Source organism: Lagenorhynchus albirostris, chromosome 15, assembly GCF_949774975.1.
Source record: "Lagenorhynchus albirostris chromosome 15, mLagAlb1.1, whole genome shotgun sequence".
NCBI classification, from domain to species: domain Eukaryota; kingdom Metazoa; phylum Chordata; class Mammalia; order Artiodactyla; family Delphinidae; genus Lagenorhynchus; species Lagenorhynchus albirostris.
The window spans coordinates 50,943,365-51,200,932 of NC_083109.1; the positions used below are offsets into that span (position 1 = coordinate 50,943,365).

General features: G+C 58.5%; 19 protein-coding genes, 2 long non-coding RNA genes and 4 other non-coding genes across 58 annotated transcripts; 11 read left to right on the plus strand and 14 right to left on the minus strand.

The window, feature by feature from the left end:
• Positions 1-11,146: 11,146 nt before the first annotated feature.
• Positions 11,147-14,769, minus strand: MSRB1 (methionine sulfoxide reductase B1). The gene is made up of 4 exons (XM_060123824.1): positions 14,611-14,769; positions 12,676-12,824; positions 12,216-12,330; positions 11,147-11,282 (listed from the first exon to the last, which is right to left on the minus strand). The coding sequence occupies exons 1-4, from the start codon at positions 14,663-14,665 to the stop codon at positions 11,251-11,253; spliced, it is 351 nt and encodes a 116-aa protein (XP_059979807.1). The 5' UTR covers positions 14,666-14,769; the 3' UTR covers positions 11,147-11,250.
• Positions 14,770-15,218: 449 nt separating this feature from the next.
• On the minus strand, positions 15,219-22,144 carry RPL3L (ribosomal protein L3 like). 4 transcript variants are annotated; one of them, XM_060124059.1, is made up of 10 exons: positions 22,039-22,144; positions 21,353-21,545; positions 19,888-20,056; positions 18,601-18,736; positions 17,109-17,295; positions 16,849-17,009; positions 16,541-16,645; positions 15,979-16,074; positions 15,628-15,747; positions 15,219-15,360 (listed from the first exon to the last, which is right to left on the minus strand). In XM_060124059.1, the coding sequence occupies exons 1-10, from the start codon at positions 22,039-22,041 to the stop codon at positions 15,304-15,306; spliced, it is 1,227 nt and encodes a 408-aa protein (XP_059980042.1). In that variant the 5' UTR covers positions 22,042-22,144; the 3' UTR covers positions 15,219-15,303. The 4 variants fall into 4 exon arrangements, with proteins under 4 accessions (XP_059980042.1, XP_059980041.1, XP_059980040.1 ...); XM_060124058.1 differs by lacking the exon at positions 22,039-22,144 and adding an exon at positions 21,750-21,866 and having other exon boundaries at positions 16,541-16,642; XM_060124057.1 differs by lacking the exon at positions 22,039-22,144 and adding an exon at positions 21,750-21,866.
• A 1,557-nt stretch (positions 22,145-23,701) lies between these two features.
• On the minus strand, positions 23,702-24,056 carry LOC132506242 (small EDRK-rich factor 2-like). Its single transcript, XM_060124785.1, is given in 2 exon segments — positions 23,702-23,736; positions 23,819-24,056. Coding segments are annotated over 2 exon segments (273 nt in total).
• A 931-nt stretch (positions 24,057-24,987) lies between these two features.
• On the plus strand, positions 24,988-27,685 carry NDUFB10 (NADH:ubiquinone oxidoreductase subunit B10). Its single transcript, XM_060122338.1, has 4 exons — positions 24,988-25,229; positions 26,592-26,730; positions 27,120-27,259; positions 27,523-27,685. Exons 1-4 carry the CDS (start codon positions 25,082-25,084, stop codon positions 27,624-27,626), a joined length of 531 nt encoding a protein of 176 aa, XP_059978321.1. The 5' UTR covers positions 24,988-25,081; the 3' UTR covers positions 27,627-27,685.
• Positions 27,686-27,944: 259 nt separating this feature from the next.
• Positions 27,945-33,997, plus strand: RNF151 (ring finger protein 151). 3 transcript variants are annotated; one of them, XM_060122335.1, is made up of 5 exons: positions 27,945-30,186; positions 30,449-30,759; positions 32,125-32,270; positions 32,599-32,695; positions 33,468-33,997. In XM_060122335.1, exons 3-5 carry the CDS (start codon positions 32,212-32,214, stop codon positions 33,918-33,920), a joined length of 609 nt encoding a protein of 202 aa, XP_059978318.1. In that variant the 5' UTR covers positions 27,945-30,186; positions 30,449-30,759; positions 32,125-32,211; the 3' UTR covers positions 33,921-33,997. The 3 variants fall into 3 exon arrangements, with proteins under 3 accessions (XP_059978318.1, XP_059978319.1, XP_059978320.1); XM_060122336.1 differs by having other exon boundaries at positions 30,449-30,710; XM_060122337.1 differs by lacking the exons at positions 27,945-30,186; positions 30,449-30,759 and adding an exon at positions 31,518-31,574.
• Positions 27,947-29,781, minus strand: RPS2 (ribosomal protein S2). The gene is made up of 7 exons (XM_060122334.1): positions 29,565-29,781; positions 29,387-29,476; positions 29,138-29,245; positions 28,708-28,881; positions 28,468-28,627; positions 28,157-28,248; positions 27,947-28,060 (listed from the first exon to the last, which is right to left on the minus strand). The coding sequence occupies exons 1-7, from the start codon at positions 29,748-29,750 to the stop codon at positions 27,980-27,982; spliced, it is 891 nt and encodes a 296-aa protein (XP_059978317.1). The 5' UTR covers positions 29,751-29,781; the 3' UTR covers positions 27,947-27,979.
• Positions 28,315-28,441, minus strand: LOC132506618 (small nucleolar RNA SNORA64/SNORA10 family). Its single transcript, XR_009535928.1, has one exon. It is a non-coding gene; the product is annotated as a small nucleolar RNA SNORA64/SNORA10 family (small nucleolar RNA).
• Positions 28,951-29,084, minus strand: LOC132506616 (small nucleolar RNA SNORA64/SNORA10 family). Its single transcript, XR_009535927.1, has one exon. It is a non-coding gene; the product is annotated as a small nucleolar RNA SNORA64/SNORA10 family (small nucleolar RNA).
• On the plus strand, positions 30,240-30,366 carry LOC132506566 (small nucleolar RNA ACA64). Its single transcript, XR_009535888.1, has one exon. It is a non-coding gene; the product is annotated as a small nucleolar RNA ACA64 (small nucleolar RNA).
• Positions 33,998-35,100: 1,103 nt separating the features above from the next.
• Positions 35,101-41,393, plus strand: TBL3 (transducin beta like 3). Its single transcript, XM_060123446.1, has 22 exons — positions 35,101-35,241; positions 36,738-36,789; positions 36,870-36,965; positions 37,052-37,099; positions 37,204-37,345; positions 37,435-37,519; positions 37,605-37,775; positions 37,860-37,935; positions 38,008-38,101; positions 38,187-38,368; positions 38,461-38,602; positions 38,703-38,761; positions 38,845-38,948; positions 39,424-39,571; positions 39,657-39,887; positions 39,961-40,031; positions 40,115-40,271; positions 40,351-40,409; positions 40,662-40,765; positions 40,851-40,922; positions 41,011-41,169; positions 41,253-41,393. The coding sequence occupies exons 1-22, from the start codon at positions 35,201-35,203 to the stop codon at positions 41,360-41,362; spliced, it is 2,403 nt and encodes an 800-aa protein (XP_059979429.1). The 5' UTR covers positions 35,101-35,200; the 3' UTR covers positions 41,363-41,393.
• A 166-nt stretch (positions 41,394-41,559) lies between these two features.
• On the minus strand, positions 41,560-44,158 carry NOXO1 (NADPH oxidase organizer 1). 2 transcript variants are annotated; one of them, XM_060123448.1, is made up of 8 exons: positions 44,087-44,158; positions 43,910-43,990; positions 43,648-43,733; positions 43,379-43,561; positions 43,056-43,237; positions 42,843-42,956; positions 42,097-42,214; positions 41,560-42,016 (listed from the first exon to the last, which is right to left on the minus strand). In XM_060123448.1, the coding sequence occupies exons 1-8, from the start codon at positions 44,150-44,152 to the stop codon at positions 41,749-41,751; spliced, it is 1,098 nt and encodes a 365-aa protein (XP_059979431.1). In that variant the 5' UTR covers positions 44,153-44,158; the 3' UTR covers positions 41,560-41,748. The 2 variants fall into 2 exon arrangements, with proteins under 2 accessions (XP_059979431.1, XP_059979430.1); XM_060123447.1 differs by having other exon boundaries at positions 43,379-43,556; positions 43,658-43,733; positions 44,087-44,152.
• Positions 44,159-46,956: 2,798 nt separating this feature from the next.
• On the plus strand, positions 46,957-49,494 carry GFER (growth factor, augmenter of liver regeneration). Its single transcript, XM_060123462.1, has 3 exons — positions 46,957-47,280; positions 47,633-47,829; positions 48,761-49,494. Exons 1-3 carry the CDS (start codon positions 47,020-47,022, stop codon positions 48,921-48,923), a joined length of 621 nt encoding a protein of 206 aa, XP_059979445.1. The 5' UTR covers positions 46,957-47,019; the 3' UTR covers positions 48,924-49,494.
• On the plus strand, positions 47,701-56,889 carry SYNGR3 (synaptogyrin 3). 2 transcript variants are annotated; one of them, XM_060123461.1, is made up of 5 exons: positions 47,701-47,829; positions 52,227-52,794; positions 54,689-54,926; positions 55,184-55,326; positions 55,421-56,889. In XM_060123461.1, the coding sequence occupies exons 2-5, from the start codon at positions 52,696-52,698 to the stop codon at positions 55,628-55,630; spliced, it is 690 nt and encodes a 229-aa protein (XP_059979444.1). In that variant the 5' UTR covers positions 47,701-47,829; positions 52,227-52,695; the 3' UTR covers positions 55,631-56,889. The 2 variants fall into 2 exon arrangements, with proteins under 2 accessions (XP_059979444.1, XP_059979443.1); XM_060123460.1 differs by lacking the exon at positions 47,701-47,829 and adding an exon at positions 51,533-51,815.
• Positions 51,200-54,844, minus strand: LOC132505404 (uncharacterized). Its single transcript, XR_009535396.1, has 3 exons — positions 54,615-54,844; positions 53,518-53,703; positions 51,200-51,403 (listed from the first exon to the last, which is right to left on the minus strand). It is a non-coding gene; the product is annotated as an uncharacterized LOC132505404 (long non-coding RNA).
• A 1,621-nt stretch (positions 56,890-58,510) lies between the features above and the next one.
• On the minus strand, positions 58,511-70,383 carry ZNF598 (zinc finger protein 598, E3 ubiquitin ligase). 2 transcript variants are annotated; one of them, XM_060123257.1, is made up of 12 exons: positions 70,130-70,383; positions 64,937-65,049; positions 64,122-64,251; positions 63,578-63,789; positions 63,281-63,498; positions 62,649-62,757; positions 61,825-62,030; positions 61,535-61,619; positions 60,649-61,427; positions 59,723-59,873; positions 59,463-59,607; positions 58,511-59,374 (listed from the first exon to the last, which is right to left on the minus strand). In XM_060123257.1, the coding sequence occupies exons 1-12, from the start codon at positions 70,346-70,348 to the stop codon at positions 59,021-59,023; spliced, it is 2,721 nt and encodes a 906-aa protein (XP_059979240.1). In that variant the 5' UTR covers positions 70,349-70,383; the 3' UTR covers positions 58,511-59,020. The 2 variants fall into 2 exon arrangements, with proteins under 2 accessions (XP_059979240.1, XP_059979239.1); XM_060123256.1 differs by having other exon boundaries at positions 62,640-62,757.
• On the plus strand, positions 70,347-81,404 carry NPW (neuropeptide W). Its single transcript, XM_060124786.1, is given in 4 exon segments — positions 70,347-70,544; positions 80,446-80,494; positions 80,497-81,004; positions 81,239-81,404. Coding segments are annotated over 4 exon segments (840 nt in total). The 3' UTR covers positions 81,324-81,404.
• Positions 81,405-86,525: 5,121 nt separating this feature from the next.
• On the plus strand, positions 86,526-97,803 carry NHERF2 (NHERF family PDZ scaffold protein 2). Of its 4 annotated transcripts, XM_060123043.1 has the most exons (7): positions 86,526-86,833; positions 89,311-89,511; positions 95,211-95,390; positions 95,697-95,850; positions 95,928-95,971; positions 96,337-96,399; positions 96,632-96,934. In XM_060123043.1, the coding sequence occupies exons 1-7, from the start codon at positions 86,621-86,623 to the stop codon at positions 96,788-96,790; spliced, it is 1,014 nt and encodes a 337-aa protein (XP_059979026.1). In that variant the 5' UTR covers positions 86,526-86,620; the 3' UTR covers positions 96,791-96,934. The 4 variants fall into 4 exon arrangements, with proteins under 4 accessions (XP_059979026.1, XP_059979025.1, XP_059979023.1 ...); XM_060123040.1 differs by lacking the exon at positions 96,337-96,399 and having other exon boundaries at positions 86,535-86,833; XM_060123041.1 differs by lacking the exons at positions 86,526-86,833; positions 89,311-89,511 and adding an exon at positions 91,920-92,689.
• A 697-nt stretch (positions 97,804-98,500) lies between these two features.
• NTHL1 (nth like DNA glycosylase 1) lies at positions 98,501-104,556 on the minus strand. 2 transcript variants are annotated; one of them, XM_060124966.1, is made up of 6 exons: positions 104,344-104,556; positions 102,881-103,119; positions 102,170-102,340; positions 101,092-101,251; positions 98,800-98,905; positions 98,501-98,719 (listed from the first exon to the last, which is right to left on the minus strand). In XM_060124966.1, exons 1-6 carry the CDS (start codon positions 104,456-104,458, stop codon positions 98,596-98,598), a joined length of 915 nt encoding a protein of 304 aa, XP_059980949.1. In that variant the 5' UTR covers positions 104,459-104,556; the 3' UTR covers positions 98,501-98,595. The 2 variants fall into 2 exon arrangements, with proteins under 2 accessions (XP_059980949.1, XP_059980950.1); XM_060124967.1 differs by having other exon boundaries at positions 102,881-103,154; positions 104,344-104,459.
• On the plus strand, positions 104,514-142,030 carry TSC2 (TSC complex subunit 2). 2 transcript variants are annotated; one of them, XM_060124965.1, is made up of 42 exons: positions 104,514-104,665; positions 105,184-105,350; positions 106,397-106,483; positions 108,119-108,229; positions 109,069-109,213; positions 110,236-110,353; positions 110,762-110,810; positions 111,228-111,353; positions 111,689-111,762; positions 112,825-112,951; positions 113,776-113,919; positions 114,797-114,934; positions 115,845-115,948; positions 116,377-116,458; positions 117,592-117,747; positions 118,242-118,358; positions 121,712-121,834; positions 122,606-122,712; positions 122,908-123,058; positions 124,351-124,473; positions 124,961-125,095; positions 126,489-126,678; positions 127,521-127,614; positions 127,833-127,935; positions 128,198-128,292; positions 129,439-129,567; positions 131,002-131,166; positions 131,316-131,468; positions 131,607-131,719; positions 132,274-132,489; positions 133,830-134,033; positions 134,757-134,825; positions 136,086-136,216; positions 137,158-137,657; positions 137,922-137,997; positions 138,262-138,348; positions 139,271-139,457; positions 139,657-139,796; positions 141,074-141,152; positions 141,222-141,313; positions 141,403-141,501; positions 141,650-142,030. In XM_060124965.1, the coding sequence occupies exons 2-42, from the start codon at positions 105,213-105,215 to the stop codon at positions 141,818-141,820; spliced, it is 5,448 nt and encodes a 1,815-aa protein (XP_059980948.1). In that variant the 5' UTR covers positions 104,514-104,665; positions 105,184-105,212; the 3' UTR covers positions 141,821-142,030. The 2 variants fall into 2 exon arrangements, with proteins under 2 accessions (XP_059980948.1, XP_059980947.1); XM_060124964.1 differs by lacking the exons at positions 104,514-104,665; positions 105,184-105,350; positions 106,397-106,483; ... (4 more) ...; positions 111,228-111,353; positions 111,689-111,762 and having other exon boundaries at positions 112,822-112,951; positions 113,832-113,919.
• Positions 142,031-142,558: 528 nt separating this feature from the next.
• Positions 142,559-189,410, minus strand: PKD1 (polycystin 1, transient receptor potential channel interacting). Of its 11 annotated transcripts, none has more exons than XM_060124961.1 (47): positions 188,995-189,410; positions 172,934-173,005; positions 172,742-172,813; positions 172,487-172,656; positions 171,469-172,140; positions 171,187-171,370; positions 169,818-170,038; positions 169,362-169,477; positions 168,825-168,951; positions 168,235-168,482; positions 167,009-167,764; positions 165,992-166,123; positions 165,612-165,787; positions 165,257-165,390; positions 160,979-164,598; positions 160,602-160,751; positions 158,945-159,088; positions 158,577-158,856; positions 158,292-158,505; positions 158,037-158,208; positions 157,565-157,717; positions 156,682-156,826; positions 155,842-156,462; positions 155,417-155,573; positions 154,989-155,241; positions 154,690-154,885; positions 152,977-153,147; positions 152,753-152,896; positions 152,446-152,656; positions 152,221-152,347; positions 150,997-151,113; positions 150,866-150,915; positions 150,471-150,655; positions 150,287-150,380; positions 147,794-147,883; positions 147,291-147,403; positions 147,007-147,209; positions 146,737-146,931; positions 146,184-146,323; positions 145,708-145,820; positions 145,303-145,450; positions 145,052-145,177; positions 144,609-144,783; positions 144,239-144,529; positions 144,030-144,164; positions 143,650-143,955; positions 142,559-143,554 (listed from the first exon to the last, which is right to left on the minus strand). In XM_060124961.1, the coding sequence occupies exons 1-47, from the start codon at positions 189,207-189,209 to the stop codon at positions 143,081-143,083; spliced, it is 13,008 nt and encodes a 4,335-aa protein (XP_059980944.1). In that variant the 5' UTR covers positions 189,210-189,410; the 3' UTR covers positions 142,559-143,080. The 11 variants fall into 11 exon arrangements, 8 of the variants coding, with proteins under 8 accessions (XP_059980944.1, XP_059980943.1, XP_059980945.1 ...); XM_060124960.1 differs by having other exon boundaries at positions 147,291-147,883; positions 160,979-161,860; positions 162,008-164,598; positions 188,995-189,409; XM_060124962.1 differs by lacking the exon at positions 147,794-147,883 and having other exon boundaries at positions 188,995-189,409.
• Positions 189,411-204,394: 14,984 nt separating this feature from the next.
• RAB26 (RAB26, member RAS oncogene family) lies at positions 204,395-210,369 on the plus strand. The gene is made up of 9 exons (XM_060123182.1): positions 204,395-204,589; positions 205,632-205,742; positions 208,168-208,209; positions 208,302-208,368; positions 208,553-208,605; positions 209,008-209,073; positions 209,174-209,230; positions 209,319-209,395; positions 209,497-210,369. Exons 1-9 carry the CDS (start codon positions 204,395-204,397, stop codon positions 209,597-209,599), a joined length of 771 nt encoding a protein of 256 aa, XP_059979165.1. The 3' UTR covers positions 209,600-210,369.
• A 289-nt stretch (positions 210,370-210,658) lies between these two features.
• On the minus strand, positions 210,659-218,926 carry LOC132505271 (uncharacterized). 2 transcript variants are annotated; one of them, XR_009535338.1, is made up of 4 exons: positions 218,715-218,926; positions 218,456-218,486; positions 216,778-218,322; positions 210,659-212,872 (listed from the first exon to the last, which is right to left on the minus strand). It is a non-coding gene; the product is annotated as an uncharacterized LOC132505271 (long non-coding RNA). The 2 variants fall into 2 exon arrangements; XR_009535337.1 differs by lacking the exon at positions 218,456-218,486.
• Positions 218,592-218,674, minus strand: LOC132506619 (small nucleolar RNA SNORD60). Its single transcript, XR_009535929.1, has one exon. It is a non-coding gene; the product is annotated as a small nucleolar RNA SNORD60 (small nucleolar RNA).
• Positions 218,927-219,312: 386 nt separating the features above from the next.
• On the plus strand, positions 219,313-237,818 carry TRAF7 (TNF receptor associated factor 7). Of its 8 annotated transcripts, none has more exons than XM_060124991.1 (21): positions 219,313-219,445; positions 226,773-226,999; positions 227,146-227,203; positions 228,738-228,829; positions 231,573-231,689; positions 232,181-232,273; positions 232,441-232,474; positions 233,181-233,364; positions 233,463-233,597; positions 234,244-234,461; positions 234,543-234,616; positions 234,843-234,891; positions 234,978-235,105; positions 235,302-235,384; positions 236,118-236,157; positions 236,259-236,375; positions 236,461-236,583; positions 236,733-236,852; positions 236,941-237,072; positions 237,153-237,272; positions 237,443-237,818. In XM_060124991.1, the coding sequence occupies exons 2-21, from the start codon at positions 226,811-226,813 to the stop codon at positions 237,455-237,457; spliced, it is 2,121 nt and encodes a 706-aa protein (XP_059980974.1). In that variant the 5' UTR covers positions 219,313-219,445; positions 226,773-226,810; the 3' UTR covers positions 237,458-237,818. The 8 variants fall into 8 exon arrangements, with proteins under 8 accessions (XP_059980974.1, XP_059980976.1, XP_059980973.1 ...); XM_060124990.1 differs by lacking the exon at positions 219,313-219,445 and adding an exon at positions 223,859-224,650; XM_060124995.1 differs by lacking the exon at positions 219,313-219,445 and adding an exon at positions 223,859-224,650 and having other exon boundaries at positions 226,773-226,891; positions 233,463-233,591.
• A 236-nt stretch (positions 237,819-238,054) lies between these two features.
• CASKIN1 (CASK interacting protein 1) lies at positions 238,055-256,342 on the minus strand. 3 transcript variants are annotated; one of them, XM_060124985.1, is made up of 20 exons: positions 256,110-256,342; positions 249,838-249,889; positions 249,633-249,730; positions 249,282-249,427; positions 249,096-249,191; positions 248,849-248,979; positions 248,279-248,387; positions 248,089-248,197; positions 247,904-247,998; positions 247,621-247,738; positions 246,510-246,611; positions 246,317-246,405; positions 246,156-246,240; positions 245,979-246,070; positions 245,071-245,181; positions 244,889-244,990; positions 243,331-243,469; positions 241,207-243,252; positions 240,126-240,531; positions 238,055-239,765 (listed from the first exon to the last, which is right to left on the minus strand). In XM_060124985.1, the coding sequence occupies exons 1-20, from the start codon at positions 256,201-256,203 to the stop codon at positions 239,669-239,671; spliced, it is 4,317 nt and encodes a 1,438-aa protein (XP_059980968.1). In that variant the 5' UTR covers positions 256,204-256,342; the 3' UTR covers positions 238,055-239,668. The 3 variants fall into 3 exon arrangements, with proteins under 3 accessions (XP_059980968.1, XP_059980970.1, XP_059980969.1); XM_060124987.1 differs by lacking the exons at positions 244,889-244,990; positions 245,071-245,181; XM_060124986.1 differs by lacking the exons at positions 244,889-244,990; positions 245,071-245,181 and having other exon boundaries at positions 249,838-249,964.
• Positions 256,343-257,568: the final 1,226 nt, after the last annotated feature.

A 257,568-nucleotide genomic window follows, 5' to 3' on the forward strand; every position in this document is an offset into this window, starting at 1 on the left:
GGCCTCGACTGCTCGCCCCGCACTAGTCACCGTCTTGAAGCCCACCATATGCGGCCCCACCATCACCGGTCGCCGCACCCTCGTACGCCAAGAAGCCTCGGCCTGTGCGCCAGGCACTGGCATGTTGGGCGGGCGCGACCTGGGGGCCAGGTGATGCCGGCGCCGACCACTGGGTGCCGCGGGGAAGCGCTGCCGGGGCACGGGGCTGGGCTGGGACAGTGCGGGTCGCGGGCGTCACGAGGGGCACCGGGTCGGGCTGGGGCCGGGGCGCAGGACGGCGGAGTAGGGGACGCGGAGCCGGGCTGGGGTGCGAGGCCACTGGGGCGCGAGGTGCGGTTAGGGCGCGAGGACCCGGCCCGAGTCGGGGGTCACAGGAAGGGGCGCGGCGTGCGGGGAGCTGGGCGCAGGGACCCGCCCAGACCGTCAGAGCTGTCGCCGCAGCGCCCCCGGCGGCACCACGGGGAACTGCAGCACCGCTCAGGCCCCAGCGCTCCTGGGGCCTGAGCGGCCCCTGCTGGTCCGTCCTGCACACGGTCCCTAGGCCCACTCCCAGAGGAGGGGGCCTTGAGGAACGGTTGACTCAGAAGGGGGTCATAGCGCTAGGCCCCCTACCAGGGCCTTGTACGGGGGTGGGGGCACGGTGGATGACTTGGCGGTGACCGCAGACTTCTCCGGGCTGCCACTTCCACTTGCCGGCCCTGCCCACGTGCCCGCATGAGGTCAGGGGGTCCTGAGACCTACCCACAGGACCTGCCCTGAGCAGCACTCCCCCCAGGGTCACGGCTTTCCCTGGCAATTGTCACTCAGAAGAAAGGAAAGCCTTGGATGAGCGGAAGTCCCAGTCATTGTCAATTCACTTGTCTGTCCCACGTTTATTGAGCTCCCCTCTGAGCCGGTCCCTGCCTCCAGGCTGGGGATCAGCAGAGTCCCAGACAGATTTCTTCTTTCTCCCACTGGTCCGCTGCCCAAGGTGCCCTGCCCTGCCGTGCTGTGCCTGGGCCTGCTGGCTGCTGTTGGCTGGTGTCGGCAGAGCACTAGGAGCTGTCTGCTCCCAAATGCAACACTTGGCTCCAAAGGTCGTGTCCTAGGGGCTCCACCTGGCAAGGAAGGGGGCACGGGTAGGGAGCAGAGGGGGATGGGCTCTCAAAAAGCCTTTTGTTTCTCAAGAAGCAACTGGGGCTGCAAGCCAGAGGTTATGATGTAACCCAGCAGCGGGGGGAGGGGTGGGTGACATGATTCTACCCAGCCCTTGGCAGAGACACTGCCCGGGGCCATCCATTTCCAGGCTCACGATGTGAGGGGACCTCGGGGTCCTGGGGCTCACCCTCCTCATTCCCCTTCTCCAAGGACACTGCTTGCCAGCTCCCACCCCCCCAATTAACCACCATGTACAAATGAGCATGGGGCCCCTGGGGTGCAGGCAGCCAGGCACTGCTGCTCACAGTTCCCCTACCAGTCTCACCAGCCCCAGCCCCAGTCCACCTGGGCACCAGCAGATCTTCCATCCAACCCCGCTACAGGTCTGAGCCCAGAGAGGCACCCCCAGGGGCATGGCCTGGACACATTGGCCCAGTTTGCAGGAGGAGGCCAGCCTGCTCTTGGGCCGAGTTCACGCTCAGGGAGCCCCCTGGGCCAGTATGCAGAGCCAGGAGTGCTGGGAGAGGTGAGCAAAGTCCAAGGTCCATCCTGGCCCTGGGGCCGAGATTCCTGCTGACCATTCAGCTGGCTTCCTCCCCACCCCTAGCCACCTTCAACATGCTTGCTGACATCAGACTACAGTCAACAGGTGGTCGCGACCTTCCCAGAGCCACCGTTTGTCATTGGGGGTGAAGAAGAGAGGAAACGGACAGGTGTGGACAGAGAGGACCTGAGGCTGAGCGGTCTCAGGCAAGTCCCGCCCCCTCTCTGAGCCTCCTGTTCCTCCCCTGGAGAATGAGTACCTGCCCCACCAGGGTTAGGGTAGAGCTTCAGCACCGTGATGCCCATGAAGACACACTAAGCACTCAATAACTGCTCACCTACAGTGGGCTTGCCCTGGGCCAAAGCTGGCTGCTAGACTTGGCGTGAGCAGGCCACAGGCTGGGCTGGGACAGTGCCCCAGGGCCGGTAATGACCCCAAGTGACTAGGCTCCACTTCAGCCGGTGACCAGTTTGGGACACAGAGGGGAGTTTGGTCAGAGATACGAGCTGGAAACACAGGGTTCTCTGCAAACCCAGCTGGATTTTCTAGCAGCTGCAATCAGTGCTGGCCCCCAGCAGGGCAGAGATGGAGAGGCTTTCTAGACAAGGAGGCTGCCGCACTGTGGGGAGGGGATGAGCTGCAGGAAGCCCCTCCTGAATGGGGGTCCTCCGCATTGGCCTCCTTGGTGCTTTGTCAGTGCTGACCCCTCCCACCCGCCACATACCTTCCCCTGCTCAGCGGCTCAGGTCTAACTCACAGAGCAACATGCACTCAGAATCCATGCATCAACGCCACCTTCCTGCCCCACCCCCATGGCTTTCCCGTGCCCTCACCCAACAGGGAGACAGGCTGGGTTCCCCAGACAGGGGAAGGTTATGTGCACCGCCCAAGATCGAGAAGTAAGCTGGAGGCCCACCAAGGCCCAGCAGGTGAGCCAGCAGCCCCTGCACAGTGACCCTGTGCCAGAGCAGAGACCCCTGACCTGTGGCTGGGGGTCAGGGAAAGGGCAGCACTGGCCTCTCCCTCCTCCCTCCCCAGCCACACCAACCTCATCTGACCACCTCTGCCTTCACACCTGCAGGCTCCACTCTGCCCCATGTGGGATGCTCCCAGCTGCTGAGTAGGTCTGTTCCAATCATGCACTCAGAACTGGAGGAATAACCGCAAAATGGGTTTGGAGACCCACTAGACCCACTGTGAGATGGACCTGAGCTAAAATTCCATTGACCGCTGGGCCTCCATAAGCCCCTACTTGACACAGTTTGTGTATCCTGGAATTGGTATCAGTCCAGAGCCAGTATCCAGCAGTCCCCAAAATGTCTGATTATTTCCGTTTCCCCAATGCAGAGTGACCCTAGTATAGGTCACTTTGGAGAAGGCTGGGAGAAAGATTAACAATCTAAATTTTTGGTGATATAGCAGGGTCCTTCCTCGAGGGGTCCCACCTCTGGTTCATTCAAGGTGTTCTGGGCATGTAAACTGGCTCAAGCCTGGGAATTGAATGAGGGGTCATGACTGTCTTTATGACTCAAGTTAGACTCTTGCTCACTTGACCTAGAACTCTTCTGCTCATTAAGATCAAGTGAGAATTCAGCAGGCTTCCGATCTATTTCACTTCCAGGAGCACCCCGTCCCACTGGCCGACGCTGTAATTCTGTGGGAATCAGACTATTCTGACAGCCGCTTTGCCTCTGCTGGCCATCACAGTGAGCACCGCTCCCTTGCCTTTCATCACTGAGCACCACCACGTGGTCCTGTCACCCCGGGATCCAGTGATCCCCGTGAATTTCAGTCTTCTGATTCAGTGGCAGCAGGTCTTCTGTAATTCCTGGCCTACAGAGAAGAGTGATCAAAGAGCGCTTCTATGATGCTGGGGCTGCGCGCACAAACTTTCCTCACAATCGTGGTGAGAGGTGTGCTGTCTGGATCCTCCAAGGTGGGAGAGCAGGTCCTAAATGACAGACCCACTCTAACTTTCCTGTCTCCCTAAGCCTTTGGATCCCTCCCTCCATTGAACCAAGGCAGGTCTGGCATTACAGCTCATTCAGTGTTGGCCACTTTTTAGTCCATGTTTCAGCCAACCAACCAACCAAACCGTTAGAGCCCTTTCTGATCCCCCAAGCTATATCATTAAACCCAGAATCTCTGCTTAGTGAGCCCCTATCAATAAATTTGACCTGACCCAACGTTATGTTCCTTCCAACCTTATCCCACCCTTAGTATTCATTCCAACACGTTCCCTGGATTTCTGTCAAGATAAATTGGGGGGAAGCCACCACAATGAGAAGCCTGCACACTGCAACGAAGAGTAGCCCCCTCTCGCCACAACTAGAGAAAGCCCACGCGCAGCAATGAAGACTCAATGCAGCCAAAAATAAATTAATTAAATAATTTTTTTAAAAAAGATAAATTGGGAAAATAGTGTAGTTCTCTTGGAGTACACCACACCTCCTCACGGGACCCATTGTGCACATCCTCCTGCAGGGCCTGGGGCAGGCCAAGTCCGTGGCCTTCTCAGGGCCTCTGCATATACTGTGGGAAGCTCTTCTCCTTGCTTCTGTCACCTTCGCTGCTGACCTGGCATGACTCCTCCTTGGCATACCCCTCCCTGACCACTGGGCCCAAAGCACCAGCCCCCTAATTGCTCCCCCGCCCCCATATTCTAGCGTCTCTCTCTGCTGTAATTATACACAGCCCTTCTCTTCATCTGGCGTGAACTTACTGTCTCAACTATGCCTTAAGACCTTGAGGGCAGGCCCTGAACCAAGATGGCGGAGTAGAAGGACGTGCTCTCACTCCCTCTTGTGAGAATCACAACTAGTTGCTGAACAATCATCAGCAGGAAGACACTGGAACTCACCAAAAAAGATACCCCACATCCAAAGACAAAGGAGAAGCCACAGTGAGACGGTAGGAGGGGCGCAATCACAGTAAAATCAAATCCCATAACTGCTCGGTGGGTGACTCACAGACTGGAGAACACTTATACCACAGAAATCCACCCACTGGAGTGAAGGTTCTGAGCCCCACATCAGGCTTCCCAACCTGGGGGTCCGGCAACAGGAGGAGGAATTCCTAGAGAATCAGACTTTGAAGGCTAGTGGGATTTGATTGCAGGACTTTGACAGGACTGGGGGAAACAGACTCCACTCTTGGAGGACACACAGAGTAGTGTGCACGTCGGGACCCGGGGAAAGGAGCAGTGACCCCAGGGGAGACTGAAGCAGACCTACCTGCTAGTGTTGGAGGGTCTCCTACAGAGGTGGGGGGTGGCTGTGGCTCACCGTGGGGACAAGGACACTGGGAGCAGAAGTTCTGGGAAGTACTCCTTGGCGTGAGCCCTCCCAGAGTCCGCCATTAGCCCCACCAAAGAGCCCAGGTAGTCTCCAGTGTTGGGTTGCCTCAGGCCAAACAACCAACAGGGAGGGAACCTAGCCCCATCCATCAACAGTCAAGCGGATTAAAGTTTTACTAAGCTCTGCCCACCAGAGTAACAGTCAGCTCTACCCACCACCAGTCCCTCCCATCAGGAAACTTGCACAAGACTCTTAGATAGCCTCATCCACCAGAGGGCAGACAGCAGAAGCAAGAACTACAACCCTGCAGCCTGTGGAACAAAAACCACATTCACAGAAAGACAGACAAGATGAAAAGGCAGAGGGCTATGTACCAGATGAAGGAACCAGATAAAACCCCAGAACAACAACTAAATGAAGTGGAGATAGGCAACCTTCCAGAAAAAGAATTCAGAATAATGATAGTGAAGATGATCCAGGACCTCGGAAGAAGAATGGAGGCAGGGGCTTCCCTGGTGGCGCAGTGGTTGAGAGCCCGCCTGCCGATGCAGGGGACACAGGTTTGTGCCCTGGTCCGGGAAGATCCCACATGCCGCGGGGCGGCTGGGCCCATGAGCCATGGCCGCTGAGCCTGTGCGTCTGGAGCCTATGCTCCACAACGGGAGAGGCCACAACAGTGAGAGGCCCGCGTACCGCAAAAAAAAAAAAAAAAAAAAAAAAAAACCAAAACAATTAAGAAAGTAGTCATAGGAACATACATATCGATAATTACCTTAAACATGAATGGATTAAATGCTCCAACCACAAGACACAGGGTTGCTAAATGAATACAAAAACAAGACCCAGGGCTTCCCTGGTGGCGCAGTGGTTGAGTCCGCCTGCCGATGCAGGGGACATGGGTTCGTGACCCGGTCCGGGAAGATCCCACATGCCGCGGAGCGGCTGGGCCCATGAGCCATGGCCGCTGAGCCTGCGCGTCCGGAGCCTGTGCTCCGCAATGGGAGAGGCCACAACAGTGAGAGGCCCACATACCGCAAAAAAAAACAAGACCCATCTACATGCTGTCTACAAGAGACCCACTTCAGACCTAGGGACACATACAGACTGAAAGTGAGGGGATGGAAAAAGATATTCCATGCAAATGGAAATCAAAAGAAAGCTGGAGTAGCAATACTCATACCAGATAAAATAGACTTTAAAATAAAGAATGTTACAAGAGACAAGGAAGGACACTACATAATGATCAAGGGATCAATCCAATAAGAAGATATAACAATTATAAATATATATGCACCCAACACAGGAGCACCTCAATACATAAGGCAACTGCTAACCGCTATAAAAGAGGAAACGACAGTAACACAATAATAGTGGGGGACTTTAACACCTCACTTACGCCAATGGAAAGATCATCCAAAATGAAAATAAATAAGGAAACAGAAGCTTTAAATGACACAATAGACCAGATAGATTTAATTGATATTTATAGGACATTCCATCCAAAAACAGCAGATTACACTTTCTTCTCAAGTGCGCATGGAACATTCTCCAGGATAGATCACATCTTGGGTCACAAATCAAGCCTCAGTAAATTTAAGAAAATTGAAATCATATCAAGCATCTTTTCTGACCACAACACTATGAGATTAGAAATGAATTACAGGGAAAAAAACATAAAAAACACAAACACATGGAGGCTAAACAATACATTACTAAATAACCAAGAGATCACTGAAGAAATCAAAGAGGAAATCAGAAAATATCTAGAGACAAATGACAATGAAAACACGACGATCCAAAACCTATGGGCTGCAGCAAAAGCAGTTCTAAGAGGGAAGTTTATAGCTATACAAGCCTACCTCAAGAAACAAGAAAAATCTCAAATAAACAATCTAACCTTACTCCTAAAGGAACTAGAGAAAGAAGAACAAACAAAACCCAAAGTTAGCAGAAGGAAAGAAATCATAAAGATCAGAGCAAAAATAAATGAAATAGAAACAAAGAAAATAAGAGCAAAGATCAATAAAACTAAAAGCTGGTTCTTTGAGAAGATAAACAAAATTGATAAACCATTAGCCAGACTCATCAAGAAAAAGAGAGGACTCAAATCAATAAAATTAGAAATGAAAAAGGAGAAGTTACAACAGACACCGCAGAAATATAAAGCATCCTAAGAGACTACTACAAGCAGCTCTATGCCAATAAAACGGACAACCTGGAAGAAATGGACAAATTCTTAGAAAAGTATAACTTTCCAAGACTGAACCAGGAAGAAATAGAAAATATGAACAGACCAATCACAAGTAATGAAATTGAAACTGTGATTAAAAATCTTCCAACACACAAAAGTCCAGGACCAGATGGCTTCACAGGTGAATTCTATCAAACATTTAGAGACGAGCTAACACCCATCCTTCTCAAACTCTTCCAAAAAATTGCAGAGTAAGGAACACTCCCAAACTCATTCTATGAGGCCACCATCACCCTGATACCAAAACCAGACAAAGATACTACAAAAAAAGAGAATTACAGACCAATATCATTGATGAATATAGATGCAAAAATCCTCAACAGGGGCTTCCCTGGTGGCGCAGTGGTTGAGAGTCCGCCTGCCGATGCAGGGGACACAGGTTCGTGCCCCGGTCCGGGAAGATCCCACATGCCGCGGAGCGGCTGGGCCCGTGACCCATGGCTACTGAGCCTGCGCATCTGGAGCCTGTGCTCCACAGCGGGAGAGGCCACAACAGTGAGAGGCCTGCGTACCGGAAAAAAAAAAAAAGAAAAATCCTCAACAAAATACTAGCAAACAGAATCCAACAACACATTAAAAGGATCATACACCATGATCAAGTGGGATTTATCCCAGGGATGCAAGGATTCTTCAATATACACAAATCAATCAATGTGATACACCATATTAACAAATTGAAAAATGAAAACCATATGATCATCTCAATAGATGCAGAAAAATGAAAACCATATGATCATCTCAATAGATGCAGAAAAAGCTTTTGGCAAAATTCAACACCCATTTATGATAAAAACTCTCCAGAAAGTGGGCATAGAGGGAAACTACCTCAACAAAATAAAGGTCATATATGACAAACCCACAGCCAACATCATTCTCAATGGTGAAAAACTGAAAGCATTTCCTCTAAGATCAGGAACAAGACAAGGATGTCCACTCTCACCACTATTATTCAACATAGTTTTGGAAGTCCTAGCCACAGCAATCAGAGAAGAAAAAGAAATAAAAGGAATACAAATTGGAAAAGAAAAAGTAAAACTGTCATTGTTTGCAGATGACATGATACTACACATACAGAATCCTAAAGATGCCACCAGAAAACTACTAGAGCTAATCAATGAATTTGGTAAAGTTGCAGGATACAAAATTAATGCACAGAAATCTCTTGCATTCCTATACACTAATGATGAAAAATCTGAAAGAGAAATTAAGGAAACACTCCCATTTACCAAGGCAACAAAAAATAAAATACCTAGGAATAAACCTACCTAGGGGAGACAAAAGATCTGTATGCAGAAAACTATAAGACACTGATGAAAGAAATTAAAGATGATACAAACAGATGGAGAGATATACCATGTTCTTGGATTGGAAGAATCAATATTGTTAAAATGACTATACTACCCAAAGCAATCTACAGATTCAATGTAATCCCTATCAAATTACCAATGGCATTTTTTACAGAACTAGAACAAAAAATCTTAAAATTTGTATGGAGACACAAAAGACCCCGAATAGCCAAAGCAGTCTTGAGGGAAAAAAACAGACCTGGAGGAATCAGACTCCCTGACTTCAGACTATACTACAAAGGCTACAGTAATCAAGACAATATGGTACTGGCACAAAAACAGATCTATAGATCAATGGAACAGGATAGAAAGCCAAGAGATAAACCCACGTACCTATGGCCAACTAATCTATGACAAAGGAGGCAAGGATATACAATGGAGAAAAGACAGTCTCTTCAATAAGTGGTGCTGGGAAAACCGGACAGCTACATGTAAAAGAATGAAATTAGAACACTCCCTAACACCATACACAAAAATAAACTCAAAATGGATTCGAGACCTAAATGTAAGACCGGACACTATAAAACTCTTAGAGGAAAACATAGGAAGAACACTCTTTGACATAAATCACACTTTTGATCCACCTCCTAGAGTAATGGAAATAAAAACAAAAATAAACAAATGGGACCTAATGAAACGTCAAAGCTTTTGCACAGCAAAGGAAATCATAAAGACGACGAAAAGACAACCCTCAGAATGGGAGAAAATATTTGCAAATGAATCAACGGACAAAGGATTAATCTCCAAAATATATAAACAGCTCATGAAGCTCAATATTAAAAAAACAAACAACCCAATCCGAAAATGGGCAGAAGACCTAAATAGACATTTCTCCTAAGAAGACATACAGATGGCCAAGAAGCACATGAAAAGCTGCTCAACATCACTAATTATCAGAGAAATGCAAATCAAAACTACAATGAGGTATCACCCCACAGCAGTTAGAATGGGCATCATCAGAAAATCTACAAACAACAAATGCTGGTGAGGGTGTGGAGAAAAGGGAACCCTCTTGCACTGTTGGTGGGAATGTAAATTGATACAGCCACTATGGAGAACAGTACAGAGGTTCCTTAAAAAACTAAAAATAGAATTACCATATGATCCAGCAATCCCACTATTGGGCATATACCCAGATAAAACCGTAATTCAAAAAGACACATGCACCCCAATGTTCATTGTAGCACTATTTATAATAGCCAGGTCATGGAAGCAACCTAAATGCCCATCGACAGATGAATGGATAAAGAAGATGTGGTACATATGTACAATGGAATATTACTCAGCCATAAAAAGGAACGAAATTGGGTCATTTGTTGAGATGTAGATGGATCTAGAGACTGTCATACAGAGTGAAGTAAGTCAGAAAGAGAAAAACAAATATCGTATATTAACGCATATATGTGGAACCTAGAAAAATGGTACAGATGAACCAGTTTGCAGAACAGAAACAGACACAGATACAGGGAACAAACGTATGGACACCAAGGGGGGAAGCGGCAGGGGGTGGTGGTGGTGGCGTGATGAATTGGGTGATTGGGATTGACATGAATACACTGATGTGTATAAAATTGATGACTAATAAGAACCTGCTGTATAAAAAAATAAATTTAATTTAATTTAAAAATTAAAAAAAAAAAAAGACCTTAAGGGCAGGCCCCATCTGCCTTTCTCATGGCTGCATCCCCAGCACTGAAGCTAGAGCCTGACACTGAGCTCAATAACTATTTGTGGAACAAGTGAAACAGCTGTGCAAAGCCTGACCCTGGGTCCTGGAGTCCCTGATGTTGTTAATAAAGACAGCAAGCCTGGGTTCTGTTTGTTTATTGATCTCTTCCTGATTACTCCAAAGAGGATTCAAGATGGAAGGGACTTCGCCCACCCTCCCTGATGGCAGGACCCTCAGAGCATGTGCAGTGAGGCACAGTCACTGTGTCCCCGGAAATGGTGAACTGTAGGCTGTGAGCTCCGGTGTCCCCAGCCTTGCACAGTCAAGGCGATGGAGCAATAGCTGCTTTCCTAAGCCTGAGTGGGGCAAGCAGCATCCACACAGATGGTGCAACAGGGTTCGGGATTTCTCCTTTCATAACCGAGAGGCCAGAGATCTGACCCCTCTGCCTGCTCCCCCAGCAGGTCACAGATCATCACCACTCTGGCTGCCTGGAAGGGTTTAGTCAGAGAGAATCATAGAGTGACCAGGGCTGGAGCAGCCAACTGGAGCCGCCCCTGTTTGCGTTCTCTCTCCTAGTACAGCCTGCTGGAGACAGGCAAGAGCTTCGGCGAGGGCCAGAGCCCATCTCAGAACTGGGCCTCACCGGGGTGAGTCCAAACAGGCAGGGAGGGGGCAGTGGGCTGAGGAGAGAAGGTAGAGGCTGCACCATCACTCTAAGACGAGCCAGGCCTAGAGCCCCCTCCCTGAGACTCCTGTGAGAGCCGACAGTGGGGCCTCCAGGCACCCCCTGGCAGCCTAGTGTAGCCTTCTCCTTTTCCCAGCCTCTTCCCTTCTCCTAGCCTGTTCGGAGGCAAGGCCTCGGGAACCTTCCTGATGTTTCAGCTACCCCTCTCCCCCCCACCTCCGCTCCCCTGTCCAAATGTCTGAGGTTCCACTTCTAAGGTGGGATGTCCAGAGTGTGGCCACAAAGCAGTGTCCATCTGGGTTGGGTGTGGGCTGCCCACCTACTGTCCCTGGGAGGCAGAAGTTTCTTTGCCTGGAAGAAATGAGGGAGGGGAGAGAAAAACAAGTCGCTGCTAACTTAGGTTTCAGACACCGTTCCCTGGCCCAGCCCACTCCCACTGCAGCCTGCAGACCAAGAGAGCTGGGAGGACCCAGACCCGCAGCCTGGGGGTGTCTCTGTGCCCAGTTCTTTCCCTGAGATCTGCAGGAGAACCCAGAGTCTGTCTTTCCTCCACACGTACCGGAGGACAAATAGCTACAAAAGGACAAAAGTATTATCAAAACTTTATCACGCACCGGCCCTCACAGACAGCCTCACTTAACCCCACAGTGAGGGCAGCGAGCAGGTGCTGTTAGCAACCCCATTTTACAGAGGATAAAACTGAGACTAGGGACTGGCCGCAGTCTTGCGGGCAGCAAATGAGGAGAGGGATTTGAGGTACAAAGAGTGCGAAGGAGTCCAGAGGGCGGCTGGGGATGCAGCCAGAGAGCAATGGGTCAGAGAGGAGGCTGAGCTCAGATAAAACACACACAAATGAAAAACGGCTCCCAAACAATCTACCAGTGATAAGAACATTGCCAACAGGAGCACATATTTACTGAGCCCCTACTACACTCCAGACCCCAGTGCACTTTCATGCAGCCAGTCTTAACGGGCCTGTAAAGGAGGCTCTGCCATCACGCCCACTACACAGAAGATGAAGAGGCTCAGAGAGGTTGACGAGCAAGCCTGCAGCTGCACAGCCCCAGAACTCAACCTCCGCACCACCCTGCACACAATCAACCAGATGCAGGAGGCAGGACATCTGCCCTTTGTCCCTGTCCCGCAGCCACCTTCCAGTGGCCCTGGGCAGCGCGCTTTGGTGCCCCCATGCTCTGTCACTGTAAGTGCATGAGAACAGTGTGCCCCTGGGCCTCTAAAGGCCTGTACGTAGGCCTGTGCCCAGCTGCCGGCAGGCAAGCTCACCTTTAGGGATGAACTTCAGTGAGCTGCTGAATATTCAGAAGCGGGACTGTCCACGCTTGGGGCCATCGTTCAGGAACTCATGGCCCAGCCCATTGCCACACCTGCCACAGGACACCTGGGAAGACCACAAAACAGCCATGAAAACAGCTGCAGCCATGGCCCCTGCTGCCACCAGCACATGGGGTCCTCCCCATGCCTATTTCCCAAGGTAACTTCTGGCATGAGAGGTTGGCCTTGGCCCAGAACCTGCCCCGGAAAACCATCTTGTTTCCCTGTTCCCACCAGGACCCCAGGCTCTCCCAATAGTTTGGGGTGTCACTCCCCTGGCTGAAGCCAGAGGTCTGGAATAGACAGACCCTAGGCCCCTACAGCTGTAGGGGGAACAGCAGGAAGGGGTGGGGGGCTCTCAGGACCCCCCTGGCTGACACCTCCTCACCGCCCCCCAGTTGCTACCACCCACCTTTAAGGCTCCAGGCTGATTGTGCTCTGGACGCTTGGCCACACTGTCAGCATGGATGGTCTCGGTGAAGGCCGGCCATGGGGATGAGTGTGCGTACTTTGAGCGGCTGGAAAACAGCTCATAGCCACATTGGGCACACACGTAGATGCCTGGGGCGGAAGGGGAGGTAAAAGCAGAGATGCTGGCTCCAGCGCCTCGGGGGTGAGCACCTAAATCCTTGAACCCAGGAGAGGACAGCAGCACTCCGGTTACAGGGTGGGCTGCACACCCTCCCCACTCACCCACCCACCACCCATAAGCCTGGGTATCGGCTCTGTGGGGGAGACACAGCATGGAGCTCACATTTAGCAGTTCTGAGCCTGTGCCAGAGGCCAGGAGAGCCACTTTTCACAATATTTCTTTCACTCTTCTTAACAGCCCTGTAATGCAGATGTTCCCATTTTACAGATGAGGAAGCTGAGGCTCAGGGATGCAAAATGCTAAGCTACAGGGTGTGCAGCAGGAAGGAACCCAGGCAGTCTGATGAGGACACAGCTCTGCCCCTCACACACAAGCAGGCCCCACACGGTGGGGGCTGTGGCATGGCCAGCACCACCACTAGCCCCCCGCCCTTCCCACGTGGACCTCCCTCTGCCCAAAGAAGCCGTAAGGTGGATGCCCAGACACCAGCCTGCTCTCCAAGCAGGAAAAGACTGATCCCAGCAAAAGACCTCCAGTCAGACAGAGGGCCAGGAAGACAGAGCACCAGGGAGAAGGATGAGTTTTAACCTACCGCCAAAAGATCACCCTGAGGGGGGAAAAAGAAAGGTTGCAAAACTGACTCGCAGAACAGGAAACTGCTTGGGGGTCACTCGAGGGGTACTGAGTCACCCTTCGCCCCCTGCCTGGCCTGGAGACAGCCTGCCCTGGAGTCTGTGACCTACTCAGCCTTTACCAGTAACTTGAGGAAGAAAAGAGGAAACGGAAGCTGCTGTGGGAGTGGAGTTTCCAGCTTGGCAGAGTAGCCTGAGGACAACCCGGAGTCCCACAGCCAGAGAGTCTGAAGGGAGGACTTTGCCCAGAGGGTCCTATGTCACAGCTGGCTCACAGAGACCAGGGTGTCACATCCCAGCTCCCTCGAGGGCCGACACCCAACAAATCCCACCCAGGGGTAGGTCGCTGCCCTAGTCTTGCCTGTGGACATATTTTTACCAAATTAGTCCATGACCAGGCAGCACAGCCCAGAAGGGGATTCATCTGGGCCTCTCAAAGCCTGGGCCCAGGGCTGACTGCCAGCCATGCCCCCAAACCAACCACTCACCCCCTACCTTCCACCCCTCCTATCTGACCCAGGCTGTCCAGTCAAACTTCACTGGCCATTGGCAGCCTGGCAGCACTCCTGGTTACCCAAATCTGGGGCCCTGGGCAGGTGGGGTAGGCACCCAGGCGGTCACATTTGGATCCCAACAAGACGTGCTTTCCAGCTTACCCCGCAGGTCTGGGGCACTGGGGAGAAGAAAGGGCTGGAGTAATATCAGGAGGATGCCCCAAGGAGAGGCAGGCCAGTCACAGGAGCTGCCCCTGGACAAGACCTTCCACCGCCTCCCCCTAAAGTTCCGATCCTGACCCGGATACCCGCAACGGCGTCACCACCCCCATACCTTGACCCCGCAGATTTCCTCGGAAAAGGCCACGCTCACACTCAAGTTCTGTTGTCCTCGAGGACAGCGACACCCTCTCTCCAATGTCCCTCTCCCCTCAAGTACCCCTACTCTCCGGAACCCCCAACTCCTCCCTTCTCTGTATCCCCTTTATCCACATGCGTTCCTCCCCGCGCGGTCACACTCGGCCCCCGTTCCCGGGACTCCGGGGCTCCATCGCCACCCGGAGGGCTGCGACGCCCCCCCTAATACGCGTCCCCGCCCCCGCTGTCCTCCAGGAGGTCACAGGTCGTACCCGGCTCAAAGTGGTTCTGGAAAACCTCGCCCCCGAAGAAGCTGCAGAAAGACATGGCGCCGGCGGGACCGCTGCACGATCGCCGCCTCCAACAGATCCGAGGCCACAGACCTACGACCTGGTGCTTGTGCCCGCCTCCTGCCCCGCCTCCCGAGAACCAATCCCACTCGGATCCCGGACCTGCCCCGGCGCCCTAGGCCGCGCCCCCCAAGGGGACCAATCACGTCCAGAGGTGCGAGACACCCTCGCAGGGCCCGCCTCCCGTTGACCCGCCCTTTCCACGGACCAATCCCACCCCGGGACTAGGGTTCCGGCTTCCGCCTCCAGGAGGCCCCGCCCCCTCCCGAGGACCTGCCCCCTCCGTCTTCCAGCAGGCCCCGCCCACCACTAAGGACCACTCCTGAGCGGTCCCCGCGGCCCCGCCCCTGCCCCCCTGCCCCCCTGCCCCTAGCAGCAGGGCGGGGCGCTGAGCTGCGCTGGGTTTGGGGTGGCTGTCGCGGTGCAGCACACTGAGCCGCGTACGCTCTCGTCGTTTCCCGGCGCTTAAGCCCCGGGCTGCCGGCCGTTGACCAGCCTTTCCGCGCCCCCCAACTCTGAGACACCGCGGGAAGAGTTGTCTCTGGCTTTTATTAGACAAGGGGACAGGCGGGGGTTGCGCCGCGCTTTTTTCAGGCTCCCTCCATCCCATCCTGCCTACAAGTCTCCCGAGGTTTCCGGCTTTTCCTTCTCAAGATGCTTCTTCTGGACACCCTGGTGGGAGAGGGACAGGAGGAGCGTTAGTCACAGGGGTCTAACCAGCCGCCTGGGTTACGCGGAGTCGGCCCTGTGCCCTCTCCCACTTGTTCCTCCCCTACTTCCTTTCTGGCAAGAATCAGTGCCCAGGACTGGACCCCTAAAAGCCCCCTCCTGTGGATGAGTGCAGGGACATGCGTGCCACCCCCATCTGCTCAGCTTCCCCGCTCTGGGGCAGGTAGGATGTGGTGTCAGAGCCCCAGAGAGCAAGGCTGGTGGGCTCACCATGAAGACCCTCTTCTCTTGGGCTGTCTGGAAGCGGCCATGACCAAACTTGGAGGTGGTGTCAATGAACTTGAGCTCGATGTTCTCCAGGGCCCTGCGGCTGTGGTGCACCAGGAGGGACTGTGGCCGGTGGGAGAGGGGAGCTGTCACCGTGGGAGGTCCCCACTCAGCCCCTCCCATTACCCCCAGTCAGGAAGGTCTTGCTCACCCAGATTCTGTTAGAACCTCTCCCTCTTTGCTTTCCCCATCCCCACCCCTCCTGAAGCAGGCTGGAGGACAGGGTAGGCCAGCCGCCCAACTCCCCCAAGGCCCATGGGGCTCCCACTCCCCAGCTCACCACCTGGCACTGACCTTCCTCAGCGTGATGACCCTCTTCTTGGTGCCCGCGATGCAACCTTTCAGCATGATGAAGTCATTGTTGACTTCCCCGTAGTGGGGGAAGCCACCCTGTGGGAAGGTGAGTCCAGGAAAGGGGCTGCTGGGTTAGGAGGCAGCTGGAGGCCCTAGGAGAATTCCCCTGGCCTAGGGTGACATTCTCAATCACTAATCAGGGCAGCATCTGAGCCACACCCTAAGTCCTTCCCGTGATTATCTTATTTAAAAATCTGCATTTTACAGAGGAGGAAACTGAGGCTCAGAGGGGTGAAGTCACTTGCTCCAGGCCCCGCAGCTGCTACCCACTGCAGCTGGAGTTTGAGCCCAGGCAGCCTGACTCCAAGGCCACAGTCAGAGCTGTTGCACTTCGCACCCTGTGACAGCAGCTGGAGGATGAGCTGTCTGCAGTGGTGGCTCTGAGGATGCAGAAACAGCAGGGGTTTGGTCCACCAGGTGGTCCACCCTGTAGCCTGAGCTCTTGGGAGAGGGCAGCACCCCACAGGCCTGCCCCACAGCCAAACTGGCGGCCCACCCTCACCAGTGGTGTGATGGATTTGTCGGTCACATCGTAGCTGGTGGATGCGTTGTTCTTAACCACCTTCCCGTCCTCCGTGTGCAGCCCCCGACCAATGCGGTAGATCTGCTAGGAGCACAGGGCACATTGGGGACAGCAGGTAGCCTCTGGGGCTGGCAAGATGCCCACACCCATCAGAATGTGGGCTTAGACCCAGGCGCTGGTGGGGGCATTTCAGAGCCTTAGGGGGCCAGGCAGCATCTGGGTCATGCACCCCACTCACTGGGGTGTGGTCACGGGCATCCCCCCTCAAACCAGGCCTGCGGACACACCTTCTTGTTGAGCTCTGTGCGGTGATGGTAGCCCTTCTGCCCAGCCCGGGCGATGGAGCAGCCCACACGGGCAGGGTGCCAGGCACCAATGCAGGCCACCTTGCGCAGCCCCTTATGGGTCTTCCTCGGCAGCTTCTTGGTATGCCAGCGGCTCGTGACCCCTGCAGGTGGGAGGGGCAGGGTGGGTGGCTTAGAGGCCAGTTTGGCCCCCACCTCCTCCAGGCAGCCTTCCTGGAGCCGCCATCCCCACCCGGCCCTACCTTTGACGCCCCTGCCCTTGGTGACGGCAATGACATCAATGACCTCACTCTGGCTGAACACACTGTGCACTGGCACCTGCTTCTCCAGCCGGGCCTGGGCCCAGGCCACCTTCTCAGCCACCGTGCCGCCATTCAGCTGGATCTCCATGATATGGGCCTTCTTCTGCCGGAAGGGCAGCAGCTTCATCTGTAAGACATGGCACGGCCAGTCGGTTCCCAGAAAGTCACACACACACCCATTTGCTGATACGACATGGCCAGCTGGTGATCCCTAGCAGACTTTCACGCATGCATTCATTCAACAGATGATCCCATGCTCTGGTGTGCCTATATGCCACGTTCTGTGCGAGGCACTGGGGATGCAGCATGGAACGAGGCAGACAGCGTCCTGGCCCCCATGGAGCCACCATCTAGTTGGGCGGCAGAAACCAAGTAAACTCTTGGATAGGCCTAAGTGTTGTGATGAAATATTGAGGGTGGAGGGGACAGTTATTGCACATGACGGTGGTGAAGGAGGGCCTCTCTGAGGAGGTGACATCAATGGCAAGAAGGAACCACTAGGTGAAGATCTGAGAGCTTTTGGGGCAGAGGGAACCGCATATGCAAAGGCCTTGTGGCAGGGAAGATGGGGGAGCAGTGGTTGGTGGGACAGAAACGAGACCAGTGTGTCTGGACTGTGGTGAACAGGGAGGAGGGTTCAGGATGGTGATAGGTGAGCAGGGGCCTGGCCAGGCAGGTCTCATAGGGAGTAGCTTGGGCTTTATTCCAAGTGCAGGGTGTGACATGATCTGTTGCACATTTTTAAACATCTCTGGCTGCTGCTGTGTGAGGTGGAAGCAGGGACACGGTTAGGTCACAGCATAGGGCTCAACCAGTACTGATGGAGGACCTGTTGCATATAAGCCTCCTGGGGGGTGTGGTACAGCAGTGAGCAGGGAGCTGTGACCCCTGCCCCCATGGAGCTCAAGTCTATGGAGGGAGATGGATGTTAACCAATGACACACATAACCAGGAACTACAAGTGGGAGAGTAACTCAGGCAGGTAGGGAGGGTCATTGCTCCGGGCCTGGGAAGGCTTCCCTGAACGTTCCAGAAAAAGCCAGAGGGTATAGGTTACCTGTCAACCCACACGAAGCCAGACCCCACTCACGAATGTTGATTCACACCCACATGTGCCAGACCCCAAACAGAGGCTGCCGGACCCCCACACCCAACACTGGGCAGGTGATCCTGGACCTTTGGGGCATTTCAGGGCCTTGGTTGACTGCTGGGTGTGGCCAGTACCCCGTAGCCCTCAGAGTGCACTGATGCCCAACACCCCATCCCCGGGGCTGCAGGCGGCTGGCTGGTCAGCCGACACTTTGGGCCCATGCCCGAGGCTCACAGTATTTTTAGGCTGACATTTGCCAGGGCTCAGGGAAGCCAGGCTGAGGGAGGTTGGGCCCAAGTGGTGGACTGGCTGACCAGTGTGGACCAGGGGGTAGGGGCTGACCTGGGTGTGGACGATGACCCGGATGACCTTGCAGTACTTTTTCATGGCAGCAAAGTCCCTCTGCAGCTGCTTCTTGCCGTCGGCATCGCGCCACCTCTTGCAGGCCTTGGTGAAGGCTTTTTTCTTGCTCTTGTGCCTGAGCCGGGCACAGAGGGTGCTCAGCACGACCAGAATGTCAGCCTCTACTGCATCCTACCAAGCATGGGCTTAGATGTCCCCCTCCTCCCTCCTCCCATTCCCAGGGGAGGCATTGCTGGGCCCCTGGGGTCCCTGGGCTGGTTCCGGGCGCCCTCCTTAAGCACAGACTGTCTTTCCCTCTCTAGGCCTCAGTTTCCTCCTCCGTAAAGTGGGTACCCTCCCTGCCTCCTGGGGCTGAGAGTGAGCAGATGTGCAGGAGCCCAGGGAAGGGGCGTGCCAGCCAGCCATGGCCACGTGCCCACTTTGCCATGGCTGCTGAACCCACTTCTAAAGCGAACAGTCAGGACTGGCCAGGCCCCACGCCCCATCGTTCCTAACCCTTGCTAGGATGCTGGAAGGTGGACATCATTATCCCCATCCTACAGATGAAGAAACCGAGGTTCACAGAGGTCAGATGAGGGGCAAGTTGATCACAATTGCAGCAGCAAAAACAAGGCCAGCTGGCGTTCGCTGAGCTCTTTCCCTGTGCTGAGCACTTGACACACTCTGCTCAGCTCATCCTCAGGGCTGCCCCAAGATGCGGAGACCTCTCCTGTTCCCATTTGATGGTGTCTGTGGGGAGTGTGTGTGTGGGGGGGAGGTGAGGTTCTAAAAGGTCAGTCAGCTTGCCTGTGGTCACACAACCTGCTCTGACACTGGGGCCCAAGGTCCTCGCCTCCCATGGAGGCTACACGTGCCTCTGCCTCCATATGGAAGGGGATGTCTGTGAGGTTCCTCAGGCAGGGGTGCCTTCCCTTTCTGGACTTAATGCCAGGGAAGATTTGAGGCCTAAGGATGCCCTTCTTTCTGATGAAAAGAGCTTGTCAGTTGGCTACTTCCCTTTTCACCCTGGCTACTAGGAAGCTTGGAACCAACTCTGACATTCCATCAAATCAGTTCTTAGTTCACCCTGAGGATGAGAATGTTTGCTTTCCTTTTTCCTCTAACTAATTTCCTCTCCAGCCCTCTAGTCCTTGTCTTTTATTGGAGGGAAGGCATCACACACTCACACGCATACACACATACACACACACACACACACACACATTTTTCTGCCTTCCACACGCTGCTGACACTCCTCCTCCTGCCCAACCACCCGGCATCCCTCACCAGTCCTTGTAGAAGCGGCGGCGGCACTCGTCGCTGAGATGTTCCGCAAAGATGGTCTTGAAGCTCCGCAGGCCTCGCGGGGTGGCCACGTAGCCCACCACGCCCACCACCACCACAGGCGGCGTCTCCACAATTGTCACCGCCTCCACCTCCTCCCGCTTGGAAATTTCTGAACGAAACCCAGAGACAGAGGCGTGGAGGGGGGCCTCCGAGTCCCATGGGGAGTTCCATGGAGAGGGGACAGGGGTGGAAGTGCCGACCACAGCCCCATCTGCCCGCGGGAGGACCCAGCACCAGAGCCCCAGGGCTGTTGCGGACAGAGGCCCCTGTGAGCAGGCCCCTGACCTCCAGCCCTGAGCCTCCCCACTCCCAGCCCTTCTCTCCCTGCTCTGCCCTGCGTGTGGAGCCACTGCTGGGCAAGACCCCACAGGTGTCCATAGTAGCTCTGACTCAGCTCAGGTAAGGCCTGACCTGCTCCTGCCTTGGTTTCCCCACCAGACCGCCCAGGAGAGCCACAGCCAGAGCAGCGTCCCCCAAAGGGTAGGGTTGGTCATCCTCTAGGGGAGTACAAATGGGCACTATGAATGTATATGGATGAGTTCTAGAACAAAACCTAAGACTTGTCCTAAACCCATGATTTTATAGATGTTATTAATGAGGCTGATCTGAAGTCAAAGAAGTATATGCTTAAAATATATATTAGGGGAATTCCCTGGCGGTCCAGAGGTTAGGACTTGGCACTTTCACTGGCGAGGGCCCGGGTTCGATCCCTGGCCAGGGAACTAAGATCCTGCAAGCCTCGTGGCGCAGCCAAAAAATATATACTTTAGGAGAGATGGAGAACAGATGAGTGGTTGCCAGAAGGTTGGGGGGTGGCAGCTGTGGCTATAATAGGGCAACAGGACGGACTGTTGTGGGAATGGAACGTTCCAAGGTGGTGGGTACACGCATTTACACATGACAGAAACTGTCATTTACACGTGACAGAACCAGAGAACTAAATAAACACACATCTTATTCAGGAGAATCCAGCATAAGATGAGTAGGGTGTATCCATGTCATTATCCAGCTGTGACATATTACAATGGTTTTAAGAGATGTTTCCATTGGGGAAACTGGGTAAAGGGTGCGTGGAATCCCTCTGTATTATTTCTTATAACCACACTACGATGATCTCAAAACCGGAAGTGTGTAGGGGCACCTGCCCTTGAATCTTAGCTCTTACAAGTTTCATAACAGCTCTATTTCCTCATCTGTAAACTGGGGCAATGACAGATCGGTTCTTGAGGCATGGCCAGCAGTCAACGTTCTGACTGAGGTGCCCATGGGCGGGGCCTGGCCCCTTCTGGGGCTGTTTCCCCTCCGGAAGCCCAGTTGTGGCTCCTAGCCTCTGGAAGAACCTCCAGATCTTCTGGCGGTCGGGGGTGCTCGGCCCGCCCCCCAGGGGCCCCTAGAGGCCACTCACTGAGCCCTGGCCGGTGCACCTCCCGCAGAGTGTGTGTCATGCCAGCCTTGTAGCCCAGGAAGGCCGTGAGGTGCACGGGCCGGCTGGGGTCGTCCCGAGGCCACGTCTTCACCTTGCCCCGGTGCCGGCGGCTCCTCTTGTGTGGCAGGAAGCCCAGTTGTCCATGCCGAGGGGCAGAGAACTTCCGGTGGGACTGGGGACAGAAGGGAAGGGAGATCAGAGCTGGGGTCTCCCTGCTGGGTGCAGCTGGGCAGTCCCAGAGACCAGACCAGAAGTGAGCTAGAGACCCCAGGCTGAGACCTGGTGGCCCTCAGGGCCTGCATCTGTCCACAAGAAAGGAGGGAAACTTCTCCAAGGGCAGTGTCTTAGGGACAGAGCCAGCGGCAGCCCCCCTTACCCGTGGGCTTCCTGTCTCAGTGGCCTGGTCCTGCCTGTCTGGGCCCAGAAGAGGCAGATCCACACTGCAGCCAAGGCCACAGAGGCAGGGGGCCACTGCCATCTGTCCCTCTGTTTGCCTGTCCTAGGCCTGGAAGCCAGAGCTTGGGCCCCCTGCTGTCCCCCGTAATCACCTACTCTGTCACAGGCCCAAGGACCTTCTCTGCTGGGATAGATCCCAGAAGCCCACCTGCCCCTCGCCAGGAAGCTGGCGTGCTTCCCCCCAACCCCCCTCCCGCCAGCCCACTGACCATGGAGGCCTGTCCCTGCAGGTTAGGAAGGGAAGGGGCCACCTCACCAGGCGTCGGAGGTCAAGTGGCAGGGCCAGGACGCACAGCAGCCAGATCCCAGATTTAGCCCCTGGCAGGGGAGCTCTGTCATCTCCTGTGGCGGATATGGGCTCTGGTGTCAGAAGCGGGCCTGGCCCAGGGCAGGGCGAAGGGGGGCAGCCTGGGCAGCCTGGGGGGGTGCACCTGGAGCTAGGGCTGGCACTCGTTTCCTCAAATGTCCTGGGACTGGGTCACACACTTTGTTTTCTGCTTTGTGTGACCCTCCAAAACGGGAACAACTTGGCCTGGTAGGGGGTTTAGGAACTCGGGTTTGGGAGCTTCCCTTGGGCAGCTGCCATTAGGAGTGTCTGAGTCCAGTTTGCTGGCCTTGAAGCAGAGCAGATTCCTGTGCTGTCCTGAGGCTGTGAACCTGAACTGGAAAAACGGTGGGAAGATGGGGAAGTTTGGCTGTGTGCCCAGAGGATCACTAGAGCTGTGATTCAATCAAGGTCCCTTGACTCTAGTAGCTGTGAGCCAAGAACACTTAGGATACTTTTTTTTTTTAATATTTATTTATTTGGTTGCACCAGGTCTTAGTTGCAGCAGGCGGGCTCCTTAGTTTTGGCATGCATGTGGGATCTAGTTCCCTGACCAGGTATTGAACCCAGGCCCCCTGCATTGGGAGCACAGAGTCTTAACCACTGCACCACCAGGGAAGTCCCTTAAGATAATTTTTATGAACTTAAATTTTTTTTTATACTTTTTAAAAATAAATTTATTTATTTATATTTTATTTTTGGCTGCGTTGGGTCTTCGTTGATGCCTGCAGGCTTCCTCTAGTTGTGGCCAGCAGGAGCTACTCTTTTTTTTTTTTTAATTTATTAATTTGTTTATTTTTGGCTGTGTTGGGTCTTCATTTCTGTGCGAGGGCTTTCTCTAGTTGTGGCGAGCAGGGGCCACTCTTCATCACGGTGCGCAGGCCTCTCACTATCGCGGCCTCTCTTGTTGTGGAGCACAAGCTCCAGACGCGCAGGCTCAGTAGTTGTGGCTCACGGGCCTAGTTGCTCCGCAGCATGTGGGATCTTCCCAGACCAGGGCTCAAACCTGTGTCCCCTGCATTGGCAGGCAGATTCTCAACCACTGTGCCACCAGGGAAGCCCAGGAGCTACTCTTCATTGCAGTGTGCAGGCTTCTCATTACAGTGGCTTCTCTTGTTGCGGAGCACGGGCTGTAGGTGCACGGCCTTCAGTAGTTGTGGCTTGTGGGCTCTAGAGTGCAGGATCAGTAGTTGTGGCACACGGGCTTAGTTGCTCCACGGCATGTGGGATCTTCCCAGACCAGGGCTCAAACCCGTGTCCCCTGCATTGGCAGGCAGATTCTTAACCACTACGCCACAAGGGAAGTCCCTGAAATCTCTTATTTTTTAATTCAAAGATTTTATGGTTATAAAGTTCTGTAATTGTAGAATCAGAGTTTTACAGGCCTAAGATATCTCTGCAGGTCTGTGGATTTTCCATCCCTGGTTGCTAAAATTCTATGCTACTAAAATTCTTTGTTTTTGTCGTTGTTTTTGAATGACAAAGCTACTTTTAATACTTTGGGCTGAGTCTGGCAGGAAAAAAATCACTGGGAAGGGGTAAACCCCTCAGCCCAGAAATGGCCCTGGGGGAGAGGGGCTCCCTGAAGGAAGGAAGCACAGGAGTGACATGTTGCAGACTCAGGGCCAAAGGGAACACCCTCGGTGCTGGGCCTGGGAGCACACAGTGGGGGCTCCAGCCACACAGGCCAAGGGCCAGAGGGTCGGACATGGAGCCACAAAGCTGCTTGGGTCCCTCCCTCTCATTTGCCTTTTTCTGCTTCTGCTGCGTGATCTCTGAGTCCGTCTGCTGCTGGGTGGCAGCAGAAAGCCATCATCTGGGTGCTTTCCCTTAACTGAGTACTATACTCTGCTTTCTCATATTCCTCTGGTGGGCGAGCTCGTGCTGGTTACTGCGGGTCATGCGATGACTCCGGCCCACCTCCATTGGGTCCCCTCGTTCAGCCCGACATTGCAGGCCAATGTTATGATTAGTTGAGTGTGACAGTTTCTAAGAGTTCATGATTTGAAGATTTAAGGTTACTATGATTCTGGATTCTGGGCGTCCATAGAGTTAATGACTGACCCCAGCCTCTGGGCAGGAAGTGACCAGCACCCATCCTCCCTGGTGCTAGCCAGAGGGTGTGCCAGGTATGGAGATCACAGAGGGTGGCCAGTAGGGCCCTGGTCAGTGGAGCTGCCTCAAGGGCACAACAGTGCTCAGGGCCAGGATAGAACCCTCAGAACCAAAACAGAGTGCCCTGTGCCCAGGGTAGGAGCCACTTCTCCCTAGTCGTGGGGTGGGGAGGGGTGAGGGTGGAGAGGGGAAACCCTACCTCCTGTGCTGTCCCAGGCAGCCCCCTCTCCAAGCTCAGTGGCATCAGCCAGTCCATGAGGGGCCCTGGCAGACACAATGGAGCTCAGAGAGGGATGTAGGGAATGGACAATCCAAGAAGGCTTCCTGGAAGGGTACAGCTTTTGGCAGTTTGTGTTATCTGTTGACTTTGTTATTTGCTCTACCGGCCTGAGTTCTCCAGAAGAGCCCAGCTGTGTTCATCATTCTGCTCCCTGCTGCACTTGGCACGTGCCTACACGCCCTCCGAACTGAATGGTTTCCTTACTCCTGTGTCTGTCTCCCCTTAGAATGTAAATAGGGATCTGTTTCCTTCACCGCTGATACCAGCGCCCAGCACACAGTAGGCGCTCGTCGCGAGTGCAATGGCGCGGCGGTCCCATGCGAGGGCGCTCGCACTGCGAATCATCTCCCGAGGCCACACTTGGGCAGGCGGGGTGAACTACAAGTCCCATGGTGCCTCGCGGGCGCCGTCGTTGTCCTGCGCAGGCGCGGCCGCTCTCCAGTTGTCCTCTGTGCGGGCGAACTAGGCCGCGGGACCGAGGCGGAGGCCGCGGGAGCGCGTCCGAGAGTCGAGCCCGCCGCGCGTCGCTGCCATGCCGGACAGCTGGGACAACAACGTGTACCCCGAGCCCCCGCGCCGCACGCCGGCGCCCTCGCCGCAGACCACTCTGACCAACCCTATCACCTATTTTACGAAGGCTTTCGACCTCCTCGTGGATCGGCCAGTGACCCTCGCGAGAGGTACGAGCCCCAGCCGGGCCTTGCGCCCCGGGGCCCCCCACCGCTCCCGGGCCCCCCGCACCCGTCACTCAGCCTGGATCCCCACTGCACCCCAGGCCTCACCTCTTGGGACGACCCCGCCACACACACACCAAGAGCCCTCACTGCTGTATGGCCCCTGCCGCCGTCCACGGACCCCTGGTCTCCGGCCTCGCTCAAATGTTAGGGGCTGTTTGCTGATCGAAGTCATCTGCGTCCTGAGGCTTGTTAGATCCCACTCTCCCTAAACGCTTTGCATCCTGCGTTTTGCACAGCAGGCGGTCACAGAGGGCTGTTGAGGTACAGGGGTTCTCCCAACCCTTTGCATGCCTGCAAAATGGCCCGGGTGGTCATTGATGGCCGAGGCCCCTTCCACCTACGTGTGCTGTAACTTGCCCTCCGTGTGTGCCCACGCTTGAGAGCTGCCCAAATTCCGCCATCTCTGGTCCAAACTAGGTGAACATTTTAAACCATCGTTGTCCAGTTTGTGGTTCAGCCATCTTGGTGGTGCAGCAGGCAGAGCATAATGCCCTTAGTCACTAGTGCCAGGCGATTCATCAATCGCCTAATTAATCAATCCATTCATTCAACAACAGAACGTTTGGGGTGCATAGTATGCTCTGGTGGCTCTTTGTGGGGGGAGGAACCACCCTCACCCCACCCCACCCCGCCCCAAGGTCTGGAAAAAACAAGTAGTGGATCTGCTCCCTCTTTTGTATAGCAGTTTTTTAGAAAGTGTTTTATACGTCTGGATGGATGAGATCTCACTAGGTCCAACTTGTTCATTTACCCATGGGGAAGTTGAGGCCAGAAGGTCAGCAGTAGCAGAACTGGGACTGGAATCCCTGCTGGTGGCTCCCTGTTGGGGCCTGTTTGCCTCCACAGTGGAATCCCCGTGCTCTGGGGGAGCTGGGCCGGCAGGAGGGACTGTAGCAGGGTGTGGGCTTGCAGAGAACAGGCTCTGAATCCTGCCATCTCTCAGAGCCTGGGTCTCCTCTCTGTAAATGAAAAGGACCTGCCCCGCATAGGGTTATCGTGGGGACAAAGTGAGTTAATGTATTATGCAACACCGGGTGGTTCCTGGCTTACAAGAAACTCTCCATAAACCGTAGACATTGCCATTTGTAGCCCAGTCCTTTCCAGGACTGTGTGCCAGCCCACACCTCTTCTTTGGGAGTCCAATTGCCAGTCTTTGTGAAAGCTGGGAACATTTGGGAAACCTGCCTCTTCCACGGCTTATGAGAAATACAAAGCTAAGAGCCCTTTCAAACTGTGGCTTCTCCAAACCAATAAGGCCTTTGGACCTGGGGTTTTCTCTTTGCACCTGGGGTTTTCTCTTTGCAGAGTTTATAGAGCGGCAGCATGCCAAGAACAGGTATTACTACTACCACCGTGAGTTCCGCCGCGTGCCGGACATCACTGAGTGCGAGGAAAAGGACATATTGTGCATGTTTGAAGCAGAAATGCAATGGAGAAGAGACTAGTAAGTCCTCCCCCTTGGGCTTCTGCTCTTAGTCAGTGAATACTACTGAGAGCCCTGTGCAATGAGCATATTCCCTCCGGATGCCATGAGATGGTGGCCAACCCAGATCTAGGGGTGGAGGGGCCAGACCACAGGGCTCCCAGGCCCTGCCTTCATTTTACTTTCCCTGAGTACAGGGAATCCTTATAGACCTTAAGACCAGCGGTCCCCAACCTTTTTGGCACCAGGGACCAGTTTCATGGAAGAGTTTTTCCACGGGGTGGCGGTGGGGGGACGGTTCAGGCAGTAATGCGAGCCATGGGGAGTGGCAGATGAAGCTTCGGTAGCGGTCCACGGCCCTGGGGGTTGGGGACCCCTGTTGTTCATCACCTTTCTCATTTTCCTTTCAGCAAAGTTGATCAGGAAATCGTCAACATTATCCAGGAAAGGCTAAAGGCCTGTCAGCAGAGGGAAGGTGAGAGCTACAGGCAGAACTGTACCAAGGAGCTGGAGCAGTTCACCCAGGTGGCCAAGGCCTACCAGGACCGCTGTGAGTCAGCTCCACCCCAGCCTGCCCCCAGCTACTCCTGCTTCTGCCACCCCACTTCCCAGTCCTCCTTCCAGTCTCTACAGAGCTGGGTACTAGACGTTTTGCTAATTAGCCCAATCTCTGGTGGTTGTAAAAGAAAACCACCTCACCTCATCCCTTATCTGCTCAATAACTTGTCTTAGCTGCCCAAGCCCTCCCTGCATGGAGAAAAGACCACAAATTCCTATCATGGCCTATGACTCCCCTCCCCATCTCTTTCCCAGATCATGACCTGGGGGCCCATTACTCTGCCAGGAAGTGCCTGGCAAAACAGAAGCAGAGGATGCTGGCAGAGAGAAAAGCCACCAAAGAGACTGCTGCTGCCTGAGGCAGCTCGAGCCACCTCATGTGTCTGTCGCTGTTGCTAAAATAAAGAGTAATGGAATCCCTGTGGTGTCATCTTTAGCTCCCAACTTTGACACATTGATAAACCTTATTCAGATTTCTCATCTTATTGGCCCCATTTCCCTTCCAAATTCAGCCACCACTAAACTTGAGAATAGGGAGTTCCCTGATGGTCCAGTGGTTAGGAACTCTGCACTTTCACTGCTGGGGGCCCAGGTTCAACCCCTGGTCGGGAAACTAAGATCCCACAAGCTTCATGGTACAGCCCCCCCCCCCCAAAAAAAACAAGAGACAACTATAAACTAGCTTCATTCACTTTATTTTTCTTATAGAAAACTATGTGGTGGCTACAGCTGGAGCCTGGGTCCTCTGCACAGAAACTCTGGTGTGGGTCTTTACAAGATGGTCAGTGAATTCCTAGAAAAACAAAAGAGGCTTTAGTTGTAACCAAACAGACTGCTACCCTTTGCTTTGCCCGGCCTATGCCTAACAGGGTGGCGGGGCAGGAAGTACCTGATACGGAGACTTGGTGAACACCGTCTCTTTCCAGAGATCAGGAGTGAGATAACTGTAGGTCTTGGAAATGGCATCAAAAGTGGCCTTGGCTGAAAAAGGGAAAATAGCAGAGGATTAGTGAACTGACCCGAGATGAACCCGCAGTTACAGCAAGAAGCTGTCGCACTCCTAGGAACAGAGAGGCCACTGTGGGCCAATCTGTCGTGCATTAGGAGAGCCTTCCTCTCTCTCTCAAAATACACCAACCACACAAAGAATGTGACTGAGCAGAGCTGAGAGAAGCCAGAGTCTACATGTGGGCCACCTACCGAAGTTGCCCAGCGTGGCAGTGCAGCCCCTGGCAGAGGTGTAGCAGTCGTCAATTCCAGCCATCATCAGTAGCTTCTTGGGCACAGGGGCTGAGACGATGCCAGTGCCCCTGGGGGCAGGGATGAGGCGCACCAGCACAGAGCCACAGCGGCCAGTCACCTGGGAAGGAGTAGAGTCAGGAGATGGGCTGGAGAGTCTGCACCACTGCAGGCCCTGCCACGCACCACCATCCAGCCTACCTTGCAAGGGACGGTATGGGGCTTGCCGATCTTGTTCCCCCAGTAGCCTCGTCGCACGGGGACGATGGAGAGCTTGGCCAGAATGATGGCCCCACGGATGGCAGTGGCTACCTCCTTAGAGCACTTCACGCCCAAACCAACATGTCCGTTGTAATCCCCGATGGCGACAAACGCCTGCAAAGAGACTGATGTGGCTGGTGGTCCACTGCCCTTCATAACGTCAGTAGCCACCCACCGCACAGGGTCTGTTGTGCCCCTCAAGGAAAGACTGGCCACCAGGAGACCTATCTGAGATCCTGAGGAGATCCTTTCTCTCTCTCCCCATTACGAAAGTCACACGCATGAACACAAGTGCAACCATGCAGAGCTGAGAGAGTCTCACAAAAGCCTTTGATAGAAACAGCCTAGGAAAATAAGATTGCTGGGGTACCTTGAACCTGGTCCGCTGGCCAGCACGGGTCTGCTTTTGCACAGGCATGATCTTCAAAACCTCGTCCTTGAGAGATGCCCCCAAGAAAAAGTCAATGATCTCAGATTCCTACAAGAAAAAAATTTGTGACAAAACTTTAATAAAACCAAAGGTGGAGCCTAGGACCCCTCAATGTCCAACCAGTGACAAAGCTCCCTCGACCCCAGCCAGGCCAAGGCCCCACCCAAGAAAAAGAGAACCTATGTTTACCTTGATAGGCAAAGAAAAGAGATAGATCTCCTCCAAGGACTTGATCTTCATGTCCTTAACCAAGCGGCCCAGCTTGGTGACGGGGAGCCACTGGAAGAAGAAAAGGCGCAGCAGGTGCCCAGGACCGCCTTCCCGGTGCCGTCCAAGTGCCCGCCTCACGCGCATAGCGCAGACCTACCTCCTTGTCCTCGGCCTTGCCTCCGCGAGCTCCGCGGCCTCGGCCCCGGCCCCGACCGCGACCCCGGCCCCGGCCCCGTACGCCGCTGCCGAAGCCTCCGCGGAAGCCACCACGGCTTCCCATGCCAGGGCCCCCGGGGCCTCCGGGGCCTCCGGGGCCTCCCGCAGCACCGGCGTCATCCGCCATTTGCTAAAAAGAGTAACAAGAACCAGCCGGTCAGTGAGGCCCTGGCATCTACGGACACCTCGGACGCCCAGGCCGGGCTTCAGCCCCACAGCGTGGGCGCACCAGCCCGGACCCCGCCCGATGGCCGCGGATTCCCACCGCCCAGGCCCACCGGCCGCAGCTACTAACGTGAACACTCACGTGTTTCTACGGAAAAAAAGAAGGAAGCGTCCCCCAAGGGAGTCTTTATATAGCGCCAAGCGCCGCGAGATCTCGGCTGCCCCACCCCAATCGCTCTTGCGCCAAGGGCCTATAAAACGGCCTGTGATTGGCTCCGAGGGGCCCCGCCCCCGCCGAGCTCGGCGAGTGCCTGCGTGTCCGCGGCCCCGGAATCTGCGCGACTGGGACGCTGCTATAAGGGACAGCTCGGCCTCTACCTCGTCTTCTCCGGCTGCAGGTAGGTCTGTTGCCTGGCACTTTGCGGCGCTGTGGGGTGGTTGGGAGATCGGCGTTGGCTGAAAATCACCCGCGGCTTTGGCCGTGGCCGCAGGTGAGACTCGGCGCCCAGAGCCACCGGGGGCCTCAGCTCACCGCCCGCTCTTCCGTGTGGGGAGGTGAAACCCAGGCCCCGACACGCGCCGCCGCTCCGGGCCCGGTTGCGGCTGCTCTCATGTTCCGGACTCTGGTACCTGATCCCTGATCTCGTCTTCTACCCTTAGGATGCCTGGATGCTCAGAGCCTGAGGCCGACGCCGCCATGACCGGGGGGGGAAGGGGGGGCTCTGCTTTCGTTTTTCAATAAAGCTGTTGATCTGATTCATCCGTGTGTGGGTGTTCTTGAACCCCCGACTACCATCCTGGAAAACGCATGTGCTGACGTGGGAACCGAGGTGTGCTGTGGAGGGAGACCTTTGTGGGACACCTTCCTGGCCAGCTCAACTCTGCTTTGGATGCCACGCAGGGATAGAACCCGGTCTTGAAGGTTGGCAAGTGATTTCTAAGATCCCACCCTCTAAAAGCGGCAGAGCCAGGTTTGAAACCATATTATTTCTACCCATACCCCGTATCTTCTACATCAGCATGTAAAGTACCTTGAGCTTGAGGTGAGTCAGGCTGGATCAGCAAAACACTAACAAGGGTGGGAGTGTAAGACTTGCAGCTCAGAGGCTTGCAGTGGCTCCCTATTGCTCTCAGGAAAGGGTTAGGGTCTTTAGGATTTGATGAGCTCAACACTCAGTGGTATTGAAACTGCAGTTCTCTGTTCTGTGCCTCACACATGGAAATTGGTTTCCCCACACCTTTCCTCATAGGCCTACCCAGGTGGTCAGCCTACCTGCTCTGGGAGGCTCTCCCACATGCTAGGCTCCTGCTGCAGTACCACGGAAATCTGGTCCTCACTCCTGGTTTGTACCCTGGAGCTAGCTCCATAGGTCTCTGATCCTAAGAGACCTGATGATGAGTCAATGTCTAAAGCCCCCTGAGCTCTTGGGGATCTGGCCACCTGGGCAGCCTATTTGAGGAAGGAGAGGGGAACAGTCCCTGCGCTCCTGCTGGAGCCTCAGCTTTGAGGAAATAGCCCCTGGAAGCTTGGTTCCAGCCTTAGTGCTATTTGAAGATGGCTGTCAGCCACCCCCAAGGCAGAGGCAAGGCAGGGGCTCCAGAGACCTATCCCGGCTCTGGGGTGCCCTGTGACTCTTGAGAGGGGAGCAAGAGCCAGGTGGTGCCCTGGGCCAGGGCTGTGATTGGCCTGAGCTGGACAATGCCACTGTGATGTCGGCCTGCTCCTGCTATGAAATGGAGGCTCCTGAGCCCCAGCGGTCAGTGGAGCTGCCATCCAGAGATCATGGTGAGCATTTAGACCTGTCCAGAGCTGGACCCCATTCCTCACTAAGATGATGTGCACAGTGGGGTACAAGCTCCCAAATAGGACACGGAAACCTTTCAGAGGGCTCTGGCCAAGTGTTTTTTTTAAAAAAATAGTATTTATTTATTTGGTTGCACTGGGTCTTAGTTGCAGCTCACGGGCTTCTTAGTTGAGGCTTGAGAACTCTTAGTTGCAGTATGCATGTGAGATCTAGTTCCCTGACCAGGGATCGAACCCGGGCCCCCTACATTGGGAGCACAGATTCTTATTCACTGCGCCATCAGGGAAGTCCCTCTGAGCAGCTGTTAACTCCAGGCCAAGGCCAGCTTCTACAGCTGGAGGTTGGTAGTCATGGGGGGTCTTGACCCTCCCCACTGTTGCCTCATAGTGGGTGCTAACCCAGCCCACCACTTGGGGCTCTCATGTGGCCCACCTCCCACCCAAAGCTTCCTGGGGTCCTTCTCTGGGCATGTGGAGTGGGGAGCCAGATCCTGGTCCCAGCCAGGCCCTAATGCTGTCCTGGCCTTTGCAGAGTGGCGGGTATGATCTCAACCTCTTCACCAGCCCTCCCGACTGCAACTTCCTGTGCTCTGTCTGCCATGGAGTTCTCAAGAGGCCGATGAGGTTGCCATGCAGCCACATCTTCTGCAAGAGGTGCATCCTCCCGTGGCTAGCCAGGTGCTACTGGGCACCCAAAAGGCTGGGAGGGCAGGGGTGGGGCTGGGAGCCATTCCTGGGGCCCAGAACAGAGAGGAAGGTCAGCCAAGCACTGGGTCATGACGGCCATAAAGTTCAGCTGCCAAATCTCCTGGGACACTAATTTATGTGAGTCTGGTCACCCTGTGGTATCTGCAACCCTTAGCCCCAGCCTCAGAGCTGAGAGCTCCCTATAATGCCCTCTTATGTCTCTTCCAGCTAAAGAGAAGGAGGGACCACCAGGGGAGGCATGTTGCTGCCACTTGCTCTCCTCCCACTCCCAATAATCACCCCCACTCATGTCTCCTAGGCAGAAGACCTGTCCGTGCTGCAGGAAAGAGGTGAAACAGAACAAGATGGTCCATGTGAATAAACTCCGGAAGCTCATTGGCCGCCTGGAAGTCAAGGTAGCTCAAAACACCCACTCCCACCACCCTACCCTCCTCACCCCTGTAGGGGTGGGGAGCAGAGCCAGGAGAGAGGTTGAAAAGAATCCCATCCTCAGAACTGAGGGTTTCTACACCAACAGACTGCCCTCCTTGAGGTCATCAGACTTGGCTGAATTTGAGTCACTTCTCTACCACTTACTTGCTGTGTGACTTTGGGCATGTTACCTAACCTTTCTGAGCCCCAGGAGCCCCAGCTGTAAAATGGGGATTATAGAGAATGGAGTGTCTGTTGTACTGCCCATTACTCTCCAGCCCCATAGTTTTATAGATGGGGAAATTTAGATTTTTTTTTAAAAAACCTGACTGGGCAGTTCCCTCATGGTCTAGTGGTTAGGATTCAGTGCTTTCACTGCCATGGCTCAGGTTCAATCCCTGGTCAGGGAACTAAGATCCCACAAGCCACACAGTGGAACCAAAAAAAAAAAAAAAAAAAACCTGGCATACAAACAATCCACCCGACCAACCCAACCATGTAACTCCCTGTTCTCTAAACCTCAGGTCCTGTCCCCCTCCTCTCAGAGATTTAGATTTTTCCCACCTCCAAGCATTTGCTCCACTGTTTCCCTCTCTCCACCAAGCCAGTGGTACATAAGAGCTTGGGAGGCTCCCAGTTCAGTGGTTCCTGCTCAGTGGAATGCCATGGATGGGGGATTCTATGGGGGGGCAGCCGGCTCATGGCTGGCAGTGCCTCACCTGGTTTGGCTCACACGATGCTCTCCTCCACCCCCAGTGCAAGAACGCCGAAGCTGGCTGCCTGGTGACGTGCCCCCTGGCCCATCGGAAGGGGCACCAGGACTCATGCCCTTTCGAGCTGATGGCCTGTCCCAATGAGGGGTGCACGTCGCGGGTGCCTCGTGGGAACCTGGCTGAGCACCGGCAGAATTGCCAGCATGGTGCCCATCAGCGCTGCCCCCTGGGCTGCGGGGCCACCCTGGGCCCGGCCGAACGCGCAAGCCACAACTGCTACCGTGAGCTGCGCAAGGCCTGGTGCCAGCGCCAGGAGCGCAGCCGGACCCTGGTGCTGTGCCTGCTACGGCGCATGCGCAAGGTGTACCGGTCTGCCAACCACATCCGCCGGCAGCTGGCCCAGCTCGGAGAGTTACTGGAGGAAGATGACGCCCTGCTCTTGGGCGCCCCGCAAGAGGAGGCTGAGGCCCCCCCCAGAAGGCAGCATTGGGGCTGAGATGTGGGGGGCCCAGGGCCAAGCTACCTTGTAAATAGGAGAGTAAATAAACGCAGAGCCCCGGCCTGGCCGCCTCACCACCGCTGTGCTTGCTGGCCTCACGCCTTCTCCTCCAGGCATTACTCACCTCATCTGAAAGGGACATCTTGGCCTGTTTACCTGAACCTTTCCAAGGTCTTTCCCACTAGTTCTTCACACTGGCTCACCGGCTTCTGTGGTGTCTCCCAAGTGCCTAGAACACTGCTTTGCACGTGGAATGTGCTCAATCAATATTTGAACGACTCTGAAATCACCCGACTTATTAATTTACCTGCGTTATTTCTCATACTATACCGGAAGCCCTAAGGCAGCGCCCGGTTCACAGGCTGTATCTGCTAACTCACCACACCTGACCACTCTTGCCCCAAATCCCAGAATGCCAAGGGGGCAGGAGTCTTGGGATTACTTTAGTAAACATTTCCTACGAATACCTTTTTTGCTTTTTTTAAATACATTTATTTATTTATAAATAAAGATGCGCACGGCCTTTTGCTGCGGCGAGCCGGGTCTACTCTTCTTGCGGTAAGTGGGCGCCTCATTGCAGTGGCTTCTCTTGTTGGAGAGCACGGGCTCTAGACGCACAGGTTTCCGTAGTTGTGGCTTGCGGGCTCTAGAGCGCAGGCTCAGTAGTTGAGGCGCAGGGGTTTAACTTTAGTTGGTCTGCAGCATGTGGGATCTTCCTGGACCAGGGTTCGAACTCATATCCCCTGCAGTAGTAGGCGGATTCTTAACCACTGAGCCACCAGGTACGTTCCCGAATAGCTTTTTAAATGTCCAGTAAGGGCTTCCCTGGTGGCGCAGTGGTTGAGAGTCCGCCTGCCGATGCAGGGGACACGGTTCGTGTCCCGGAGGAAGATCCCACGTGCCGCGGAACGGCTGGGCCCGTGAGCCATGGCCGCTGAGCCTGCGCGTCCGGAGCCTGTGCCCCGCAACGTGAGAGGCCCGCGTACCGCAAAAAAAAAAAAAAAAGTCCAGTAAAACGACAAGCAGCTAGAGACCCCAGCACACTGCCAGTCGACCCCAGCCGCTTCCACGTTGTTCTACAGCCCGCCCTCAAGGCCGGAAACACCTCTGCCATCTTCCGCTTCCTGACGCCGCTCCGCTGCCCTCAGCAAAGATGTCGCCGAGGCCGCAGCGCTGGTGACGTCACATTAGTTGCCGGCGGTGACGCCATCCCCCGGCGCCGACAGTGTGGTGTCGCGCCCAGGTCTCCCTCACGCGGCGGCGGCGGCAGCGGCGACATGGCGGAGGCGGCAGCCGGAGTGGGCCGCTTCAAGTCCAAGTGAGCCGGGGCTCCGCCGGGGAGGGAGCCGGCTTCGCTGCCGGAGTAGCGAGGGCGCCTGGCGTGGGTCCTGCACCCATTTGGGGAGGGGGTGAGGGCTGGATACGGACAGGCCCGCGGAGTCCTCGCGGGAGAGCCGGCACTGACTGCTCTCGGAGGGCGGGCACTGGAGTCCCACCGGGTGCAGCTGGCTTCCGCTACTTAAACTTGGAGCCGGTTTGGGGAGGGGGAGGGGGACAAGAAATCCGAGAGAGGGAGGAAGGGGCGAACTGAGCACAGGTCGAGGCTGGTCCTGGACGGGAGCGGGACTCCCCAGCGCTCAGGTAGCAGGAGAAGAACCACCTCTGGGGCAGGCGGCCTGGGGGGTTTCATCTGCTGTCCCTCTTCTCCGGGGAGCAGCAGGAAGAGAGATCAGGAGATGGGCTGGTCCTCCGTGGCCAGGAAGCTCTCAATCCCGTGCTTTTTCAACCCCCAAACTTATGCTGAACATCTAAGTGCTCAGTGCCCGGGACCAGACACACTCAGCCTCGCCCTGTGCAGCAGTCTGGTGGGATAAACATATTAAGCAAATCGTTTCTATCAGGACCTGTGACACGCATTAGCAAGGGGTAGCCCTGATGCCGAGACCATCTGTTGGATGGTCGAGTGGGTTCAGGGGGGCTCCGTTTCATCTTGGCTGTCAGGCTTCCTCCAGCGGAGTCATCCAGGCACCTTTGAAATTCGGGAAGAGAGACCCGGGCCACATACAGGGAACAACCCATGTGAACACAAAGAGTCAGGAGACACCCCTCGAGGCAGGGTCTCGTAAACGTGTAAGGAGAGCAGAGGACTTTAAGGCAGGGTGATGAGATGAACAGAGTTATGTTCTAGAAGGCCTCTCTGGGAGCAGGGTTTGAGAGAGTGATAGGGACCAAATGAAGAGGCTGGAGCAGCTCCCCGGAGAGGAGAGTGCAGTGGCTTGGACCAGCATGGAAGTAGCCAAGAGGGAGGGGAGAGGACAGCCTGACACTTTTGCTGAAATGAGAATCTGCTCAGAGAGTGAGATGGAGGAAGGAGCCGGGCTTGGGGAAGGGGCAGGCTGGACCTCAAGAATGAAAGTGTTGAGAATGTTGAAGAGGATGTTGCTCTGGGCTGGTACCCAAGCCTTGTCTCTCATGGCCAGCAGGGGGCCCCCAAGGCCTGGCTTCCTCCATACCGGGGAGTCTGGGAAGACTTGGACTGCCCTGGGACCCGTGTGGATCACGGACCAGCCCAGGGTCCCAAATCTTCTGTAACATGGGGGTACCCATCTCACAGTACAGCTGAGAGTTAAAGAAAGGAACAGTAGAAGAGCTCATCACTCTTCCTCTCTCATGCTTCCTGCATCCCTGCTGCTACCCAGGAACTCCTCAAGGGCAGGGCCCTATTGGGTTGATCTCTAGGGGAGCATCTAGTGCAGGGCTGGGCACTGAGGACCAAGGGGTGGGTGGTTCACTCTCTCCCCGTCTCTCTTCCAGCTATGCTGTCGAGCGCAAGATCGAGCCTTTCTACAAGGGCGGGAAGGTGCAGGTACTGGCCTAGGGGAGCAGAGTGGTGGGGCAGGCAGGGGCTGAAAAGTGTTACCTTGACTGAGACTCCTTTGTCACTAGCTGGATCAGACTGGGCAGCACCTCTTCTGTGTCTGTGGCACCAGAGTCAACATCCTGGATGTGGCCTCGGGGACTATGCTGCAGAGCCTGGAGCAGGTGAGGGCGGGGGAGGGTCAGGGTAAGGGGCTGGTGTGGGGGGCAGCCTATTCTCATGGCACCCTGTGCATTCACTCTCGCCCCAGGAGGACCAGGAGGACATCACTGCCTTTGATCTCAGCCCCGATGACAAGGTATATGGGACCGGGACAAGAGGTGGGCTCCGGTACCTCCCAACCAGAGTTGATGAGGATGGCGTCCATGCCTCTGCCCCCAGCTGAACTGCGTGCTCCCCCAGGTGCTGGTGACAGCCAGCCGGGCACTGCTGCTGGCTCAGTGGGCCTGGCAAGAGGGCAGCATCACCCGCCTGTGGAAGGCAATACACACAGCCCCTGTGGCCACCATGGCCTTTGACCCCACCTCCACGCTGTTAGCCACAGGTAGGACCCCGGCTGGGTAGAGGGAGCAGCTAGAGCCAGGCAGGGGGCTTTGGGCATACAGCCCCTGCACCTCGAATACATTCCCACAGGCGGCTGTGATGGGGCTGTGCGTGTCTGGGATGTCGTGCAGCACTATGGGACACACCACTTTCGGGGCTCACCGGGTGTCATACAGTGAGTAGGGGTGGCGGAGGGCGGGTGGGTGGGGCGTCACAGTCAGGGTGGCATAGCTCACCAGCCCCACTCCACCTGCCTGCAGTTTGGTGGCCTTCCACCCGGACCCCGCACGCCTGCTCCTATTCTCCTCAGCCGCAGACACCAGCATCCGCGTGTGGTCGCTGCAGGACCGGTCGTGCCTGGCCATGCTGACTGCCCACTACAGCGCTGTCACTTCTCTGACTTTCAGTGCCGATGGTCACACCATGCTCAGGTCAGTAGCTAGCTACCCAGGCCTTGGCAGGAAAGGGACGGCCACAGCTGAGACTTGGGAACTGAGGTGGCTGTTTCCCCCCAGCTCAGGCCGTGACAAGATCTGCATTGTTTGGGACCTGCAGAGCCTCCAGGCCACAAGGACCGTGCCGGTGTTTGAGGTGGGGCGCCAGGGCCATTGAGTGGGGCGGGGTGGGGTGCGGGGCTGCCACCTCTGACCTGCTCGTCCTCAGAGTGTGGAGGCTGCAGTTCTGTTGCCAGAGGAGCCGGCGCCGGAGCTGGGTGTGAAGTCTGCGGGCCTGCACTTCCTGACAGCTGGCGACCAAGGTGGGTGGGGCCGGGCCAGGGCGGGCAGCAGGGGTAATGGAGGCCTGTGGACCCGTGAGTCCCAGCGGCCCTTGTCCCCACACAGGCACACTGCGCGTGTGGGAGGCAGCCTCTGGGCAGTGTGTCCATGCACAACGGCAGCTGCCAGGTCCCGGGCGGGAGCTGACCCACTGCACCCTGGCCCGAGCCGCTGGCCTGCTCCTCAGCGTCACTGCTGACCACAACCTGCTTCTCTATGAGGCCCGCTCCCTGCAGCTGCAGAAACAGGTGAGCAAGCACTGCCCCTGCTCGGCCCACAGCCCAGGATGCCAGCCCTCCACTCACACAGGCCCTGGCCTGTGTCCCTCCTGCCCCTACAGTTTGCCGGCTACAGTGAGGAGGTGTTGGACGTCCGGTTCCTCGGGCCCAAGGACTCCCACGTTGTGGTGGCCTCTAACAGCCCCTGCCTGAAAGTGTTTGAGCTGCAGACGTCCGCCTGCCAGATTCTCCACGGCCACACAGGTGAGGGCGCCAGGCCAGCGCCCCCGAACTTCACCCAGGACTGGATTGTCCTGCCTTGCTGTAGCTGTTCTCTAGCCATTTCTTCTCCACCTTTTTCTAGATATTGTCCTGGCCCTAGATGTGTTCCGGAAAGGGTGGCTCTTCGTTAGCTGTGCCAAGGTGAAGCACCACGAGAGGTGCGGGGGACAGGGTCCTGGGTCAGGAAGCCCAGCCCAGCCTCTCCTCACCCATCCCATCCCCAGGATCAGAGCATCTGCGTCTGGAGGATGAACAAGGCAGGCAAGGTGGCCTGTGTGGCTCAGGGTTCTGGACACACACACAGCGTGGGCACCATTTGTTGCTCAAGGTAGTGGTTCAGGGCTGGGGTCCGGGGTGTCACGGAGGCAGAGGCGGGTTTTGCCTTGCTCTCTGAGTCTCCAGCCTAGGAATGTGGACTAGAGAACAGGGGCTGGGGCATCCTCAGATGCTACTGTAGGAGGTTCCTAAGAAGTGATCTTAAGGTTGTGTGGATAAAAGGGGAGGGGTGGTAGACCAGGGACAATGACACTAAGCAGCTTCTAGGGGGAGAGGGTGCTCTTTAGGCCTGGGGCTCCCATTGTTGGGACCAAGTCCCCGAGTTTGACAGCACTGAGGGCACACAGTGCAGACTCGAGTGGAAGCAGGTGGTCCCAGAGGTGTTAAGGCGGTGGCACATTAGTTCAAATTCCGGGACAGTCTTTTTGGTTTGGACCAAGGTCTGACAGGCCTGAGCTGTGGTGCGCTGCAGACAGGGCTGGCCAGGGCTCAGCAGGTGTCTCCCCCTCCCCCAAATCGGGCCTCAGGCTGAAGGAGACCTTCCTGGTGACGGGCAGCCAGGACTGCACTGTGAAGCTGTGGCCCCTCCCTGAAGCCCTGCCATCCAAGAGCACAGGCCCCGATGGTGGACCTGTCCTCCTACAGGCCCAGGCCACGCAGCACTGCCACGACAAGGTGACCGCACGCAGCACATAGGTGGGGTCGTAGCAGGACCCTTGCTGGGATGGGGATCTGAGCTGCTGTCTGCTCCCACCACCAGGACATCAACAGTGTGGCCATCGCCCCCAACGACAAGCTGCTGGCCACGGGGTCACAGGACCGCACGGCCAAACTCTGGGCCCTGCCACAGTGCCAGTTGCTGGGCGTCTTCTCGGGCCACCGGCGTGGCCTCTGGTGTGTCCAATTCTCGCCCATGGACCAGGTGTTGGCTACGGCCTCGGCCGATGGCACTGTCAAGCTCTGGGCACTGCAGGATTTCAGCTGCCTCAAGGTAAGCCTCCCTCAGCCCAGGCCTGGCCCCCTACCTGGTGACACCTCACACCTCCCCTCTCCCCACCCTGCAGACGTTCGAGGGACATGATGCTTCTGTGCTGAAGGTGGCATTTGTGAGCCGCGGCACACAGCTGCTGTCCAGGTGAGTGGGTGAGGGCGAGGCAGGGTTAGGGGTGAGCTAGGGGCAGGCCCCAGGGCTGAGCCCCCTCCCAATCCTGAACACAGCGGCTCTGATGGGCTTGTGAAGCTTTGGACCATCAAGAACAATGAGTGTGTGAGGACGCTGGACGCCCACGAGGACAAGGTCTGGGGTCTGCACTGCAGCCGGCTGGATGACCATGCCCTCACCGGCGCCAGCGACTCTTGCGTCATTCTCTGGAAGGTGTGTGGCCTGGGGTGGGGTGGGGGGACAGTGGGCAGGACAGCGTGGGTGTGCCAGTCTGACCCCAGTCTGACCCCAGGATGTGACCGAGGCGGAGCAGGCAGAGGAGCAGGCCAAGAGAGAGGAGCAGATGGTCAAGTGAGTTGGGGGTCTCCACCGAACCCCTCACGGCAAGTCCCATGTGTTAGCACCACCCTTGCCCCTTGGAATAGGGCACATTGGCGTCCCTTCTCTCTATAGCTTGGGGAAACCAAGGCTCGGAGCAGCAACACAGCTCACCCCCAGCGGGTGCTCAGGCCCGGGCTGCAGACTCCTCAGCCAGCCCCGATGGCTCTGCCTTCAGCCCTAGCCAGGTCCCCGAGTGGTCCTGTTCCCTCCTTCCCCCACCAGGCAACAAGAACTGGACAACCTGCTCCACGAGAAGCGGTACCTGCGGGCGCTGGGCCTGGCCATCTCTCTAGACCGGCCCCACACTGTGCTGACTGTCATCCAGGGTCAGTGCTGCCTCGGGCCAGACAGGCGGCAGGGGTAGTCTCTCGGGTCCTTCCCCAGGGCTCAGTCTCCTCTCTCCTCCTGTAGCTATCCAAAGGGACCCCGAGGCTTGCGAGAAGCTGGAAGCCACGGTGCTCCAACTGCGGCAAGACCAGAAAGGTCTGGGGCAGGCAGGTCAGGGCTGGATGGTGCCTAGTAAGGCTGGGGTGGCCCAGCAGGCAGGTCTGACGGTCCCCATCACCCACAGAGGCCTTGCTGCGCTTCTGTGTCACGTGGAACACCAACTCACGGCACTGCCACGAAGCCCAGGCCGTGCTGGCCGTGCTCCTGCAGCATGAAGCCCCGGAAGAGCTGCTGGCCTACGACGGTGTGCGGGCCTCACTTGAGGCCCTGCTGCCCTACACTGGTATGTAGACCCAGCCCCAGGTGGGCGCAGGGGGCCGTCCAGCCAGACTCCTCCTACCCTGATCGCCTGCTGTCCTCCCCCAGAGCGGCACTTTCAACGGCTCAGCCGGATGCTGCAGGCAGCCACCTTCCTGGACTTCCTATGGCACAACATGAAGCTGCCCACCCTCCCCGCGGCCCCCGCGGCCCTCTGAAACACACCAAAACATGTACTTTGCTATCTCAGCTGCCTGTGTCTGTCTGGGCTTTGTCTCACCCCAGGTCCTGGACCACTGCCTGGGCCAGCCCGAGGCTGGGCCCACCAGCCAGCCCCGCCCCCACACTTTGGCCCAAGATCCCCCAGTCCCTGCCCCTCAGCACAGACACTGGGTGGGGGTCAGTCAGGAGAACTTTACTCAGAAGACAAGGGAGAGTGTAGTCTCCTTGCCCCACCAGCCAGGGAGTCCCACCCTCAACTGCGCATCCCACAGCCCTGAGGCTGATGTGGCTGGCAGCCACCATCCTTGGGGTCTGGAGCCTCTGGCCTGCCGCTCCAGCTGTGGGGTGCACAGCGCAGCCCTCCACAACATGCCACACACTCTCAAGGGGGTCCGTGACACCCTGGGTCCTGCCCCAGTGCCTCACAGGTGATGGTGCAGCAGCAGCTCTGAATGGCACTCCGAGATGGTCGGGCAGGCACGGTAGGCGGCAGGGTCGTGGCCTGGGGGGACTTGGGGGAGCTTTGGGCCTCGCCCTCCCTGTCCTCACCACCATCTACGCTGAGGTGGAGCCATGGTCCACTGAGGAGTGTGCCCAGCCCGTCAGGCTGCAGTATTGCAGCTGGGAGAAGACCAGTACGGCCTTGGAACCTGTGGGGGAGGACGGGGTTTGGTTAGCACTGGGCCCTGCCTCTGTTAGACTGGGCCCACCAGAGCCCCACCCCACGTACCTGCACAGCCACCAACCACAGTCTGATGTTTCCAGCACACGCACGCGTGCCCCTGTGGTCACAGACAGCTCATCGGCTTGGCTGCTCTCGTAGGAATGGGAAGCACAGAACTGGTACCCTGGGAACGGATCCTTGGTGGTCACCACAGAGGCCAGGGCCCCACCTCTTAGTCCCTGCATCATCTCCTGCTGAATCACCACCTCCGGGCTCCCCTCTGGATCTCTGCTGACACCAGGGACCGCTTTAAAACCCAGTGCGGGGCTTCCCTGGTATCGCAGTGGTTAAGAATCTGCCTGCCAATGCAGGGGACATTGGTCCAGGAAGATCCCACATGCCGTGGAACTAAACCCACGTGCCACAGCTCCTGAGCCTGCACTCTAGAGCCCATGAGCCACAACTACTGAGGCCCGCGCACCTAGAGCCCGTACTCCACGACAAGAGAAGCCACTGCAATGAGAAACCTCTGCACCGCAAGGAAGAGTAGCCTCTGCTCGCTGCAACTAGAGAAAGCCTGTGCACAGCAACGAAGACCCAATGCAGCCAAAAATAATAAATAAGTAAATTAAATTAAAAAAAAAACCTAGTGGGGCTCCGCCTCACTGTGGGGACCAAGCACACACTACAGGGCCACTGGTACCCCCTGGTCGTCCCAAGGCCTCATTCCCCTGGCTTGCGTGCTGCTTGTGACTCAGCTTTGCCGAACACAGCCCCGTGGTGGTGGGTGTGGGGAGGAGGGTTAGTCTCACCACTGCTCCCTAGGGACCATTCCCCATCTCGTCCCTGGCCCAGGGCCACCTCTTCCAAGTAGGGAGCAGGAAACCATGCCATCTGCTGGTCCTCATTCGCCACCAGCCACCAGCCTGTGCTCAAGATAAGGGCAGGGGGTGTTTTGGTTCCTGAGGCCCACTGGCATCCCAGGGGGCAGAAGGATGTGTCCCCAGATTCCCACCCAGGCCCACCTGAGGGGTGTCGCAGCAGCACATCTAGGGCCTCCTGGGCCCGAGCATGGAAGGGCTGGCCCCATGTGTCCTGGGTGCTGAAGGGCTGCAGACAGTGCAGGCTCTGAGCCTCCTGGCTGCGGATGGCAGGGCTGCCCGTGGGGCCTGGCAGGGGCTCTTGTGGGGCAGGCAGGATCACCAGGCTGGTGAGGGTGCAGGTGAGAGGTGGGATGTCCACCTGTCCATTCAGCCTCTAAGCCTCCCCTCATTGGCCCTTCCTCCACCCCGCCTCCCCCATATTCCAGATGTTTCTGCTGGCAGAGAGTTGGGGGTGGGTCAGGCACCTGCCAGCTGGCAGCACAGGCTCCAAGTCCATGGGTTGTGGTGCAAAGAAGCCAGTGAGCACCGGGCTGTGGGTCACACGCTCCCCTGTCGCCAGCAGCGCCCTTGAGTAGGTCTCCAGCAGCTGCAGGCGTGCCAGGCCTCTGCCAGTGCGGCCCCAGTGCACCAACAACGATGCATCTGTGGCCAGGATAGGGACTGACCGTGAGACACACACCCCAGGGCTCCCCACATCAGACTGCTGCCTCCCCCGCCCCTCCTGGGATCCTTGCTGGCCTGACCTGTAAGCTTGGGGAGAATGCGGTCAGATCTCCGCAGCAGACCCGCCTCCACTGGAAAAGTCTCCTTGAGGGTTTTCTGAGGGCGAGAAGGGGCGTGTCAGTCTCCGAGGGCCCACTGTTCCCCTGGGAGGGCAGGGGTCCCTTTCCAGGATCTTAGGGGCTGGAAGCCCGAGTGGGCACAAGGGCAGGCAATGCGGGGTGGTCACAGGTGGGTCATGCAGTTGGGGGAAGTCAGGGTGGCTTCAAACTCACATGGAGTCTCCTGAACTCCTCCCAGCTTCTTCGTGCAAAGGTGTCGCTGTCATCCGACCAGCACACGGAAAAGGCGAACGTCTGTTAGATGAAATAGGTTGGGGGCTTCTTGGAGGCGCTAGGCCAGGAACTCCCTCCCTCCCCCTTGGGGCTGGCAGGGGTCCCATCAGTCCCGACCTGGAGCCTGTCTGTCTGTAGCAGAGCTGCCCCGCTCACAGACACCGGGTGCCGGGGGCCTGCCATTGCTGTGGCTTCCCCAGATCTCCGTCACAGGTTTCTGGAGTCTGTCGGGTGTGGGCAAGCGTCCCACTGCCTCCCTGCCTACTTGGGGAGGAGGGGAGGCCTCGGGTACCCAGAAGACGGTTTGGAATTCCCCGGCGATGCCCCAGACCTGCCACGTCCTTGCTGCACTTCCCTGCCTGTGACTGGGTCCTTCACAGCTTCCTCACCGCACCCCTAGCCTGTAGAGGGGCAGGAGCACAGGGCTCCGTGGGTGGGAGGAGAAGCAAAGAAAGAGTGGAAGGGCTGGGGCTGGGACTGCGGCCTGAGGCCCTCCTGCTGGAGTCTGGCGGTGGGTGGAGGAGGAGGAGAAGGAAGAGCCATCAAAGTGCCGCCAGGCCTGGCCACACCTCCCGGCTCTCCCACACCCTGTGTAGTGCTGAGATCGGTCAGAGCCACCTGCCGGGTGTGCCCTTTGGCTCTTTGAACTCCCTGGGGAGCTAACAGCAGTTGTCATCAGGAACCAGTGACCCAGTGTTAAAGGCTTTAAGTGCTTTGTTTGGCTTAATCCTCACATTGGAGGAAAGGTCTCTATAATGTCCCCAAATCACAGAGGAGGAAATTTGTGTTAAATGGATATTAACTGTCAGGGTTTCTTTCTTTATGTGTTGGGGAGAGGCGGACGTCACAGTTTTACCCCATAGGTTCCCCTGTGGTGGAGAGACTTGGGGCAGGATGAAGAGGGTCACCAGCGCTTGGGGGATGGGGGAAGTGGCGACTAGGACTGTTTTGAGAGCCATCTCTGAATTCATGATTTATCATAGTTTGCTGTAAACACAGCCTCTGAGATCAAGAGTGACCATCCCCCCACTAACTGGGGTGGTGAAGGGAAGGCCCTAGAATCCCCAGACAGGTGGTGTGCCCAGGTGCCCCACATCTCTGGACTGCTTCCTTATAGGGGAGATTTTTGGAGCCCCATCCAACCCTGGCACACAGTGGTTCTTCCCCCTGTTGGAGCCACCGGCTCTGTGTTGAGACTCCCTCTACCCCAAGCCCTCGAGGGAGGGGTCAGCCTCTATGGCATCCCTCCAGGAAACCACTTTGGCCTTGACAAAAGGCCTTTGTCTATCTGTCCAACCAGTGGCTCTCTCTGAAACCTTCAAACCTTCCCTAGTCTTGGCCCAGGCAATGAACACCTGTGGACATAGGCCTAATTTTTGCAAAGTGCCTTCAGCCCAGCTGTCACCTTGCCAATCTCAGTGGGGGCCACTGGCCTGGTAGGGTACAGGGTGGGACAGATCCTGCTCCCTTGGAAGACAGAGGAGAGAAGTGGGAGAAGGGCCAGCTTACTCACAGCCAGGGACCTAGAAAGATGCTGAGGCCTCTCCCTATGCCAACTGAGAGCCCCTGCTCTACACCCCCAACAACCTAGATCCTTTCCACTCTTTCTTTCTTGACACCCCCTACCTTCATCTCTCACCTGGACAACTACCAACAGCCCCATCCTCCCCCAAAGCCTGTGCTCCTCACACGCTCCCATGAAATCCACTCTTCAGAGGAATCTTTGCAAAACAGAAATGGGATCAGGCCAGGGTACCCTGCCCAAAACTTCCCAGCACCTTCCCAGGGTCCTCAGAATAAATTCCCAGCTGCCACGGCAGTTGATGATGTCCTTGGTGGGTCCCTGGCCACCTCTGGATCTCTCCTCCCACCACCCTTCCCGGGTCCTGTCCCACTGGCCTTTCTGCCCATGCAAGTAGCCAAGATCCTCCTCCCTCCTGCCTTGGCCTTGACTGCCCTCCTCAGTTGATTCCTCATCCTTCAGGCCACTGCCTAAGTGTCACCTCCTCAAGGAGGCCTCCCAGATTTACCATGCCCTGTTCATGGCCCCCATCACAGTTTGTACCTGAACATTTATTAGTGTGACTCTTTTTTGTTTGGTTGGTTTTGTTTTTTCCGTCTTGACCACTGGACTATGAGCTGAGGAGGTCACGGACGGACAAATCTTGCTCCTTGCACAGACCAGTGCCTAGAACAGTGCTTAGAACAGATTAGGCACTACACAAATATTTGCAGAATGAATTAATGTACATATGGAAGCAGAGGTATCCCTGAGGCCACTCCCGACGTGGGTTTAACCTCTTCAAGTAGGCTGTAGGATTCGGGGCGGGGGGCGGGGGAGAGAGGCTGCTCGGTACTCGCGGGAGCCCAGAGACGCACCTCCTCCTTTGCAGGCACGGCCCTGCCCCGCGTTGCCAGGCGCCCGTTGCCATGGCGCCGGTCGCCAAAGTGGAACCCGTGGACCCCCAGCACCAACAGCACGCCCTCTGTGCGCTCACGGCCCAGCTGGGCGCTCCCCCAACTGAGGGCACAGAGCCGCGGGCACGCGGGACGGTCAGAGCGGAGCAATGGGGGCATCGAAGACCGTAACACGGACGTGGCCGAGGCCGCAGCCCGAGGCCGCGGCACGGCCAGGGCGCGTCTTCCACAGCACGCTGCTCTTCTACTGGAGGAGGCTGGAGCGCAGACACGGACGACGCAGGTCGGGCACAGGCCGTGGAACGAGGCCCAGGGGCGCGGCCAGGACTCGGGCCTCCGGTTCCGCGCACACCCCGACCCGGGTCTCCGACGCGTCCTTAGCCCGGACCCCTGTCTCTGCCGCTTCCCGGGCGCAGACCAATGCCCCCAGCCCCGCCTCCATGCCGGATACCGCCCCGGGCCCCGCCCCCACCCCCGGCCCCGGCTCCGGCTCAGCCCCAGCGCCCGCGCCCGCGGCGCGCGCGCCCGGCTCCTGTGGCCGCGCCCTGGCGGCTGCGCGCGCGCTGGCCTGGAGGCCGACTTGGAAGCCCATCTGGAGGCCGACCTGGCCCGGCAGGCATTGCGCGGGCAACATGGCGGCGCCCGGCGAGCGGGGTAGTTTCGGCGGTGGGAACCTATTCTCCTTCCTACCCGGCGGCGCGCGCTCCGAGGTGATGGACGACCTGGTGACGGACGCGCGCGGCCGGGGCGCGGGGCGGAGAGATTCCGCCTCTTCGGCCCGGACGCCATCCCAGGCGCCGGCCTCCGATTCTCAGGTCGCCGAGGACGCCTCCCGGAGGCTGCCCTGCCGGGCCTGCGTGGACTTCAAGTCGTGGATGCGGACACAGCAGAAGGTGCAGATGCGGGGGGGCGCCACCTCCCCTCAGAGGCCCGCGAGCCCTGCTGACTCCTAGCCCCGGCCCCCACACCTTGTTCTCAAGCACCCCGGGCCGACTTCCCAAGGCCCAGGCCGAGCGTTCCCACAGGCCCTAAGCCTGAGAGACTTTATCTCCCGGGTTTGGCTGTTCCTAAACCTTGCCGCCAAGGTAGCCCAGGCCTTTCGGCTCTTAGCCACATGTGGGCTGGATCGGCCTCAGGACTTGTGTCTCCAGTCAGCGGGCCTGCGGCTGGTGGGGGAAAAAGGGGAGCTTTGTAGGTTTCTGGTTGGGGAAAACCGAACTGACCCTTGTCGGCCTCTTTCCGCAGCGGGACAGCAAGTTTAGGGAAGATTGTCCTCCGGATCGCGAGGAACTGGGCCGCCACAGCTGGTCTGTCCTGCATACCCTGGCGGCCTACTATCCCGACCTGCCCACCCCAGAACAGCAGCAAGATATGGCTCAGTTCATACATTTATTTTCCAAGTTTTACCCGTGTGAGGAGTGTGCTGAAGACATAAGGAAAAGGTAAGTTGTGTCTGCACAGTCTGCAGGCAGCAGAGCATCCCACCTGGAGCCTGGGCCTGGGGCCCCTGGCTGATGTCATAAAGGGGAGCCTAGAGAAATAAGATGCAGAGGTGGCAGAGGGTTGCTGAGAGCAGGGACCACCAACAGAGAAGGGATTGGATCATCTGAGCCATCTTCTTCCTCCTCAAAGGCCAAGCTGTTTGGGGCTGCTGCTGGGTACTGCTTCTTTCTGCAGCCACAAGGCTCCCAGGGAGGGCTTCCCTCATGAGATCCCTTGCTTAGCACTGATGGAGGCTCTGGCAGGTTTCGGAGGACTCCACTTTGCCTAACTTCTGGAGCAGAACTGCCAATTTCAAGACCTTGGGAACTCATTGCTGTTGCTTCCAGGAGACACCTTTTTTTCACTGGGGAGCCCAAGAACTGTTGTTTGGCACCCATGGCATTTCTGGGCTGGATGTGGGGGGCAGGGCAGCCCTTGCTGTTTGAAGCCTGGGCATTTAGAACAAGGTCTCTTGCTGAGCTGATGCAGTAGGGCCACAGGTGCTAAGAAACAGATCTGTTTTTCAGTTTTGCCTTTATGCCAACCCCACCCCTTCCACACACTGCCTGGGGCCAGGGATGCTGGGGTGAGGATTCCTGATTGTTACCAGGTTGTTAAGTTGAGGCCTCTGCCTCAATGTCTTGCCCAGGGCTCTTGCCAGGGTTTGCAAAGCTCCCGAGGTGAGGGTTTGAGCAGGCCTAGGAGTCCACCAGGCCTTGCTGCTGCAGGGTCTGCCCCCTTCTGGGAATTCAGAGCATGAGGGCACTTCTGGGTGTAGCTCACAGCAGTGCCCCAGCTCTCCTCCCTGAATTGAGCAGGCAAGGATCTGGTGGGGCGGGGACAGTGGGAGCACTGCCTGCCATCCTTCTCCTTGTGCTCCCCCACACGCAGGATATGCAGGAACCAGCCAGACACTCGCACTCGGGCCTGCTTCACCCAGTGGCTATGCCGCCTGCACAACGAGGTGAACCGCAAGCTAGGCAAGCCGGACTTCAACTGCTCGCTGGTGGACGAGCGTTGGCGCGACGGCTGGAAGGACGGCTCCTGTGACTAGAGGGCAGCCAGAGCCTGTAGGCGGCCTGGCCAGAGAGGGTGGGGCTTATTAAAGTGCGTGTCAGAGCCAAAGCCTGCCTTGTCTCAGTTGGGTGGTCCCTAGACGCTACCCGTGGAGCCCTTTCCCTCTCAGGTTCTGAGTGTAAGTGGGGGTACCCGTTGCAGGCACCCCGATGGCCTCCTCCTCAACCCGCGCCCCGTGGTGCTGCAGGTGAAGGAGGCAGGAGCAGCCTAGGCTGTCCCTTCCTTAGGATTTGGCCTCCTGCCCACTTGACACCCTGCTGCCTACTTCCCCGCACAGGAAGGTGACAGGCCTGGCTGGGCTCCCCTGTCTCGCCCCTCCGGGCCAGGCCACTGTCTCCCCATCTTGTAGCTAGGGACAGCTAGGGGTACAACAGGGACGGTAGCTGCAGAGGCTGTGTGCCATTTGCACTTCAGGAAAGAGGCCTGGGGGCTGAGCTCTGCTGTGCACCTTCTGTCTGGCTCATGGTCTCACAGAGCCGTCCCAGGCCTGTCAGAGGAGGCTCCGTGGAGCTTGAGACCAAAAATAAAATGCTGGAGAAGTGACTGAAGACCTGGCCTCAGTGTGTTTTGTGCTGGGATTTGCAGCGATGGACAGGGCCTGCCCTCGTCCCTCTGTGGTCTCCTGCTTCCTCCTATCTGGGTTCTGGCCCCTTAGGAAGAGGGAGCAGTTCCAAGGCAAGGGTGGGCCAGGATGTTCAGGAACACCAAGGAGGCTGAGTTGCTGGAGCCAAGGGAGGATCAGAGAGGTGAGGGGAGGTCACATGGCAGGAGGTCCTCAAGGCCCCAGCAAGGATGTGGTTTTAACACCCAGCTCCCATGGAACATAGTGGAGAGTTTGGAGCAGAGGAACAGCAAAATGTGACTTTTGAAAGGTCCCTCTGGCTGTTGAGCTGGAATGAGGCAGGTGTGGGCGAGAGGAGGGGGGGCAGATACCCCTGTGGCAGCCGAGAGGGAAGCTCGCCCCAGGATGAGTGGGAGGCCTCACTGGCTACACTCTGAAGGTGGAGCCCAAGGTGGCTGTGGGGTTCTGGCTGCTGGAAGGAGGGAGTTGCCCAGTGTATCAGTGAGATGCGGAAGACTGTTGAGTGGAGCAGGTTTGGGGGTGACCTGCACCCAGGTTTTGGGCCTTCACACACCCTCTCAGCCACACCTGCTCCCAGGCACTGGCTCCCAGCTGGAATGGCCCAGCAACAGTGCGCCGTACCCCTGTGGTTGTACAGCTCTCACCTCTCCCCATAGTGTCTCGGCTCCTCCCTGGGCAGGGGCCAACCTTTGGCACAGCCTCCTTGGCAGCTTTACCCCACTGGCCCCACGGGGGTGCTGGCTTCCTCAGGGGCTGCCCAAGGGGCCAGGTTACATAAAGAAATAGGAGGCAGGGAGCAACCAGCAGGGAAGTCACTGCTCTTTCCTCCTACAGATGGACGTCCCCAGCACAGGGCTTGTCTCTGGCCTTTCCCGAGTCACCTGTGCGCTGGGAGCCAGCAAAGTTGTGGTCAGCTCAGGAGCACGCCGTCCATGTTTGCTCTCCCTCCTTCCCTGCCTCACTTTCCTTTTTCCCTAACTCTGGCTTCCCCAAAGTTTCACCTCCCAATAAAACTCTTTAACTTTGCCACAGATTCTGTTTTCCAGGGTATCCAGGCTAAGATGAGTGGGACTGTAGTTCAAGGGAAAATTCTGGCTCAAGTTGTTAGCATGGAGACCAAGACAGTGAGCATAGAGCAGGGAGAAGAGCCCCAGGACCATGCCCTGGGACCCCTAAGGCTCAAAGGTCACAGATGGAACAAGAGGAGGGAACCAGAAAGAGATAACAAGAAAGGGCCCATGAAGTAGGTGGAACACGAGGAGAGGGTGACATCACAAGTATTCCTAGGAGGATGGGGACAGGATGGCAGTGGCTGCATTGCCCCTGGGACTAAAGGGAGCAGTGATAGCTGGAGGGGAAGTGGGCTCAGGAATGGAGCAGGTTTAGGCACTGATGTAAATGATCAAGTAAAAGGGGGAAATGAATGATGCATGAGACAGAGAGGAAACTGTCACTGACAGGGGAGAGGTGATAGGATTGGATGCAGTGTCATGGAGTCAACTAGTGGGTGGCACTTCTGGCCACACCTGCCCTGGCACAGTAGGGATCTGGATTTGAATCCCAGCTCTTCACTTTCTAAGTGTGATGAAGGAACTCAACCAGTTTGCCTTTTGTTTGTTCGTTTAAATTTATTTATTTATTTATTTATTTTTTATTTATCTACGGCTGCGTTGGGTCCTCGCTGTGCACGGGCTTTCTTTTAGTTGTGGTGAGCGGGGGCTATTCATCATTGCAGTGCGTGGGCTTCTCATTGCAGTGGCTTCTCTTGTGGAGCACGGGCTCCAGGCACACGGGCTTCAGTAGTTGTGGCTCGCGGGCTTAGTTGCTCCGTGGCATGTGGGATCTTCCCAGACCAGGGCTCGAACCCGTGACCCCTGCATTGGCAGGCGGATTCTAAACCATTGCGCCACCGGGGAGACCTTTTTTTTTTTTAATTTGGCCAACTGTGCAGCTTGCAAGATCCTAGTTACCCGACCATGGATCAAACCCGGGCCCTCCGCAGTGAAAGCGTGAGTCCTAACCACTGGACCACCAGGGAATTCCCACTTGCCTATTTACCATCTGAAGAATGGCAGTAAAACAGTCCCTGCCTCCACAGGTCATGGTGAAACACCTGGCACTGTAAATGCTCAACAAATGCAGACTTTCCTCAATGTCCTAGACAGAAACAGGAGTCCTCTGGGCCCCTGCCAGGCTGGCCTGGAAGGAACATGCAGGAAGGGACCTTGTCTAACCTGGAGCTGGGCCATCTGTGGTGAAGACCCAGCGGGGGTGCTGGGAAGCTAGGTACCCACTCTTCCAACTCCCCATCTCTGATGCTTCTCCCCACTCCTCGGCCCAAAACTAAATATGTCAGCAGAAAGTCAGTTGGGGAGACCCAGGAGTGTGCAGGGCTCAGTGAGCACCCTCGGAATGACAACATCCAACCACAGGAAAAGAGCAGAGATGCCCCAACTCCCACCCATGTGTGCCTCTGGGCTCTGCCTGCCTGGACAAGTGCCCCTGAGGGCAGAGGCCATCCTCCCTCCCTGTTAGGGAGGATAGAATGTGAAGGAGAAGCTAGGGTGCAGTGGGAAGTCATGGGAAAGGCCCCAGTAACCTCCCTCTGGTCTATGGGGACCAGAGGCAGGAAGCTGGGTTCCCTTTCCCTGAGGGCTGGGGGAGACGCTGGAGCCCTTGGACCTGTTACCTCCTTAGGCACTCAGGAAAGGGCCCTGTACAGAGGAGTGGGGTCATGTCGGTCTGTCCACCCACGTGGCTACGGCAAAGGCTGAGCCCAGTGTCCACCTGCCCTGCTGACTCCTGACTACTTGTGAGTGGCCGTGGGGGACTCAGCCCCTTGACCCCGCCTCCTGATGGGGACCTGGTGGATGGTCTCCATCTCGGACCCTGGTCTTGCGGTGAGAGTGGGTGGGGTGGGGTGGAAGGTGGGCAAGGTGGAGGGAGGTGAGTGCTCCAGCCTTGCGCGCGTGGACCAGAGGGAGGGGTGTAGGCTCGGTCCCGCCCCGCGCGTCCCCGCCGCGGCCGGCGCGCACTCCCGGAAGGCGGCGACGGCAGCGGCAGCACTGGCAGCATCGGCAGCAGCCCCGGGCGGCCTCGGGTGGGGTCGGCCCGACGGACAGAAGGACAGAGGGCGCCGGGGACACGCGGCCCGCCCGGGCTGGCCATGGAGGGAGCCTCGTTCGGCGCGGGACGCGCAGGGGCCACCCTGGACCCTGTGAGCTTCGCGCGGCGGCCCCAGACCCTGCTGCGGATCGCGTCCTGGGTGAGTGGCCCCGGCCCAAGCCCCGCCCCGATACCCCGTCCCACTTCGCTTCGCCTCCCTCATCCCTATCACCTGCCTCTAGCCCCCTTCCTCATCCTTGCCGCCCCTCCCCCGCCGGCCGCAGGTTGGGGTGACGTCACCGGGCAGGGCGCGCCCACCTGCGGGCGGGGGAGGGGCCGGCGGCGACAGCCGGGTACCTTGAGAGGTCACTGCCCGCCGCACCCACCTCTCAATTCTTCCTTAGGTCTAACTCAATCCCCTTCCTCAGCCCTCGCTCGGTTTTTCATGTGCTTACACCCTGGAAGCGGGACAGGGGTGGGGGCGGGATTCGCGGAGGGGCTTGAGCGCTCAGCCTCAGCACGAGTAAGGGCTACCGGAGCCAAGAGAATCAGGCAGAGCCTACCCCCTACTTCTGCACGCACATCCTCCTGGCTCCTTCGAAGGGAGCTGGCCATTCCCAGGCCCCCCAGTTGCAGTTGTGAGTTGGGGGGTGTGCTCTGGGATTTCTCTGAGTGGGGCAGCTGGAAGGGGCTCTACACTGAGAAGGCTTCCTGGAGGTGGTGTGGGAGGGGCAGATTTAGAGGCAGCCTAGCCTACTGGGGCAACCTTAGGCCCAGTGGCCTGCTCCTCCTTCCCATCCCTCCAGGCAGGAGAGATGGAAGGTGGAATGCTGAGTTCTGGGTTTTGTCCACCTGGTGGTGGCTGGTGGTGGCGCGTACTCACCTGTGTTCCAGGAGGGCAGTGCCCAGAGTGGGGCAGGGGCCCTTGGGTGGAGTGACTGGCCAGACCAGGAAGTAGGGACCCTACGTTCTGGTCCCAGCTTTGACCTGACTTGTGGACCAATCTGTGGGTACGTGTCCATATCTTGCACCTTGGTTTCACTCTTGACTAAGTCTCTAGGAGCTGGGGCTGGAAAGGAGAGAAATGAAGTTGAAATTAGAGGTCTTTTTTTTAGAAATATAGGGCTGCCCAGAGCTCAAAGAGCAGCTTCTGGTTTAAAAGGACTGTGGTCCACACTCCTTTGCCTTCCAGCCCTCGTGGGCACAGGGCACTGAGGTTTGACTGAACTCCAGAGGTCAACAGTGTCGCCTTTTAAGCCCAAGCATGTATGGATGGTGTTAATTAGCCACAGTCATGTGGGGCCATCATCCCTGGAGTGCCCACAAAGTGCAGGATGGTGGGTGGGTATTATTCCTGTCCCCAGCACCCCATGAGTTGTGCCTGCTACATTTGGCATGCTAAGAAATGAGGCTGCACAGCTCCCAAATGCTGAGGGTAGGTTCCACTCAGGTCCTGGCTGACAGCTCTGTGCAGCTGACCTTCTGCTGCCTGCCCCCCCCATACTCCCACCCTTCTTGCTTGACTCCACATCTACTTCCCCTAGCCCTGCTGACTCAGGCCTGGGGATCACTGGTCCAGGTGAAAGCTCCTGTTCCCACACTCTGGAGTGGGCCATGGGGGACACTACGGGCTCCACAAGATACAGAGGACCCAGCTTGAATGTCAGCCCTGGCTTTTATCAACCATGCAACCCTCCACAAGGCACTTCACTTGTTGGAGCCCCGATTTCCCCATCTACAAAGAGGATAAGAGCAGTGGCACTCTTGTGGTTGTTTGGGAGGATTCCATGAGCAAACACATGTAGCCATTTTACGCACAGTGCCTGGGCACAGTTGATGCTCACTAAATGGTATGTTTTGTCCATACTTACTAAACTTGAGGTAGATATTAAGGGAGGGGGTCCCCGAAGACCCCCACCCAGAGATAGATCCTGTGCTGCAGGGGAACGCAGGGACACTCCCGAGGGCATGGGCACTCACGGTGGGCTAGGAGACCTCGGGCCTCGACCAGGAAGGGGCCATCGCAGGGCCTTGAGCGCTCCCACCGCCCACAGGTGTTCTCCATCGCCGTCTTCGGGCCCATAGTCAACGAGGGCTACGTGAACGCCGACAGCGGCCCGGAGCTGCGCTGCGTCTTCAACGGCAACGCGGGTGCCTGCCGCTTCGGCGTCGCGCTCGGCCTTGGGGCCTTCTTCGCCTGCGCCGCGTTCCTGCTGCTCGACGTGCGCTTCCAGCAGATCAGCAGCGTCCGCGACCGTCGCCGCGCGGTGCTGCTGGACCTGGGCTTCTCAGGTAGGCGGGGCCGTGAGGGGCAGGGCCTGGGGGAGCGCGCGGGGCTTCTCGGGTGGGCGGAGTCGGGAGGGCGGGCTTCGGGGCGGGGCCAGAGGGAGCGCGTAGATTCTCAGCCGATTGGGGCGGGGACAGGTCCGGGCGGGGCGGGAGTGGGCGGGACGGGTCGGGTTCTCGGTCTGCGGATTCTCCTTCCCGGCAGAGCTGGGCCGGGCGTCTCGGTGCAGCATCCCTTGACCCGCCCGCCCACCTGCCCGCAGGGCTCTGGTCCTTCCTGTGGTTCGTGGGCTTTTGTTTCCTCACCAACCAGTGGCAGCGCACGGCGCCCGGGCCGGGCACGACGCAGGCGGCAGACGCGGCGCGGGCCGCCATTGCCTTCAGCTTCTTCTCCATCCTCAGCTGGGTGAGTGCGGCCGGCGGCTTGCGGCCGGCAGGGACTGGGGCCAGGTAAGGGTCGGGGCAGGGTCGGCCCTGGCTGACCCCGGACTCCCCCTCAGGCGGCGCTTACCGTGAAGGCCCTGCAGCGGTTCCGTCTGGGCACCGACATGTCGCTCTTTGCCACCGAACAGCTGGGTGCTGGGGCGGGCCAGACCTACCCAGGCTACCCAGTGGGCAGCGGTGTGGAGGGCACCGAGACCTACCAGAGCCCGCCCTTCACCGAGACTCTGGACACCAGCCCCAAAGGGTACCAGGTTCCTGCCTACTAGTGGCCAGCAGGCCCAGACCAAGGCACAAAGGCTGCCCCACCAATGCAGGATCCAAGGCTTCCTGGGACCTCCCTCAGGTCCTCCTGGCCCAGCAGCAACGTGTGGATGCTGTGGGCCATCTGGGGCCAAGAGAGGGTAGCCTCCAGGGTGCCTGGGCTGTTCCCCCCAAGTTCCTCCAGTCCCTTTAGTCCCCAGCCCAGGGCCAGAGGTCCTGAGGAGAGAACAGCACAGCCCTGGGCACGTGTCCTTCAGCCTCCAGTGGACCAGCCTAGGCAGCGGGCCATTCCCCTCATGAGCCAGCCAGGCAGGGCTCACCTGTACACTCTGGTGTCAGGGGTCCAGCTGCCCTCCATAGCCAGATGCAGGGGCTGCCCTGGACTGGGGGTGACTGGGGGAAGGGACACCACCCTCACCCCGTGGCCACTGTTCCCCATCCCCTGTCCCTGTGGGTAGTGGTGGTCCTTGCTCTGTCCTGGTGGTTCACCCTGTAGGGCCATGTGCTCTGTCTGGAGCCTCCCTCCATTTCCTCTTACAGGCTCACTAGAGTAGCCCAGCCCTGTCGATGTTGTGATTGTGGTCAAGTCTTCAGGTTTCACCTCGTAGTTCCCCACAAGCAGCCCCTCTTTTCTGTGGCCCCAGCTCCGGCCCTTACCTGCCTTGGCCCAGGCCCTTGCTGGGGTGCGGGCAGCTCTGGCCAGGAAAGCACAACATGGCTGTAGGCCTGGGCATCAGCCCTCTCCCAGCCCTTCAGTAAGACCTTGCCCAAGGGAGGCTCCAGACATCTGGGTGCCCAGCAGGACACACCCCTCACGAGGAGAGAGGCCTAGAGGCTTCACCTTCCCACCGTGCCCTGGAGACAGCCATTCCCCGCAAACCCCTTTACCTCGGCTCCCTGGACTAGTCCCTCAGCTCCCCACACTGCACCCCATTTTAAGGCCCAGCCCAAGGTTGGGGGTCCCTTTGCATAGCTGAGTACTCATGCATTGCTCAAAGCTGGCTTTTCACATTAAGTCAATACCAAATGTGGTTGCCACATTACATTTTTACAGACAGTCGCCTCCCTCTGGAGTTGCAGTTGAGTGACAACCCTGTACATTGTAGCATAGACCAATTATTTGTGGATATTAAAGTGAACATGTTTACAATTTTTGTATATATGAGTCTCTCCCTCCTTCTTCTGAAAGAACAATCTGTGATTGTGTATTTTCAGTGTCCCATGTTCCAACTGCAGCTTCTTTACAATAAAGACTGTAAATGAGTTTACTGTGGCCCAGACACTCTTGGAATCCTTTCTACTCCTGCCTCTCCAGTGCCAGAGGTTGGGACCTGAGGGGCACCAGGGCCAAGAATCCAGAAAGGGGCACAGGGAGGTGGAGACCAGGCTGATGCCCATGTTCTGGAGAGTGCTGGGGAAAGCAGTCGTGATTTCTCCAGATGTCTGCTTCTTACCGCCTTCTGCTCCTGGGAGACCACCATGTGTACCATGCAGCATCCAGAGCCACATTCCCTGGCCAACTCCCCTTTGGAGATTTCCCCAGCTTGGTCTTGTTTACTTTTGAATTTGTCTATTTCTTATCTCAGTTACTTTTTCATTTCTGACTTATTGGTTAATAACATTCTGGTTGAATGAAGCAGGTAAGAGCTGGAGCTGGAATGCTGGCTTGGCCGTGTTCAGGCTTGGTCTTTCTGGGCAAGTCTCTCAGCTTGTCTGTGCCTCAGGCTCCCCTTCCAGAAAAGGAAAATAGTAGTTGCCATCATCAAAGGTGCGGGAAGGGTTAACGGCGGGAAGGATTAACGTAAACGTGTGTGTGTGTGTGTGTGTGTGTGTGTGTGGTGTGTGTGTGTGTTTGTGTGTGTGTGTGTGTGTGTGTGTCTCTTTAAGAATCCGTATTTTCAGTATTGTTAATGAGATAGCTCATCTTCCAGGTTACTCTTTGGGGGTGCTGCTTGTGCTCAGGTCTGCAAAGAGGGCATCAGCTATGAGGGGCTTCTCCGGTGTGGTGGGGAATGCAGGTGGCCTCTAGGCAGTCCCATGGAGAGTGAAGAGTGTGAAGTCTCTGTCTCCTAGTGGGCTCCGAGCATGGCCATCACCCAGGAACTTGCTCCAGTCTCAGCCACAGGCAGGCAGGCAGGCCCTCGGCTTCAGATAGGCAGTACCCATGCAGCCGTGTGGCTCTGGCCTGGCCCCACTGCAGGCCACGTCCCCTTCATCACCTGGGGTACCCCCTTCTGCTTCTTTTAGAAAGACATCTCCTTCTTTTCATCTAAGGATGTTGCCTTATTTGGATGTAGCTATGTGTTTAGACCTTTTTTCCTACTATTTACATGTGTTTGTGGCAGAAAGGAGAGAATTCACTGGGTGTCTGGTTCCTTTTCAAAATACTGGATCCAAATAATTAAGTACAAATTATTTTCTTTCAGTATTTCAGATATGCCCTGCACTGTTTCTAAATTGTTCTTGTTGATCTTTAGTAGCTCCTTCACTGGTCTATGGATTGAAACCTCAAGTCTGTGTTACTCCCAGGTTCTGGAAGAATAGTTTTACTGGGTACACAGTGTAGGTCAAGCATGGCTGTCTCTACTCCTGGAAGGCTTGGGCGGTGCTCGACCTCCAGGACTGGAGCCCAGGGTTGGCTGCTTCTTCCTGTGAGCAAGCCCAGCTCTCCCCACAGGTCTTCCCCGCCCCAGCACTCACTGGTGACCACCTGAGCTGTAGTGTCTGACAACTATGAGTGGGGTGACCCCGGAAGGCAGAGAAGCTCAGCTATGTGCATTATTGCAAAATAAATTTATTTGAAGATAAACTGTCTTATAAAAGGTCAGAGGCAATTTGAGATCCCAGTTTCAGCTAGTCTCGTAAAAAGATTCAACTTCAAGTAGCACGATTTCGTGTCTGCTTTTAATCCTGAACGTTCTTGAATAATGAAACAGCCAACTGTTTACACAACACACTCAACATGTGACTCCAGCACCCCTGGCCCCACAGCTCAGGGACCACGGTGCCGCAGCCCTGAGGCTCAGGCGGTCCCAGATTGGGCCACCGTGGCCACCGGCTCTGACAGCACACACAGGTCCTGGCATCCCAGCCCTTCCCTCCCCAGCACCTTCCAAAAGCATGAGAATGTAAACCCAGACCAGCCTGCTGCTGAGGCAGGGGTCTTTCTCCAGTTCCCAGGAGAAATCCAGATGGACTCCTGCATGACGGTGTGCTGACAGGGTGGTGCGGGCCTTCCTGGTGATCCCTGGCAGGCCGGCCAGCTGAGGGGCCTGAGCGGGTGGCCTCACCAGGGCCTCACCTGGCTGCCTGGCAGCCCAGAGGGAGGAGGAGGGAGAAAGGAGGCTCATGGGTGTGGCGGCTCCTGCCTGCGCTGGCAGGAGCTACGTCCGGAGCTACGTGAGGATCCTGGCGATGGCCTGCAGGGAGGGGAAGTCGTCGTCCCGGGCAGCGTGCAGCGCCTGGTGGCTGTTGACATCACCGTGCGCGAGCACCTGCTGGCAGGTGGGGCACACGCAGCAGTCCAGGCCCGCCTGCTGGGTGCTGGCCTGCCATGCACTCTTCTTGCTCTTCTTGGCCTTGGTGCTGGGAGGCCTCTCACGGCCTCGAAAGCCTGTGTGTGCAGACAGCAGCTCCTGCTGCTTGGCCGTGTCGGGCAGGAGCACCAGCAGCTCGTTGAAGATCTTCTGGAAGTTTTCCCCCAGCAGGTCCCGGCAGCTTTTGTAATACTGGGCTGCGGAGATCACGCCCTGCCACCCAGAGCCAGACCCAGTCACACCTGGCCCAGGCCTGGGCCCCAGGTGGCCGGGCTGGCCCCCACACCCCCGCCTGCCTGACCTGTCTGAACTGCCCCGAGTGGCTCTTGAACTTGCTGAAGCAGGCCTCGTCGCTCTGCAGAAAGTCCTTGATGGACTGGATGAGCTGCAGGTTCCTTTCCCGGAAGTTCTCGGGGATCAGGTAGGCCCGTGGCACGGGTGTTGGCCTGGGTTTGGAATCAGGACATGGGGAGGAGGTGGAGGCTTCAGCCTTTGGAGTGGCCCAAGGTGAGGGCACTCCCCCCACAGGGGCATGAGGCCAGGTGGCCCACCCACACTTACGCTTTCGTGGTGGTCGTAGTGCTGGGGACACAGGCCGGGTGGGGGCTAGGCAGAAGGCCAGAGAAGCCAGGGGGTGGCTTGCTGACAGGGGGCACCAGACCCGGTGGAGGTGGAGGCGGAGCGCCCTTCAGGAGCACCACGGTGTTGAAGCCTGTGGAGGATGGGGGGGCACACAGCAAGATCTCAGGACGTGACCCCCGCTGGCCAGGCAGACAAGCCTTCGTCCCCCACTTCCCATAAGCTGCCCATCTCACCAGGGTCAGGGTCAGGCTTTGTCCACAACCGCATCTCCCCCACAAAGCAGGCTCAGGGCCTGATGATGCCAAGAGCCGGCATGCATGCTGTGCTCCCTCATGGCAAATGCTGGCCTAAGTTAACTCATTTTTGCCTTCATCTCAAGAGAGTGCTAGGGGCTTCCCTGGTGGTGCAGTGGCTGAGAATCTGCCTGCCAGTGCAGGGGTCACAGGTTCGAGCCCTGGTCTGGGAAGATCCCACATGCCGCAGAGCAACTAGGCCCGTGAGCCACAACTACTGAGCCTGCGCGTCTGGAGCCTGTGCTCCACAACAAGAGAGGCCGCGACAGTGAGAGGCCCACACACCGCGATGAGGAGCGGCCCCCGCTCGCCGCAACCAGAGAAAGCCCGTGCACAGAAACGAAGACCCAACACAGCCAAAAATAAATAAAAGGATGCAGAGAAGTTATGTGGCAGACCAAAGTCACGCCGCTCACAGACATGGAGCCTGCATCCAGACTTGGCCGTCAGGTTTCCAAGGAAGCTGGAAACCACCACACAGGCTCATCTCTCCCCACCTGCACCTGCACAACCTCGGGCTATGCTCCTCTTGGGCCCAGGGGCTCCAGCCTGACTCAAAAACCTGGCCCCTTCCCAGATGCCCAAAAGCAGGCCTGAGCCAGGCACACATACCTGGGGGCGGGGGCATCCTGGGTGGGCAGGGGCCGCAGAGCGCTGGGAAGTCTTCCTGGGGCATGGGGCAGGGGAGGGGCCCCAGGGGCCTCGGGAGCCCAGGGGGTTCCTTGGGGATGCTCCGAGCTGGGACCAGCCCCTCTGTGTGTCCGTTGACGATGACAGCAGCTGACCCCTCAGCTCTGCCAGTGGGGGCCGCGGGGGCCTGCTCAGCCCCGGGGGGCCCATCTTTGTCAGGGGGCAGTGGCGGGGGAGATGAGGCACCCGACTTCTCGGAGCCCACCTTCTTCTTCTTGCCGACCTTGGTGAAGGTCTGGGTGGAGGCCACAGCCAGCAGGGAAGAAACGGCGACTGTCGTGGGCACGCCCCGCACCTCCTGGGTGGTGAGGCTGGAGCGGCCATCCTCCTCCTCCTCCTCCTCCGCGCGGGGCAGTCCGCTCTTTTTACCACCCTTACCCCCCTTCCCAGCCTTCCTGGGGGGCTGGCTTCCCCCGCTGGCAGACTGGGCCCCTGGGGCGGGATGCGCCACCTTCTTGCTACCACTGCTGTTCCAGGCAGAGATGAGACTGGTGGGGGCAGTGCTGGGCTTGGAGGCAGAGGACACCAGGGCAGGAAAGTCCTCCTCCTGGAAGGTGCTCCTGCCCCTGGCGGGGACAGAGTAGGCCAGCGCCAGCCCCACGGGGCCCAGGGAAGCTGCTGCGGAGCAGGGGGAAGAAGTGGAGGCACAGAGACTGGGGAAGTCTTCGTCCTTGAGCTTCGAAGTGGGGGGCGGGAGAGCACTGTGCCGAGAAGAGGAGAGGGGTCAGTGGCCTGCCAGGCCCTGGCCTGCCCGGCGGCCACCCTCCACCCACCTTACATAGGAGCCCCGGTTCGTGCACACATGTACCTTGGAAATGTGGCTCCTGCAGCCGAGCCAGTTGCTGGCAAGGCCTCTTGGCTCACAGGACCATTTATTGAGGCTTCCTTGGAGCCTACAAGACACAAAAGAACCCTAGGTCAGGGCTGACCAACGCTGAAGGGCAGGATCAGACCCTGTGGGGTGACTGGCGAGCACACGGGTTCTCACTGGCCTTGTGGGTGGAGGCCCTGCGAGTCCGGGCACCGCCACGCTGGTCAGGAGCCCACCTCCCACCTCCTGCACCAGAGTAGAGTTGCCTACAGGGAAGGCCCACTCACCTGGGCCTTCGCCCTGAGTCCGGGGCGGGCGCCAGGGGCCCCGGGGCTCCTCAGGACCCCGCGCACCTGCCTCCTCCTTCCTGGGCCTGCTGCCCTCCTCCTGGTCCTCACTCCTGCGTGTGTCCTGCTGCTGCTGCTGCTGCTGTTGCTGCTGCGCGGCCACCGAGGCCCGGATGGCAGCTGCCACTTCTCGGTCTTCTTCTTCCCTGGGATGGGGATGACTTCAGGCTGGGCAAGGCCCAGGACTACAGTGACATGCAGGATGAGGGGCTGGGGAGGGGCCTTGCCCCTGGGAAGCCTGGACACCAGGAGGCTGCCTGCCAGGAGCCAGCGGGACCGGTGCCAGCCCAGCCTCCCTGTCCAGGAGAGGGCGCTGTGGAGGGAGCTGGACCATCCACCTGCCAGCCTCAAGCTTCGGCTCCCTGGGCAACACCCGGCCCTGTTCTCTGGGGTAGCATTTGGGGTCCACAGATGCCTCGATCCAGCCCGGCCATCGGGGGCAGCCCAGCCTGAGTGCGTGCCTGCCACGCTGGGGCTTCATGGCACAACTGCACTGAACCCCCAATGACCCAGGACCCCCCTTACCACCCCAATCTGCAGGGTCCAAGTGTCTCTGGCTAAAACTAGGGGAAAGTGAAGGAATCCTCACTGAGGACACCTAGCAGACCTGTTGCCATGCCCAGGACACCAGAGGCCAGAAAGCCAAAGTCCCCTGACAGCGGTGCCTATCCCCAGCCCAGCTGTTGGCTGCTGCCACCGCCTCAGGGGTGGTGCCAGGAGAACGTTAAGTCCTGGCGGCACGCAAATCCTCCCACCTCTTGTACCTCCAGCTTCCTCGGCGGCTCTGCTGGGCTCCACGACCACTGGCCCGGCCCGTGCGGCCCTGGCGGTTGTACCTGTCCAACTCCTCGTAGTCCTCGCCACCAACGACCCCTGCGGCCAGCACACAGCCCGTCACGGGCCCAGGCCAGACCGAGGCCAGTGCTCTGGCTTAGACAGCAGAGGCCTCCCCACCCACCATAGCACCTGAACCTGGGGTATGGGCACAGACACCTCTCAGGGTTCATAGTGGTCCTGGGCCTCTAGCCTAGGCACCAGGTCAGAGCAAGAACTGGGCTGGGAGAGGGGCCTGGGCCTGCTGGCCCCACAGTCCCAGGAGGGACCTACACACAGTGGGCACTCAGTCATCCTCCTGACCTGGGGAAGAGTCCCAGGGACCCCAGAACAGCAGATCTGAGAACCCTCAGGAGCCAGTGAAGAGCTCCCTGTCCCAACATGCTCAGGTGCTTGGGGCTCCTCAATGGGCTGGGGGGACACAGGCTCAACAGGCTTGTCCCTTGTCCCCGCTCACACGTGAGGGGTCAGATCAGCACCTGGGTCTGAGGCCTCCAGAGCAGGGCTCCGCAACGTGAGCCCTGCCTTGGGGCCCCCGCTCGGCAGGGCGGGCCCCGCTCACCCTCGTTCCGGCGCGAGTGCCGCGGCGTGTAGCTGAACTGCAGGTCGATCTGGCGGTTCTGGCGGGCCTCGGCACGGCTCCGGCTGTGGCAGGCCATCTTGTGGGCCTTGAGGTCGATCTCCGTACGGAATGCGTGGGTGAACTGCTCGGTGCTGCAGCGACCCTCCTCGCACAGAAAGTGCTTTTCTCGGAAGTGCTCACGCAGATACGCGTAGTCGCTGCCGGAAACCGGGTGTCAGCAGGGGCCCTCGCCCAGCCCGCTTGGGTGTCCCAAGGTTGCCGTGCGCCCACTCCCACCTGTAGTAGTCCTGGGCCCCGTCTGAGTCGCAGAAGTGGCAGAAGTAGTGGTCGCGACGCAGGTGCTTGAGCAGCTCGTCGTTGTCCAGGTAGCGCTCGTCACAGAACTTGCAGAGCGGATGCCCACGGTGCGACGTGTCGTCAGGGTCCCCCTGCATGCGGTGCCGAGCCAGGTCCTTGCGCGAGTACCACTTGCGCTCATATGTGAAGATCTGCATGGAATGGGGGGCTGGGAATGGGGTGGGGGCTCCCAGGCCTCCTGCCCCTTCCCACGGCCCGACAATGCAGGGGACCCTGTGGCATCAGTTCTGCCCCAGAGCCCCAGACACCAGCAGCCTGGCAGGCTCTGTGAGGCAGGAGAGCTGGGGATGCTGGGAAACCCTGGGGATCTGGCCTGTCCAGGGCCAGAGGCAGCAACAAGCCGCTCACAGCTGTCTGGCTGAGCACCCTGTGCCGGCCTCTACTGGGCCTGGCCTCCACCCACCTCCACCAGGTGCTCCCTGAATGCCTGATCCCCAGGCAGGTGCCATGGGGTAGGGTTCACCTTGAGGTGTTTGAGGCACAGCTTGCAGCAGAATAGCTCATGTTGCTTCCGCATATGCTGCTCCAGGTCCCCAAAGAGGCCAAAAGGTGGCAGCTCAGGACACCGTGGGCACTCGTGCTGCAGCAGCTGCCTAGGGAGACATCGAGAGCCACCAGTGCCCCCGAAGGCACTCAGCATCACTGTCCAGAGGGGCACTAGAACCACCCCACGGCCCCTCACCCAACGCCCCTGCAGATGCCCTGGAAGCAGGAGCCAGGAGGATGGGCACTCCTGCCCCACCGTGCATTTCAGCACTCTGACCACTGAGCCAGATGGTGCTGGGCCCAGGGCCTGAGCTGAACAAGGCCACGGGGTGGGGCTGGGTCCACGATCCGGGAGACTGACCCCTGCATCAGATGGACATGATGACTGAGCCCACACAGGTGCCTGCCCCCTCACCTGGAAGATGAGGACCACCCCCAAAACAACTGTATCCCTTTATGAGGTTTTTCCGCCATAGGCTAAGAGCTTGATTTGCAGGAGCTCCTGACCACCTCAAAAAGCCCCAGAAAGCAGGGCTGTGTGCCTTCCCTGAATTCACCCCTTGTCGCCCACTGCCCCCTCTTTACCACCACCCCAGGAGGGGGACTGTGAGCATCCCCCGTTACAGTAGAGAAAACCAATGATAGAAACCAGCCACCTAGCCTTGACATCTGCACCACACCAGTGCCCCCTCCCCGCTGAGGGATGTGAGGAGCAGAGGAGGTGACAGTCCGTCCCCACCACAAAGCATCCCACAGACCCTCAGAAACCCAGGCCGAGAATTCCCCTCTCACCTGTACAAGGCAAACACTTTTCCATCGGCAAAGTAGATGTCATACTTCTTCTCATGCTGAAGCTGATGGATAGGGATTGTGGCAAAGGTAGGAAGCTTCTTCCCAAAGACCACCTGAAACCAAAAGCAAAAGGGACTGGTGAGCCGGACCATGGACGCGTCAGGCTGAGGAGAAAGGGAGGCACTCAGGGCCCCTCCTGGGAGGCTTGAGGCAGGTCCCAGCAGGAAGCACCCTCTGCCAGCCTGGGCCAGCCTTGTCTCCTCTCCCCACCCGCAGCCCACCCACCTAGGGTTGCCAGGACAGAGACGCAGCGGCTAGCCTTGCCACCAGGGGGCAGCCGGCTCCACACTCATCCACAAACTGGCACCTGCCAGAGAGACAGAGGCCGCCCCAGGGGCAGAGACAGGGATCAGACAGCCAGGCAAACCGGGGCTTAATCACATGGGTATTGGGCACAGGATGACTTTCACCAGGAGAAAGGAGAGACACAGTCCAAGGAGCAGCTAAGGAAACAGTGAATGCTACCAGGCCAGATTGCATGCGTCAAGGCCTGGCTACCCTCCACGCACCCATGATGCTTCCATGATGGCAAAGGGGGAGAAGGGCTCCCCCACAGGACTCGGTCATGGCCCCCGCCCGTTCTTGGCCAGCTTCCTGCCTGTTAACTGGGCTGTCTGGGGGTGCCAAACAGAGGAGCTAGTGTGCTGGTTGTGGACACCTCTGCAGCCTGGCCACTTCTCCAGCACTCTCAGGTAAAGCCTGCTGAGCCTGGCCCAGCAGCCTGCTCTGCCTCTCCACAGACCCTGGCACTGGACGATGACCAGACCCCTGTCCCAATGCCCCCAGCCTGGCCCCCAGGGCCCCCGCACAGGCTCAGGCCTACCCTCTGAGTCAACAAGGGCACTGCTCCCTCCAGGGCTCCCTCATCCTCCAGTCCCCCTTTCTCTCTGTCCCCTCCCCCTTGCATCAAGACCACACTGGCCCATCTCCTCCTCTCCGTGCCCCTTTCCGATCCACCACTGTCCCCCAGCCTGGAGCTGGCCACTCGCCTCAGCTCAGAGTCCTTACCAGCACACCCAGGGGGACAGCCTTTCCTTGGTAAAGGCCACATCAAGATCACCCCTGTTAGGTTTAGGCCCAGTCAGGGAGGATGTCTGGGGCCAGGGTGGCCATGAACTTGGGAAAGCGTAGGACTGGCTGGGGAGAGTGGGTGGTTACACCATCCCCAACAGCAGGGTGGTTAAAACTGATTCCCTGGGGGCTCTGGAGAAGGAGATGGGGAGCTCAGCCTCTACTTGTGAGGACATGCTTGGGGGTGTGGAGAGCAGGCTGACAACCAAGCCTGCCCCCCACCCGCCCCCACAGGAGCCCAATGGAAGCATCATGGTCCAGCCACAGCCATTCTGGAGGGTCAGAGCGGGTGGGGGGGATGGGCAGCGCCCCAACAGGCTTTTCTTCCCCTTGTCACCATGTCTGGCAAAGCTGGGCAGGATGAATGTGGCTGCCCACCCCTGCCCCCGCCACACGCTGCGCGCACCTCATCCCAGCTGCACCCTGTGACCCATCTTCACAGGGAGGTCTTGGCTCTGCCTCCAAAGGGTCACCCTCCGCACCCTCTGCCCCAGTTTTCTCCGTAGTCCCAAAGGGACATGGGGAAGGTCCCCGAGCCTTCCACTGGCCTCTTCTCATGGGATCTGCCCTCCTAGAGCAAGCCCACATCCAGCCCTGCCTTCCAACCACTCCCAAGGGTACCTTTCCAGCACAGACCCCAGTTCCTGCCTGGGGATAGGCGCCTGCAGGTGCAGGGCCATGAACCACTCAGGATGCTGCTGGAGGAGCACAGAGCACAAGGAATTAACCACCGGGACTCGGTGCCCATAACCCCAGCCTCGAGGGGAGCCCCAAAACTGCCAACAAGCATCCAAGCTCGACAGACTCAGCAGAGGAACAACTTCCCTCCCAGAGAAACCTGTGCCAGGAGGGCCCGCGCCCCACCCTCACCCCGTCACCCTCCTTTCAGAGGTCTGCTCTGATCCACCACAGGTGGTATCTCTCCTTGGGCTGTGAGCACCCTTGCCGTGGACTGAGTGACAGTCAGCTTGGGTGGGGTGTCTGTCCCTCCCGAGCAGTCTGGTAGGGCAGCCCAGGTTGGGCACAGCTGAGCCAGGGCAGAAGGGGGACACTGGGTTGGCTCAGGAAGAGATTGGAACCACAGAAGAGGCTTGGGAAAGGAAAGTGTTCATTTGAGAATGAGGGTGAGCAGGTTTGGAGCTGGGGGGTGGGATGGGGAAATGCTAACTGCCCCTCACAGACAGGCTGGGACCAGGACTGGGCCCCCCGGGCCTGCACCAGACGATGGGATGGCAGTGCAGCCTGGAATGGCCAGTGTCCCTGCCCTCAGCAGAGGGTGAGGTGAGACACAAAACTGCATGGATGGAGGAGGATGAGGGTATGCTGGCCTGGCCAGGGATGGGCAGGAACCCATTAGGGATCCAACCAGTGTGGCCCAAGACCCACCCACCCTGGTGATCACCCTGATGGGAGGGGATCATGGGTCCAAGGACAGAGGTACAGGCCAGGCCTAGATACTTGAGGAGGGACCGCCCTGGGCAGCCCCTGGGTGGGCCAGGTAGTAAATGACTAACGGGGCAAGGGTGCCTCTGGGTGGGCCCCAAGATCAGGTCCTGAGGAGAAGCAGATGGGGGCGAAAGTCTCCTCAGACTCCCCCACCACAGGGGTTTCTGCCTGGGGCCTTGCTGCTCTCCACTCCCAGCGTGCAGCGAGCACTCACGGAGAATGAGTGCGTGAGAGGACAGGGATGGGTGTCAGCAACGACCAGTGTGAGAGCGGCTGGACGGGGAGAGTACAGGGACCCAAGGAGCCAGACGTGGACAAGCAGGTCCTCTCAGAGGAGGCGGGCCAGGACCAGGTTGGTGGAGAGGGGGCAGGGACAACAGAAGTACATGGCCTGAATCAGCAGGTCCTGCCTCCTGACCTGCCTTCAGCTTCCCCTCCCAATTCCTACCTATGAAATGGGGCAGTGGGGCTGTACCAGGTGGCCTGCAGGGCCCCTCCTAGCTCAGACACATCCCACTTTGTACAGCAGCCCCATCAAGCCTCTTCAACATCACCGGGGATCAGAGCAAGGTGGAAAGTAAGACAAGAATTGTCTTTTAGAAGAAAGTGGCCTGGGGGAAAGATACAACCAGGGAAGACAGGAACCCAGGACTTGACAACAGTCTCAGCCAGTGTGCCCTCAAGACCAGCGCTGCTGCTACCCATCAGCTGGGAGCCTGCCTCGGCCTCCACCCTGAGCAAGTGCCGGGCAATCTAACTGATCTGGCTCCTCACCCAGGCCGGCACAGGGAGGCACCAGGTCAAGATGTAGGAATTAACTAGCAAACGGAGCTGGCCTGTCGCAAAAAGCATTTTGGCACACTTTCCTCCCAATTTTTTACAAAGACTTAGTCCCATAAAAGAGACAGAGGAGAGGCAGGGTTCAGGGGTTTGGGGCTGCTGTGGGATTTCCGAGCAGGCATGGGACACAGGACGTATTCAGAGGACAGTGCAGGACTCAGCAAGGGAACAGAAGGGATACAGGGGCGTTCAGAGTTCAAAAGTGAGACGCAAACAGGATGAATGGAGAGGAGCATCATCTTCCCAAACTTCCCAGAACACCCTCCTGCTACCTAGCAACTAGGAGCAGGCCTGAGAGGAAGGCCAGACTTGGCCAGGGCACCTGATGCCAAACCACACCCCAGCTGGAGGCAGCTGAAAGCTCATGTCCACACCCCCTTGCCACAGAGTCCTTGAAGGGTATGGGACCCACAAGGTATGAGAGAGGCCAGATGCTAGCTACAACACCCATATATAGGTGTCTGCTTACTTCCTCAGTGAGACCTGCAGTGCCCAGGGCCGGGGCCTCCGCTGCACGTGCCTGCCTGCCTGCCTGCCTGCCTGGAAGGAAGCTACAGGTGTGCTGGGAAACCTGGCCATTCAAGAGTTACATCACGTTATGCAAGACTGGAAGGCAAGGCAGGCTCTGGTGAAGTTGGGAGGTGCCTTCTGACTAAGTCACAGACCCAAGGTTTCCCCAACTGCTCCTGCACCCCAGATCCCTCCCAGGTCCGGGTGCATCTCTGTCCACCCCATTACAGACTGACAGCATCTCCAAGTGTCTTTTTCAGATAGGGCACAGAGTAGGTGCCCACAGAGTGCTCATGGGATTACGGCATTTTCTTGGCTCCTTTAACATAAAAGTCTACTTTTAAAAAAGAAAGTGAAGAAAGGATGTCGTTTCCTTTCGTTTCACAACTCTGGAAGCAAACATACCTCAAAGCACAGCAAACCAAGGGAGCTCCAGCTAGGTGCTCCCAGCCAGCAGCTGGCATTGCGGGGAGGGTGGGAGAAAGCTCCGTGGAGCCCTCTGACCTCACTAGGGCTTCCAAGTCTGGACAATCAGAAACTCCCTCTCCTCCACTCTGGAGCTGAGCCCCACCCCGCCCCCCCGCCACGCCACCGCCACCAGGTGGAACCGGCAAGAAGGAGGAAAACTTCGCAACACTTTTATCCCCATCCACCAAGCACCCTGAGGAGACCTCAGTGGTTCTGCCTTCCCCTCTGGTGGTGATGGTGAGTACAACCATCACTTAATAGATAGAAATGCCATTCTCAGAAGGAGTTTGCTCAGCGTCACCCAGAAAGGCCCAGAAACACAGCTAGGCTGGAAATGCCCAGATTGACCCTCTGCTTCCAGGACAGATTGCCACTGAAGGTGCCCACTTTCCCTGTTGCCTCCACCGGAATGGAGACCTCTGATGAATAATCTCCCAAGACGAGCAGGTCTAGGAGCTCCTGCTCTGATCATGCCCCTCCTGTGGCCCGGCAGGAATTCCCGGGGCTCAGGAGGAAAGCCCCCAGACTCTGTCCCCACAAGGACCGCTGCCTCTTCAAATCAGCTCGGCCACCTCCTGCCTCCCGCCCCCACACGCCCCACAGTCGGCCCCACGATGGGGACCCCGCCCCGGGTGGCCCCGCCAGGCCTCTCTTTTGGAAGCCGGCGCCACTAGGCCTGCAGCCGGACACCAGGAAGGCAAAGTCCCCTTCCGGCCTCCGGGGACCAGCCGCCCCGCCCGGCCGCGCCCCCGCTCCCGCCCAGTTGCCCCGACACGCGGCCCTGCCAGCGCAGCTCACCTGGCGCAGCTCCTCGCGGCACACGGCGCAGTAGCGCTGCTCGCACAGCACCCGCATCTTGGTGGAGCAGCGATAGCACACCGGGTGGTCGCAGCGGCCCAGCGCCGTGGCCTCCAGGTCCCCGCAGCACAGCACGCAGCTCCCGCCGCCCCGCTCAGGTGCCGCCACCGCCGCCTCCAGGGCCGCGCGCCTCCCCTCCGGGGCCGCCGCCGCCGCCATGGTCCGGGATCCGGCCCCCTCCCGGCCGGCGCGGCGCGGCGCGGGACGGACTGGCTCCCAGCGGGCCCGCCCCTTCCGGGGCGACGTCACCGCCCCGCCCAGCAACGGCCCCACCTGGCGGAAGTGCGCTCACGACTTCCGCCTCAGCGAGGCGCCGGCTAGAGCGGCGCCACCGGCACCAGGCCCTCTAGGCAGAGTGGGCAGGTTGTAGGTCAGCCGCAGGTCCGGCGCCGGGCTGCGGGCATCAGGCCCTCCTCTCCTCTGACCTTAGTCTTGGGCCAGCTCTGTTCTCCCAGAGCAAAATGTTTAATGCTCCAAATATTGATGGGTCATACTTATACTAAAGTGTTACTCGTTGTTCATCTGAAATTCAAATTTAACTAGAAGTCCTGTATTTTTATTTGCTAAATATTTTGCAACCCTATTAGGAGCCCAAAATCTCTTTCCAACCCAGATCTTTCTTTTGAATTTGGGACACACACGGGCGTGGTCATAGGGCACACACACGCGCTTGCGCACTCACAAACACAATCCCTATCAGAAAAGACAACACGTGGTGACATCAGTCTCTGAACTAGGAGCGGTCTCCCCCAGTCCCGATAGAAAGGCGGGTAGAGAACCTGTCCTCTTCATGGCTGGGCCCACCCAGCTGAGCCCGGAGGCTTGACGCAGAGAAACATCAGGGCAGGTTTGCTGATTGGACGGTTGTGAATCCTGGGGCTTTGGGTCTCTGCAGCTGTTGGGGGGCCTCCTCATTACCCTTGGGGGCCAGGCACACTCAGGACCTCCCTTCTGCTATCACAGGAGGCTACTCCGGATCTGAACCCTTCTAGAAAAGAGGTGGTGTGTTGTGAGCGGATGAGCTTGGACTTTAGAATCAGAAATGGGCTGGAGGACTTCCCTGGCTGACCAGTGGTTAAGACTATGCCCTTGGGCTTCCCTGGTGGCTCAGTGGTTGAGAATTTGCCTGCCAATGCAGGGGACACAGGTTCGAGCCCTGTTCCGGGAAGATCCCACATGCCACGGAGCAACTAAGCCCATGCACCACAACTACTGAGCCTGCACTCTAGAGCCCGTGAGCCACAACTACTGAGCCCGCGTGCCACAACTACTGAAGCCCGTGCGCCTAGAGCCCGTGCTCTGCAACAAGAGAAGCCACCACAATGAGAAGCCCGCACACCGCAACAAAGAGTAGCCCCCGCTCACCACAGCTAGAGAAAGCCTGCGCGCAGCAACGCAGACCCAACGCAGACAAAAATAAATTAATTAATTAAAAAAAAAGACTATGCCCTTCCACTGCAGGGGACAGAGATGTGATGCTGGAGAACTATAGAAACTTGGCTTCACTGAGACATCAACTCAGCAAACCTCCTCTAATCACCCAGATGGAGCAGGAAGATGAAATGGAGACAGTAGAGAGAATTCATCAAGATACCTGTTCAGATGAGCTGATTCTCCTTAAAGCCAAACAACCACAGCAAAAACAAGGTATTTTGGAGAAATATACACTCAATGGCAAGAAGGAACAAACTCTTGGAGGCAATCCCATTCAATGCAGTGAAATTGTTGAAGCCTTGAGTGTGAAATCTAGCATTACTCACAGTAAAATTTACCCTAGCAAGAAACTCCATCGATACCTTGACTCTGCAAAAGTCCTTAGAGATTCTTCACATCTTAAGCCACCTGAGGGAATTCTTCCTCGGGAAAAATCTTATGAATGTAAAAAAGATGAAAATGCCTTCCTCAGGAGTTCTAACTTAGCTGGGCTTAAGAGACAACATACAGAAGAGACATCCTATGAATGCAGTGACTGGGGGAAAGTCTTAAATTCAATCTCACACCTTAAGAAGGATGAAAAAACTCACATTAGAGAGAAACCTTTTGAGTGTAATCAGTGTGGTAAAGTATTACAGAGCCATTCATCCATTAAGTTGCACATGAGAACCTACACTGGAGAAAAACCATTTAAGTGTGATCAGTGTGGGAAAGCCTATAGCTCAAGCTCTTACCTTACACATCACAAGAGAATTCATACTAGAGAGAAGCCCTATGAATGCCATGACTGTGGAAAAACCTTCCGAGATAGCTCACTTCTCAGACAACATTCAGGGACTCATTCAAGAGAAAAAGCCTACAAATGTAATCAATGCAGCAAAACCTTCAGTAGAAGCTGTAGGCTTACCATAACCAGATAACACATACTGGAGAGAAACCCTATATGTGCAGTGATTGTGGGAAAACCTTCAGTATCCTCCCATATTTTAAAAGACATAAGGCAATCCACACTGGAGAGAAATCCATTGAATGTAGCCATTGTGGTAAAGCCCTAAGTAGTAAGTCATCTCTTAAGATACACTTGCGGATACATACTGGAGAGAAACCTTACAAGTGTGATCAATGTGGGAAAGCTTTTAGGCTGAGCTCCAACTTTATCAGGCACAAGAAAATTCATACTGGAGAGAAACCCTGTAAGTACAATGACTGTGGGAAAACCTTCAGGGATAGTTCATGCCTTAAAGAACATGTGAGAATTCACACTGGAGAAAAACCCTTTACATGTAATCGATGTGGAAAAGCCTTCAGAGTGAAATCTTTCCTCGTTTTACACAAGAAAATTCACATGAAAATGAAACATGAATGTAAGGAATGTGGGAAAACATTCCGTGGTCTCTTATCTCATAGGAGGCATATGAAAATCCATACCAGGGACAAGAAAAGTTTTAAGTGCAGTGAGCATGGAAAAGCTTTTAGCAGGCCTGTGTCCCTTACAATACACATGAGAACTCACATGGAAGAGAAACTCTATGAGTGTAATCAATGTGGAAAATCCGTTAGTGTAAAGTGTAATCTCATTGCACACAAAAGAATACATACTGGAGAAAAACCCTATAAATGCAATGTCTGCAGGCAATGTTTCAGTAAATCCTTACCCCTTTGGTGTCATGAGAGAACTCATGCTCAGTAAACTCCCTTTTAATGATATCCATGTAAAGTAGCTTTCAGTGAACTCTCAATCTTTAAGACATACAACCAAATGGTAAGTGAAAAGAACTGGTTGTGAAGAATGTGAGAAAGCCTCTAAGTAATGCATATATGGAAGAAACCTAAGTTATACAATGATTGTGAGAAATCGTTTATTCATTCATTATCCCTTAGAAGATATGTGATAACGCTGAAGGGAAAATGTTTTAATATCTTCAAGACTTGTTACTTGAGAAAAATAAACACCTAATGTTTTAAGTCAAAAAAAAAAAGAAAGAAAGAAAAGCTGTCCTGCTGTCCAGCTGCCCTACAGTGAAGCCCACACTCAGCAAGCCATGCCCCCCAAAAAAGGAGCAGCCAACCAGTGTTGCAGGGTCTCACTCACAACTGTGCACAGGCAACAAATGATCTCCAGACTCATGAGGAAAGCCTGCAGTGTGTGATACAGGGATGAAAACAAGCAGACCCAGAGATCAGAAGGAAATTTTAGACAGATCATAAACATATATATCTATATATATATTTATATTTATATTTATATATATATAAGCCACAGAAGCAATCCCAGAATAGGAGGGAAAAATCTGAACTTGGATAGTGGCAGTGGAGATTAAAAGGAGGAGAAAGAGGGCTTCCCTGGTGGTGCAGTGGTTGAGAGTCCGCCTGCCGATGCAGGTGACACGGGTTCGTGCCCCGGTCTGGGAAGATCCCACATGCCGCGGAGCGGCTGGGCGCGTGAGCCATGCTGAGCCTGCGCGTCCGGAGCCTGTGCTCTGCAAGGAGAGAGGCCACAACAGTGAGAGGCCCGCCTACGGCAAAAAAAAAGGAGGAGAAAGATTCAAGAGATGTTCCTCCCTCCAAGGAGATATATATATATATATATATATATATATATATACACATATATATAATTTATATATATATAATTTATATACATATATATTATATATATATATGATATTCACAAGAAAGATATTCCTTCCACGAAATGAGACTAGGATGCCTTGAACAACCATAACAACCACAAAGCAGAGAACAAGAAAGAGCCCTTAGAAATTAAAAATTAAAAACATAACAACAGGGACTTCCCTGGTGGTCCAGGGGTTAAGACCCTGCACTCCCAATGCAGGGGGCATGGGTTTGATCCCTCATCGGGGAACTAAGACCTCACATGCCACATGGCGCGTCCAACAAAACAAAACTAACAACAACTAAAAGTTCAAGAGCAAAGTGGGAAGATAAAGTTGAGGAAGTCTCTCAGCAAGCAGAACAAGACAACTAGATAGAAAACAGAGAAAATAAGAAGATAGAAGTCTGAATCCAGACAGTGTAGTATCTAACTAAAAGGAATTTCAGAGAGAACAGAGAAAATGGAGAGGCGCAAATTATCAAAGAGCCAATAAGGCAAGATATGCCAGAGCTGAAGGACATGAGTCTCCACGTTTAAAGGACCCAATCAAGTAAAAAAGACCCTCAGTGAGGGACATCATCATGGAATACCAGAGTACTACAGATAAAGCAAAGGGCCTGAGAGCTTCAGGAGGGAGGGGGTAAGGAGGGAGAAAAACCTGCATGATGGATTGAGAATCAGACTTACAATCCTGGGACACTGGAAGCTAGAAATTCTCTCCAATTTCTGAAGGAATATGATTTCCATCCACAAATTATACACCTAGAATAACTTTCCATCAACGCATAAAGCCATCAACATAAAAAGGACAAAGTATTTAGCTCCCATGTCCCCATTCAAATGATGCCTGTGCAGAGGCTTAGAGAGTGGATGTCCAGATTGGAGCAGGAGGCCAAGGGCTCCCAGAGGGAGATTTCCAGAGTAAATAAGGAACTGATGGTGGGTGATCTCCTTGTGTGCTTGAGAATCAGGAAAATTTATTGCAAGGAGCTTGGAGCTCCTTGGAGCATTTGGGGGGAAATAACAAACTAAGAATATAGAAAAACAAGGAAAGAAAGATAATAAGACAGCTATCAACAAGAAAAAAATGTAATTATAGTACACTACTTGGCTCAGCAGAGAGTAATATTTACATGGTCAGAATAATATAAATGCTGACTAGTGTCAACCAAAAATTATGATAAAATCATATTGGGAGGATGGAGAGATGAGAAGTGAGGTGACTGGGGTGGGAGAGAGCCAAAGCTTCATCTAAATTAGGAGGAAGCCATGGGACTTCCCTGGTGGCGCATTGGTTAAGAATCCGCCTGCCAGTGCAGGGGACACAGGTTCAAGCCCTGGTCCAGGAAAATACCACATGCTGCGGAGCCCCTGTGCCACAACTACTGAGGCTGTGCTCTACAGCCCGTGAGCCACAACTACTGAGCCCACGCGCCTAGAGCCCGTGCTCCACAACAAAGAGAAGCCACCGCAATGAGAAGCCTGCACACCACAATGAAGAGTAGCCCCTGCTCTCTGCAACTAGAGAAAAGCCCGCGCACAGCAATGAAGACACAACGTAGCCAAAAATAAATAAATAAATTTAATAAATTAGGAGGAAGCCATTTGATGCCTAAAAAAAAAGGTAAATTTAAAAGCAGCAGTTTATAATCTCAGTTAGTGTTTCTCAATTGGAAGTGATTTTGGCCTCAAGGAGACGTGGAAATGTCTGGAGACATTTTTGGTTGTCACAGTGGGGTGGGATTGTTACTGACATCTACTGATGCATTAGTTTCCTATTGTTGCTGTAAAAAAATTACAACAAACAATGGCTTAAAACAACCCAAATTCATTAGATTACAGTTCTGGAATTCAGGAATTCAAAATGGATCTCACTGGGATAAAATCAAGGTGAAGGTGGGCTGCATTCCTCCTGGAGGCTCTAGAGGAGAATCCATTTCCTTGGCTTTTCCAGCTTCTAGGGGGAGCCTGCATCCCATGGCTCGTGGCCCTTCCTCCTTCTGCAAAGCACATCACTTCACCCTCTGTTTCCATTGTCACCATTCCTTCTCTGACTCTTCCTCCCTCCTCCACGCTAAAGAACCCTTGAGATTACATTGGGCTCACCTGGATAATTCAGGGTGCTTTGCTTATATTAAATTCAGTGGATTAGCATCCTCAATTTTATCTGCAACTTTAATTCCCCTTTACCATGTAAAGTAAATATTCACAGGTTCCAGGGATTAGGGCATAGATGTCTTTGGGGAGGGGCTATTTTGCTGCCTACACAAATGAGTAAAGGCCAGGGATGCTGCTCAACATCCTACCATGCCAGAACAGCCTCACAAATGCCAACCATGCTGAGGTTGAGAAAATTCCGATCTAAGGTGATAGATGAGTTATTCTGGTGCTTCTGGCTAGGAAGTGGCGTAAAGGAGCCCCCTAGGGAGCTGAAATCTTTTCTACCTTGATCTGGGCTGTGGGCACACAAGTGTAGGCATATGTAACAAATGCAATTGTTAAGATGTGCACACTTTACTCAAAGTATCTTATACCTCCTTAAAAAGACCACCCATTTTTAGAGTAGCAGTTAAGTTTATGATTTCAAAATATGGAGGCAAATACTAGGAAAAATAGCTGAAAGAGTTGGAAGTAGTTGCCCCTGGAGGGCAGGATGGGGATGTGAAAGGGTGGAACAGAGACAGCTTTATTTTGTCCCTTATACTAGCATTTGACTTATAACGTATATGACCTTGATATTATAAAATATAATAATTTTTAAAATGACAAAACGGAGAGATTTCCTCATTTACTGTGTCATTAGGATGGGGTTCCTGTTGGCAGCCAGGCTCTGTGCCTGGGTTGGGGGCCGTGAGTATGAGGCAGACATGGTCCCAGTCTCTGGAGGGCTTGGTCCAGTGTCAGGGGAGGTGGTGTGCAAATAGTCAGAAGCCATGATCAGTCAGCTTCTAGAAGGGGCTGTGTGTGGATGAAAGGAGTGGTGAGCCCCAGAAAGACAAGGCAGCTCTTATGGACCATTAGGGCCACTACCTCCTCTGGCAATAGGCTTTGGCTCCAGAGTCCTGGATGGGGGAGGGCTGGCAGAGACATTTGTCCCTGGGCCCCTGGGGTCAGGGCTAGGTAAAGCACAGAGCCCCTCTTCCTGAGCACCCCAAACTAGGAGCCACCAGGGACCATCAAGTTGTTCTGTGCTTTTCTCCCTTACCCAGCCCTGGGCTCCCTGCCTGCCTGCCTTCCACACACCTCCGGCTGACAGGCAGCCGCCCTGCTCTGTCCTAATGTGGCCTTCATCCTTCACCTGCACCCTGACATTTTCACTCTCTCTGGTTCGCAGTCATAAACAAGTGGGAGGGATTGCCGGTATTTAAACTTCAGACACCAAACGTATCATTGTGCAGAGCATTTTTTTCTTTGCTCAGCGTTGCGTTTTCAGATTTACCATGCTGCTAATTGTAGTTCTCTTAAATTTTCCAACTGCGCAGAAACGTCCGTTACAGCATAGGCCATGATTGATCAGATTTCACATCGATGACGTTCTCCCTGCAGAAGCTCCCTGTCTGCCCAGGCTGCAGTCCTCTGCATCCCCTTATTAGGGAGGGGGCAGCAGTGCCAGGGGACCCTGGCAGCCCGCTTGTGCCACACTGCCCGCCCACCAAGCACTCTAGGCAGCTCTCAAGGTGGAGGGGCCCCAGAAGAGTGAGGCAGAGGTGGGAGGGGCAGCTTTCCACTCGGCCCACTGGTCCCTTCGGTCCTCCAGGCCCTTCCAGGTGCGCAGGTGGCTTCCTCTGTACCCCCTCCCTGCCTGGTCTCAGCGCTGTCACCCCTCCATCAAAGGGATTTCTCTGACAATTTAGGGGACTAGGCAGCCGCTAGAACAGCAACAGCAACAGCAATTAGATGGTAGCCACGCCATTTATAGAGCGCCTACTGTGTGCCAGGCACAGTGTCAAGATGTCAAGGCCCAGCCTGGATTTTTTTTTTTAATATTTATTTATTTATTTAGGCTGCGCCAGGTCTTAGTTTCGCATGCGGACTTCTTAGTTGTGGCATGCATGTGGGATCTAGTTCCCTGATCAGAGATTGAACCTAGGCTCCCTGCATTGGGAGCGTGGAGTCTTACCCACTGGACCACCAGGGAAGTCCCCCAGCCTGGATTTCTTTTCTTTTTTTAAAAAAATTATTTTATTATATTTTTATTTTTGGCTGCATTGGATCTTTGTTGCTGAGTGCAGGCTTTCTCTAGTTGGTGAGTGGGGCATTGTGGTGCGCGGGCTTCTCATTGCGGTGGTTTCTCTCATTGCAGAGCATGGGCTCTAGGCGCCCAGGCTTCAGTAGTTGTGGCTCATGGGCTCAGTAGTTGTGACTCACAGGCTGTAGAGCACAGGCTCAGTAGTTGTGGGGCACGGGCTCAGTTGCTCTGCGGCATGTGGGATCTTCCCGGACCAGGGATCGAATCCGTGTCCCCTGCATTGGCAGGCAGATTCTTAATCACTGCACCATTAGGGAAGTCCCAGCCTGTATTCTTAATACTCACAGCAAGCTGACCGGGATTATCCCCAGTTTACAAATGAGGAAACTGAGGCAGAAGAGGTTGAGGCACTTACCCCTCCCCCCACACCCACCACCATCAAGCCTGGGTCACTGGGCTCCAGGACACATTTCTCAGCAGCTCTGCAGGGCCTTTGTGGGGAGAGCTGCTGCTGCTGCTGCTGCTGCTTCTAGAGCTCCCCAGGGGATTACCAGAATCTCTCTGCCCCTCATGCCTCAGAAGCAGACACCGTACTCGGCACCCCTCAGCCCCTCTGTTCCTCTTCCAACATGCAGGTCTGAGAGGAAGGACAGACTCAGACTGTGTTCCCCCATGCCCCCGGGATCACCCCTCCTTTTTGCTGAAGAGACAGGCGGAGGGGGATGGGAGGTTTCCATTGAGCACTGCAGCTGGGGTCCCCAAACTGGAACTCTCAGGCTGGGGGTCTAGGTTGGGCCCCACTCCCCCTAGTGCTTACCCAACAGGTGACCTGGAACAAGTTAATTTTCCCCATGCCTTAGTTTCTTCATTGGTAGATGGAATCAATAATTGTCCCACGTTGTGGCATTGTTTGGAGATCAAAATAAGATATTTCAGGATCCTTGGTGTCTGGGATCTAGAATGTGCCCCGTGAGTGGTGTGGTTGCTGGGGGGTGGGGTGAGGTGTGATTATTTTGAGGGCTGCATCCTCCCTGGTTTAGGACTCAGGCAAGAATGGGTCAGGCCCTGTCCTCTGGAAGGGGGCTATTAAGCCCAGGCAGGCACAGAGGGATACTCTGGGAGACTATTCAGAGAAGGGCTATCTAAGCAGGATCCTGAAGGATGAGTAGGAGTTTTCCAGATTGAAAAGGATGGAATGTCCCAGGCACAGAAGCACAGAGGTGGGCAAACTCATGGGTTGTTGGGTATGGCAAGTGAATTGAGACTGCCCTGGCCAGAGAAAGTGGTTTTGGGGGGGATCATAACCAAAGAGGAGGCTGGAAGACTGCAGAGCTTATCCTTCCCAGGCAGTATGAGGGGCTGACTCTTTATTCTGGGAGCCTAACCTAACCACTGTTTCAGAGAGGGTTTGATGCGGCCAAACTTGCAGTTGCAAGCATCCATCCAGCTGCAGCTGGGAAGTGGGTTGTTGGGGAGAAGCTAGGGGTTAGGGAGGAGAGGAATGGGTGTGGGAACAGATTTGATAGCTGTGTTAGGCGAGGACAGGGAACAACCCTCCAGGGGGAACATACACAGAGGGGTCTTGAGTGGTGCAGAGGGCCCCCACCAATCAGCTCTCCTGCTTTACCCCAGTAGGGCTCTGCCGGCCTCCCTGTCTTTGCTCTGCTTGTGCCCCACCTGCAAGAGCTCTGGCTCAGGGAACATCCTGTCCCCCCATCCCTATGCCTGGAAGTTCCTCTCTTTGGGGGGAAGAGGCAGAGGGGGGCTAAGAGAGGGGAGCAGGGGAGCCCCAAGCAGAGCGTCAAGATGAATTCTACATAGAGGCCCACTCAGCGAGGGTGCTTCAGTAACACACGTCCCCGCCTCGCAGCCTGGGCTCCTCCTCTCACTTCATCCCTCCCCCTACCCTTGGGGAGCCCCTCAGGTACCGCGGGGGCGAGCAGGGGCGGGGCCACCGAGCAGTTATAGCTGGACCCACCCGCACCAACTCCTAGCCTGTAGCCTCCCGCACTCCAGCTTCCCGACACTGCGCGCCCAGACACGACTGAGCCAGTTTCTGGTCCGCCCTCCGGGCGGCGGTCAACGTGAGCACCCTGGCGCGGGGCACGGGGGTGCGGAGCCCCGGGCGGGGGCCCACTGCGAGCCGCTGGCTGATCGCATTGCTGTTGCTGCTGTTGCTGCTGCCGCTGCCCGCCGCCGCCTGGTACAAGCACGTGTCGAGTCCCCGTTACCACACGGTGGGCCGCGCCGCGGGCCTGCTAATGGGGCTGCGCCGCTCGCCCTACGTGTGGCGCCGCGCACTGCGCCCGGCTGCCGGGCCCCTTGCCTGGGACGGCTTCGGCCTGGGCGTGTCCCCCCAGGGGCCATCTGCCAGAAGCACCGTCTCTGGGGGGCCCGCCGCCCGCGATGCTCTGTTGCTTCCCTCCGGAGTTCAGAAACTGTGGGAGGTGCGACGCAGAAGCTCCCGCGCAGGGCTCCCGGTGAGTGCGCCTCGCAGCCCGCGCGCCCCGAAGTCCGCGCCCCAACCGGAGCTGCGGCTGGGATCCTACTCCTGGACCTCTGAAGAGCGGGCCAGGTACGCGGGGAGAGGAAGGGGACGGGGACAGCAGTGGACGCGGGTGTCTCGGGAGATCTGAGACCGGAGTGCACGTCTGCCTGCCCACAGGGCACCCTACAACCTTTCCATCCCCGACTCCCAGTAGAGGAAGGCTTTCCTGGGGCAGTCCCTACTCTTCCAGCCTGGGGAGTCGGGGGAGCGGTAGTGGAGGTCGCACAACCCTCTTCCCACGGTCCTCTCTGTTCTTTCCAGAGCCTTCGGAGTGTCTCCTGCTCAGTCATGGTCTGCGCAGGGAACCGCCTTCGCCAGCCCCCGCCTCTCCCCAGAGCCGTCCTGATCGCAGCCCCTGCCCACGCCCCCACGCCTGACGCAGGCGGAATGTCTTCTGCCAGCAGGCCGGCCATCTGGTCAATAAAACCTGCCTAGTTGCCGCGCCCCGGTGTTTGACCCTTTTCCTCCGCGATGTGTACTTTACATCTAGCTTCGGGGCGCAAACAGCCGCGCCCACGCCCTGGCAAATGTCAGGAGCCCTCCAGCTGGCCCGGGCAAGCTCCCCTCAACAGCCGAGATCTGTGTGTCCTTGCGGGGCAGAATGGGGGACGGAGGCTGACTCTGCTGGGGGCTGGGTCCCCTTCTCCCTTCTCTGCCAGTGCTGCCCCTCCTGTTAGGGTGTGAGGTCATTAGACCAGGTCCCAGGGTCCCCCAGGAGGGGAGGGGTATCCCACGGTGGGGGAGGGCAGTCAGACGCTGGGTCCTGCTGCCACTTACCAAGGTGTGCAGGAGGAGGAGAGCAGTAGCTCACACCCTCCGCGCTGAGCTGGAGCCCCCACTCCAGCCTCCTAGGAGGCCCACAGGAGGTCCCCTCACTATGCCCCCTGGCCAGCATGGGGAGAATGTCCTCCCCAAGGGGGTGGGACCTTAAGACCTGGCAGCCCATCCAGTCTTTTCCCCATCTCCCAGAATTCATTTCAAACCCGGATCTCCTTGGAACCCCTCCCTCCCCTCAGCCAAGGGCTTCCAGAGACAAAGTGGGAAACACCTGGCCCCCTTCTTCATCGCCATGGCCGTGATCTCTCCCTAGGGAGGAAGGGTCCCTCCACCTGAGACCCCCTTTCCTCCTCAGGAACCCCTCCACTTCTTATCCCCTTCTGCATTTCCAGTTATTATCTCCAGTCCCCCCATATAAATGTGCTCTGCCATCTTGAATAGCAAGGACACCTGGGTCCCCTTCCAGTGCCCCCCTCACTCCACCCTTCTGCTCCCCCTTCAACCCTCTTCAGTGTGGTCTCCGACTCCCACAACTGTCCTGGACCTCGAACTGCCTGGTCACTGTGCCCTGATGCTGTCTGCCCTTCTAGTCCTCCCTTGGCCATGTGGCAAGGCTGCCCTTGGGGCACCCAGCAAGGACAGGGGAGGGGTGGCCTCACGTCTGTCTAGCTCTTGGTTTTGGGGTGCCCACATGGAGCCAGCTCCCACACTAACCTCCTTGGCCTCTGGAAGCACCCTCTGGAGGCCTCTTCCCACTGGCAATTTCCTCTCACCTCCTGGGTGCATCTCTCTTCCACATGGTCTGCTAATATGGGTACTCTGTTTTACTCCACCCTTCCAATTCTTACGGACTCCAGAATTTATTTACTCTGATTCCACTCAGTATTTTTTTCTTCTAGGATCTGCGCTGGGGGAAGTCACAGACCACTGAGGTCAACCTCCTCTCCCCCAACTCCACCAGTGCTCTCGCCCCTGCTCCTCACTGAACTTGGCCTTTCAAAACATGGGTGTCCTGACCTTGTCACCCCCAGTCCACAACACCTCAAGGGCTCCCACCACCCATGCAATGAAATCCATGCTCTGAGGCCAGGCCCTGTTCCACAGTCTCATTCCTCCCTCCCCTTCCCCACACAGCCTGCAGGAACTCTAGGCAGATTCCAGAACAGCCCTGTGGTTCACCCTGCCTGAGGACTCCAGGGCCCCAGGCCAGGTTAAATGCCCCTCCTGGAGGCTGCCCCAGCCCTGGGCTTCCCCTTGCCAAGGTACACAAATCTGTTTCCCTGGGTCTCAGTGATGTTTCCCCAGTGCTCGCCAGGGCCTGGCACCAAGTGGCCTGCAAATGTTTGGTCACAAGTGCTGGAACACTCGGTGAGGGGCTAGATTTCATGGTGCCTGAAGATACCCCAGTCCAGAGAGGTTGGTGCCAGATTCAAGACGAGAAAGCAGAGCCTGTTAGGAGCTCAGCAGAGGCCCAGCTTCTCTGCTACCACCCCCATGGCGCCCCTATGCTCCTGCAGTGCAAGCAGCCCTAGGGCGCGGGTGTCACTCCAATCCCCCACTCGGCAGGGCTGGACCAGTCAGAGACAGAGAGGTGGAACCTTGGGCAGCTCCCCGGACGATGTAATCCCACTCATCGCCGGCAGGAAGCGCTGCGCGGCTGCTCTCCAGGGCTACAGTCGCACTCCGCTCCTCTGGCGATGGGAGGAGGTAGGCGGGGCCATCCCTGGGTGGGCGGGGCAGTCCACCTGGGAGTCCTTGACCACGGGCCTTATGCACTTCCGCACTCTTCGATCCTCGAAGCCTCTCCAATTCTCTCTCCCTCTCATCTCTGGGTCTCTTGTTCTCATCTCTCTTCCCGTTGTGCTGGTCCCGCCTGCTCCAATATGGGGCTCTGAAGAGAGGCCTGGCGAAGTCTAAAGGAAAGGGTCGTAAGCGACGCCTGGTCATCGCGCGAGGCCCTTAATGCCTATTAGGGAGGGGGCTCCGGCCCTCCCTCAGGAGACAAGGCCTCTGCTCACGGTCACACCAAAAGAGTCTCTGCCCAGACCCAGGCTCTGCCCCATCTCCGCAGGGAGGTAGGTTCAAAGGTCAGAGGAAACCCCCTCCCCCCAAACAGGAGCACAGGACAATCCTACACCAGGTGGACCTAGGGGAGAGAAGGACTGGAAGATCTGACATACTTCCTCTCCCTCTGTCGCATCCCAGCGGACCAGGATGGCTGGAGTGGGGTGAGCACAGGAGCGTGAGGGGGTGGGGGTCACCCAGACCTCTGCTCACCTGCAACCTGTCCGCCTTCCCGCCTGCTGCTGGCCTCGTGCTCACCTCCCCCAGCCCATCCCCAGCGACCCAAACAGCTTCCAGCCCAAACACCTTTCAGTGCACACTTCCGGGCCGCTGCCCAGGCTTCTCCCTTCCCTTTGCTGCCTGGACTCTCTCTTCTTGCACCTCTGCACAGTGCGGCTGAAGGAAGAGGCCTGGGAGAGTTTGGCCAGAGAGCTGCTGGGTCACCTTTCTTCACCTCTGTCACCCCAGGCGCTCCGTACTCACCCTGTTCCCTCTCACTCACTCCTGCTCTCCCTTCCGAGTGGTTCCCTGCTGCCTTTATTCTGTTGCTTTTATCCACTTCCTTTGCTACCTGTCCCCTTTGTTACTATGATGTTGGCTTTGTTACTCTGCTAACCTTTCTTGGTACCTCCTTGGCTTCTCTTTTGCTTTGGGGCCTCCTTTGTTATTCTGGGGCACAGTGTTCCTGGCCCCTGGCTGTGACCACATCCCTTGGTTACCCCACCCTCCAGTGGTGTTCTGTTCCCATCCATTTCACTCACAGGCTGAGTCCTGGGCTGCAGAAGGCTGATCTGGGAGTGTCTGTTCTACAGAAGGGGAAGAGGTCTCCAAGCCTCCTGACCCAAGGGATCAGGGGTCCCTACCTTCCCTTCCCCTTGGTCTGGGGGTCTCCCCTCCAGCCACCTCCCTCGTCTCTGGTATGGCCTCAAAGCTATAGCATGGCAGGTCCTGGGTGGTCCTGGTTGCTATAGGGTGACCCCTAAACCCCACCTGGGGTGGCATATGGTGGACCCCACTGTCCATATCCACCCTCACTGCCTCCGGGGACAGCAGTACCAGGTTGGGTTCAGGGAGGCCAGTCACAGGCCAGACAGGCAGCCTCTGGAGAGACAGACAGACAGATGGAGGTGGCTAGCCAGGCAGCAGCCTATGGCAGCATCATCCAGGGGATGCGGGAGCAGCCTTGCCGCTTCAGCCTAAGTGGCTTTTAGGGACAGCAGCTGGGGTGTGGACACCCAAGGGGCTGTGGCCCAGGAGGCTGCCTAGAGGCAGGCCCTGTGCTTGGGCAGGGGCTATGAGCCCAGGCTGCAGGCACTGGCAAGGGAAGAAGGAGCAGCAAGGACTGGGCCTGAGCACAGCCTGCTTTTCCCCTCATGGGGAACTGTCTGGGCTGGCTGTGCCTGACCCCTGGGGGCCAGGCATGTGCAGGGTGCTGAGCAGGGCTGGGGAGGGGCAGGTTGAGGGTGAGCCTGCAGCTCAGCTGTCTTCCTGTATGTGTGACTGAGAAAGCTGAAGAGGGTGGACTTGGGATCTCACCACCCTGGGCCCAAGGGGAACTGGGGAAACTTGCATGGGTCTCTTCCCTCTCCAGACCTGTTTCCTGATCTGTAAAATGGCCTGAGACCCCTAGGTTTTTTCCAGGTAAAATGTACTCAGAGAGGTACACAAAGAATAAATGACTTTCCATCGGTTGGGAGAAGGGGGCATTCATGCTGGTGGAGGTGGAGGGAGGGGAGGGGAGGAAGAGCTGGGGTGCAGGAGGGGCCTGCTCAAGGGAGCAGCTCCCGTGAATGCTGACTGGCTAGTGCTCAGAGGCCCAAGCCGTCAGCACATTTCATCCTAGGTCAGGAGGAGGGTAGCAAAGACCCCTTCCTTCCAGCCAGATAAGTGCATGTCATTCCCTCACCCTTTGCAGTCACCCACCAGGCCTGGGATGGGCAGGGATAGGAGTGAGGGGTCCTGGCAAAGGGAGGGGATGGTGGTGGGGAATGCTTAATGGTCCAACGTAGCACAGATAGGCACAATCACTCCTGGGCAGGGCCAGGAAGTCACTCAGTCACTGGCCTACAGGATATAGGAAGGGGCTGCTGCCTTGTCAGTTTCAAACCCCTCTTTTTGCCTCCTGGACCATCCTGGGACTCTGTGCTGGGTCAGGGAAGCTCTGGGTTGCAGGAGGGATTCTGATACAGGAACGGGCCATGGGAGGGGAGAGGGGGGAGGGGTAGGGGGGTTACCGAGGAGGGTGGGCAGAGCCATGGCCATTGTTCTTACCCTCGGGCCCCTGTATAGGGGTTCCTCAGTCTAAGGATCCTTTCTCCACCCCCTTCCCGCCTCAGGGGCCTGCCTTGATACCCCTGCTGCTCATACAGTAGGTGCTCAATAAATGTTACTGGCATAGGAGGCAAAGGCGCTGGCGCCAAGAAGGCTGCCCAGAATGGGAGCGAGACAGAGGGGTACTGGTGATTCGGGGGTCCCCTGACGCCTCCCCCGGGGCCTCCCTGGGCTGGCGGAGCGCGGAGGCAAAGGAAATGACCAGGGTGGCTTGGACCCGGGGCGGGGGCGGCAGGGCGGAGGGGGCGGGGAAGGGGCGGGCGCGGGGGCGGTGCCGCAGCCAGAGCCCGAGCCGGAGCCGGAGGCGACGGGAGCCGAGCGGGAGCCGCCGAGGCCACCACCGGGTCTCCAGCGCCGCCGCCGCCTCCGCGCCCCCCCCATCCCCGCGAGCCGGCCCCCGCGCCCCTGCCTGCTGGCGGCGGGCGAGAGCGCCGTGGCCAGCCCTTGGCCGGCCGGTGGGCAGCCGGCACCATGGCCGCACCGGAGCCTTTGCGGCCGCGTCTGTGCCGCCTGGTGCGCGGCGAACACGGCTACGGCTTCCACCTGCACGGCGAGAAGGGCCGCCGCGGGCAGTTCATTCGGCGCGTGGAGCCCGGTTCCCCGGCGGAGGCGGCCGCGCTGCGCGCCGGAGATCGGCTGGTCGAGGTCAACGGCGTCAACGTGGAGGGTGAGACGCACCACCAGGTGGGTGCCTGTGCTCCATCCCCGGCCCACCGCTCCGCCACCCCCCACCGCCCCCATCCCCGGAGCGCGTCCCTGCCCCGCGCGCGCGGAGGGCGCCAATAACCACCGAGCTCGGGGCTGCCTGCGCCCAGGCCTCAGCTCCCTTCTCCGGGCCAGGAGGGGATCGCACAAGGGCCTGCGGTGGGCTCCCGTGGAGAGGTGGGGGACGTGGCCGCTGAGGCAGAGGCAACCGGCCTCCTTCCTAGCCTCCTCCAGCCCGGGTCGGTCCTGCACGGAGCGAGGCGGTGGGGGGTGGAATCCTGGCAGGGAGGGGCCCGCATTGCGGCTCCTCCGTGTCTCAGCCCTCGCTCTTAAGTCTTGTTCCGGCCTCAGCGCAATGTGTGGAGCAGTTGGCCCCTCGGGGGTCTCCCTGTGCCTGGGGATACGGGTGCTTTTCTATCAGCGTGTACACATGTGCGTGTGTACACAACTGGGTATGTCTGTGAATGTACGGGTCCCTCGTGTGTGTACCTGCAGGGGATGTCACAGGGAGGGCACACCTGTGTGTGCCTGCATCAGTTGAGTGAGTGTGTGTGCTGGACTGTATGCACATGCGTATACAGGTCTGCACCCCTAGATATATGTGTGTGCATACAGATCTGCATGCCTGGACGTGTGTGAACTGGGAGATGTGTGTGTGTGTGTGTGTGTGTGTGTGTGTGTGTGTGTGTGTGTGTGTGTGTGTGTACCCTCCTGTGTGTGGCTGTGTATATATGTGTCCCGGCCTCTGTGTCTGTTGGCTATGTGTAGTCGTCAGTGTGTCTGCAGCCAGTGTACTAGTGTGTGTCCTGGCTGATGGTGTCTGGGTCCTGGTGGGAGTCACCGCTGTGGCAGCACATTCTTCTCCAAAGAGGCTGCTGGATGGCCTGGCAGGGGTCACTGATCGCAGCCCCCTGCCCCTTGCAGCTGAAGATAAAGGCCAGAGGGAGGTTCTCTGCAGGTTCTGACCCCTGGGGGGTGTCTGTCTCCCACTGACCAGGGACTCACCTGGCTTGGGTCCAGTCTTCCTCCACCCCTTCTACTCAGGCTCCTCTGTGTCCCCCCAACACCTGTCTGTGTGGCCAGGCCTGGGCCTAGAGATTAGTAAATTGGCTGGGCTGGGAGCTGAACTCTCACTTCTACCCTTGGAGATTTTGTCTGTCCGTCTGTCTGCCGTCCTTCTGTCTTTTACCCAGAGTGTCAGCTGGATAGGCTGTTTGCTGGAGGGTGGGGGTCAAGGCCAGAGAGCTTGGATTGACAGGCCACAGGGAGGGCCTGGTAGAGCTGGCGCCTGGCCTCTGTTTAACAGTTGCTGCCACCCTTGCCCCTAGAGCAATGCTTATCCCAGGCCTCCCGGGGTGCTGGTCTCTAAGAACTTCACACAGGACCACTTGAGACCTTCCCACTGTCTTGGGAGGGAGAAGGTACAGTTACGGCTCCCATTTTACAGATGAGGAAACTGATGCTTGGGGATACTGGGTGACTCGTCTGGGTCCCACAGTCAGGAAGCATGAGGGTCCTGGAGTCCTCCTGTGACTCTGTGGCTCATGGGGAAAGACAGGTACAGAGGAGGGCTGGGGCAAAGATGAGCCTGGTTCAGACCCTCCTATCTTTTGAGAACATCTACTGAGAAGCTGGTGGGGGCCCTGTCTGTCCTTTCCCAGGCCTAGGGGTAGGGGTGGGGTATTGCCCTTCCTTCCCCAATGCCCAGTGGGCACTGCCCCTCCTGCGGGCACACACTAGCATGTATGCGCCGTCACCATGCACATGCTCTAGATACTTCACAGACACCTGTGTAACCACACCTGTCCCACAGGTGGACCTGCCCCTCCCCACCTCTCCCTGCTGTGTCTGAATCCTGCTTTCCGGGTTATGGGTAGGTACCTGAGGAGGTGCCTTGCCACAGGAATCCAGGTGTTCTCTCCGCAGGTCCAGTAGGAATAGGTCCATTGTCATGATCTGGAAGAGAATGGAAGGCCTAGAGGCAGGGGTTTAGACCACTATGTTCCACCACTGGAAAAGACAGAAAAAGGCACAAACACACTGAAACTGGGACCCAGGGAGACAGTTCTCTCCTTCAAACCCAGACCTAGAGACACCCTGAAACAGAAGGCTGCAGGGTGCAGGCCGCACACATGCACACACGCATGCTGAAAACCCGAAGCTCAGCCGAGCCCCGTCTTTGTCACTTCCTGGGCCGAGGTGAGGCCCTGTGAGGCCCCCACAGCCCTTGCAGCCTGGGCGCTTGTGTCCGGAGTCCCAGGAGAAGAGGGAGGGAGCTGCTGGAGTGGGGGTGGGGGGCGGAGCCAGCGGGCCTCTCGATCCAGCCGCCCACCCCTGCCCCTGGTAGGCTCGCAGCCTGCCCACAGCCCTGGGCCAGCCCTGGGTGGTGCCGCTGCCCATGTGCTGCCTGCTGCCTGGAGTGCTGGCCGTGACCTCCCACCACCCACCTGTCCCAGGTGGTGCAGAGGATCAAGGCCGTGGAGGGGCAGACTCGGCTGCTGGTGGTGGACAAGGAGACGGACGAAGAGCTCCGCCGGCGGCAACTGACCTGCACCGAGGAGATGGCCCAGCGAGGGCTGCCCCCTGCCCACAACCCCTGGGAGCCAAAGCCGGACTGGGCACGAGGGAGCAGCCTCAGCTCTGAGGTCGCCCAGAAGGTATGGTGGGCTCTGCCCACAGGGACCACCTGGGCTCTCCCAGAACCACCTTCTTGTCCTCCTGACAGCAGTCTCTGCCTCTAGTCACCTCCAGAAGTATCTGTCTCCGTCTCTGCTGCCCCTCTGGGCCCCTTCTCTGCCCCTGGTGAAAACCCTCTTGGCTACCTGGAGCCACTCTTTCTGCCCTCAGCCTGTGCTCTAAATCAGGTAGTGTCAGGGCAACCTGGCCCTGGTCCACAGCCCCTGTCTCTGGCCCTCTTCCCCAGGACGCTCCTCAGAGCCACTTGTCCTAGGAAGGGTCATTCTGACAAGCCACCCCCTCCCTGGCCTAGGGGCTGAGGAACCTGGGGAGGGGCTGCTGGGATGTTCTGGGACTGAGCGTGCTCAGCTCTGTGCCTGTGTTGGGTGTCTGTCTGTCCGTCTGTCTGAGGAGCCTGCTTGTGCTCTGAAGGCCTCAGAGGGACTGACCCTCCTCCGTGGTGGCAGCTGAGGAGACTCTCTAAGCTGGGTCCTCAGCTCTGGGGTCTGCAGGGGTTGCGGCACCTCCCCCTTCTCCCTGCTCCCCCCTCCAGACAGGAAGAGCTAACTGGGGAAGAGCTGGGGAAGGGGGAGGTGGTGGTGGTGGGGAGTCTAGTTCTGTCTCTTTCTAGGTAGCAGGGGCTGGGCAGTGGCCCTATTGGGGCAGCACCTGGATGCCAGGAGGAAGAGCCTGCTTGTCCTGCCCTCCTGGAAGCCCCGTGCCCTTACTACCTTCTGTATTTTGTGCCCCTACTACCTTCTTCATTTTTTTTTTAAAGAGAAAAATCCCTTAAAGGAAGATTCAAGCCGAGGGGCTCCCCAGAGCCCACTTTGAGAACCACTGGCCTGGGGCTGGTGGAGGTGTGAGATCTGACATTTCTGGGTGTGCAGGGGACCCTGACACCTGCCCTGTCCCTGTCCCGGATGTCTCCCAGGCGAGCTGGCCATGCCTGTGACCTGGATCCTGTGGGGCCTTGTGTTTCTCCTGGAGGGGATGGCATTCCCGGTGGGGAGGCAACCTGGGCACAGGCATGAGCATGAACCCCTGCCCCACTTTTTTGTTCTTTGTGGCTCTAGGGCAGGCTAGGGGGTGATGATTAGGGCCACAGTGCCAAGTCCTGGAGTCTGGACTTTGCCCCAGGGCCACTGAAGGCCAGAGTAGGGGGTGTTAGGGTCAGATTTGTGATTTCAGGGGAGCCCTGGGATGGTGCACTGGCTGACCACCCCGCCAGACTGAGAGCTGGAGTCTCCCTCCTTCCCAGGGCATCTCACCCCCAGGAGGAAGCGCCCCTCCCCCTAGGCGTTTGTCCATTGATTTAGACACAAATGGCTGAGTTCACCTTCCTGTGGAAAACTCTGCCCTCAGGCCTTATCTGGAGGGTGGGGAGGCACCTTGTCCTTGGGTGGGACCTTCTCCCTCCACTATTTCAGGCTCTGGGGGCTGCAGGAAGCCCTAGGAGGGGTCTTCCGCTGGTGTATTTTTTTAAATTTATTTTTATTCGACTTATTTTATTTTTGGCTGTGTTGGGTCTTCATTGCTGCGCGTGGGCTTTCTCTAGTTGTGGCGAGTGGGGGCTGCTCTTTGTTTCAGTGTGCGGACTTCTCATTGGGGTGGCTTCTCTTGTTGCGGAGCACGGGCTCTAGGTGTGCAAGCTTCAGTAGTTGTGGCTCGCGGGCTCTAGAGTGCAGGCTCAGTAGTTGTGGCGCATGGGCTCAGTAGTTGTGGCTCTCTGGCTTTAGAGCGCAGGCTCAGTAGTTGTGGCGCACGGGCTTAGTTGCTCTGTGGCATGTGGGATCTTCCCAGACCAGGGCTCGAACCTGTGTCCCCTGCATTGGCAGGAGGATTCTTAACCACTGTGCCACCAGGGAAGCCTGCTGCTGGTGTAATTTTAGAGGAAAAGAGTGGGGCCCGTCTGGCAGGTCCCTCCGTGGTTGGGGCTGGCAGGGGGACAGGGACCCCATAAGGTCAGGGGAGTCCCTGAGGGCACGGTCTCTCTTTTCCCTCCCAGCCAGAGACCCGGTATTTAATCGGCTGAGCTCAGAGCATGGGAAGGAAGAGCTGGACCTCCGCTGACCTCCACAAACCAGGCTTAGCTTCCGCCCATCACAGGCTGTGAGGGAGCCTGGGTGAACGATGCTTATATACAGGGCTATGCCCTGATAGGGCCTCAACAGCAGTGGGTCAGGAGAACTGGGGAGAGATGTGTGTTGTTTGCTTCACGGTGGGGGATGAAGGGGCCCACCCTCCATGCCCTGTGGGGGGAAGGGCTGAGGTGGGAGTCCAGGCCCCAAGGGCCCTTCTGGCTCTCTCAGCCTCAGTGTCCTCCTGTCCTGGGTAGGGAGGAGGGGGTGGGCAGGGGAGGACACTGATGTGGCTGGCCCCTCCCTTCCGGGGGCTGTCAGCGCTGTCAGTGGTGACTCAGCCCGGTTCAGACTGGGCTGGGGTGGCCGCAGCTGCAGTGCAGCTGATCGTGACAGTGATGATGGGGGACCGCCCCGAACAGCGACGGGGCAGCCAGCGGTGCCAGGGCTGCAGGGGTGTGATAGACCCCGGGCCCTCCTCCCCCTCACAGCCAGCCCATGCCTCCATCTCCAGTTCTGGAGGCCTTTGGGGGCTGAGAGTGAGTGAGGTGACAGAGTCCTGCAGAGGGTGACCGCCTGGTACAGGACGTGGTGCCTACAAGAGGGCTTTTGGGGCTCCCTGGTTCCTGCTCCCCATCCCCCCGTGAGCTGCAGCAGGACTGTCTTATGTTCTGAGGTCAGGGTCCCCTCCTTTGCCTCCTTGTCTCCCCAGCCCTGGGTCCTGGGAGAAGGGCAGGGCCTCCCAGCAGTTTCCTTCCTTCCTTTCTTGGGACGGAAACCTGGCCGGTGGGGGACACCCGGCTGGAGCCTGAGAAGGGGAGGGGGGCTCAGCCACCACCCTGCTCCTCAAAGTGACTCAGCCCTATGTCCCCACCCGTCCCTGGGGAGCCTGGGCCACAGTGGGAGGTGGATAAATGGGGTGGCAGCCTGGGCTGGCTGGAGAGCTCAGGCCACTCCAGCTGGACGCTCGCCGCTTGCCGCTTCTGTCCCGCCTCCTATGGCCCGCTCTGGGAGTGCCACACCACCCTCCCCGGCCCCAGGAGCCCTTCCACGGAGCCCATCCCGGAGGCTTGTGCAGGTCAGGTGGGGTGGGGGCAGGGTGGGCAATGAGGAAACTGGCAGCCAGCTTAGTCTCTCTCCCCCAGGATTGGGAGAGGGGACGCTGGGGACCCTGGTGACCCTGGTGTGAGCAGGCTGGACCCTGAGCAACAATGGGGGCCTTTTTCTGCCAGGGCTGGTGAGTCACCATCTGGGGGGTGGTACAGCCTGGCTCCAGGGGTACCCCCATGCCAGCCTCTTTGTCTGGTTAGAGGCATGTCCGGGAGACTAGGGCTTGTCCAGCTCTGTGGCTGCCTGGTAGGGAATGGGGCTTGGAAGCCTGTGGAAGCCTGAGGGCCTAGCTGGGAGGCAACAGGAAGTGCTCTGAGCCAGGGCAGGAGCGAGGAATGTGAGCAATGCGGCCAGGCCCAGCCTGCACCCCCTCCTGACCTACTATGGTGCTGGGCCTCCCCGCGGGCTTTCCCCCTGGGTCGGGCTTTCCCCCTGGGTCGCCTTGCTGCCAGCCTTGTCTCCCCACTGTCCCCCATTGCAGCCCCTCAACCTGAGGGGTCTAGTGCCAAGTTTGGCGCTCCTTGGACCCTGATCGTAAGGAGAGGGACTTAGGTCAGATGTTAGGAGAAACCTCTTGGCTGTGCGGTGAGAGGCAGCCGTGCTGGGTTGAGGCAGGGAGATGGCCAGTACGGTCTCGAACCAGAAATGACTGCATTCAGCCTGGCTTCATGGCCCCAGCTGTCCCGCCCGACAGTCCTGCTTCCCATCTGGGGGCCTTAAGAGAACACTCCCTGGAACCATTGTGGAGGGTGTGGGAAGAGGCCACAGGGCCCAGTGCTGAGGGCCGTCCTTTCACACGATGGGTCACTGCACGGGTCCATGAAGCCTGTTTGCGAGCGTACGTTTGGATGTCTGGTCTCTGTGACCATGTGATGCCCCGCTGCCACCCGGGCCCAATTCCACCACCAGGTGTGCTCATGTCACACTTCCACGGCCACACATGGCCCCGGCCAGCCTTGGGACCTGTGCTCTGACAGCCTGGACCTGAGAGGCACGTCAGAGCTGCACACCTGTACTTCCAGGTGTGTCTGGAGAGGGGCTGAGTCTATAAGTGAGCTCCTGGAGCACCCAGGGGTCTCACAGCCCCAAGTTCAGCCCAGGATGCCTGGCTGAGCCCCTGGGGGACTGAGGAGCAGCAGCCCAGTCCCTGGAATTCCTGGGGTTATGGGGCAGATGGTGGCCTGCAGCGGGGGTTCCAAGGGGGCAGGCTTTGGGGGGTCGGGGAAGGGGTCATGGAGAAGGGGCACAGGCTGGACCGGAAGAAGGTGTTCCCCAGGGGTGGGAGGGCCTAGAGACTGAGGTAAGGCACCACCCTGTGAGGAGAGACACGCTTGGTCCCACAGCTGGGTGGCCACAGTCCGATTTGGGGTTTGGGGGTGAGCTCGAAGGCCTGGAGGCTGGCCCTCCCTCAGTACAGCCCCCAGCCTGGCCCAGGGTCACTGGCCACACACAGGGAGGTAGAGGGACAGGAAAAGGCCCTGGTGAGCACCCCCTCCCTGCATAGTCTCATCTGCACGCGCACTTGAGCCCCAAGCTCCCAGGAAACCTGAGCTGCTGGCCACCCGCTCCCTCCGGCCACCGCCATGTTCAACTCAGCACCGGTGGCCGCTGGCCACTCAGCGCTGTGGTCACTACCTCAGGCCCTGGCTGGGTGGGGGCCCTGGGGTCTGGCCTCTGCCTGCACGGCCCTCCCGCACCCCCAGCCCAGAACCTACTGCAGGATGCCAGAGGTAAACGGAGGCAGAGCCCTGGGGTGTTGGTGGGGGGACCCTCAGGGCACCGTGAGCCTTCCATGGAGGGCAGGGAAGATGGGAGGCAGGCCCCATCCTCGGCCCCTCACTCTGCTCCCTCACTGGGGCTCCTGCCCAGGCTCCAGCCGGTGCCTCCCAAGCCTCTGGGCCCTGTGGGGGCGGGGGCGGCTCCAGCTTGATCTGGAATGTGAAAGCAAACACAGCCGCACTGCCATCAGCCCTAGGGAGACCTTTGGGAGCATAAACAAAACAGCCGGTCCTACGGCCCTACCCTGCCAGCCCCACACTCCGGATGGGGGTTGGGTAGAGGACAGGCGGGGCCCACAGCCTTCCTGGACGCTGTGACGAGTGGCAGCTCATCGCACTTGTCTCTCCTAGGCCCCTGGTCTGTGCTCAGGCCTAGCCTTGAGCCCATTGATTCTCCCAACACCCCTGTAAGGCCCCTGACCCTATCACAGGTCCTAAGGCTTTGTTCAGGATCCGGAAGCTGGATCATCACAGGCAGCCTAAGCATCACCCCCCCAGCACCCCCCCCGCCAACCCCGTGTTGGTCTCTGAGACCTGGGGATGCTGTCAGGTGGGGGCATGATGCTGAGTGTGGGGCTGGGGCTCCCTCCCACCACCTCCACTCCTGCCTTTGCACACTGGGGACGGGACTGGAAGCCTCAGGGGTGGGGTCAGCACCTCTAGGGTGGGAGGTCAGAGCTGGAGCCTCACCCTGCATCCCTGTGCCTGCAGGATGTCAATGGGCCCCTGAGGGAGCTGCGCCCGAGGCTCTGCCACCTGCAAAAAGGCCCCCAGGGCTACGGGTTTAACCTGCACAGTGACAAGTCCCGGCCTGGACAGTATATCCGCTCAGTGGACCCAGGCTCTCCTGCTGCCCACTCTGGCCTCCGTGCCCAGGACCGACTCATAGAGGTACCCGCCCTGTGTGTATATGTCTGCTCCTGTGTCCTTTCTGTTTGTGACTGGGCCCGTGTCCCCTGTGTGTGTCCGTATGTTTGTCTATGCCTGTGCCCTCCCGCGCGCACGCGCGCGTTTGTGTCTGGGCCCCGGGTCCTCACTGGGAGGAGGGAGATGCTGGGAACCTGAGCTGGTGCTCCTCTTGCTGCCGTGGCTGGTGACAGCGTTGATGAATATTTGATGTCACACCTGGCCAAGTGGCTTGGGGGGCTGGTGGGGACCTGCCCTCAGGCAGCACTGATCCCATGCTGGCGGCGGCAGGTGAACGGGCAGAATGTGGAGGGGCTGCGCCACGTGGAGGTGGTTGCCAGCATCAAGGCACGGGAGGACGAGGCCCGGCTGCTTGTGGTGGACCCCGAAACAGATGAGCACTTCAAGCGGCTGCGGGTCACACCCACCGAGGAGCATGTGGAAGGTGGGCGGCTGCCCTGGGGCCCAGTGCTGGGGTAAAGCATTGGGGGCTGAGTGGCCAGTGACACACTGTCCCCACAGGTCCATTGCCATCACCAGTCACCAACGGGACCAGCTCGGCCCAGGTGAGAGGGTGGGAGTGGACAGGGTGAGCCCAGGAGACCACAGGGGCACCTTTGGGGGTCCCCAGACCTGACAGAGCCCCTCCGACATTTCTGTCCTTGTCTAGCATGGTTGTGAGATCGAGCTTGGCCCTGTCACTCCCAGCCATGATGTCCCTTGGATCCGTCTTGGGTCAGCCACACCCCAGCGCCATAGGGCACTCGGGCACCTCCAGGGTGTAGTAGAGGCTCAGTGGCCACTGCCAAATAGAGGAATAAAGGCAGCTCTGGCGTGTGCACGCGTGTCTGCACGTGTGCGTGTAAGCCTGTGTGTGCACAGCGGCTCCTGGGTGGGTCCCTAAAGCCAAGCCTTACCCTTGGTTTCCCAGCTCAATGGTGGCTCCGTGTGCTCATCCCGAAGTGACCTGCCTGGCTTAGACAAGGACACTGAGGTAGCGGGTGCCTATCCACCTCTACTGCTGTTCACACACTGGGGGGCCTGAGGCCTTGGGGGCGGGCATCTGTGGAGCTGTCAGCCTGAGCTGTGAGGCCACCGCCTCTAGGAAGCCTTCCTGGGCCTGCCACCAGGTGGCCTCTGGTGTGAACTCCCTGGGAAAGGCCACCTGTCTGGGGGCCTGGGTCCAGGGCTCACTCTGGCCACCCACCCACCATATCTGCCCCTAGGATGGCAGCACCTGGAAGCGCGACCCTTTTCAGGAGAGCGGCCTCCACCTGAGCCCCACTGCAGCCGAGGCCAAGGAGAAGGTGAGAGCCACCAGGGTCAACAAGCGGGCACCGCAGATGGACTGGAACCGGAAGCGAGAGATCTTCAGCAACTTCTGAGCCCTCCCTGCCTGTTTCCTGCCGGGCTCCTCCTGCGTGGACCTTGGGCCTTGCCCCTCGGGCCCGCCCAGAGCTCCCCTCAGTGGACTGGAGGGGACATCCTTACCCCCCAAGCCGTGGTGGTCCCACCACCACCCAAGAACCAACCTGTGCCCCAGTGAGACCCCGTCCTGCCCCCCACCCACTGGGTGCTAGGGGAGTGTGGCAGCAAGATGGGGAGAGAGAGCCCCTGAGATGTGAGATACCCAGAGAGACAGTGATGGGATGTGGGGAGAGGGAGAGGAGGGAGAGGAGGGAGAGGGGGGAGAGGGGGAAAGGGGAAGAGGCAGTGGTAACCCGCGGGGCCCGGCCCTTGCTGCTCTGCCTGGGCCTGCTGACTTAAAGGAATTTGTGTTTTTGCTTTTTTTCCAGAAAGAGCTCTAGCTCCACACATGTTTCCACTTAATACCAGAGCCCTGCCCCCACCCCCCTCAGGACGTGCTCTCTAAATAATTGCAATAAAACAAACCTTTCTCTGCAAACCATTTTCTCCCCACCCCCTCAGCAGCAGCCATCCCAAGCAGGAGTGCCAGGGACGTCCAGGGACAGAGTTGGGGCGCTTGCAGGCCGTGTTCATTCAGGCTTTGGGGGGTGCTGGGGATGCCAGATGTGGCTGTGAGAGCTGCCCCTCTGCCCTGTCCCTGCCCTCCCTGGGGGGGGTGGGTCTGGGGTACAGGGCCTGGGCTCTTTGAGGGGCCTGAGAATGGAGGCCCTGTGCCCCTGAGGAGGGCAGACTCTGGACAGGCACCTTGTCCCTGCACGGCAGCCCCCAGACCTTTGGGGTGTGACTGTGTGAGAGCCTGTCCCCAGGAAGGACCCCAGGCTCCGGGCTTGGCCCCTGCTAGGAGCCTCCCCCAGAGGAAACCCCACCGACTCTGCCTTTCCCCTGCCCAGAACCTGACCGACCGACATCGCTGTCTGCCCCATAAGCCATAGCACACGCGCGCCTTCAGAATAAACAGGCCTTCCTTGGACCCTGGCTGTCTCTGTCCTTCCTGAGCCTTCATTTTGGGGGTTGGAGGGATCATGGTCTGGGCAGGGAGGTGGCAGCCTGCAGCTCCCAAGTCTCAGCTGCTGGAAATAGTCCCATTCCTAAGCCTCCCCTCCCCAAATCCATCCGCTAGCCCCTCTCAGCTCCTGCTCCCTCTTGCTTATCTCTCCAGCGCACTTGGGACCCCTGTGCTTCGGAACCCTGCCCTCTCACCAGCACCTCCCTGTGAAGCCTTCTGGGCCCCTGGCCCCCCAGCAGGTACACGCAGGTCAGGCCCTGTGCCCTGTGTTGCCCTCCCTGGGCCTGCTGGTGTCCCTCTGAGACCAGGTGGCTCTGTAAACACTGAGGGTGGGGCCCTCGTGGCAGAGGCTGGGGCTCTCAGGGTGCACAAGTTCAGGAAGGGGCGTGTGTTTCCAGGTCCCCAGCCAGCTGCTGCGGGAGGCAGCCTGGGCTTCCAACGTCCCCAGCGGGCTTCCAGACAGCTGGCTGCAACTGGCTCCTACAACCCCCCCGCCACCCCTGCCCCCCAGCACTCAGTCCAGATGGTCACGTCCCCATCCTGGCCTCCCAGGCAGCCCTGTTCCAGACACACGTGAGCACGGATGCAAACACAGCTCATGCATGTGCTTTCCAGCATGCCGCCTCCCACCCACCGGGGTAGAAATCAGCCAGACCCTAACTACAAACAGCCCCCAAACTTTATTATAAACAGGCTATGGCTCTCCAGCAAAGGCACAAAGAGGCCAGAGTGGTGCCGGGCAGAGGCCCCAGGCCCTCAGAGTCCGTGTGCAGCTGGGCACAGGGCCCGGTTGAGGCAGGCCTGGCAGCGCGGGTGGAGGGGCAGGCAAGTCTGCTGGCCAAAGCCCACCAGCAGTCCATTGATCTCGCTCCACAGCTCCCTGTGGGGGTGGGAGCCATCAGTGTGGAGGGAGGGTGGGAGGGAGGGGAGCCCGCCCTGCCCCACCCCAACCCTGCACACCTGGGCAGCCACTCTTCCAGTGCCCTGCGGGTCTCCTCCGGGGACTTGGTTGCCTTCCTGGTCCATCTGAGTCGGTTTACGATTCTGTGCACGTGTGTGTCCACTGCTGCTTGGAGACGGGGCAGGGTGAACACGGGGCAGGCTCACCGGGCCAGACTGCCCCATCCCTGCCACGGCTCCCAGTGCGGGTTGGTGGGGGGCTGAGTCTGAAGCCTGAATCCCCCTACACACCTCCCCAACCCCCGCTGGCTTCTGAGGAGGACCCAGAACTGCGCAGGCCTGAGAGAGAGTCACATGGGCCATCCCTGCTGCTAGGCAGGGGCTGGAGTCAGATCCAGAGGACTTGGGCCTTTTTCCTGGGGTGCAGGCAGCAGTGCCTCCTGGCCCAGGCACCGGCCATGGGTGCTAGGCTGGGTGGCAGCAGCTTGACCTAGTGGGCCGGCATGAAGTCACTGCCTGCAGAGCCAGCACCTGCCACTGCACCATCAGGGACGGAGAGGGGAGCGCGGCCAGGCCAGCTGCAGCTGTTGTGCACCCGGCCGCAGTCCCGGCTCCCCGTGGCTGGCCACCCTGGGGCTTGGCCTGGGCACCTGCTCACCAAGGCCCCCTCCCCTAGCCAGATGCAGCCCCTGCCTCCTCCTCCTATGTGTCTGCCGAAGAGAAAGCGAGTTCCTGCACTGGCCCACTTCCCCTGCTGCTGGCTGCCTGGAAAAAGGCTCGGGCCTGCCCCAAACAGCGATAACAGGGGCACAGGGAGAGTATGCAGATGGAGAAGCCACACCCCTGGGTCACCACCAAGCCTGTTTCTTTCTCTGTAACACGTAGGTGACCATGCACTTAAGCTACCCAGAAGCCCAGCCCAGGGCCACACCACACTTGTGGGCCTGTCCAGCAGGGCTCTGCACACCTGTGCCTCTAATGGGAGCAACTACTTCCCCTGCTTTGTGGCCCAGCTCAGAGAAGCCAAGTGCCTTGCCCAGGGTCACCCAGCTGGGAGGGCAGAGCTGGGATCGGCTGCTGTATCCCATGGCTCTGGCTCTCTACTCGAGGGGGCTTCTTCTCTCAGGAAACCCCCTGGGAAGTGGGGCCCACCCTCCCTAGGATCTCCCTGCAGGTGGCCTGGCCCACAGACAACCAGATAGGGCAGCATTCCCACACTCCTGACTGCTGCAACCAGCTGCAGGCAGGGGCCCTTCCCCCACAGACCTGCCAGACCACTCCTAGACACGGGCAGCCGAGGACAGCCGCCCAGATAAGCTCAAGTATCTGCTGAGAGGCCGGCAGCCGCAGGAGCCCAGTGAGGGAGGCTCTGCCCGGGCCCCGCCTGGCCTGGCTCCCGCTTTTCAGGGCTTCTGGGCTCCAACCTCATCAGGTAGCCAGAGCCCTCCTCCTCTGGCGGGCACTGCAGGGAAGGGGTCCCTACCCCAGGGGGCAGGCTTCACAAGCCTCGGAAGCCCTGGGGGGATCCTCACCACCTCTCCTGGCTCCTCTGCATGAGTCCCTGAGAAGCACCACGGTGGGAACACACAAGGAGGTCATGGGTCAAGCCCTGGTTTCCGGGCTGGCTGGGCCTGCGCTGTGCAGCCTCAGAAGCCCCCACTCGCTGGGCAAAGATCTGAGGAAGCAGTCCCACCCCAACCCAGGGGTCTGTCTCCACTCGGAGCTCCTCCAATGCCAGAATGCCATACAAGGACCCAGGATAGGGATTCCAGGAAGGGCCCCCCCAGCCGCTTCCTCCTCACCCCGGGTCCCCATGTCTGCACTGCCCCTGCCCCCTCTGCCCACGCTCATTCCAGAGCCTTGTGCTCTGGCCCTCTTCCCCAGCTCACGGCTTTGCAGATGCTGTTCCTTCTGCCCGAAATGCACTTCCTCCTCTTGGCCTGGCCAGCCCACCTCACCCTCAGCTCTTGGCTGAATTATCACCTCCTCAGGAAGTCCTCCGAAATGCCCCAGACCAGGCCAACTCCAAAGGTGCCCTGCATGCCCCCATCAGTGTTTCTACCCCAGTGTCTCTCTCCCTCATGCAGCATAGACCCGAGTCCATCTAGGGCCTCTCCCAGAGGCCAGCATGCTATAGGAGCTCCTCAGCAAACAGGAACTCCTCCTGCTAGTACCCATCTCTGGGTGGGGTGGGCCTAGCTCTGAGCTGGGAACACCTTTCTGACCCTTCGGGCTGAGTTGTGAATGAGGAGAACTGAGCTGGGGTCACTGGTCACAAGGATGGGGGAACCTCAATGGCAGCCAGCAAGCCCGGAGCCGGCCACTCCTGCCTTGTGGGCGCATGCCACTCACCAATGCCTGACACAGTGCCCCAGGCCACTGCCATGGCCAAATGTGCCATCTTGGGCCCGACGCCTGGCAGTGCCACCAGCTCTGCCAAGGAGGCTGGGATGTCCCCATCATAGCGCTGCTGCAGGATAGCACTGGTCTGCTTGATGTACTTCACCTTGTTCTGAAAGATTGCGGGGGTCAGCGCTGGAGGTCAGGAGTATAGCCCGACCTGGGAAGACGAGGCCCAGAGGAAACCCACAGGTGCCCAGAGCTACCCGCCAGCTGTCCAGGACACACTCAGAGGCACCTGCTTGCCTCTGTCCCCCCAGGAGGTGGGAACAAGCCAAGGGCAGGAGAGCCCAAGGAAGGCCCAATGCAGGCCTAGACCCTGCCTCCCACTTGCCTGGGGCCAATGACAAGTGCGTGGGGTCAGGCTTGAGTCTCCCTGCCCCATCATTCCCTACTAGAGACCAGGCAGGCTAAGCAGGACCAGCTAAGCCAGAAGCTGGGCTCAACAGCACCTGGGCCTTCAGGAAGGAAGGCTGGAGCCTGGGGCTCCCCCACCAGCCGCCAGGCCAGCCGGGCGGTTCCCATCCTGTGCCTGAGTGGACAGGGCTATTTAAAACCCATCTGATGAACTGTAGCCCACGCCAGTGCCAAGGGGAAGTAGCCCCACCCACCCGGCTGCCTTCAACAGACCCGCCCACCCACCACCCTGTACTCTGTGGCCTGTTGGGGCCCTAGAGGGGTTGTGCACTCCAGGGAGGCTTGGAGTAAACAAAGGGATAGATGGGTGGGCAGCCTTAGTGAGGAAGAGAAGGGCCAGGCGTCTGGGAAGGGAGGTGGAGGAAGGAAGGGGTGGGCTGCAAACAGGAAAGGCCAAGGAGCTCCAGTGCCTGGACTTGAGGCCCCATGGCCAGGCCCCCTGTGGGCTGGTCAGAGCAGCAGGGGCAGGGCGGTGCTCCAGTGGGAACTCATAGCCAGGCCCCCACGGCCAGGGATGCCCGCCCCGGCCTCCCACACCCCACAGCCCACTCAGTCTGACATCTTTCGCAGGCCAGTGGCACCCGCAGCCCCACTTGCCACGGGCTGGGCTCACCCTCCAGAAGCCCACAGGATAGATGAGCGTGCCCAGTGTGCTGTCATCCATCTGCAGGATGCTGTCCACTGTCAGGCCCCGGGCCCGCAGCCGCTGCATGGCGCCTGCTGTCACCTGGTCCTTGGTCTGGCTGGAGAGCATCAGTGACAGCAACACCTGGTACCTCCGCACCTGCTTGTACAGTGACAGGCACCAGGGTGGGGGTGGGTCCTGGGTGCTCAGCCCAGCCAAGCCCTTTACTCATCTGCACGTGTCACCCCAGGCAGTGCATGGGATATCTGCCTCCTATCCGCCCAGGCCAAGGGTGTGTGTGTGGTGTATTTTCCACTTATGTGGAAAATAGCAGCACTTGCTTTGCAAGATCACTGTGAGGCTTAAAGAATTATTACTGCATTCAGAATTGCACCCGGCATGACGTCAGTGCTCAACAGCCCTTGGTTGCTCTTGTTATCGTTATTGCTTTGCAAAGGATGCTGCTGCCCACTTTACAGACAAGCAAACTGAGGCCAGTCACCGGGTAGCAGAGCTGGGATTGGAATCAAGTTAGTCTTAGGACCAGGCTCTGGGCCAGTGAAGTGTAAGGAACTCCCTCTCTCTCTCAGCAAAAGTTACTGAACACCCATGATGTGCCAGCTGTCCCCTGCTAAAGGCCTGAGAGGAAGCAAGTGTCTTGTTCAGAAGGGGGTCACCAGCAGATGGGTGCCCGCCTACCTTCGGGGGTGCGCTGAGGTCATAGCAGTGTTCAACCCCCAGCTGGTCCACAGGCGCGTCCTTTCCACTCCTCATGGTCCGGATGTTCTCCAGCTGCTGCCGCCAGTCCTGAGGCTCCCAGGCTGGTGACTGGAGATGCTCGACCCCCTCTCCTTTCTCACCTTCTGAGGCCTCGTAGGCCACATTCAGTCTTTGAGCCTTCCGCTGACGCTTCACAGGGCTGTAGCTTTTCCTACCTTCTGCAAAAAGTACCACTTGGTCCCTTCAGTGAGGGCTACAGGTAAGGAAAAGGTGTGGGTGCTGCCCTACCTGCTATCTCATCCTACATCATTTATTCAACAACCACCCATCACCTACTACAACTGCGGGTGCTCTGGCCTCTGCAGCATGTGCTCCGGGCCAGGTCAGCCTTCCTCATGCCGTTGGCCCTCTGACCAAATCCACTTTAGCACATGACGACTCTAAGTAACAGCCTCCACCATGGTGCCCCCAATCTAGTCTCGACACTGTCAGAGAGAACTTTCTAAAATCTGAATTGAGGGGCTTCCCTGGTGGCGCAGTGGTTGAGAATCTGCCTGCCGATGCAGGGGACATGGGTTCGAGCCCTGGTCTGGGAAGATCCCACATGCCACGGAGCAACTGGGCCCGTGAGCCACAACTACTGAGCCTGCGTGTCTGGAGCCTGTGCTATGCAACAAGAGTGGCCACAATAGTGAGAGGCCCGCGCACCGCGATGAAAAGTGGCCCCCACTTGCCGCAACTGGAGAAAGCCCTTGCACAGAAACGAAGACACAACACAGCCGAATATAAATAAATAAATAAATATTAAAAATTAATATCTGCTAAAAAAAAAAATCTGAATTGAGTTGTGTCACTTTCTGTTTAAAACTCCAAACTCTGTCCTGGCATCAGAGCTCCTGCCTACCTGGCTGGCATTATCGCGTGCCTGTCCCCCCCAGCCATGCTTCTGCCCAGTGTGTCATTTTGTCTGGACTACCCCTGGGGTCTTTGGGTGTCCGTAAGAATCCTCCTCTGGACAATCCTGCAGACGTCCAGGCAGGACAAGTGGCAGGGGGCCCTGTCGTTCTCGCCCACCGCTGAATCTCAAATTAGGTCCTTAATAACGACGTAAACGTAAGGAAAGCCACGCCGTTTCCCACTTTCTCTCAGAGGCACCCTCTAGCAGGGGGAGAAAACTTCTGGCTGGGACAGTCCTTGGCACCGGGCCTCTGAGCTGGAAGCAACTATGAGGACAGGGCCGGTTTGCCTCGCAATCAGCCTGGCACAAGTGGAGTACCCTAGGGCATGCTAGCGGGACCGGGAGAACTTTCTTCAACAGGACGAAGGTGGGGGAGGTGGGAACGCCTGAACCCAGCCCCTGTCTCCTGGGAAAGAGCTTAGGGCGGGAACTCAGGCCCCCACCCCGCCTCTCTTCCTGTGACCCCGCGCGGGCGCGGCGCTACCTGCAGCCGCCTCTTCTCTCCGGAGCGGCGCGGGCTTCTCCCTACTTCCTTGCTGACTGGCCCCGGGTCCCCGGCTCCGGCTGCGGGTCACCATCCTCACGCCCACCGCATTCATGCCGGATTCCTGCGGACTACACGTCCCGGCGGCCCCTGGGACCCCGTCACGTGACTAGCACTCGCCCAGCCTTTCCTCCAGAGGGCGGCCCTCGGCGCCCTCCCGCTGCCGGAAGTGCAGGTCGCGCTTCCGGCGGCGGCTTGTGGCCGGGGGTGTGCTCGGTTCTCGGCACTGGGACTGTCCCGCTCGCTGCGGGCGCGGGGAGTGGTGAGTGGCTCGAGGTGTCCTGACCGCCGACTCCGACGGGGCAGCGGAGGAGGCTGCCTCTCCAGGCCTGCTCGGCACTGAGGCCGTGGGGGCGGACACCGCAGTGTCAGGCCCGGCTCTCGGGCGCGCCCACCGCAGCCTGATTCTGGAGCTCCAAGCATTCCTTGGTTTTAAGTCATGGCGGGTGCGAGGGGGTCCCTGCTCCCGGCGTCCCCCAACAGTCCTCCTCCACACGGGGAGAAGAGAGATGGCAAACGTCAGGGCTCCCTGGACCCCGCGGCGGCCGCCCCCTGGCCCCAGTTCCCCTCCCTCACTCCATGCACTGAGGCGGGCGGACGGCCTGGCGTTTTCCAGGTTTATTTCTGGCCGGAACCGCGCCAGCCTGTGGTGGAGTTTTCTCGGGGGCTGTGGGAGGGAAGAAAGGTCGTGCCCACCGGAGACCTAGGGTTCGCGGGCGGTCCGCGGCGGGGCAGGTGGGTGGAGCCGTCCCTGAGATCTCTGCCTGATTGTCGGCACAGAGGAGTCCTCTGATGCGTCCCTGCCCAGCATGGCCAAGCCAGCAAGCAAAGATTCAGGCTTGAAGGAGAAGTTCAAGATTCTATTGGGACTGGGAACTCCAAGGCCAAATCCCAGGTCTGCAGAGGGCAAACAGACGGAGTTTATCATCACGGCGGAAATCCTGAGAGTGAGTGAGCTGCCTGGGTCTTCTCTGCTAGCTTAGTGGGAGGTGCAGGGAAGGCTGAGTTTGGTCTGTCACCAGGTTCTGTGGGAGATGGGCTGCTGGTGACCGTCTGTGGGGCTGCTGTCCCCAGTACCATGGTGACATATGTGTCTTTTCTCTGGAAATTCAGGAAGTCAGGATCTTGGCGACTTGGTCCAGCACACTTGAGTTAGTATTCAGATGTTGATGCAAGAAAACTTGTTTTACTAGATGACCTAAAGGCCATGGTCTCCACAGGTGATTAGGGTTATGGCCAGGGGTAACTGGTAATGTGTGAGTTTCTGGGAGAAGTAAGGCTTCACTTTTTTGTCTGTGTTGGAATCTCACAGACGTGCCTACTCAGTGCTTTACCCATAAATAATGTTGAATGTTTGCACTTGTAAAGTTTCTCGTTCAGAAACAACCAAAATGCTCATCAATTGGTGAAGGTTTAAACAAAATGTGATGCCTTCATACGATGGAGTAGTATTTAACAAAAAGAGGAGTGAAGCACTGATAACATGCAACAGCATGGATGAACGTTGAAAACATTATACTAAGTGAAAGAAACCAATCACAAAAGCCCACATAATGTATGATTCCATATATATGAAATGCCCAGAATAAGCAAATCCATAGAGACAAAGTAGATTAGCCTTTGCCAGGGCTTGGGGGGAGGAGGGAATGGGGAGTGAAGCTTCTTTTTGAGGTGATGAAAGTGTTCTGGAATTAGTGGACCTGGTTGCAAGCACTGTGAATATGGTAAAAACTGGATTATACAGTTTAAAGTCATTACAGTGGTGAATTTTATCGTATGTGAATTTTATTTTAATAAAGTGCAGCTATGGAAGAAAAAAAAATTGTCTGTTCTTACTCCCCTAAGGTGGACTAGTCAACTCTGGTGATTCTTGGTTCAGAAGATTCTGCTGTGGGTCTCCAGCATGGGAAAGGCAGGGCAGTTCCTAGAGTGCTCTTGATTGGCAGGTAAGGAGACCTGGTGTCTGAGCACTGGCCTTCTTTCATCTCTCCAGGAGCTGAGTGTTGAATGTGGCCTCAACAATCGCATCCGGGTGATAGGGCAGATCTGTGAGGTTGCCAAAACGAAGAAATTTGAAGAGGTAGGTGTGTCTTGGTTGGGTGTCTGGAGAGATTCATGTGAGCTGCATTAAAGCCTGATTTGGCTCTTTTTAGGAGCAGGGTTGACAGCTGACTTCACTAATGAACTGATATGCACCATTTGAGGGAAATTTAGTATTCATCTTAGCGATGAGGAAGCTTCTGGAAATGTCCTGAGCATAACCCTGAGAGGCCAGTCACATGTGGAGGTGGGGAGCAAGAGGATTAGGCTCTTTTAGCAGCTCCAGAAGCGGTTTTGTGGTGCTTACAGAAACGCACGCTCACTTGTCCTCTCACATTACAGATTCGCAGGAAGGAAAAATAGGGGAACGTCAGGAGAGCATGTGGTTTCACAGAGAACAAGCCCAGGCACACCAGTCTCTGTCTTTCTGGGAGAGATGTTTGGGTGGTATTAAGCAGCCTCACAGATGTAGGAGTATTTATTTTGGGCAGATACTTCCAGGCTCTCTCCTGATGTCCTGTGGACAGAGTGGGAAGCTTCCTGCTGTTAGAGTTCCTCAAGGGCTCTGCTCTCGCCTCAACCCACTTTTGTGTGAGTGACACAGGAGGAGACATGGGTCTCATACCTGGCGGGTTCAGATTTGCTCAGTGGGGAGGAATCACTATGTCCTCTGCAGGTCATCTGAAACGTGCAGGCTGCACATGACCAGGGATAAATGTGAGGATAGGCATCTATGTTCTTAAAGTTGTTTGTGTACAATAAGTACGGAAAGGGGAGCCGTGTCAGAGCTGCCGTCAAGTGAATAGACAGATAGGCCTGAGAGGCTGGAGTAGTCCATGGGCTCAGTGTCTGTGTGCTCTTGTGGCTTAGGGTGCATCAATAGGAGTATTGTGAATGGGACAAAGAAAGTAAAACTTCCAGTGTATTCCAGTGTATGCCCGAATAATGTTGGTCAGACAACATTGAAAAGACATTTTAGTTCCCCTCTTAAGAGGAGTGAACCCGGGAAAGGGTAAGTGGTCTGGAAACTCTGGCTGGAGGGAGTCAGGGATGGTTAACGTGGGAAAGGGAAGCTGACACAAGAGAGACTGATTCTGGGAGCTGAGGGGAAAGCACCCAGCAGCTCCCTTGTGGGCTGGGTGGACTTAGGAGGCAGATTCCAGAAGCCTGGACAGAGTTCTTAGCAAGCCAAGCCAGGCAGCAGAGTCGGGGTTGGGGTGGGGTACTGAGTGGCCCGAAGCTGGTTTGTTTACACAGGGGAGATCCAGAGCATGGGATTCCTGGGTCAGGCTGCAGGCCCGGGGACCGCTGTGGTACTTCTGGTTCTGAGACTCTTCCAGTGGCTTTTCCCATGGAGCCTGAGCAAGCTCTCAGAGACTCGCTGCTGATCTCTGGAGGCAGCCAGGACGGCCTCCCTGGCCTTCCTGCTTTCCTCCCTCCCCTCAGACTATGGCCTGGTGAGGGTTAAAGGGACCTGTGAGGGTTCGAAGTAGCTTGGAGCTGTTCCCCTTGTCAGGCTCGTGGTCGCTGTGGGCTGTGACAGGTATATGAGGGCTTTAGAAGAGTGAGTTCTAAGTCAAAAGACCACGTTGTTCTGCTCTGTCCTTTGCCCATGGAACTGTCCCTCAAGTTGAGGGGCCAGCACACCAATCCCTGTCCCTTCTTTGCCGGGCAGCATGCGGTGGAAGCACTCTGGAAGGCCGTCTCGGACTTGCTGCAGCCAGAGCGGCCGCCAGAGGCCCGGCACGCCGTGCTGGCTCTGCTGAAGGCCATCGTGCAGGGGCAGGTAAGAGGTGGCCGCTCTGTGCCTGGGGGGAGCTGGGCGGGCCACGTGCTGACTGCTCCCGCGGGCCACACTTGGACCCTCGTCTTTGGCGAGAGCACCAGGCACAGGTTCGCTGGTTCCCAGGGGCCCTGCAGCCGGACTGCCCGAGTGGGCATGCTGGTGTCACCTCTAGTATCTGCGTGACCCTGGGCAAGTCACTGGAGCCCCCTGAGCCTCCACTTCCTCTCCTCTAAAGTGGGGATGCTTGTCATTCCCTTTTTTCTGGGACGTTCTGGGGAGTAAATGAGGCAGTTCACCCAAAATGATGAGAATGGCTCCTCACACAAGTGAGCTGTTGTTTTCTTGCTCTCACTGACCTCCTGCCCCTCACCGTGGGCTCCTGCCCCTCACCGTGGGCTCCTGCCCCTTGCTCACTGTGCTCCTGCCATGCTGGAACACCCAGGCCACCTCTCACCATTCCTGCTTGGAAGGCTTCCTCTCCTCTTGGCCTATTTCCTCTACGCCTTCACACCCCGCTGCTCAGAGAAGTCCCCACTCTCAGCTTCGTTAGATGGCTATCATCATTCCGTGAGCATCCCTCGAGGGTGGGTGCGTTGGCTCCTGCTGTGTGCCCAGACCTGGGCTCATAGTAGGTGCTCCACACACACACTGGTCAAACGATGACCAGTGCGCCTGATCCCCTACCCAGTTAGTCCCTCACAGCCGCTTCCTCGGGGAGGGAGAAAGGGCCCCAGGGCTGGGAGTCTTGGAGCCCACAGCACTTCTTGGACTTCTCATAGCTGCTTGGGAAACCCAGGGGGATCTTGGCGGGACTGCTGACCCGATGGTTTTGTCTTCAGGGAGACCGCTTGGGCGTTCTCAGGGCCCTCTTCTTTAAGGTCATCAAGGATTACCCCTCTAACGAAGACCTCCACGAGAGACTGGAAGTTTTCAAGGCCCTCACGGACAACGGGAGACACATCACCTACTTGGAGGAAGAGCTGGGTGGGTGCCACGTTGGGTGTGAGGTCTCTCTGGCCTTGGTGATCAAATTTAATCTGGGATGCAGGAAGGCCTGTTGGGCCCAGAGGGAGTGCTGCAGTTCACAGGCGTGGCCTGCAGAGGGCGCTGCAACACACTGGTCTGCTTATCTGTGTGCAACCAGGATCAGCCCCCCGAATCTCCCCAGGAGCTTGTTAAAAATGCAGAGTCTGGGCTTTACTCCAGACAGGCTGGCTCTGAATCCCTGGGGAGTGGGGCCTAGATGTGCCTTTTAGGCGGGCAGGAGGTGGTCTGCATTTTGCTGTTGGGAGAGCATGCTGCTGACCCAGGCCTCAGGCTGGGTCTTATCCAGAGTGCCCTGAGGTTTTTGGGGGGCTGGGGCCACCTCGCTGCGTCTTTCTCCTTGCCCTTTTCATGCCCGGTCTGGCCTCCTAGCGCTTCCCTTTGGTGGCCATCCTCCCTGTTATCCTTATGGTGTGAGGTTTCCATGAGTCTTGAGATTTCATGTCACTGCTGTGGGGAGAAGAGGAAGGTAAAGGAAGAAGTAAATCTGATTTGGGCCTTGCTGTTCTGTCAGAAACGGGCCTCAGCTGTTGGTCCACCTGCAGGACAGGTGCTGACAGTGAGGATGTGGTTAGTTTTTCTGTCCAAGTTTATGTGTCTAGCAACCAAGCGTTGCTTGTGTCTCCTTTGAGAGATTCTCTGTGGGGATGGGGGCCTCCTAGACACTCGCCCCGTGTTTGCACCCCCAGCATCGGGGTCAGGGCTCTGAGCATCAAATGCACAAACGCTGCCCCTGCCTCAGCTCAGACCCCTTCATGCATCCTGGGAGCTGGTGCATTCCAGAGTCCATGACATGCTGACCTGCTCGGGCTCCAGCTGAGCCTCCATCGGTCCCGTGCTGGCCTGCCTTTCATTCCATGGGGACCAATGATGCTGTTTCCAGCAGTGAATGGGATGGGGACTTATTTTCCTGGGGAGGAGGTGAGTAGGAAGGACATTGCTCTCCTCTTTTTCTCCCCTAGCTGAATTTGTCCTGCAGTGGATGGACATTGGCCTGTCCTCAGAATTCCTTCTGGTGCTTGTGAATTTGGTCAAATTCAACAGCTGTTACCTCGATGAATACATTGCATCCATGGTCCAGTAAGAAAAACATGTGATCAGTAACATGCACTGATCACAGTGCTGCTGTCTTGTTTCTGCAGTTCAGCTCTGTAGGGTGAATAAAGCTGTTAAAACCATCAAATAAATGGAGATGTTGGAAGTGGCCAAAGCCACCTTCCACATAATGTTTGTAGCAGATGTGTGATATTACCTGATGTTTTGTTTATTGTTACTTGTCATTTGTTCAAAACACTCTGTGAAACCCTGTGGGCAGAGGCTTGGTCTTGGTGCTGTACACTCAGTGCTGAGCAGTGGTTGGGTGAGGGGAGCCCTGAGGGAGGATGAGCCACTTTTTTAACTGACTTGGTAGAGGAACCAGGAAGTAAAATGGAGCCACCCAGCCTCTGGGAAGTGTCCTCTCAGCTGACTTTGTGTTTCTTCCCACAGCATGATCTGCCTGCTGTGCGTCCAGACCGTGTCCTCCGTGGACATAGAGGTCAGTAGCTGCCCCTGTCCAGGGACAGTCCCTTTCACCGTCCTTCTGGGCAGGCCGGGTGGTGTAGCAACTGAGACCCCAGGCCCTGGGGTCAAGCCCTGTGCTGCCCCTCACTGGCTGTGTGGCCTCGGGAAAGCTGCTTGACCTCTCTGAGCCTCAGGACTGTCTCCTGTAAGTAAGGGCGTTGGATGACATCCGTTGTGGGGTCATAGTTCATGATGGGATAACCCACTGTGACTGGGATGTAAAAGTGCCTCCCAGATGCTTGCTCACTCTGTGGTTCCCAGGAAGGCTGCTTTGACAGAGGGGAGGGGCAGTCATTGCTGACCAAAGGATGGTCAGTGGAGGAAGCTGGGGGTGTCACTTCCCTGTGAGCAGGAGGCAGGGCTGGCCTGACTCTTTTCTCTGCCCCACCAGGTCTCTCTGCAGGTGCTGGACGCCGTGGTCTGCTACAACTGCCTGCCGGCCGAGAGCCTCCCCCTGTTCATCGTCACCCTCTGCCGCACCATCAATGTCAAGGAGCTCTGTGAGCCTTGCTGGAAGGTAGGGGTCTAAACTCTCATCTTGCAGAGTTCTTGCCCGGATGAAGTGATAAGCCAGGCTTATGGACAGGACAAGGGCCATCTTGTCCTCAATGAATGGCCATCTTATTCTCGGAGCGGCCAGACAATGGCCTGTTGAGGGGAAGCCAGTGGCATTTTCCCAGTGGCTGAGCTGAGGTCAGGGTTTTGGTGACATTTTGAGAACTTAGCCGCCCCTGTTCGGGAGGAGATGGTGGAGAACAGCTGGACGTGGAGGGCTTCAGAGTGGTGGCCGTGCGAGGCCCCGGGCTCGTGTTTGTGTTTGCCAGTCTAACGACGGTGCGTCTTGCTTCCCAGCTGATGCGCAATCTCCTGGGCACCCACCTGGGCCACAGTGCCATCTACAATATGTGCCGTATCATGGAGGACAGGCGAGTGCGGGTGGCCCAGCCGGCATGGGTGAGGGCGGCTTGGCGGCCGCAGGGCCTCCTCAAGGAGGCTCCCTGTGTGGGCTCTATGCCTCGGCACAGGCTGATGCGGAGCTTCCTGTTCTGGTGGGGTGGCTGCTCCAGAAGCGAGTCCTGATGTAGGGCTCACGTCTTATGCTACTGGTCACCTGTCCTCCCCTCCTCCTGCCAGTAAAGTCAGAACATGCAAAACTGAGCTCTCGACCTCCCTCCCACAGGCGGACCTCCTCCCGTGGGGCTGCCTCACCACCCACTTGTCACGAGGCCCTGCCTCACCTCCCACAGCCAGACCGTCTCAGGGGGTGTTGCTTCTGCCCCTGAGATGGTCGTCTGTCCACTCCCGGGCCCCCCCACCCCCTCAGCTCTCACCTCCTCACTGCTCTCCTGCACTCACTCTTGGCCTCCTGAAGTCCATTCCTCCACACAGCAGCCACACATAGTTTTTCCAGCACAGATCTGACTGTGTCACTTTTTGCTTGAAGCCACAATGGCTCCTAGTGCTTTCAGGATAAAAACCAAATGGCAAGGCCTGGATGGTCCAGCCCTGCTCAGCCTGTGAGCTTCTCGTTCCCGCCTTGTTGCCCTTCTGCCACCCACCCAGGACCTTTGCACATAACTTTCATCTTGCTGAAATGTCCTTCCACCTGGGTTGAGTTTCCCTGAGTGTCCTTGACATTGTAGTGTTGCGGTTAGATTCCCTGATCACCCTGAGCAGGTCTGCTCTCGTATCCCATGGCTTTCCTTCTTAGCTGTAATCTGAGTTGGAACCTTGGTGTTTATTTACGTGATCCTTTGGTTCACACCTGTGTCTCCTAGGCTGTCAGCACCATGATGCTGAGGGCTGTTGAGCGAATGCGTGAATGAATCACACGGTTGCTGCTGGCCCCTGAGTCCCCTGCCCAGCCTACTTCCCCAGCTTTGCTTCTGCCTCATAAGTGTAGGGACCTCCAGGGAGGCTGCCAGGAGCCTGGGTAGATGCTGGGCTGGGCCCTGCTTATATCCTGTCTTCCCGGGGAACGCTTTCAGAGCCTACATGGAAGATGCCCCACTGCTGAGAGGAGCTGTGTTCTTTGTTGGCATGGCTCTCTGGGGAGCCCACCGGCTCTACTCTCTCAAGAACTCCCCAACATCTGTGTTGCCGTCATTTTATGAGGTAACTTGGCTTCTGTACCGCAGTGAGCTGGTGAGGGCGGGAAAGCTCACCTCAGCCCCACCCAGTGGGGACAGGCCTGTCAAGACGGGGAGTCTGCTGCAGGGGCAGGAGGTGGGGGGTGGGCACGGGGGGGAACGTGTGCAGTCATTTGCTTTGCTAGTGGGGTTGCGATGTAGGGCCTTTGAAGGTTTTATCCTCAAGCAAATATTATATTTTGTGAATTTCATTTTCTACAAATTAGCATCAGGACTGCTCAGGATTCCCCCTGGGGATAGTGACATACTTGCTTTCGACAGTTTCCTTGGTCAAGTGGCAAACTTGCTCTTGGTCTAGAATGAGGCCAGAGTTAATAGCTTGTGTTTCCACCGTGCCTGGTGGAGTTCGGAGCACTTTGCATGTTTTCATGTAGCTGTCATGGCACCCTGGTGAGCTGGGGCAATCACACCATCCTCATCTTACCTGACAAGCAGATGAGCTGTGTCATGTCCCAGCTGCCCCTAATGGGGTCCTTCTGGCCACACCCTGTCTCCTGGGCAGTGGAGGCCATGTTCTTTGCACGTTGCTTGCATCAGGGTAGCTTTCAGGTTCTTCTAGGCCAGGAAGCCAGGGACCCAGAATTTGAAATGCATGGTCTGGCTACGTCAGGCCCTTTGGAGCCAGTATAGAAAACACACTTCTGGGTTCCTGAGATACTACTTTTGTGGCCCACGAGATGTGCGTGGGAGCGAGGCATCTCATGCTAGGTTCCAAGGGCGACGTGCTGGGGCTTCCTGTGCGTGAGCGCAAAGGGGCTGATGCTGCGTGCCCCCCGGGCCGTGTTCCAGGCCATGACCTGTCCGAACGAGGTGGTGTCCTATGAGATCGTGCTCTCTATAACCAGACTTATCAAGAAGTACCGGAGGGAGCTCCAGGCTGTGACATGGGACATCCTGCTGAACATTGTTGAACGCCTGCTTCAGCAGCTCCAGGTGAGGTGGGCACAGGGAGAACCGAGACGGCCGACCCGTTGGCCAGAGGGCCCCTTCCTGGGGGGCGTGGACCCATGGGGGCCTCTCCCCGCCCCTCCAGGGCCCTCCCTCAGAGCTTGCTGGGCCGTGTTCTCTGATGGCTCTTGGGTGGCAACTCACCGTCCACTGAAGACGGCTGTTTTTCCCAAATCCCCTCTATCAGTAGAAGCAGGACTATGTAATAGGTGAGCAAGGGGGGTGGGGGGTAGTGTTGATCAAGATCGACAGAGTAACACGCCAGGTGGCCTCCATGGCCTGCAAGTGGACCCTGAAGACAGTTCCCAAAGTGTCTCGAATGCTGCCCGCAGTTGGTGGAACTTTGGAGGAGGGCTTTGACTGTGGCAGGAAGGAGGACGTGATGGTGCAGGGGCTGAAGATGAGATGAGGCCCCATATAGCATGGGCTCGGGTCTGGGGCACTGGGGCGGGCTTTAGGCGGACGGCCAGGCCCGTGGGAGGAAGGACCGGAACTCAGCAGGGCCTGGGTTCTTGTCCCTCAAGGGTGGCTGCTGGGCCAGATCATTGTCACGACCAGCTGGTCAGGCAGTGCTTCATCTTGGAGTGATGGTCTGGGAGGCCACACCCCTGGGGCCTCCAGAAGATGCGAGAGCCTGAGGGAGGTGTGAACACACTAGTAGTGGAGGCCCGCCATGTGGGCACAGCCAGGACCCCTTGGGTCCCACCATTCCCCAATGGGCAGGAATAGCACTCGTGCCCCTTGTCCAGTGGGAGGACCTGAGGGGGTGTCTGGATTCAGCTCATTTGAGCTGAGGACTCCAATGCCGAGTCCTTGAAGGGAGCTGAGATCCCTCCTGTGTAACCGTGCCTTCGTGTTGCAGAGCCTGGACAGCCCAGAACTCAAAGCTATCGTCCACGACCTGCTGACCACGGTGGAAGAGCTGTGTGATCAAAATGAGTTCCATGGCTCGCAGGAGAGATACTTTGAGCTCATTGAGAGATGTGCAGACCAGAGGCCTGTAAGACCACCTCTCTCTCCAGCACAGTGGGCCTTTGGTGCTTGGGCAAGCGGGTGGTTTAGGTCAGGCTGCTGGGGGAGAGGAGGGGCTGCTCAGCTCCCGGAGGTCTGGCTGTGTGGGTCTCGAGGCAAGTTTTCCGTGAGTTTGAAGTAAAAACCTTGGCAGGCTTCTGCTCCCCTGGGATTTGTGCTCCAGCAGAGAAGTCTGCCGTGCCGTCAGGAGGCTGAATGCGTGTGGGTCTGTGAGGGCACATCACAGCCTAAGCATCCGTTTCCTCCCACCTGTGCGGAGGGAGGGGCCCGTTGGCTTCATGCTCAGCATGTCTGCTCTCCGAAAGGCAGGCAGTCCTGGTGCCAGAAGGGCTCAGCCTGATGCAAGGCTTTTATGTGGGTTTTATCTTTTATTTCTTTGTTTTGGCTGTGTTGGGTCTTCGTTGCTGCACGCAGGCTTTCTCTAGTTTCGGCAAGCGGGGGCTGCTCTTCGTCGTGGCGCGCAGGCTTCTCACTGCGGTGGCTTCTCTTGTTGCAGAGCGTGGGCTCTAGGTGGGCTTCAGTAGTTGCAGCAAGTGGGCTCAGTAGTTGTGGTGTGCAGGCTCTAGAGCACAGGCTCGGTAGTTGTGGCACACGGGTTTAGTTGCTCCACGGCATGTGGGATCTTCCTGGACCAGGGCTTGAACCCATGTCCCCTGCATTGGCAAGCGGATTCTTAACCACTGTGCCACCAGGGAAGTCCGTTATGTGGGTTTTAAATGAATCTTCACTGCTGCCAGCAGGGCCTTTATCGTGTGGGCTCCCTACCTGGGCCTCGGAGTGGCTGGTCTCTTGGGCCAGCAGCATGGGGCCGTATTTATCAAAAAATCTCTGGAAGGGCAGAGCGGCTCATTCACTCCAGGTCTTTCTTCCTTTGACAGGAGTCCTCCCTCTTAAACTTAATAACCTACAGGGCTCAGTCAATCCATCCAGCAAAGGATGGCTGGATTCACAACCTGCAGTTACTGATGGAGAGATTTTTCAGGTAGGCAGCCTCTGGAGGCCCACCTGACCCTGTGTCTGCACTGCAGGCAGGACACTGAGAGTTAGCACTTTCCTCTCCGATTCTTGAAAGTGACAGTTCTCACTGAGCAGGAAAGGGTTTGTCTTCCAGAGGACAGAGTTCTCTGAGGCCTCTGTGCTTACTCCCTCCTGTGGAGTGGTCATCTAGAAAGAGGCCATCTCTGAGGGCCAGGTTCTCTGCCCCTTTACCCCATTCTTGGTCTGGATGTTGCCGAGCTGGGCCCCACGCGGGGAGGATCTGGAGTCAGTCTTGCCTGACACGGAGGCGGGTGGGTCTGGGGGCTGGGTCCCCAGGGAAGCCATTGGAGGTTGGGCTACTCGGGCTGGGGGAGGGTGAGGCCGGTGGCTGGTGCACCCGCCCAGCCCCAACAGGTGTGCTCCTCCCCCCAGAAACGAATTGCGCAGTGCTGTGCGTATCAAGGTGCTGGACGTCCTGTCCTTCGTGCTGCTCATCAACAGGCAGTTCTATGAGGTGTGTATCCATGCTGGCGCGGGAGCCCTGGGGTAGCAGGTGCGAGGGCGGCCTCCACAAGCCATGCGGGGTGATGCTCACCCGAGAGGCAGCGCGTGGCCCTTTCAGGGCACTACACGCCTCCTGGGGTTGGCCTGGGACCTGGGGTCTGCCAGCGCCTCTCTGTGGCAGGCTTTGTTTCCTCGTTCATCCCTCCCTCCCTCCCTTCCTTGGTGCCTTCTGCCAGGCCTGTGGCTGAGCGGCCAGGATGGCATAGTCCCTGCCCTCAGGAAAACAGTCTTGCATGGGGACATTTTCTTTTTATTTTTATAATCACACTCATCCTCCGGGCTCTGGACTGATCACCAGATGCCAGGGTGGTGGCAGCCCCTACCAACCTCTCTACTGCATTTCTTCCCCTCCAGTCCATCCTTCACTAGGTTTGCAGCCAGGGCCTGTCCTTCTTTCAGAATCGGCAGCGGCCTCTGCCCACTGGGCTCTCTTCTCCGGGAGGTGTGCTCAGGCTCTACATCTCCCCTCGTTTCCCAGCACCTTCCTCACCGAGGCCTCACTGGAATGCCTGGTATCCCTAGGACCTGCCCACCCCTCCTACCCTCTCAGCCTTCCCTTTCCCTGCATCTCTGTCCCTTGGAATTCATTCTTTTTCAGAGTCCAGCTCAGTGCTGCCTCTTTTAGGAAGCCCTCTGGGTTCTTGAGTCCCTCGTGTTGGGGTCGCTCTCGTCCTGCTCTCTGCTCCTGTAGCGCTTTGTACCTGCTTCTGTGAAAGCGCTCGTCCTGCTGCCCCGTTATAGTGGGCTCTGTGATGTCGGGGACGAGGTCTCTCTATCCCCAGGGCAGAGAGCCCTCCACGTGGGATCCTTCTTAATTGTGATGTTGAATGACAGAGGGAGCAGGGACATTCACTGCTGCATCACGTCTGAGTCTGAGCCTGTGGGCCATGCCCCGGCTGGGCCAACGTGTAGTCGTCATCATTCTTCTGAGCCAAGGGGACGCACAGAGTGCCCTGGAAGAGGCCTGGGCCTCTCAGGCGCTCGCACACCCCGCTGCTGTTGTCCCAAGTCTTTAACGACGTGTTAGGTGAGTTTTGGCCGTGTGGCCAGTGGCTCACCTGGCTTCTCTTGTGCTTGGTGCAGGAGGAGCTGATCAACTCAGTGGTCATCTCACAGCTCTCCCACGTCCCGGAGGATAAAGACCACCAAGTCCGAAAGCTGGCCACCCAGTTGCTGGTAGATCTGGCTGAAGGCTGCCACACCCACCACTTTAATAGCCTGCTGGACATCATTGAGAAAGTGAGAGCCACTCGAGCCTGGGGCTTGGGGCGCCTGGGCTGCCATTGGGACCCCTCTCTATGGCAGAGCCCAGCGGACAGCAATGTTCTTTGGACCCGCTGTCTCCGTTCTCTGCAGGGAGACTGCCTGGGTCTCTCCGAGATGGGGTTCCCTCCTAACAGAGATGGGGCGGTGTTGGGAGGTCTGGCCGGGCCTGCTGCTGCTTGGCGCTGTCCTGCTGCCGTGCTGCCCAGGGGTCCTGGGACATGGCTCTGTGGCTTCGGGGGAGACTGGCTGGGGGTGGGGTTTGGGCACATTGTCCTTCTGCACAGCCAGCATCCTTTTAATTTCAAAATGCATTGCAGTTTCTGAACCATGCCTTGGATGAGGGGAGTGCATCTTTCCTCTTGAGAAATAAAGGAGAAAGTATTTTTGGGTAGAAAATATCAGATCTGATGGTTGCTGCCTCAGGGAGCCCAGAGTTGGGAATTTAAATAGAGATCTTCTCTCTGTAGGTGATTGCCCGCTCCCTGTCTCCACCCCCTGAGCTGGAGGAAAGGGATGTGGTGGTGTACTCGGCCTCCTTGGAGGATGTGAAGACTGCAGTCCTGGGACTCCTGGTCATCCTTCAGGTGGGCCTCTGCATTTCATTGGAGTGCTGCTCTTTAGCGACCCATCCCCAAGGAGACCTGGGCACTCCCTGGGGTCTCAGAGGGCAGTCCGAGTGTGATCCCAACTCCTCGTTACAGTGGGGGGACCAGGTCCGAGCCCTGACCAGGTCAGGGAAGCGTGGACAAGGCCCAGCCAGAGCCAGTCTGTGAGAAACACTCCCAAGCCAGGGCCAGAACCACCACCTCACGTCTCTCCACAGCCAATGAGGTGGGAAGGGCTGGTGTCCGTTCTGTCCCCACGGTTGTTTGGTCTTTTTTTAATAGCTTTTTTGAGATGTAGCTTATATATCATACAGTTCATCCGTTTAGAGTGTATGATTCCGTGGTCTTTGTTGTATTCATAGAGTTGTGCAGCCATCATTAGAAACATTTACCCCAAAGCAGCTCCATACCCATTAGCGGTCACTCCTTATTCTCCCCTCAGCACCTCCAGCCCTTGGCAATCACTAATTCACTTTCTGTCTCTGTGAATTTGCTTATTTTGGGCATTTCATAGACATGGAATCACACAATATGTGACCTCATGTGTCTGGCATCTTGCATTGAGCATAATGTCTTCAAGGTTCATCCATGTTGTAGCGTGTGTCGGTACTTCATTTCTTTATATGGATGGGTAATAGTTTATTGTATGGATAGACTATATTTTGCTTATCTATTCATCAGTTGATGGACACTTGGGTCACTTCCACTTTTTGGCTGTTGTGAATCGTGCTACAGTGAACACTCACAAGTTTCTATGTGGACATGTGTTTCATTTCTCTAGGGGATCCACCTAGGAGTGGAATTGCTGAGTCAGCCGGTAACTCTGCTTAATCGTTTGAGGAACAGCCAGGCTGTTTTCCACAGGGCCTGCTCCATTTTACATTCCCAGCATCAGTGGATGAGGCTTCCATTCTCTCCACATCCTCACTCACACTCCTTATTTTCTGTTTTTTTGATTATCACCATCCTAATGGGTATGAAGTGAAATCTTACTGTGGTTTTGATTCGCGTTTTCCTAATGATGTTGAGCATCTTTCCATGTGCTGACGGGTTGTTTGTGTATCCTCTTTGGAGAAACGTCTGTTCAGATCCTTTGCCCATTTTTTTTTTTTTTTTTTTTTTGCGGTACGCGGGCCTCTCACTGTTGTGGCCTCTCCCGTTGCGGAGCACAGGCTCCGGATGCGCAGGCTCAGCGGCCATGGCTCACGGGCCCAGCCGCTCCGCGGCATGTGGGATCTTCCCGGACCGGGGCACGAACCCGTGTCCCCTGCATCAGCAGGCGGACTCTCAACCACTGCGCCACCAGGGAAGCCCTCTTTACCCATTTTTAAACTGGGTTATTTGTCTTTCTCGAGTTGTAAGGGTTCTTTCCATACCCTGGATACAAGTCCTTCATCAGTCAGACAATTTGCACACATTCTCTGTTCCCAATCATTCTTGCCACGTCGTGCTCACTCTCCTGCGTGGTGGCTGTCCTCACACGCTCCTGGGCACCGCCTGGCTCTTGAGGCTTGATGGAGCTGTGGACTTGTCCCTTTACGTCCCCAGCAGGGCAGCGATCAGGCTCTTCCACTGGCTACCGCCCTCGATCACTGACTTGCAAAGCATTGTGGTGTTATCTATACTTAAGGTCACCTGCCAGTATCAGTATTGTGTAAAATGTAATATTTGAAACAATTGGTTCATAAACTACTTCGTAAAATGTTGATGGTAGAACAGTTTCCGTCATGTTTATACGTGATGGACTTTTATTATCTGGTGTGGAAGTTTAAAATTTGATAAAAAGTGGATGGCACCTCCTTGGTGTCTTGTCCATAGCAGCCCCGTGCTCCCTGTGTCCTGACTTGAGGGGTTGTGGGGAGCCCTGTGGCCTGGATGAACCCAGAAGCCTATACGGAGAATGAAAAAGAGATGGTCTGTTGCCCTCACTTGGAAATCGAGCCCTGGTGACCCGGGGCCGCAGAATTGAGCTGTTTCCTACTTGAGCAAAGTCCTGGGCCAGCCTGTTTTCATTTTTTGTAATTAAAAAGTAATGTATATGTCTAGTTAAAACACGCGAACAGCATAAACATAGCAAAAAGTTCTGTTCCCTCCTTTCTTCCCACCAAAATGGGCAGGCAGAGCAGTGGCTGCCCAACTCCATGGGTGTCCTTCCTGAGATGCTTGTGCTTTGTCAAGCGTGGTGTCCAACTCCCTCCCCTCTCCCTTGTGTGTGTGTTTTGTTTTTTGTGGAAGGCAGGGATAATGCTTTTATGTTGTTTTTTTAAAATTAATCATTTTATTTTGGGGGGCTGCGTCAGCTCTTTGTTGCGGCGCGCATGCTTCTCTCTATTTGCGGCGTGTGGGTTCCAGAGTGCGTGGGCTCTGTAGTTTGCGGCACACAGACTCTCTGGTTGAGGCGCACGAGCTCAGTTGTTGTGGCCCATGGGCTTAGCTGCCCCACAGCATGTGGGATCTTAGTTTCCCGAGCAGGGATTGAACGCGCGTGCCCTGCATTTACCACTGGACCACCAGGGAAGTCCCTATATTGTTTTTGAACCAAAGAGACACCACTCTGTTAATCATTTTTTTCTTTAAAAAGAATATCAATAAAAAAATAAATAAAATTCAAAATAAATAAGTAAATAAAAGAACATCAGTGATACGTTTTTGAAGCACTGCTCTCCTCCAAGGCTCAGAGTACCACAAAGGGGACCCTTGGCTGTAGCTGGGTCCCTTGGGTCCCTCCTGCCCCAGCACCACCCCATAACCCCTGCCCCCAGAACCAGGTTGCTGGCAGCACCGCGAACTCTCACACCTGGCCTCTCGTAGCCTGGCTTGTCAGGGAGGTGCTCTTGACCTTGCAGAGGTGGGGGAGATGGGCTCACCGTGGGGTTAATAACAGCCCCAGCAGCTAGGGGAATTATCCCCTTTATAACCCCTCACAAAGCACACCTCCCACCTTGCTCTGCCCCTGGTTTCTCCCGCTTTGCCTCGTGGCGTTGAGAAGGTGCTCTGTCGGTGCACGTGGATCCTGTCATGCGTTGCTGTGTTGTGTGCCATTGGGCAGGTTTCTCTGATTCATTAACCAGTTCCCTGTTGATAACACAGATATGTGGCTGTTTCTGGTTTTTTGCCTTCACCAAGGGTGGGCGCATGTGGGCGTACCCGTGGGATGAAGCCCTGAAGCAGAGTTGGTGGCTTGAAGTGTTTGTACATTTTAAAGAATGGTGGGTACAGCCAGTTACCTCCAAAGTGCTTGCCTGGCCTCTCCCCCCGGGCATCAAGGTGCTGACTCCCCGGCTGCAGTTTGGCCTCCTGCCCTTGCAGTGACCAGCGCGCTCTCTCTGCAGACCAAGCTGTACGCCCTGCCTGCCAGCCATGCCACACGTGTGTATGAAACGCTTGTCAGCCATATCCAGCTCCACTACAAGCACACCTACACCCTGCCCATTGCCAGCAGCATCCGGCTGCAGGTATGTTCCCTGGGGCACCCAGCAGCTGCATCCGGCCTGGTGAATGCAGTGGCTGCAGACTGGAGAGGTGGCAGGGGGCCCGGGAGGGGTCTTCAGCAGACTGTTCCTTCCTTAGCACCAGCTGTGGCTGCGTCCTCCCCAGGACCTGCTGCTTTTTCCTTTGCCTGTGGTCTGCATGCCTCTCAGTCACATGGCAGCCTGAGATGGGGGCAGAGAAAGGGAATTGCTCTGGAGCCCCAGACCCCTGGTGCCGCGGAGTCTGTTAGTGACTGGCAGCGGGGGTGCAGGGCAGGGCATACTGGTATGAGATCCCACCATGGGAGCTGGCACCAGGATGAGCAGAGGGCGCTGGGATGGAAGCCCCGGTCCCTTTCAGAGCGTCTGCCCAATGGGGCAGCCCCCTGTCATTTGGGGACTCCAGTTAAATGACCCACCAATAGCTGGGGGAAGCGACAGTGTCCTGAGCAGAGCTCTGCTGTCTATACCGGGGCCATGCGATGATGCCTGGGCAGGTGCAATATGTCCACTCCCGCTGTTTCCCCGGGTGTGAGAGGCTGCCATGTCGCCCAGCTTTTGTGGGAATGTCACAGCCTCCATGGGCTCTGAGGGAGGAGGCCATGAGTGCCCGCGCCTCTCCGCCAGCACCACCGTCTGCAATGAAGTCAGGGCGTGGTTGCTGTTAGCGCGGCAGCCTTTCCCGAGAGCTGCGCTGGTCTGCATGGCCAGGTGGCGGCTTTCTCTCTGTTGGACCATGCCTCCTGCTCTCCGCAGGCTTTCGACTTCCTCCTGCAGCTGCGGGCCGACTCGCTGCACCGCTTGGGCCTGCCCAGCAAGGACGGGCTTGTGAGGTTCAGCCCCTACTGCGTCTGCGACTACATGTACGGTCCTGGGTCCTGGGGCGGGTGGGGGGTGGGGAGCTCGCTGCCCTCCGCCCTGGGGTGGTCCTGTGTCTGAGGGAAGGTCCCAGAGGCATCCTGAGCACAGCCCTGGGTTGGGGCTTGGGGCCTGCATCAGTCCTTAGCCTTGTGGAGCGGGAGCTCTGGCCTCAGTGCTTCTCCCACTTGCTTCCACAGGGAGCCGGAGAGGGGCTCTGAGAAGAAGGCTGGTGGCCCCCTGTCACCTCCCACTGGGCCCCCTGGCCCGGCACCTGCAGGCCCCGCCGTGCGGCTCGGCTCGCTGCCCTACTCCTTGCTCTTCCGTGTCCTGCTGCAGTGTTTGAAGCAGGTGAGATGGTCAGACCCTCCAGCTGCATTAGGTCAGACCAAGCAGTGACTGGTGCTGCCCGGGGGCCACCGTTCTTCTCCCGCATTGGCAACCTTGGGAGGTTCGCTGCCTGTTTCTTGGTTGTCTGCCTCGAGGCCTCACAGCGGTTCCGTAGCCATGTGTTGAGCGCCTGCTGTGTGTGGTACATCACCAGAAGCTGGGTGCGGAGCCGAGGAGACGTTCCTTCCTCCAGGTGGTGGTTTTGGTACAAGAGTGAGGTGTATTGACAAATAACTGGATTGTAGGATGGGGTGTGCCTTGGGAGGAGGCACCAACAGGCTGTGCGGGACTGAAGCGGGGGGTGCCGTCACATCTGGTTGGGGGCATGGGGAGGGGCAGGTGAGGGCAGTCTTGAAAGAGGGGGAAGATTCCAGTGGCAGGAGTAAGCAAAGCCTGGAAGTAGGGGAGGTAAATTCCCTGTGGCGGGAGGTGGAGGAGCTTGGGCCTGTTCCCCAATGGGGCAACGAGGGAGGAGGGTTGGTCAGCAGTGTGCCGCAGGTGGGGCTGGGCAGCCCGGAATAGGCTGGGGGGCACTCCTGGGGGCCACGGGTGGGGAAGCAGAGCTGGATGGAGAGGCGGTAGCAGGTTCCCCGGGGGTACCGGGGTTTGGCATTAAAGGGGTTTGTCAGAGATTTCCTGTGAGCGTCTCAAGGTCTCCGTGTCACAGTTGGGATCTGGGGAAAGGCTTTTAGGACTCCTGGCCATTGGTGTAGTTTATGGGCAGTGGTCACCCCAGTGGAGGTTGGGAGGGCTCACCAGGGAAGGTCCGTGCAGGCCACAACCCTGTCCTCGATGCTGTGGTTCTGGGTCAACTTTGGTCCTGTGGCAGGTATGTGGGCTCATGGATCGTTGAGGAATACTTGCTTCTCTTTAAGCTAGTACAGTAGCTTCTTTCCAGATCCATCTTCATTGTGCTCTGGGCGGGCATCGTCAGAGCCCCTTGGGTCCAGTGCCCTTGGTAGGCCGTCCTCGGATCACCGTTGGGAAGGTGGGGAAGATGGGGCCGGTGTGCAGGAGTTCCAGGTCCTGCTGAGAGGAGAGGGGTGGTGCTGCACTGGGCCTCCTGCCCTGCCTGGCGTTTGGAGGCAGCGGCCGCCATCCAGGGCTGACTTTTTTCTGAGTAGCGTCTGCTCCCCGAGCTGCAGGGACTGAGGGCCCAGGCTTGTGTGGAGAACAGGAGAGCAGGTCTGAGGCCTCGCTGCTGTCCAGATCAAGCTTCCAACCCTGAGACCCCGTCTTCCCTGTTCCTGCAGGAGACTGACTGGAAGGTGCTGAAGCTGGTGCTCAGCAAGCTGCCCGAGTCTCTGCGCTACAAGGTCCTCATCTTCACCTCCCCGTGTAGTGTTGACCAGCTATCTGCCGCCCTCTGCTCCATGGTGCGCCTTCCGCTTCGGGCCTTTCCTGCGTTGTGCACAGCGGGTCCGCGGCCTATGTGGTGGGTGGGGCCACAGCATAGTTCCTCAGCTCTGAAAGACTGAGGCCTGGGAGGCAAACTTGTTTCCCTCAGAGGCTCGGACCCCGGCTGGAGTGCATATGGTGCCTCTGGGAGCCTGTCCTCCCATCCCAACTCTCGGGCAGAGGATTGGGGGCCTCAGTGAAGGGCTCGAGTGTGCAGGACTGAGCAGGGTCTTAACTCCTTCCCCTCTCCTCCTCCCTGGGGTCTGTCTCCCTGGCGGATCAGTGGGCAGCCTCCCACTTCTCTGAGAAGGCAGGCTGCTGGCTAGAACAGGAAGTAGGAAGGTCCTCGGGCTTTGACCCCTTCTCCCACTGGGCCTACATTCTCAGGGGCTACCCCGTGCCCCCTGGCCACCCAGCTTGACCCAGCTGCCGGGCAGGGCTTCACATCTGGCCCTTGGCTGTTAGCTTTCAGGTCCCAAGACCCTCGAGCGGCTCCGAAGCACCCCAGAAGGGTTCTCCAGAACCGACCTGCATCTCGCTGTGGTTCCCGTGCTGACAGCGTTAATTTCTTATCATAACTACTTGGACAAAACCAGACAGGTACCAGATGGGAGCGGGTTGGTTGAGCTTTGAAAGCCTGGTCCCCAGGATGCTTGCTTCAGCCAAAGGGGCCCAGCGTTTTCCTCCTAACGGGTGGCTATTGGGCCAGGGCGAGGGCATCTGGCTCTGCTTCCCTATGTGGCCAGTGCACCCCTGCGAGCTGGCCCAGCCTGGAACCGCGGACGTTTGAACTCACTGGTGCTCCTGAGTTGTCTCAGGGAGGAGTGGGCTTAATGAAATGCTTGAATATCCCCCCTCCACACATATGCAGTGCTATTTTCTTTCTAAGGAGCTTTGCCTGGCTTGTCCTTGCTACAGTGTTAGGATAGGTGCTGAGACGCTTGGCGGCACCGAGCCTGTTTTGAGAGGCATAGCAGCCGGGCAGAGGGCCCCCCCTCCGCCTACCTCCAACTCTGTCATGAGGTGCAAAAAGCACACGCAGTAATGCCTGTTTTCTTAATTCTGCACTGCTGGGTGGGAGGCCTGCAATGAGCCATCACCTTTACTTTCTCTTTAAATTCCTGATACTTTTGTTACTCTGCCCTCATCAATCAGGGAACAGAAGTCTTAGGGAGCTCAGGTAGCCCACTCAAGGCCACAGCAAGGCGAGAGGCCTAAACTCAGACTCAGTCCTGTTTGGGTGGTGAGCCCATTGCTCTTGATCAAAGTGCTGTTGGAAACTCACACTCGACTTGCCATCCCCCACCTCACTGCCCACCCCAACTCCTGGGGTGAGTGTGAGCTCCAGCTCCTTCTGTGTGGCCTGGCCTGGTTCTCACTGGGGTTCCCCGAGAACCCTCAAGGCCCAAAGTGTTTCTGAGGGGTGGGGCTGGCTGCAGGAAATCACAATCATCCACAGGGCCTTAAGCTACCAGGTGGTTTGCCTGAGGCTGTGGCCTGAGATGGCACTTGTCTCCTGCTGGGCACAGCTGAGCCATCTTCATGGGGGACTCTGTCCAGGGTTGGTGTGGGCCCGGCGGCCTTGCTGTGTTAGGCAGATCCTCCCCTTGCCAAAAGGCCAATCAGTTGGGGATTCCAGAACCAAGGGGGTGATGAGCCTAGCATGTCCTGGCTCCAGGGTGGGCTGGGGACCTGGGACCCCACCTTTGTGGGGGTGTGGGGAGGTGTCAGGAAGACCTTGACCAGACCAGCTTTGCTGTCCCCTTGGCTCAGGTGGGGTCAGCTGCTGGTGGCTCTGCCGCTTAGGTGCCTGAGACCTGGGATAAGGCACTTGGCCTTTCTGAGTCTTGGTCTTCTCCTCTATAGAACATTCTGGAGTGGGAGAGGGGAGACCAGGCCCTGGCTCACCAGAACGGCTCTCTATGGGCAGGGACGGGGCACAGAGGGCCAGCCTGTGGTGGGCCTGGTCTGAGGCATCCGTGTTGTCCCACAGCGGGAGATGGTGTACTGCCTGGAGCAAGGCCTCATCTACCGCTGCGCCAGCCAGTGCGTGGTGGCCCTGGCCATCTGCAGCGTGGAGATGCCTGACATCATCATCAAGGCGCTGCCTGTCCTGGTCGTGAAGCTCACGCACATCTCAGCCACGGCCAGCATGGCCATTCCACTCCTCGAGTTCCTGTCGAGTAAGCATCTGTGGCTTCGCACGTGTGTATCTGGGTGTGTGTGAGTGAGGTGGACCTTGAGTTTGGGGCTGTGCCTTGCCTGAAGTAACTTGTGCTGCCTTCTCAGACCTCACCTTGGCTGCCTGTAGGCACGTTGTGCTCCGTGGGCCACCCTTTGCTGCCTCAGGGCCTTTGTACCTTCTGCCCCTGTGCTTTGAACGCTTTCCTTCTTGGCCTTCGAGTGGCTGGCTTCTTTCCTCCCCTCAGTGTCAGTTTAAATGGCACAGAGCCTCCTGTTGCCTGACCTTGGTCCCTACTCGGCCTGGCTTTTAGAGCCTCCTCTCTGTCCCCCCTCAGCACACACTACAACTTGGAGAGGCTCTACTCACCCCTCAGGTTGTGACGTCCAGGAGCTTGGGGTGCCCCACTCGCCCCTTCCCAGTACCTCATGCATGTCTGGCCCTCAGTTGTGTGGACAACAGGAGCAGGGCAGGGCTTTGTTTCTGTAAAGGGCCATGTGTGATATGCCTTGGCTGCCTGTTCTTTTTGCTTACAACTTTTTGAAAAGGTAGAAACCATTCTTAGCTCACAGGTCATAAAGTGAGGCCACTGGCTGGATTGAGCCTGGGGACCATAGTTTGCCAGCCCTTGGAGTAGAGAGCCGAGGCCCAGGGGCAGGGGAAGGTCCTGTTTGGGTGGGTTGTGACCTTCACTGCTTTGCTGCCTTCTTGGGTCGGAGTAGCTGCACTGGCTTTTTAGACACAGAGCACAGGACTCTAGCAACACCTGCCCTGCTGTGGCCATGAGCCCATCTTTGCCAGGCCCATCTGGGCTCCCTCACTGGCTGTCTCTTGGTGTTGCAGCTCTGGCCAGGCTACCTCAGCTCTACAGGAACTTTGCAGCAGAGCAGTACGCCAGTGTGTTTGCTATCTCCCTGCCGTATACCAACCCCTCCAAGTAAGTGCTGCCGTGTATCCCTATGAGACCCTACCCCTCCTGGTTGTGGCCCAGGCCAGCTGGAGGCCTCTGCTTGCTGGAGGCCAGGCCTCTCGGAGTAGAAAGCCACATAGGCTCCCTGTGGCCATAGCACCTCTGATCTGCACCCCCAGCTCCTGGCTCATTTCCCTCGGGTGCCACGCTGGACCTCCAGCACTTCTCTTTTCTTCTTGTCGCAGGTTCAATCAGTACATTGTGTGCCTGGCCCATCACGTCATAGCCATGTGGTTCATTAGGTGCCGCCTGCCCTTCCGGAAAGATTTTGTTCCTTATATCACTAAGGTAAGCCAGCGGAGGCCGCGTCCTTTGTTAGGGCCGGGACCTGCTTTGCCACTGGCTCACCATGGCTGGATCAGGGTGACCGGCAGGGGAGAGAGAGGTGGGGCGCCACTGGGACACAATTCTGCCACCCTTGTCCTGGGCCTGTAGCTCATCCCAGGCTCACAGTGTACCTGGGCTGGCAGGTGTGGAGGGAAGAAGCCTGTGGGTACCTGGAGGGCCAGTACCTTCTGGCCTGCGGCTCAGGTCTGCTCCACCCTGCCAGGGTCTGCGCTCCAACGTTCTCCTGTCTTTTGATGACACCCCCGAAAAGGACAGCTTTAGAGCACGGAGCACCAGTCTCAACGAGAGGCCCAAGAGGTGCGGGGCCTGTGTGGGCGGGCCTGGTGTCAGTGGGGCAGGGCAGGCCCGCAAGCTGTGGCCTGTGGCCGGCATGGTGCGTACGGGCTGGGGCTGAGGGCACGCCCTGCGCAGACCATGCTGGGCTCCAAGGTGCCCTGGGGTTGTGAAGCAGGGCGGGGCCTGAGAAGGCTGCAAACGCCCCACACGTGGCTGGAGAGGCCAGCGCTGCTCCTCAGCAAGCCGGTTGCTGTGGCCTGCGGTGTTGTGGAGCCTGCGTGCTGGGTCGTGGCCAATCCTGCCTGGGTGACGGGCGAGTACAGATTTGCTGAGTTGGAGATTGAGGTGCTAGTTCTAGGGCGTCAGGTTTTGGGACTGACTCCGCTGAATAAGCCCGGGGTTGCATCAGGGCAGCTGACTCCTGAGAAGCCAAACACCTGGCCTGGATGGGAGGATCCAGGGTCCACAGATGCCCAGCCTCGGGCCAGGGTGGCTTGTCCCCCGAGCTCTTGCCCAGCCCATTGCTAATGGGGTCATGCTCTTCTTCATCACAGCCGCTTTCGCCAAATCTGAGAAGAGCCGTGCTAGGCCTTGTGGTTTCGTTTGCATTTCATTTGAACGGCTGCCCCCCTTCCTGTCCCCCACCTTCCTGTCCAAGCTTTTTTGGCTCTCCCTAGGTGGGAATACGGCATTTTCCAGAATGACCACGTCAGTGTGACCTAAGTCAGAAGCTGTTCTCTCAAGGTCCTGGTGGCTGGGGGCCAGGGCCTTGAGCTAAGAACTGACTTCTTTTTGAGCTATGACCTTCGGGGCCTCAGCACCTGGTCCCGAGCGGGTGGGCGGGACGCCTGGTCAGCACAGCCTGGAATCTGCCGTGCGATGCGGTCCACACACATTTAGTTTGCGCTAATGTTCTTTGTTTTGGTATCATGCGTGAAACCTTACTTTTTCTGTCATGTTTACAAGATGTATTTTCATGCATTTTTGTTTTCTGTTTCTTCCCCCTGCTAACTGGCCTCTGGCATGGTTTTTTGTTCATCTCACCCGTGGGCTCTCCATCCTGACCCTGTGGCCTGTGACCTTTCCTCCTCATCCCTCCAATGGCTTGTTTTCCCCTCCCGGGAGCTGGGCTCTCTGGGGCTTGGGCCTTCCTTCCTCACCTGGTAGTTTGAGGATAGCCAGACCCCCCAAACAAGGCTTGAATAACTCTCCACCCGTGAAAGAATTCAAGGAGAGCTCTGCAGCCGATGCCTTCCGGTGCCGCAGCATCAGTGTGTCTGAACATGTGGTCCGCAGGTAGTGGGCTTTGTTGGGTGGGGGGCTCAGACCCTGGAGCTTGGCCCGTGAAGTGGCGCTGCCAGGCGGGAGCACCTGGGTGGCGGTGCATGGGGCTGCTTGCATGACCTCATCTCCTGCCCACGCCCTCCCTGGCCAGAGCTGGAGGAGAGCCCAAGTGGCAGCCCTCAGGCCGCAGGGGCCCGTCCTGCCAAGCCCTGCCCTTGGGCCCGGGGAGCCTGGTGGAGAGGGGTGGAAAGGTTGCATTCTGTCACCAAGGCTCGTATGGGTGCGGGCTGGCTGCACAGCATACTCAGAGGCCGGCCTGGGAGCCTAAAGCAGGGTGACCACTGTGAGATAGAGGGTGTCCAGTGGCAGCGCCCACAGGCCTCTCCCTGGTGGTCAGGGGCCTTTGCAAATGAAAGCAGCGCCCATGCAGGTCAGGTGGGGACACACTCTCCAGGGTTCGGCTTTTCTTTCATATTCTCTTCAGTGGACTTTTTTCTTAAGCTTTTTTTCTAGAAAAGGTCTGCTTTCTGCTGTAGCTGAGAGGGAATGGGGGCTTTTGTGTAGGTCAGTGGGCTGGGGGCCAGCCTGCGAGAGGCCGGGCAGGGGAGGCCTGGCCTCTCCAGGGGTGCAGTCTCATCACTTCTCCCTGCTGTGTCCGGGTACAGGTGTGGGCTCTGGCGGGGGGAGGGTTATTGCTTCGTGCCGACAGGCCAGGCTGCACTGTCTCCTCACCTGGAAGCTCCTTCAGGCCTCAGTGTCCCACAGCTCGGAGACCCACCCGCTTGCTGACGCCTGACTGGGGCTCCAGCCTCAGGCTGGCTTCCACCAAGTGGGGTTTGACTTGGTGGGGAGCTGGGGTTGGGGAGTGGTCAGTGAGGCTCTCCTTTTAGCTCTTTTCCAACAAATTCTTTATCATGAGCAAAACTCGGCAAAGGGAGTATGAAATTTGTATCAGAGTGAAACCTGCACAAGCCCCTCCTCCTGGTCACTGGGGCAGGGCCGGGGCGGCCCAAGTGTGTGGGTGAAGAGCCTCACACAAAGCCCAGACCCTTCCTGTCCTCCATGGGAGGTGGCCCTGTGGGCAGAATGCAATCTTTGTCTGTGTGTCCTGTGGTCTCCGTGTCTCTGCATGACTACACTGTTCTGCCACAAAGCCATCACCTGACTCTTCTGCGCTTCGGTGAGGGGACAGCCTGTCTCTCCCCATCTCCTAAGCCTCTGCTCCGATGAGCGGGCCTGGGTCTCTCCCATGAGCCCCTGTCTGCCCACCCCCTGGGATGATGTGTCCACTCGGTTTGCCAAGCTGTGGCTCGACTGGCCACACGCCCTGGCGGGTCTTTCTGAGTGCAGCCCTCTCAGCACCTGCATGCCTTGAGCTTTGGCCCCGGTGGTAGATGGCTCAGCCCCCACCTGGCACCCTGACCTCGCCGTGACTCCTCCCTCCAGCAGGATCCAGACATCTCTCACGAGCGCCAGCTTGGGGTCTGCAGATGAGAACTCAATGGCCCAGGCTGACGACAACTTGAAAACTCTCCACCTGGAGCTCACAGAGACGTGTCTGGACATGATGGCCAGATACGTGTTCTCCAACTTCACGGCGGTCCCCAAGAGGTGCGAGTCGGGCTCCAGGACTGGGGCAGGGCAGGAGGGCAGGGCCTAGCTTTTCTTCTATGACTGCACTTGGTCAAAGGGGCAGCAGGAGTGGCACGTGGGACTTCTTCTTGCGGGTGAGGTATTGACCAACATTCCTATGCTTTCAGGTCCCCCGTGGGAGAGTTCCTCCTGGCAGGTGGCAGGACGAAAACCTGGCTGGTTGGGAACAAGCTTGTCACCGTGACGACGAGCGTGGGGACTGGGACCCGGTCTCTGCTGGGCCTGGACTCAGGAGAGCTGCAGGGGGGCCCAGAGTTGAGGTGACCACCTTTCTGCCCCTGCCTGCCTGACCTTGATGGTGGCTGTCCTGAGCCCAGGCCTGCATGAGACAGTGTCGTGCTGGCCTGGAGCCCCTGGAATACCTTGGTTACACTCTGTGGTGACCCTTCTGTCCTCAGCTCTGACCCCAGTGTGCACGTGAGACAGACAAAGGAGGCACCAGCCAAGCTGGAGTCCCAGGCTGGGCAACAGGTGTGCCGTGGAGCCCGGGACCGGGTCCGCTCCATGTCTGGTGAGCCTCTGCCTCTGCCCACCCTGCCTCCCTCCTGGGTGCCTCTGCGAGTCCCTGTGCTCAGGAAGGTCCTGGGAGCTGAGGATCAAGGTGGCTGGCTTTATTTAGGCCTGCTCCAATTTTTGAATAACTAAGAGTGCTGTCCGTGAGCCCTTGTCACGGGGTTGGGGTGTGGGGGGACATGACCTTCTGTGCAGCTGTGGCACGAGGCCTACTTGCCGCTGGAGGCCTGTTCTCGTGGTCAGTGTTTCTTATGAGCCCTCAGCAGTCCTGGCCCTCAGCCCAGCTCACCCCTTGAGCTTTTTACTCTACTGTAGCTGAAATGAGGCCATGGTCTGACTATGGGACAGGTGATGGGGGCCCTTCCTGCTGCCCTGGGTCCGCCAAGGCCGACACTGACACTGGAAGAGGGCCATGCCTGGGGATGGCTGAGCTGCCTCTGGGCACTAGCTCAGGGCTTGGCCAGCCCAGGCCCCAGGTGGAGCAGCCAGGCCTTGCCAGTGGCTTTTCCACTGGGTGGTGGTGGTCACCAGCCCTCCTGCTCTCCTCCTCAGGGGGCCATGGCCTTCGAGTTGGTGCCTTGGATGCTCCAGCCTCCCACTTTCCTGGCAGCCCTGCTTCCCCGGGCTCACAGACTGCTCCAGCCAGCAAGCCCGAGAAAGCCTCAGCCAGCACCCAGCTACCGGCACAGAAGGAGAAGACAAACCTGGCGGCTTACGTCCCCCTGCTGACCCAGGGCTGGGCAGAGATCTTGGTCCGGAGACCCACAGGTACCCCAGGGGTGGACCTGCGCTCAGCTGTCCTGGGCCGCTGTCAACCGTAGTGTGGGACAGTTACATAAAGACTCTGGACACACAGAAGCCAGTGGCAGGCAGACTGGGCCACGGGAGCAATTTGGAGGTGACTTTTGAGCCGAGTCCCCAGAGAGGAACAGTGAGGGGAGGTCCCATGGCTAAGTGAGGAGAAGGTCTGTCCTGGTCTGCTCAGGCTGCTATAACGAAGCACCACAGACTGGACAGCTTAAACAACAGAATTTATTTCCTCCCAGCCCTGGAGCCTGGAAGTGCAAGGTTAGGTTGTCGGCAAGGCTTGTTTCTCCTATGGCCTCTCTCCTTGGCTTTTAGATGGCCGTCTCCTCACTGCATCCTCACGCGGTTGTCCCTCTGTGTCTTAATCTTGTTTTAAGGATATCAGTCAGAATGGATTAGGGTCCATCTGTGCGGTCTTATTTTACCTTAATCACCGCTTTAAAGAGCCTGTTTCCAAATGCAGTCGTTTTCTGAGGTCCCAGAGGTTAGGGCTCCAACACGTGAATTTGGGGGGACACAACTCAGTCCACGACAGGGCCATTTCAGCCAAGGCCCAGAGCCTGGGAGGAATCTCAGGTGCAGTGTGGGGCCAGTGGTGACCGAGTGGTGAGGAGAGGGATGGGGTGCTGGCCCCATGGAGGCCTTGCGTGCTGGGCTGTGGGGCCGTGGGGGTCGGGGCAGGGAGAGGCTCCTCGTGTGTGTTAGCCCAGTCCTCCCGGTTCCTGTGAGGGCATGGCCGTGGGGGAGGCAGGAAACCAGGTGGGCTGGGAGGAGGTGGACTGAGGTCAGAGGAGATGCTGGGATGTGAGGCTGCTCAGTGAGGAAGGTCAAGTCCAAGCGTGGTCCTCTGGGCCTGGAGGGGAGAGTGGACAGAGCCCAGAAGCCTCTCTGAGCCCCACCCAGAACCCCCCTTTGGGGAGGAGTCTGCTGCGCTGAGTTGCCTTGGCTGCTCGCCCTCTGGCCCTGAGCCTGGCTGAGCCTGTCCTGAGTGTGGGAACTGCCCTGGGGCAGCAGGTGCTGTGAGCTAAGGGCCCCTCGTGCTTGTCACTGAGGCTAGTGACCACTGGTGGCTGCCCTGACCTCAGGGCCGGGGCAGGGGGACTGGGGGTGGGAGCGTCAGGGCAAGGCCAGGGGCGTGCCTTGCCTGGTCCCCCCACCATTACTCCCTGGTGGAGCACGAGTCATGCTCCCTAAAGGCCAGCGTGGCTGGGGCTGCCTGGGGAGGTCCGGGAGGGGATGGCTGTTTGGATGCGCTGGGCCCGAGCCCTGAGCCCTGTGGGGTGCTGGCTGCCCCTCTGCAGGGAACACCAGCTGGCTGATGAGCCTGGAGAACCCACTCAGTCCCTTCTCCTCGGACATCAACAACACGCCCCTGCAGGAGCTGTCCAATGCCCTAATGGCCGCCGAGCGCTTCAAGGAGCGTCGCGACACGGCCCTCTACAAGTCGCTGTCGGTGCCGGCGGCCGGCTCAGCCAAGCCCCCCCCACCCCCACGCTCTAACACAGGTGAGCGCTGGCCTCTCGCCCACCTGGTGTGCCCTGTCTGATGGCAGATGCGCCTGGGGTGGGGTCCTGAGCCTTGGTGCTGCCAGCCTCAGGCATTGGGAGAAGGCTGGCCGTGGGGGGATGCCCATTTCCAGAGAGCGGGGACTGCTCCTGCAGGGGCGACCTTCTTCTTTGGAGGCGCGGTACCATGAATCGGTGGGCTCAAGGCCCTGCTCAGCTGGCCCTACTGATGGGGTGGACACGGGCAGGGCCAAGCGAGGCCTTGGTTCTGCACCTCCTCTGGGTGCCTGATGCCAAGGGTTCCAGGAGGCTGCCACACTTCTGCTTGGGTTTGGGTTTGGGTTTGGGTTTGGGTTTGGGTTTGGGTTTGGATGCGCCGAGCATACCTGAGCCTGCCTGCGCCTGCCTGCGCTCTCATGGCCCTGCCCAGCTGGGCCCATGCTGTCCTTCAACCCCCGGCCTTCCCTGTGGCCAGATGACACTTAGAGGCTGAGGACCTCTACTCACGAGAAGGAGGGATGCACTCCCGCCAGATGTTCGCTCAAGCAGCTTGGAGAGCTGGGACCCGTGTGTGCCACACCCGCCCCTCCAGCCGATCGCTGGCCCTCCCCTCTCTCTCTCCAGGCTCTGGGTCTGTGCAGGACTAGTGGTGCCTGTGCTCTCTGCTCGACCTGTGCGTAGTCTCTCCTTCTGCTGACTGGCCGCTCACGGTTTCCCTTGCAGTGGCCTCTTTCTCCTCCCTGTACCAGTCCAGTTGCCAAGGAAAGCTGCATAGGAGCATTTCCTGGGCAGGTATTCGTGCGTCTCTTTAAGGAAAGTGGTGTTTGCTGCAGAGCACCACTCTGCCCCCTAGATGCTGACTCATCGTCCCTCATCCGCTCACCCCTCCATGATGGCTCCTCAGCCTCTCGTCGCCCTCTGGGTGCAGGGCCCTGACTCGCACGAGGACATTGGTGCCGAATGCGTTTGCTTTGCCAGCGGGAACCCCCACTGTCTCGCGCTTTCATGGCTGAGCTCTGTTCCTGAGCCAGACAGGCCCTTCTAGCCCCTTCAGGCCTGAGGAGGTGACCTCGGGCAACTGAACCCCAGAGGCCGACGGAGGATAGCTCTTGGGGTACGAGCCTGGCTCTGGGCCTCGGCCGAGCTGCCCCTGCCCTGGCCTCTGGTGCTCTGACTGGCTTTGTGAACCCACAAATTGGGACGTGTCTACCTTTCACAGTAGGCTGGCCGAGGGCCTTGCAGACCGGCTTCTGGCCCGTGGCTCCCAGGCCCCTGCAGGGAGGGTGTGGCCTGCTCGGGGCTCCAGCCGCCCGGGCCCTACTGCATGGGCAGGAGCCAGCTAGGAGCGTGCAGTGGCAGAGGGGCTCTTATGGGCAGCTAATGGACTGCGCGTGTGCGGGGCTGCGTGTGGGCGGCGCTAACCCGGTTGCTTCTTCTCACCCCCCTCGCCCTGGTGCTGGCACAGGAAACGCGGCTTGGGGGCGTCATGCTCTCTCCTAAGTGCGCCCGGCTCGGAGTCGGCCTGGACTCGGAAGGCGAGCCTCCGCTCTCCAGAATGGCTCCTGAGCCTGTGTTCCCACACAGGGACTTTCCCGCTGCAGTCTTTCGACCGGGGCCAAGCAGGGAGGAGCTCTGGCTTCTCCCCAGTTCCTGAGGGCTGGTGTAGGCATGCCCTCCTCCTGAGCGGAGGCCCCGTCTCAGGCGGGGCGGGGGGTGGGGGGCTTCCTCATGGGAGTCCGGCCTGCCCTTGCCCACCTGCCTTGCTGAAGGAGCAGAGGTGGCTTCTGTGGACACTGGGGTGGATGGGTGGGGACTAGAGGAGGCAGATGTCCTCTCATCCTGACCCCTGGGAGCCCATGTAGGAGACACCCTGTGTTAGGGCTCATACCCAGGGTGCTCAAGAGTGCCCTACTCCAGCTGGCTCGATGGGAGGGGGTGGCCCTGCTGGGGGGCCACTGTGCCCTCTCGTGGGGGAAAAGCTGGTACCCCTGAGGCCACGTGAGCTCCTGGCGGCCGGGCTGGCACCCAGCAGCACCGTGTGTGTCTTTCCAGACTCTGCAGTAGTTCTGGAGGAGGGAAGTCCAGGCGAGGCTAGTTTGCCAGTGGAGCCCCCCGAACTGGAAGACTTTGAGGCAACCCTAGGCACAGACGGGCGCTATCGGCACGCTGAAGCTTTCAGCAGGGTGAGTGCAGCTGGGGACCAGAGCCGGCCTGAGGGTCCCTGTTGGTGCTGCCATCTGGACCTCCATGGCCAGGCAGGCCTCTAGACCTCAAGCCCAGCTACTGGGGGGGGGGGGTCGGGTGGGAGGCGGGGGCTGAGGCAGGGGCTGAGTCGGGGGTGGGGGCAGGTGTGGGACCTCCACCTTAAGCTTTGTGGCACATCACTGATTTGCTCTGAACTCTAGAAAGTTTTTCCACTGTTGCGCCCACCCCATCCCCTTGCCTTTTCTTATCTAAAAAAACGGCTAGATGTTCTACCAAGTCCCTGCTGTAAGACAGTGTGGGGTTTTCCAGTGGTCTACCCAGGATATAGCTTCTCATTGCTGGTATCCTTTCGTCTGCGAGGCTCTTGTCTCCTCTGCTGAGCGTGGGGCACAGGGAGGTGCTTTCAGGGGATGGGGGGACCATCAGTTCAGTGCTGGGCAGCTCCATGGCCCTGGGCTGGAGGATGGGTGGGGCCTTGTTGCCTCCAGGTGGGGTCAGTGGTGCCTCTTTTTTTTTTTTTTTTAGTATATTGAATTTTCATTGTTGTTGGTTTTTTTAAATTTATTTTTGGCTGTGTTGGGTCTTCGTTGCTGTGCATGGGTTTTTCTCTAGTTGCAGCGAGCGGGGGCTACTCTTGGTTGAGGTGCGCGGGCTTCTCGATGTGGTAGCTTCTCCTGCTGTGGAGCACAGGCTCTAGGCGCATGGGCTTCAGTAGTTGTGGCTCGCGGGCTCTAGAGCACAGGCTTAGTAGCTGTGGCACACGGGCTTAGTTGCTTCGTGGCATGTGGGATCTTCCCAGACCAGGGCTCGAACCTGTGTCCCCTGCATTAGCAGGAGGATTCTTAGCCACTGCGCCACTAGGGAGGTCCCCTCAGTGGTGCCTCTTGATGAAGATTTTCTTTGGATATACTCTTTGCAGTCATCTTCGACCTCCAGCCAGGAGGAGAAGTCATTCCACGCCGAGGAGTTGGCTGCTGGGGGGATCCCCATCGAGCGGGCCATCTCCTCTGAGGGCTCCCGGCCCTCTGTGGAGCTCGCCTTCCAGCCCTCGCAGCCCCTGAGCAAGTCAAGCTCATCGCCTGAACTACAGACGCTGCAGGACATCCTTGGGGACCCTGGGGACAAGGCTGATGTCGGCCGGCTGAGCCCTGAGGCCAAGGCCCGGTCACAGTCAGGGATCCTGGACAGGGAAGGTGCTGCCTGGTCAGCCCCAGGCGAAGAGAGCCAGGGCCAGGGTCCCACCCAGCCTGAGGGTCCCTTGCCTTCCAGCTGTCCCCGCTCCCCCAGTGGGCTGCGGCCTCGAGGCTACACTATCTCTGATTCGGCCCCGTCACGCAGGGGCAAGAGGGTGGAGAGGGACGCCTTCAAGAGCAGAGCTGGGACCTCCAATACCGAGAAGGTGCCGGGTATCAACCCTAGGTGAGCCTTGCCCTCCTGGTGGGAGTGCCCGGATGTTCCCTGTGGGGACGTGGTGCCTGAGGGGCCCAGGACAGAGCAGGCTGGGGTACAGGTCTGCACATCCTCTGCCCCGTGGCTGCTCGGAGCCACAGGAGAGAGTAGCTCCTTGGGTGATGAGGCTCGGGCCCTGCTGCTCTCCACATGGGTTGTGACCGTATTGGCTGAGACCCTGGACCTGGGCTTGTAGCTCCAAGCCCAGCCCCTATCATCTCTCTTCCCCTGCAGCTTTGTGTTCCTGCAGCTCTACCACTCACCTTTCTTCGGTGATGAATCCAACAAGCCAATCCTTTTACCCAATGAGGTAGGCGGGCCCTCTCTCCCCTCAGGGTCCCCCTGGAGCCTGGCTGGGGGTGCACAGTGGGATGATGCCCCAGGGCTGGGCAGTGGGGGCTATAGCCCAGGCTCGTGGAGGGCTACGGCCTCAGGTCCCCACGGCAGCCTGCGGTAACCTGCCTGCGTGAGGAGAGGCCTCTCCTGGACAGGCATTGGGCTGGGGCTTGCTGGGCAGGGCTGGTGGTAGGGGACAGCCTCTGCCCTGGGCTCAGGCAGGGCTCTGTGGCTACAGTCTTTTGAGCGGTCAGTGCAGCTCCTTGACCAGATCCCATCGTATGACACACACAAGATCGCCGTCCTGTACGTGGGAGAAGGCCAGGTGAGGCTGCCAGGCTGGCAGGGGCCAGCCTGCATGCTGGGCAGAGCTGGGCGTCCACCCCACTGGGGGGGGTCTGGGCCCTTGTCCTCCGCAGAGCTTGGTCACTGCAGGGCCACTGGAGTGTCGGGTGCCCATTGAGCTCCGTGCCAGGGATCCAGGAGTGAGAGTGACAGGTAGTGTGTGAGCACGTGGTGCACGGAGTGGCGAGGACTGAGGAGGAGGAGGAGGTGGCGGGTCCAGGGAGCCTGCGCAGGTGTGAGCGACACGCTTTTCATGTCGCTGAACCGAGGGAGGTGACATGGAGTGCAGACGTGGAAGAAGTGAGGGAGGCGAGCGCACATGCAGGTGGGGGCGGCATAGTGCGCTCCTGGGCCAGCGCAGAGGGGAGGGGTGCCGGGCGGGGTGGGGGCGGTGGGGGCGGGAAGTAGTGGGGCTGTGGTAGGAACCCAGCACCCAGTGAGATGGGAGGGCCTCAGGTGGTTCCAAGCGAAGGGTTCAAGTTGACTCGACCTGAGTCTCAAAAGCACCCTCCGGCTGAGGCTGAGAACTGGCAGAGGTGTGGCAGTGGGTGGAGTGAGAGGCAGGTTGGAGGAGCAGGGACAGAGGGGTGCCGAGGGCTCTGGGGGTGTTCTGAAGCTGAGCTGGCCCAGTTTAGTGACAGGCTAGTTACGAGAGAGTGGGGGAGCGGGGTGACACACCTGGGCAACGACGGGAATGAAGCTGCCTCACCCTGAATGAAGCTTCCTCGCCAAGTCGGGTCGATGGCAGAAGTGGGGCTGTCTGCCCAGCCACACCAGTCACCCCTCCTCTGGGTCCCCAGCAGCAACAAGCCCTTGGGGTCCTGAGAGCCAGGGAGGGGCAGCATGTGGCTGGGGGGTGGCCTGGGAGCAGGTGCCACCGTGCCCCGCTTGTCTCCCTGCAGAGCAACAGTGAGCTCGCCATCCTGTCCAATGAGCATGGCTCCTACAGGTACACAGAATTCCTGACGGGGCTGGGCAAGCTCATCGAGCTCAAGGACTGCCAGCCGGACAAGGTGTACCTGGGCGGCCTGGACGTGTGCGGCGAGGACGGCCAGTTCACCTACTGCTGGCATGACGACATCATGCAAGGTGTGTGCCCTCCCCCGCCCGCTCCTCCCAGCTCCTGCAGGCCCTCAGGAGCCTCCGGAGAAACCTAGCCCTCCTCTCAGGGGCACTGAGGGCTGCACCCACTGCCACCTGTCCTGGCCCCCAGCCTCAGCCTGAGGAGCCCTCACTGGCACCCTGCCTGGGTTGGCGCCACCCCGCTCAGCTCCGCTCCGCCCTGCAGCCGTCTTCCACATTGCCACCCTGATGCCCACCAAGGACGTGGACAAGCATCGCTGTGACAAGAAGCGCCACCTGGGCAACGACTTCGTGTCCATTGTCTACAATGACTCTGGCGAGGACTTCAAGCTCGGCACCATCAAAGTGAGCAAGGGGCCCAAAGGGCAGGTGGGCGTGGATCTGGGCCCCAGGCTGGAAGCCGGATCTCTCTGGGGAAGTGCCCCCTGTTCTGTGTTGAGCAGAGATAGCGAGCTTCGCTGGGTCAGCGTTGGTGACATCACGACCCGCTTGTGTAACCCCCTGAGGTGGCGGACCCCCACCTGGGCCATGTCCTCTTCTGTGATGAGGACAATACCCGTTGGTTTCCTCTTGGAGCCGTGCACTGCTGTGGGTTTTGTGCGACTGTGCTTGGCGGGTGCACGGCAGGTGGTGGGTACGCAGCGTTTGCTTGTAACAACCCTGAGCCCTGTCCCCCAGTCCGTCCCTCATGTCGTCGCTCAGTGGTTGGGCTGGGCCTGGTATCACCCGCTTTCCTAGAGGAAGTCGCTGGGGCTCGAGGTCCCATGGGGAGGAGGCGGGCTCAGTGCAGGTGGCTTGTCACAGGGTGGCCATGTGTGGATGAGCTGCAAGGCCGAGTGGGCAGGTGCCTGGCGCAGCCCAGGGTCTGAGGTGCCAGTGCCCAGGGGCGTTGGGATTTATTCTGAGTGCATTGAGCAGCCTTGCAGGAGGTCACTGAACACAGACCCCCTGAGGTTTGGGGCAGAGACTCTGGTAGAGGCAGGAGTGTCTGGGGAGGCCGAAGTGGGCCTCCTGCATTGTAGAGCTGTTGGGGGGGCGGGGACACAGACACACACACAGACACACACACAGACACACACACAGACACACACAGACACACACACACACACACACACACACAGACACACACACACACACACACACACACACACACACACACACACACACACACACACACACACACACACACACACACACACACACACACACACTCCCTCCCTCCCTCCCTCCCTCCCTCCCTCCCTCCCTCCCTCCCTCCCTCAGAGGGGCCTGAGGTGTGGATGCTCCGTGTGCCATCCTGGGCGGCCCAGGAGCTCCACATGCTACTCTCAACCAACAGTGAGGCAGGTGTCTCCTGGGCAGCACAGAAGCCCTGGGCAGTGTGGAGGGATTGGGAGCTGTGTGACGGTCTGGCTTATGCAGGCTGTACGTGAGGCAGTAGAGGGGTGACAGGGTGGTGGCCCCCAGGCCAGGTGAGAAGTAAGTGTGGGTGTGCAGGTGACGGCTACATGTGCTGAGTTAGCGAGCATCTAACCAACGAGCCAGCTGCCCTCCTGGGCTAAGTGTGGGGTGGCAGAAAGTGGCCCTTGGTGCTGGGGTGACCCCTGCTCTTGTCCGGGCAGGGCCAGTTCAACTTTGTCCACGTGATCATCACTCCCCTGGATTATGAGTGCAACCTGGTGTCGCTGCAGTGCAGGAAAGGTGAGGCGCGGGGCCAGGTGGGGAGGCACCCGGGGCTCTGAGCCCCACATGAGTGCTGTGTCTCCCCAGACATGGAGGGCCTTGTGGACACCAGCGTGGCCAAGATCGTGTCCGACCGAAACCTGCCCTTCGTGGCCCGTCAGATGGCCCTGCACGCAAATGTAAGCAGAGGTGGCCCCCGGGAGGTGGGTGGGACAGGCCCACAGGTGCCACCTGTGCAGGGCTCACTGTTCTGCCCTCCCCGCCCCAGATGGCCTCGCAGGTGCACCACAGCCGCTCCAACCCCACCGACACCTATCCCTCCAAGTGGATTGCCAGGCTCCGCCACATCAAGCGGCTCCGCCACCGGGTAGGGAGGTTGGGCCATGGGCATGCTGGGCATTGGGGGTGGGGGCGCTCCCTCAGAGACGTGATGGCTGACTGGGGGTGCTGGTATCCAGCCTGGGGAGCATGTGTCGCCCCTTCTGGACTTGCTGCTGAAGCTCCCTCTCCCTCAGATCCGTGAGGAAGCCCACTACTCAAACGCCAGCCTGCCCCTGATGCAGACTCACCCTCCTGGCCACGCCAAGGCCCCCACGCAGGCCCCAGCTGAGTCCACGCCCACCTACGAGACAGGCCAGCGGAAGCGCCTCGTCTCCTCCGTGGATGACTTCACTGAGTTTGTGTGAGGCTGCACGGGGGCTGGTGCCTGGTCCTGTTGGGGCTTCTCTGAGATGCTGAGCACGTGCCTGGGCTCCCCCAGCTGTCACCTGAGCAGCCGTGCTGCCGGACTCTCCCTGCCCCCATGAGGCACACTGGGTGGTATTTATTTGTGCAAATAAAGTGCTGGTGTGGCCCAGGCCTGTGTGCGTGGACACAGACACCGGAGTGGACACGGACACTGGAACGGTCAGTCAACTCATTTATTTGACTTCGTCTGTTGGGTGGGGTGGGATCAAGGCTGTAGCTTTGGCCATGCCCACTGGAGTGGGGAGGGGGCCTTGCCCTCAGGAAAGCCTCATATGTGCACTGTCATGCTCACCTCCCCTGGCCCGGGAGCCAGCCCCCGGGGGGAGATCTTTCCCCTTACCCACCCTAGGGCCCCGTGCCATGCACTGGTGCTGCCCCTCACCCAGACCCACCAGCAGGCCTGGGCAGGGGAGGAGAATAAGGCCATGGTGGTGACAAGAAGGGCCCGGGGTGGTTGCACCCCTCCAACCGTCCTCTCTGCCCAGCACCTGCCCAAGGCCAGACTTGGAGCCAAGAAGTGGCTGTTGCTTCCCTAGCCGTGTGGGCAGGTGTCTGGGGAGGGAGGCCAGCTCTGCAGTCCCAGCTCCCCCTTAAGGTGGGTGACAGTGGGCACAGGCTGTTTCAGCCACCAGGCCCCTTGGCCCTATTGAAAAATAAAAGCGACGTACAAAAATATATACATTTTAACCCCACATAAATTACTGACAGACAATAGACACACAGCGGCAGCTGGAGGTGAATGCACTCAGCAGGGGGACAGAGGAGGTAATAATTTAGGGAGGAGGATGACAGGAGGTGCAGGTTCCATCCCCCATAGCCTGGATCCTTAGCAAGGGGGAGATGTCTGCCCAGGAGGTGGGGCCGGGCACAGCCCGCTGTACCTGAGGACTTGGGAAATAAATTAGCATCTCAGAGGCCGGGCACTCAGTCCAATACTGTTGTGTCCTCCCACAGGGAACTGGGGAGGGGACCCTGGGTCCTAGCTGGCCACGCGGCCTCTTTAAAGTGCTGAAGCCCACAGAGAGACACAAGTGCTGCCTGCTCTCTGGGGGACCTGCGTGCAGCTGTTCTGCCTGGCCTGAAACCTCGAGGGTGGCAGAAGGTAATAATACTGAGCGGTGTCTGCTCTGGCTCTGAGGGGCCAGAGTGAAGCCACAGGCCCACCCCAGAGAAGAGGCATGAGCCCAGATCCCCTGGGACTAAGTGCTGCTGGGGTGGATCTTGTTCTTGGCCCGCAGGGATGCCCTGCTGGGGCCTATAGCCAAGCCAACGCCTCCACTGACCCGGACAAGGCGGCTGGGCAGGACTGGCCTCAGGCCTGGGGAGGGGCTAGCGGGAGGTGAGGCTGTGGGCCCGCTGCTCATGCGGCCATGCAGGCTCTGCAGCCGCTGCTCCAGCTGGTAGACATCCTCCGTGGCCTGGTTGAGTCGGTCAAACTGGGCGAGTAGGGCCTCAAACACGGCTTGGAGACGGGAGGGCTCAGGTTCGGGCTCCCCTCGGGGCCCTGGCCGGCCCAAGCCCACGCTCAGCCCATCCAGCTGGCTGGAGGAGGTGGAGGGGCGGGAGGCGTCGGAGCCTCCGCTGGGTGGGGGCACATCCGGAGAAGACTTGGAGCCCCTGGATGAGCGGGAGGGCAGGGGCTCCATCCCTTCAAAGCGGACTTTGTGGCGGAACTGGGGGCGGCACAGGGGCTCGGTCAGTCCGGCTGCGCCCTGGGCTCAGCTGGGCCCAGGGTGCGTCCCTCTCCCCCCCACTGGGCCGTACCCACCTCCTTGACTTTGCTGAAGCCCATCCAGAGGCGCAGCCGGCGCAAGAACAGTTCCACCATCTCGTAGTCCTGCGGCTCCCAAGCTGGGCGGTACAGCTCCCCACGCAGAGCGTGGTACCGCCACCGCAGGAGGACTGCCCCCAGCCTCAGGGCACCCCACAGCCGCAGGGCCCAGAGCCCCGTGCATAGCACAGGGGACAGGCGCCAGGACTCCGCAGGGCACAGGGCAGGACCCCCAGCCTCGGGACACAGCACCAGGAGGGCCCGGGCAGCGCTCCGAAGTGAGTCCACGCAGGAGGAGACCAACTGTGGGGAAGGCAGCATGAGTGAGGCGCGGCCTGGGCTAAACCACCCTCTCCGATGGCCCCACTGGCACCTACCAGGACAGCCAGTTGCGCGTAGGCCACGGCGAGCACCACCAGGCCTAAGGCCGCCCCCACGAGCTCTGGCAGGGCCCGGCACAGCGTCTTGCCGAAAACCGACCACTGGCGCACAAAGCGCAGCTGCTGGGCAGCCTGTGGACAGAGAGCGTCAGCCGACCGACCCCGCCAACGCCGGCTCGCCCCGGGCACACCGGCCCAACACTCACCTTGACCAAAAGCAAGAAGAGCAGCGAGGCGGTCAGGCCGCGGGCCACGGCGCTCAGCTGTGCCACCTGCTCGAAGCTGGTAAAGCGGCGCGGGCGGCCGCGCAGGAAGCGGGTCCACTGGCGGTCAGCGGCGCCCAGCTGGGCCAGGCGCACCAGCGCTGCAGCCGCCGTCAGCGCCACCAGCAGCCACCGCGCCCAGGTCCCAGGCCGCGTGGCGCGCGCACGCCCCTCCCTGCGCCAGGCGCCCACCTCAGCCGCGGAGAAGTACACAGCGAACAGCAGCAGGCTCACCTGTGGGGGCGGGGCCGGGGCGGGGTCAGGACAGGGGCGGGGCCATCCGGGGCCGGGGCGGGGCCGGGGCGGGGCCTACCGAGGTGAGCAGCGGCAGCGAGAGGCCGGCGCTAAGGCGCCGCAGCGCGAACGGGCGGACGCTGAGCGCCGCTACGGCGTGTCCGGCCGCCGGGAACTCCAGGCGCAGCGTGACGGCGGCGTGCAGCCCCACCGCCGGGCTGTAGTGCGTGAGCTCCACGAACACTGCACGGCTCCTGCGCGGAGGGCCCGGAGTCAGACGGGGTGGGAAGGAAGGGGACGCGCCAGGAGAAGCCGATGCGCTCGCAGAAGAGGCTTGGGGTCAGGTTGTTGGGAGGGTGAGGCGTGCACTGGGGAGGCCGCGGGGCTGCAGGCGGGCTCGCTGGGCTCCTTCAGGGGATGATAAGAAGCAGCGAAGCTGGGCGCAGGAGTGAGCCAGCCCGCAGATGTGACCGATGTGCACAGTGGGCGGGGTTCGGGAGGGGCTGAGGGCAGGGCGCCCACCTGTTGTCGATCCAGTTGTGCAGCTGCAGGAAGCCCAGCTGCGCGCGGCTCTCTTCCAGGCTGGGCCCCAGCTCCTGCACGTAGCCCCCGCTGTCATACACGGCACAGGAGCCCCAGTACCAGACGCTGCCAGGGAGGAGGACAGTGTCAGAGCCGGCGCCATGCAGAACGTGGGAGTGGGCTGGAACGAGGGGCTCCTCTGGGGAACTCCCCCTGCCCCCTGGGCACCCTGACCTGCCCTCCGTGCTCACCCCAGCAGGTCTGGCGCCGAGTAGGCCCACATCTCAGAGCCGTTGTGGGCAGCACTCCCCCAGCCAATGCCGTAGTCGCTGGTGCTGAAGCCCCCTGAGGCTGCTAAGCACGTAGGGGCCCCTGAGCCAGGCGGGTCCAGGCAGAGCGCTGAAAGCAGAGGGCTGGGGAATGAGCCCGGCCAAACCAGGAGCATTGACTGTTCACCAGCCTCCTAGGCTGAGCTCTATGGGATCTCACCGAACCCTCCCAGCAGCCCAGAAGATAGATGTCACTGTCTCACCTACACATCGAGAAACTGAGGCAGGGAGGTCACCCAGCTAAGGGAGTTGGAACCAGACCCTGGCCAAAGGCTTCTCTTTGGAAAAAAAGATGGGTAAGTGGCAGGGTGCCCCACCCCAGCTCACCTTCCTGTAGCCGCACCTGCCGCAGTCGTGGGGGCCCCAGCTCTGGTCTCAACGGGTTCCCGTGGATGTAGGGGAGCAGCACGTGGGACATCCACGGCCAGAACTCATCAGACCTGACCACACCAGACAGAGTCACATGCTCCATCCTTCAGCTTCCGGTGCCCACCAGAGGTCAGAGGCCCAGACAGCATTGCTACTGCAGCCCCGGCCCAGCCAGGGGGAGGCGGCCAGTGCTACCCCAGGGGACGAGGCACAACCTGGTTCCTCAGCCAGGGTGTTGAGCAGTATCTGTGGTCTCTACCCATTGTCAGCAACACCCACTCCAGTTCTGACAACCAAAAATGTATTGAGGTACTTCCCGATATCCCCTAGGGGCTGGGTTGGACCAAGGGCAGGATCAAGGTGGACCCTGGTCAGCATCAGCACCACCCTGGCCAAAAAGACAGACCTGTGCCTGCATATCGGGGCGTCCATACCGGGTGATGGCCAGGAAGGCCTGGCTGTCCAGCTCCTGCTTGATGGCGCTCTGCAGGCGGTAGGCATGGTCGTGGCACGAGGTGTCCCCATAGTTGGCCAGCAGCGTCACCAGCAGGAAGAACATGTATACCAGAAGGCCCTGGGGGGCAGGGACGACCCGGAGTCAGCCGAATCCTGCCTGCCCCCACCCCACCCGTGACAGAGCAGGGCTTCCGGATGCTGGGCAGCAAAGTGCCCACAGCCAGGGGACCTTGTGCTGAGAGCCAGGCCTGGGGGCAGACGTGGTCCGTGAAGGCCAAGAAGCCGCACCAGGGCCCAGTGAGGCCAGGAAGGAGCAGGCATTTGAGTTGGGCAGGAGGATGGGCCAGGAGGTGATAGGAGGGAGTTGGGGCGGGGGCTGCAGAGCCCTACACCACCTGCTAAAGTGCCTTTGGTGGTCAGAAAGAGGGTGCAGGTGAGACTTTTGAGAAAGGCAGGACCTCCTGGAAGATGCTGCCCTGGCCAGGAGGCCAGAGAGGGAGGGCAGGCGCTGGCTGCGTGGCCTGAGCTCACCCTCAGCATCCTGTGCAGCCTCTTGACCTTTCGGGCTTCCTCCTTTGCCAGGAAGAGCGCAAAGCCATGGGGCGGCCGCACGCGGGGCACACGCTCGCTCACGGGCGTCACGGCCGGGCTTTCCACCAGCGTATCATCCTCATCAGGGTGCAGCCGCTTGGCCACCAGTGAGAAATACAGAGCTTCCAGCAGGACCTGGACCAGGGCTAGCATCAGAGGGGCCCATGGGTGCCAGAGGCTGGCAGCCTGGCCCCCCTGCATCCCACTTACCTTGAGTGGCTCCCAGCAGAGGAACGAAGCCAGGAAGCTGGAGCTGCTTGAGAGGAGCCACATGACAGACACGCTGGGGGGGAAGCCAGCGCCGACCCACCCTGACACCCCCACGGCCACGGCCACCAGGAGCAGGCTGAGCCCGTGGGCCAGGGGCGCACACCAGGCCGGCAGCAGTCGTTTCCGCAGACCCTCCACCAGCCCTGGGGAGGCAGACACAGACAGGTCACCAGCAGCACAGAGGAAGGGGTGGGGAGGGCCAACCTGGGGATTCGGGAGCGCACCTGTCCTGGACAGCTCTGCCGGCTGGGGCTGCTCCCACGTCAGGCTTGGGCTGGGCAGCCCCCTCTCCCCTGGCAGTATCAGCGTCTGATTCCTCTCACCAGGGGCACTGCACCTGAGGCACAGGCAGAGCAGCCAGCACTCACCTGTCGGCCCACACGCCACCCAAGGCGCGGCCAGCCCACCTCTCTGGGCCCGTCCATTCCCTTCTCCTGGTCCATGGAGAGAGAGGACACTGCCCCAAGCCAGGTGGAGATGGTGCTGAAGGCCAGAACACCACTGGTCACTCTGGGGAGGGGCCAGGTCACCTCCTCCGGGACCCGGTCCTCGCCTCACATCACTGTGACCTGTTGCCCCTCCGTCCTGCCACCGCTCCAGCAGCCATCGCCCCCCACAGCGCCACCATCCGGCCTCCAGCCTGGTCCCCCAGCCTGATCTCTGTGCCAGCACACCAGGCCTCGCTGCACGCGAAACCAAAGACCGGCTTCTGGACAAGGAAACGTACGTGTGTCTTTCACATGCCGAGCTGCCTGTCTCTCCCGGCGCCACCTGACCTGACCTTCCGGGCTCCAGAGCTGCTACAGAGACAGGGCAGCTACAGGAGCCAGAGCAGAGAGGAGAGAAGGGGGAGAAAGAAAAGAGGGAAGATGGTGACAGCCATGAACTGGGGACAAAGTGCACACACTTAGCAGCGGGTCTGCACCACTGTGCCCTGAAGAGAATGGACCTCCAGACACGCCTGCCACTGAGTGGCGGCAAACCTTTCTGGTTTTGTGCGTCTCCCAGGGAATAAAAGGCATTATGGCTTCTGGAGGTGGGACAGCACAGAGAGAACAGACATGAATATACAGGACACACTTTTCTCTTGAAATGGATTTTTCTGATTATAAAAGTAGCATAAACTATTTGTAGAAAATAGATTTCCATCATGCAAGGAACAGCAGTGTTAATAGTTATTTCTAGTCCTTTTTCTCTATGTGTGTTTACATTTTACATGCAGATAGAAACAAGTTGTATCGGGATCAGTGGTTCAGCTAGAATACATAGAGTTTGACATTTGACTCTAAGCTGCAGGAGAGCAAAGGCTATGTCTGATTGGGTTCACTGATTCCTTCGGTCACAACCAGCATGACGTCCCCTAACTAGATGCCAGGCCCTGCTCTACGCACTGAGACGAGCACAGTCCGTGTGCATGTCATGTGCACGTGCTGGTGGGGGAAGCAGACAGAAAGCATAAGCGAAGCAGGGGAGGACACGAAGACAGAAGCCTGTTTCTGCCCTGCACGAGCACGCGCCCACATTCCCGTGCCTTTTACATTATTTACACGGGGCAGGAAGGAAGGCTCTGATCAGGAAGTATCTGAGAGGAGACCTGAAGGAAGTAGAAGGTGAGGCTCCTGTCTTGGGAAGAACCCTCCAGGCAGAGGGAGCAGCAAATATAAAAGATGAGGACAGAAGAGCAACGGAAGCCACAGCCAAAGGAAGTGGGTGACGGAGGTGGCAAGAGAGGGACAGGGAGGGGGTGGGGCCAGATCAGGTGTGGTTGGGGGAGCATTGTGAGGACTGTGCCCAGTTGCAGCAGGTCACCTGCGGGATGGCCCCAGTGATGCTTTCCTCCTAACCAAGAGGATACTGTGGAAATGATTGTGTGTGAATAAGGGGCTGGGCCACAAAGGACACTATGGCTTCCACCTCGTTCTCCTGGACCACTCACTTTGGTCGCCATGTTGTGAGGATGCTCAAGCAGCCTAGTGCTGAGGTCCAGATGGCGAAGAGCTGAGGCCTCCCACCAACAGCCCATACCAATGTGCCCCCCTCCCCACCCCAGGAGGGCAGTGGCAGGGTCTGCTGCAGGGAGAAGGAAGGTGAGCTGTAAGGAAGGAACAGGACTCTGCTGAGTCACCCTGGAATGGTCCAGGCAGAGGATGATGTTTGGATGGTAGGTGCAAGGGCAGGTGGAGAGAAGGTCAGATTCCGAATCTGGAAAGTAGCAGACAGAATCTGTTAAAGGCTCGTGTGAGGAAGTACTTGAAAAGAGAGGAGTCAAGAATGAATCTAAGAGTTTTGTCTTGGTTGGTCCAAGAGTGCACCTGCCCTTTCCTGAGACATCTCGTGTTGCTGTGCGAGTCTGTGCTGCCCTGGACACTCATGTGGAGAAGTTGCTTACTGGCAGGTGGATGTCTGGACCTGGGTGTCAGGGAGGGCTCTGGGCTGGAGATGGTGGGGTGGTCAGCTGCTAATTACTACCAGGGCTTCCTCATAGCATAGGTTTCCAAATTGATTGGCAATTCCTTCATTAAAATTCTATCACGGCATGGTTATCTATCTTCGTTAAACAAATTGAGAAGCTTTACCTTTTTCTCTGTGTTCTGGGAAAGTTCGTATATCTCAGTAATTTTTGGTTGCTTGAAAATTAGAATAGTTAGAAGGAATGGAAATACGGATATTAAAGTAGGTACACATGAGAAAAGAGGTATGAGGTAATTCTATGTGAATCTTTGTTATTAAATTGGAAACCAGCCAAGAAGTTGAGACATTCTTAAAAACATAAAACTGAAGGGAATTCCCTGGCGGTCCAGTGGTTAGGACTTGGCACTTTCACTGCCAGGGCCCAGGTTCAATCCCTGGTCAGAGAACTAAGCCCCACCGTGCGGCCAAAAAAAAAGAAAAGAAAAACCATGAAATTGAAATAGAGTCAAAAGGAAAAACATTAACTATTTAAAAGGCTGCAACGACCCTGCATCATGGCAGGTTCTGCCATCCTCACACTGGTGGCCTTTTGTTACTCAAACATCCCTCCCTCCTGCCACCCTAAAGGGAACACTGGCTGGGCCCTGGTGACCCCACGAGGTCTTTCAACAGATGAGGGACTCTGAGGCCTAACAACTTCGCCCCAGCCCCACACTGGCTGGACAGCACGAGGGCAGGCCCAGACAGGGAGCAGGGTTACTTGGCTGGGCTCCCTGCTGCCCCCCACCCCCAGGAGCTGGGCACTCACAGGCCAGCGAGCAGATCTGTTTCTCCTTGAGTGTCCTGGGTGGGGGCCAGGCTGCCAGCCCCTTCAGCCAGGATCTGCCGGATCAGGTCTTCATCTGGAGGGAGCAAAATGTGTCAGCCCTGGAGCCTTCCCTCCTCCTGGGGGGAGCTGGGGGACACCACCCTCCCCACCCCTGCTCACCCACCTGAAGCTGAGAAGTATTTGGCAGGTGAGGAGGGGCTGACCAGGGAGAGACTGTCATCCTCCGGGCCCGGCGTGCGGCCCATCCGGCCCCGGACCAGCCGCTGCAGGGTGCTGCCCATGACGGACGGGTCACTCAGCAAGTCTGGCCAACTGAGGGTGCCTTCGCTGGATGGCCAGCACACCAGGCTGCAGGCGACAGGTCAGCAAGGGGAGCCCAGAGGACGCGTCTGCACACATACCCAACCCAAGTCCCATCACACATGGACATGCGGTGCTGCTGAGCAAACACTCCCGGGACAGCCCCACGACACACAGACGAGGACACGTGACGCGGCACATGCGAGGCGCAGCTGACCTACAGGAGAAATGGCTCATGTTTCCTCTAGAGACCCCCACCTTTTAGAATCCTCCACAAATAAGTCATGTTTCATTTGTCCAGCAAAGGCCTGTTGAGAAGCACAGAGGAAACCTGATTCCAGGCTGCCCAGAACACGACCCCATCCGGGCAGGCCCTGGGGAGCCCGCACCTCAGCGCCGAGTCCTGGGAAGGCAAGTACGGAGCTGTCCAGCACAGATGAGTCCAGGCAGCTGTCCATGTCCAGCGCCTGCGGCCCTGCTGGTGTGGGGCTCGGGCCCCCGGCCACCTGCAGGAGAGGCAGGCGGTCAGTGGGAGGCAGCTTGGGCCCCTGCTGTGGGGAGGCATGCTCGCTCCTGGCAGGCAGAGTCTAGAGCAGTGCTCTCCTGGAGAATGTTCTAGATGCACACATTCTACACCTTCATTGTCCATCACAGGAACTACCTGCCACATGCCAATGAAGAACACCTGAAGTGGGGCTGGTGTAATGGAGAAGCTGAAGTTTTAATTTTATCTAATTTTAATCAATTTAAATATAAACAGCCAGGGACTTCCCTGGTGGCACAGTGGTTAAGAATCCGCCTGCCAATGCAGGGGACACAGGTTCGATTCCTGGTCCGGGAAGATCCCACATGCCGCAGAGCAACTAAGCCCGTGTGCCACAACTACTGAGCCTGTGCTCTAGAGCCCGTGAGCCACAACTACTAAGCCCGTGTGCCACAACTACTGAAGCTTGTGTGCCTAGAGCCCACGCTGTGCAACAAGAGAAGCCACTGCAATGAGAAGCCCGTGGACCAAAACGAAGAGTAGCCCCCACTCGCCGCAACTAGAGAAAGCCTGCACGCAGCAATGAAAACCCAACGCAGCCAAAAAAAAAAAAATATATATATATATATATATATATACACACACATATGTATAAATATACACACACACACAGATATATATAAAAACAGCCACATACGGGAAATTCCCTGGCAGTCTACTGGTTAGGACTCCGTGCTTCCACTGCAGAGGACGTGGGTTCGATCCCTATTTGGGGAACTAAGATCCTGCATGCCCCATGGCATGACCAAAAATTTAAAAAAAACAAAAAAAAAACCCTGCCCCCCCCCCAAAAAAAACCCAGCCACATACAGCTAAGGATGTCCATTCTGGGTTCCTGGGGGAAATGCCACTTGTCATGGTATATGACCCTTTCTTATGAGACATGGGCATCAGCCAGTTCCCCAGCCAGTCCTGTTTGCTTCAGTGGTGTCAGCAGTGACCCCTGTTCACTCCTGATTCTGACACCCTGCATCTCTCCCCTGGCTCCTGACCCCTCTCTGGCTGCTATACTGAACAGCACAGCCCTTGGCAGGGGCAGCTGTGCCCATGCTCCAGGAGCCCCACCCACCTTGCTCCGGGACATCCGGAAGAGGAACAGGATGGCCAGGTAGACGGGGTAGACAACCAGGCTGGACACCAGGCCGACGGCGATGGTGTCGATGCTCAGTGGGATCAGACTGGACGCAGGCCTCACACTGTGGCAGGAGAGGAGAGACGGGCCGGCTTGGGGGGTGGGGCAGGAGGGGTTGGGGGTTGGGCAGAGAGAGGGCGTGCCGACCCCCACAGCACCCACCTGTAGGTAGCATCTCCCACAGCACCGTACCACACGGCGTTGGCACCCAGGAAGAGGCAGATGAGGAGGACGCAGCACGTGGCTCGCTGGACACGTGTAAAGCGGCTCCGAGGTGGCCGGTCCCACATGGAGAGCCAGACATGTTTGTCAAAGAAGCCGCGCTGCAGTTCGGCCACCAGGAGGCGCTGGAACCGCTGCAGGGCCACATCACCTGGGCGGGGACAGGAGGGCTTCAGGAGATCCCAGGGCCAGGCGCCCCAGCCCCCCACCCCCACCCCATGGCCCCGCCACCGGGGCAGGGCCTTACTTGCCGCCAGCACCTCCTTCTCCACCAGGCCCCCATTGGCCTCCGTCTCCACTGACAGCCAGTCGTTGACCAGGAAGAAGGTGCTGCGGGCGTTCTGCAGGTCCCTGACGATGATGTGCTGCAGGAACCAGGCGGGGCTCAGCCCTGCAGAGGGGAGGGGCAGGGTGGTCAGAGCTGGGTGGGGCAGCAGGGGGGTGGGGGCGGCAGCAGCGGGGCCCCCAGACCTTTGTTGTCATGCCACACGCGGATCTTCCACACGCTGCCCAGGCTGTGTGGGGTGGCGATCTGGAAAATGTCCAGGCTGTTGCGGTGGAAGGCTCCGTCCCCATCCAGGTGCCGGTGGCCGCTGCGGCTGTCCGCCCCGTACAGCATGATGCCCACATGAGCTGTGGTCCCTGAAGGACGTAAGAACAGGGGGCAGGACTCTGGGTTTGCCGCCCACCAGACATTGACCCCGGGCGGGTCTGCCCTGACAATCTTCCTTCGACAGGCACAGGCAGCCCCCACCCTGTGGCTCTGATACAAATGGATCTCAGTCGCCTCAAACCATTAAATGAACGGCCCCCAGTGACACAATTCAAATGCCAGTTGTGGTGGTGCCTTAACTACGAGTAACAGCGTGGAACGTGAAGGTGGCTGCCAGCCTTCAGTCCGCTACACAAGAGATGCATGTCCTGATGGGTGACATCACCTCTCCCAGAGGCTGCTGGTGACCAGTCACCACACACCTCTCAGTCCCCACACGGACCACCAAGTGCACAGCAGTGTTGCCCCATGTCCACAGTGATAAACCTACACAACGTTTTATAAAAGTGGGTCAACACAGAGGACCAAAAAAAATTTAAAAACTAAAACTAAGGGGCTTCCCTGGTGGCGCAGTGGTTGAGAGTCCGCCTGCCGATGCAGGGGACACGGGTTCGTGCCCCGGTCCGGGAAGATCCCACATGCCGCGGAGCAACTAAGCCCGTGTGCCACAACTACTGAGCCCACGTGCTGCAACTACTGAAGCCTGCACACCTAGAGCCCGTGCTCCACAAGAGAAGCAACCACAGTGAGAAAGAAGCCCACGCACTGCAATGAAGAGTAGACCCCCACTCACCTCAGCTAGAGAAAGCCTGTGCAAGCAGCAACGAAGACCCAACGCAGCCAAAAAAAATTTTAAAGATAAAAGAGAGAACCAAGTGACAAAGATGAAAGCACAACATAGAAATGAAAAATGGTACCAAGGAAGCGAAATTTGCATCAAAGGCAAACACACGACTGAAGAAACAGCCGACCACGGGGCCACTGTCGCTGCCGCTGCCCCAGGGGCTCTGGAGAGGCCGTCGCTGACAGCAAACTCACCAACATGAGTGAGAGCAATCGTTGAGACAAAAAGGATGAAGACGTCACACAGCAATGGATGCCGGCAAAAACTTCACGTGGAAAGAACTCTCAGAGGTACTTCACAGAGAGGAGAGCATGACAAGAGGTCGGCAGCAAAGTGTCCGCTGGCCGAGGCACAAAGATGCCCCCTCGGGTGGCAATTACAGATGAGAAGGCAAGTGCTGCTCAAACTACTCTTGGTAAGTTTCCCACAAAGAAATAAGGCACTTTAGTTCTCAGCGTCTAACGCTTTATGTTACACTGTACTAACTCCACATCATCAAGTTACTTTCCACATTTTTAACCAAAATTCAAGAGCTTTTGATGTCTTGAAAACAATCTTTTCACCAGGACGACTTATTACCATTTAATAATCATTTCCCACACCAATCGTCAGGCTGTTCCACCCGGCTGCGCACGTCAGCGGCTGCCCACAGGGACTACGAGCCCACTGCATGCCCACAGGTGCAGATGAACGAGCTGCTGCTTGGCACAGCCATGGTGACCCAAACCCCTGCTGGAAGCCACCCCTCTATTACAAGAGTCCCCATCAGGAAGGCAGCCCCCCTCACCTGAGCCCCGGCCCCAGCCAGTCTTGACCAGGATCTCATACTTGAAGCGACCCCCCTTCCCGCAGAACGGGATGACGCGGACCCGGCTGATGTCCAGCTGGTCCAGCTTACGCAGGATCACAGCCGTGACCGCGTAGGTCACCAGGCACACAGTGCACGTCAGCAGGACGATGTAGTTCACGCTTGAGGCTGGCTCCTAGGGAGACAGAGCCATCAGGCCCCAGGGGCGCAGCCCAGCCCTCGCCTGCTCAGGGCGGAGCTGGGGCTCCCCAGAAGTCCAAGGATGCAGCACCACTCACGGGGAAGATGAAGTGGACGTGGCTGGGAGGCACAAAGAGACTGGCACCGAAGGCGGTGAGGTGGCGGGTGAGGCAGACAGCCTGGCTGGGCGAGGTCTCCTCTAGGGGCACGAGGCCCTCTGTCCGCCATGCCATCTCCTTCTCGCTGAAGTACTGGCAAAGGGACGTGTACAGACCCACGGACACCTCCAGTGCTGACCATCGGAAGTGGCTGGTCAGGTTCAGGTAGTAGCTAGCGCCCAGATCTCTGGTCCTGGGAGAATTGGGGGTGTCATGGCCAGACCTGGCCTGGCCCGCTCCCCAAACCCCACAGGGAGCCCCTGGGCCCTGGCACGTACGGATCCGACCATGTCCACCTGCCCTCAGAGATCAGCCCCACCCCGCCAACAAGTCCCACTGCTCCCAGGTCCAGGGCAGGACGTGCTCACCCCGGGGCGATGAAGAAGGTGTAAGGCCTGTGGTCGTCGCCTGCCAGGACCTCCAGGCTGATCCTCCTGCTGGCTGAGCAGTTGTGCTCGTTGGGCCAGGGCATAGCATGCAGGTAGGCGGCCAGGTAGGGCTCAGGCTCCTCTGGCAGGTAGTGCTCTGCGGGTGGCATGTGCAGGCTCAGACCCCTGCTCGGGCAGCTCACACACCCCAGGGGACAACCCCAGAAGCCCTCCCCAGCCACCCCACTGTCCTCCAGCCAGGCCCCCAGGGCTCCACGAAGCAGGAGACAGACTTTACCGAAGGCCATGAGTTGGGGGTGCCCGCGAGAAACACCTGTTCACCTGGCCACCCCACTGCCCCACACAGGCTGGGCCACAGGAGGGAAGAGGAGGCCGCCCACCGAGGGCCCCGCCATGCCACGCACCGTTCAGCACCATGAAAGTAAGCTGCAGGTGAAGCCCGGCCTCAGGGTTGCTGTTCTCGGGGGTGACCACGACACTGACTGAGGCCTGGGGCTGGACGATAGTGGAGCCAGCAGGGATGCGGTGACCCTGGGCAGCTTGGTCTGAGTTGTTGGGCACCTTCACGGTGATGGCGCGCTCTGAGGCCAGCTGCCCAATGGGGATCTGGGTGCCGGCCTGTGTCTGGAAAGCCATGGACGCCACCTTGGTGGAGACAGTGTAGTTGCTGATGTAGCCAAAGGGGAAGGGGTTGGAGTCGACGAGGAGGATGAGTTGCACCACATCACTGAGGTTGGACAGGGCCCCGCTGAAGGCTGTGGGGATGGAGAAGTGGCAGCCGGGGCCCGAGGCGTCGCCCTGGCACAGCAGACTCAGTGGATCCGAGCGCTTGCCCTGTGCCACGATCTCTTCACCCGCCAGGGTCAGGGGCTCCTCGTTGAGCACACGGGAGCGCATGAGGATACCCATGAGGGCCGATGAGAGCTGGTAGGCCCTGGATGCCACCAGTAGTGACGGCGGCTCTGCCCCCAGCTCCGAGGGCTGTGGGCCCTGCACGTCCGAGCTGGCCAGGTGGATGAGGTCACCTACGGATAGGAGAGATTAGGCGGAGAAGTGGGGAGAGGGATCATGGGGAAAGGTTGGGGGGAGAGGTCCGGTTTGGGGAGAGGTCTGGTGGGGGGAGAGGTGGCAGAGAGGTTGGGGGAGAGGTTGGAGGGAGAGGTCCGGTGGGGGGCAGAGATTGGAAGGGGGGTAGAGGTGGGGGAGAGGTGGGGGAAGGTCCGGGGAGCAGCAGGCGCCCACACCTGTGATGTTGAGGATGCTGTCAGCAATGGCAGTGGGCGTCCCAGTGCCCGCAGCGGTCTCAGCCTGCAGGATGCGCATCATGCCCTCTAGCTTGTGCAGTGTCTTCTTCAGGCATGAGCGGCACACGAATTCCCAGCTGGACACCTGCAGGGAGCCCATCACCATGTCCAGCCCCACTCCAGCCCAGCTGACCCAGGCCAGGTAGGGGCCACTCAGCAGCAGCTCCCCCCACTTCTGTCCCTCAGCCCAGCTTGGCTCCGCCATGCTCGCTGTGATCCTGGAGCAGCCTCTGTGACAGCGGCCTCCCCACCTCCGTGGAGCCGTTCCAAACCACCTTTCATGTTGCAGCTGGAAAATCCATGCCAAACACGGCTACACCCATGGGCATCTCTGCCAGGAGCCCTTCAGTGGCTCTTCCCCACACACAGGCAGAGTTCAAGGTAATGTGGCCCCAATGGCCACCCCGGCCACACACACAGCCAAGTAAGCCATGTCACAGACAGGGCGACCCCCACCCAGAAAACCTTCCCCTCCCTTCTCCTCCACAAGGCCTCGGCAGCAATCCCCTGCCACCCTGAGCACAGTCCCCTCCCCGCCGTCAAGACAGAGCCCAGCCCAGCCCGGCTGCTGAGTCCTAGGCGAGGGTGGCGGAGTCAGGTGTAACCACAGGCCCACAGGCGAGAGTACAAAACAGCCTCGCCCCTCCCCACACCTGGGCCTTGTGCCCTGGACCCCCGCAGGGTCACCCTGGGGGGCACCCGTGGCTCATGCTGGGACAGCTGAGAATGGGCACGTGGCCACACAGACTTGGCTAGGAAAGGAGCTCTCAGGTCATCAGGGTTGGGGGCTCAGGGCTGCCATAGGGCCTGTATCTCGTCCTACCGTGCACTGGGCCAGGGCGGCTGCAACCTGCTGGATGTCGTCCACGGTGTTAACCCGCAGGGAGACCAGGGTCTCGGTGACATTCTTGCGTATCTGGGCGCGCAGCTGCCGCCTGGGGTCTGGCTCTGCCACCATGGCCAGGGCCTGCTCGTACTGCAGGCACAGGGGAGCCGTCAGCAGGAGATGGGCAGCCCCGCCTACAGTGCAGGCTGACCAAGGGCAGGCATCTCGGCCGCTGCCTAACACCAGCGGCAACTCGAGCCCTGTGTCAAGGGCAAAAGGGGTATTCCCCAGGACCCCACGTGGGGGCTAGGGGCACAAGGAGAGGAGGCGGCAGCCTGGCACTGGGGAGGGCCCCGCAAGTGGGTGCTGCTGGGAGCAGGAGTGGTGCCGAGGCCCTGGTCAGGAGAGGAGGTCTGGGCCACCCCCAGCACAGAGGCCAGCGCAGGAGGGGCTCCTCAGCCGCACTGACCTCATTGAGCACAGCAATGAGGGCCAGCGAGTACTCGATGACGTGCTGGGGGTCGGCCTGGCGCAGCAGCCCAGGCAGCGTGCTCTCTGTGAGGCTGTACAGCCAGGGCGTGAGATCTGGGGGGCCGTCAGGGGACTCTCCGGGGGGCTCTGGCAGGGTGATGGCCAGAGACCTGTGGGCAGAGGCTGTGGATGAACAGGTGGCGGGTCCCCCTCCCACCCCCAGCCAGGCCCTGTTCCACGGGCACAGGCTCACCTGTTGAGGGCGACCACGGCGGCACCCAGTTGGTCCTGCACAACCACAGCCAGGCCCACCACATAGTGGGGCGCAAAGCCAGGTGGCAGCACGGCCCCATAGGTGGAGAGGCTGCCCTTGTAGACACAGAACTCCTCGCAGTGGCCCTGGTGACAGCGCCGCAGCAGCAGGACATACACCAGTGGAGCACCCGCGTCCTCCTCATCCTGCCAGCCTGTGGGACCCCAGGGCATCAGCAGGGTCCCAATGTGCCCCCCATCACCAGGGCCTGTGGGCCGTACTCACCCACACACTTGAAGTGCACCTTGGTGGTGAGGGCGCGCACGGCCTCGAGTGGGAAAAGGCGGCAGGAGCCCCCCAGTGGAGGGCGGTTCGGGGCAAGATGGATGGAGGCGCAGCCCTGCTCCTGGCCCGAGTGGCCCAGCACCGTGAGCGTGAATGTGTAGCCCTCGCCGTCCCGTAGCACGCCGCGCCGTACCACCAGCCGCATGCCCGCACTGCCCGTGGACGTGGTTGTCTCATCCAGCACCAGTGTCTCATTGCTAAAGCTGCGCGCGGCCCAGCGCTGAGAGGGCACCCAGATCACAGGTGCTCAGGGGCGGGTCTCCCCCAGGCCCACCAACTTTGGTCCCCACCTGGGGCCCCCTGCTCACCCCGCGCTCGGAGCCCCCGCCGCAGTTGTCACAGCGGCCCTCCAGGTACACGTAGGAGCTGCGGCTCACTGCGTACACCGCCTGCGCCTTGCAGGACACACACTCCAAGGACACGATGGGTACCCGGCCACTCCGGATCAGCACCTGGAGGCCGGGCAGGATTAGAGAGAGGCATGCCCACCCTGGCCAGGAGCCTCCGGATTGGGGCTCTGCTCCTGAGGCCCAGACCCTTGGGTCTGCCCCGTGTGGTGGGTGGTAGCGAAACCCATGAAAGAGCAGGGCCCCTGCCCCTGCCATTCTCCCACTTGCAGAAGCTCCTCTCAGACCCAGCCAACTCCTAAGTCAGCCCGAAGCCCAGGTTCTGTGGGGCCATGAGCTCAGCCCTCACCCAGGATGTTTGTATCATTTTGTGACTCCTAGGATTGGCGAGGGACAGGGGAGGAGGATGGGGGAGGAGGGAATTTAATGAAGTGCAGACCATGATGGGCTTATTTTCTGCAGCACCCTGGGCCAGTCTTGGGCCTGGCACACAGCAGGCACTCAACAGGTGCTCAGCTACAAACAGATAAACAGAGGCATGAAGGTACAGATGGACTAGTGTCCGCGTGGGGACAAGCATAGCTCAGCTCAGCGCAGCCCCGTCTGAGCCTCCCACTGCTCTCTGCACTGGGGGTTGGGGCCCACATCAGACAGCCCCAGACAGCCACTCCGGGCAGAAACCTGGCACGGGGGATGGACACCCCATCCCAGGCACCAACAGGGCCTGATGCACCCACTCCTGTTACAGCAGCAGGAGTGGTGCCATGGGGCCAAGCATACGTGGTCCTGACCGCCTGGCAGCTTAGGGAGGGAGAGAGAGCGTGCTCCACACACAGGCAAGAACAGGCCCTCCTCATTCAGGGAGGGGACACCATGCTCTGGGGAAGGGACGTGTCTCCTCGCTGGTGGCCTTCAGTGCTGCGGGGACAGTGAATTTCTCACAAACCACTAGGGCCTGTGCTGTGCCTCTAAGCTTTGTGCACAGCTATGGCCTTTTTGGAAGAAAGCAATGCCAGAGGAGCATCTTGTTAAGTAGAATTAACATCAAGGGTAATAATGACTTAAAACCAATAGCTTCTAGAAGTACTAAAACAAAAAACCAAAAAACCAAAAAAACCCTGAAAAATGGGTGCTCGGGGACTTCCCTGGTGGCACAGTGGTTAAGAATCTGCCTGCCAATGCAGGCGACACGGGTTCGGGCCCTGGACCGGGAAGATCCCACATGCCGCGGAGCAGCTAAGCCCACGTGCCACAACTACTGAGCCTGTGCTCTAGAGCCCGTGAGCCACAACTACTGAGCCCGTGTGCCACAACTACTGCGCCCGTATGCCACAACTACTGAAGCCCACATGTCTAGAGCCCGTGCTCCACAACAAGAGAAGCCACCACAATGAGAAGCCTGCACACCCCAACAAAGAGTAGCTCCCACTCACCGCAACTAGAGAAAGCCCACATGCAGCAACAAAGACCCAACGCAGCCAAAGATAATTTAAAAAAAAAAAAAAGGGTACTCGGTACTATGTGCAGGCAGGGGCCCTGTGCACTCAGCCTCTCTGGCAGTTCCCCCCACCCTGGGGGCCGGTAGCTCCACCCAGGGCTGGGCCAGGGCAGCACCCACCGTCTGGTTGGTGACCTCCTCCTTGCGGCCTGCCTTCCATACGGTCAGGTTGAAGGTGTACTCCACACCGGCTTGCAGACGCTCCCGGGGGATGGTGACCACGCTGCTCCCACGGGGCCCGAAGTTCAGTGCACACCCGCCAGTCTCACTCTGCAGTCCGTAACGGGGCCAGGGAGGGGGTGCGCACGGGGGTGAGATCCTAGGCCTGCCTCCAATTAGATACTGGCCCGGGGACGGCTGGGAAGACCCCTCCCCCTGCTGGGATCGAGCCCACCAGGCACTCAGACATATCAAGCAGACCCAAGAGCCTGCCAGCCTCATGCACACAAACGACCTAAGGGGGATTAGGAGAACGATTGCCCCGCCATGTGACTGACCTGCGTCGAGGCCACGCAGGCCCAGTGGAAGCTGAGTGGCGTCTGGTCACCGTCCTCCAGGTTGGGGTCATAGGACTTGCTCCCATCCAGCACCAGGTCCTGAGAGTCCGACCACACACGGTAGGAGCCACCCTCGACGATGGGCACCAGGCGCTCAGGGGCCACTGTCACATTGGCCTGGATGCTCTGTGCCAGCGGTGTGTCCCCAAACGACACCACGAACACAAAGCAGTAGTGGCCCACAGGCAGCACCATCCGTGGCACCACCAGCTGGGGCCGGCTCACATCCACACTGGGCAGGGTCACCCGGGCCATGCGCCCAGGCCGCTGGCAGCTGGTGGCACGGTACACCTCCCAGCGGTACTCAGTCTGGTACGTGACGCAGTCACGCAGGTCGACGTGGGCCTCCAGGTAGTTGCGCTGGGAGCGCCGCATAAGTACCTGTGGGGGCAGGGCCACATCCACCTCGGGCTCCCTGCAGGCCAGCACATGGACGGTGACCGTGGTCTGCGCCACAAAGAAGCTCACCAGGTTGGAGGCGTTCACCTCCACACGGTAGTCCCCAGGCTGCAGGTAGGAGTGAGCCACCCAGGGAACCTCCGTGTCCTCTGCCAGGGCCCCGTCCCCAAAGTCCCAGTGGTAGGCCACTTGCCGGGGGCTGGGGCTCGTGGCAGCCTCGAAGCGGGCCGAGCGGTTGGTGAAGCAGCGGCCGCTGCGCAGCGCCACGTGCTGAATGACGTCCTGGACATCAATCATGAGTGTGTGGTTTACGCCGCCCAGCTCATTGAAGGCTCGCACATGGATCTCCAGCAGCCCTGCGGCCACGGGAGTATAGGTGACGTCGCGACCCGACAGGATGACCAGTGAGTCTCCCTGAACCTTCTGCAGCGAGAAGTACCACGCGTAGGCAACACGGGAACCCCGCTGCACCCGGGCCGTGAAGTTCCTCTCGGAGCCCGTGGCGATGGCCGGCTCGCAGCAGTCGGGCACCTGGAGCCCACCCACGGCCTCCAGCACTGAGACACGCACCTGCGCCTGCACCCGGCTTACGTGGTTCTCGGCCTGGATGCTCACCGTGTAGTCCCCGAGCCGGGGGAAGCTGCGGGAGAAGTGGGGCCCAGGGAGCACCTCGAGGCCAGCCCCACTGACCTGTAGGTGGAAGCTGACGGCCGAGCCGGCAGCCAGCAGGATCTGAAAGTGAACCAGCTGCCCGGGCTCCACCACCTTCCTGCTGGCCCATAGCACCAGGCCCACGATGGGCTCCTCCACCGTGAGGTTGTGTGTGGCCACGACCCAGCTGACCGCATTGGAGGCGTTGAGCTGAATGGAAAAGGTGCCGGCGTCGGGGAGGACCACGGCGATGTGTTGGCCATGCCTGCTGCCACCCGGCACGGCCCAGCACCAGCTCACATTGGTGCCCGAGGCCAGCTGCCCCCAGAAAGGCACGGTGGAACTGGCCACCACAAAGCTGCAGTCCAGTTCACCGGCCCTGATGCTGAGGCCACTAACAGGCACTTGCACAGCCACCTCAATGCTGGCGTTGGCTGAGCCCAGTTGGTTCTTGGCCATGACTGTGACCAGGTGCATGCCGGGGCTGGGAAAGGTGTGGGTGGTGGATGGCTCTGGGGTCTCCCAGCCCAGCCCTTCCTCCAGGGACCAGGTGTAAGTGACGCCACTGCCACCAGCCAGCTCAGCGCGGAGGGTGACACTTGCATTGACAGCCACTGGGTTCGGGGAGGCGGCGGTGGCCAGCCACCCCACAGGCTCCACAAAGTTCACGGTGCGGTTGGCCGAGGCGCTGCCCAGCATGTTGGTGGCCCGCAGCTGGACGTGGTAGGTGCCAGCCTCGAGCACGGTGAGCGAGAAGGCTTTGCCGCTGCCAGCCAGGGCCAGGCCACTGTCCCGCTGAGCGGTCCAGCTGTAGGAGATGTTGGTACCATCCCTGACTGAGGCCTGCAGCTGCAGCGTGCGGTTGGTGGGGAAGCAGCAGCTACTGCCGCCACCCACCACCTGCAGCCCCTCGATGTGCTGCAGGACATAGATGAAGATACTGTCCTGGGCGGCGCCCACCTCATTCTCAGCCGTGACAATGATGTTGAAGGTGCCGACAGACCGGAAGGTGTAGGAGATGGTGGGGCCCCCAGGGATGGGCGTGCAGCGGTCACAGAGGACCCAGGAGTAATGCACGTCACTGCCCGCCTCCAGGGAGGTGCTGAAGCTCACGCTGCCGTTCAGGGGTACCACCGTGCGGCTGGCGTTGACGCTGAGCCCCCGCACACGCTGCTGCACGGTGACATTCAGCTGGGCCTCCCCACGGCTTACCTCGTTCCAGCCAGACACCCTGACGGGGAAGCAGCCCGTGCTGCTGTAGGCGTGGGTGACCGCAGGGCCCTGGAGCCGCCCGCCATCCCCCAGCTCCCACAGGTAGGTGGCGGGGTGCCCGCGTCCCACAGCAGAGAACAGGTAGGGCTGCTGCAGCTCCAGCACATGAGAGCCATTGACCCTGATGCCTGTGAGATCCACGGGCTCCTGCACCTCCACGAGTGCCGAGTCGTTGGCAGCTGAGATGTTGTTGGACACGGTGACGGTCACCAGGTAGGAACCTGAGTCCCAGTAGGTGAATGTGGCCTCAGGGCCCCCAACGTGGGCAGCAGCATCCTCAGTGCCAAAGTCCCAGGTGTAGCGGTAGGGGAATGGGGGCCAGGCACAGGCAACTAGCCGGGCTGTGTCCCCAACCCGCACAAACTGCCTCTCAGGCCACATGGTGATGTTGCCCACCTCGGGCTCCACGCAGATGCTGCTGAAGTAATGCGCCTTATTCACGTGGCTCGACAGGACCAGCGCCAGGGGGAATGTACCACTACGTGTGAAATTGTGCATCACTGTAGGGTCCCCCCGGACGGTCGTGTTGGATGAGCCGTCCCCGAAGGTCCAGTCGAAGATGTAGTTGGTAGGGTTCCCAGTGACGTGGGCTGTGAGCTGGGCATGGGGCTGGGTGGGGATGCAGGCTGTAGGGTCGATCCACAGCACCTCCAGGACAAAGACCTGTATGGGCAGGCTCCGGGCCAGGTTTCCAGTGGGGCTGGACGCGCCCACGGTCACCGTGCAGTTCTGCGCCCGCAGGTACACGTGCTCTACTGTGGCCTCAGGGCCCATGAGCACTGTGCCGTCCCCCATGTCGAAAGTCCATGTGACGTTGTCGCCCGAATCCAGGGTGGCGCTGACCACCACGGGTGCACCCTGCTCCACGGCCGGGCTCAGGCTCACGGTCAGCCCACGGAGCTCCTCGAAGACACGGACGCTGATGCTCGCCACTGTACTACTCACCGTGTTGTTGACCTCCAGTCGGACGTGGTATGCGCCCCTCGAGGCGAACGTGTGGTTGATCTCTGGCTGGGGCTGTGTTACATCTGGGGAGCCATCCCCGAAATCCCACGTGTACAGGACACCCCCAGGCGAGGGAAGCGGGTGCGGGAAGAAGGTGACAGGCCAGCCAGCCACCAAGACCCGGCTGCCCGCGGCCACGGCCACGGCGGGCAGGGTGGCGCGCACACTCACAGGCACCTGCTGCGTCAGGTTCTCGAAGGTACTGGACACGAGCAGGGTCAGGTTGTATTCACCTGGCAGACAGGCCCAGAATGGGGACGGGGATGGGGCCGGGGCCGCCGCCACCACCTACTCAGCAGAACCCCTCCTAACCCCGTGCTGTGGGCAGGGGCCTGGGGTGGGGGTGAGGCGCAAAGCAGGGCCCCAGTTATAACGCGAACAGAGAACGCCCTTGGACCCAGGCCCGGGTGCTCTCAGCACAGGGCAAGTCGCAGGGCTGAGGCAGAAAGATGAAGAGCAACCGTCTCCAGGTATGACTGCCCTTGGGGTGACAGGGCAGGCATAGGTGCAGGGCTGAGATCACAGGAACAGGGCTGGGATCATAGGGGCACCACTGTTTACTCTGCATTTCTTGTGTGTGAGGCTTCTGGAATTTCAAAAATGACTAAAAGGAATCTTCCCTTCTCCCCCAAAAAAGGCTCAGGGAAGGAGTCAGGAGGGGATAGAAGGGTCCGGTTTCTGGCCGGCAGACTTGAATCATGGGTCTCAGAGACCTAGTCCACCCCTCAACCCTGGACATCCCTTCTTCACCCCAGCGAGGGCCCTGCGCCAACAGCCCAGGCTGGATCCCGGGAGGTAGGAACAAGGGGGGCTGTCCCCCAGGGAGGGGTTGTCCCCGGGGCAGGGCTCACCCAAGCTGGAGGCTGGCAGGGCAGCAGGCCTGCCCCTTACCTGGGACAGTGTAGGTATGTGTGATGTTGTGCTCCACCAGCACCTGGGCCACTGTGGGGTCTGGGACCTGGAAGGACTCGTTGTATGGAGGCTTGAACTGGCCGATCACCTGCTCCCCATCCCCGAAGGTCCACCTGCCAGGGCAGCGAGCAGGCAAGTGAGCAGGCTAGGAGGGGTGGGGTAGGAGGGAGGGGTGGGGAGGGCCCAGCTGTAGCCCCTTTCCTTGCACCTCCTTTCAGGGTACCACCCGCCCTGCTGCAGCCCTCCAGCCGGTCCCAATGTCCTATGTACCCAGCACGTCCTGACAGATGAGGAGGTGGAGGCTGGGGCCCCACCCAGGGCCCAGCACACTCACAGAAAGGCCACCTCCATGGCCGAGTCCACCAGCACGTCAGCCGCCAGCGCCAGCGTGGCATTGGGGGGCAGCACGGGCGGCACCGCAGACACCCGCAGGCCCCGCATCCTGTGCATCCGCTCGACGGTGACGTTGTAGTTCACGGTGACATTGCTCACGTGGTTGGAGGCCGTCAGCTGTGGGGACAGGTGGCAGTGAGCAGGCCACCAGCCGGCCACAGGGCAGCGTGGACAGAGCCCCTCCCCGCACTCACCCACAGCTGCCACAGGGTCCTCGGGAGCAAAGCAGAACAGAAGGCAAAGGTGAGCAGCGGACAGCCCAGCCCCCGCCCCACCCACCCCCACCCTACTCTCCACCCTGTGCCCACGCCCCCCGCCCACCGAGAGCTTGAAGACGGCGGCACTCTGGTAGATGACGTTGAAGACCACATTGTGGAAGGTCAGGGACTGCTTGTCATCAATGGTCCAGCGGAAGACCACATCCGAGCCAGCCTCCACCACGGGGCTGTACCTCTGCGGAAGGGCACAGCGTCAGCTGGCCATGGCCCTGCCCCAGCCCAGGGTCTTTGGGGGACCAACTGTGCCCTCAACCCACGTCTATCCGCCTGGACATAGCTCCCTATGGGGCTTCCCTCTAGGCTAAGGAGGCCACATAGTGCGGGGCTGAGCCTGGGCTTGGTTACATCCTGACCTCTCTGTACCTCAGTTTCTTCATCTGTAAAATAAACCCAGCACCCGTTGGGTTGGGCCAACCCACCTCAGTCTGTGCACCCCCACCCCAGGGCTCCTGCTCAGGCCCCCGTAGCTGGACAGCACAGTGCCGTTTGGGAAGGCACGTGAGTCTCAATGGGCCTCATGGTTCTGGATGTTTACCTGAGTCACCTGATAGAACAGGTGTGAACAGGGAAGCCAGGGGAAGGGGACACAACCACCCAACAGCTCCTGTGCTAAGGCTGCATAACTGGTGGCTGCCTTATGTGAGGTGGGTACTCCCAGGACAGGGACAGGGACAGCCGCTCCCGGAGTGGCACCAACAGTGGCCGGGTGGCATCAGATCCCAACCTCAAAAAGCGCTCACTTTAGCCAGGTGGGAACACAGCAGGACCCCGAAAACACACCCAGGATCAACAAGGTCAGAGGTGGGTGGAGAGTTCGACAATTCGTGCAGGAAATGTGAGAGCAAAAAGAAGCATTTTCAGAGCAACTGTTTCACAGGTGACTTCCCCAGTAACTTAGGAATTAACGAACCATCTGAGGAACCACTGAACAGGACCTGCCCAGAAACCGACACTGAGCCCACTGTCCCTGGCAGCCAAGTGCTCTCCTCGCTGGGGAGAGGCCACCCTCAGCATAGGCACCTTGTCTCAGGGCAGGGCGGGGGGCGGGGCCCACACTCACCACCAGGACGCCCTGCAGCACTCGGGCCTCAGGGCTGGGCGTGGCGCGGAGACCTCGGATGGGTTCCTCAGCCTTCACCCGCAGGCTGAGGTTGGCCCGGCCAGCACCGTTCTCCACCACAACCTCCACATCGTGCTCGCCCTCGCTGAGCCCGGGCAGTGCCAGCACCGAGAACAGGGTGCTATTGGCCTCGTGGGCACAGCCAGGCACCAGGGCAGCCACAGTGGCAGGGCAGGCAGCCTCGAAGGGCGCACTGACGTTGCCCCCAGGCCAGCGTGCAGTGGCCGTGGCGTTGGTGCCGGAGTCCACCTGGAGCACCAAGGCCGAGCCGTTGGTGGGCATGTAGAGGCGGCCGTCGTAGGGGGCCGGGTAGATGGCCCGAAGCCCTGCCACCGGGGAGAAGACGTTGAAGCTGCAGGACAGGTTGTGCCTGGACACGCTGTTGCCCACTGTGGCCCTGACCTCATAGCGCCCTGGCCGCCGCAGCCCTGGGTTGGGGCTCAGGCCCAGCAGAGGGGTGAGCCGCTCTGTGGCAACAAGCAGCCGCAGGGCACAGGCAGGGCCAGCCGGGGCCGCCTCCAGCTTGGCAGGCAGGTGGGCCAGCCAGGCTGAGACGTTGGTGGAGAAGTACGGGGCCTCGGAGCCAGGGACGCTGAGTGCTGGGGGGCAGCGCAGGAGGGCGCCCGGTCCGGCATCGTGCTGCAAGCTGATGAGGTCACCAGGGAGCAGGGGGCTGCCCTGGTCGTGGAAGGTGACCTACAGGAGAGGGGGTTGGGCCTGTGTCAGGGGCCTGTAGGCAGCACTGGGCCAGGGGCTCCAGCGGGCTGCAGAACCCCCCTGGGGTAACCCAGAGTCACCCCCTACAGGGGTCTCAACACTCCTCATTCACTCACACACCACCAGGCTTCACAGGGGCCTCCAAGGCACTCAAGATGGGGACAGACAAAACACACAGGGCAGAGAGAATGCAGGCAGGGGTGGGGCTTCCCCAGACAGGGGAGGGACTTCTGGACACTGGCCAGCCTTGCCCAGAGAGGGGAAGAGTCCTCCTTAAAAGGCAAGTGCAAAGGCCCTGGGGCGGGAGCTTCTCACGGTTGGCAGAGGAGGAGAGCATTGCCGAGGCAGGAGGCGGGTGGGTTAGGGGACCTGGAGGGCTGTGCAGAACAATCTGCATTTTATTTGTGTTTGATGGGGAGGCAGAAGGCACCTAGGCCAGTGATACACACCGAGTACTGGGCAGGGGGGCCCGCAGGCACAGAGAAGAGGAACTCTTTCCACAATGCATAGGAGACCCCAGGGAGCCCCAGCCCTGATGTGGATCCGTTGGCACAGGCCCGAAGGTGGCAGGGGGTGTCCAGAGGCAGGCAGATGTTGGATCTGGGGCACGGGTGTCCTTCTGGTGTGCATGTAGGGATGGGCTCAGTCCTGTTTTCCAGGGACCTACTCTGGGGCTCGCTGCTGTTTCCTGGGGCCCCTGCAAGGAAAAGAGGGGTGTCAGGTACCCCAATTTGCTAACAGATCATAAGGACGCCCTGCTACAACATGAGGTCTCGCCAGGCAGTGTAGCTGGCCCCCACCATCACTCCTCTAACCCTCCCCACACCAGGCCAGCTGACTGACCCCGGTGAGACCCCAGCCCCAGCAAGTTCCCCACCAAACCCATCCTTGGGATCCCCAGCATGAGTTGGCATCTCTGTGGACCCCACTGTCCACCTTAAGGCTGGAGACCAGTCCAGTGGGCAAGGGACCAGCAGACACCACAGTGCAGAGAGGCTGCTCGAACCTCCCAGGTCCCACTGCCAGGATGGAGTCCCACCTGTTCCTCGCATGGCTCGATACACCTGCAGCCGCAGCTGGGCAGGCCCGCCGAGTTCCGGGGTCCCGAACTCGGCAGCAGTGAGGAAGGCTTCACGGCTCGGGCTCAAGCCAGGAAACACCATCACCTGCCAGGGCAGGGGGGCCACTCAGCTCCACTGACCCCGGCCCTCAGCTGGCCCCACCCCGATGCCCAAACACCCACCAGGTCAGAGGGGAGGAGCCACCAGATGGGCCTTCAAGAGGCCCCCACTGGCCTCATTTCACACAGTGGGAGACAATGTCACTCAGGAGAAAAAAATCAGGTCAAAACCATCTGTGAGCAACAGGAATTGTACCTTCATTTCTAAAAAATCCCCAAGCACCAAGAGAAAAGGCTCAGGAGCGTTCAGAGCTCTCCCAATGCCAGGCCTGGGTGCTACTCACCTCTGCACTGACTCTACTAGACGCAGAATGTTAATAAGGCCCAGAAAAAGGCTTCTTGTTTTTTAAAGGGAACTGCAACAGCCAGGGCAAGAAACCTGGAAGGCCAGCCTACCTCAACGGGCTCCCGGGGGGCTGTGAGGGCCTCCTGCTGCACCAGGGGGCTCAGGGGCCCCTGCAGGTCCCCACTGGGTGCTCCCACGAGGAAGTTCTCTGCGTCCCACACAGGGCCTGTGGTGCAAGTGTGCAATGAGGTGCTGTTCCCAGGCCGAGGAGGAGTGTGTTGGGGGCCCAGGGTGGGACCAGACCTGGGACTGAGCCACCTGGCAGTAGCCCCTGGCTCCCTCCACCTGTTTTGTCCAGTGTGGGCTCAGTCCGGGACAGTAGACACTCAGCAAACACCTAACAAACACTGAACAGCTAAGGAATGAACTGGGGTGCCAGGGGCAGCTGTCCTGGCCAGGATGGGAGGAGCTCCCAGGGTGGCCAAGGGACCCTGTATGCTTTGGAGGAGGGGTGTCCTGGGCCAGGGCAGCAGGTGCTCCCCAGCCTCCCAGGGGCCCCAGCGCACCTCCGGGCCGCAGCTCACAGACGTAACTGTGTGGTGCCGAGCACAGGTCCGTGTTGCACTGCCCAGCAGGCCCGAGCCGCACGCAGCGCTCAGCTGTGGCAGGGTGCGGCTCCCCAGGCAGCCAGTTCTGGCAGCTCTCCAGGCTGAAGGCCTCACCCTGCGGCGCTGGGCCCACCTCTACCCCCTCCACAGCTGAGAAGCCGATCCACACGTCCAGGCTCCTGCAGGCAGACAGAGGGAAGAGCAGGTGCTCAGGGGCTCCCCAGAGACAAGCACCCCTCCCTCTGCCCTCTCTCTGGGGGCACCCTCCTCAGAGCAGCCTGTCAGGCAGGCTCTGCCTGTCCCCACTTTCCAAATGGGGAAACTGAGGCTCATACATGACTTGGCAAGCAAGGCCCACACCAGTGCCCACCCAATCACCTATCCCATGGGGCCAGGGGCCCAGCTGAGACCCTCATGGAGCTCCACCTCACTCTGGCCCAGGGCCACATAGACCTGTGTGTGCCCAGAGGTGAGGCTCCAGGTGTGGCATTTGGGGACAAAGACACCCACATATCAGCCCCCAAACAGGCTACTTCCCACAGCTCTGCCAGGGCAGAGAGACCCTCCTGGAGGCAGGGCTTGTAGATACAAGGACAGGGGCAAATATTGGGACAGGGTCAGAGGGACAGGCAGCAGGGGTGGCTGAGGTGCTGTGGTCAGAGCTGGGTGCTGGGGCTGCATTACTACCTGGGAACCAAGTGACCTTGGGCAAGGGCTATGACTGCTTTGGGCCTCGATTTCCCCTCGGGAAGTCCAGGGTGACCCACAGTCCAATCAGTCCCTTCCCACACAGGGACCCTGGGAGAGGAGGGGGGCCAGCCTCCACCCCATCCCGCCCCCTAGCCACTGCAGGTGCCAAGGGCTGAGTAGAGACCAGGCGGGGCCACCTATGGTGACCACTACAGAGCGCATGCCCCCACAGGCCTGGGCAGCCAGAGCGTCCAAGAGGCTCCTCGTGCATGGGCAGCGCTTGGCAGCAGTGACCACCCAGGGGGGAGCAGCAGGAGGAAGTGCAGCCTCCGTGGTCACACCAGAACCTCCCCGGTCCCTGCCAGGAGGGGCCCAGAATGGGACAGTGGGGGCAGGATACAGGGCAGGGGGTGCACCTCCCACAGTGGGCACCCCCGTGTCCACATCTGTGCCGCGAGAGCTGATAGGAACGGCCACACGTGGGCACAACATGGTTCCTTATCCCCAGAGCCAGGCTGGCTGGCTACAGGACCTCCAGATACCCCAATGTGCTCATGCTCCATCCCCACCCCAGCATTCTGGGGACCTCCCCCGACCTCCCAGCCTCTCCGAGGACCAGCGGCATTTGGGCAGGCACCTGGTGACGTGGGAGACCAGGAAGTGCTGGACGGCAGGACTGTCCACCATAGCCAGGGCGGCCCCGGCCCAGGCCCGGCACTGCTCCTGTGCCTGCAGCCAGGCCGCCTTCTCCACCACCAGGCGGTAGCAGCGCCCGTTACCAGGGAAGATCTCAGTGTCCGAGGGGCAGAGCGGATGTACCACTGGGGGGTCAGAGAGCAGAGAGACAAGGCATCGATGTGTGCCCAACCAGGGCTGCCCCACCCACCCCGACTCAGGCCCAGGGGCGGGGCGGCCCCACCTCGGGCTGGCTCCTCGCCCAGGGCCACAATGCTGTAGGTGGCCTCAAGGCCAGAGCCACCACGGTTTCGGACGCCAAGCTTCAGGGTCTCGTCGCTATGCACAGAGGCCAGACACATGAGCTCCAGGGCTACGGGAGCCGCCTCCACCCACACCTCTGCCCAGAGCCGAGCAGAGCCGACCCCCAGGGCCAGCACGGCCGTCACGGGATAGCGCCCAGGCAGCACATAGTGGTGAGTGGCATCCGCGCCAGCAATGTCCACCTCAGGGGAGCCGTCGCCGAAGTCCCAGCGCGTGGAGCTGACTGGCAGTGAGGCAGTGACGTGGAAGGCTGCGGGCTGGCCAGAGGCCAGAGGTCCTTGGGGCCCCACCAGGGCAGCCCCTGGGGAGGCAGGGAAGATGTTCTGGAGGAGGGTGGGCCCCCGGCAGGTGGGGGCGGGGGGCAGTGGGGGGCTGGAGCAGGAGGGTAGGCAGGCCGAAGAGGCATTGGGAGGCCGGGCCAACCCGCACAGGCACCTGCCCTGCTCTGAGAGGGCCGCGAGGCCCCGGCCAGCCGCGAAGCAGAAGGCACTGCAGGCCTCAGGGGCCAGCGGGCCCTCATGGGCAGCTGAGAAAGCCACCAGCGCCACGGCGCCCGAGCTGTCGTCAGGGACACAGGCAACGTACTCCTCACCTGGAAGGGGCAGGCAGGCTGGTCCCGAGGGTGCACCCCACCCCATTCTACACCCCAGATCACATCATCTCCGACCCTCCAACAGCTGCGTGGCGCTCACCCCCACCCCCAGACTGGTTTCCCCGCCTCACACCTACGTGGTCCCCTGGTCCAGAGGGCCTCTGCGACCCCTCCCCCAGTCAGTCTGTCCTAGCCCCTGTAATTATTTCTCTCGGGCAGCTGTTCCCCAATCCCCATCTGCCACCATAGGCTGGAGACCCCTGAAAACCGGCAGGGTTCCCGCCGGCTGCTTGGCCAAGCTGCCCGGCAGGGAGGGGCCAAGTGTGTCCCGCCCACCCGCACTCACCACAGCTGCTGTCCAACAGGGGGCCGCTGAGGAGGGGCCGGCCGGCCAGAGGGCCGGGCCCAGCACACGTGGCCGCCTCAGGCCGCACCACACGGACCTGCTGCTCCTCTGCCCAGCGCGGCAGCCAGGCCAGACCACAGTCACACTCCAGCGGGTTCCCGCTCAGGTTTCTGCAGGGGGCGGGGCAGGCTCAGAGGGCAGGTGTGGGGGCCACGGGCCCAGCTGCCGACAGCCACCAAAACCAACAAAACTTACATTTCACTTAAATTAAATAAATTAGCAAATATTCCTTCTTCTAATGTAGAAATCTTGTTGTTGCTTATGTCCCTAAAAGAAAGGAGAGATTCGACATTGTCTGACGCGAGCCCCCTCAACCGCAACAATGACAGGCAGCCGCCACCTGCCCAGTGCGTGGAATCCCGCAGCAGCCCTGGAGGGGACACTCACAGCTCCGTCAGCGCCGAGAGGTTCGCCAGGAGCCCGATGTCCAGCGCTCGGAGCAGGTTGTGGGAGACATCTCTAGAGAGCAAAGCAGCTGCAGGTCAGTGCTGGGGCCCAAGCCATGGCACAGAGTCCACCCGGGCCCACCTCAGATGCTCTCCAGCTGCAGCCTCCCACCTTCTGAGCTCCCTCTTCCCAGGGCCAGAGGTGGAAGACCTGAATGAACTCTCATCTGGAGAGCCCGAGGCAGGAGAGAGCTGGCCCCTCAGCACTCCATCCATGCCCTGCCCCTTCCCCTCCCACCCCCTGCCCCCTCCCCCAGCAGGACTGCACCATGTAGGGCAGGCTTCACCCCTCCACACAGGGTTCAGAACACACAAGGAAGCCCAGGGGTTTCCAGGGCCGGGGGCCCAGCTGCTACCAGCTGGAGGGTGGGGGGAATGTGGCACAGACCACACAAACGGGAAGGGGGCTCTGGTGGATGACCCCATAGCAGAGCAGTACTGACAGCCCGTGCTAAGTCTCTGGGGTCTGGGCACCAGAGTTAGAGTTGGATCTCCATAATCCCAGGCCCTCAAGGTCAACAGAACCATATCAGAGAACCGAACATGGTGCAAGACACGGGAGAAGAGTCACGGGTTCTCAAAGCATGAAACTATGAGCAGAAATAAAACATCAAAAGCCGAAAGATCCAACTGCACAAAAACATGCAACTTACACACAAAATATCATAAAATCAGAAAACAAACTACAAGCTGGGAAAAGCACTAGCAATTTAGATGATGGATTAAAGGCCCATAATCCCCTTTCCACATATGCTGTTAACAAACCATAAAGAAAGCAAGTTACTCCAGGGGGAAAAAAAAGGCTAAAGATGAAAATAGGCAAGATTAACGAAAGATATACAAATGTCACAGATACACAGAAAAACACCCGGTCTCATAACTGGAGAAACACCATGAAAACAGAACAACAGCACTTTTTGTCTACCATCACCCCCAGTGCAGGTGACGTGGTGGTGACACACCAGTGACTACACTCCAATGACTACATGACCCCAGCCCCTCGCGAGTCTTTCCGAGGATACACTCTCTAGCCAACAATTCCACCTCCCCGCCCGGCATAGAGGTGGAGGCCAGTCACCCGGCCCGTCCACCTCCTGGGCAGGGACCCTGGACCAGCCTGACTCAGTGGACACCTCCAGTCGCCACTCCTCCCAGGCCTCCCTGTGCTCCCACAGGTCTATACCTCCCACCATAGTCTCCAAACTGACGAGGCCTGGGCCTCCCACCCTTGGGGCCTCTGCCCTTCCAGGTGTCACTCTGGCCCTCTGATGTCCCCAGAATGCCTCTCACCAGGTCTGCCCTTCCCTGGCCTGTCAATGCCTCCTCCAGGCCTATCTGTCTCCAGGTCCTGTCAACCCAGCTCCTAAAACATTCAGACTCCCCCACCCTACCTGAGCCACAGCTTGGTCCAGACCCCCATCCCTGGGCACCCGCCCAGACTTCACAGTCCCTCTAATCCGAGCTCCCGTGGCAGCCTGAGGGGTGTCCTGAAGCCCAGCTCCATCAGCCACCCTCTGGAATGGGTTTTGCTCTCTCCAGCTGCCCCACATACAACAAGAACTTAATAAGAACTGGCTGGTGTGAAGACAAGGCCCTCCTGGAAGCCAGGGGCCTGAGTGCCAGCCCAGACCCCAAGACCATGCCCAGGGGTGGTGCTGGGATGCCTGGTATGATACCTCTGCCTGGCTCACAATGTCCAGGACCACTTCTGGAATGAGGCTCAGGAAATGGCCCCCACCCCAGCCCCTGACCACTGCTCCTTCCTGCGGACCTGCTATCCACATGGGGCCTCATGGCCACCTATACCCAAATACTGGCTGGGGGCCAGTTCTCAGTCAGGCTGCTCACGTGATCCTGGCTTCCAACACAGCCAGGTGGCCACCTGGGGGACTTCTGGAGGGGTACCACCTGCCTGCAGGTGATACGAGGGAAGCCAGGCCCAAAGGGGCTCCTGTCCCCCTCTGGCCCCCACCAAGGGAGTGAGGAAAGGGGGACTGGACGCACTCAGCTAACCCCTGGGAGCCTGGTCTCTCCCTCTGCATAGGGGGCAGCCATCGGGAGACTTGGCACTGAGTGGACGGCACGTGGACATGACATGCTCAGCCGATGCTGGCTGCAGCCTGCCTGGGGAGGCAGCAGGCCACAGGCAGCCTCCAAATCATAAGGCCTCAGGCAGGAGGGTACAGGCAGTAGGTGGGCAAAGGTGGGCAAGACCAAAGTTCTCCCCTGAATCGGGGGCTTCCTCAAGAAGGGCTGTGAGTAGAGCCTCGGGCACAGTCAAAAGAGCTACATAGCTGCAAGGGGCAGGGTCCTCCCAGCAGCGGGACCTCTGAGACTGGACAGGGGTCCCACAGGGTCAGGGCTGGGGCTGCAGCTCCTGCTGGGACCACATGGGGACGGAGGCTTCAGCCCAGAGGACCTGCAGCCCCATCGCTGCTCTGACCAGTGGCCTGACTGTGCAGGCTGGGGGGACACCTGATTTGGCAAAGGCTCTATCCCAGCAACAAGCGCAAAACGGCAGTGTGGGTGCCACCCAGTAACGCCGCATGCCCTGAGAGTTCAACTGCTTTGGGCACCAGCACAGCCACATGCACGCCCCGAGGCACAGACGTCTTTCCCCTCACCCATGAGATGTGACAGGAGCTGGTGAGCAGGTGTGGCTCACACCCCCGCTTAGCCACAGAGGCAGGAGAAATGCAGCTGCAAGATGCAGTCCCCCCGCTCCCCGTGACTGTTCAAACTCTAAAGAAAGCGCTGGAGGGGTGCACGGTAATAACCCCACTCCTGAGAGCAGGCAGGCCCCTCCATTTCCCACACTTTCATTCTGCTCTTCAAGCAGGAGAAAGTCGGTGCAGGAGGGGACAGACAGGATGCCCAGCAAGACCTAGAGCGGGGGCTTCAGAGGGGAGCAGACGGCGATGGGCTGGGCAAGGGGGGCCAGCAGCCACACCAACCGGGGAGGTCAAGGCAAGGCCTCCTCCACTCCAAGAAGCGGCACGGTCCACTGACAGTGGGCTCAAGGCTGGAGCTCCACCCGACTCACCCGAGCCAGGGGTCCCAGACAACCCCACTGAACAGCTGGGTTTCCCATCTGGATACTGGCGGGTGTGTGTGCGCGCATGCAGGTCCCTTCCCCCAAAGGCTGCGTGACAGGGAGCCCATGCCCAGAGCATGGGTCCCAGGAACTCCAGAAGCAGAGACGCCCTTGGGGGCCAGGGGACATAGTGACAGGACCCTCTGGCAGGGTCACCTCTGCCCCTCACAATGGAGCCTAGCTTCCCCCTTCCATCTGGCGGTGCCACTGGGTAAGCCAAGCTGGGCGCTCACAAGCAAGCCAAGAGCAGTGGGGGAGGCAGCAGTCGGCCTTCCTCCGGGGTGCTCCGTGCCCTCCACAGCAGCCCCGCCCAACCCCGGCCGGCCGATCCAGCGCACAGACTGGGAGACCAGGCCCAGCAGGATATAGGAGACACAGGATTTGCGTGTGTCATGGCAGCTGCAGCCGCCCAGGCCTAAGGGAGCCCATGGCGCCTGCGCATCACTGTGTTAAGCCACTGAAGTTCGCTCAAAGCCTTTAGTCTGTTGCTGAGGAGTGAGCACGATGCCAATGCACGGCCGCAGAGCCCTGGATTCTTAATGGTTGGCGAAGATTCCACATACAAATTCTTTGAGTTTATCCTCACTGATCCGTTCCATAAAGCTACAAGAAGAAATCCTGACACCCAGCGGATCACCAAAGCACGGTGAGGCTCTCGCGGTGCAGCCTGGAGAAGGCATAACGCTCTCCAGCACTGCTGTTACTGCTAACGGAAGCAATGCTTGTAAAACTCCTACCTAATAAACAATTTGGGACAGTCTCATCTGCTTTAAAAAAAAAAAAGAGACACACACATGGTGTCTCCCAGTACAGGCCAAGGCCCTCTACCACTGCACATGAGCATGTGTGCCCAGAGGTGGGCTGCTGGGGCATCCACACCATCCCCGCGGTGGGTTGAGGCAGGCCAGGAGACCAGGGAAAGGCAGACAGACTCCACCCAATGTCAAGTACAACGCACCAAGTGGGGACGGCTGTGCCATGAGAAATTTCAGTGAGACTCAAGCAGGGGCTCCTCTGAGGCTAAAGGGAGGACAGCTGTGGAATCCGTGCCTCTGAGAAGTAGAGCTGCAGGGGCCCAGAAGCAAAAGCCCTAGGCAGTCAGATGATCCAGAGACGGGGACTGGGGGACAGTGGGACACAAGGGTGAGTGCAAGCATGAGACACCCACCAGGGGCACCAGGGACAGCTCCCCAGCCAGGGCCTCAAGCAGAAGAGGAAAGAAGGAAAATCCCTACAATGTTTTTCCACATCCCATTTTCTGGAAAATCCATCATTAGCGGCAGCTGCGGGGAGCCATCTGCGGTGCCAGAAAAACCAGGGCAGGAGGAGGGAGCCGGGTCTACCTCAGTGTCCCAGCCAACGCCCACCCTGGCAGGACACCATCATCCCTGGCCTTACTGGCCCATGGCTCTTGGCCATCCTGGGCCCAGCTAAGTCTTCTATCCAGCTTGGCCTGGCCCAGCTGCCCCCGGGAGGCTTTCCCCCCGACTGACGAAGACAGCCTCACCCCGTCATGAGTGCTGGCCACGTGCTCCCCATGCTCCCAGCTCCAGGGAGCCCCTTCTCCCCAGGACTCACCTGGGTCTGGTCAGGGCCCACAGTGCAGAGAAAGACCCTGCCCGGCAAAGCTCCTGCAGCCTGAAGGCAGAACCAGGACAAAAGCCAGGTGCATCACCACAGGCCAGGGCTGCCTCGGAGCATCCGTAAGGGGCGTGCCACGGGTAACAGTGTGGTGGGGGTGCAGAGAGGACACTGGAGGAGGGCCTCTGGAGGCAGACACTGGTGGAGTCCTCACCTGGCCTCAAGGCCCTGAACAGCCACTTTTCCACATCTCCATCTGCTTTTTTATAAAAATAAATTTATCTTTGGCTGTGTTGGGTCTTCGTTGCTGCGCGTGGGCTTTCTCTAGTTGCGGTGAGTGGGGCTACTCTTCGTTGCAGCACGCAGGCTTCCCATCGTGGTGGCTTCTCTTATTGCAAAGCACGGGCTCTAGGCGCGCAGGCTTCAGTAGTTGTGGCAGATGAGCTCAGTAGTGGTGGCTCGCGGGCTCTAGAGCGCAGGCTCAGTAGTTGTGGCACACGGGCTTAGCTGCTCCACAGCATGTGGGATCTTCCCGGACCAGGGATCAAACCCGTGTCCCCTGCATTAGCAGGTGGATTCTTTTTTTTTTATAAATTTATTTTTTTTAATTTATTTATTTTTGTCTGCGTTGGGTCTTCATTGCTGTGCACGGGCTTTCTCTAGTTGCAGCGAGCGGGGGTTACTCCTTGTTTCGGTGCACGGGCATCTCACTGCAGTGGCTTCTCCTGTTGCGGAGCACGGGCTCTAGGCACGCTGCCTTCAGTAGTTGTGGCTCACGGGCTCTAGAGCGCAGGCTCAATAGTTGTGGCACACGGGCTTAGTTGCTCTGCAGCATGTGGGATCTTCCTGGACCAGGGCTTCCCGGACCAATCCCCTGCATTGGCAGGCAGATTCTTAACCTCTGCGCCACCAGGGAAGTCCCTCCATCTGCTTTTGCCGTCACTGTTCTGGGGGAATGCCAAGGCTGCTGTGGGCCAGCCCCATCCCACCCCCAGCCCCTCGGGTTTCCACTGCACCCCCCCGTGACATCATCATAGTCACTGACGCCCTGCCCCCCACTCAGGTTCTCTCTGTCTTACAAAGCGGGGCGGTGGGGAACACAGCAAGCCCAGGGAGCCACCTAAAGGAGCGCAAGGAGCCCAGCAGAGCTGGCAGAAGCAGCAGAGACTGGCTAAGCACCACAGCAGCCAGCCCCCACTAGGAAGAGAGCCAGCACCCAAGAGGTCCTAGGCCAAGCAGAGTCCACCCTCTGGCCATGTGGACCCTCCCAGACCCCTCCAAGGCCCAAGCCAGCAACTTCCAGGGACCCCAAGTCTGGAGGGGTCAGGCCAGCTCAGGGGGAGGGGTGACCTGGGGACCACACACACCACCTGGGGACAGGCACACACGCACAACAGCACAAGACACGTGTCACCTCCCTGGGCACCAGGGACCAGGCTAGCCCACAGCACTGGATGGAGATGGGGGCTTTCTCATACCTGGCTCGTCCCCTCCTGTTCCCCCTCCTGACCCGAGACAGTTAAGTGTGTTGGGGGAGGAGTGAAGACCCCTGTTCTACCCCCACACCTGGGCCTTCCTTCTCCTCTTCCCACAGTGCCCAGCTGTCACTGGAGAGCCCAGTCTGCCCCCAGCACTGGACTGCCCCAACTCCCCCTGCCTTCCAAATCAGACATCCAGCCTCCCGGGGGAGTGTGTCCTTCTGGCTCCGATCTTTCCTATTCCGAGCAGGAGCTGGGGGTGGGGGAGAACCCCTGCTTCCACCACCAAGCTGGAGGTGTCCAGCGGAAGGTGCTGAGGGGCCCCCATCCTGTGGACAATGGTGGCTCCCCCTGACCTCCCCACACAGGGCTCAGCCCCTGCTCACATCCTAGTTCTCGCAGAGGGGCAGGGAAGGGTGTCTCAGGGCCCAACAGGGAGAGATGGGGAAGGGGCTGTTAGATAAAGCCGAGTGGGAAGAGGTGTGTGAGGTGGAGGCCAAGGAGAGGTCGTTTTTGAGCCCTGGGTGGCTCCAAGTGCAGTGCCTCCTAGAGCTGAGGAAACGGAGGCTGCAGATAAGCCAGGACCCTGCCCTGCAGCCCCAAGCAGCCTCAGTCTCCTTCTCTGTCAAGGCGGGGGAGTGGCCAGGGTGCCTGCTCCCCAGTCCAGATGCCAGGCGGGGTCTGGGGGCCAGCCGGAGCCCCCAAGGAAACATCTGCACATTCCAGACGCATGTGGTCAGCAGTGGAGGCGAGCACCAGGCCCCAGCCCAGCACCCCACCCGGCGCTGGCCGCCACGCTGGAAACAGGGCTTGGGGGGGAATGGGCTCCGGAGAGGCCGCCTGCAGATGTTACGTAACCACTCTGCCCGAGCCAGCAGCTGCCTCCTCCCTCTGGCAGGACAGGACAGAGCTGCGGCAGAAGGCCCCCCACTCCCCATCCGAGGCCTAGGGCTCCTGCTTCCCGCTCTCGCTGGGCTTCCAGAAATGCAGCCTCAGCTGCCCTGTCCTCTCCATGGAGGCCCCAGGGCTCCAGGGAAACAGGCTTCCCTCAGCCCAGCCACGGGGGACCCCCAACACATCCCCTCAGGAGCCAGGTTGAGGCAGAAGGGATGAGAGGCCACAGGCCGGTCCCGGTGCCCTGGGACCCCACAGGCTGGTCCAGACCCCACCCACATGCTCGGCTCCCAGTGCCCCCACTCGACGCCGCGGTAACGGCTCCTTTTGGCAGTGGGACGGGGTGGGTTAGTTTGAGTCTAATAACCTCACTCTGTCTTCATTCCCTTCTATTTATGGTGAGAGAGGCTGGCTTCCAGGGGCGGAAATGATGATGTTTAAATTAATGAATTCAAGTTTTGGAGAGAGAGCCGATCTGAAGAAAAACATGCGGAGAGGGTGAGCTGCAGGGGTGGGCAGGGGGCAGGCTCTTGGCGCAAGGGCATGGAGGGGCCAGCCCGAGCCACCCACCCCCATCTGGCGCCAAACTAGGGCCCAGAAGGGGGGTCTGGACCTCAAAGACAGGGAAAGGCCTGCGAGAGCCCCCTGGCGCCTTGTCCCAGGGCGTCGGAATAGGAGGTGGCCTGTGTTTCCCTGAGCATGTTATGGGCTCCCTCACCAGGCGTGGCCATCCCACGACTGAACCATCACCAGGATGAGACACAGGCGTCTGGTGTGGTGACATCCCCTGCCCAGGAAACCCCTGGAACTACAGGCCAGGACAAGGAAGGGAGCCCCGAAGAGGGGCCTTCCCAGATCAGCCTACAAAGAGGCAGCCACCGTCAGGGCATTAATAAGACTGGGGGCAGGGGGTGGCGAAGGGCTAAGAGGGGACCCTCCCAGGAGAGGGCCCAGCTTGCCCCTCCACCTGCAGCTGGGGATTTGGGGCCACTCTTCAGGGCAAGGGGAGGAAAAGGACCAGTACCCATGGACACTGGCGCCCATGTGCTGCCTTCAGCTGGGATGTCCCTCTGCACTCTGGCCCGTCACAGTCAGCCAGGGCAGGGGCTGCGCCGACCCCTTCTACAGATGGAAACGCTGAGGCTCCAGGAGGCTGCCCTCCTCACCCTGTGGTCGCTCCCAAGAGTCCGAACAGTGAGGGACAAAGGTAGCTGGGGCTCTCCCCATCCTGGCCTGGGAGCCGGCACATGGCCTCCAGAATTCCAGGGGCAGAAGCATCATCCAGCGTGGCCAGCAATCCCGTCACCCAGTCAGCTGCTGGGCACGGCCACTGGGCTATAGGGCTCAGTTTAGAGGTGCAGGATCTGGAGGCCCCGGGTGCTTTTAGCCTTGCCCAGAGCACTGGCCCTCATTCCTCGCCTCAGCCAAAAGGCAAGGCTGGCTTCTGCCCCGCCTCAGGACAGAGCCCTTTCCAGGGCAGCCCCATAGGATCCAAGAGTGGACTCCAGGCCTGCTAGAACTGGGGACACACTTTGCCAGGCCTGGGCCCATGGGCACCTCAGAGGGAGAAAGAGCCCTGCCCACTGTGGTCCCCAAACGTAGCCCCCTCCCTGGCATGGGCGGCTGGGTACCACTGGGCCCTTCGGCAGAGACAGCTGCCAAGCCATAAAGAACGAGGTGTTCCGGGAAGAAAGGACGTGAGCCACATTTTCCAGCTGCGATTGCCCGACAGCGAGACTGCAGGCACGTGGCCTGGCCGGCCAGCACGGAGGGTGAGCCCCAGCGCACCCATCCCAGGCGGCGGCCGCCACCCCAGACAGCGCGGCCGGAGCAGGGTGTTTTCATTCCAGCACTCCGTGGGCTGGGCCCGGCTGGGTTCCCGTTGTGGCGCTGGCCACCGCAGAGTGTTCCGGAAAGGAAAATGTGTGTCTCATCCAAAATGGCTTCCTCACTTGAAACCAAACCCCAGCCGGGATCCCCCTCGGGAGCCAGGGTCCCCACACACCCACCTACATGGCACAGGCCCCCCCGGGTGGGGGGCGAAGGTGGCGGCACCGCCACCCGGCCAGCTGTCACAAGATGGCAGAGCAGCCGGAGAGGAGCCCGAACCTAACCTCTGAGGCAGAAGCCACAGGACGGGTCTGCAGAGATCTGGGAAAGGGAGACCGAGTCTGCGCACGCTGGGCACACCTGACCCGAAAGCGCCTGCACCAGTCAGCTCCTCAAGGGCCAACTTGAGGGCTGCAGTGAGCGGGGCAGCCACGGGGAGCACTGAGCAGCTCGAGTGTGCGCAGATTCCAATGGTGCCTCATCAGCTCAGGGCACAGAACAAGGTGTACACGAGAGCTCACAGTGCGGTTTATGCCTCATAACTTCACCATGTTACACATCCACACATGAAGGCATCGAACACACAAATGCATAAAACAGATAAAAACACAAGAGAAACATGCGAGGCATGATACATCCCAACAGCCACCTGGCTTTGCGTTGAAGTCACCTCTGAGGCCAGACCAGAGGAGGCAGGAAGGCTTCTGAACATGGGGCCTCCTGGACTGGGTGCCAAGGGGTGTGTAGGAGCCTGCCTGCCCAAGGCTAATCTGTGCGTTTCCCATCTGCTGCAGCATTTGGTCTGAGCAACACAGTCACGGGCACATGTGCACCAGCTCAGGGGCACCTCTCCTCAGGCTTTTTGTCTGCTCTGTGGCAGGGCAGGTCCTAGGGGCCCAACTCCTGCCAATGCTTGGGTATAAGGTAATGGGCTCTGAGAACACAGAGAAGGGACAGGGGGGCCACTCTGACAACAGTTATGATTATCGTGGCCACCATCAACTGAGTCCCGTGGGTGCACCATACACCCTCACCTCTGACGCCCCACAACCACATAAGGTTCATCCACTCATGGTACCCATTTTGCAGGTGAGGCAACTGAAACTCAGAGAGGCCGAGTGACTCAGCCAAGGTCATACAGGAAGCGGAGGAGCTGGGATGTGAACCAGGTCTGACCCAGAGCCTAAGTCCCCTACTCCTGTGTTCCTTGCCTCCCTCCTGGAACCAAATAGAAAGTCAGTGGGGAGGACCAGAGCAGGGACAGCCAAGGGAATTTCAAGGAGGGAGCTGGTGGGAAGGGCTGGGGAGGGCAGGCCCAGGCAAGCAGCTGGGGCCTGAGTCCAGAGCCCACCTGGTCCCATTCAAACATAACCCAGCCCCACTCAGGGATGCCCCCACCGCCACCTCTGTCTGCTGACGAAGCAGGTCACTGGTGCTGTACCCCAGGCCCCCGAATGCAGTTCCAGGGATATGTCCCAGAGCGTGCTGATGAAATCACCTCTCTGCCACAACCTACCAGCCACGTGACCCTAGGAAGTGACTCAACCTCTGGGAGCCTCAGTTTCCTGGTCTGTAAAATGGAACCAAGTGTGGTTCTAACCCAACTGCATTGGGGCAACACATCACAAGAAAAGGGCTCAGCAGAGAGTCCCCACTCATGGCAACCGTGGAGAAGACAAGGCGGCTGCAGAAGTGGGGTGCACCCCTGGGATATTTTCTTCAGACATTTGTTTTATAATTCACATACTATAAAGCTCACCCTTCTAAAGTTTACAATTCAGTGGTTTTTAGTATATTCTCAAGGTTGTGCAACCACCACCACCATCTAATTCCAGAACATTTTCATCCCCCAAAACAGAAACCCCACAATGCTTGGCCACCATCCCCCACCCCCATCCCCCATCCCAGCTGTAGACACTAGTCTGCTTGTGCCTACATGGATTGGCCTGTTCTGGACATTTTTTATTAGTGCAATCATGCAACATGTGGCTTTTTGTGTCTGGCTTCCTTCACTGAACATGTTTTCAAGGCTCATCCACCCTGTAGCATGTATCAGTACTTCATTCTTTTTCATGGCTGAATAATATTTCATGAACAGACCACATTCTGTGTATCTATTCATCTCTTGATAGACACTTGAGTTGTTTCCACCTTACAGGTACTATGAATAATGCTGCTACGGGCACTTGTGTACAAGTTTTTGTGTGGACGTAGGTTTCGTGTCTCTTGGGTGTACATACACCTGAGAGGAGAATGGCTGGGCCCTATGCTAACTCTATGCTTAGCTTAATCTTCTGAGGAGCTGCCATACTGTTTTCCAAAATGCTGCCCCATCCTACATCCCCACCAGCCGTGCACGAGGATTCCAATTCCCCACGTTCTCACCAACACTCCTTATTGTCTGTCTTTTGGTGACAGCCATCCCAGTGGGTATGAAATGGTATCTCATTGTAATTTTGATTTGCGTTTCCCTGAAAGCTAGACACTGAGCATCTCTTCATGTGCTTATTGGTCATTTGTGTATCTCCTTTGGAGATTGATCTGTTCAGATCCTTTGCCCATTTTTTTAGCATTGAGTCATAAAGGTTTTTATGTATTCTAGCTACAAGTCCTTCATCAGGTAGATGGTTTGCATGTTTTCCCCACCCTGCAGTCGTTTTGCAGGTGTGTTCACCCTCCTGGATGGTGGCTGTCCTCACTGCTCCCAGCTACTGCCTGGCTCCTGAGGGTTACTGGCACTGGAAATGCTCTGGTGTTGGTCCCTTCGTGTCCCCAGGTGTCACAGATGAAGCTGAAGCCTTCCCATTCACCTGCCTGACCTGCCAGGGGACCTTACAGAAGGCAGTATGTGCCCTCTTGTCCACAGTTCAGACAAATCTGCAGTCTGTGTCTTACCACAAAACTAATGTTACATGTGCACTTAGTCTGCATTTCCAAGTGCCAGCTATCATATGCAGCTCAGGTAATGTGAGGGTGAGACCAGCTGAGTACGCAGGACACCCAGGGCCTCCTGAAACCCACTGTCTCCACGCCCCAGCTAGTCTTCTTTCTAGAAGATGCCAATCATGACGCTTCTCTCCTGGGTCCCTCAATGCTGCCCCCCTGCTCTCTCGATAGAGGCCCCACCTCCCGCCCCTCCATCACCTGGCACCTCTGAGACTCTACCAGGCTGTCCCCTCTATCTGGGACGCTCTCTCCCAGCCCCTGCATGACTCCTGCGTGAGCACTGAGTCTTGGCTTCAATGTCACCTACACTGGGGATCCTTCCAGGGAGCCCCTCCAAAACGGCCTCCTCCTTATCATCTGTCTTTTGGTTTAACACTAGCTCTGCTGTCATAAAAGCCTCAGAGACGTGGGCCTTGAAGACCCCTGGCACAGGGCCAGGAACACAGCAGCCAGGCCCTCCCTCTGGTGAGGGCCCAGAGACAGGGCCCTCCGCTGCCCCGCCAGCCCTCAAGGCAGCCACGTGCATGACACCTGCAATTTAACACGTTACACACACGCCAGGCCCACGCCAAGCCCAGGGGTCTACTCCCTGATGTCCATCTTCCCTCACACCCATGTCCTGTGCAGGCCCCGGGGGCTGAGTCGCCCAGAGATTCCCCTATTATTTAGGGGCACAGGTAAGGAAGGGCGAGGCCCTGGGTGCCCCCAGCCAATGGAAGACCCTAAGGCCCCAATATTTTAATCAGCAAACCAAGTGCCTATTGAGTCCCTGCTCTGAGCCTAGTCCTAGACCCAAACATTCACAAGACAGTACGAGGCCCACTTTGGGCCCCTGGCCAAAATTAGCAGCTCACATCACCTGAAAAGCTGTCAGCCAAAAGCAACCACACCTGAAAATGACTGACAGCACCTGGAGCAGTGCTGTCACATCTAGAACTCTCTATGCCGTCTCGTCCAACATGGTAGCCCGCTGGCTCTGTGGCTCGAGCACTTGAAATGTGGTTCACCATACAACACAGCTCTGGACCTGACCATCAATGTACAGGAAGAACACCAAGGGCAGAGGGACACACAGAGACACAATCCAAAAGAAGGTGCCGTCGGAGCCGGTTTCTTCAATAAATCGCACAAGAGGAAACAGATGGAAGGAAAGCCTACACATCCACAGAGATTTAAAGGACATCAACTAACCACACTGCCACTGCGTGGACCTTATTTGGGTCCTAATTCAATCTACTAAAAAAACTGAGACAACCACAAATTTGAACACACTGGACATGCAAAGTGATCAGGGTATTATGCACTGTTTTAGGTGTGATCGAGGTGTCACCATACATTCCAAAATGCTTACAGATCAAAAGTAGGATGGCTGGAATTTGCTTCCAAAATGGGTTGGGGTGGGGTGGAGGTGTGGAGGGGTAGGCCAGGCCACAGGGCAGTGGGTCCATGAGGTTCATCACACTATTCCTCCCACTTTTGTGTATGTTCAAACTCTCCAGGATAAAAGCTTTAAAAATAGGAGAGCAACAACATTTTACTGAGTAACGTCATCTTTTTCAGGCTGTCATCTCCCAGCAGCATCACTTAACCCAAGAAAGGCTGCGGTCTCAGACTCCTGGGCTATCCTGCATGCCGAGGCCCAGGGGCCCCGAATCCCCCACCAGCCAGCCCCTGTCCTCCCACCCAAGTCTGGACACAGCTGTCCTGCCACACCTCAGGCTGGCCAAGGAGTCTCAAATGGAGGCGTGGCTGCGAGACACTGATGACAGAGACGCCAGGCCTGAGCCCGCTAGAGGAGGCTGCTGGTGACACCCAGGAGGCAGGGGTACTGGGGCCCCTGGACACGCACACCCTCACCCGGGAGGCTCCCTGGCATCTCTGAGCTCAGCCCTGCTCCCTTGGAGAAGAGAAGCCTCACCCACCTCCTGCTCCCTGAGGAGGGGGTTTGCAGGGTGGACAGGCAGAATGGCTGGGGCAGCCCACAGAGCACAGATGGTGGCCTGAGGGACCGGGGTGAGGGGGCCTTAACATTTGCACCCAAGGGCCCAGTTTACCATTTTGCACCCAGTCCTCTGGAAATCTCCCAGAGGCAGCTTCAGAGTGTCAACAAGAACATGAAGTCTCCTCTATTCCCCATCCCCCTCCTCCCAGAGTCCCATCATCACATGCTGCAGGGTCAGCAACCCTGGGAATCCTGCTGGCTCAGGCCAGGCCACCAGCTCCCTGGACCTCCAAAACCCAAGACCAGAGCCTAAGGGGACACATGCAAGGCAACAGGCTCAGGCTCCGTTGCTATGCCTGGGAGCCTGCACCCTGCTGCGGGCCCCTGGCCAAGCTACCAGTGCCGTTTATTTCCTGGACAGCTCCTGGATGCCAAAATGCCGCCAGGTGATGAGGAAGCGGAAATAACCAGCAGGAGCTGGGGCCTGACCCCCCAGCAGCTCTCAGCCCACGAGAGATGTATGTAACCTTACTCACAGCATTGAGAAACAAGGAGTGGCGTGGATCCAAAACGACTGTGTGGGCACTGGCTCCAGGCCAGAAGCCCACCTCCACAGAGACAGCCGTGATGGCAAACACTTAAGCTGGCAGGGAGCAAGATGACAGCGTGGCCCCATGGCTCCCAGCCGCTGCCCCTGGAGAACCTGGTTGCCCCCAGCCCCCAGCCCCAACCCCCAGCAAAGCCCCAAGGAGGACCCATCCAGGAAAAGCACCCACCCCTGCCCCACCCGCCAACATCCAAACTCGTCTGAACACTGGCCATGAGGGTCCTCCTCATAAAAGGTGGCCACACACTGGAGTCACCCAGGGAACATTACAAAACCAAATCCCAGGTTTAATAAGCCTGGGGATGTTAAACCCCCACCAAGGGATTCCAGCATGCAGCCAGGGAGTGATGGAGTCCTGGCTTAGGTGTCTGCAAGTACCCAAACGGGGCCGGAGGGATGTGGATAAGCAGGCCCTGAGCCTGTCCCCATCTCTGGGGACAACCATCTGAAAATCTCAGTCCCCTGAATCCCTTTCAATCCAACCCTCAGCTCCTCACAGTCAAACCCTGCCTCTGCCATGTACTGGCTGTTACTTGCTACTTGTGCTTGGACAAATCACATCACCATCACCTCTGGGCTGTTTTCTCATCTGTAAAATGGGCATCTTCACTGTACCTCACCTCAGAGGATTAGGATGAGGGTTATGTGTGACAGTTCACAACCAGAGCTTGGCACAGGTCCGGGCTGGAGGCAAGCTCTCCATAAAGACTGCCTGTTATTATTTCTGCCAAAATGCAAACCTGACAATTGCTTTTCAGCGTTTTAAACCCCTTCATGGGCATGCTACCCCCCTACTGTTCCCAGGATAACATCAGAACGCTAAACTGCACAAATGAGGCCCTTCATGACGCCAGCCCACCACCCATCCTGCTCCCACTCCCTCACACTACCCCTTCCTCCCACAGCTGCCACACTGGAGGTGTACCCCTACACCCACGTTCGACCAAGTCCAGCCTCCAGTCCTTTGCACACATGGTTCTCTCCTCCCTTCCCCTAAACCCACCTTCCTACCCCTCAAATAACAGGCCAATTCTTACACATCCATCAAATTCTTGTCCACCCCCTCCGGAGAGCCTTCCCTGTCATCCCAGATAGAGCTCTCCACCTCCTAGCTTCCTACTCCTGGGCTCCCAAGTGCTGGGTATGCCCCCAGGCCAAGCTGCATCCTATTAAGCTCTAATTAGAGTTTAAGTGTTTTTCAGAGACCTTCCCGCCCCGCCTCCGCACGATGCTACAGGCCCCCAGTCAGCTGGCGTTAGCGGAGCCCCACCGGGTTGTGCGATGTCTCTGCCTGCACAGAATCCGGTATTTTCCTATTTCCCTCTGGCTGAGGCCAGGCGGGCTGAGAGCCGGCCCCGGTCCCAGGTTTTCCTTATTTAGTCGGGCCGACCTCACTGCGCTGGAGCCTCGCCCTGGGAGAGGCCTGGCCCGCACTCCGTTTCCCCTTCTAGAGGCCGGGGACGCGCCCACGCCCTGTGAGGCCCGCCAGGCCGGCGGCCTGCCCGGCCGGCCTCTCCCCGAAGGGTGCAGGCGCCCCGCGCCCCGCCGGGCCCCGGCAGCCGCCAGTCCTTGCGCCCGCCGGGCGCCATGGCAACCGCCCGGCCCGCGTTGAGGGCGGCGGGTTACTCACAGCGCTGTGGCGTCCGCGGGGATGCGCAGCGCGGGCCCGAGCGTCCGCAGTCCGCGGCCGGAGCAGTTGACGCGGCAGGCGGCGCCGGGCGCCGGGCCGCAGAGGCAGGGGGGCGCGCACGGTCCGCAGCCGCGCCCGGGGACCCCCGCCAGCGCCCCGAGCCACAGGCCCAGGCCCAAGGCGAGCGCCAGGCGGGCGGGCGCGGCGGGCGGCATCGTCAGGGCAGTGCAAGCATGGCCCCGGCCCGGTCCCGAGGCCCCGAGCCCGCCCGGCCTCGGAGGCCTCGGCTCAGGGTGGGCCCGCGCACGGCATGGCTGGGCGCGGGAGGGGGATCTGGCGGCGGCGCGGCCGCGGCCTGTCTGCCTGCGCGACGCCCGCTCGGCACTCTGGCCCGGTTCTGAGTCCGCAGCCGTCCGCTCGCGCGCTGGCGCTGCAGTGCGGGCCGGCCGCCGGCTCCTCCTCCTCCCGGCGCGGCGCGGGGCGGGGCTCCCTTAGGCACCGCCCCCTGCTCCGCCCTGTTGGGCGCGGCGAGGGGCGAGCGCCAGGGCGGGTCGCCCCAAGGCTCCGCCCTTCGCTCTGCAGCTTGGGGGCCTGTGGGGCGGGGCTAGATGGGCGGGGCGCCTGGAGCTCCTCCCTTCGCACAAGCAGTGGGCCGGGCCTCGGGCTCTGCTCCCCAGGGAGCGCCGGTCTAGGTCTGCGCTCTTCCCCCTCCCCGCCGCGTGCGCCCCTCCCAGACCTCACTCAGCGCCCGAGCAGTGACAACACTGAAAACACCAGCCGGGACCTCCGAGCGCCCGTTACGCGCGCTCATCCACTCCCAGCGCCTCTGTCCCTCTCCGCCACCGCGGTTTCCAGAACGCCTGGCACACAGTAGGCACTCAATAAATGCGCATCGCCTCCTCTCGTGGAGTTACCAGGGCGCCGGCGAGGAGTGGCGGCTAGCTCTCGCTGTCACGGTGGTGACGCCCAAGTTGGGCCTCACCTGGGCGGTGAAGTTCAGCCTCCCGGCCTCCCGCCGGCCGCTGGGCATAGGCTGCGCTCTGCGAGCCAGGAAGCCCACGTCCTCCCGCTCCGGCCGCAGTTTGCCCGCTCTTTCTATTCACGGCGCAATGTACTCTGTGCTGTGACTCTGCCAAGGGAGATTTTGTTTCTCTGTGTGCGCAGGATTTAATCACGAAACTAACGCAGGTGGTGGGAAGAATCCAAGCCGAACAACATGGATGAACCCTGAAAACATGCTAGAAGCTAGACAAAAAGGACCACATATTATATGATTCCCTTTATTTAAAAATGTCCAAAACAGGGGCTTCACTGGTGGCGCAGTGGTTGAGAGTCCGCCTGCCGATGCAGGGGACACGGGTTCGTGCGCCGGTCCGGGAAGATCCCACATGCCGCGGAGCTGCTGGGCCCGTGAGCTATGGCCGCAGAGCCTGCGCGTCCGGAGACTGTGCTCCGCAACGGGAGAGGCCACAACAGTGAGAGGCCCGCGTACCAAAAAAAAAAAAAATGTCCAAAACAGGCAAATCCATAAAGACAAGAAGTAGATTAGTGGCTCCTGGGGCTGGAGGGAGGGGGAATGGGTAGTGACTGCTAATGGGTGTGGGGTTCCTTTTGGGGATGATGAGAACCTTCTGGAATTAGATAGTGGTGATGACTGCACAGCCTTGTGCAGTGTACAGGCTAAATCACTGTGCAGTGTACTAAAATCACTGAATTGTGCTTCCTAAAAGGGTGAATTTTACGGTATGTGAATTATATCTCAACTTTTAAAATAATGAAGAAATAATAAAATTGTTTGACCATTGGGCCACGAGTGGATACCTGACCCACCCTGGTCAGATGAGTCCCTCCTCCAGAGCCTGGATAGAGTGGTCACAGGGAGGAGGTCCCCAGACCCCCATGTGAGCAAGGCCTCTGTACCACTGTCTGAAGACTTGGTGTCAGGCCTCAGCCTGAGACTTCCCAGCTTCCTCTCTGTGCTCTGTCTCTGCTTAAGCTAGCTGGAAACCTCAACTAAACCCACAGGTGCTGGGCCCATGTCCTGCTGCCACTTGCTGGGGGAGTCCAGGCAGGACCACTGTGGGGCACACTGAAGCTCTGCTATTCACCTGGGCATGAAGCAGCACCCAGATGCCTGCCTTTCTCATCTGGGTAATGAGAATAGTAAACCTACGTTTTAGGGCTGGGGGAAAATCACAACAGCTCAGAGCCAGCTCCCAGGAAAGACCCAAAGAAGAAAAGGTCCCCAGCACAGGCACAGGCCAGGGATGAACAGGGAATAGCCTGCCATGTCTCACAGGTCAAACAACCCAGGAGCAGACAAAGGATCTCCAGCCTGTGGCCTGGGGTAGGGGAAGGGGATGGTCCTGCTCCAGCAGCTGTGGTCCATTCTCAAGACTCAGTTCTCACAACCCCCTTTGTCTCCAAATCAGTATCTTGGAGCAGTTTGGGGGAGTGACTTAAGTTAGACATGAGGAGGAACTTCCATCCTAACAGGGAGGGATTGTGAAATCTGCAAACCTTTTGGGACTCATGAACCTTTTTACACAGAATCACAGAGGGAGTGCTTGGGAACCCAGTTTGGAAACACTGGCATGGGGGCTAAGCCAAGGTGGGGTTGATGGGATGAGACAAGGGGAGGGGGAAGGAGCAGGAGGCCCAAGTGGGAAACAGTCTCAGGACTGGTTGTGGGAGAAGTGGGAGGAGGAGGAGGCTCAAATGATGCCCTGCCTGGAGGTTGGGAGCCAGAATGGGTGGAGAAACTGTTTGCTGGGGGAAAATGGGGGATGGGAGGATGTCCCAGGGAAGGAGAGATGTGGAGGGAAAGGTGAGGATGGGGTTCTGGACAGATGGTGCTGGGGCCACTTGAGAAGGTACCCAGAGCGTAGCTGGAAGTGGGGTGTGAAGCTGGAAGGGGGTTGGTGAGCGCACCTAGGACAGGTGGAAAAATCCAGAGGCAGGGAACCCCAACCTAGAGTTGGGGAGGAGGGAGACCTTAAGGGGAGTCTAAGTGAGACAGCCAGAGAAGTAGAAGGAAACTGAGGCACAGTGTATGGAAGTTGAGGGAACAAGTACAGGGGAGAAGTCAACAGGGGCTTGGGCTACAGGAACAGAGCAGGGCTGGGCAGGCGCAGCTGAGAGTCCCTCCCTGATCCCCCCACATACTGCACAGGCCCACATGTACCTCCACTTGGGGCTTCCATAACTCTCTACAGCCTCACACCACCTGGACTTTCCCCATGTTCTTTCCTTTGCTTGGAATGCTTTTCCATCCCACCCCATGCAGACTCAGCTGAGGTGCCTCCTCCTCCAGGAAGCCTCCCCAGCCCCCATCTCATGCTCATTCACATCACACAGCCATTCAGGGGACACATTTTTGAGCTATCTACTGCAAACCAAACATTTGTCCCCCAGTTTGTCAATACCCCTACTGGACAGCACTCCTCAGGGTCAACCTGTGCCTCCACCCTGCCATGTTGCTGCACGAAACTGAAGGCATCGTGTTCACCAGTGACCTTTACTGAGGGCACGTTGAGTGGAGGGGCTGGTAGGAAGACATATGCCAGCAGGTTGGTAGTAAGTGAGGGGGTGTAGACATGGCTTGTTTCACTGTTTCTAGAAGATTAGACATGAAAGAAAAGAGTCAAGGGACAAGAGAGGGACACAGAGCAATGGCAAAAGTTTTTTATTTTTTTAAATATATTTTTAAAAATATTTTTATTTATGTATTTATTTGGCTGCGCCGGGTCTTAGCTGTGGCATGCGAACTCTTAGTTGCAGCATGTGGGAGCTAGTTCCCTGACCAGGGATTGAACCCAGAGCCCGCTGCATTGGGAGCGTGGAGTCTTAGCCACTGGACCACCAGGGAAGTCCCGAAAGTTTTTTAACATGGGAGAGACTTGAACCACTTTCCAGGCTAAGGGAAGAGTGTCAACAGAGAGGGAGAAGCAGACCACAGAGAAAGAAAAAGACTGTGTGCACAGGAAGTGAAAGGATTAGTGGTGAGAACTTCTTGAGAGATTGGAGGGAGGAAACCCACATCCTTCAATTCTACACCCATTCATTCATTGCCTTATTCCATTGTCTCTTCACAACTCTGGGAGGTGGATTCTATTATTATTCCCTCTATTAAATGAGGTAACTAAGGCACAGAGAGGTTAAGAAATTTGCCTGGTCACACAGCAGGTAAGTGAAAGGACAGAGATTACTTTCCAAACCCAAGCTTTTAGTTCCAGTCAATGACAAACTGATAAGATTCAAGGACTCAAGATGAGAGAAGGTAAACCCATAAGAGGCAGTGATGTAGGGGCTTCCCTGGTGGTCCAGTGGTTAAGAATCTGCCTTCCCATGCAAGGGACACAGGTTTGATCCCTGGTCAGGGAGCTAAGATCCCACATGCTGTGGGGCAACTAAGCCCACGCACCACAACTACTGAGCCCACACACTCTAGAGCCTGTGTGCTGCAACTACAGAAGCCCACGCACCTGCACGCTGCAATGAAAGATCCTGCATATCACAGCCAAATAAATAAATAAATTTATTTTTTTAAAAAAAGAGAGACAGTGATGCAAAATGAGCAAAACAGATTAATTATCTAAATGATGGTTTGAAGGTGATTGTGGAGTAAATGCAGTTGTTTGGAAAGGATTTCTAAAATAGAACAGACATATATACATACTTTTTTTTTTTGCCACACGGCATGTGGTACCTTAGTTCCCTGACTGGGGATTGAAACTGCACCTCCTGCATTGGAAGCACACAGTTTTAACCACTGGACCACCAAGGAAGTCCCCAGGAAAGACATATGTTTAAAGAAGAAAATTAATTATCTTGGACTTTCCTGGTGGCACAGTGGTTAAGAATCCACCTGCCAATGCAGGGGACATGGGCTCGATCCCTGGTCCAGGAAGATCCCACATGCCGTGGAGCAACTAAGCCCCTGCACCACAACTACTGAGCCCGCACTCTGCCACAACTACTGAAGCCCATATGCTCTAGGGCCTGTGTGCCGCAACTACTGAGCTTGTGTGCTACAACTACTGAAGCCCGCGCACCTAGAGCCTGTGCTCTGCAACAAGAGAAGCCACCAGTGCAGCCAAAAAAAAAAAAATTAATTATCTGGAAATCAAATTCTGTAGACTATTTCAGCAAACCACCTGGTGAGTCAGAGGAAATAAAATGTGCCAAAGATCTTGTCTGATTCAGAGAGTGGGACATGAGAGAGATGTTTAATTCTTGATAAAATATAGATTTAAAAATTTTTATTAATAGTTAATGATAACTATTAACATAAAATAAAGGGGAAAACTAGAGGTGGGGGGAAAGAACCAAGAAAACTTGATCAGCCCAAGCAGGAAAGAATTAAAAAAGGAAATAGTGGATCAGTGTATTAATCAGAACACAAACTAAGACCAAGCATGTGGGTGATCATTATAAATATAAATGAGTTAAATTCCCCTGTTAAAGAGCAAGGATTCTCATAATAAGAAGACACACTAAATCCAGGTAAATGTGGTTTACAGGGACACAGCTAAGACAAATAACCCAGAAGGCTGAGAGTAAAGAAATAGAAAAATAAAGACACAAGAGGGTGGGGTGGCAGTATTAATACTAGAAAAATAGAACCTAAAGCAAAAGGTAGTAAATGGGGAAAGAGTCCAATTTTTTTTACACTAATTAAAGGTATAATCTGTGTAGAACATATAATGCTCAAAAAATAGAACATCAGAGCTTCCCTGGTGGCGCAGTGGTTGAGAGTCTGCCTGCTGATGCAGGGGACATGGGTTTGTGCCCCGGTCCGGGAAAATCCCACATGCCGCGGAGTGGTTGGTACCGTGAGCCATGGCCGCTGAGCCTGCGCGTCCGGAGCCTGTGCTCCGCAACGGGAGAGGCCACAACAGTGAGAGGCCTGCGTACTGCAAAAAAAAAAAAAAAAAAATAGAACATCAGCACACACAACTAAACTGTTGAAAACTCACAAAATCATTGTGGAGGCTTTCTTACACCTTCCTTGGAATTTTACAAATCAAGTAGACAATTTTTTTAAAAATTCAGTAAAGATATGGAGAGTTTGAACAGCACAGTTAACAAGTTCTAGTTTATGTAACAGTATTTTGTCAAGTATCTGGAAATGAATAGGCAATAAAATGGCCTTAGGAAACACTGCCCCCTAGAGGTGCTCTGGGTCCTTTCACCTGCTAACTCCACCACATCATAAGTCTAGCCCACAGCTGGGGCTCCCCCAAACCCACCCTAACCCAGGGATGCTCACCTGAGTAGAAGCCTGAAGAGCAATTCGCAGAGAATCTTCAGACAAGGCTGGACATCCAGACGACTCAGATAATTGAAAGGTAAATGTGGAAGTGATGGATATTGTCATTATCTTAATTGTAGTGATGGTTTCATGGGTGTATACTTATGTCAAAACTTATCAAATTGTACACTTTAAAAACCTGCAGTTGGGACTTCCCTGGTGGTCTAGTGGGTAAGACTCCACACTCCCAATGCAGGGGGCCCGGGTTCGATCCCTGATCAGGGAACTAGATCCCACATGCATGTCGCAACTAAGAAGTCTGTATGCTGCAACTAAGAGTCCGCATGCTGGAACGAAGATCCCTCATGGCGCAACTAAGACCCAGCGCAGCCAAATTAAAAACAAATAAATATATTTTTTTAAATGTGCAGTTATTGGATGTCAACTAGACCTCAATAAAGTTGTCTCTTACATATCTAACCACTTACAGTGACAAAAAGCAGATCAGTGGTAGCCAGGGGCTGGGGTTGGGGTAGGGAATTGCTGCAAAGGGGCATAAGAAATTTTGGGTGACAAAAATGTTTTATAGCATGAGTATGGTGATGATTAAATAAATACATTTGTCAAATCTCACCAAATTGTTTAGTTAAAAATGGTGAATGTTGGGCTTCCCTGGTGGTGCAGTGGTTGAGAGTCCGCCTGCCGATGCAGGGGATGCGGGTTCGTGCCCGGGCGCGGGAAGATCCCACATGCCGTGGAGCGGCTGGGCCCATGAGCCATGGCCGCTGAGCCTGCGCGTCCGGAGCCTGTGCTCCGCAACGGGAGAGGCCACAACAGTGAGAGGCCTGCGTACCGCAAAAAAAAATGGTGAATGTTAGTGTACATAAATTATGCTCCAGTAAAGCTGATTTTTAAAAATCTAACCCTGTAGAAATTGAAATACCCTCTTTTAAATCTTTTAACTTTTAGAATTTAACTTTAATAATTTTAAATCAAAATTAAAATCAGATTATTAGAAGTGACTAGTAATGAGCATACATCTTATCAAATCTCTGGGATGCAAAGTTATATTGATACATGGAGAGAAACTGATAACATTACTTAAAAAAAATTTTTTTTTGGTATTTATTTATTTAATAATTTATTTGGCTGTGCCAGGTCTTAGTTGCAGCATGCGGGGTCTTTAGTTGTGGCATATGGGATCTAGTTCCCTGACCAGGGATCGAACACAGGCCCCCTGCATTGGGAGCGTGGAGTCTTAGCCACTGGACCACCACGGAAGTCCCTCACTTTTTTAAAATTGATGAGCATGAAAAATCAAAATAGTATATAAGTTGAACATCCCTGTCAACATTCTAGAAAAACAACTATAAAATAAACCAAAAGAAAGTAGAAGGAAGGAAATTAGAAAGCTAAGAACAGATGTTAGTTATTTTAAAAGAAAGAGAATTGATTAATAAAATCAAGAGCTGTTTTTTAAAATTAATTTATTTATTTTTGGCTGTGTTGGGTCTTCGTTGCTGCACACAGCCTTCTCTTGTTGTGGATCACGGGCTCTAGGCGCGTGGGCTTCAGTAGTTGTGGCACACTGACTCAGTAGTTGTGGCTCGCAGGCTCTAGAGTGCAGGCTCAGTAGTTGTGGTGCACGGGCTTAGTTGCTCCGTGGCATGTGGGATCTTCCCAGAGCAGGGATCGAACCCATGTCCCCTGCATTGGCAGGCGGTTCTTAACCACTGCACCACCAGGGAAGTCCCTCAAGAGCTATTTTTAATATACAAGGCTATTAATTTTTTTTAAAAAACCTGTTGGCAAGTGTAGCTGAAAGAGAAATGAAAATAAAATATAGCGCATTAAGATTGAGAATGAAGGTTTATTCGCAGAAATAGAGAGTGAAAAGTTACAAGACAATTATGTGTAACTGTTTTTGGTTTTTTTTTGCAGTACGCGGGCCTCTCACTGTTGTGGCCTCTCCCGCCGCGGAGCACAGGCTCCAGATGCGCAGACCCAGCGGCCATGGCTCCCGGGCCCAGCCACTCCACGGCATGTGGGGTCCTCCCGGACCGGGGCACGAACCCGTGTCCCCTGCATCAGCAGGCGGACGCTCAACCACTGCGCCACCAGGGAAGCCCAATTTTTAAATTTATTTTTGTCTGTGTTGGGTCTTCATTGCTGGGTGCAGGCTTTCTCTAGTTGCAGCGAGCGGGGGTTACTCTTCGTGGCTGTGCGCGGGCTTCTCATTGCAGTGGCTTCTCTTGTTGCAGAGCATGGGCTCTAGGCACGCTTAGTGACTTAGTGTGGCTTCAGTAGTTCTCGGGCTAAGTAGTTCTGGCTCGCAGGCTCTAGAGCACAGGCTCGGTAGTTGTGGTGCATGGGCTTAGTTGCTCTGCGGCATGTGGGATCTTCCTGAACCAGGGATCAAAACCGTGTCCCCTGCATTGGCAGGCGGATTCTTAGTATTTGTTTTGGTTTTTTTTTTTTTTTTTTTTTTGGCTGCATTGGGTCTTCATTGCTGTGCACAGGCTTTCTCTAGTTGTGGGGAGTCGGAGCTACTCTTCGTTGCGGTGTGCGGGCTTCTCATTGAGGTGGCTTCTCTTGTTGCAGAGGCACAGGTTCTAGGGGCGCAGGCTCAGTAGTTGTAGCTTGCAGGCTCTAGAGTGCAGGCTCAGTAGCTGTGGCACACGGTCTTAGTTGCTCCGCGGTATGTGGGATCTTCCCGGATCAGGCCTGGAACTTGTGTCCCCTGAACTGGCAGGCGGATTCTTAACCACTGGACCACCACAGAAGTCCCTGGCAGGTGGATTCTTAACCACTGCGCCACCAGGAAAGCCCTAGTCCAGATCTTTTAATGGAAAAATCCTATCAAATGTGGAAAGATCAGATAGTTATGATTTTATTTATACTCTTAGAGAACAAGGATCATATCTCAATGTACTTTATGCATATTTATGCATAAATATGCAATGTGTTTAGTAACATAATTTGGATACCTAAAAAAACTTGGACAAAGATAGAAAAAGGAATCCTTAGTCCAGTGACTTTTAGGTCTGTTCAGCCACAGAACCCTTGTTTCAAAGTCCCAAAATAGAAAACTTGAATGGCCCTGTTGCAGCTGAATAAGGGACCCCAAAGATATACAGGTCCTAATCCCCAGAACCTGTGAATGTTACCTTCCATGGCAAAAGGGGCCTTGCAGATGTGATTAAATTAATGATCTTGAGGTGGGGGATGATCCTGGACTATCCAGGTGGGCCATAAATGTAGTCACAAATGTCCTTATAAGGAGATTTGGGAATTCCCTGGCAGTTCAGTGGTTAGGACTCTGCACTTCCACTGCCGAGGGCCTGCTTCAATCCCTGGTCGTGGAACTGAGATCCCACAAGCCATGCAGCATGGCTAAAAAAATAAATAAATAAGCAGATTTGATGGCAGAAGAAGAGAAGGCCAAGTGGCTATGGAAATGGAAATTGCAGTGATGTGGCCACGAGCCAAGGAAAGCTGGAGGCCACCAGAAGCTGAAGAGGCAAGGATTCTCCCCTGGAGCCCCCAGAAGGAATCAGCCTTGCTGACACCTTGACTTTAGTCCCATTAGACTCATCTCACACTTCTGGCCTCTGAGTGTAGGATGATAAATTTGAGTTGTCTTGTGCCACTGTGTTTGTGCCACAGCAGCAATAGGAAACTCACCCAGGAGCCATCACCAAACCTAATAGTGGTTACTCCTGAAGGACAAGATCTGGTGGGGGAATGAAGACTTTTATTCTTGCCTTTCCCTTTTGTGTTGTTGACATGCCTGCAAAACTCATATATTATTTTTATAATTAAGAGAAAAGAAAAGACAATGCAAGTGAAGCACTTGGCCCACTCCAGGGGTACTCCAAGTGCGCAGACTTCAGTGGTTGTCATGGTTACACCAGGGTTCATTTTATTCCTTTACACCAACACCAATGACTCCCTTGCCATGAGGCCATGTGTGGTACCCTGGAGCCACGAGGCAGCTGGCGGTGTTCTGTGCTGCTGGAGTCCAGAGGTCTCACCCACATGGGGCCTCAGTGCAGAGTATGGATCAGATTGAGGCCTCCCCCCGCACCCACCACTCTGCGGCAGGCACGTTTTATGTCCTGAGACCGCCAAGAGTATTCAGGTGTGAGTACCTGAGCAGCTGTGGGAAGCAAGGACAGAGGGCGGACCTACAGGGAAACAGCCCTGTGCTCCAGCCCTCCCACCAATTGGTCCTTTTCCACTCAGGCAGGGATGGACACCCACCCCTTATTACCTACAGGGCCTCAGTGTCACATGGGGGAGGGCGGGGCAGGTAGGTGTGTCCTCTTGGGAGCAGGACACTCAGTGTGGCCCCTGTGCACCCGCGCCTCTGGGGCGGTGCGGGGAGGGCTCCTCTGACACGAGCTGCTTCCTCAGGTAACTCTGGTGGAAGTCACATTCCGTGCTGCTGCAGTTCCTCTCTGATGTCTCCATAGCAACGTTCACAAGGATTTCATAGAACATAAGGTGTTTGAGCTGGAAGGGACCTCGGAGATCAGTTCCTCCCGCCCCCTCATTTCACAGAGAGGGGAGCAGGCCCAGACTGTGTATGCTACACGCCCGGGGTCAGTCAGCAAGCCAGGGACCCAGCCGGGGCCTCTGCCTTCTGGCACCACTCCCAGCCAGGGTCCCTTGTCCTCAGATCGCAGACAGCTGAATTCCTTAGGACTGTCTTCTTGGGAGGTGCTCTGAGGGCACAAGTTTTGGGGGCTCTGCCCTTCCCCCTTTGCTAAAGGACGCTGAAGCCCAGCCTCACTCTGCCCTGCTCAGTCCCGTAGCTCTCATTCCCGTGCTTGGTGAGGGCAGGAGTGGGCACGATGGGCACTGTACTCTGGAAGCTCACAGGCTGGCGTGGAGGCAGTGAAGTCCCCCAAGAACCACTGGAGAGCAAACGTGTTTCCGTATCTGCGGAGCAAGAGTTGGGGTGGGAGAAGCCCGGGAAGTTTGTCCAGAGGAGGAGGCTCCAAGCAGAGCCTGGGACAAAGGTCGAGGAGGACTCTCATTCCTGTCTAAGGCTGCCTGGCTTGAGGGCCACACCCTGTGACTGGGTGACTGGGAATGTGAGCGTGAAGCTTGAGGGCTTGGAAAATCGGGTTCCAGAGAGAGACTGCCCCAGGTCATAGGTTCCAGAGGGTTCTCATGTCTGGGGACTCATGGCACACATCACTCTAGGACAAGGGGGTCAGACACATGGAAGGGCAAGTCAGAGGGCAGAGTGTAGGAGCTGAAGGCCCTGGACATGAGGGGACCAGGAATCTGGGCCAGCAGAGGGTGCTGGGATAAGGGTCCAGAAGTGAGTCCTGGGGTTGTTCCATCCCTTTGCTGGGACATGGAACCATGTAGCCCCTCCCCTGTCCAGCAGAGCCAGCCCTATACCGGAAGGGTTGAGGGCTTGTAAGTCTGTATCCCCCTCCCCAGGGACACAGACCTCACTCCTCACCTGTACCTCAGCCCCAGGGCTCACTTCAACTCCAAACCCTGCTTCAGGGACCTGGCCTGGCCTGTGGGAGGTCTTCTCTCTAGATTAGAAGATCCCGAGAATCTGGGCATCCCCAGATCCCGCCAAAGCTACCTTCCTGAACTTTCCCACCAAACTGGTCCCTTTTCTCCCCCTTGCTGGGTACCTGTTCTCCTTCTCTATGCCATGTGACAGACATTTCCAAATCCTCAGAGTCTGCAGTGTGGCCGGGACGCAGTGCTCGGTGGGGACAGCTCACCTTGGCTCTGCATGGAACCTGCCAGGGTGTCTTCTTCACTCACGTAGATGGCAAGTGGGGTCCTCTCCACCTGGGCTTCTCCATGAGGCCACCTTGGCTTTCTCACAGTATGGCAGCTGGGTTCCAAGAATAAGTGTTCCAGGAGACAGGAAGGGAGAGCTGCCAATCTGGAAGGTCTGGGTCCAGAAACAGGCACAGGGTCACTTCCATTGGTCAAAGTAATCACAGCTCCTGCCAGGGTAGGAGACATAGACCCTCCCCCTCACTGGGAAGAGTAGCAAAGAATTTGCCATCTTTAATCCATCTTAGCACCCTCTGTCTCTGCCCCAGGGGCTCTGACTCTTTCTTGCCTCCCCTCTGGGCCTGCAGATTCTGTCTCTCCTGGAGTTCTCCTCCATCCCCATTACTTCCCCATGGGCTACTGCAGTCCCCTCAAACTCATCTCCCTGTCCACAGGCTGCACCATCCATCCCCTCCTGGCCACTCCCTGTATTCCTATAGCAGTGCCCTCTCTCCATTGCTCTCCTCAGAAACCATGCATGGCTCCCTACTTCTCACTTAACAATTTCCAAGCTCCTAGGCAAAACATTCAAATTCACCTTACAATCTAGCCCCCTCCTATGTTACCTATTGAATTAGCACCCATTTCTTCCAAGCCACTGGACCACACTTTGGCCTCTTCTGCTCAGGCTCTCTGAGCCTGAACATATTCACTCTCTCCACCTGGCAAGTTTCTCTATCTCCACCGCTGTTGGACTCCTGCTCAATCTTCAAAGCCCAGTGCAAATGCCCCTCCTCCACAAAGCCTTGCTCTCACTACTCATCACACTAGTCTTACTCTCATTGTATGTTGAGGCATGTTCTCCCTTAAATCCTTATTGGTAATGATGTGTCCTCTTGAAGTGGGGCCCACATTTTTAACTCATACTTCTTTCACCAATTTAATAACTGTTTGTTGCAGCCTGGAGCCAGCTGCCAGGGATATGACAGTGAGCAAGACAAGCTGTTTCCTGTGCCCAGAGAGCTTACATTCCAGAGAGTGAGACAGATGGCAAATAGAGGAACCAAGAGACATAATGATCAAAGATTAGGAGGACTGTAGGAAGGCAAGAAAGGCAAGAAGCGGTGCTGCGAGGCAGGGACCAAGAATTCCCTCTTTTCAAGAGAAATGAGAGACCTGGATTTTTATATACTCTCCTAATTTTAAAGGTTGCAAGGTCAAGTCTTTCTCCTCTGCTCTCAGCTTCTCTCCCCTCCTAGCTTCCCACTCTCTCTGGAATGCCTGCCTCCTTCTCTCTTCCTGGTTACCCTATCAGCAGCCCACTCCCCAACTCAGGACGCCCCACCCCTAGGGCACCCAAACTCCTCTGTGGTTCCCATGCCCTGGCCATGCTCTGGCAGCAGCTGGCAGGAGGATGTAGGGAGCCCACTGCCTAGGATGCTAGGGCCAGTGGGCATCCCCTACCTGAGACCCTGGGCCAACCTCCCTGATGTTGGCCTCCTGGGAGTGAGACACCTGGAGTCCCCAGGGCCCCAGCAGTGGGAACCCAACACCCCCACTGCAGGCTTCACTAACCGCATCTGGCCTGGAAGAAGTGAGGAGCCAGAGGAGCGAGACAGAAAAGGACGCCAGGGGACTCTCAGAGGGCTTCCTCAGGTTGGTCCCCAGCTCTGACAGAGCCCTGAGGGATAGGTCTCTGTCTCCAGGGAACCTCTGGGCAAACCCTGCCGGGAACATGCTCTCTGGAGCCAGAGTTCCCACGTAGAAATCCCGGCTCTGCCACTTCCTGCCTGGTGACCTTGGACATCTCCCTTCCCCTCTCTGGGCCTCAGTTTCCCATCTGAACACTGGGGATAAGAGCAGCACCCACCTCACAGGATAGTTCTAAAGATGACATGCACCTGGCACACGATGGCGCTCGGTGAAGGGCAGCTTTCCAAAGCCTCTCCCATGCAGGGCCCTGCCAGGCCCTTTCGAGGAATTGCTTTGTTGGGCGGCATCCTTCCATCTGTGTTTTCCCAGACCTCTGAGCCCTAGAGACAGCTTCTGCCCATTATAATTATTTGGACTCTGGGCACTGCCAGCTGAGAGGGCTCAGGCCTCTGAAGGGCCCAGGCTCCCAGTAACAGCTGTCATGTCTCAGGACAGAGGAGGACAGAGCAGGAGGGCTGCCCTTCGTCTGCACCTGCTGCCCCCAAGCCCTGGGAGAGGGGCATCTCTGCTCACCACTCCCAGGATTCCATTACCACCTCAACCTCACTCTCAAAACCCAGAGCATCTTGGGTGGGTGGAAGTCCTGGGACAGAGCCCCAGGAAGTCCAGGAGGGGAGCAGGTGCCAGGTCCTGGAGAGGAGTCTGCCAGGGACCAGCATAGGGTTTGGATTATCAGCACTTGAAAGCACTGGAAAGCCAAGGAGACAGCCACAGCCTGGCAGAGGGGCCTCCCACCTCTTTCACCTCCCAGATCCCTGAGGGCAGAACCCCAGGGGAGGGGACTCTCAGAGGGTCTGCTGCTGGCTGTGACAGTGACTTCCCTTTCCCCAAGGATCCTGAAGCTTCAGCCCAGCAGGCAGAAGCTGCAGGGTAGAGCGCCCTGCCGGCTCAGCCCTGCCGCTCAGCCTGGCCGCTATGTCCTGTCTCTGATAACCAGCTGTCAGCTGAGCCCCGAGCGGCGGGCGCACCCGGGTTTGTTTGCCAAGCCTGAGTGTTGGAGCTTCCTGGACCCTCCTGCCCTGGAAGGGAGGGGGTCGGTGCCGCAGCAGGCTAGGTGGCATCTCCGGCGGAGAAGGGACAGAATCCCAGGGTGCCTATCCCACGCAGGTCCACTGCCTCAGTGCCCCCATCTCACGGCACTCTCCTTGTCCCAGGCCCGGAGGCAGTCCAGTGGGGGTCACTGGGCAAGGGGCAGAGCCGGGCGGGGTGGTGCACAGCCAGCAGAGGAACGACAGGACGCTGGGTACTCCCTCCCTCACCCACCGCCCCCAACCCGCACCCAGGCCCGATGCAGATATGGAAGGGCGTCGCTGGCTCTAGGGCAGGGAGGTAGCTGCCCCCAATGGACAGAGGCGCTCGGACCCCGAGCACCCAGGGCAGGGCCCGGACCTCCTGACCCCGCCCCCGGGGAGGCCATCTCATTTGCATGGCCCCGCCCGAGAGCGGCCATTGGTAGCGGCGGCGGGAGGCCGGGCCTGAGTGGCTGCGGGGCTGCGGGGAGGCGGGGGCGGCGGAGGCGGGGCAGCGCGGAGCTGGGCGCCGGGGAGGTAGTTGCAGACGCCGCGGGACAGTTTCGGCTTAGGGTCTGGGTCTGGCTCCGAGGGCGCGGGGAGCAGGGTGTCCCGGGGCGCGGCGGCTGCAGCGGGAGCGTACTGAGCGCCCGCCAGCCCGCCTGCCATGTCCCGGAAAAAGACCCCCAAGAGCAAGGGGGGTAGCGCGCCCGCTACCTCCGCACTGCCCGCCACCCACGGGTCCCAGCCCGTGCGCCCCGGGACTGCGCGCCCTGGCCCCGAGGCACCTCCCAACAGGCCCCCGCAGCCTGGCCGGTCTTCGTTTGGCGGCGGCGGCGACTTCTACGACGTCGCCTTCAAGGTGAGCCGGGCACCCCCAGCCCCATGCGAGCGCAGCAGGTGGCGTCCGGTCGGAGCCGAGTGGGGAGGGTGCAGGGCCCTGCAGACCTTTGGCGAGGAGCTGGCTCGAGCGGCACCCCGCAGCTGCAGTTGGCATGGCTGGCGCGGTGCATCACACACACACACACACACACACACAGCTGTCAAACCCGGGTTTGGGATACCCAATATATGACAGGGCCTGCCCCCTCCCCCTCCCCACCTAGCTGGCATGGCCGGACAAGGGGTCCTGCGGAAGTAAGAGCCTGGCGGGTGTCCTCTCCCTGTTCCCTTATGCTTCTGCCCCCACCCACGCCCATCATTTCCCACATGCTGCCTTCTCTCACCCCCAGGGTCTTTTGGTCTCTTCTCTTTAGGAGGCGAGACTAAGAAGAGGTTTGCCAGTTTGGTGGGGAATGCTGGGGCCTCCTTCGGGCCAAGGCAGAAGCTTGTGAATTGTGGGGGCGGGGGTGGCAGGCCCATCTTTGGGTTTTGGAGCCTTTGGCAACAGGCTGGGGGAGGGGAGGAGAGGGAGGCCTGACTGCCCCTCCCTGTCCACAGACGTGGTCTGAGCCTCTCCTCATGTCAAAATCTGACCTTCACTTGGCAAATTCCTCTAGAGCCTTGCTGGGATTGGAAGAAGCCCCCTGGCACAGAGGCCCCCCACCCAGGCCTCCCAGCGGTCAACCCTCAGGTTCTGCTCCCCACTAAGCCCCAAATGCTCCCCTTCCAGACCAAGCATGGTGTCCAGGTAGCAGCCCCTGGATGAAGGCAGCTACTCCCACTCCCCACTGATGGAGACAGGCCAATGTTCAGGAGAGGGGACAGAACCTTCTAGAGGTGGAAGATGGAAGTCCAGGCTCTGTGTCTCCCCCAGGCCCTGCTGAACCTGCAGACTTAGGATACCTCCCTCCACTCCTGACCCTCACCCACAGCCCATCTGACCAGGCCAGCTCAGAGAAGACCAGACACCCCTCCGGGTGGGCCAGCACCCAGGTCCCCTCTGCTCTTTCTTTGTGCCCCAGGTCATGCTGGTGGGAGACTCGGGCGTGGGGAAGACCTGTTTACTCGTGCGCTTTAAGGATGGCGCTTTCCTGGCAGGGACCTTCATCTCCACTGTGGGCATCGACTTCAGGGTAAGAGTGGAGGCTGATGTCCCGAGCACTGACTGGGCCCAGCCGATGCCCTGGGCCCCCAACACCAGCTAATAGGTGCTCGAAACACCCCTGGGCAGCTGGTTCTCCGGTTCTCCATTATCCCTGTGGCACCGACAGGCTCATGAGGTGGAGCTCCTGGCTGGACCACCTGGCTCCCACGGTCAAGGTGGTTGAGGTGAGATGCCTTAACCACCAAGCTGCCTGCCTCCCGACATCTCAAGGTCCTGGAGAGAAGTGTTGGCTGTATACAATCGAAGCAGAGATGGTACCCCTGTGCCTGGGGCTGGCACGACCCTGGGGGCTGTATCTTGTGCACTGGGGGCGGTGGATGCTGGTGTCCCCATGGGAACTCAAGACCCGTGTCCACTCAGGAGGCCAGCATCGCTGCCCCACTGTACAGAGGGGCCCTGAAGTGCCAGGTGGCCTGCCCAGGCCATACCAGACAGATGGCTGAGGCATTGAAGCACACACCCAGTCTCAGAACCAGGGAGAAGTCCCTGCCCTTGGGTGAGGAGGCTTATGGGAAATGCTCCCACCTGGATGCTTTCCCTGGCGGAGCCCCCTCACCACCTCACCCCCTGCTAGAGGGCTATGTCCTGGGGTCCTTCTGGGGTATGTCCCTCGACTCTTGGCTCCCCAAGTGCCCTCCAGCACCCCAAGCAGCCTTTGGGGTCACAGGGGAATGATGGGGGCCACAGCCTTAGGCATGCAGAGCTCAGGCATCAGTCTAAATTCCACGTGCTGAGGTGATGTGTTCTCAGCAAATCCCAAATTTGCATTTTTCTCACCCTTTCATTAGACCCAGTCAGCAGAAGGCTGGCAGGGAGGCTCCTTCTGGGGACTGGGAATGGGGGGCTCCGTCCAGTCTGGGGAGCCATTCTCTACCCTATCTGTGGGGGCAGAGCCCCTCAGGTCCTCTGGGATGAAGTAAGGGTTGAGGTGACAGAAGGGGGAGGTTTAGGCCCAGTCCTCTCCCTGTTCTGGCCTCACCTCCCCCCTTCTCACCTCCCTCTTGGCTCTGGGGCAGGTGGTGAGGCTGTGTGGTTCACACCCCTGTTCAGGGTGCCAGGGAAGGCGGGATGTCCTCCCCAGCCTCCCTGCAGCGGGACAGATGGCTGCACCCAGTTCCCTGGAGACCCAGAAGCACCCTGACAGCAGGCGCTGGGTGAAGAGGGAGGTGGTGCTGTTTCTGCTGCCTGGGGCCTCAGCTGGTGGTTAGCAGCTCCTGTCCCCACCCCAGCAGATAGGAACCGGGGTTGAGCCACTCCCTGCCCTTGTCCTGAACTGGGAGGGCCTGGCTAGGGAGCATCATCAGCCAGCAAGCAAGCACATAATGAGCACCCACTGTGTACCAGGCCAAGTTCTGGGCTCTGTGCTTACTGCATAGGGCCCTATCCTCAGGCAGCTGCCCTCGGAGCAGGAAGAGAGGCTTTCAAATAACAACAAACACTTTAGCTCGTACCAGGCCAGACTCGTTTCTCAGTGCTTTGCATACAGTAGCTCATAAAGTAATCGGGGCAGCCAAGTGATGAGCACCCTGGCTACCCCCATTTGTGGATGGGGAAACTGAGGCACAGTGTTAGTAATGAGCCTGGGGTCACACGACTTCAAATTAAGTCGTGCAAGTGGCTCTAAGCAAAAGGAGCAGTGTGTGCAGAGCTGTGAGAAGTGCTGGTGGCCTGGGAGAGGGGGCTGGAGCAGGGCCTTGAGACCTAGGAGCAGAGTGCAGGGGGCAGGCGTGCAGTGTGAAGCTGAACCGGCAAGTAGGCTCAGGGAAGCCACCGGGGCTGGGCACCAGGCAGAGGAGGGCAGGTGCGGTAAAGGAGAGGGGAGGGGCTGGGTGCAGGACTCAGTGAGTGACTGGGGTGGGTGGCGACCGGGGGCCCTGCAGGGCAGGGGAGCTGGTGGGGCTGTGTGTCAGGCCTCCAGGAGGGGCAGAGGAAAAACCACCCGGCCCAGAATGGACACAGCTAGCCATGGAGGGCGGCAACCTTCCAGTCCATCAGGACAGCCAGCTAAGCGGGGGCGGCCTGAGCACCCTCTGTGCACAGGTCACCAGGAGGGGCTCAGCAGCAGGAGATGTAGGAGGTATGGGGGAGAGCTGGGTGGACACCAGGACTTGGATTCAAGGGGAAGCGTTACCTGTAGGTAGAGGGCAGTGAGGTAGTCAAGAACCAGGTGGGCCCTGGAGGCAGAGCCAGCTGAGGCCAGGGATAATGAATTAGGGACACACCGGGGTCCCCTCAGTCCCAGGCTCAGTCCTGGCCTGGCACCGCCTGCCTCCCCCACCCTATCCACCCCCTTCCCCCCCATCCCCCACCGGAGGGTGGCACCGGTCTAGCTGCTGCCTAAGATGGTGCACTCGGCCCTGGGCCCTCCTTGGAGCTGGCTGGTTGTGTTTCAGAACAAAGTTCTGGATGTGGATGGCATGAAGGTGAAGCTGCAGGTGAGAGGTGACTGGGGGAGGGGGAATTGAGGGCAGGGGGCACCTGGGAAGGACTGGGCAGCCCTGACAGCTACACTATGCCCTTGCTGCAGATCTGGGACACGGCTGGCCAGGAAAGGTTCCGCAGTGTCACCCATGCCTACTACCGAGACGCTCATGGTGAGCTCATGGGCACCGTACCCTAGCTCCAGGAAGTCGGGGCCACACTCCCGAGGCTTCTGCTTGGAGTAGAGCACCCTGGGTGTGAGTGGGCAGAAGTGTGAAGGGTGCGATGCATGAGGGTGAGGGTGATGGGGAGCCGCTGTGGGCTCTGCAGGTGTCCTCACTGGCCCTCTGCCCCCAGCACTGCTGCTGCTCTATGACGTCACCAACAAGGCCTCCTTCAACAGCATCCAGGTCAGTGGCTTCCTTCCTGGTGGTGGAGACAGGCCGAGATGGGGCCTGACCCCATCCCCAGCCTCCCTCAGGCACAGATGGCATCAGGATCCCAGAGAGTTGAGGTCCCTACTGACAGTGTGGAGAGGAAAAGACTGCCCCTCTGGGCTCCTAATGGCCTAAGTACAGTGGTTCAGGTTGAGAATGAGCTGAAGGGGGCTGGGGTGACCTTCTAGTCCACCAGCCCAACTCCTTAGATAAGGTACCTGTTGGATCGCCCCTGCACAGCACATGGGGAGCACTAGTTCAGGGGCCCTCCTGTTAGCCAGACACTGACAGGCACTCTGTGGGGTGTGTCCTGGAGGGGGCCAAGGGGTGCCAGGAGCTCCAGCCTCCAGCCTGTCCTCAGCTCTCCCCCCACAGGCCTGGCTGACAGAGATCCAGGAGTACGCCCAGCATGACGTGGTACTTATGCTGCTGGGGAACAAGGTGGGCACCCCAGCCTGTCTCATCTACCCTGGCTCTACAGAGGGTGGAGGGAGGTAGAGGAGTGAGCTGGGGCCAACTCTCACCAAGACTGCTGTGCCAGGTGGACTCTGCCCAGGAGCGTGTGGTGAAAAGGGAGGATGGGGAGAAGCTGGCCAAGGTGAGCTGCGGTTGGGTGGGCAGCCAGAGTGCCCCTGGGGCTGCAGGGCCTGAGCTGTCCCCACCAGGTTGCCAACGGCTGTTTGCAGGAGTACGGGCTGCCGTTCATGGAGACCAGCGCCAAGATGGGCCTCAATGTGGACTTGGCTTTCATGGCCATAGCAAAGTAAGTCCTGGCAGTTATCAGGAAGACCCCCAGACCCAGCGTCTGAATCCCCTTGTTGGGGGTACAGGCCACCCTATTCCATGGTCATCCCTGCCCCACAGGGAGTTGAAGCAGCGCTGCATGAAAGCTCCCAGTGAGCCTCGCTTTCAGCTGCACGACTATATCAAGAGGGAGGGCCGGGGGGCCTCCTGCTGCAAACCCTGAACCTGGCTGGGGATGGCCACCAGGGTGTTCTCCTGGAAGACTGGATAGAGTCTACACACCCCTGACTTCACCACCCAGCAGCCAGTCCCAGGGTGTCTGTTTCTAGGAATCCCAGGCTGAGCCTTGCCCTTCTGTCGTCTGGGCAGCCATCCAGAGCCTCAGCCCCAACAAACAGGCTTCAGGAAGCCAGAGGGTCCGCAGCCCTCCTTCACCTGCTGCTGAGGGCTGTGCCCCCAAGGCCTTCACAGAAGAGCAACCAACTTCTTCACAGGAGGGCTACCCAACAACGTATAGACTGGCAGGCACCTGGTCCTCCGGACCACGGTGCCCGTGCCCCGTGTACAGTGCCTGAACACCTAGAAAGTCATGTCTGCAGCTGCACATCCTGCCCAGGCAGGATTCCTGCCCACACCTGGGGCAGAGGGCTTCACCACGAATCATATCAAGGACCAGAGCTGCCTGCTACCAGCCCACCCACCAGGAGGCCCTGGTTCAAACATCAACAGGGTCTTTCATATTACCCTGGAGGATGCCAAGGCTGTGGCTTTGTAATGCAGTGAATAGCATGTGGGAAGCCACAGAAATGTCAGGCAAACCAGGACTGCCAGCCCTCGCCTGCTGACCAGGGCACCATCTCAGCAGGCTGATACAGGGCCTGGGCTTGGCAAGGTCAAGCCAGGGGGATGGGCAGGGCACTCCACCTTGTACTAAAATCTTGAAGTGTTTTGATTGAGAGTTTTTGTTTCCAGTCCTAGTGAATAAAGTTGTGTTTTCTGGAGTGCCTACCTTGTCCATTGAAAAAAAGCAATGCTCAGGGACTGTTAGTGAGGAATTACAGGAATTAAGAGTTCACCACCCACCCCAAGGCAAAGGCACAAAAGAAAACCTATCCTTACAGGTAAAAACAGAGAAGGCTGTCCAAATAGGTGGCAAGTCACTGGCGCGAACTTCCATTTTCATGCTCTGCCCCTAACCGAGACTGCCCAGAGATGACCCAGTCATCCCATGGAGTCCTCTGGGGTGCAAACAGGCATGAAAATAAAGACACGTGTGCTCCAATCAACTCACCACCTTTGCTTTATTGCTAAGCACTTCAGAGACTTATAGATGTCTTTGAGAACAGAATCCAACGAGACCAAGAATCCAGAAGAGACCAAGACTGTGAAACAGATGTGTTGGGCTGGAAAATCCCCTTGACCCACAAGAATGAGGAAACTGTAGTTACTTTGTCTTCCACCCAGTCAGGGCCCGAAGCTCCTGCTACTACCTTATCTTGAAGTGTCAGCAGGAGAAATGGTTGCAGCTGCTCAGCCACCTATCTCTTACCTCAAATCTCCCAAGTGACGAGGACCCCAAGAACTCTTTATTGGGAGGATGAGGGGCGGAGGTCTGTCTTCTGTAGCTTCTTCAGGCTGGCACTGGGCTCATGGACCCTACCTAATTGGGGCCACGGAACTCTTGCCCTGTTTTGTCCAGGGGCCCCAGGGTGACTTCTGCTATTCCAGTACGATCTATTCAGGGAATGGCTGGAATCCCTACATCACCATCATCTTGATGTGGAACTGTTGCAACCTGGAAGCAAACTTAACAAGCAGATTAAAAAGGCAGGGGCCAAAGTTCAGTAAAAGGATTATGGCAACTAGAGGTCCAAGCAGGGGGCAAGAACCAGGTTTCACTTGGTAACATCTCCTTAATTGCAGTCTAGGTCAGCGCTTGGGTTACCCTGTCTGAAGGAATGAAGCCATTTGGCGTGGTCACATTTTCTTGACGTCCTCTTCTACTAGCCCAGAGTTATTGATGTAGGTGCAACATGTCTTGATAACTGCACATACTCCTCCTTGTTTGGCTAGGAGGAAGTCTAAGGCCAGTCTATTAGCCATCACTTTACTAGCCAAGGAACTTAGAGACAATGAGAGTCTGGTGAGTGCATTCCCTGTGGATTCACTCAGGACAGGGCATCTGAAAGACTGTGGAGCACCACTTCACAATAAACAAAGCTTCCCCAAGGGGCCACCAAACCAATGGCAGCTCCATTTTCTGCCGAAAGGAGACCAATTGCCCTTTTGCCCCAGAGGTGGGTGATGTTATAGATGGCAATACCTGGGTTTGTTTGGTTACTCAGTTGGCCTAGTGTTACATTGTCCTGTAAACAAAGCACTGTCTATACAAGGAAAGGCCACAGCTAATCCCAGGAAAGGGAAAGAGGAATTGGGGTTTTTTGAAGAGGACAGTCAGTTTGCACCTGGACCACAAAGGAATAGATGTCTGGGAGGGGCACATGCCTGACATACTGTTGTGGAATTAAACCACTTCAGTAGAGTCTGCCCAAGGGGGGGGTTCCAGTACAGTTGGAAGAAAGGATCCCACCACTGAATAAGGGTGTGTGAGTCTTTTCGAAGGCTTTGGGAGAGGCAAAAAACATGTACTACACGCAGGGAAGATATGTGTTAGACGCTTGGCGCCAGGCCTGTCCAGGAGACACATCCCACCAGTCAGCTGATCTTGGAGGAACCAATGGGTGGCGTTAACTGTTTGATCTTCGCAATTAAAATTAGGGGTAATGGCGGTGATGTCAACTGCTGGTGCATTGCAGAATTTAGTCCAGGCTTCTGGCATGGGCAGCAAGATGAGTTACCTTCATGACAGAGTGGAAGACAAATATGCTTTGATGGGGTGAGCTTTGTGTGCTGGATACACTAACGAGAGGGGTCAGGTCCAGGCATGGAAGCTGTGCCAAGGGCTGGATGTGGACTGAGGGGAGCAGGGGTTGCAGGACCTTCAGCCAGAGTAAGTTCAAGGTCATCATTACTGGATGTGTAGCTTAGTTCTTTAAGCTTATAGGCGTCGCTTTGAGGATTGGGATGTTAGAACCCAGCACTGAGACAGATTCTCTCCCTGAACAATAATTCTTGAGATTTACTATTGCGTTGGATCCTCACTCCCCTGACATGAATCCCCAAAGGAGGGGGAGAAAAGTTGGGGTGACTAATAACTTCATAATGACATCAGAGTTCTAATTTAGGAAGCAACCAGAATGCAAGTAGTGTTGAAAGAAATCCTGCAGTAAACAAGAGCCCAGTAACAAATACGGGCTCCCAGCCTACCGTCACTTATCTTGCTTTTGTTACCCAGAGAGCCCGAAATAAATTAATGTCAAAGTGAGAGTTTACTTATCAATGCAGTTGTCACTGGCTTGGGGATCACCTTCTTGAAGAGGTATTTGAGGTCTTGGGCAGGTTCACAGGAATAGCTGGGATGTGGGTCTTCAGGTTCCTGTAACAGATCAGTGGAAACAGGTTTAATTCTGGGTAGATGAACCCAACTAGTGACTCCATTAAGTTTAACCACTGTAGGGGTGCTTACCAAAACTTGCTAAAAGACTGTTTTGCTTTGGGAGTAGCTGGTCACCAGGGGACTCATTTTTCCAGGTCTTTAAGAGCACCCAGTACCCAGGGTTTACACTGGAGTAACTGGGGCTGTTATCTGGGGAGAGCTGAACTGTTTCCATTCTTGAATAGCCCCCTTCCGACCTGGCCCAGGTTAATAATGTATTTAAGGTGTGCCTAGCTTTCTCAGCTGGTTACCATGTCCAGGGTGAGGAACAGCCTACCATGTCATTTCAAAGGGGCTCAACCTAGTTATTTTAGGGGCTGCCCCGCTGGCAGCAGGTGGCACCACCTGCTATTACCAGGTTCTGATATTTCCTGCTAAGAGCTTACCCAAGGTTTTCTTTAGGGTATGACCGGTCTGTTCCACCTTTCCTGAGGACTGAGGTCTGCAGGACAAATAAAGGTAGTATCTATTTCCTAGGGTCTTTTGGGTAACCTTTGCTATGAATTGAGGGTCCATTGTCAATCTGGAGGTGTCAGGGCAACCCAAACCTAGGGATAATTTCCTTCAGAAGTGCTCTAGCCACTTCAGTTGCCTTTTCTCTCCTAGTGGGAAAGGCCTCCACCCATCCAGTAAAACTACCCACAAAGACTAATATTTGAAGCCCTGGAAAGAGGCCTTCTGAGTGAAATCCATTTGGCAGTCCTCTCCTGGCTAAGGCCCACGTTGCTGGACTGGGCTAACAAAAGGGGGGCGGGGTTTGAGATGCCCTCCTTATTTATGGGTGGCACAGGGCACAGGCTCAAGTTAACCCTTTAATATCTGGGAGTCATTTTCTCGTGAAAAGCCAGAAAACCACTGTACACAGTATCCTTCCCCAGATGGAGAAAAATCACGTAGCCCTTTGATTTTCCATTGGTCAGAAAAAGCAATTTTTGATGCATCACCAGCCTTCTGTTCCCTTAGTTCACCCTTTTTCTTGCGCCCAGGTTTCCTCAGTAGTACCTGGGCACGTTGTAAGGGGTAAGGGATGGGATTGTCATTTGTTGTATCAGGACTTTCTCTGCTTCTCCATCTGCCCTATTGTTCCCTTTGATAATTTGTGAGATTCCCTTTTGGTGTCCATGGCAGTGAATGACTGTTACTTGATTTGCTTGGTTTTTGAGCTGCCTCTGTGAGATCTCAGCCCCATACTTTACAGGGGAATATTTTGCATTCAAGTCCTCTTTCCATATGGCTCCATTGGCATGTAGAACTAGGTAGGCTTATTTAGAGTATGTTTACAATTTTTCCTTCCCCTAGGATTAAGGTTTGGGTTAGAGTTCGGCCTTCTGGGCTGCCATGGGCAGCAAAAGTTTTCACCTCTATGATGCTCTACCCTCCTGAGCCCGTCCTTAATGAACTGCCATCAGTAAACCATTCTTCCTCAGGATTGTCAATGTCTTGATCTGTCCTATCAGGCCTATAGGGATAAACCTGGTCAAGGTATGAATGTATTACCTTTGGGATTTCAGCAGGCATCAGTATAGTTGGGTTGAGGGTGTAGCAAGTTAATTTTATTGACGTACAGTTGATTTACAATGTTGTTAGTTTCTGGTGTACAGCAAAGTGATTTACTTATATGTATATACTTTTCCATCTTTTCCGTTATGGTTTATTACAAGATACTGAATAGTTTCTTGTGCTATACAGTACCCTGTTTATCTATCCTATATATTAGTTTGCATCTAACCCCAAACTCCTAGTCCTTCCCTCCCCCAAGCCACCACAAGTCTTTTCTCTGAGCCTGTTTTTCACAGATGTTCCTTTGTATAGTTTGGATTCCACAAATAAATCATATGGTATGTCTAACTTACTCCGCTTAGTATTTCTAGGTCCATCCATGTTGCTGCAAATGGCATTATTTCATTCTTTTTAATGGCTGAGTAGTATTCCATTGTATATATCTACATCTTTATCCACTACTCTACTGGACATTTAGGTTGTTTCCACGTCTTGGCTGTTGCAAATAGTGCTGCAGTGAACACTGGGGTGCATGTATCTTTTCAAATTATAGTTTTGTCTGGGTATATGTCCAGGAGTGGGATTGCAGGATCCTATGGCAACTGTAGTTTTAGGAACCTCCATACTGTTTTCCATAGTGGCTGCACCAATTTACATTCCCACCAACAGTGTTAAGAGGGTTCCGTTTTTCTCAGTGTTGGGAGTTTTGAGGGTTACCTCTGGGGAGTCAAGTAAACCCTGGTACTTAGTACAGTGGCCTCCAGTTAGCCAGTGGTGGCCTTTGATCTCTAGAAACCTTTGTACTTGATGTTGGGGGGCGGGGGTCTGGACTTCCAGTGGCCGTCCAAGGTAAGCTTGTTAGCTTCTTCCACTGATAAAAGTGGTGGCAGCTGCTGGCCGAAAGCAGCCAGGCCAACCTCAGGGCACACCATCTAGTTGTGTGGAAAAATAACCTATTGGCCGAGGAACTTCTAGTTTCTTTTAGGTCGCCCAGAGCTTTTAGGGGGTTAGGACTTCTTACAAAATGAATGGCTTTTTAAAACTGAGGAGACCCAGAGCAGGAGCTTTAATGAGGACCTGTTTGATACTACTAAAAGCCTTTTCCTGTGTTCCTCAGCCCGAAGTAATGGTTCGGTATCTGGGCTTTTAATGGCTTCATACAGGAGCTTAGACATTAGCCCAAACCCTGGGATCAAGAGTCAGCAAAACCCTGCCTTTTTACCTTTGTAAAAAGGTACAAAGAAACGTCTTTGGGGCACTTAGGCCTAACATACTCGTTTTCTATCTTGCGACAGCTGTCTACTTCCAGGGTTTATAATGTGTCCCATGTATTTAACTTGTTGCATGAGATTTGTGCCTTTTTCTGCGAGATCCTGTAACCCTGGACCTCAAGGAAATTAAGAACTTCAATGATGTTCTCACTTGAGCCTCCACGGTGGGGCTACATATTAATATATCATCTGCATGCTGTAGCATAGCCCCTTTTAGGCCTATTTCCCTTGGTTCCTTTCCCAGGGCCTGGGCAAACACTGTGAGCTGCCCCCAAACCCGTGGTAGTGTTGTCCAGGTGTATTGTTGCATCTGGCCAGTGTGGGGGTTAGTCCACTCGAAGGCAAACAAATATTGAGAGGGATGAACTGGGATGTAAAAGAAGGCATCCTTGAGGTTGAGCACAGTAAACCATTTAGCATTTACAAGGTCTTGGGCTAATATATTATAAGAATTGGCCACAAGGGGGAGTATAGGAACCACTGCCTCTTTTACTGCTGAGGTCTTGCACCACCCTATATCCCCCCATTAGGCTTAACTGACAAAATAGGAGTATTGCATTGAGACTGACAGGGAACCAAGAGGCTATGTTTTAAAAATTTATGTATGAGGGGTTGTAACCCCTTTTTTGCCTAACCTAATGGGGTACTAGTCTCTGCTTAGGGTAAGCAGCTTCTGGCTTAAGGCTAGTTTCTGCAGGTTGGGCATTTATAGCCCTCCCAGGGACTCCTTTGTCCAGTTTGCTGCAAGGTTCACTGCTTGTAGAATATCGCTGGGAACAAGCCCTTGCTCCTGTGTTGATCTGCCTTAGCCAGGGTTAAGATAAGGGGCTGCTCTGCTCGGGGCCTCCTAACAGTATCGCCTTGAGGGAGCCCAGAAGATCTCTCCCTAGTAGTGGGGTAGGATACTCAACTAAAAAGGCATGTTCAAAATGGCCAGTGAGAGCCCCAGAGAAGTGAAGGGTACGAGGCTTTCCATTGACACCAGTCACTGCAGTTTTTAGAGGAAAGAGGCCCAGCGTGAGAAATCAGGGCAGAGCAAGTAGCTTCTGTATCAATTTAAAAAATTGATCTTACCTGCCACCAGGGGCTCCTCAAAGGAGATAGACATCTTGTGGGGATGGGGGGAACCGCCAGAATCCCTGGGCTGCTTCAGTTATCCAGCATGGCCATCTCAGGAGCAGGAGCCCCCATTCCCCTTGGGGACCAAGGGCAGTCCCATCTCCAATGACTGGTCTGTTTGCAGACTGGGCAAGGCCCGGGAGCTTCTTCTGGTACTCATGGGCCCAATGGTCAGGTGACTTGCATTTGAAGCATCCCCCCTTGGTCTTGCCTCCGGACTGATGGTTGAACCTTCCTGCCCCCTTTGGGTTGCCCTGAGGTTGCAAGGCACGGCTGACAGCAACAGCTATCAGTTTAGCGTCAGCCTCGGCGTGCCTTTTTCCATGTTGAGTTCTATCCTCTTCCTCAGTTTGATCTCCATTATAAAATATTCCAAAGGCCACCTCTAGGAGTTTGTGGGCCTAACTTTTGGAGTTTTTGCCTAATATCAGGGGCAGCAGGGACTGAACCCTGGGAGCAGAGAGATCTGTTAGCAAATTTTCTAAAAAGCCTCCACAAGCTGTCCCTGAAAGAGAACAGGGCTTTCTTCTTCCTCTTGGGTCACTTCCTTGACCTTTTCATAATTGACTGGCTTCCAAATGCACTTTCTCGTTCCTTCTAATAGGCACTGGACCTCGTGATTCCTGGCCTTTCCCCCCCCAGGCAATTATAATCCCAAATGGGCTTATGATTTGGGACATAAATGTTGGGCTGGTCCCTGGCAAACTGGTCGGCGTACACCTGTGCTGCTGCCCATATCCTCTGCTTCTCCTCATGGGTACAGCAGGTAGGTAAGATCATTTGGACGTCCTTCCAAGTTAAATCAAGGGCCAGGGTTAGGGCCTGAAATCCCCCGTGAACCTACTAGGGTCTTCAGAAAATTGGCCCAGTCTTTGTTTGCATTGGGCTAAATCGGTTAAGAAGAAGGGCGCATGTACTCTTGATTGTGCCTTTGCCATATGCCACTTCCCTAAGTGGGCGTATTTTCCCTGGTCCTGGGCGATAGGAAGTTCCACTATGGCTTACTCCAGCAGGACCAGCACTTTCAACCTGGGGTATCGTTGAGTACAGAAGAGCATAGGGAAGAAGGGTTTGGGATTGGCCAAGGGAATCCGGAGAAGTACAGGTACTTGTAGAGTAGAAAAGGCTCTGTTTCCCCCTTAAGAGTTGGAATGTAGCTAAGAGAAGACTGTCTAGAAAAACGGGAGGGTTCTCTGATTCCCCACGTCTCGTGATTACAGGAGCTGCACAGAGTGGGATTACTGGAGTTGGGCGCACTGGAAGGTGGCACGAGGGCAAAGGAGTGTCGGTAGATGGCGAGATAGGAGACTAAGCAACAGAAGAGTCCAAAGTCATTCACCCTGCTTTCTTGGTAACAAAAATAAAACCTGAAGAGTCCTGTGAATTCTACCCGACATAGCACTGGATTTCGCAATGTTGCGGGAGCAGTTTAGTAATGAGGTTCAAGAAATCCTTTCCCCAAATGGTGCAAAATCCCAGCTTCCCGCCAAAGAGGGACGCCTTAAAAAAGAAGAAAGGCAGAGAGAGGGAGAAGCCAGAGGTCTCCACGCGCAGCTGGGCAAGGCCCATGATCTACCTTGAATCCAGGGATCCGAGTCAGGGCACCAAGGCCCCTAGACTGATGCTGATTTACCTCAAGGTCTCCAGCCGGATCACCGACAGTCCTGAAAGTCAGAAAGCGCCCAAATGCAGACAGATGCCCAATCCTGCCATTTCTGGCAAGACCTGTTTTCACCCCCCAGGCCCTTCCATCAAGAAGGCGCACCCTAAAGCCTCAGTCTTGCAAAATAATCAGACTGCGCGTGCAGTTTTCATGCGAGGTGTCAGAAATTAAAGCAATTCATCACAGGCTCGGAACTGAATTTGGGAAACCAGGCCCAGCCCAGCCTTACCTATACAGGGAAACAGATCTGGAGATTGCGACTTCCCGACGGAACTGGGGGCAGAAACGTGTAGAATGCTGAGGACCAAGATGGGTTTCAGGCGGAGGCTGGACCCGGGGTCTAGGTTGGCAGGTTTGGGCCACTTCCCCAACCCGCTCTGGGCCCGGTTCCTCCCTTGACCGTGACGTACGGAAAAACGAAAAACAAACCTTACGACCTCGTACTTGATTCGGAAAGAACGCAGAACTCTGGGGCTCAAGCTCTTATGGAAACTGCTCCACCTCTGCGATTGGGCAATCCCAGCGGAAGTATCTACCCTCTTCACCACTGATACGCTCCTTTCTCTACTCTCCAAGTCTCCACCAATCGAGCCTTGACATTTCTTTTGGGGGCGGTCTCCCTGACCCGACACCCGAAGCTCCACCCTTTTGCAGAGGCCATTGAACTTAACTGTGAGCGACGGATATATATAGCCAATCAGAGTCCGATCTGCAACATAGAGTGATTCTGAAGCCACCAATCCCGCCCCGCAACATCTGAGCCGCCGGAAGTCGTAGTTTCTGAAGAGCCTCGAGTAAGGCGGCCGCCTGGGGCCCCGAGAGCCAGGGAACTGCAAATCCCGGCGGGCACAGCGCCTGAGCGCTTCCGGCTCGAACGTCCTGTCCCTTTCCCGGCCAGCGGTAGAGGGGGCACGATGAAGCGGGAGGGTGGCGCTGCGATTCCCGAGCGGCCACAGGCGGGTGAGTGTCCTAGCGGCGTGCCGGGCCTGGGGCTCGCGCCTTGGGCCCGCGCCTTGGGCCCGCGCGGTGGGGCGGAGGGCCGGCGTGTTGGTGTCTGGGGAATGGGTCGGGCCTGGGGGGCGGGGCTGAGACGCTCCGGGGTCTCCCCGGTCAGTCCGTCTGTCTGTCAGCTGGTCCGTCACTCATTCCCTTTCTCCATTCTCTCCTTTATTCATTCCTTCTTCCTGCGTTTACTGATCGCCGCCGGGTGCCCAGCACTGTGGTAGGCGCGGGGAGACTGCGGAGAGCATGATCCCAGTTCTCCTAGGCTCTTCTCGTTCAGGGTTTGTCACAACCTCGCCACTCTTGATACTTCGTGCCCATCATTCCCTGCTGTGCCTTGTAGGGTGTTGAGCAGTATCCCTGGTGTCCACCCACTGGATACCAGTAACCTCCCCCACCCCCGAGGTGACAACCAAAGATGTCTCCAGACATTTCCAAGCTTTGAGAACGGGTGATCTAGAGAGAGGTGCGGGATTGACAATGCACAGACACAGTCATGAGGATTTGTGATAGGTGCCATGAAAAAAAGAAGCAAGGTGTTAAGAAAGAGAGTACCAGGGGCTCCTGAATGGCTTGGGGAGGGGGCACCTACAGTGAGCATCCCGTCCTGGAAAGTTGCTGGAAGAGCTTTTTGGGCAGAGGTAGCAAGATGTGCAAAGGCCCAGGGTGAGGAAGCTCAGCGGACACCCGCGGGTACTGGCAATGTCATGAGAGGTGAATTGGTGAAGACACACCAGAGTGCAGGATGGGGATTGTATTGTGCTTACAAGGGAGGCTGTTGGAGGACTCAAGCACAGGAGAGAGGGCATCAGGTCTAAGTCTAATAAAGAGCCTCTGGTTGTGAGTGGAAGATGGACTGCTAGCTTCAGTGGGGAAGTAGGAGAGAGTGAGGAGGCTGGCTTGTGTGCAGAGGAGAGTGGGTTGGGGTCCTCCTCTCCTAGTTCTCACTGGGTCTGGCTGCCCGGGCCTGGTTGTCTTGAGCCAGGTCAGGGTGGTCAGCTGCGGATGAGTCTGGGGTCCTGCTGGATGGCACCCTGCTCTAGTGGGGAGGGGTTCCACCCTACTTTGCTGTGTCCCTTGCTTAGAGCTCTATGCTGCCCAGCCTGTCAGCACACCCTTCTCCCATCCCTCAGACCCCTCCCCCCCAACAGGCCCCCTCTCCTGGGACCTGCCCACCCCCTGGCCTTTGCCAACTATGTGGCCTCTCTCTTCCTCATTCCTTTTCTTGGGCCTCTCCCTTCCCACACCCCTTCCCCTCTCCGTCATAAATTCCCACTTTTCACTGCTCTGCGGATTCAAGTTTCTCCATGGAAACCCCAGGCCCTGTGTCTCAAGGTGCCTGCATCCTATAGCAGTACTATCTCCAGGAAGCCAGAACCTCCCTCGGGGGAAGAGCAGGGAAAAGGGCAGTCTGGCTGAAAGAGACAGGCTGGGAAGGAGCGTAGGGCCTGGCCTGCAGTGGATGTGAACCTTAGCCAGTTGGCTGGACAAAGGAATGGACAGTTTGGGAAATGGAAGAAGATGCAGTTGAAGGGCCTGAGCCACTTGGGAGGCTTCGGCAGCCCCGACACGGTGATTTGGCCGCTAGCTGGCATGGCTTGGGGAGGGGCTGGCTTACATGCAAGGTGGAGCTCCTCAGCTTGCCTGCGGCAACAGAGGAAGCAGAAGGAACAGGGCTTTGGTCAGCCTTGGTCATGACCCCTTGCTGGCTGTCTGTGCCTGGGGTGGCCTCTCAGCTTCCATTTTCAGTTTTCAAGGAGGAGCTGATGTCAGTGGAGCCTTCACTGTTAACTCACATGGCATCTCGCACAGTTCCTTCCAGACTTGGGTACATCCACTCCATTTAATAGGTGAGAAATCCGAGGACCTGGCAGGCAAGTAACTTGCCCAGAGTCGCACACCTGTTAAGTGGCAGAAGCAGAATTTGAACTCAGGTCTGAGTCTGGCACTTGTGGGTGGGCACCTAGGACTTCAGACCTCTGGCTCAGACCCATGAAGATGGACCCACCAACCCCTCTCAACAGATGCCTTCAGTGTCCGCTGTGCACTGGCTGTGGGGCAGAAGAGGTATGGATGCTCCCCAGAGGAGCGTGGAGTCAGGTGGGGCAGGCGAAGCAGGAGGTGGGCATTGGGGTGGTGCTGACGTCACTGTGCATACCTGGCCCTTGGCCGCCCTAAGCAGGAGGAGGCGGGCTGTCTGGAAGCCTTTTGGAGGGGTGAACAATCCCAAGAGCACCTAGGGAGGGCACCCGGCGGGGAAGGAGCAGCCCAGCAGACACCAGGACTGGAGGAATGTGCCAGAGGGCTGGATGGTGAGGGCTAGACAGAGGAGTGGGCTGGGCCAGACCTCTGCCCTCCACGCTCCCGGTCACCTCCAGACCCAGATCTGGCCCAGGGACTGCGTGCCCTTCCTGACTTCTACAGGGGAGCAAGAAGGAGGAAGCCCAGGAGACAGAAGCCACGCAGGGAGTGATGAGAAAACGGCCAAGGGAGCCTGGAGGTGCAGACTGGGCCCAGGCACTGCTGGCCACTTGGCTCTTGGGTGAAGGCCCAGGGCCTGTTTCCATGAGTTTAGACCCACTAATTTAGGGACATGCTTCCCAGTTCCGCCCCTGCAGTCGAAGCTAGGCTGGGCACTGAAGTGGAGGGAAGGTGTGGACAGGAAAAAGTGGCCCTGCAGCCGGACACTGAGATAGGGGGATGAATGCCACCTCTTCCCAGAACATTCTCTCCCTGCTCTGGATCTGGCCAACTCCTTCCTCCAGGAAGCCCTCTGCATGTCCCCCAGGCTGGGCCAGGTTCCCACCTCATACATGGCCATCAGATGTGGGAGATAAAGGATGGGGAGATGAGGCTGGCCCCAAGGGCACTGGGGAAGGGAAGGCATTCCCATTGCCAAGTGGGGGTTAAGGCCAGGCCACAGAGCAGGAGAGACTCCCTCCCTCTAGCACAAGGGCCCGGGGAGGCTGGAGAGGCTGGACCTGGACAGGAAAGGCCAGGAGCCTGGGTGGAGGGTGCAAGGGGGCAGAGCCCTTGGGAGGGGAGGTCACAGCAGGTGTCTAGGCAGGCAGCTTTGAAACCTCTGGGGAGTCCAGGCTGTGAATACCGAGGGAAGGATGGCAAGGTGAGGGCAAAGGTCTGGGCTGAGTGCTGGGAGGGAAGGGAGGCCGGGCAGACCTCAGATCAGGGCCTGCTGAGGGGGTTCCCAACATCACACCCTTCCTGTTTGGGATGGAAAAGGCATATGAAGGGGACTCCAGGAAACAGCCAGGGGAAGTGTGTGTGGCTTTGCTATGGCAACCGGGCCTGTGTCTATAGGATTTGGCAACCTGGCCTGGGCTTGGGCCTGGGGACCTGGGGGACCAGGGAAGGGCTTACTGGGGGGCTGTGCAGTCTGCAGGTGATGCCAGGGGCTGCACCTGGAGCTCCGGCCACAGTCCAGCCAGCTGGCCACCCACGGCTCCGTGGCAGGAAGGGCCGAGGATTCCCGCGCCACCCATGCTCCTCCCTGGGGCAGTCGGTGCCAAACGTGTGGCCTGACGACATTTATAGGGCAGTCCACCCCCTCGCTGGCTCAGCATGTGCTGTTCAGGGAACCCCACCACATCTGCTGCCTAGGGCTATCAGAGGAGCTGCCTTGAGGTGGGGCTCGGCCTCGTCTGGCCACCCCACTGCCCCCAGCTCTGGCATGGCCAGCCTAGGCCACCGCTCCACTGGCTGCCAGCCACGGGACCATGCCTAACCCACACCCACTCTGGGTACTTACTAAGGGAAAGGGGGGTCATGTCCCACAGTCCTGAGGGTGAGGCCCCAGAAGATCCCTTTGGGCTCCCTCCAGGGGACAGGCTGAGGAAGGGCCCCGATGGAGCTGGCCTGCCCTCCTGCGCAGGCTGCTCAGAGAAGGGGGCTGGTGAGGGGCTTTCCTGAAGAGGGGCTGTGGTGGAGAAGTGCAGGGGCTGGGGCATTCTGGGCAGATCGCTGGTTCCTCATTGGGTGGTGAGTGCACCGCAGACCCCAGGAGCCCCTTAGACATGGATGTGGGTGGACAAAGACCCCTGGGTCTTGACCCCTGGCTCAGGCGAGGCAGGGGACGGGCTGCTCCTGCACGGACTCTAAGCATCCGTTGGTCCCACTCTCCCATCAGCCTTATCCAAGGTGGACAGCCCCATTTCCATCAGGACCTGGGGGCTTTTCTCTTTCTGGGATAGAATCCCTGAGTCCCTCCCCTGGGCTCTGCTGAGGCACCTGGGAACAGGTGTGGGGACTTGGCAGGGAGTGGGGAAGGACTGAGGGGAAGCCCTTTCTCGCCCTCCCCAACCCCAGGTCTCCCTAGTTGGCCCATCCCACACGGCTTTTCCCAGTTTGAGAGAGGCCAGGCTCTGGGTTGGCTGAGGATTCTTGCTCTAGTTGACAACTTCCTGCCTGCCTAAGAGCCTCAGGCTGACTGTGGGGTGGGGAAGAGGCCTCCTTCTCTGGGGGGCCAGGGCACACCCCCAGGACGGCTGGGCCCAGCCTCCCTGTAGCCCCAACCAGGGGAGTGCTGCGTGTGCTGTTGTGTTTCTGGGGTTTTGGCCTCCAGAGCCAAAGGATACTGGGGAAGACTATTATTGCGAAATGCAGCCCCCAGGGACCGGCCTGAGGGCAGGCTGAGGGCATCTTGCTCAATTCTGAGATGCTCTGGATGCAATCTCTGGTTCTGGTTCCGGGTGGGCGGGGCGAGCAGGGTCTTCCCCCCACCCCCCTGTCCAGGGCTGGGGCTGCACACTGAACCCTGTGAACCGGGAAATGGTTCCCTCCCTCCGTCCCTCACTCAGCTTGGTTCACTGGCCGGTCTTGTACATCCCCTACCGGGCCTGACCGCTATTGGCTGTCTGCGGACTTTCCGGCCTGATTTGCATGTTGCCCTGCGGGCCCTGCGTGCCTTTCTGTTTACTTCACTTCAGAGTGCAGGACAGCCAGACGCCAGCTCTCCCAGGCTGCAGCAACAGGCACTTGGGCACCCGGCACCGAAGGGGGCCAGGCAGCGGGCTGGCTGAGGTCCTGGGGGAGCGCCTGCTGTGGTCCTGGCCACCCGGACCGTGGGTGCCGCTTGCTGGAGCCAGCAGCTGGCTTCTTGGCCCTGGGAGCTTGCACTGGAAGGAGCAGATGGATTGTAAAATCCAGGTCAGTGTCAGCCAGCGGCCTCCCTGTGACACCCCCCACTTCCGCCCCCGTGGTGCTAAGGCTGGAGCCAACCCTGGGTTTCCCCAAAGGATGGAGCTTTTCATGCTGATGTGAGGAATCTTGGAGCTCCTACTCTCCACTGTCTGGGCCTCACTGCAGCTAGAGTGTCCTTACCCCAAGCAGGGCGGCCTCCAAGACTTCCTGCTTAGCATGCAGACTCGCAGCGGGGCTGGAGGTGGGCTTCGGGACAAGCCCCTTTCACCCCTCTGCCTGAGGGCCTGGCGCTGCCCACTCTCAGGAGCCCCCGTCTCTCCCCTGAGAGGACAAGCCACCAGAGAGCCTGGGCTGGGGCAGGCAGCCAAGCCCCTCGAGTCACACCAGGGAGAGTGGTGGGCAGGACAGGGGGGCTTTGGCCAAGCTCTCAGGACCCCCTAAATAGCCAGACCCACAGGGGCTCAGAGCCCTGCGGGGGAGGTGCCTCATGGCAGTGCCAATTGCAGGGGCCAAGAGCCACCCTGTCAATGCCTGAGTCTCAAAGTTTGGGGGGGTGGCGTGCAGGTGGCATTTGAAGGGGTGGGCAGCTTGGGAGCACAGTGCAGAGGGCCGGGTATGCTTGAGAGCCCACCCCCTCCCTGCAGACCTGCAGGCCGGGTTGGGGGACCATTGGGTGGGCCCCAGGTCACACTGCTTGGCCGTGGGGGGGTGGGGCGTGGACATCGCTACATGGTCCAGGTCAGGAGGACCTGGTGTGGAAGGTGCCAGAACCAGCTGGACTGTACAGTTGCTCTCTGCTGGACTCACAGTAGGGGGCAGAGAGCATCACCCGCCTTCTCCCACAGTGTGGGGGGCTTAGCAGCCCTACCCCCTGGAGCCTCACAGTCCTGCAGGACTCCAGACCACAGAGTGGGCCCCTGCCTGCCACGCGGCCCCAGGAGCAAGATGACCCTGACCTCCTAGAGCAGTTCCTGATGCTGGTCTGATGGCTGGGCCGGGCACCAGGCAATGAGCCCACAGTCCCGGGGATGCTGCTGGGGGTCTCCTGAGGTGGAGAGCTCAAGTGGGCCTGTTGACAGCAGTCCTGAGCCTCTGGCCTTCCTCCCCGTGGGGAGCTTGGCTTCAAGCCGGCGGTCTCGTGGCTCTCAACACAGCCGACTGCTGCAGGGGGAGACTGTGCTCCTGGCTACAGACTGTTGAGGGTCCTGACATGGGGAAGACCGCTCCCAGGGGGTGCCTGCTGATAGGGCCACCACAGGGTGGGCACTGTCTCGGGAATGGAGCAGCTCTCCCTGGGGTCCCGTCCTAGTGTGAGCTGCTGACTGGGTCTCCTTTTCTTTCTAATCTCTTCCTACTCTGTGGGTACACCTGGGCCTGGCCAGCTCTCTCAGGGCCCATCTAGCCCCTCTCTTCTTGGATGGGAGTCACCAGAGACCTGGGATGATTCCCACTGTGCCTTCTCCCTGCCACCCCAGCCCTTGAGACTGGGTCACACTGGGGCACCCTTTGTTCCTGGAGTGGGTGACCTGTACAAGGTCAAGAGTCGGAGTTCTTCGCTCCTCCCCCACCCGAAGGGGCTTTCTGCATGTGATGAGGCTGGTGAGGGGCTGGGCTCCAAGTACGTCACCCACAGGTTCTCTGCGGGCACAGCCAGCATCCCCGACATCCTGCAGACCAGGTGGCTTCGGCCTGACCACACCTGCCCTGGCAGGAAACAGGCCTGTGGCTTTGTCCTGCTGTGTATACCCAGCCTTGGCCCCAGGGACATTCAGACCTCGGACCCAGAGGAGCAGACAGAGCAGGGGTGAGGGGCTCTCCAGCTCTGGGGTGGAGCTGGTGGGCTTTTCCAAAGGGTTAAGCCTTAAAGCAAGGTAGAACTGAGTGTCAGCTGCCTGCTTGAACCCAGGGTCTCCTCCTTTTCTCTGGCCTGTGCACACCTGGGACGGGAGGGAGGGGAAGGGACTTTGCCCGCATGGACCTGCCCTTGTTGGGATTGGTGGTGGAGAGAGACTGAAGCGTGCCTTGTGGTGGACTGGCCAGAGGGGGCCTGCCTGTGTGGAGCGGCCCCACCAACCGACAGGGGCTTGGCCACCATCTCCAAAGCCCTTCATTTGTGCTCCACCCATAGGGGATGCTGCCCGAGGACCTTAGATGCCTCTCTAGAGCATGAGCTCGGGCAAGAGCGCCCGCTACAACCGCTTCTCCGGGGGGCCTAGCAACCTTCCTACCCCAGACGCCACCACCGGGGTAAGGGGGACACCCTCGGGGAATGGTCTGCCTCTGTGCACACCCCACATACCCAGGGCCCCAGAAGAGCTACCAGAGCAGTCCTCTCCCTACCTGGAGGTCCCTCGGGTGGGCCATGCCGTGTGTGTGGTTGGCATGTCTGAGTATATGCACGCATGTGGACTCGTTAGTGAGAAAGCATGTCAGCTCATGTCCACGTGTGTGTCCACATCCTCGCTGGGGTCAAGGCCAAGTCTCCTCTGTTCTCTCTCCAGACCAGAATGGAAACGACCTTTGGGCCCTCCTTTTCGGCTGTCACCACCATCACAAAAGGTGAGCCTGTGAGCCCAGGCCAACCTGGGCTGGGCAGGAGTCCCCCATCCTGCTCCCTCCTGTTCCACTGCCACATCCTCCTCCCACAACCCCACATCCTCCTGCACCTGCCTCCCGGGGCCTCGCCTGCCACCTCTCTGGGGTGGGCCGCCCGACTTCTCCGGCACCACTTTGCACACCTGTCCTTTATCAAGCGACCCCTGACTCGTCCCACACAGGCTTCTAGCAGGCCCTGAAAGGTCAGGACTGGGGACCAGGCTGGGCATGGGGAGGTGATAAGAAGTACTCACGGGGTCCTTTCCCGAGTCTGGTCCCATGGTTGAGCCCTCAGCACTGTGTGTTCTGGGAGGTGGTGAGGAACTAGACCACGAGGGCACAGCCTCCTTCCCGAAGACATGAGGGCATGGGGCCCCTCCTGTCAGGACCAGTGCTTCTGGGGAGCAGTGTGTGTTCTTTTGCCTTTTCAGGACTGCCCTTCGTAGGAAAACACCAGCTGCTAATTAGTTTTTTAATTGCTTTTCCACGGTATCTTCTGGATACACTTTTCAGTGGGGTCACCAGGCCGCCATGGACATCTGCTCACACAGGCTCCTTTTTACCACTGGGTGACCCCCTCAGGGGCTGTGAAAGAGCCCTCCTTTATTCTTAGATGTTCTTTTCTGAAGAAAAAACAAATATACATACCCCTTAATCGCATCACCCGAGTAATTGTTCTTTAATTTCTTATCCAGCTTTAGAAACCATGTAGCACCCTGTCGTGGCAGTCAAAAGCTCCTGGGCAGAGAGTAACGGGGGCCTGTCTCGCCCGTGGCCAACCCAGTGACTCCCTCAGTATCAGCGATGGTCAGAGCCAGTGACCAGGCACGAACAGTTGCCTCGCCCAGCCCCTCTCATTACAGACAGAGAAACTGAGGCCCAGTCACAGGGCAGCCATTTGAAGCCTGGATCATGAACCAGGCCTTTGGGGCTGGTTGTTGTGACATCTGGCCCTGGCTGGGGCCTGAGACCAGTGTTGGCCACTGTAGGCCTCTGGCTGCTGCCTTCAGGGCCTGTGAGGCTGGCTCCTATTCCCACGTGGACCCCTGACCAGTGCCTTCTCTGGGCAGCTGGGGTGACGTGCAGGAGGAGGAGGACCATGCCTTCAGCAGCCTTCCCTGTAGGAGGCCAAGAGGGCCTGTGGCCGGTTCCTGATTCTGGCCGCACCAGGGGAAGAGGTGGGCGGAGAGGGGACCTAGACCACCAGGCTGCCATCCTGGCCCCACCACGTACCAGCTGAGGGGCCTCAGACCTCTCTGCCTGTGGGTGGCAGGGCTGGGGCTGGGAGCTTCTGGACTCAGCTCTGGGACTGTCCAGGGCAGGCTGAGCCATGCAGGTGAGCTGCAGGCACTGGTTAGACCTGGGGAGGCAACCACAACCCCCAGCCCAGCCTCCGCCCCTGCCTGGCCCATCTGCGAAGGAGCCCACTGCCTGCCACGGTGGTCAGGCCTCCCCGCACGGCCCCGCTCGCGGCATCTCAGCCCTGTTTTCTTTGCAGCTGATGGGACCAGCACATACAAACAGCACCGCAGGACGCCCTCTTCCTCCAGCTCCCTCGCCTACTCCCCACGGGACGAGGAGGACAGCATGGTAGGTCTGCACCTCGCTCCCCCCTCCCCACCCCTCCAGAGCCTGCCTCCCACCATGCCCTCCCTCCAGGCGCCCAGGGCCCAGGAGGAGCTGAAGGTGGAGCCTCAGCCGCGAGCTCAGGTATGAGGGTGAAGCGAGCTGGTGTCAGAGGCCCAGCATGTGCGACACCCTGAGGCCTGAGCACCCATGGCTGGGTTTCCAGAGAGAGGCGCTGGTGAAGGTGGCTGAGCCAGAGGGTGTGGCGCCTGCAGGCTGAGAGGAGGCAAGTTTGGCTCTATCTTGTGGGAGTGGGAGCCACAGAAGGTTCATTCGGGAGGGTAACTAGATCAGATCCCCTTTTAAAAAATATTTATTTATTTATTTTGGCTGCATTGGGTCTTCGTTGCTGCACATGGGCTTTAGTTGCAGCAAGGGGGGGCTACTCTTCTTTGCAGTGCGCAGGCTTCTCATTGCGGTGGCTTCTCTTGTTGCGGAGCACGGGCTCTAGGGCGTGCAGGCTTCAGTAGTTGTGGCTCACAGGCTCTAGAGTACAGGCTCAGTAGTTGTGGCGCACAGGCTTAGTTGCTCCACGGCATGTGGGATCTTCCTGGACCAGGGCTCGAACCTGCGTCCCCTGCATTGGCAGGCAGATTCTTAACCACTGCACCACCAGGGAAAAAACCCCATTTTTAAAGCTTCATCTGTTGTTGAGCAGAGGATGAATGGGTGGGTTGCCGGGTAGAGGCAGAGGCCCCGAGTTTGGGGTTCCTGACGAGGGAGACGGGGTTCAGCAGGTGGGGAAAGATGGATAGGCCCAGGCTGGGGTCAGTGAGGAAGGGCTTTGGGTCAGAGCTGGAGCTGGCTGTCGGTACCCAGGCCGTGTGGCCAGGGTCACAGTGGCCATTCCCTGTTTGTTGGTCCTCGCCCGGCTCTGGGACTGCTGCGGGAAGCGAAGGCTGGCCTGGCTGGTGGGGGTGGGATGCGAGCAACCTCCCACTGCCACTCACCTCTCCTGTGCCTGCTTTCTGCTTTCCCTCAGAGCCCCCGACAGACCCCGGTCAGTGCTCCAGCCCTTCTAGCCTCCCAGCACCGAAGGCTTCTCCTCATGCTGGGCAGCCAGGCCTTTGCTTCCTATTTAATAGAGAGAAAAAAAGTATTTTTAATTATTCAAACAAACACGTTTGTGTGCCCAGCACTGCACTAGGCCCTCCCTAAACACGAGCTCCCCCTTCCCTTGGGCTCTGCCTGCCTCGGTCTCCGGGACCTGTGACCTGCCCATGGAGTGAGGCTGGGAACAGAAGGCTCGCCTGCCCAGCTGGGCCTTGAAGGAAGTGAATTCCCCGTGCCTGTGGTTTCTGGAATCCTTGGGTTTTGGTGGCTCTAAGGAGGTAGGCGTGTGCTGTGAGGGCCCTGAGCCGCGGCCACCTGGGCACCATCTCTGTTGGATGTTCGGCCCCCACAGGCTGCCTCCTCTGCTTGCCCTGGGGAGCCAGGCCTTCCCCCAGGCTCTGTACCTTAGGGCCAGCTACCCTGCCCCCAGCCCAGGCCTGGCAGCCACAGCCTCTTCACTCAGGAGGAGTGGGAGCCCAGCAAGGGGCAGGCGGGCAGGGGGGCAGGGGGCTAGGGGGGCAGGGGAGAACAGAGCCAGGCCAGGCCCCGTATGCTTAGTCCAGCTCCTGTCTGGACCTGCTCTCACCCTCTGGTTTCCATCGCTGCCCTGGGGATAACTTGACTCACTTCTTCTGATTTCCCCTCTTGTTCCTCATGTGGCATTTCCATGCAAACATGCCACTTGAGATGCTGTGACGGGAGGTGGGTGCTGCCCTGGTGAGGGAGGTCCCTGTCTGCGGGCATGCTGGGGACACTGATCTCTGCTGCACCCGCTCGGGGAAGCCGGCCCCTGGAACTGCCCAGCCAGCCTCCCTCTGCCCGCTGTGGGTCCCACACCCCGGGCTGGCAGGGAGGGGATCATTCCAACAGTCCCCACACCCACAGAGGCTCAGACAGAGGCAGCCAGGTCCCAGAGTGGCTGGGACCTAGAGGGGGCAGGTGGGCTGGGCGTGGAGGCAGGAGGTTTATGGCTCATGAATGAAGCTTCGGGGCAGGAGGGGAAGAGCGTGGGGAGCGATTGCTCTTGGAGTATCTCTTCTGGAGGGTTCCAGGCCCAGAGGGGAGGAAGGGACAGTACCCCTTGCCCTGGCACTCCCCCAGATCCGTGTTTCTGGTGGCTCAGACAGAGACGAGCACCCGTGGCCCCCCCCTCCTGTTCTCAGAAGCTTGGTTGGGGTTTGGTGGGGGTGTCCCCACCTCCCCTCAGGGAGCCTCACTGGCCTGGGCTAGTGTCCCCGGCCAGGACGGCCAGGCGGGTGGCTGAGCCCAGCGGGCACCTGGAGCCCTGCAGCTTCCCGCGGCCAGCCTTCCACCCCCTTCCCTCCAGCAGTCTGGGGGCCGTGGCCACCCCTGCCCCGGGATTGGCTGGTGGAGGTGTCCCCTCTGCGGCCTACATTCCCTCACGGGAAGCAGGAAGCAGGCCGAGCGTGTCCTCGTAGAATTGAATAGCAGGAAGTCTCTCCATTTACACAAAGAAAGTTGGCAGATGTAAGCAGGCGTCCCAACCACAGGGCCGGGACTGCCAGGCAGGCGGGGCCTGGGCGTCACACCGGCTCCCCGCGCACAGCCGGGCTGTGGGCTAAGTGGGCGCCCACTGGGACGGGGGTCCGAGCCCGGCCCTCCTGCCAGCTGACGGCCTCCTGTCTGCCCGCAGCCCCCCATCAGCACCCCACGCCGCTCTGACTCGGCCATCTCCGTCCGCTCCCTGCACTCGGAGTCCAGCATGTCCCTGCGCTCCACATTCTCGCTGCCCGAGGAGGAGGAGGAGCCGGTAGGTGTGGCCGGGCAGGCTCGGTGCAGACTCCAAGGGACCCTCCCCGTCCTGGGGCGGTGGGGGCACCTTCCCCTCAGGCCCTGATCGGGGCCCCTGATCCGCACGGGTCCACGTCAGGGACTCGGGGGGCTGGGCTGGGTCCCCCAGGCACCTTCTTCTCACTCCCCACCCTAGGGGCTGCCCAGGCATCAGCTTTGGGAATGAAAGGCGGGTTCCACGTGGGGCCCTTTCTAGTCTCTGTCCCAGGGAGAGGGTAGGTGTCATGGGGTGAGGGCATGGCTGGAGGGGTCCTTCCTGCTCAGGTCTGCTGGAGCTCAGGCCCAGCGGTAGGCTTCAGCGGACTCCTCCTCTCAGGACACATCCTGGCAGAGGTGCTTCCACCCCAAGAGGGCAGCCCAGGCCCGCAGAGGAAGGGGCTGGGGCCCTGGGTGCCCGCACTCATGTCAGCAGTCCCAGGCCCCACCCTCACCCAGCCCTGCCTGTTCTAGGAGCCGCTGGTGTTTGCCGAGCAGCCCTCGGTGAAGCTCTGCTGCCAGCTCTGCTGCAGTGTGTTCAAGGACCCTGTGATCACCACGTGTGGGGTGAGGCTGCCCCTCCCCGACCTGTGCACCCTCGTGAGGCCCCTTTCATGGGGAGCCTTGGCCTCGCTCACAGGCCTGGTCTGGCCGCCCAGCAGGTGCCCTTTGCAGTGGGCACGGGGTGGGGGCAGCTCTGCGGCCACACCCCAATCCGCCCATTGTCTCCACAGCACACCTTCTGTCGAAGATGCGCCTTGAAGTCAGGTAGGGCCCTCTCAGCCTAGGCTCGGCCAACTTTATTCCCCAGCGGTGGGAGGTCCCTCCGGGGACGTCCGGCCTGGGTCCAGCACTGATGGAGACCCTGGCTGCACAGCCGCTTCTCCCTAGTCCTCCTGCGGCAGTGGTTCCTGGGTGACTGCTCAGGCCAGGCTCGGGCCAGGCTCAAGACCTTGACGAGCACGGCAGCTCAGAGCCCGAGCACGGCAGCTCAGAGCCCGAGCACGGCAGCTCAGAGCCCGCCCCACGGCGGGTGTGGGTGGGCCTTCTGGGCACAGTGCCCACTCTCTCGGATGCTGCCCCTGCTGTCAAGGCTGCCGGCCTCACCGTCTCAGGCCTTAGCAGCTGGCCCAGGACTGGCCCTCTCTGTGCTCTGTCCTCAGCTCTCTTGGCCCTGCCCCAGACTCTCGGGTCAACTGAGAGGCCTCTGCCACCACCTGCTCACCCAGTGGTCATTCTTGGTGGCCCAGCCGTGCACCCTTTCCTGTTACGGGCACCCCAGAGGGGAAGGTAGATGGGTGGATTAGGCCCCTGACAGAGGCTCAGCCCACCCAGCTGGGGGAGCATGTTCCAGGCCTGCCGCCCACCAGGGAATGGTCTCCCCCAGAGCAGCCTGGCCACAGTGCCCAGGGCAGGGCTGCCAGGGGAGATGGTGGCTGGGTGGGCTGTGGGGTCAGCATGCCCTCCCCCCCAGAGAAGTGTCCCGTGGACAATGCCAAGCTGACGGTGGTGGTGAACAACATCGCAGTGGCTGAGCAGATTGGCGAGCTCTTCATCCACTGCAGGCACGGTTGTCGGGCAGTGGGGGGCGGGAAGCCCACTGTCTTTGAGGTGGACCCCCGAGGGTGTCCCTTCACCATCAAGCTCAGCGCCCGGAAGTAAGTGCCCCCCTCCATCCCCAGTCCCCACCCCCCAGGGGTACTGAGAACCAGTGCCCCTGGGGACTCAGCCCCCCCCCACGTCCCACCTCCTCCAGGGACCACGAGGGCAGCTGTGACTACAGGCCTGTGCGGTGCCCCAACAACCCCAGCTGCCCGCCCCTTCTCAAGATGAACTTGGAGGCACATCTCAAGGAGTGCGAGCACATCAAGTGTCCCCACTCCAAGTACGGGTGAGTGGGCGGGGGTGGGCGCACGGGGCTGCCCCGGGGTGGGGGTGGGCGGACCTGAGGGGGCGAGTGGGCCTGGGCTGGCATTCACGGTCCCTCCTTCAGCAAACCTTGGTTGAGATCCACTTGTCTGCCAGGCTCTGGGGAGACGACCTTAGCGGGAACCACACCATCGTCTATGTAATTACAAACTGAGGTACAGGTGCTGAGGAGACCTGCGCACCATGGGAACACGGGGGACGGAGCGGTCAGGGAGCTGCGGGTGGTTGGGGAAGGCACGAGCTGAGAATGAATGCATGCGTGGGCACGAGCCAGGCAAAGACCTGGGTAAGGGCTTCCGGCAGCAGAGGGGAGGTGGGGGTGGGAGAAGAGGCAGCAGCTGGCTCTTTAGGGCAGAAGCTGGTGAGGTGGTGGAGGAGCCCTTGAAGAGCTCTGAGCAGGAGTGAAGTGACTGGATTGCTGGGTAGAAGCAGGGTGGGTAGGTGGGTTGGTAGGCATGCAGGTATGCAGAGGATGGTGGCCCATTGGGGCTGCAGTGGGCACACAAGTGGGATTTGAGAGAGATTCTTGGGGTTGGGGAGGCAAAGGGAAGGGCCCAACTGGGCGGGCAGTTGAACAGGTGGGCAGGGCAGCTGTCCTGTCTCTCCAGGTGCACGTTCATTGGAAACCAGGACACGTATGAGACGCACTTGGAGACCTGCCGCTTCGAGGGCCTGAAGGAGTTCCTTCAGCAGACGGATGACCGCTTCCACGAGATGCACGTGGCACTGGCCCAGAAGGACCAGGAGATCGCCTTCCTGCGCTCCATGTTGGGCAAGCTCTCAGAGAAGATCGACCAGCTGGAGAAGAGCCTGGAACTCAAGTTCGGTGAGAGCCTGGCCAGAGGTGGCAGGGGTGCAGCCCCTCCTCCTGGTCCCTGACACCCTTCTTCTGGTCCCTGCTACACAGATGTCCTGGATGAAAACCAGAGCAAGCTCAGCGAGGACCTCATGGAGTTCCGGAGGGACGCGTCCATGTTGAATGTGAGCGGGCAGGGGCCTGATGCAGGGAGGTGGGGTGGGGTGGGGGACACAGGACCATCTCTCAGCTTGGGTCCCAGCAGGAGGCTTGTTCCCACTTATGATTAGGTGTCTGTGCTGGGAGGGCTGTTGCTGCATCTGCCCTGCCCTGGCAGAGCTCAGGCCTGGGGCCATGGAGGGCTGTGGAGCCCCGCCCACCCCACCCTCTGCTCTACTCTTGGCCTCGCAGGACGAGCTGTCCCACATCAATGCACGGCTGAACATGGGCATCCTAGGATGTGAGTATGGGCCCACTGCCGCTCCCGCCGCCATCCCCGAAGCCCCCTCCAGTTCCCCCATCACCAGTTCCCCCATCTCTCTGCAGCCTACGACCCACAGCAGATCTTCAAGTGCAAAGGAACTTTTGTGGGTCACCAGGGCCCTGTCTGGTGTCTCTGCGTCTACTCAATGGGGGACCTGCTCTTCAGCGGCTCCTCTGACAAGACCATCAAGGTGGGTAGGGTCCTGCCTAGGGGCTTGGCAGCCTGGCGGGGCAGGGGTGGGCATTGCACACCAGCCTCTGCCGGCTCCAGGCCTGCTCATGGATGGGGCTTTCTCCCCTCCCCCCATGCTCACGTCATTCCTGCCATGGTGCCCCCTGCCACTGGGCTGACCCTGCTGGGACCTGCCCTGATCCTGGTCTCTGCAGGTGTGGGACACGTGTACCACCTACAAGTGCCAGAAGACGCTGGAGGGCCATGATGGCATTGTGCTGGCCCTCTGCATCCAGGGGTGAGTGCAGGCACACGTGTGTCCACAGACCACGGGGCCCATGTGGAGCCAGGGATGGGAGGTCCTGTGGGCTGTGAGCTTGAGTCCGTGGCTGCACGTGTCCTAGAGTGGCTCTTGCCTGCTCCTCCTGGGAGACGCCCTCGACCCTGAGCAGGGCTGAATCATGGGTGGCAGCATGTGGGCCTTCCACCTCTGAAGCCGTACATTCACAGAGCAGAGCCTTGGCCCTGGAGAGCCTCAGGCAGCCAGAGGACAGAGGTGGGACCAGAGAGTGGGGCAGGGCCTCAGCTACTGCTGGCCGACAGCCAGAGCCCGGGGCGCAGCACCACAGAGAAGCCTGCCTGGCCACCCCCTCACCCCTAGGGTGCCCCTTCTAGACCTTCCCTCCTGTCTTGTGTCATGAGGCTTCTTGTGGGCGTGAGTGTGTGAGTGTGTGTGTATGAGAGAGAGATGCTGGCTCACAGGAAGCAACAGCTTGACTGCCAACAACACTAACAGGGGTAATTACCTCCCAGCTCAGCTGTCAGATGCTTGCCAGGCAGGCACGGGGCTGGGCCTCCACTTCCAAGGTCCCCTCGCTAAGGCAGGAAAACCAAGGCTGGGCTCAGCAGTGATCCTGGCAATGGCCCAGGCTGCTGGTTCCCAGTGGCCAGTGCTCCCCCAGCCTGGCCAGGGCATCGTCAGCGAGGGTACTGGCTTCTCGCACCCTGACACCTTGGCTTTGCTTCCCCAGGTGCAAGCTCTACAGCGGCTCAGCCGACTGCACCATCATCGTGAGTGGGGCCGGTGGGCGGGCCAGGACCCCCAGGCTCACTGTGCCATTGGGGCCTGGGCTCGGCCAGGGCCTAAGGCTTCCCGTCCTCCCTCCCGCCAGGTTTGGGACATCCAGAACCTGCAGAAGGTGAACACGATCCGGGCCCACGACAACCCGGTGTGCACGCTGGTCTCCTCACACAACATGCTCTTCAGCGGCTCCCTGAAGGCCATCAAGGTCAGGCAAGGTGGTGTACGTGTGTGCGGGGCGGCAGGGTGCCGGTGCCTGCCCCCCAGGCCTGCGCTCACAGCCACTCCCACAGGTGTGGGACATTGTGGGCACCGAGCTGAAGCTGAAGAAGGAGCTCACCGGCCTCAACCACTGGGTGCGGGCCCTGGTGGCTGCCCAGAGCTACCTGTACAGCGGCTCCTACCAGACAATCAAGGTGCGCCCTCCCTGTGCCGGCTCCATCTGCCCTGCCCCCACGCTGCCAGCGTGGGGAGACCCTCACATGCACCCTGGGTGGTGGGCTGCTGAGAGGCCCAGGGGATGAGGCGCCTGGCCTGGGACCAAGTGGCCCGCACTTGCCCATAGATCTGGGACATCCGGACCCTCGACTGCATCCACGTCCTGCAGACATCTGGCGGCAGCGTCTACTCTATTGCCGTGACGAATCACCACATTGTCTGTGGCACCTACGAGAACCTCATCCATGTAAGAGTGGATGCCAAAGGGCAGGGTCTGACTCTGGGCCCCTGTCTTCCCCGTCTGTGTCTCTGACCTGCCTGTGCCACCCCCTCAGGTGTGGGACATTGAGTCTAAGGAGCAAGTGCGGACCCTGACAGGACACGTTGGCACTGTGTATGCCCTGGCGGTCATCTCGACGCCAGACCAGACCAAAGTCTTCAGCGCATCCTACGACCGGTCTCTCAGGGTGCGAGCTGGCCTACCGACAGTGGGAGGCTCAGGGCGGGTGCCAGGCCTGGGCGGTCCTCATGTCCCATGTGCCCCCAGGTCTGGAGTATGGACAACATGATCTGCACGCAGACTCTGCTGCGTCACCAGGGCAGTGTGACTGCGCTGGCAGTGTCCCGGGGCCGGCTCTTCTCGGGAGCCGTGGACAGCACCGTGAAGGTCAGTGCCTTGGCTCAGGCCATCCAAAGGGGCTGCATGGGGGGAGCGGGGGTGGGGGAGTTGGGATCTAGCGGCCCTGGGCAGGGGGCAGTGAAGGCAGGTATGGACGGCAGCTGGCTCTGGGACTGGATGGCCAAAGGGGCACCTGAAACAGAGCCTTTCCCCTGCAGGTGTGGACTTGCTAACAGAATCCAGGCCAGGTCTTGGCTTCCTCTGGGCCTGACCTAGGCCTGTCCAAGTCCGGCGAGCCACATGACTGGTCTTGGGGTCTCTGCCTACCCCATGGGAACAGGCAGGCAGACTCAGCCAGGCAGACAATGCCCTCCCTGCCCTGCGCCCAGTGAGCCTCTCTCTGCTTGGCCTTGTCATCGTCACTGCCAGGACAGTGCCCAGACCGTCTGGGTGCCAGGTACGACGCTCACCAGGCCCACCCTCCATCCCCACTCCAGATGGACTGTGGGCCTTTTTACTCACCTTTTCTACTGTTTTTAGACTGTGTATAAATTTGATTACTTCCTGATTGAAATAAAAGCTGCACAGACTGTGGCTTTGAATGGGGATGGTCCTCAGGGGGAGGAAGAGGCCACCTGAGGACACTGGGGAGCACAGGCACCAGCAGCCAGTGTGAGAGAAGCTGGGGTGGGAAGCTGGGCAGGGACCACAGGAGGCTCCTGTTGATATCCCCAGGATGTACACTCTTGGTGACTTCTCCTCCCTGTCGGGAACAGGCTAGCCCCCCACTTGCCCCAATGTACATACCCCAAAAAAGTGAGCCAGGCAGCTCCATATTCTGCTGTTTATTGACAGCTGACAGTAGCTCCCTGCCCGGACCCCCCCTCCCTACCTGCTGGCCCTGGCCTGGGCCACCCACTGAGGAGAGGCCAGGTAGCTGGCCAGGCCCACCCACCCGGGGACGTGCCAGCACATGACCACTGGAAGGGGCCCCACACACCCAGGCACCACCTTGGCAGACCCCCTCAGCCCACCCGAATCACAATCGCTGGTTTTCGGCGCTTTTTAATTCTCTTTTTTGTTAAGAAATGTCAAAGTTGTGCCCAACACGTGGATCAGCAGACACGATAGAGGAGGCCAGTCAGTAGTTTTTGGAGTGGGGAGACGGAGGAAGAAGGCGAGAACGACCACACAACACGGCCTCAGACCATGAGCAGAGCGTCTGTAGGAACTGGAGCGGGGGTGGGCTGGCTGCGTGGGGCCAGCTCAGGGCCCCAAGGAGGGAGGGTTGGGTACACCCTCACACGCACCACACGCAGCCTGGCATGCATGCCCTGCACCCACTGCTGTCACCCAACTGACGCGCCCACGTTCACCACGCTGTGCACACAGCTTCCCTGAAGCCCAGATGCACCCTAACACCAGCACCCATGGGAGAGGCAGAGCCCTCCCCACTGTCTCCACGGCGTGGATGACACAGCCCAGCGGCGAGCAAGGCACATCCTTCAAGTTCTTCAGATGCAGAGAAGTTAGGAGAGAGAGCAGAGGGAAGGCCCTGGCGGAGCACAGACCCCTCCCCCAGACCCCAGCCTCCTGTTTGTGCTACTGGGCCCGGGGGTCTGGCCACTCCTGGACAGAGGGAGGGAAGGATACACAGACAGGTGGCCGGGGCCTCTAACAGCTTTTGTCTTGAGCTGGACTCCAGCGTCCTTGCAGTTGGTAAATGGTTTTCTATAGAATCAATAATATTTCTTCTTTCTTTAAATATATATTTGTTAAAGTTATACCTTTTTGTTTCTCTGGGGAAATCTGCCTCAGCTTATTCCCAATAAATTAATACTCTTCAATAGCTTATATTTAGGGAGGGGGGTGCAGTGGGGCAGGGGGCCCAACCCCAGCCCCTTGTGCTGCGCTGGAGTGGTTGGCAGAGGTCCCCAATGGGCAGTTCTGTGCTGGGCATAGGCCTGTGCTCTGCCACAGATTGGGGAGGGGGCTACAGCAGCTGCCCCCCTCCCGCTGCCTCCCAGGGTGGACCCAACCTGGACTCAGGGCAGGCGGTTCAGGAGTTTCCCCTCCTCCACCCACAGCGGGCAGAGCCTGGTGGTGGGTGGGCAGGTGGCCCAGCAGTTATTGCACAGGGAGCAGCAGATAAGGAAGGGCACCCACAAGGCAGCAGCATCTGCCCAGAGCCCTTGGGTCCACCAACCAGGCAGTCCTCCAAGCTGGGCCCAGGGGCAGGAGTTGTGCTTGTGCGGGGTCTGGACAGAACGGCCCACCCCCGCCTCGTGCCCGCGGCCGCCTAGCAGGCTGCCCCCTGCACCCCTCCCCCTTGGTCCACCGCCCTGCCCGCTCGCGCCGCCCCCAGAGGTACCCATCCTGAGGTAAAGGTCAGTGTGCGGGCCGGAGCCCAGGCGGCGCGGGTGGGCCGAACTTGGGCGGCCGCGTCACTCCAGCATGGCGTCCAGCTGGTCGGCCAGGTCGTCAAACATGCTGCCAATGTCGTCCAGGATGCTGCCGGTGCTCTTCTCGGCGGCCGAGGGGCTGGGGGCGGGCGCAGCGTGAACTGGCTGGGTCAGCGCAGAACTTCCAGCCCCCATGTCCCGCCCATTCAGCGCGAAGTCCCGTCCCTCGCGGAGGCCACGCCCCCGCATTCAGGGGCGGGGCCGGATCAGTCCACGTACTCCCCACATCTGCCCCGCTCCGCCCCCTGCCCACTCACAGTAGCCTCTGTTGGGGACTGGGGCAGCTCGTAGAGCCCCGCCCACGCCAGGCCGTGCCCGGCGCAACTCGGGCCCGGCGCAACTCGGCCCCGCTCTCGCCGGCCAGCCTCCAGGTGTGCACCCGCCGCGGGAGCGCACAGCCCCCCACCTACGCCCACGCCGGACCGGGTCCTGCACCTACCGCGAGCCTTGCGCGTCCTCCTGCCGGATCTTCTCTTCTACGGCTTGCAGCGCCGCCGCCAGGCACGCGCTTGTCTCCTCAAGCTTCTGCCTGGCGCTGTCCCCCGGCGAGGCGCCGTCGGGCGCGGCGGGGGGCCCGGCTACCGCTGCAGCAGCGCGCGGCGGCTTGGCGGGCACGTGCAGCGCGGGCACACCGGGGGACGGGGGCCTGGCCGGGCTGGCACTCAGCGAGGGTGGCGTGCTGGCGGGCTTGGTGAGGGCAGCAGGCGGCTGGCGTGCCGGCGAGGGCGACGGGCTGGCGCTGCCCGACTGCAGCCCCGCCGCTGCCTTGGCCGGCTTGGGCGCCGTGGGCGGTGGTGGCGGCTTGGGAGACACGGGCGGCGGCGTGCCGTGGGCACGCTTCACCTCTGCGGGGAAGAAGAGAGTCGCACCGGGGTGGGAGGTCGCGCGGCGCGCGCGCTGCCCATCCCGGCATAAGCCCTGCCCAGGCGCCCTGCCTCGAACCCGGAATTAGAGATAACGCCCTTTGCACTGCCGCCGGGCTCCAGCTCCAGCCCTCCGCCCCCGGCCTCCCTGAGGCTGCCAGGGAGCGCGCTTCCCTGTGCAGGCCTGCTTGGGTCACTGCTTCCAAACCCCGCCCGGTCCGCCCCCCACCTCCATTCCCCTCCAGGTGTGGCCTGTTGCAGACACCGGCCCTTCCGTTGCTTGAATGCCACAGGGCCTTTGCACCTCTGATCCTTCTGCCTGGAAGTCTCTCCCCTCCCTCCTGTGCTTGGGTCATTTTACAGCCAGGTCAGAATCCTCCCTTAGCCTTCCAGCATCGTGGGCCTGTCCTCCTTCCACAGGTGCTGCTATTCATGGGTTTCTGTGTCTCCTTCGCTGAGGAATGTAAGGATCATCCACCCTTGTCTCAGCTCTCGTTGGTGAAGTGGTCCAGTGGGTGGATGGACGAGAGGGTCTGAGGATACTTTCCCACCCCACTCCACCTGGCCTTCATCAAATCCAAGAAGTGGAAAACCCCTCAGACCATGGCATGGGGAGCTGGAGGAGGGCCCTTCCCCAGCTGGTTCCCTGCAACCTACCTGGGCTGCCAGGACCTGGCAGTGGCACCTTCTTGGAGGCAGGTGTGGGTGAGCCCTGGATCTTGGGCACGGGCTGAGCCAGAATGGGCTTGGGAGAGACAGGTGGCTTGGCCGGCTTCCGGGCATCACTGTCTGGCGGGGGCAGCGGGGGCAGGTGCAACAGGTCAGAGGGCGGGGGCTCAGCGGGTGGCGGGGGCGGGGGCAGCTCTGGGGGCCCAGCCTGCTCAGAGGCCGGACGGCGGCGCACAGTGCCTGTTCCATTCTGGTACACGGACAGTGGTGGTAGGGGAGGCTCGGGACCTGCCTCCCTCTCCTTGGCCTTGGGCCGGCGCTTGACCGTGTCGGACTCAGTGAGGATGAACTTGACATTCTCCTGCTGGCTCTGCTTGGCTCGGATGCGCCTCTTGAGCGTGGCACTGGCCTCCACCCTGGCCAGTGGTGGGCCCTCCACACCCGCCTCACCCTTGGCTGGACCTCGAGGCCGCTGCCGGGTAGCGCCATCTTCCACAACGTGGCCGTGATCTGCAGGCCCCCCTGGCTCTCCCGGACCCCGGCGAGCAGTGGCCAGAAGTCCTGTGACAGGCCCACTCAGTGTGCGGCGCCGGTTCACCACCTCGCCGTCAGGCCCAATGGCCTCCTTGTGCTTCACCGAGGCCAACACCGTTGCCACCCGGCCTGGCTCTGGGCTGGCGGGGCGAAGCATGGGGTGGCCCTCAGGGGGCCTGCGGGCTGCCCGGCCCCCACCCCCAATGGATGACAGCTCGAGCATGGCTGCAATGCTCTTCACGCTGCCAGCGCTTCCTGTGTCCACACTGCCAGCCAGGTCACTAGCCCGCCTGCGCTGTGCCCGGACCCCTAGCCGGCCGTCCTCAGCCCCAGCCACCTCAGTCTCCGCATCTGGCACTGACTCATCAGCCAGGTTGGCACTGGCCATGGATGAGCTGGAGCGCTTGGGTGGGGGTGGGGGGGGGCCCTTCTTTCGCGGCCGCACAGCGAACGACTGGCTGCGGTTGACGTTCTTGTCAGCGCCAGCAGGTGCCCGCACTGAGTGGCTGCGGCCCACGCGCCGCTGGACTGTGGCGTAGGGCCCCACCGTGGCCGGCACCAGCAGCTCGTCCCGCTCCGGCTCGCTGTCAGACGCCGCATAGCGATTCAGGCTGTGGGCACGCTTCTTGGGCCGCCCTGACTCCATGTCGGCCTCAGGGGGCAGGCACAGCGTGGGCACAGGCGCGGGCATGGCCGCAGGCGCAGGCCCCGGAGCAGCCGGCCCTGTCTCGCTCTCCACGGGTTGGGGCAGCACGTAGGCAAAGCCACGGTGTGTGGGTGACTGAGGCAGCGAGCGGGGTGACATGGGTCGCTCCATCGGTGGCAGCAGCTGTGGGGTGGGCTTCACCTTGGCTGTGGCTGGGGCTGGACCATGAGGCCCCCCCAGGGCTTGCGGGGAGCCTGGCCGGGCTTTTGTGGGAGTCTGGGGGGGCGTGAAGTGGCTGGTACCTGGTGGAAGGACCTGCCGCGGCTTGCCAGGCACTGGGGGCACACTGGCCCGCTTGACGCTGTGGCCGTGGCGGCTGGGCCGGGCCTCCTTGGGGGGGGTACCCGGGGCCGGCCCCTCCTCCAGCAGGTACTCCTGGCTTCGTGACATGGGGCTGCCAGGCCCTGGGGGCCCGTCGCCCAGCAGCTCCTGAGAACTGCTCATGTGCCGTGCCCGCCCACCCAGGCTGGGCTCCTGCCGCATGGAGGCCCTTGGGGTGGGTGGCAGGTGGTTGGAGGGCTTCTCAGTAGGGGCAGCGGCAGCGGCAGCCCCTTCAGCCGGGCCCGTCAGGGCAGCCTGCAGCTCACCGCTGAGCTCACTGTCCTGGAAGGTGGTCATCTTAGGAGACTGGCAGTCAGCCGGGGCAGGCTCGGGTGGGGGCGGCGACTCGATGGCCATCACTTCAAGTGACTGTGGTACCTTCCGGCGCAGGGGTCCCCCCTCATACTTGGCGTACTCTGCCTTCTGCAGCTCTGCCAGTTTCCTCACTGCCAGCATCAACTTCTTCTGGTGTCCTGAGTCGGGCGGGGGACAGGTCAGGCCAGGGAGGGTGGCGGGGAACAGGAGGCAGTGGGGGCGGGGTGGGGCCTCACCCAGCTTGGTGATGCCGATCTCCTGCAGGTCTTCCCAGGTGATGTCGGTGATGAAGTCGATGTTCTCGTAGCCGTTGTCCACCAGCACCTTGTAGTACTGAGCCAGGCCAATCATGGACAGCCACATGGCCAGGTTAGCCTACGGAGCAGGGGACACAGAGGGCAGCCCGAGCTGGCTGCCCACACCCTGCCTATTACTCAGAGCTGTCAGAGGAGAGGGCACCGGGCCAGCCTGGCACAGAGAGACGGAAGGACAAACAGACAGGCCCGAGGCGTCAGCTTTGGAGACAGTGCAGCCTTGACAGGAGCCCAAGGCCAGCTCACACACACTTGAGAACATATGCAAACACACACAGAGGGGTGACTCTCTCCTCAGGATACCCTTTGGGGGAGGGGGAAGAATGCACTTCTGGCGGAAGAATGCGCTTCCTCACCTGCCCAGGCAGCCATGGGGACAGCATCCACGTGGACACACCACACACGTCATGGACACAGATACACAGCACCACCGACCAGATACGTGTATACACACACCCTGCATCCCAGCCATCCACGGGCACTGACACCCCTCTGAGTCACGCTCACGCCCTCTCACCACTTCCCCACCAGCATCAGGCACACGTCACACAGCCTCGTCACACGCCTGGCAAATATCTGTGATGGTCTTCACCCAGAACCACCGGTGGCTGGCTCCCTGAATGGCATTCACCCGTCTACACTCCCAGCTGGATGTCACTCATGCACCAACACAGGACACTCGGTCACCTCCTTGGGTGCACAAGCAAAGTGAAGCCCCTGGGACCCAGACGTGCTGGCTGGGAGGACCCCTGAGCCGCTGACTGAGTGGGGTGAGGCAGAGTGGATGAGCACAAACCCACCTGTCACCAACCCACAGCCCTGAGGCTCTCGGTGGCCATGGCATCTCCCTCACAGACAGGTGGGAGCCCAAAGCACAGCGCAAGGCCCAGAGAGGCAGCATGGATGTGACAGGCCCTGGGCCCATCTTCTCCCAGCCCAGAGCCTGTCCCACCACAGACTGCCTGTTCGTGACAGCACGGGCCGCGGCTGGTGTGGCTGTCAGCCAGTGTGTGCAGTCACCAGTGGGTGCCTTGAATGTATTTAGCATACGCGTGCTGGGTACCCGAAGCACACACAAGCGTCTTCCCCATACATGTGCCTGGGTGTGTGCAAGCACGTCCCATCCCCATGGCCCCCTGCAGTGTCTGGGTGGGTGTGTGATGGGCAGTGCTGTGGTGTGCCGGGTGGCTCCAGTGGCCCTGTGTGGCTGCCTGAGTGTGGAACACACAGTGGAGATGGGGACTCTCCAGGCTTCAGGCTCCCCTTGCCCTGACAGCCCTCAGAGGTGGTCACCACTGCCCCTGCCCCTGCCCCAGGGAGGCAGGCCCCAGTGCCTCTGACGGACAAACAGAGGTCATCCTCTGCTCTCCTCTCTCTGGACTCCCCGGAGGGCAGGGGTGGGCTGTAGCCAGGGAGGCAGGCTGTCTGTCTGTCTGTCTGCCCAACCTGGGACTGGCCACTGGGGTGCAGGGGGCCTTACGGGTTTGTGCTCAGGCAGCCAGTCGGGGATGCTCAGGCCGCTGATCTCTGCAGTGATCTTCTTCCGGTGGCCTGGCTTGGTGACCCCGATGGCCGTGAGGTCCTAGGTGGAGGAGAGGCCCATTAGCAGAGGCTGGGGGCCCATCTCTGGGTCAGCTGGTAGATAGCCTTCGGGCAGCTCACCTCAGGGGTCATGCGGCTGATGGTGGGCAGGTCATAGCCGGCGCTGATGAAGTTGGGGGCGTAGAGCTGCAGCTGGAACGTGGCAAGCCACTGGCTGACAGCCTCGGCGCCCTGGAAGACACAAGGCACCCGCTGCAGGCTTGCCCGCCTGCTCCCCCGCCAGGCATGCACCCCAGCCACCGCGGCGCCTCCTTCTCTGCTCAGCTGAAGACCACGCAGTGCAATCTGCTGTCCGCTGGGCCGTCTGCAGCCAGGCCCCGTCAGCCTGGCCCGGGTGCTCCTCCTCGCTCTGTGGTCCTGGGTGCCGCTGTCTTGAGCACTGTCCAGCACCTCGGCCTCCTTCTGTGATCTCCACCAGGAGGGTCCAGCTGCTGTCCACATCACAGGCCTCCCTGACCGTCCCCCCCATTCCTGGACCAGAGACACCCTGCAGTGTGGCCCCGTGTGAGGGGCTCTGGGAATGGGGCCTCAGGCGGGGCAATTTAGTGCTTCCCCTCTACACCCCAGAAGGTGGGCTCTACCCAGAGGAATGCAGGAGGACTCAGCCAGCAGCTCACGCCCGCCCTAGCACGCAGGTGCATGCACACAGGACCTGTCTCACCCACATACACGCCTTGGCTTGACTCACATCCATGCCATTCCACACACACACACATGTGCACATGTGCCCGCATCACAATCACACCAGCCACACAAACACACCCCCACTCACCTCACACCTCTGTCACACTTCCTAGACACACTAGCTTACACGCACGGCGTGTACAAGAGACAACAGCTACACACACAGACTGACAGACCAACAGAAGGACGGGCCCGGCCTGTCAAGGGCCCTGGCCGTGCTGCGGCCAAGCCAGGCAGGCTGCCCTGGGTGCCCCCCCCACCTGCAGCCGGCCCAGGCCTTGTACCTTGCCCTCCGATGCTGTCTCCAGCTTTTTGGATGGCTGCTCCCCATAGACCTGCCCGGCATGGGTCACTGGAGTCTGGGACCGGGTGGCACCTGGGGACGAGAGGGTATGGTGGGGCAATGACTGCCTGGGGGCTACCTCCCGGCCAGGCCAGCAGTGCTGTGTCCTTGCTCTTACCTGAAGAGCCCTCCGGAGGCTTGACAGGGCTGTCCCCGGGGCTGGAGTCGGAGACAGACTTCTGGGAGAGCACCGTGGCCAGGAGCTGCAACCCAGACAGGCTGGCTGGCCAGTGCTGCTCTAGACACAGGCCATCCTGGTCCTGCCACCAACCCACCTACCTTGACCCCTTCAGAGCCTGCGTGCAGGGTGTGGCCCCCGCTGCTCCGGCCACTGGCCACACTGCTCAAGCTGCCACTGCGGTCCCCGCCTGCCAGCAAGAGGGAGCAGCATCAGCTAGTGCCAGACCTGCATAGCCCAGGTGCTGCCTTGCAGAAGTGCCACCACCACCACCCTCCAGAGGCCCCCACCTACCTGCAAATGGCTTCCTCAGCACCCAGATCTCCTCGGGAGGTGCAGAGGGCCCTGCTGAGCTGCATCCCTGGGGTGGGCTTGGTTCGGCGCCTGCTCGGGAACCTGCTGGCCAAGCACAGTCTCCCTGAATCCTGGACTGGCCCAGGCCTGGGGCATCCCCTGGCCTGGCCCCCAAGTCTGCGCAGAGCAGAGGCTGGACACACACGTGCCTGGGGGGTCAGTACAGCCTCCTCCTGCCCTGTGTTCGAGGAGCTGAGCGACCCTCAGAAGGCCCTTCCCAACCTTGGACATTTGAGAGCAAGAGAGCATGGTAGAGAGGGGCGCAGGCCAGGCTATCCTGTGGTCCTGTAGGTGGGAGTAGGGAATTGCAGGAGAGTGCAAACCCCTCTGTGCCTGGGGAGCAGGGGGAGGGAGGAGGCCCCCAGGAGCCTGGGTCCAGGCTCCTCACCCCAGGGAACTCGATGACCTTGGGTGGATTGGCCACACCTCCTAACTGGCTCCCCTCTGCCCTCTCACCCGGCCTGTCAATCTCCATATCCTCTCTGTGGGGTAAACCAATCACACCAGTCCCCCATCTGAAGCCATTCCATGGCCCTATGGCCTCATCCTGCACCCCCTCCCTCTCTGTCACCAAGTCAGCCACACTGGGCTCCTTTGGACCCTTACACAGTCACACTCTGTCCTGCTTCAGTGCCTTTGCACGTGTGGTTCCTGCTGCCTGGAATGCTCTGCCTGTGGCCAGCCCCTCCCACTTCTCAGGGTCTTCTCTGTCCACACTTGTCTAAAGTGGGTCTCCATCTGCAATCTCTGTGTCACTGGTTGGTACGTTTCCTTCCACATTTATTTTACTGTTCCCTTCTCCCCTCCCTCCCCGAGGGCAAGCTCCTTGGGAGCAAGAATGACGTCCATCTACTCCTAGTGCCTGGCATGCAATGTCTGTTGAATACATGAAGGAGTGGGTCTGGGGACGCTGATGAGGAGACAGCTGGCAAGACACACTCTGGACCCCACACCTAGCAATGACTAGAGCTGACAATCCTTGCCCTACCACCCAAAACGCCGTGCACCTGCTTCCTTCTGGCCCGCGAGCCCATCCCCAGGTGGGACTTGCCTGCTCGCTTGATGATGGCCTCGCCCAGGGAGGAAGGGAAGTAGCCCACACGGTCATTGCCTGTCCTGTTGTCATGGATACAGCCCTTCCACCGGCCGTCTGGATGCTGCTCGAGGACCTGGTCAGATACGGTGGGAGGAGCATGCTCAGGGAGACACCCCTCCATGTCAAGTGGGTAGGTGGCCTTGGCCTCCTGCTCATACCCCCCAGTTGCTGCCAGGTGTTGCGGGGAGCATCCCAGGTCCCATTCATCCCTGTTCCAGCAGCCCCAGGCCATCCTTACTGTGATAATGTCCCCGGCTTTCACGTTGAGGCTGGTCAGGTCGTAATTGTTGCAATAATCCTTGGTTGCCCGGACCTGCAGGGCTGCCGAGGCCTCTGGGGACACAGGAGGTGGCAGACCCCCCAGTCCTGTGAGCCGGCCTGGCCCAGGCCCCAGCCCTGCCCCCCTGCCCCGCCCGGGCCCACCTCGCAGCAGCTGCTTGATCTCCTTGCTGGCCTGGGAGGTGGTGAATTGGTGCACGATGTCCAGGGCTGTCTGGCTGTAGGTGTTCCTCACGTGGGCATTGATCCCGTTCTGTATGTGCCAGAGGGTGAGGACTCTCAGGAGCCCCCTACACCCCCACTTGACCCCAGCTCCCTCTGGCCCCTAACTCACATCGAGCAGCAGCCGAACCACTTCCGTCTTCCCACAGAGTGCGGCCTCGTGCAGGGCCGTGCCGGACTTGGTCTGGCGGTTAATGTCAATGCCAGCTTGGAGGAGGAGTCTGACAGGGAGGTAGGAGGAGCAGGCAGGGCCCTGCACAGAGAGCCCTCTGCCCCAGCACCCCCAAGCCGGGCTCCAGTTCCTGGGGGCTGAGGATGAGCTAACCCTGTCCCACATCCCCGACAACCCCTCCCTGTGTTAACCCTTCACACTCCTATCTCGTCTCATCCTAGTGTAGGCAGTGCTGCGATGCCCACTTTAAGGATGAGGAAACTGAGGCTCAGAGAAGTTAAGAGTCTCCTCAAGGTCACCCAGCAAGTGGCACAGGCTGTGGGGCTATAGAAGACCACTCCCCACCCCCCTCCAGTACATCCTTTATGTGGGCGGCTTGAGGCATCCTTCGTATCCAGAGACCTCACCACATCCCCATGGCTCCCTGGCTGCTCCTGTCTTATTGCCAAGCCAGGAGTAGGAACCCCAAGGCTGGGTGCCCCTTACCCCGCCCCCTCCCCACGGCCATACCTGATGATGTCGATGTGGCCGTTCTTGGCTGCCAGGTGCAGGGGGCTGGTGCCATTGGGGTTGGTGGTGTCCCCTGGCCGGGGCTCTAGCAAGGCCGCACACATGTTGCTGCTCAGGAGCAGCTGGACCACCTGGAAGGAGGGGTCAGAGTAGGGGGGCCCAGGAATGGGGTGGGGAGCTGCAGTTTGTCTCCCATTCCCACCCCAGGAGTTGTTGGAGTCCCACTCAGCTCCCTGGGGAGACTTACCCCAACGCGGCCGAACTCACAGGCAAGGTCCAGGGGCGTCTTCCCCGAGTTGTCCACCATGCACGGGTTGGACTGGTGCTGGAGCAGCATCTCAGACTGCAGGGACCACAGGGTGTGGTCAGGCCCAATGCATCCGTCGGGCTCATTCTGCCCCAGGCACCCTGTCACCCTTGAGGTGGTCCTTACCACGTCGTAGTGACCATGCTGGGCCGCCAAGTGCAGGGGGATGTGGCCCTCATCAGACGGGACATTCACCGCTGAGCCTGCCTTCAGCACCAGCTTCATGGGCTCCTTCCGGCCCTGCCAGGCCGCATAGTGTAGCGGCCGCATGCCTGGGGGCAAGGGGGCGGTTGGGAGCTAGCCCCTGACCCTGAACCCAACCCTGACTTCTAGGACGCTGATCCCATGAGAACCTGCCTCAACCCAGACCAAGACCCGGGGCTGAGACCTCAGTTGAGGGGCCATCCTGGCCTCCAGGGACCCCAATTTTGACCTTGACCCCCTGCCTCTGGCTCTGAGGTCCCTGACAGGCCTTGCCTTTGTTGTCCTTGATGTCCACAGCAGCCTGGGCCTCCAGCAGCAGGGTGATCAATTCCGTGTTGCCATTCAGGGCTGCGTGGTGCAGGGCAGAAAAGCTGGGACAGGTGACAGACATGTATGGGCAAGGAGCCGGGCAACCTGCCTTCCCCAGGAGTCCTTGACCCCCATACCAGACTGACATCTCCCCGGGCTGAGAACTCACCCATCTGGGTCTTGGAAATTGACATTGATCTTCTTGGTGGAGCCCAGGAGCTCTGGGGTGGGAAGGAGACATGGTGAGGGAGGCTCCGTCCAGCCCCTACTGAGGCCTACCTGGGTCCCAGCCCCCTCTAGACAGAGAGCAGGCAGAGAGCGGCTGGCTAGCTCCCTGGCAGGCTCAGAGCCAAAGCTATCTAGGTCTTTAGTCTAGAAACGTTCATTCATTCAACCCTGTTTCCAGCACTCAGCATCAGGTACCAGCTTTTGGCCCTTGGTTTCCCACTGAACTAAGACGTTGGGAGGTTCATAGGCCCTGTCCCTGTCTGGGAACAGAAGCCAGGGCTGTACACCCACACAGGCGCACACATGTGCACATGAACCCCCCTCCCTTGAGACGCTGGCTGAGCACCTGCCAATGGTGGGAGGGAGAGAGCCAGCCCAATCTGTCTCTCAGAAGGACCCAGATGGGGCCGGGGGTGGCCCAGGAAGGCTGGAACACCCGGAAATGGGGGTATCTCTGGGGAAGATCTGCATTTCCAGGGTTCAGCCTCCCCCAACTCCCAGCCCTGGGCCTGGCCTGTGTAGATGAGCCCCATTTGGCAGGGCAGGATGGGGAGGCAGGCAAGTGGGCCAGTGCCTCCAAGCAACCACATTACAATGGCCCCCTCATCTATGGGGGCATGCGCAGGCCCCAGGGTCAGCCCGCCTGAAGCCCGAGGGGCTCCAGCCCTCCCTTGGGGGTCCCAGTCTCCTCCCGGGGCGTCCCCAGTCCTGGCCTCCACCAGCCGCCTGCCAGAGGAGGGGAGCCCACCGATGCCCACCCCGTGGGCTCAGGTCCAGCCGGACTCGGGCCAATCCCCTGCCTGTCTGGGCCACGATTACATAAACCATTTGTGGGTCAGTCACTCTGTGAGGGAGGGGCTGGCAGGACAGAAGCCCCTTTGTCCAGGCTCAGGACAGGGATGGGGGCAGGGGGCTGAGGGAGTCGAGTCACAGAGGGGCTGCTGCAGGGCCTGCTCTGTGACCAACAGCAGCCCCGGCTGCTCCGGCCTCAGTTCTCAGCTTTTGGATATAGGGTGTGGGTCCCCCAATGGCCCACAAAGTCAGACGGGCCTGAATTCAAATCCTCCCTCTGCCCCTTACTAGCCCTGAGGCCTTGGCTGTGAGCTCGAAGGGTCTAACAGGGCCAGCCTCACAGGCCTAAGGGCGCCTCCAGACAACACATGAAGGGTCTGACACAGAGTCAGCTCAGCACGTGGCAGTTCCTAATACTAGCCCTATAGGAATCCCACCCCACCCTCCCCAGCAAGGGGCTTCTCCGGTGAAGAGCCGAAGAGCTGAGGCTCCAGGACAAGAGGCATCTCCACTCCCCTGCCCCTCCCCCCGCCTCAGACACTTGGCTGATGCTACCGGCTGTCTAAGTTGGCAGCAGTGCCACCCCTCCTTCCGCGTGGTGGTCCAGGGAAAAACCTTGTAGGCAGCCCTGGGTCCTTTCTTGAGCCCTTATAACTTCTCCATCGGTCAATCCAGTTGGCTCTACTTTCAAGACACTTTCAAAGCACACCTGGAATCCTACCCTTTCTCACCAGTACCATCATCACCACCCTGGGCCAGGCCAGCATCCCTCGAAGGACCACTGCCATCACCTCCCCCTGGCATCCCCATTTCCACCCTGCCCCCTCCAGTCCATCCTCCATACCCACTGAGGTCAGGGAGACCCCGTTAGAACATGGGTCCGGTCCCATTGCTCCTGTCTCAATGGGGTTGGAGGTCAAAGCCGGACAATAGCCCTGTATGATGCAGCCCTCCTTTCACTTCGACTTCCTCCTCACCCCTGTTCCAGCCACCTGAGCCTCCTTGATGGCACTCCAACACACCTGTCTCCCCTGCCATAGGGCCTTTGCACATGCTGTGTGTGTGTGTGTGTGTGTGAGCCATTCTTCTCTCAATTATCCCCATTATTCCCTCTTCATGTCCTTCAGGTCTCTATCTAAGACCTGCTTGTCAAAGCCTCCTCCCCCATCTAAAATGGTAATCCCCTGGGAGTTTCCTGGTGGTCCAGTGGTTAGGACTTGGCACTTTCACTGCCATGGCCCAGGTTCAGTCCCTGGTTGGGGAACTAAGATCCTGCAAGCTGTGCGGTGTGGCCAAAAAATAAATAATAAAGAATAAAGAAAACGGTAATCCCCTTCCCATCTCGTGTCTGTTGTATTTTTCTCTTTAGCCCTCATACCACCATTTATCTTGTTTATTGTCCATCTCCATCACTAAATTACAGGCTCCAAGAGGACAATGGTTTTTATCTATTTTGCTCACTGCCGTATCCTTGCTGGCTAAAACAGTACCAGGTGCACACACAGTGCTCAGTAACTGGTGACTGAACTGTACCCTCATCCCACACACTTTGTCCACCTGCCAGAGCCGGCTTCAAGTGTGTCACCTGTGCAACCACTCAGAAGAGCCCCACACCTGGCTGGATGCTCTGCTGTCGCGAGATTGTTATTTTGTTTGTTTTTGGGGGGTTTTTTTGGCCCCATCTTGTGGCATGCGGAACTTCCCTAACCAGGGATTGAACCCGCGCCCGCTGCAGTGGAAGCGTGGAGTCTTAACCACTGGACCACCAGGGAAGTCCTATTATTTTTTTGGACAAGTCACCCCCCCACCATTTTCATTTTGCGCTGGGCTCTGTGGATTATGCGGCCGGGCCTGCCACGGTCCCTTGTCGTAAAGCTGAAGGGAGCCCAGGCATCGCTGTCCCCAAGCACCCCTGCCTTGCTCAAGCCCACCCTCAGCACATTCCCCCACCAAAAGGCTCTGCCCCCCAACTCTAATGTCTGCTGCCCCCCACCCTTCTTAGTTCCCATGTAGCCAGTTCTCAGCTTCTCCCCACAAGACTTCCCAGGCCAGCTCGCTCTCCTCCCTCCCGCAGCCAGGGTGCCCAGGCAGCTACGGAGCCAGGTGCTCTGAGTGGCGCCCGAGGCCAGGCCCACCTGCTTGCCCAGTCACAGCTGCAGGTGCTGAAATCTCAGAGGGGCTGGAGATTGAGGCCCAGGAAGTGACACAGACACCAGTGGGGAGAGGGTGTCTCCATCCAGAAGGGGATCACTCCCCACAGGAGAAGGAGCATCTTGCTAAGGTCATCTTCCCCGCCCCCCTTCCGGCCACTGGTCTCCTCAAAGAGGAAAAGTACTGGAATTGGATGAAGGGGGGCTTGAGGTCTTGAAGCACCCCCAATTCCCATGGGGACACTGGACACCCGGGAAGGTCCCAGAACTTCAGCCTGCCTGGGGCTGGGGGGCTGGACCTCATGGAGACAGGTGCCCTGAATGAAGCTGGAGCAGAGCACGGCTTCAGGGGCCTGGGTAGGTGGGAGAGAGGAGGGAAAGTGGGGATAAGCTGAAGGCCCCAGGAGCCCCTTTCCCTTTTCCACAAGGGCACTAAGTCCTACAGATTGCCATCAGTCATAGTGCATATGCCTTGCCCCTGACCGCCCCCATGACTTGGGCTCTCCGGTCTCCTATCACCCCAGCCCTCTAATTGCTCTCCTGATACTACCCCTACCTTTTTTTTTTTTTTTTTTTTTTGCGGTACACGGGCCTCTCACTGTTGTGGCCTCTCCTGTTGCGGAGCACAGGCTCCGGACGTGCAGGCTCAGCGGCCACGGCTCACAGGCCCAGCCGCTCCGCGGCATGTGGGATCTTCCCGGACCGGGGCACGAACCCGCGTCCCCTGCATCGGCAGGCGGACTCTCAACCACAGCGCCACCAGGGAAGACCTACCCCTACCTTTGAAGTCACCTCCAAACTCCAGCTGCAGAGGCCCTGAGGGGAGCCCACCCCAGACCCTTTTCCACTCTACCCTTGTGGCCTCCCTCCACCCCTCTGCCAAGATGCTCCTCCAACCACGGAAGCCACCCACAAGCCACCTCCACAGAGCCACATCTGTCTCCTACAGGGACGTGGTCTTGGCCTCCTCTGCTCCCACCTCAGATTGGCTGAGCCCTGTGGCCTCCAGCATAGAAAGGCACCCTCTCAAATCCCCCAGGGCAGGCAGCTCTGAGCCAGACGCTGGAAGGGAACTCTTAGTGGGCCAAGGTGACTGAGCACAGGAGTGCTGGCCGTAGTCTTCAGTGAAATGGAAGAAAGGGGAGGTTGGGCCCGAAGGAAGGGCAGGGTATCTGCCCACACCCCAGAAGACCAACCTCCACCCCAGTATTTTCTCTCCCTGGCAGTCTCTTCTTCACTTCAAGGATGATTGCTAAGGGTGACGGTGCCTGTGCCTGTAAGTGGAGGCTCCCTTCAGGCAGGATAGGGGTGCTGACAGAGCCTGGGGTGTCACTGGGGTGTGGGGTGAAGGGAAGGTGTCAGCACAGGGAGGAGACTGTGGAAACAAGAATCGTGGGAACACCTCTGGAGTTGGGGGCCCCAGGGAGCACCGCTGGATGCCCCTACCCCATGGCCCAAACTCCAGCTGTACTTTGCTGAATCAAAATACATCTTACTCCAAAGCAGGCCAGTGTTGCCATGACAACCGAGCTAATTCATGGAGGGATTTCTCCATCTGATTTATTATGCCCGCCCCTGTGAGTCAGAGAGCCCAGATTCGGGTGCCAGGGCAGGTGTCTCTCCTACCCAGAGACCAGGCCATGCAGGGTCAAATGCAGAGATCTAGGCGGAGACACAGGTAGAGGTAAAGGTCCCCACACCTCCCCCAGATGGCCAGAGTAGAAGGGGGGAGGAGTCCCCAAATCTGATGCCCCCCACTTCCTTGGCGCACCGCCCTGGGCCGTCTAGGGAATGGCCACAGTTAGCACTTCCGGAGCACTTACTAAGTGCCTGAGCTTCATGCGTGTACTCGCTGTCCTTACAACAATGCTACGAAGCAGGGACCACAAACGTCCCCATCCTACAGATGAGGAGACTGAAGCCCAGAGACTGGAGATGCCTGTGCCCAAGGTCGATGGCCACTAGGTGGAAGACTTTGCCTTGCCTTCCACCTCTCAATCCCTGAGCCTGCTTTTGAGGCTCAGCTAAGGTTGCCTCTGCCTGAAAGTCCTCCCTTTCTGAACACTGAGGCCCTGAAGCCAGCCCTAACTGGCAGACTATCCCTGGGCCTCCGGTGTGGAAGGCAGGGCCCACCTGTGTATGTGTTCTTGCGAGGCACAGATGTGTAGCTCTCTAATTGCACAGAGCAGATAGTAGCAGCCAGGCAGGGGCTGCAGTGGGAGGGGTCCTCCTGGGGCTCAAGGACCTACCCCCACCTGCCCCAGAGGCTGTCTCAGTTCTCAGCATCTCCCCTGGAGAGATGGGAGGGTACCTCCCTGGCTTACATACAGTCCCAGGGGGTGGCATGGGGAGTCGGGGCACCCAGACCCCACCTGCTACCCAGCAGAGCCCTGCCCGCGCCCGCACAGGTGCCCTGACACACTGACACGGCCATACATGCGCAGTCACACACGCGGCTGGTCCACACGCCCATCCATCCATCTCCAGAGTCCCCGGGGGAGGCTCCAGGCTGAGCTGGGATGAGTCCTGGGATCAGGGCACCAAGCTTCCAACCATCCCCTGGGACCCCCACAGAACAAGCCCAGGATGGCCAGTGGGAGACCCCCTCCCCCCCCAGTCTCATTTTCCAGCAGGGAAGCCAGAGAGGACCAGGGTCTGCACCTACCTCGAACTCAGCCTGCCCTGGGCTGGGCGACCTTGGGCCTCTGCTCCCCCTTCAGTAAATGGCCCCCAGCCGGCCATGCCTGGGCAGCCACACCCCCAGCATGGTCCTGCCACCCCCCCTTCCTGCTAAGCACGTTATTAAACATGGGGCGGGGCGGGGGTCTGACAGAGACTGTCAGCCCTGTGGTCTCCCCTTACCGCAAGAGGTCCCTCCCTCTCTCCATGGCGTGGGGGGGAATCCGCCTCGCCCTTTAAAGGCCCAGAAGAGACCTCCAGCTGTCAGCCCGCAGCCCGGGAAGGGAGGGGAACGGAGGCAGGAGAGAGGGATGCGAATGCCTGCGGCCTGGAAGGTGGGTGCCGCCAGGTGCCCGCTGGGGGGCTCAGGTGACGACCGGGCACTCGATACAGCCCCTCCTTCAGTGCTGGCAGCGGGGGGCGCAGACGGAGGGTCTGGGCACTGCTGGCCCCGCCCCGCCCCCGGGGACCCGACAGCATCCCCCTCCCCGTCCTGCACCGGGCGGGGTGGGGGGCTCGGCGCTGGAGACGGCCCCGGGGCGCGCCGCGGCTCGCGCCCGCTCTCCGCGCCCCCCGTACCCCCCGCACTCACTGGCCTTTCCGGGCCGCGGCCTCTGCAGCAGCCTCTGCGCGGTCCCCACGTCCTCCGCCTTCACCGCCTGCACCAGTTCCTGCTCCTTCCCCATGGCGCGACCGGGGCCGCAGCGACGCGGCTGAGCTCCGTGCGCTCGGCGCGGCTCAGAGGCGGCGGCGGCCCCACGGCACCCGCCGCATCCTCCTCCCTCCCCCGCAGCCTCCTCCGCCGCCCGCGCCCCTCGCTGTCCTCGGGCTTCGGTTCGGTCTCGGTCTCCCGGCGCGGAGGGGGCGGGGAGCGCGTCACGGGCGGGGGGCGGCCCGGGGGCGGGGGCCGGCGGCGGCGGGAGCGGGGCGGGGGCCGGCGGCGGCGGGAGCTGGGTGGGGGCGCGGCACCTGGCGCCACCTCCCGGACGCCTGGGTCCCCCTTCCGCGGCCGCTGACCTCGGTGCGCCCGCGCCGGCCGCGCGCCCGACTCCTTGGCTCCGCCCCTACATTAGGACCCGTCCTCCCGAGACGCCCCCTCCCCACGTGCGGGCCGCGCGGATCAGGCCCGGCCTCTGCGGACCCCCCGCGGCCCCGGCGACCGCCAGGGGCTAGGGACAGCAGCCGCCGGGGGGCCGGACACTGAGCCCCGAGTCGGCGGCGGCGCCAGGCAGAGCCTGAGAGAGGCTTCCAGAGGCTGCGGGACCCACGGGGGGAGGGACTCAGGCAGTGGGCGGGCGGGGACCTGGGCATGGAGATACCCGGGCATCGGCGGCACAGAAGCCGGCCCGCCGGGGGCTGTCAGACATTTCTGGCCCGTGGTTCCCGTGGGAGGTGTCGAAGGACTGTGAAGAGGAATCTCCCAATAATGAATTCGGTGTCAGGGAACCCGCCCTCCCCCTCCCGCAACTGCACCTTCATGCCCTGCAACCTCTGGCTCTCTCCACAAACAATGCTAGGCGACCCCCCACCGCCCCCTCCTCAGTCGAACCCCAACCTCAGTGCACCTGCCCAGCACCAACTGGGGTTCAGCCCCTCACACTTACCACTAAGAGGGGCTCGGCTCCCCCATCCCCAGCACCAACTGGGGTGTAACTCTTCAGGTCTACCACCCAGGGGGTTTCAGTCCCCCCATTCGCAGCACCAATGGGGTTACAGCCCTGCCCAGCAGCAGTATGAACCCCACAGAAGCCTGCTTACCCCCAGTCTCCAGGCACAGATTCTGGCAGCCCCACAGGGAACTGTTCTACTTGACACTCACCCTCCCCCCACCCACCCCCCACACATCCAGAGGTCTCTCCCTTCTGACCTCCTGGGTCTTAGCCTCCGGTCTTCACCTTGTCATGGCTGCAGCATTCTAGAGAAAGACTGGTTGGGGTCTGTGTCCTGGCCCAGGTTCAGTTTCCTCATTTGCAGGGAGGGGCATATCATCACCCCAACCAGGCAAAGTTGTTAGAACCTTGGGAAGGTTCACACATATGATGGCTGGACAC

What these genes read in the sequence shown, in the direction of transcription:
- RPL3L (XM_060124057.1), bottom strand. Translation starts at nt 21,851, where the DNA reads ATGGCAGTGGCCCCCTGCCTCTGTGGCCTTGGCTGCAGTGTGGATCTG. An exon ending in GCACAGAGCTCAACAAGAAG is followed by an intron (nt 16,646 to 16,848) that starts GTGTGTCCGCAG and finishes CTGTGCTCCTAG; the next exon opens with CAGATCTACCGCATTGGTCG. An exon ending in GGGTCATCACGCTGAGGAAG is followed by an intron (nt 15,748 to 15,978) that starts GTCAGTGCCAGG and finishes CACCGGCCACAG; the next exon opens with TCCCTCCTGGTGCACCACAG.
- NDUFB10 (XM_060122338.1), top strand. Translation starts at nt 25,082, where the DNA reads ATGCCGGACAGCTGGGACAACAACGTGTACCCCGAGCCCCCGCGCCGC. An exon ending in GCCAGTGACCCTCGCGAGAG is followed by an intron (nt 25,230 to 26,591) that starts GTACGAGCCCCA and finishes TTCTCTTTGCAG; the next exon opens with AGTTTATAGAGCGGCAGCAT. An exon ending in ATGCAATGGAGAAGAGACTA is followed by an intron (nt 26,731 to 27,119) that starts GTAAGTCCTCCC and finishes TTTTCCTTTCAG; the next exon opens with CAAAGTTGATCAGGAAATCG.
- RPS2 (XM_060122334.1), bottom strand. Translation starts at nt 29,750, where the DNA reads ATGGCGGATGACGCCGGTGCTGCGGGAGGCCCCGGAGGCCCCGGAGGC. An exon ending in GCCAGCGGACCAGGTTCAAG is followed by an intron (nt 28,882 to 29,137) that starts GTACCCCAGCAA and finishes GTCTCTTTGCAG; the next exon opens with GCGTTTGTCGCCATCGGGGA. An exon ending in CCCATACCGTCCCTTGCAAG is followed by an intron (nt 28,628 to 28,707) that starts GTAGGCTGGATG and finishes ACTCCTTCCCAG; the next exon opens with GTGACTGGCCGCTGTGGCTC.
- RNF151 (XM_060122337.1), top strand. Translation starts at nt 31,518, where the DNA reads ATGAAATGGAGGCTCCTGAGCCCCAGCGGTCAGTGGAGCTGCCATCCA. An exon ending in GCTGCCATCCAGAGATCATG is followed by an intron (nt 31,575 to 32,124) that starts GTGAGCATTTAG and finishes TGGCCTTTGCAG; the next exon opens with AGTGGCGGGTATGATCTCAA. An exon ending in TTGGCCGCCTGGAAGTCAAG is followed by an intron (nt 32,696 to 33,467) that starts GTAGCTCAAAAC and finishes CTCCACCCCCAG; the next exon opens with TGCAAGAACGCCGAAGCTGG.
- TBL3 (XM_060123446.1), top strand. Translation starts at nt 35,201, where the DNA reads ATGGCGGAGGCGGCAGCCGGAGTGGGCCGCTTCAAGTCCAA. An exon ending in GTGGGCCGCTTCAAGTCCAA is followed by an intron (nt 35,242 to 36,737) that starts GTGAGCCGGGGC and finishes TCTCTCTTCCAG; the next exon opens with CTATGCTGTCGAGCGCAAGA. An exon ending in GATTCTCCACGGCCACACAG is followed by an intron (nt 38,603 to 38,702) that starts GTGAGGGCGCCA and finishes ACCTTTTTCTAG; the next exon opens with ATATTGTCCTGGCCCTAGAT.
- NOXO1 (XM_060123448.1), bottom strand. Translation starts at nt 44,152, where the DNA reads ATGGCAGGCCCCCGGCACCCGGTGTCTGTGAGCGGGGCAGCTCTGCTA. An exon ending in CCTGTGCTGCCAGCTGGCAG is followed by an intron (nt 43,238 to 43,378) that starts GTGCCTGACCCA and finishes CACCCTCACCAG; the next exon opens with CCTGGTGATCCTGCCTGCCC. An exon ending in GCTGCTGCGACACCCCTCAG is followed by an intron (nt 42,957 to 43,055) that starts GTGGGCCTGGGT and finishes TCTTGAGCACAG; the next exon opens with GCTGGTGGCTGGTGGCGAAT.
- GFER (XM_060123462.1), top strand. Translation starts at nt 47,020, where the DNA reads ATGGCGGCGCCCGGCGAGCGGGGTAGTTTCGGCGGTGGGAACCTATTC. An exon ending in GGATGCGGACACAGCAGAAG is followed by an intron (nt 47,281 to 47,632) that starts GTGCAGATGCGG and finishes CTCTTTCCGCAG; the next exon opens with CGGGACAGCAAGTTTAGGGA. An exon ending in GCTGAAGACATAAGGAAAAG is followed by an intron (nt 47,830 to 48,760) that starts GTAAGTTGTGTC and finishes CCCCACACGCAG; the next exon opens with GATATGCAGGAACCAGCCAG.
- SYNGR3 (XM_060123461.1), top strand. Translation starts at nt 52,696, where the DNA reads ATGGAGGGAGCCTCGTTCGGCGCGGGACGCGCAGGGGCCACCCTGGAC. An exon ending in GCTGGACCTGGGCTTCTCAG is followed by an intron (nt 54,927 to 55,183) that starts GTAGGCGGGGCC and finishes ACCTGCCCGCAG; the next exon opens with GGCTCTGGTCCTTCCTGTGG. An exon ending in TCTTCTCCATCCTCAGCTGG is followed by an intron (nt 55,327 to 55,420) that starts GTGAGTGCGGCC and finishes ACTCCCCCTCAG; the next exon opens with GCGGCGCTTACCGTGAAGGC.
- ZNF598 (XM_060123256.1), bottom strand. Translation starts at nt 70,348, where the DNA reads ATGGCGGCGGCGGCGGCCCCGGAGGGGAGGCGCGCGGCCCTGGAGGCG. An exon ending in GCACTCGCGCCGGAACGAGG is followed by an intron (nt 62,758 to 63,280) that starts GTGAGCGGGGCC and finishes TGCTGGCCGCAG; the next exon opens with GGGTCGTTGGTGGCGAGGAC. An exon ending in ACTACGACCACCACGAAAGC is followed by an intron (nt 59,608 to 59,722) that starts GTAAGTGTGGGT and finishes TTCCAAACCCAG; the next exon opens with GCCAACACCCGTGCCACGGG.
- NHERF2 (XM_060123042.1), top strand. Translation starts at nt 86,621, where the DNA reads ATGGCCGCACCGGAGCCTTTGCGGCCGCGTCTGTGCCGCCTGGTGCGC. An exon ending in GCTCTGAGGTCGCCCAGAAG is followed by an intron (nt 89,512 to 95,210) that starts GTATGGTGGGCT and finishes CTGTGCCTGCAG; the next exon opens with GATGTCAATGGGCCCCTGAG. An exon ending in CACCGAGGAGCATGTGGAAG is followed by an intron (nt 95,851 to 96,631) that starts GTGGGCGGCTGC and finishes ATCTGCCCCTAG; the next exon opens with GATGGCAGCACCTGGAAGCG.
- NTHL1 (XM_060124966.1), bottom strand. Translation starts at nt 104,458, where the DNA reads ATGAATGCGGTGGGCGTGAGGATGGTGACCCGCAGCCGGAGCCGGGGA. An exon ending in ATCCTGTGGGCTTCTGGAGG is followed by an intron (nt 101,252 to 102,169) that starts GTGAGCCCAGCC and finishes GCAATCTTTCAG; the next exon opens with AACAAGGTGAAGTACATCAA. An exon ending in GGGCACTGTGTCAGGCATTG is followed by an intron (nt 98,906 to 101,091) that starts GTGAGTGGCATG and finishes GTCTCCAAGCAG; the next exon opens with CAGTGGACACACACGTGCAC.
- TSC2 (XM_060124965.1), top strand. Translation starts at nt 105,213, where the DNA reads ATGGCCAAGCCAGCAAGCAAAGATTCAGGCTTGAAGGAGAAGTTCAAG. An exon ending in AGGCCATCGTGCAGGGGCAG is followed by an intron (nt 108,230 to 109,068) that starts GTAAGAGGTGGC and finishes TTTTGTCTTCAG; the next exon opens with GGAGACCGCTTGGGCGTTCT. An exon ending in CTACTTGGAGGAAGAGCTGG is followed by an intron (nt 109,214 to 110,235) that starts GTGGGTGCCACG and finishes TTTCTCCCCTAG; the next exon opens with CTGAATTTGTCCTGCAGTGG.
- PKD1 (XM_060124956.1), bottom strand. Translation starts at nt 189,209, where the DNA reads ATGCCGCCCGCCGCGCCCGCCCGCCTGGCGCTCGCCTTGGGCCTGGGC. An exon ending in AGGAGGTCACCAACCAGACG is followed by an intron (nt 159,089 to 160,601) that starts GTGGGTGCTGCC and finishes CCCGGCCTCCAG; the next exon opens with GTGCTGATCCGGAGTGGCCG. An exon ending in CCGCCCTGGCCCAGTGCACG is followed by an intron (nt 156,827 to 157,564) that starts GTAGGACGAGAT and finishes GGCTCCCTGCAG; the next exon opens with GTGTCCAGCTGGGAATTCGT.
- RAB26 (XM_060123182.1), top strand. Translation starts at nt 204,395, where the DNA reads ATGTCCCGGAAAAAGACCCCCAAGAGCAAGGGGGGTAGCGCGCCCGCT. An exon ending in TCTACGACGTCGCCTTCAAG is followed by an intron (nt 204,590 to 205,631) that starts GTGAGCCGGGCA and finishes TTTGTGCCCCAG; the next exon opens with GTCATGCTGGTGGGAGACTC. An exon ending in GCATGAAGGTGAAGCTGCAG is followed by an intron (nt 208,210 to 208,301) that starts GTGAGAGGTGAC and finishes CCCTTGCTGCAG; the next exon opens with ATCTGGGACACGGCTGGCCA.
- TRAF7 (XM_060124988.1), top strand. Translation starts at nt 224,384, where the DNA reads ATGTTGCCCTGCGGGCCCTGCGTGCCTTTCTGTTTACTTCACTTCAGA. An exon ending in AGATGGATTGTAAAATCCAG is followed by an intron (nt 224,651 to 227,145) that starts GTCAGTGTCAGC and finishes TTCTCTCTCCAG; the next exon opens with ACCAGAATGGAAACGACCTT. An exon ending in CCTACGACCGGTCTCTCAGG is followed by an intron (nt 237,073 to 237,152) that starts GTGCGAGCTGGC and finishes ATGTGCCCCCAG; the next exon opens with GTCTGGAGTATGGACAACAT.
- CASKIN1 (XM_060124985.1), bottom strand. Translation starts at nt 256,203, where the DNA reads ATGGGGAAGGAGCAGGAACTGGTGCAGGCGGTGAAGGCGGAGGACGTG. An exon ending in GTGAGTTCGGCCGCGTTGGG is followed by an intron (nt 248,980 to 249,095) that starts GTAAGTCTCCCC and finishes CCCTCCTTCCAG; the next exon opens with GTGGTCCAGCTGCTCCTGAG. An exon ending in AGACAGCATCGGAGGGCAAG is followed by an intron (nt 245,182 to 245,978) that starts GTACAAGGCCTG and finishes TGTGTCTTCCAG; the next exon opens with GGCGCCGAGGCTGTCAGCCA.